The 288,358-nt window shown below is 41.6% G+C and overlaps 1 protein-coding gene across 1 annotated transcript; it reads left to right on the top strand.

The window, feature by feature from the left end:
• The first annotated feature begins 123,698 nt into the window (after positions 1-123,698).
• LOC124775516 (neuropeptide CCHamide-1 receptor-like) lies at positions 123,699-232,277 on the top strand. The gene is made up of 5 exons (XM_047250349.1): positions 123,699-123,755; positions 146,074-146,370; positions 154,732-155,010; positions 171,640-171,908; positions 232,004-232,277. Exons 1-5 carry the CDS (start codon positions 123,699-123,701, stop codon positions 232,275-232,277), a joined length of 1,176 nt encoding a protein of 391 aa, XP_047106305.1.
• The last annotated feature ends 56,081 nt before the right edge of the window (positions 232,278-288,358 follow it).

Genomic DNA, 288,358 nt, shown 5'->3' with positions numbered 1-288,358 from the left:
TGAAGGTTCCTGAACTCGTCAAATTGCTCTGATGGTTCTGTATCGGTAGATGAGCTTAGTATGTTCAGGAAACTAGTTCATAACTGTCGGAGGAGAGATATCGACGTCTTGTTCCATGCTGCACGATATTTGTCTCGTTGTAAGCGCTTGTGACACTGATTGAATTATAGATTTTGTGGGTTTAAATACAGAGGAGTCACTGACGATACTTGTATAAATGGCACAATTTGGGCTGTACTTTTTATGTGGCCTGTAGCTTTACAGTTACGTCAAATTATACCGTCCATTGACACACAGACTGTGAAGATACTCCCTTCGAACTGAATCTGCAGTTTAGACAGCACTTTACTGTAATCTTCAAGGATAAATCGGGCGGTATATCGAAAAGACTATTTGAGTACAGGACAGTACCTTGGGTGCTGACGTATTTCGAGCCTATGTTCAAAGGAGCGGCCATACTTAGACACTTGGCTAATAACTGAGCTGCTAGGTATGAAAGAAAACACGTTGGGTAAACAACTCGCGTGCTTCAACTTTTGAAACGCCTGAGATGCGTAAAGGTTATGTTCACTTCCTGTAGAAAGTGATCAACATGTCTACTTGTCTATCGAAAATACAAATGTTGTCGTCTACGATAAGAGAACAGTACGTAATAACTATACGAGATAGTGTATCACTTACCACCCGTAAATAGTTATCAGTGACGGTGCCAGGTATACTCTCTATGAAGACTTCTTTTTGCGGAGGGATAATGTTGTCAGGAACGACAGATGATTGGTGACGTGTTGTAGTAGTCGAAGGTTGATGCGACCGCCCAGCCGTGAAAGTGCCACCTGCCCACGTAGCGGGTCGCTCCATTGATGCTTTGAGGTTACAAGACAGTGACCGTAGAGTCGCCGTGTAGCTAGTCGATGAACCAACTGGACGCTAAGCCTGTCGGTTCTGTACGTTTCTTAATACATTAATTTGTTAACAGAAACGCCACGATCGTCTAACGCACAAATGCTGTAAACTAAGAAATACGATATAAACGGCAAATATCAGTCGCTTAACCTCAGAAAGTGTAAATGTCCACTCGAATTTTCTATTAAATCGTGTCACACCAGGAAATACCGTTAAACGTTATGTAATTGTTTTAAAATAAATTCTTCGGAGCGCTCATTTACCTGTTGCTATTGTCGTTGCTAACCAGAGACAGTCAAGCATATGACTGACTTTTTTTGATGTTAGCAGTAACACAGTCGCGACACGCCGTCTCTTTTCTGTTATCCACTGCGACAGCAGCGTACCAAGCGGCCAGCAAGCTGTACTCTCGATTTCGTAGGTATTTTGTTAAAGCGAAAGCGAATCATAAATGCTTATATTGATCTGTAGAATGGTTATTACAAACAGGAGCGATTGTAGCGCAAAAATTTGCAGTAACCAGAGAAAGAAGACACTGCACTTGTTTCCTTTTGGCTTTCCCAATGACTCTGTGACGTATAAAGTTTATATCACGCAACAGTTTATATAGGATTCTCTATAGATATTTACAGAAGAATGTCGTTTTCTTTTAAGAAGCAAAAAATTGCTAAAAAACAGCAGACGGCCTGATTTTTGCAGAAAGACGTCGTCTATCTGTTGGACAACGTAAAGTTCCCTTCACTACTTTTCCAGTCAAACTAGTAAATGCGGAAAATAGGAAAGTTGTATGGATTCGAATACCCAAGTTGGTTAACGCAGCAAATAAACCACCCCAAACTGAAACTGAAGGGCCGGCCGCGCTGGCCGAGCGGTTCTAGGCACTTCAGTTCCGGAACCGCGCGACTGCTACGGTCGCAGGTTCGAATCCTGCCTCGGGCATGGGTGTGTGTGATGTCCTTAGGTTAGTTAGGTTTAAGTAGTTCTAAGTTCTAGGGGACTGATGACCTCAGATGTTAAGTCCCATAGTGCTCAGAGCCATTTAAACCAATTTTGAAACTGAAGGTAAACTGCGTATACGCGATACTAAAACCTTAGAAGCAATAAAACTACTTCCCGGAACAGAAGGAACCTTGCTACATCTGAGCTTCTTTTTGTGTACTGAAAGATCGAGAAAGTGTGAAAATGTGGGAATCATTAGAGCCTACACAAAATATGGTTTCCCTATGCCTGTCATAATACCTATCATAATGAGAAAATACAAGAACAGAAATATATGCTTCTCATGGATAAAGTTTGTGTTTATGTTCTCCTGCTTTCATCAAAGTAAGCTACTATTATATGCATTTTCTAAAGTATTTCATGATGAATAAGGTGCCCTTCATCTACCTGAATGAGTGAGATTCGGCTGTTTTCACATTTATTTCACGATAATTCATGTTTCTTGGTAATTTATTAATGCCTGATACACAAAATATGATAATTACTTCGTTGATTAAATAGAGAATTAATTAAAAATAAACATTAATCACAGAGCTATTTTCTTGCCACTGGAGGCGCTAGCGTCTTTTACTCTGTCAGTCGGGAACGACTTTTACAGTAGTGACTATCGCGATAGTATATATATGTATATATAGTAGATGTTATATGTTCGCCAACCTTCATCTGTGACGGTTCTTTCGACAGCTGACCAGAACGGATTATGTCAGTATTGCCCGGATTTTGAAAGAAGCGTTTATCCAGTTATAAGTAAGACACACAAGATCCAGCGTGAGAAGTTGGGTTTTATGGACTTTATTGAGTGTGTGAACGTGCGAAGTGAACCATGAAATTTACCTGGAATTATATAATTTCTAATGTCTGTGCTGTATACATTGCACTATATATCAGATCTGTAGCTACTCACTTCTCTGGCTAAAAATTTAAAAAAATGTAGTATTATAATAGACTGTTGCAGTAATCTAATTCAGTGACGAGCTCTAGTGAGATGTCAGCTGTGAAGTCTGTATGTAAACTAGTCGTCTGCGACACTGAGTAAAAGTAAAACTTGTGACAGAGCATTTATGGGCTATATTTATTTACAAAACCTGTAGGGAAAAGAGAGCAGCAGAATACAAGGCTAAGAATAATAAATTTATTACACTTCACTTGAGACGTCTCACCCTATCCTTCGACATACACTAAAGAGCCAAAACATTACGATCCCTCATTTAGCACCACGTTGGTCCACTTTCGGAGTAGAGTACACCAGCGATTCTGTGTGGCATGGATGCGACATGTTCTTCAGATATTTCTGCAGGTAGACGGAACCGGATATCCAAGCACAGTCCACGCAATTCCAGTAAATTACGGGCCGGTAGTTTGCGCCCACAGAACTGGCAGCCAGTAGCGTCTCAGATGTGTTCCATCGGGTTCGGATAAGTCGAAATAGGTGTCCACGACACGAAGACATCAAACTACTGTGGCAGAAGAACAGTTGCCGCAGGTGAAAACAGCAACCACCGAATGAAACAAGTGGTCCGCCATGGTGCACCATGTTCACGTAGTTCACAGCTGTCATAGTGCCGTCAATTACTACCGCAGGACCGATGTAAGTCCAAGTGAATGTCCCCTATAGCATAATACTGCCCCCACTGGCGTTCATCCATGGCGCGGTACATGTTTCGGGGAACTCTTTGCTCGGATCACGGCGTATTCGGACACGACTGTCGACGTAGTGAAATAAGGAAAGCGACTCATCCGATTAGGTGACGCCGTTTCCATCGATCCATAGTCCAATCTCGATTATCCTGCTCCCACTGTGATCGTGATTGATGAGGTAGTTGAACCAACATTAGGAGACCTAGGGGGCGCCTGCGACAAGAGTACATGTTCTAAATGTTTTCTGAAGGTATGCTCCTAAACACTTGTGCTTCCAACACCATTGTACTCTTGAGTCAGATTAGCCAAAGATCACCGCCTTTCCTGCTCTGAAGGGTTGGTAGGCCTCCACCTTCAGTGAGGAGTGCAAGTCCAATTCTTTTTTTACTTACTCGCGTTTTTCACCGTTCTTCTACCACTTTCCGTAAATGCTCACGACAATAGCACAAAAAGCCAACAAAAATAAAAAAAACCGCATCCAAAAACTTATTTCCGTTGGTACAATGGCCTGAATGAGCTCACTCAGTGGCAGACTGTTGCCACGTCCTGTCCACCGCAACCACCTCCTCAAAGCACTGGCTCCATAGCCTAGGTCTCCAACGCATGCCTGTACAGGGGTAATATACTCGTACGTGACCAGTTCAGATCTTGGCAGTGTTACCCGCATGCTAGTGCATGTATGGGTTAGTACGACGATGTAACTGGATTACGCAATGCAGTGCCCCCTCCCCTTCCTCCCTCCCCTCAGTCAATCGATTGTGCAATACAGAACAACGGACGGCACCTGAGGGTCACAGCAATCTTCTAAATTAAGGATTTTATTGGATAACCTGGACAGTCATATTACTAAAGTTGGTAACATGAATTACGCCAAAAATGGCATTTTCCTTAGTAAGAAATATTTAAATGTTCCTACATTATTACAGACCTGTTATTATGGTTAAAATTTGCGATCAAGTCAACTGCCAAGAGAGGAAAGGTCTATCATGTTAAAAAAATAAGTAAGTGCTGCATTTAACAGCTATGTACCTGGTAACACCTTCAAGTTTATCTTTCCGAGAAACGACACCAAAGCGAAATCACCATTTCTCCTACATGGAAACGACACTACGATAACAAGAGGAATACGGGAGAAAATTGGCGGGCAAACGCTGGAAACCATTTCAAAGAAACGTAAAACTCCTGTGGCTATTCAATATAAAGTGGAAATGGTTAATGTTAAAATGGCTGTACTAATTTCGACCTGATTAGGATATAGCAGGAGCCTCAGGAGGGCTACTGTTATCTTATGGCCCTATTTCTGTGTACAAAAAGACTACCAGGAAGACAACAGTGTGATACTGAACAACGATAACAGAACTTAGCGTGGATGATCTTCTACTGTAGAATGTCAGTTTACAAGGCAAGAAATGATCAAAGTTATGGGTAACCACATTATCAATTTAATAAAGTGCTGCAATATACACTCCTGGAAATTGAAATAAGAACACCATGAATTCATTGTCCCAGGAAGGGGAAACTTTATTGACACATTCCTGGGGTCAGATACATCACATGATCACACTGACAGAACCACAGGCACATAGACACAGGCAACAGAGCATGCACAATGTCGGCACTAGTACAGTGTATATCCACCTTTCGCAGCAATGCAGGCTGCTATTCTCCCATGGAGACGATCGTAGAGATGCTGGATGTAGTCCTGTGGAACGGCTTGCCATGCCATTTCCACCTGGCGCCTCAGTTGGACCAGCGTTCGTGCTGGATGTGCAGACCGTGTGAGACGACGCTTCATCCAGTCCCAAACATGCTCAATGGGGGACAGATCCGGAGATCTTGCTGGCCAGGGTAGTTGACTTACACCTTCTAGAGCACGTTGGGTGGCACGGGATACATGCGGACGTGCATTGTCCTGTTGGAACAGCAAGTTCCCTTGCCGGTCTAGGAATGGTAGAACGATGGGTTCGATGACGGTTTGGATGTACCGTGCACTATTCAGTGTCCCCTCGACGATCACCAGTGGTGTACGGCCAGTGTAGGAGATCGCTCCCCACACCATGATGCCAGGTGTTGGCCCTGTGTGCCTCGGTCGTATGCAGTCCTGATTGTGGCGCTCACCTGCACGGCGCCAAACACGCATACGACCATCATTGGCACCAAGGCAGAAGCGACTCTCATCGCTGAAGACGACACGTCTCCATTCGTCCCTCCATTCACGCCTGTCGCGACACCACTGGAGGCGGGCTGCACGATGTTGGGGCGTGAGCGGAAGACGGCCTAACGGTGTGCGGGACCGTAGCCCAGCTTCATGGAGACGGTTGCGAATGGTCCTCGCCGATACCCCAGGAGCAACAGTGTCCCTAATTTGCTGGGAAGTGGCGGTGCGGTCCCCTACGGCACTGCGTAGGATCCTACGGTCTTGGTGTGCATCCGTCCGTCGCTGCGGTCCGGTCCCAGGTCGACGGGCACGTGCACCTTCCGCCGACCACTGGTGACAACATCGATGTACTGTGGAGACCTCACGCCCCACGTGTTGAGCAATTCGGCGGTACGTCCACCCGGCCTCCCGCATGCCCACTATACGCCCTCGCTCAAAGTCCGTCAACTGCACATACGGTTCACGTCCACGCTGTCGCGGCATGCTACCAGTGTTAAAGACTGCGATGGAGCTCCGTATGCCACGGCAAACTGGCTGACACTGACGGCGGCGGTGCACAAATGCTGCGAAGCTAGCGCCATTCGACGGCCAACACCGCGGTTCCTGGTGTGTCCGCTGTGCCGTGCGTGTGATCATTGCTTGTACAGCCCTCTCGCAGTGTCCGGAGCAAGTATGGTGGGTCTGACACACCGGTGTCAATGTGTTCTTTTTTCCATTTCCAGGAGTGTACTTCTACGAGAAACTTTTACATCTTCCTTGACCAACAAACATGATAGTAACAAATTTGAAGCTACGATTTATAACTACAAAACAAATGGTGTGTTTAACACTATGGCAGACTGTCTGAGTATGTTAAAAGCCAAGAAAGAGTATTTACAAAATTTACAATGTGCTCATCAGTACTCGAGGCGCACTGCTTCCATGTGGACTACACTAACGGATAGCTTACAGAATTGTTGCTGTGTTGTGTTTAACAAAGTTCTATAATATGTGACCTTAAGAATACACAGAAGATGTCTGGTGTACAGGTAAACATTCCGGATAATAAAGATCGAGAAAAGAGCAGAAACTATGTTCTTTTAGCCTATAATTTTAATTATTTACCTGTAAGCGATGTGGCAGTTGTTAACACTGATGCCATAAGGACAGCGTAGATATTATGTTATAGCTACAGAAACCTATTTTTCTGAACAGGGACACTGTTTTGCAGAATATCATCAAATGTAGACATTGTTGACTATCGTATTCAACGAAAACAATTGCTATTAAGGAAGAGTATACACTGCTATTGGATAAAGTTAGCCACAGCAGAAGAGTAAACGAGGCTTGCAAGTTACTTTAAACGGAGTGTACGGATTACTATGGATACGATAAATGTCCATTCACTGTAAATATCAATGGAAAAGAGGCCATAGAATAGAGTCGTCGCAGAGAATGGTAGATCATATTATGTTTATTACATTTGAATATATGTGAAAAACCTGATTATATACCTCTATTATCATTCTGATCTGCTTTAAAAGGATGGTGACATGGTATCCAATTGTAGTGGACTCGACGCTGTAAAAAAGTCATCAGCTGAGATTAAAGCATATAGAAGAATTACTTTCAAAGGCCATTCATTTGATAAAGTAATAAACTTGAAGAACTTTATGGAAATTCCGCTGGAGTGTGGTGGAAGGATCCATCGACTTTATGAGTTAATGAAACAAAAAAGTGAGGTTTTGATATTTGGCAGAATCATACCTCGCAAAAACCCTGTTCTTGTAAGTATTTACGAAGCTAAAATTTGTACTTTCTGTAGTTATCCTTGCAAATTACAACAATATACACTTTAAGTGATACGTTCCGTTAAAGATGCCATATTTACCATGGTTTTTTGTACTAAAATGTCATAAAATGTGGGCTCAGGGCTAACATGCTACAGAACTTGATGTTAGCTCTTGGCGTTGTGTAGTAATTGATACTACTGAAATTTCACGAACTATAGCAAATGTAAATCCATTGAGCGGAACAAATTAGTAAAACGTTCTAAAAATTGCGGGGGATGCTAGTTCTTTTACTAAACCATCAGTGGAACATAACCTCCCGTAGCCCTAAAATTCAAAATACCAAAATCTGTATTATCCGTTATCCAGTCAATAACGCCAGTTATATTATTCTTGTGTGCAACACGATAGATTATCTCCTTTCCTCTTCAAACGGGGTTTGGTGAGGTGAATTATTATTGAAAAACTTTGTTTATTAGTTTATTAGTCAACAATCGTTTGGACATACAGAAAAACATTCACATTACCGATTTCAACATGTATTGCCATCTTCAGATGTGCTTCATCCATAAAATGTGATTATAGTTGGTTTAATGTACTCATCTTTCCTTGAACATTATTTGCAATAATGTGAGACAACATTACCATCAAAACTTAGTGCGTTTTACTTGGCAATTATTCACTTACAAATGTCAAACTGTGTTCTGTAGTAGGTAAGAAAAACCGTTTTACACTTTGTTTATCAGTATTTTCAAATATTACAAAACAAATGGATTTTTAGTCTAGCTGCGAAACTAATTGAAATTGAAATCTTTTATTTTTCATAAGACATTAATATATGAAATAAAATTACCATCTGTTTGTGACATCTCTAAGGTGAGCCGAAATATGTTAATGCGCTAACTTCCCTCAGTAGCTGTATTGAGAACATAAAATCTAGCAAAGAAGCAGTCTCGGATCCCTACATAGGCTGTGCCTTGATCTTCTGGTAAGCAATGTAAAAGTTTTGGTTGGAATAAGACTAGATAGGAGCAAGCTTGAAAGGAAGTCAGAGAAAATTATTGCGCTATTTAGCACTTTAAACTACATATTAAATGGTGTTTATTTAAATTATTGGGAAGTTGATAAATGCTTGAAGTTATGTGTGCCTGAGAGAGACTCTAAAGCTACAAGAGAGCTGCTTCCCAACTCAAAGAGTGTAAATGCATTGGGCACATACGTTAAACTGGAAGAGGAAGATGGCGACTCTGAGGAACATGGGTCGAACTACGGGAATAAGATAGTGGAGCAGGAGGTGAGTTCGAACTACCGTTGTAATATCTTTGGAGTGTCAGAGATGCAAATACAAGAGGAAAGTAGTGGCTCTGGAGCGTATACATTGACAAATGACGACAAGGGTGCCGGACCAGTGGTTAGAAACTGGAATTCCACAATTAACTACGAGAACAAAGATGCCAGAGCAAGGTCAGAGATCGAACTAGCACAGCAGAATGGCGGCTTTGGGGTACACGGTATTGGTTGTCTCATTTTTATGGCAGTAATATACAGGGTTGTGATTGGGTGTGTTCGTGGTTGTGTAAGTGTACTAACTAAGCTCTGTGGTTTCTTCAAATGCTGATAAGGCCTTCTGCCACTTTCCACACTGCAGCCTTGCCACTGCATGTAGGCGACCAGGATGCGTGACGTCACAATACAGTACAAATGACGATACACACTAAGCTTATGTTTCGTGGGCCAGAGGCCTCATAACCCTGCAACCCATGTCACACGGTTGTAATTTGCTTATTATTCTCGACAGAAGCAAATGATCCGACTATTGTATAGCCAGTGATGACCATTAAGTCCGTTGGTCTGAAATTCAGTGGTGGGACAGGTGAACCCTATACGGCAGATCCCACTGTGAACCAACCTCCACAAATATACGTGTGAGATTCCTAGATGCATACAGGCCAGTTCGCGCTACTGGTCTGTGTTATAAACAGAATCTGTCTAACTCTGCATACGAGTGAGTCTGCACATGGGACAGCCAATCGAGGTTCGATTATAACTACCACGAACTCACATTCTGGTAATACAGTGTCCATTTGTGTGTTATTCACTACGGTTCGATAACACACAGACCAGACCATTTAAGAGTGGATGTCTTTAGCGTAGAATATGTAGCCTCACAAATTTGGCCTAGGAGATGGTGGAAAGTAAGATTGGAAGTTTTATTACCCGACATTTGTAAAACATATTTAGAACTATTTAACCGATGTACATGTTGTTTGCAGCGGAGTGAAATCATGGAGAGATAGGGGCCTCACTACAAGACATCAAAATTATAACCAGTAGCCTTATTGGGGAGAAATTTGAGCAATGACTTCTGTTTCTGCCTGATTTAGGCGAGAGAGATGTGAAAATACGAATTTTCTCCAAAAATTTTAAGGAATAAGACTGGATTATCGCATTAACCATTAATAAATATATTTTGAGAAGCTGCTGCCACCATTATTTGAAGAGTACAATAGAAACAGTAGCAGATTATGCGATGAAGAGAATCTATGAATGACGTCCAGGGAACACCGATACCCTGGTGACAGCTGATCACGAGCTATAAATTTGACCATCTCCAATTAGAAATCCAGGTTGTCCTAATTCAGCACGAATAAGTATGCTTACTGATTTTACTACCTTCCAGCTAATGCTCCAAACAGAAAGTATACAGTACAGACTTTTTTATTCTTTGCTGAGTGTAATTATTTTTGCGATATAAGATGGCCGAAGTAACAGGTGGTAGACTGTGCATCTGTTAGTGATAAATTTTCTGTCTTATCAGAAAATAGGACTTATATTAAATTATAAGCAAGATTCTAAATAGCAGTTCTAGAAGTCTGATATTTTACGAAGGCCTATACGATTATTTAGTCACTACTGACACAGTTATAGCCTCTGTATCTGTTTCGTGACTCAAAGATTTAATGTTCCATCACACTTCTAATTCGCAAAGTCGAGCCTCCATAATACACAGATCGAACCAAAACTTCATCGACAAAACTTACACGGTTGTTAAGGGACATTTCGTGAGTGTTTTGGCACAAGGACCCACTGTTTCCAGTGGCTTGTTACACAGTAAGTATATTTCGTTTCCTTTCTTATCCCACTTACCTCCACATCTTTACCACACTGAAAATATCTGCACAACTATGCGAATGACGACGATGTGTCCCATTCGGAAACGAAATTTTTGCATTCCTTCACGGTAGCTGCTGTTGATGACAGTAATGGCACAATTTACACCTCGCCACAGCTGCTCGGTACCACCTCGGGTCTGTTACTGTTACTTCAGCGGTGTTAGTAGTATTTGAATAGTATTACACAGGAGAAGAGATTAGTTTACTGCTGGTGTAATAATTCAAAGGAAATGGTATTACTCTGTAACGAAGTACCAGAGACAACAGATCATTTATACCAAAATATTCAAAGAATATCCCTCAGTAATGCCCGAAAATTTTTATTGTGGATATGGGAGTCTCTAGCTCACACATTTACCAGCACTCAGTAAACTTCCCCCTAGATACAGTGATCAATCTATGCTTTTTCCCAGTCCTTACTCGTTCATTTCCACCATGAATTTGAGCTGTCCGTCAAGTAAAACCAAAGTCGTTACCTGGTCAGCAGAAGCAGTTACGGCAACTACTCTGCAATATCAGCCTCATCAACGTTATCATAATCTGTATTCTATAGCAATTTTTACTGTATTTTAAACGCCTTTCTTCTTCTTATTTTTCTCCGTTTTGGCCTTCAGAGAACCCAATTAATTCCGATCAGCTTCTGTTCATTTGGTCTTTACTTGTCCAGTATTCTTTCACTGTCAAAATGTACCACCTTCTTCGCTCCTCTGTGAATGATGCTGCATTCCTTGGCGTATGTCAATCCTGGACAATTATGTCAACATCAATTTTTTACTTAAAAGTCACCCTACTTTAATCTCCGTTTCCTATATCTTCATTTCTTGCAAGTCTCTTTTTACTATTTGAATGTAGTGTACACTGGCTCTCCTGTAGACTAGAAGTTTCAAAATTTGATGAACCAACTACCCTTGGTCCACTCTAAGAATTTGTCATAACTAGATAGTCATTCTTTTTCTGTTGGTGACCGAGAGCGTCTTTGAGTATATAGGTCTTGTTCGCTCATATTCTATCTTGACTGTCACCTGTTCTTCGAGCTCCCATTATCCTCCTGAGAATACGTTGTTCCACGAGTTTTAGAAAGCTAAGTAATCCGGTCCTACAAGGTGCTGACTTCATGCTGCTAAAGTTTCATTTCTGCTCGCTGTCTGTAAATGTCTTAATTTTGCATTGGGAGATAGACTCCGTTTACTGAATACGTCCAAAATGACGTTGCGTGCTAAATTTATTTGAACTGAAAATTTGTAAATATGAATGAGGCTGAAGAGTATGGACGTTCTTGCTGTTGGCGTATCTCTAGAACCATGAAAAGGGAGAAAAAATATTGACGATACCATTATCATGTTGCCTTCCTCCCCATCACTGTTCCACGGTAATACACTCACGAATACAAACATTCGACACAGCCTACTGCAAAAACGGCTCAGAACAGTATCGACATCCATGAAAAATTCAGCAGGGCAAATCAAAAAATGGTTCAAATGGCTCTGAGCACTACGGGACTTAACATCTGTGGTCATCAGTCCCCTAGAACTTAGAACTACTTAAACCTAACTAACCTAAGGACATCACACACATCCATGCCCGAGGCAGGATTCGAACCGGCGACCGTAGCAGTCGCGCGCTTCCGGACTGAGCACCTAGAACCGCTAGACCACCGCGGCCGGCCAGGGCAAATCACTGTGACGTAAATCACTAATAGACGCCGTTATACGGTTTCATATTTCTTGAGTGTCAGATGCATTATACACGGTGGTGTGTTGTTTTAATCGTTTCGCCACCCTGCTCCCACAGATTAAAATGTTCGTTTACCGCTGTAGGAACGTTTTCCTTTCCAGAACTACTGTACGTTCCAGAGCTCAGGGGGCTCCATCTATTATATTATTCATACAACAATTGCTTAAGGCTCACCCAAGTTTAAACTGTCATCAGTGCACACTCTTCGATTGCTCTAACGAGCATAAACTTGGCATTTTTCTGTCGAGCTTAAGGGTGGTATAGTGTGGCTACTCCTCGTAAATAGCTGGTCAGGGTGTAGAGTCAGTGGTAATACGTTTACTTACAGCGCCGTCACACTCGCTACCTCTTCTCACTGCTGTGAGTGCAAGACCTCAGGCGTTTAATCTGCGCTTCTGGACCGGCTATGATTACTTTCCTTGTCATTTCGACGTTTGCATGTCAGAAGCAGCACCTTAATTATTTCGCTCTCGGAGTGATGTAATTAGTAATCACTTTTCTCTTATCTCTTGTATTCGGCAATATATCACTGTCTACTTTTCCTAGTCGCTAAATCCCCTTAACACGTGACATACACAAGAATGTAATTACTGTTCCGTCTCTAGATTCTAATTTCTGGAAATATAATTTACGGAAATAGTGCTTTGGGTGTTATAAACCGAAACTTGTAAGTCTTTGCATTAGATCTGCCGACATTCTCAGTAGTCCTCTTTCTAAATAGCTTCGACAGCCTCACGATAATTGTCTGACGGATTGGTCACATTGATCAGCGGCGTAAGCAATTAATATTAAGTGAGGTTCACTTCAATAGCAGTTGCCCTGACAACATAGTTGCACTCAGTTGATACAATGAAAATGTCATATAGCGAACGTTAGGTATTCCGTGAGGGCACCAGTTCTTTTTCAAGTGTATCATCTATGGAGTATCATATCTGCATCACCCAAGGCTGTCTGTTGTATTTGTCCAAAACAACTTTTCAGATTAGTTGTATCTTTAAACGACTCTAAAAATAAGTTACTCTTACCTGCTTTAGCATAACAGATCATACGGCAGCAGTCCATACCCTCGTGCTTGTTCTATACTTTTAAGGATCTCCCCAGGAACGTAATTAGCAGGTTTCTTCCGAATATCTGGCTATGTCGTCGCAAATACGTGATTTGTGTGGAGGGACCAGGAGATACTGACACGATGCTACTGGAAAATTCGTAAACAGCGTAAACCACGACAGCTGCTTCCAGAAGGTTCGTAGTTAGCAAGAAATGGCTGTGGACGCAGTAAAGTAAATTCTTCCTCTACCACACTGTCGCTCAATAAATAGGTGAGCTTCAAAGCTCTTCTTTCATATGAAACCAGAACGACTAGGTTCACATAGAACATACAGCGCCTTTTCGACAGGTCACAAGGAGTCACATTCATGAGTACAGTGGCAGAGCATCGGTAACATTTTCCCTTAAATAACGATGCAATCAAACACGTACAATTCACAACATGACAATCAGATCTGTTTCTGCGCACTAACAAAAAATTTCAGGTCGTAGCCTCACTCGTACAACAATTCACTTGTCTGGTTGCTTATGGCCTCGGTTTTGTGCACCCCAAGGTCAGTTCCAGGATCATTTTCCCTGGTTTCCTATGGGCTGACACACACTAGGAACCTACCACAGATTGACATCTATGGCATATATTCTGTGTAGGACTGTCGCCCATATTCTGTGCACGACATTACGTAGAAGTTTGCTTTACATTTACTACACATAAAATTGCGAAATAACATCATTCTAGTGACTGAAACCTCTCTCCCAGTGCAGCTAGTTATGAAACGTTAACAGGAGGCCGTCTGTGAGAAGAGAGGAAATGTTACATTGATACTTTAGGTTATATTGGTGTACACGTCATGAGGCAGGTTCAGGATGTGTTCTGCACAGCCAGGGATAAAAAGGTAGATCGTGGCACTGCTCGTTTGTCTTCCACCCACCAGCTTCATCACAATATCCAGGTGTTCTCTGTAATGGCAACTGGCAGGTACAGGATGTGTTCTGCACGGCCAGGGGTAGATGGTACTTCGTGGCACTGCACGTTTGTCTTCCACCTTCCAGCTTCATTACATTATCCGGGTGTTCTCTCTACTGGCAACTGGCAGGTTCAGGATGTGTTCTAAACAGCCAGGGAAAGATGATAGCTCGTGGCTCTGCTCGATTGTATTCCACATTCCAGCTTCTTCACATTATCCAGGTGTTCTCTCTTCTGGGAACTGGCATGTTCTGGATGTGTTCTGCACGGCCAGGGAAAGTTCACAGTTCCTGGCACTGCTCGTTTGTCTTCCAGCTTTCTGCTTCATCACATTATCCAGGTGTTCTATATCCTGGCAACTGGTGGATTCAGGATGTGTTCTGCACAGCCAGGGAGAGATGGTAGTTCGTGGCACTGCTCTTTTGTCCCCCAACGTCCAGCTTCATCACGCTATCCAGGTGTTCTCTCTTCTGGTAAGTGGCAGGTTCAGGAAGTGTTCTGCACAGCGAGGGAAAGATGGTAGTTCATGGCACCGCTCGTTTGTCTTCTACCTTCCAGCTTCATCACATTATCCTGGTGTTCTATTTTCTGGCAACTGGCAGGTTCATAACGTGTTCTACACAGGAAGTAAAGATGGTAGTTTGTGGCATTGCTCGTTTGTCTTCCACCTTCCAGCTTCATCACATTATCCAGATGATCTCTCTTCTGGCAACTGGCAGGTTCAGGATGTGTTGTGCACAGCCGGGGAAAGATGGTAGTAAGTGGCACTGCTCGTTCGTCTTCCACCTTCCAGCTTCATCACATTATCCGACTGTACTCTCTTCTGGCAACTGGCTGGTTCAGGATGTGTTCTGCACAGCTGGGGAAAGACGTCTGTTCTTGGCACTGCAGGTGTTCTTCGTGGCACTCCTTGTTTGACTTCCACCTTCCAGCTTCATCACATTATCCAATTGTTCTCTCTTCTGGCAACTGTATATTCAGGATGTTTTCTCCACAGTCGGGGAGAGATGGTAGTTCGTTTCACTGCTCATTTGTCTTCCTCCTTCCAAATTCGTCACATTATCCAGGTGTTCTATCTTCTGGCAACTGGAAGGTTAAAGATGTGTTCTGCGCAGCCAGGGAGAGATGGTAGTTCGTGGCAGTGCTCGTTTGTCATCCACCTCCCAGCTTCATCACATTATCCAGCAGTTCTCTCTCCTGGTGACTGGGAGGATCAAGATATGTTTTGCACAGCCTGGTAATGATGGTAGTTCATGGCACTGCTCGTTTGTTTTCTACCTACAACCTTCATCACATTATCCAATTGTTCGTTTTTCTGGCAAGTGGTTTTTTTAGCATGAGTTCTGCACAGCCAGTTAAAGAAGGTAGTTCGTGGCACTGCTTGTTTGCCTTCCACTTTCCAGCTTCAACACATTATCCAGGTGTTCTCTCTTCTGGCAACTGGCATGTTCAGGATGTGTTCTGCACAGCCAGGGAAAGATGTTAGTTTGTGACACTGCTCGTTTGTCTTCCACTTTCCAGTTTCATCACATTATCCAAGTGTTCTCTCTTCTGGAAACTGGCATGTACAGTATGAGTTCTGCACAGCCAGGGAAACCTGTTAGTTCGTGGCGCTGCTCGTTTGTCTTCTCTCTCCTAGCTTCATCACATCGTCCAGGTTTTCTCTCTTCTGGCTACTGGCAGGTTCAGGACGTTTCCTGCACAGCTGGGGAAAGTTGTTAGTACGTGGCAATGCTCGGTTGTCTTCCACCCTCCAGCTTCATCACATTATCCAGCAGTTCTCTCTTCTGGCATCTGGCAGGTTCAGGATGTGGTCTGCACAGCCACGGAAAGATGGAAGTTCGCGGCATTGCTCGTTTGTCTTCCACCTCCCTGCTTCATCACATTATCCAATTATTCTTTCTCCTGGCAACTGGCAGGTTCAGGATGAGTCATGCACACCCGGGGGAAGATGTTATTTCGTGTCACTGCTTGTTTGTCTTCCACGTTTCAGCTTCATGACATTATCCAGGTGTTCTCTCTTCTGGCAACTGGCACGTTCAGGATGTGTTCTGCATAGCTAGGGAAAGATGTTAGTTCGTGTCACTGCTCGTTTCTCTTCCACCGTCCAGCTTCATTACATTATCCAGGTGTTCTCTCTTCTGGCAACTGGCAGGTTCAGGCTGTGTTCTGCACTGCCGGGGAAAGATGTTATTTCGTGTCACTGCTTGTTTGTCTTCCACGTTCCAACTTCATCACATTATCCAGGAGTTCTCTCTCGTGGCTACTGGCAGGTTCAGGATGTGTTCTGCACATCTGGGGAAAGATGTTAGTACGTGGCACTGCTCGGTTGTCTTCCACCCTCCAGCTTCATCATATTATTCAGCTGTTCTCTCTTCTGGCAACTGACAGCTTCAGGATGTGTTCTGCACAGCCACGGAAAGATGGAAGTTCGCGGCATTGCTCGTTTGTCTTCCACCTCCCAGCTTCATCACATAATCCAAATGTTCCCTCTTCTGGCCACTGGCATTTTCAGGATGTGTTCTGCACAATCAGGGAAAGATGGTAGTTCGTGGTACTGCTCGTTTGCCTTCCACCTTCCAGCTTCAACACATTATCCAAGTATTCTCTCTTATGGCAACTGGCAGGTTTAAGCTGTGTTCTGCACAGCCGGGGTAAGATGTTATTTCGTGTCGCTGCTTGTTTGTCTTCCACGTACCAGCTTCATCACATTATTCAGGTGTTCTATCTTCTGGCAACTGGCAGGTTCAAGACGTGTTCTGTGCAGCCAGGGAGAGATGGTAGTTCGTGGCACTGATCATTTGTCTTCCACCTTCCAGCTTCATCACATTATCCAGGTGTTCTCTCTTCTGGCTACTGGCTGGTTCAGGATGTGTTCTGCACAGCTGGGGAAAGATGTTAGTACGTGGCACGGCTCGGTTGTCTTCCACCCTCCAGCTTCATCATATTTTTCAGCATTTCTCTCTTCTGGCAACTGGCAGCTTCAGGATGTGTTCTGCACAGCCACGGAAGGGTGGGTAAAGGTGCTGCAGTCTGGAACCGCAAGACCACTACGCTCGCAGGTTCGAATCCTGCCTCGGGCATGCATGTTTGTGATGTCCTTAGGTTAGTTAGGTTTAACTAGTTCAAAGTTCTAGGGGACTAATGACCTCAGCAGTTGAGTCCCATAGTGCTCAGAGCCATATGAACCATTCTTTGAAAGATGGAAGTTCGCGGCACTGATCGTTTGTCTTCCACCTCCCAGCTTCTTCACATTATCCAGGTGTTTTTTCTTCTGGCAAATGGCAGGTTGACGATGTGTTCTGCACAGCTGGGGTACAATGTTAGTTCTTGGCACTGCTCGTTTGTATTCTGCCCTCCAACTTCATCACAATAACCAGGAGTTCCTTTTTTTGGCAATTGGCAGGTTCAGGTTGTGTTCTGGACAGCCAGGGAAAGATGGTAGTTCGTGGCACTGCTCGTTTGTCTTCCTCGTTCCAGCTTCATCACATTATCCAGGTGATCTTTCTTCTGGCAAATGGCAGGTTCAAGATTTGTTCTGCACAGCTGGGGTAAGATGTTAGTTCTTGGCACTGGAGGTGTTCTTCGTGGCACTGCTCGTGTGTCTTTCATTTTCCAGCTTCATCACATTATCCAGGTGTTCTCTCTTCTGGCATCTGGCAGGTTCAGGAAGTGTTCTGGCGAGCCAGGGAAAAATGGTAGCTCGTGTCACTGCTTGTTTATCTTTCACCTTTCAGTTTCATCACATTATCCAGGTATTCTATCTTCTGGCAACCTCCAGGTTCAAGTGTCTTCTGCACAGCACGGGAGAGATGGTAGTTCGTGGCACTACTCGTTTGTCTTCCACCTTCCAGTTTCATCACATTATCCAAGTGTTCTCTCTTCTCGCAACTCGTATGTTCAGGATGTGTTCTGCACAGCCAGGGAAAGATGGTAATTCGTGGCACTGCTCGTTTGACTTGCACCTTCCAGCTTCATCACATATTCCAGGTGTTCTCTCTTCTGGCAACCGGCAAGTTCAGGATGTGTTCTGCACAGCCAGGGAATGACGGTAATTCGTGGCACTGCTCGTTTGTCTTCCACCTACCAGCTTCATCACATCATCCAAGAGTTGTCTCTTCTGGCAACTGGCAGATTCAGGATGTGTTCTGCAGATCCAGGGGGAGATGGTAGTTCGTGGCACTGCTCATTTGTCTTCAACCTTCCAGCTTCATCACATTATCCAGGTGGTCTCTTTTCTGGCAACTGGCAGGCTCAGGATGTGTACTGCACAGCCAGGGAAAGATGTTAATTCGTGGCACTGCTCGTTTGTCTTCCACCTATCTACTTCATCACATTATCCAATTGTTCTCCTTTCTGGCAACTGGTATTTCCAGGATGTGTTCTGCACAGCCAGTTAAAGAAGGTAGTTCGTGTCACTGCTCGTTTGTCTTCCACCTTCCAGCTTCATCACAATATCCAGGTGTTCTATCTTCCGGCAACTGGCAGGTTCAAGATGTGTTCTGCATAGCCAGGGAGAGATGGTAGTTCGTGGTACTGCTCGTTTGTCTTCCACCTTCCAGCTTCATCACATTATCCAGGAGTTCTCTCTTCTGGCAACTGGCACGTTCAGGATGTGTTCTGCACCGCCAGGGAAAGATGTTACTTCGTGGCACTGCTCGTCTGTCTTCCACCTTCCAGTTTCATTGCATTATCCAGGTGTTCTCTCTTCTGGCTACTCGCAGATTCAGGATGTGTTCTGCACAGCTGGGGAAAGATGTTAGTTCTTGGCACTGCTCGTTTGTATTCTACCTTCCAACTTAATCACAATATCCAAGAGTTCCTTCTTTTGGCAACTGGCAGGTTCTGGATGTGTTCCGGACAGCCAGGGAAAGATGTTACTTCGAGGCACTGCTCGTTTATCTTCCACGTTCCAGCTTCATCACCCTATTCAGGTGTTCTTTCCTCTGGCCAATGGCAGGTTCAGGATGTGTTCCGCACAGCTGGGGTAAGAAGTTCGTTCTTGGCTCTGTAGGTGTTCTTCGTGGCACTGCTCGTTTGTCTTCCACCTTCCAGCTTCTTCTCATTATCCATGTGTTCTATCTTGTGGCAACTTGTGGTTCAGGACGGGTTCTGCACAGCCAGGGAATGATGGTAGTTCATGGCACTACTCGTTTGTCTTCCACCTTCCAGCTTCAACACTTTATCCAGGTCTTGTCTCTTCTGGTAACTCGCATGTTCAGGATGTGTTCTGCACAGCCAGGGAAAGATGTTTGTACGTGGCACTGCTCGGTTGTCTTCCACCCTCCAGCTTCATCACATTATCCAGGTGATCCCTCTTCTGGCTATTGGCAGGTTCAGGATATGTTCTGGACAGCCAGGGAAAGATGGTAGTTCGTGGCACTGATCGTTAACACTTCCATCTTCCAGCTTCATCACATTATGCAGCTGTTCTCTCTTCTGGCAATTGGCAGGTTCAGGATGTGACCTGCACAGCCAAGTAAAAATAACAGTTTGTTACACTGCTCGTTTGTCTTACACCTTCCAGTTTCATCACATTATCCAGGTGTTCTATCTTCTGGCAACTGGCAGTTTCAGGATGTGTTCTGCACAGCCAGGGAGAGATGGTAGTTGGTGCCACTGCTCGATTGTATTCCACATTCCAGCTTCTTCACATTATCCAGGTGTTCTCCCTTCTGGCAACTGGCAGTTTCACGATGTGTTCTGCACAGCCAGGGAAAGATGGTAGTTCGTGGCACTGCTCGTTTGACTTACACCTTCCAGCTTCCTCACATTATCCAGGTGTTCTCTCTTCTAGCAACTTTCAGGTTCGGGATGTGTTCTGCACAGCCGGGGAAAGATGGTAGTTCATGGCACTAATCGTTTGTCTTCCACCTTCCACCTTCATCACATTATCCTGGTGTTCTCTCTTCTGGCAACTGGCAACGACGTGATACACTACAGATGCATAGACCATCTGTGCTTTTGACACGGTCTCCAAAATATATAATTACTACAACCAATCGCTCTCATATTTTGTGTTCATTTTTTGTCACCCGCAACTAGTAACAAAATGCCAGAATAGCCATTAGCAGTTATGTACTAACACAACAATCAACACTTCCTCTTGCTTCTGCGTGACCCCACACCTCCCCCCTTCTTGTCTGTACACGACTCTAGCAATCCTGCTGCTTTTAATGCCTCTGTCAGATCTGCAAGGCTAACATAAGACCACATTGAAGCATTGTGTCTCAGTCTTTCAAGTATTTGTCATATGCATAATTGTGACAGAATAGGTATTTCAATATGTCACTTTCTTATTTACAGTTTGGTTATCTTCTTTAATTAGAGCTTTATATATACACTTAGGTAGAAATAAACTTCTGTAAATTTCTTACGTTTCTATAGATATTTTCCATTGTGATCCAAAGGCATAAATATTAATTATCGGGAAAATAATGTTCTCAGATTTCAATACCGATTTTACACAGAATTATTACAGGTAGAGTCTTAAAATTGATTTAAGCCCATTTTATATTGTTTTCACAAACTTGCTGTTAGAATATGCACTCTTTCTAGCGTCTTCTGGACACTCACATCGGAACTCCCAATTCCGTCATTTTCCCTAAATCCAATGGAAACCTCCTTAAAACTTGATCAGAACAACGGGATTAGGCTGTTTTTACTTTATTCTGGGGCAATATGTGGCACAAAAGAAACTGAAAGTGTAGTGAATTTGAAAGTGTGTTTTTTCATGTGCATACAGAGTAAAGCCAGTATTTTGCCGTGTATGTGCAGTATGCACTATACCTACATCCCTGCCGATTTTTTTGTAATTGTCACTTTTTCTATGTGGTATTCCAGACTCTTGAGAGCTGGGCAGGCTGATGTAGGTCTTTGTTCTTCTTTGCCAAATATTTCAGTAGACTAGGCTTGGAGTGAGGCTGAGCGGTCGCAACTGAGAGTAGTTGTGAGGCGGCGTACAGTTCTGGCATTCGTCTGATAACCGAAAGACGCCACCTCAAAACCTTCGTCAGAACTGAGGGACTGGAGCTGTTTGAACTACGCCCTGCCCAAGTTCGTATGTGTGTGTGTGTGTGTGTGTGTGTGTGTGACAGAGAGGGAGAGAGAGAGAGAGAGAGAGAGAGAGAGAGAGAGAGAGAGAGAGTTTAAGTTATGCCAATAGTAGAACAATACTTGGTTATTTTTATTTACAAATGTGTGATGGTTTTAAGGTTAAATGTCATTCAGCATATTTGATGTTAAATTGCAGTTGAGTGTGCTCTGATTTTCAACTTACTGGCAGATTAAATCAATCTGTTGGACAGGGATTCCAACCTGGGAGCTTTTACCTTTCTTCCAGGAGGGACAGTCTGGTTTAGACAGGTGCATGAAGGTTAGTAACTGCAGAGTAATGGTACAGAGGGTGTAGATCAGAAGTAGAATGTTTGTACATGCCTAAGTGGTTTACAATGTTGAAATATCACAGTCTTGTGAGTGCATAATATTTTCCAAATTTGTAGCAATGACTTCTTCTGAAGTGTTCTGTCAGGTTAGCTCTATAAGGCTTCACCAAATAATTTGATATTCGCAAGTAATGACACTACTCAGTACATTCGCCCACTTCATGCATACTGCATGTATTCATTCACTGATGTCGTAGGGGATAGCTAGAAAATAGGTTCATTGTACAAAAAAATGTGTTTATAGTGACATGCAGAATCATACATTTTGTGGGCATTTGGATATACAATCTCGCTGACTATATATATAATTTGCTATCAACAATCCACTGCAGTTTGAGAAAAATAACGATACTCACCAGCACAGTACTATAAAAATAATTTATTTGCATTTCTGTCTAGTGAGCCTAGCTTTGAAGCAGAAATGAATGCAATGTTCAGCTATTAAAAACATTGCCCATTCAAGTGAAATGTCTGAGATACAGAAGTGTTTTCAAAAGTAGCGTAAGCTGTTTCTCCGTAACAGCTGTGTCTGTACCATAAATAAATCTCTCGATAGAAATAATTAGTCAATTAGAAGACTTTAAGCATGTAGACACACTGGCGGGAGAAGCATCTGGTTTCATCTGTGCTATGTTCTGTACTATTACTTAATAAGTATTATATTCCAATTGTGTCTGCAATATTTGGTTCAAATATCTCATTCCACAACGACGATTGAAACACGGTGACACAGTGGAATATAAACATATGCGATTTGATGTAGACTGGAATCTGCCAATAAATCTGAGCAGCGTTCTTATCTTCGCAACCTAACAACCGTCTCTGAATTCGTGACATATTCGGAAAGAAACGCCAAACATGTGTGGCATTCAACATTACCATTATCAAGGCTGCTCGTTCCACTCACGGCGATTTTTGCTCTGCTTGGAAGTTCCAACCTAATTAATACCTCAGAAATTGCGACATATTCCGCAAAAAGCGTCAAACATGTGTGACAGTGGTGACTAAAAGTTGGTGCTGCTCGTTTCAGAAGAGGTAATTTAAGCTGTGCTACTAGGTACCAACCTAACGACCACCAAGGCAAAGCTTATATATTCTGAAACAAAAAGCGATCTTGCGTCACATACCGCGTAATAACGTCCCACTACACATCAAAGCTACTCCGTTTTTTAACTCACCGTATCCTATTTAGTTCATATATTTCCCCCAAGACGTGCTGTACATGCGAGTTCGTAGATTATTCAGAAGAGGTGCTACCACAGCCTTTGTTCATCGTTGCCAACATCCGGACTATAACAGGAGTTCAGCCGTCTATTTACTACACCTCCCACTCTTATTAAGTTATCACACTGTAAAAGATCAAGTTCCGCCACTCCTCTTGTTAAGAAAATTACTAGTCTGTCTAAATTGTACTTTGCTTACACGATGTTAATCGGTTTGTACATAATTCTAAGCACCATTTAGCAAGTATTAAAAGATTGTTTTTTATCGTTACAGAGGTTGTAACACATATATATTATTCACAAAAAGTTATGCATAATTTTATGGAAAATAAATACAACTACTGAAAAGCTATCATCTCTTGTCAGTTTATTGATGGCAGACTACTTACGTCTTACCAAGGAAGACACTGTGATTATTCTGGGTGGGCCGGACAATAGTATTGACAGAGATCCTGGGTACAATATAGAGTGTGACCTGGCAAAGATTGCGTCAGCAGCGAGACATACCAGTGTTGAGTTTGTGTCTGTTCTGAGACGCCATGATCGACCTCATTTAAACTCTTCTATATGGGGGAGATTTAATTTGGAGTTGGAATGGTTGCTTGGGCTGGGCTAATAGCAGGAAATGTAAGGGTGGGAGGCACTTCCAATAGCGGTAAAACACCAGTGGTCATAGGTGTTGGAGCAGCACCTTTGTTAGGATAGAAAGGAGGAACGACGTCAAGTTCTGAGAGAAGTGAAGATTGAAACAAACCTTCAGTTTGATAAAGAAATCATAATCCTGGCACATTGGATCACCGAACACAGCTGTTGGTTAAAAATATACAGCAATCAGCAGAAATTTTATTTCCACCAAATTTCATCTCGGTAACTGTGAAATGCCAACTGTCTTTAGTGCATCAAAATATTTGAGGGCTTAGAAGTAAAATTAATGAACTACTTATGTGCATTGATGAATTAGAGTCATCGAACCCAGTTGATATAATCTGCCTCTCTAAACATCATGTGACCACTGGTATAGATATATTAAACCTTACAGAATTTAAGTTAGCCTCCTACTTCTGTTGACAAAAGATGGAGAAAGGAGGAGTTGCTACATTTGTTAAAACAGTTTTAAATTTAAGAATACTGACATTAATAAATTTTGCTTAGAGCAGCACTTAGAAGCATGTGCAACAGAGATAGAATTTAAAATCAGTTACATTGTCATTCAACTTAATTTATGCTGTAAATTTCCCAACTAGGGTACAGAAATGTTCTAAGATTGCCATTAATAATATATTTATAGACAATTCTAGGCAACTAAGCCACATTACAAAACCAGTAGTACATGGGCTATCTGACAGTGACATGCAACACCTAACATTAAAGTTAGAAAATTGTCAGGGTAAAACATCTATCAGAACTGAGTACACAAGGCCAATAAAACAGTCAAAAACTTAGAAATTTATGCGATTTCTCAAAGAAATTAATTGGATGGATGTTTACAACATCCAAGACATAAATAGAAAATACAAAACATTCATTAATAAAGTTAGTACCAAATTTTAAAATTGTTTTCCCCTAAAGGTAAATCAAATTAAGCAGAAGTCTAATAAACCATCGATCACACAAGGGATAAAGATATCATGAGAGACAAAAAGGAAACTCTATCTGATATGTAGGGACACCTCCGATACTAGCATTATAGCTCATTACAAAAATTATTGCAAAATATTGAAGAAGGTTATCCAGAAATCTAAACACCTGTTTACGAGAAGAAGGTAAATACATCCAGCAATAAAATAAAAACAATATACGATATACTTAAATCAGAGACAAGTAGGACCAGAAATGAGGAGCAACAAATAGCTCGAAAAATAAATGAAACCCTGGTAACAAGTGCATGTTGTATTGTAAACCATTTAAACAAGTATTTTGTCTCTGTTACTGATAGCATGGGGCTATCACGTTCAGTAAATAATGCAATGGAATATCTGAGACCAGTGCACACAAGCAATCTCAGTAAAATGGATTTGACACTTACTTCACCCATAAGAAATAGAATCCATCATAAAGTACTTGGATTCATAGCATTCTAGTGGTTATGATAACATATCAACAAAGTTAATAAAAGGGTGTTCATGTGTGCTTAGTCATATCTTAAGTTATTTGTGCAATCAATCACTTGTCACAGGAACATTCTCGGACTGGCATAAATATGCTGAAGTTATACCTCTCCACAAGAAAGGGGACAAAGAAATGCTGTCAAATTACCGACCAATCTCACTTTTGCCAGATTTTTCAAAAATCTTGGAAAAGGTTATGTTCAAGCATCTACTTAAGCACCTTAGTGAAAATAACATACAGTCAAAGTCACAGTTTGTGTTTCTTAAGGGTTCTGATATTTAGAAAGCTATTTTCACTTACAGCGAAAATGTCCTTAATTCATTGTACAACAAATTAGAGGCTGTCCGAATCACAGCATTCTTTTAAGTAAATTAAAATATTATGGCGTCACTTGTAGTGCTGGAAAGTTGTTTCAGTCATATCTTACTAATAGAAAACAAGGGGTGTCATTACGTAATACTTCAGCAGTAGGCAATCAGACATCATCTGACTCGGCAGAAATTACATGTGATGTTCCCCAAGGTTCCATACTAGGTCCACTACTGTTTCTCGAGTATATCAATGTCCTGTCATCTGTTGCATCACCAGATGCCAAGTTTGTCTTATTTGCAGATGACACAAACATTGCAATAAATAGTAAATCAAATATAAATTTAGAAAGGGCAGCTAATCAAATTTTTGCTGACATTAATATGTGCTTCATAGCCAATTCACTGTCATTAAACTTTGAAAAGACCCATTATATGTAGTTCAGAACTTCCACGAAATTTCTTTCTGGTGTGTGTATAAAATATGATGACATGGAAGTAGGAGAAGTTGAGAGTGTTAAGTTCTTGGGATTACAACTTCATAATAAATTCAGTTGAGAGCAACATACTAACTAACTGATAAAGTGCCTAAACAAGTCTGTGTTTGCAATGCGAATGATGTCAGACACAGGAGATATAAATATTAAAAAAAACTGGCATATTTCGCTTAATTCCACTCCATGATGTCATATGGTATCATATTTTGGGTTAACTCCACAAACAGAGAAAAATTTTTTAGAGTACAGAAGGGTATAATAAGAGTAATGAGTAGTGTAAATCTAAGAACATCATGTCGAAACCTATTCAAAGAACTGGACATATTAACCAGAGCTTCTCAGTATATTTATTCCTTAATGAAGTTTGTAGTAAATAATACATCTCTTTTCCCAACTAACTGCTTAGTACACAGTGTCGATACTAGGAATAAGAACAGTATACATAAAGATTTAAAATCACATACTCTTGCCCAGAAAGGAGTCCAGTATTCAGCAACGCATATTCTCAATAAGTTACCAACAACCATTAAGAGTTTAGTTTCAGACAAGGCACAATTTAAACATAATTTCAAAGAGTTTTTGGTGACCAACTCCTTGTATTCCATCCATGAGTTTCTCAACAAGTGCAGTAGATCATTTTAATGAAAAATTATAATACTTTAATTTTTGACAATATTTGGTTGTAACAGCCAAGTAACTACTTACTGTGTAAATGATGGATGTATGGAAAGCAAATGTAAGTCTTAAGTCTGTAAATAGTGGAAGTTTAATTTTAAATCGTCTACATAATATGACTGTTCTTAACTGAGGATCACTGAAATGAATAATTTACTTTAATTTTTGACAATACTTGGTTGTAATAGCCAAGAAACTAGCAAATGTCTGATGAATTTAATGAAAACAGATGTAAGTATAAAATCTGTAAATATTAGATACATAATTTTACTGTTTATTGACAGAGGAACATTAAAATTAATGAAACTCAAGTTTTTCTAATTACATTTTTGTAATGTGTTTATCTGACATGTTCCACACCTAGGAGGACTGCCTCTTCTATGGGTCTATGGAATGAACAACTAATCTAATCTAATCTAACATCAGCTTCTGTTGTCATGTCACCAAGTAACCTACGATCAACATCGCAGTTATATAACTAATTGATATGTACCAAACCCATAGTGCAGCAATGTCTATGGAGCAAGCATAGTGTACTGCCCATGTATCCAACATCAAACAGAAATAGTCTCTTGATGATTGGTTCAAATGGTTCAAATGGCGCTGAGCACTATGGGACTTAAAATCTGTGGTCATTAGTCCCCTAGAACTTAGAAATATTTAAACCTAACTAACCTAAGGACATCACACACATCAATGCCTGAGGCAGGATTCGAACCTGCGTCCGTAGCAGTCGCGCACTTCCGGACTGCGCGCCTAGACGTGATGATTGAATGACACATTTGAACGCAATATGGGATAGGAAATAAACTTTAATATGTTACACATCTCCTTTGCTTTCACACCGCACATTTTTTGTTAGTAACACCAATGGTGCTGAACTGTTGCTGCTACAAATGCTGTTCCGAAAATTATCAGTGGAGGAAAAGTTACTTTTCGTGAATAAATGTTAAGATATGATACAAGAAGGGATTTTTATGATCTAAAAATCACCATAATATACTAAAGTAGCCCATTAAGGGCAAAAATTTACAAAAATCTCAACAATACCAAAAAATATGACCTAACAATGTTAATAGGAGGTTAAACTTCCGCTGTAATAATGAACTGTTTATTTAAGAGAAAACACACATGCGAAGAAAATTGAACTATGTAATTTGATGTTCTAATATGCTTTTTATTGACATTAACAGATCATAGTTAATCCTTTTCTTTCACTTCAGTTTTTGAGCTCTGAGCTGCAGTATTCGATTAATACCTCATAGAAATTGGAAATAAAATAGATTTTCTATCATCCAACAAAGCACTGTATTTCTAAAAACTTCTTTCTACTCCAGCTGAAAACAGAGACACATATTTAACATGTACAATCTCACTGGAATCTAAGTGATTACGAGAGAGCTTCTCAACCAACAAAATCATTGAAATGAGTCACGTTGTATGATACCCTTGTTTTTTCTTCTAACGGCTTTTCCTTTTTCTTTGCACTTCTTTCCATGCTTTACCACAAATAACTTCTAAATTATTGACGATTATTTTAACTTCTTGTGTCTACTTCACTAGCTACAATTCTGATTCCTCCTAAACAGGTATGGCAGCAGGAATATATCCCAAATTTGATTCTGCGTTTGAAAGTTTCCTTGTAATTTCGGCTTTAGACACTAACTGTTGGGCTAGAGCAACTGAAGCGACTTCACCGTTATCGAACTAATCAATGACGCTTTCCACAACGTAGATATTCTGGCAGTAATAGTTGCAGGCATCAATCCACGAGTCGAATCTTGTCAAAATGGAGATGGTGGTCAGCAAATGTCTAAAATCTTAAATGCTGCAACCCTGTGAAGGGATTTTCAAAAATACCTTTTTGACAAACATAAATTTGTCTCATCATCACTGAATTTACTACTAATCTCTTCTCCAAATCTATATAAGGCGTGAGCTAAGCAGTTCACATACAGCATTTTACTGTATAATGCATTTAGTGAATAAACAGCTTTCAGCATATAAGGAGCAGGAGGCATTACGAATAGTAGTACATTGGCAAGCTTCAGGACTTCGGGCGTTCTGACACTCATACATCTGTAGAACAATAAAATATCAACTAATGGTTAAAAAATTACTTTTCTAAATGTGTATAGTTTATTAGAAACTTTTCACCTAAATCATCTTCTTCCAAAGTTCCCCCAGTGACATTTGTAATGTATCTTCCCTTAGTGTCTGTGGTTTTATCGGTTGATTCCAATTTTTTTTCAACCTGTTGTCTGATTTGTTGCCTTTTTTCGTAGCTTTGATTGATGTTATCCTTTCTTAATCTGGAGGAATCTGGAAGAAATTTGTTTGCGTATTTTTCTAAGCATTTAAAAATTTTAGATGGATCGATGCACTTCATGGGAAGTGAGCACAAAGGGAAGCTGTGCGAAGTTCTTCATGCAATAATGAAAGAGATCTGCGGGTTTGTCCTACGGTCATTTGTTGTAATGTTCCTCTATTTTCAGTTCCTTGTACTCCGTATTTGTGTTTTTCTGTTGCAACATGATGCTGAACATTAAATGACTTCTACGTAGATCTTCTTAATAACTTCTGCGCAGTTACACTTTCGTCTCACACTATACGATGGAGTACTTTACCATCAGTTGAAAATACTTTCTCAACATACTGAGACACGAACTGTTGCAATTTTACTTGAATACTTTGCTTCATCTCTTGAATTTTTCTCGTGTATACTCCACACGCTCCCAAGTCCAACGAAATTGAATAATGAATTGAGAAACTTGTCTCCAGTCCTGGGTCCAGTGGGGCGTAAGTAACTACCTGCCCATAGAGTAAATATAAGCTACACAAACTCGTTTTTGCGCAAGGATGAAGTACGTTTTGTGACATCAGACAAAGCAAGGCAGGCGGATAGATATTTCATATTTTGCAGGAAACAAAATGTGATGCGCATTTCTGTGAAATGTAACACAAAACTTTTAAATAGTGAAAATATAACGAATATGAGCATTTACTTAATAGAATATGGTGTATCAGAGAGAATCTGCTTTATATGTGTATATGTGACTTAACAAATGACAGTAATTCATAGAGGTTTTTTTTTCATTAACAAACATTTGTAGTTAAGAGGGGCGTTCAGTAAGTAGTGCAACACATTATTTGTTGAAAAAATGCGGTATTTATTATGGGACATCGTGTAGTATTCTCTCTTCATTCCCTATAATTACATGATGATCCGATGCATGGCGGTGCTATACGATGCGTGATCTAAAAGTAATTTTTTGATTTCGCGGCTTTAGACATCCGATTTTCAGTTTTTTTGCCTTGTTGGTGATGCCATGTTCGTGATGTATATTGCGTTTTCAGCTGTAGTCAATATTTAGTTTATTGTTGACAGTCGAAAAGTTACACGTGTTTCCGAGTACTCAGCGAATTTTTACTTCCAAAATGTTGAATCAAAGCCATTCTGTTAAATTTTGCTTGAACAGTGGAATAAAGCGCAGCAGAGCATTCGAAATATTGACTGTGATTTTTGGAAAATCTACTATGTGTAAGACAAGAGTTAACGGGTTGTATAGACGTTTAAAAGTATGTCGAGAAGACGCTGGAGACGACGACCGCCCTGGACGCTCTAGCACATCAGTTGCTGACGACAGTGTGGAAGAGATAAAGAAAATGGTTCTGGAAAATCGGCGAATCACCATGAGCGAGGTTGCTGATGCTGTCGGCATATCCTCTGGCTCATGAGAAGCAATTTTTTCTGATGTTCTGAACATGAAAAGGGGAGCTGCAAAATTTGTTCCGAAATTGTTGAATTTCGACTATAAACGACGTCGCGTAGACATCGCTCGGGAATCGCTGAAAGAAGTCAACTACGATCCACAACTTCTAATGAAGGTTATAGCAGGTTGCCAAACATGGGTATACGGATATAACGCCGAAACCAAGGCCTGTCGTCTCAATGGAAACTGCCAGACAAGTTCGCTCATATGTGAAGGTTCTTCTCACCGGTTTCTGTCCACAGGTCGTGGTCCAGTGGCTAGCGTTGGTACCTCTGGATCATGGGGTCCCGGGTGCGATTCCCGGCCGGGCTGGGGTTTCTCTGTTCCCACGGACTGGGTGTTTGTGTTGTCTTCATCATTCCATCATCATTCATGGAAGTGGCTAGATTGGACTATGTACAGACTGTGATGACCGCGCAGTAGAGCGCCTCAGAAAGCAAACATCATCATCATTATCATCACTGGTTCCTTCGATTACAGTGGGGTAGTGCATCATGGGCATCTGTCTTATTGTCGTATGGTCAATAAGGAACATTGTCTGCATGTTATGCGCCGTTTGCGTGATACAATCCAGAGAAAACGACGAGAATTGTGTGAAAACCATTCGCGGAAATTTCATCACGATAATGCTCCCGCTGAGACATCAACGCTTGTTTGTGGCTGTTTTTCAGCAAAAAGCAAAGTTGTTATGTTACTTCACCCACCGTATTCGCCAAACATGTCCCCTGCGACTTCTTTCTATTCCCGAGGCTGAATTGCTTGTAGGATTGGAAAGAGCGCTAGCACCAGTGCATTACATCCGAGAGGGATTTCTTTTAAGGGAACGAAGCTGAGGTTGATGAATAAATAAATATTCTTTAAGAAAAACAATACTTCCCATTATTTCTTATCACACCTCGTACGTGCCGTCAAAATAGTGTCTGAAACGGAGGCGCATTCCAAGCACAGAGCTGTCATTGGGTTCCTTTTAGCGGAAAGCAGAGCATCATAAGTATTCATACCAGCTTGCAGAACGTCTACGGCGTCCCGGCAATGAACAAAAGCTAGGTTAGTCATCATCGTAACAAGGTCGCAAGAACTTGCCCGATCCTGCAGTGTTGGAACGTGCTGATAGTCTCATTCGAGGTGATCGACCAATCACAATCAAACACTTCGCTGCACAATTGGACGCTTCTGTTGGTTGTGCTGACGAACTTGTCCACCAATTGGGGTTCAAAAAATGGTTCAAATGGCTCTGAGTACTATGGGACTCAACTGCTGAGGTCATTAGTCCCCTAGAACTTAGAACTAGTTAAACCTAACTAACCTAAGGACATCACAAACATCCATGCCCGAGGCAGGATTCGAACCTGCGACCGTAGCGGTCTTGCGGTTCCAGACTGCAGCGCCTTTAACCGCACGGCCACTTCGGCCGGACCAATTGGGGTACTCAGATGTGTGTGACCGCTGTGTTCCACGCAGCCTCAAAGAAGACTGTAACGGCAAACTAAGGGCCATCCGTGCGGAATAGCTTCCACGTAAAAGGGTAGATCGTCATTATTTCTTGTCGAACATTGTTACAGGTAGTGAAAAATGGGTACAGCACGTCGAACCGGAAACAAAATTGGCAATCCGGTGAGCAGCACAACACCACCTCCCTCGGAAGAAAAAGTTCAAAGCCGCACCCTTAGCCGGTAAAGATATACCCACGGTTTTCTGGGACTCTGAAGGGGATGTTCTGTTTGATGTTCTCTATCACGGTACAACAATCGACTCTGACGTGTACTGTGCTACCATTAGGAAACTGAACAAAATCTTCAACGTATCTACCGCTACATAAATGCAGGCGAACTTCTCCTTCTCCGTGACAACACATGACAGACACAATCCTGCGCATCCAAGAGGAGCTCACGAAATTTCGTTGCAGTGTTCTTCTTCATTTGCTCTACAGCCCGGATCTACCACCTTCCGACTTGCTTCTGTTCGACCCAGTGAAGGATGCACTTCGCTGGAAGCAGTACGTGGATGACGGGCAGGTGACCGATGCAGCAAGGTGTTGGCTCCGGCGACGACCATTAAAGTGGTAGCTAGCGGGCATGCAGGCCCTCCCAGCGTTGGGGTAAGGCCGTCGCATTGAACGGAGATTATGTTCAAAAATAGGATATTGTAGTCAAAAGAGTTGGGAATAACATAATGTAATGGAATACTTTATGAAATCAACTGGTTTCCCGACAAAAAACGCAGTAATTTTATGTTGAATCTCTCCCATTTGGCCCGCGTTTGCATACAAAAACAACGATATGGGTGTTGTGAGTACGACTGGAGGCGAAACATTTTTCCTTGTTTATTTATTTATTCCCCAAACTACTCTCATGCTCATAAATTAAGGATCAGATTTTCTGACTATATGGCCAAGCTAAGTATCGTGAAACTACTCATTAATTAATAACAGAAAGAGACAATGAAAAAATTTCAACTACTTATGAGAGCTGATAGAAGGTAAAAATGCTCTGGTGGGCGGTTTTCTGGTTTAAATCACCTCGGGGGATGACCATACGGTGCATTTCACCTGCGGTCGTCGCTCGGTGGCGTTGGCAGCAGCCCACATACGCTCCAGTGTGTTGGTGCATGTCAGAGTACGGTACAGCTAGCAAGTGTGCAGACGTTTTCAGACGTGCTAATGGTGACTGTGTGTTGAAAATGGCTCAACACATATTGATGACTTTATGAGGCGTAGTATACTAGGGCGACAGGAGGCTGGTCAAACACATCAGGTCGTAGAACGGGCCCTCCGTGTGCCACAAAGTCTGATCTCATGATTATGGCAATGATTCCAGCAGACCGGAAACGTGTCCAGGTGCTAGAGTACTGGACGTCCACAGTGTACAACACCACAAGAAGACCGATATCTCACCATTAGTGCCTGTATACGGCCACGGAGTACTGCAGGTAGCCTTGCTCGGGACCTTACTGCAGCCACTGGAGCAATTGTCTCCAGACACACAGTCTACAGACGACTGAACAGATATGAGTTGTTCGCTCGGAGACCTGCAAGGTGCATTCCGCTGATCCCTGGTCACAGGAGAGCCAGTAAAGCTTGGTGTCAAGAACACAATACATGGTCATTGGAACAGTGGTCCCAGGTTATGTTCACGGACGAGTCCAGGTATAGTCTGAACAGTGATTCTCGCCGAGTTTCATCTGGCGTGAACCAGGAACCAAATACCAACCCCTTAATGTCCTTGAAAGGTACCTGTATGGAGGTCGTGGTTTGATGGTGTGGTGTGGGTTTATGAATGGTGCATGTGCACCCCGTCATTTCTTTGACAGAGGAACTGTAACAGGTCAGGTGTATCGGGACGTCATTTTGCACCAGTATGCCTTTTCAGGGGTACAGTGGGTCTCACCTTCCTCCTGATGGATGATGAAGCACGGCCCCACCGAGCTGCCATCGTGGAGGAGTACCTTGAAACATAAGATATCAGGCGAATGGAGTGACCTGCCTGTTCTCCACACCTAAATCCCATCGACCACGCCTGGGATGCTCTCGGTCGACGTATCGCTGCACGTCTTCAAACCCCTCGGACGCTTCAGGATCTCCGACAAGAACTGGTGTAAGAATGAGAGGCTGTACCGCAGCAGCTGCTCGTCCACCTGATCCAGAGTATGCCAACCCGTTGTGCGGCCTGTGTACATGTGCTTGGTGATCATATCCCATATTGATGTCGGGGTACATGCGCAGGAAACAGTGGCGTTTTGTAGCACATGTGTTTCGGGACGGTTTTCTCAACTTATCGCCAATACCGTGGACTTACAGATGTGTATGTTCCCTATGTGCCTATGCTATTAGCGCTAGTTTTGTTTAGTGCCACGTTCTGTGGCACGACATTCTGCAGTTATCCTAAATTTATGAGCGTGAGTGTGGTTTCAGCGGTAAATATCGCCATCGTCAATGGTTTGATTAAATCTTGATTATTATACGTTACGGCATGGTTTTAAGATTGCTGTCGCCGTTTGCACCATATTTTCTGTATTTTTTTTCTGTTGCCGTTTTTCTTGGCATACATCATCTAATCTGCTAGTTCGTTGGGCGGCTTGCAACTACTTTTATACACAGAAAAACGTAACTTTCTAACTTCGTTCATAATTCAAAACATTACGCGCACTAGATTGAGAATAAATAAATAACAAGACGTGTTTGCATCAAGGTGGATTGACAGTTCTCATATTGTTAAAATGAAAGTTTTGTGTTACGTTTGAAGGACCCTCGTATCTAAAGAACGTCATCGTTACCGAGAAGGATATGGCTTTTCATAACAATCCTAGACTTAGCTACCATATTAGTAAGACGAGTTTATGTTTTATGTACGCATAAAATCATACGGATAGTATAGTGATTGTATGGCTACACACTTACGAGACAAGTGCCATATTAGTATTATCTAATATAAATTAATATGATGCGTATGAAACTCGCATAGCCGCGCGGGATTAGCCGAGCGGTCTAGGGCGCTGCAGTCATGGATTGTGCGGCTGGTCCCGGCGGAGATTCGAGTCCTCCCTCGGGCATGGGTGTGTGTGGTTGTCCATAGGATGATTTAGGTTAAGTAGTGTGTAAGCTTAGGGACTGATGACCTTAGTCTCATAAGATTTCACACACATTTGAACAGAATGGATGATAATTTTGAGTAGGATCTGTCTGTATTAGCTGACGTACTTGTATTAAAAATCTGAAAGGTACTTACGTTTAAACATTATGTCGCGCCATAGTCATTGACTGTTGGTGCCGATGTGTGTTGGAGGTCGCGTGGAGTGGCCGAGGAGTTTGAGGCGCCATGTCACGGACTGCGCGGCCCCTCCCGCCGGAGGTTCGAGTCCTTTCTCGGGCATGGGTGTATGTGTTGTTCTTATCATAAGTTAGTTTAAGTAGTATGTAAGACTAGGCACTGATGATCTCAGCAGTTTGGTCCCATAGGACTTCACACACATTTCCACATGTGTGTGTTGGAGACAAACCTGAATGCACATTCCATAGATATTCCGACTATATTTCCAAGCTAAGTATCGTGAAACAACTCATTAACTTAATTAATAACAGAAGGATGCAATGAAAAAATTTCAGCTAATTATGAGAGCTGACTTCAAACACCCCTATTACGATCAAATCTCCTCGCGTATTTTGTTAAATGCAGACAAACACATAAGATCCTTTAGTAAATGTCAAATGCGCAGACTTATTTCGCTGCGTTGCGCCGTGCAACACAATGTCGGTGGCTGTCGCCAGGACCTGAACTGGAGTACAAACAGAGGCGCATAGCCAATAATACCTCAGGGTCCGGCCCCAGCGTCCGTCTGAGTTAGAGAGGACTGCGCTTACGGCTGTTTACATCCGGGAGAAGACGGCTGCAGATTTCGCAATAACGGACACAGCAGAAAAGGTGGGCGAGGGGTATGGCTGTCGAAGCAGCAGAAGTTGTACTCAAGCAAAGAATCGTCGTTTAAGAGTCACGAAAATCAAGATGAAAAGGGGAAACGGCAGTGACTCCACCCATTTACGATGTCCAAACTACTGAGAGGGACGTGGATAACAACAGAATCGAAATTTATGGTCCTCTTAAAACTTTACAAACCAGTTCCATTCGGGAAGAAATTAAGGTCATACTAGTATATAACGAACGTAAACTTCGTTCTGCCTGACTGTAGCAAATGGTAGTTGCTTATGCCGCCTCGGAGGTTATCTCGAGAACGGATGATTCAAGCCAGCCATTAGTTACCTTTTAGTAGTTTACAATGGTGGTTGTTATGAAACCTGTCCTTGAAGGAAACCTTTTTCGTGTTAAAGTCGTAAAACCGATATGACAGAACTAATGCGTCACATTTTGTAATAACCAAAGCCACCTCCGAACTTCTGGAACTCCGTTATTTCCCGACCATAGTGTCACCGCTACAATCATATAGAAATAAACATAGATGCTGACAAGGTAAAAATGATAACCTTTATATGGGAATAGCAATACTAAACCAATGTATCATATTTCAGGAAACCAGACAAGGCAGAAAAAAACGAATATCGAGGCGTCTCAATAGAAAAAATCCTCTTTAAGCTCTACCCTCAACGACAACATCGACGTTAACATCATTGGAGAAGCCTGGGAAGCTTGTAGTGCAAGCAGTTGTGCGCAAGGACATCGATTTAGTTGTCTTAAAGAGAACTGAGGCTCAGGAAAGAGACTTTGGTAGAGCGGGAACGGCCCAGTCTGCTACACAACTACATAAGATACATTCAGGAAGACTGCAAATTTTGTACTAAAAGGACGAGCAGAGGGTGGAAAGAACGTGGAAACACCAAACACCAAATACACAACACATTACCACGGCTAATACGGTGTAGGAAAGCTGTTGCCATTCAAAACAGCTTCCAGTCCTCTCAAAATGGATAAATATGGGTCCCGTATGGTTTTCAAAGGAATCTTATACCATTGTACCTGCAAAATGATGCAAATTCAGGTTCTAATTGGTTCAAGTGGCTCTGAGCACTATGGGACTTAACATCTGAGGTTCAGTCCCCTAGAACTTAGAACTACTTAAACCCAACTAACCTAAGGACATCACACACATCCATGCCCGAGACAGGATTCGAACCTGCGACCGTAGCAGTCGCACGGTTCCGGACTGAAGCGCCTAGAACCGCTCGGCCACCGCGGCCGGCGCAAATTCAGGTGGACAGCGACAACGTAACAGTCTCTTCAAAGTAGACCACAAAGGCTGAATAATATTGAAATAGGGCGACTGTGGTCGTTGAGGAACTAACATTGTACCATAGGATGAATCTGATCAGCCAAAATGTTCACATAATCTTTGACAGCAATGCAATTTTACGGGTACCACTGGAGGCCCTGTGGTACCACGATACTGCTGCCCAAACATGAGCCCCGACGCGCCATGTTTCACTCTTGGTATGTAAATCCAGCCAGAAGTGTGAAACAAGGCTCATCAGACCAAATAAGGATCTTCCATTGCCCCCATACTCCAGGTTTTATGGTTACGGCACCACGTTTTCATGTTACGGGCATTTTTATCGCTGATGGGTGGTTTTGCAGTTTATCGCTTATGGAGCTCTCTTCGTGATGATTTGGTGCTGACTTGGTTCAGTGCTGCAGTGAGTTTTTCAGACTTTGTCCTCTTACTTTTCGTTACAATCCTCTTACTTTCCGTTACAATCATCTTCAGTGACTGTCCGTCGTTATCATTCAACTTTCGTCCGCGTTGTGAATTAGTGCATGACGATTTTCTGCTTTCGTTGCTTGCGGTATAACCAATCTTCGATATGGTGCTTCTTGAAACACCAAACACTTCGGCTTCCTTTGGAGTTGAGTGGAGAATCTAAAGCAGAGGCTACATCGACTCTGTGACGAAAATGGTTATAGATTCCTCGACCTACGCTATGGGATGGAAGGTTGTAGGACGCCCCTCGACAGATCAGGGGTGCACTACACACAGGAAGCAGCTACATGAGTGGCACAGTACTTGTGCCTTGCACATGAGGGTTTTTTAGATTAGGGTCCTCCCCACGGGAGACAAACCGTTGGCCTGAAAAATTACCTGTTCATGACACAGATGTGGGTGTGCCAACTGTAAAAATTGTTAGTTCGCCTAAACAGGTCATTCCAAAGGATTTAAATATGCTACATCTCATGTTAGTAAAGTGTCGAAGTGTCTACAGCAAGACCCCGAGTTACTTTCCGAAATAAACAGTAGCAATGCCAATATTGTTTTAGGTACCGAAAGCTGGTTGAAACCAGACATAAATTTAGAACTCGGATTGGACAATGTCTAAGAAGTATAGGACTGATGCTATGGGAGGTGGTGTGTTCATTGCAGTGAAAAGCTGTTCAAACGCAGTTGAGATCGGTACTGGGTCGGACTGTGAAATAGTCTGGATAAAACTGTCAATCACACAAGGATTGACCATTGTGTTAGGATGTTTTTATAGACAACCAGCATCCGTAACAAACGTCGCAGAACGTTTCAGGGAAAGTCTTGAGTATATAGGAAATAAATATCCAAATTATCCATTAGTTATGGTTGGAGACTTTAAATTGGAATCCATTGATTGGGAAAATTACACGTTTATCACAGGGGCAGAAGCAAAGACTCCTGTGAAGTTATTCTAGGAGCGCTCCCAACATACAACCTTGAGCAATTGGTTAGAAAACCAACTCTAGATAGGAATGTATTAGATATCTTGGCCACAAACAGAGCTGATCTTTTTGAGGAAGTTAATCTAGAAGAAGGAATCAGCGACCATAATGTCTTTGTGGTTTCTATGTCAGTGGAAGACGCAAAAAAAAAAAAAAAAACAGCCTACAGTTTTCTTGTTTGGGCAAACAAATAGATTGGTCATTAACGATTAACGAATAGTCAGCTCCAAGCTTTCACCGCAGGACACATCTTTGGTCGGAATTTAAAGGTACTGTCCACCACGTGCTAGAGAAGTATGTGACTAACAAAAATCCACCTTGGTACAACAAGCATATTAGGAAGTTGCTGAGAAAGCAGATAATTTTGCTCAGTCGTTTTAAACGTAGTCACTGCCCACCTGACAAACAGAAATATGCGAAATGAAAGCAGCTGTCAAAAGGTCAATGGGAAATTGTTTTAACGAATTTGAAAGCAATATTTTATCTGTAGATTTTAAAAATAATCCCAAAAAATTTTGGTCGTACGTAAAATATATGAACGCTACAAATAATTCAGTACCATCACTTGCTGACAGTACGGGTAATGTAACGGATGATGATAAACAGAAGGCTGAAATTCTAAGCCTAGCTTTCAAAAACTCGTTTACGGTAGAGGACTGCAGCACCATTCCCTCTTTCATTTATCGAATAAACGCAAGGTGGGCTAGCATAGTGTTTAGCGTATCTGGGATTGTAAAACAGTTAAGATCCTTAGACGCCAGGAAGGCATCTGGCCTAGACGGTATCCCCGTAAGATTATATGTTGACTATGCTACGCCGGCCGCTGTAGCCGAGCGGTTCTAGGTGCTTCAGTCCGGAATCGCGCTGCTGCTGCGGTCGCAGGTTCGAATCCTGCCTCGGGCATGGTTGTGTGTGACGTCCTTAGGTTAGTTATGTTTAAGTAGTTCTAAGTCTAGGGGACTGATGCCCTCAGATAGCTTATAGCCATTTGAGTATGCTACAAATATAGCACCATTTTTATCCATCACCTGTCAGAGATGATTGGAACAGCGGAAAGTTCCACGGGGCTGGAACAAGGGCCAGGTCATAGCTATCTATAGAAAGGGGAGAAAATTGGATGCACATAATTACCGGCCTGTTTCACTGACATCGATTTCTTTTAGAATCATGGAGCACATTTTGTGTTCAGACATAATGACCTTTCTAGACTCTGAGAAGCTCATCTGCAAAAACCAGCACCGTTTTAGGAAACAGCGGTCATGTGAGACACAGCTCGTCCTCTTTGTGCATGATATACAACAGGCTCTAGATACCGGCTCCCAGGCTGATGCCATTTTTCTAGACTTCCGAAAGGCGTTCGACTTCCGCACTGTCGCTCACTCCTAAAAGTGCGTGCTTACTGTCTATTTGATGACATATGTGGTTAGATAGAAAGTTTTCTAACAAACAGAGAGCAGTATGTCGTCCTGAATGTGGTGACTTCAACAGAAAGAAGCGCAACTTCAGCGGTGCCCCAGGGCAGAGTAATAGGTCCGCTGCTTTTTACGATTTACATAAACGATCTGGTTGATAGTATTGACAGCGGCATTAGACTGTTTTCCAATGATGCTGTACTCTACAGGAAAGTTGTATCACAAGAAAGTTGAATAACGTCATGCACGAACAGCTTTATGGAACTTTCTACTTTATTCGTGATACCTATATTCATAGTTTTTTTGAGTCCTTGCTCTTCTGACTGGATTGATGTCGCCCACCAAAAATTTCTGTTCACGTTAGTCTCTTCATCTCAAATTAGCACTCGCACACTACGCCCTCAATTATTTGTTGGATATATTCCAATCTCTGTCTTTCCCTACAGTTATTGCCCTCTACCCCTGTCTCTAGCACCGTGGAGGTTTTTCTCTGATGTCTTAACAGAATGTCCTGTCACCCTGTTCCTTCTTCTTGTCAGTGTTTTCCATATGTTCCGCTCTTCACCGACTCCGCGAAGAACAGCTTCATCACTTATCTTATGCCTCCACTTGATGTTCAACATTCTTCTGAACCACTACATTATAGACAATTCGGTTATCTTTTGTTCTAGTTTTCCCACTGTCGATGACTCACTACCATACAAATCTGTGCTCCAAACGTACGTTCTTAGAAATATCGTCCTCAAATGAAGGCCTGTGTTTGACGCTATTAGACTTCTCTTGGCTAGTATTGCCCTCTTTTATTGTGCTAGTCTGCTTTTATGTCGTCCTTGCTCCGTCTGTCATGGGTTACTTTGCTTCCTAGGTAGCAGAATTCTTTTATTTTGTCTACATCGTGATCAACGATTTTGACGTTAAGTTTCTCGCTACTCTCATTTCTGCTACTTCTCATTACCTTGGTCTTTTTCCAATTTACTTTCAATCCACATTCTGTACTCATTAGACTGTTCATTACATTCAGCAGATCCTGCTTTTATCCGTTACTTTCACTGACGGTAGCAACGTCATCACCGAATCTTATCATTCGTATCCTCTCATTTTTAATTTTAATTTCAACCTTTTAGTTTTCTTTTACTTCCGTCATTGATGTATAAATTGCACAGTAGGGCTAAATACTACATCCATGTCTTGCATTATTTTTAATCCTAGCATTCGTTCTTGCTCATACAACCTTATTTTTCCACCTTGGTTCTTGCACATGGTGTACATTTCCCTACAGCTTACTCTAATTTTTCTCAGGATATCGAACGTCTTGCACCACTTTACACTGTCGGACGCTTTTTCCAGGTAGTCGGATCCTACGGCCGTGTCTTGCTTTTCTTTAGCCTTGCTACTGTTAGGAAACGTAACGTAACAACTGCCTTTCTGTTGCCTTTATCTATCCTAAAGCCAAATTGATGGTCGTCCAGTACAGACTAAACTTTCTTTTTTATTCTTCTGCATATTATTCGTGTCAGCAGCTTGAATGAATGAGATGTAAAGCTGCTTGTGCGATAGATCTAACAGTTATCAGCATTTCCTGCCTTCGGAAAGGTGGTGATGATATTTTTCCGAACTTGTATAGCAGCAAACACACCATTTGTAAAGAAAAACGTGTATTAATAAACGTAAACATGGTCCCCAGTAGGCAGTAATGCTATTTTTATTTAATCGTGCGATTAGTTGATTACTACTACGTGTTGTTGTGAAGCACGTTACCTTCGATACCGCGAATGTACTATGAGTTATCCGCCACTGACATTCTAGGCACATGTTTTATGCAAAAGTAATGGCATATGTATACGGAAACCCTCCAGAGACACGTTTAAGTGATCGCATACCACGTGATAAGACACAGTTGTAGATGAGTATTGCATAGGGGATGTATTTCAAGGTTCCGCAAAGGAATTAATCAGTGGTACAATTTTGGTTGGAACTGTCATCTCGGCCAGAAAACCTACAACATATCATCAGCTGTAAACGTTACTCAGCCTACAGTAGCTCGGCACTTGCTTGCAAGAGGAACGAAGTTAAGTTTCCATTTTTCCATCTCATATGTATGAAGGTTCGTTTTAAAAGGACAAAGCCAATTTGCTACACCATCATTTTCCTAGTAAGTAAGTGCTTCGTCTACGGAACTTCAACACATGAGGTCTCTTTCATGTCTCGTAATAAGCACCTAGATATTTTTTTGCAATGTTACTTTTCATTACTAATGAACAATCGTATTAAGTGTAACAACATATGACAAAGATATTGCCGCACAGAACGACCAAGTGCTGTTAAGCATAGAGAAGCAGAGGAGAATCTAGATCGCCAAATGGTAAATGAGAAGATGTTTAAAGCTTACCATTTTCCTTTCGATGCCGCTCTCAAGCAGAATTCGTCACTTGTATGTGAGACATCATTTCTGAAGGATTAACTTATTGCTAGAATTGTGGATATTTGGCCTACACTTGTTATATTTTTATGCGCAATGTTCAGAGCTTGTACCAGCTTACTGTTTTCCAGGATTTTTTAATAGTTATGAAAAACTATACTAGAGAAAACTGTCTAACAGTATTATCCACAGTAGGTCATGATTTTCAGAGTCTGATTCCTAAAATGTATTTTCTTTCTTTCAAATTGATGTGCTGTGCTGAAACTTGGGCAAAGTGTGAGAGGTGCTTGGGTAGCTTAGTCAATGTGCACTTGTCTGCGAAAGGCGGAGGTCTCAGGTTCGAGTCCTGTTTCAACAAGCCGGCCGCGGTGGCCGTGCGGTTCTAGGCGCTCCGGTCCGGAGCCGCGCTGCTGCTACGGTCGCAGGTTCGAATCCTGCGTCGGGCATCGGTGTGTGTGATGTCCTTAGGTTAGTTAGGTTTAAGTAGTTCTAAGTTCTAGGGGACTGATGACCACAGCAGTTGAGTCCCATAGTGCTCAGAGCCATTTGAACCATTTTTTTCCTGTTTCAACAAACAGTTTTAATCTGCCAGGAAGTTGCAAATGAACGCGTTCATTTATTGTGATTCAAAATCGTATCCGTATTCCTTTTCTTACTTTTGTGATATTATATACATAACAAACCCTACACTGTCTGAACGCATGTTCGTTTGTAACCTCTTTCATTTCTACTGATAATTATTTAGACTGATTTGGTGCTGTAATTTACGTATCTCTGCGTCGTGATTATCTTTTTATCTCTACGTAACTATTCATCTCAATCTATTGTATACCGCTGACTACTCAAACCCTTATCAATTTTTCTTAAATATTCTCTAATGCAAATAATACAGATATTCCAATTTTTTAAAGCATATCAGTTGTAGCTTCCAGGGAGGTGTATATAAAATGGCGGAATGTGGAAGAAACCGAAATAGTTAACAATGAGATAGTTTACTCATTTTGAGAACAGTGAAGTAAATGTAAACCGCATCCATGAGAACAAAACATATCTATGTCCTTTTCTCATGCCCTTCAAGATGGGTATCACTAAGAATGAACATGAACAGTCACAACTGTAAGAAAATTCTTTTTTTGTGAGGTTACCGGTTTCTGTCTGTTTTAGATCGTCTTCAGACCTGTTGCGTTCGTAGAGCTGTAGCGCGCGCTCCGTACATTGCCACCGTCTACCAGCATGGTGTGAGGTCTGAAGATCATCTAATATAGACCGAAACCGGTAACCTCGTAAAAAAAGATATTTCTTGCGATTGCGACTGTTCATGATCATTTTCAAGTAATAAAAAACAGCTGTTCTCAAAAAGAAATTTTCTCAAAAATTATCATCACCAAGAAGTTGCACTTCAGTGACTTGTTCATGATCATTTTCAAGTAATAAAAAACAGCTGTTCTCAAAAAGAAATTTTCTCAAAAATTATCATCACCAAGAAGTTGCACTTCAGTGACTTTCACAGTGTGCAGACAATCGCACTAATATTCCTTCACCGCCGAAAATGTGCTACGAATATCAGTGTTATTTGAGAAAATTAGCTCATCCATCTGTCACTGGCAACAGTATCTCTTGAGAGAAATTTTACTCTTATAACAGACTTGACAGTCGTGAACCTAAGCGCACACTCGTAGCTATGGGAGGATTTTTCACCACCGCTGAGCACGATTCAGTTATGCGAAGATAGGCCGTCACAGTTTCACAAATCCTTCTTTATGTTTCCAGCGCACTAAAACGTCCGCTGTACGTGGCATAAAACGAGAAGCTTGCCGGAAGTGAGGGACCATTTCTTATCTGCTTTGCACTGCCGCCGTCTCGTCGCGTCACGCTCAACGGAAGACGTAAAAAGCCTGTTATTTTCTCGACCTCCGGAGTCATGAAACACCGGTATCAAAGCAACGTAGGCACCAAAGAGAAGCCACACGTCTTTCCCATTGAGTAGTGTCGGCACTTCTTATTACGTTCCGCATTAATTAGCATGTTAGAAGCACCAGAAGATCGATCGTTCTCTCTTCTCGCTACAAAAACAAGCTCTGAGTGCTAGAAAACAACGATAGTTTGTGTTTCAACACATTTTGGCTGACACAGTTTTCAAAATGCTGCCCATAATCTTCATATAATTAGAAGTTTAACAAGCGAAACCCTTTTTCGAAAAATCCGGCCTCGGGCATGGATGTGTGTGATGTCCTTAGGTTAGTTTGGTTTAATTAGTTCTAACTTCTAGGCGACTGATGACCTCAGAAGTTAAGTCGCATAGTGCTCACAGCCATTTGAACCCTTTTTCGAAAATAAAAATGCTTTCCTCACATTAAATTATCATTCAGGATGTGTAAGTGTGGACTTCATCCTTGCCAACACTGGATAGCATCGTTTCTGAGACAATTTTGAATTGCGATCAATTTTGTTGGCTATTCAGAAGTTTGATTACTTATCGTGGAAACATATATGCCTATAATTTACACTACTGGACATTAAAATTGCTACACGAAGAAGAAATGCAGATGGTAAACGGGTATTCATTGGACAAATATATTATACTAGAAATGACATGTGATTACATTTTCACACAATTTGGGTGCATAGATCCAGAGAACTCAGTACCCAGAACAACCACCTCTGACAGTAATAACAGCCTTGATACGCCTGGGCATTGCGTCAAACAGAGCTTGGATGGCGTGTACAGGTACAGCTGCTCATGCAGCTTCTACACGATACTACAGCTCATCAAGAGTAGTGACTGGCGTAATGTGACGAGCCAGTTGCTCGACCACCTTTGACCAGACGTTTTCAGTTGGTGAGAGATCTGGAGAATGTGCTTCCCAGGGGAGCAGTCGAACATTTTCTGTATCCAGCAAGGCCCGCACAGCACCTGCAACATACGATCGTGCATTATCCTGCTGAAATGTAGAGTTCGCAGGGATCGAATGAAGGGTAGAGCCACGGGTCGTAACACATCCGAAATGTAACGTCCACTGTTCAAAGTGCCGTCAATGCGAACAAGACGTCACCGAGACGTGTAACCAATGGCACCCCATACCATCACGCCGGGTGATTCGCCAGTATGGCGATGAGGAATAGACGCTTCCAACGTGCGTTCATCGCGATGTCGCCAAACACAGATTTGACCATGTTGATGCTGTAAAGAGAACCTGGATTCATCCGAAATAATGAAGTTTTGCCATTCGTGCACCCATGTTCGTCGTTGAGTACACCATCGAAGGCGCTCCTGTCTGTGATGCAGCGTCAAGGGTAACCGCAGCCATGGTCTCCGAGCTGATAGTCCATGCTGTTGCAAACGTCATCAAACAGTTCGTGCAGTGGTTGTTGTCTTGCAAACGTCCCCATCTGTTTAGTCAGTGATCGAGACGTGGCTACACTATCCGTTACAGCCATGCGGATAAGATGGCTGTCATCTCGACTGCTAGTGATACGAGGTCGTTGGGATCCAGCACGCCGTTCCGTATTACCCTCCTGAACCCACTGATTCCATATTCTGTTAACAGTCATTGGATCTTGACGAATGCGAGTAGCAATGTCGCGATACTGTAAACCGCAATTGCAATAGGCTACAACCCGACCTTTATCAAAGTCGGAAACGTGATGGCACGCATTTCTCCTCCTTACACGAGGCATCACAACAACGTTTCACCAGGCAACGCCTGTCAACTGCTGTTTATGTTTGAGTAATCGGTTGGAAACTTTCCTCACGTCAGCACGTTGTAGGTGTCGCCACCGGTGCCAACCTTGTGTGGATGCTCTGAAAAGCTAATCATTAGCATATCATAGCATCTTCTTCCTGTCGGTTAAATTTCGCGTCTGTAGCACGTAATCTTCGTGGTGTAGCAATTTTAATGGCCAGTAGTGTATATTTTATTTTTATCCTTCAAAATTGCAACTTATTACTTGAAAAGCTAAAATAGCCCACACAGTTCACATTTTCGTGCATACTGGTAAATCTATATGCTGATTATCTAGTCCTAGTACTTATTAAAATTACTAGTACTATCAAAATACTATTACTACATTACAACTACTTACTACCCCTACAAAACTACAACAGAATCCTTCATCAGATAAAGAGCTACTAATATTACTGTTTGTGCTAAAGATTATTTTCTTTCATTATTCGTTAGAACGCTTCTAAATTGTAGACACTTGTTCCCGCAGCTGAGTCCGCCCTCATCCTGGCCCAGAGCACAGTCATCTATGATGGATTCCTTGAGTATTGGTCAGTAAGTCATAGAGCTCCACGTCAGCAGCGTTTTCACAATAACAAGCGATTCCGCGAGTCACTGTAACGTCTTAGTAACCACATTTTCGTGGTCATTTGAACTAGCGTAATGTAAAATGTGGAAAAACCATTTCATTCAGTGGTCGCCAACCTCAGATGTCTTCTCTCCGTCTGTAGATTATCTCGCCTAGCCTTGATGGCAGTATACTAACGTGTGGCTGAGTGCCTCGTGAAAGCTTCCTTGATAGTGCGGTTGCAGTATTGTCCAAGATGCACCAGGTCGTCAGCACTGTCCTTGGATCTAACATCCAATTATACTATGGTTTAAATATAAATATGCTATTCATAGACAGGCGTTTCAAAAAGATTTATCCGATTTTACAGGCGGTAGCAATGATTTCTGTAGGTATTGTGGTTTGCTGTCACCCACATTCGAACGACTGATGTTGAAAACGAGGTCTTCTGTGCCTATGTAATAAATCGATTGAGAGTGCTACATTCATGCAAAATTTTTGTGATATATAGAAAACGTTGGTTTTGGTTTCGAATAGGCCGTGTACCTGAGTCCCAAAAAATAATTTTTTGCCACCTACCTGTCTTCTCCTTTAATGCCTAGATCTTTGGGAAAAACTTGAAACAGAAGTCGCAGTGCGCCTGTCTGTTTGTGTATGAAGAAGTGGGCTACTGCACGTTACTTCAGGGCCACTTATTTCGCCGTTTGCGTCAGAATTAGTACTTGGAGTATTCTTTCATTTTGTAACATTCATTAATCAGAGTGGTCGCTAATACTATTTCTTGAAAGATATTTACAATTTTTAGCTTTGTTCTGCACGTCCTTTGCCACTTAATAAGATCTTTATTCATAAATGCCACTTATCTCGAATGTGCCATTTGTGTATTATACTGTATCTATTATTACATATATAATTATAATTGGACTGTGCAGTTTAAAGTTTGTTTCTCCGCACCACTCCTGTAGGTTTTTTATTGCCGATACATGTGTTATAATGGTTGTTAGATCACACTTTAGCTGAGATCAGTGACATTTCGTGTCTCAGGTATACATGAATTAACCATACTGAAGTGAACAATGGCATGACGCCCCCCAACCGTTTTTCATGCACTAATCCCTCACTTATTACTTACCGATGTAACTGACGTGTCTATATGTGGGATCGATCATGTTCACCCTCGCATACAACGTACTTCCCATTGAGTAATCTATTAGCTATGTTCGCCGGTGAATTTTAATAAATAGTGTTATGGGACAACTTTCAGTTAACCAGAATCGCAATGCGATAACGGTAAAGATCTAGCTGACGCCAACTATTTTTGTCAATAGTTACTAGGTCTCCGTGACGGAAGAGATGATTGACTGAATGCAAGAACCCGAGAGGTGATGCTGCGCTAATTATACATTTTCTGGTAATCAACCCTTTATTAAGCAAGATTAATTACGCTGCTAGGAAAGAGATGATGCCTACAATTTTGTCTACACTGTCTGTTAGGTTCCTGGAGCGCTAGATTTTTTTTTATCCAACATATCTGTCTGAGAATAATTTACTGCGATGGAAGCGGCGGAATCCGGCGCATCACTGTCTCACCAGTTGATCTCCACTGCTGTTAGGGATGCAAATAATAAGTATGCAAGTGTGGTTTCAGAAGGGAAAGGTACTCAAGCACAATTAAATCAATGGAAGTGCTTAGCAATATTACGAAGAGGCTTCGCGACACAGTGTTTCGTACTGAAAATTGACATACAAATTCGAAATATAAGAAAACTAAATTAAATGAGAAATCCCGATTTCATTTACACTGTGCCTTGCGCAATATGGATGCCATTTATAAAATATTTAGCAACCACTGTCAGAGTTTTAAAGAAGAGCTGCCACTAGCATTCAGTAAGGTTATCACAATTCTAACGTATAAGTTTACACATACCGGCCAGAATCTTTCTAAACTGGTTCTATTGGCGACTGTTTTACTTGTCAATATACCGAAAGAATTATTTTTCGTGGTATATTTAACTTTATAATGGCATTATAAAGGAACTCTGTATTACGGCAACTAGGCATCCTTTTAACGGCAACACAGTCCAACGAAATATTGTTTTTGAAAATCTTTTTTTTTTCTTTGATAGCCAAAACTCTACCATCTGGTGAGCAAGATGTATGAGACAGACGAAATACCCTCAGACTTCAAGAAGAATATAATAATTCCAATCCCGAAGAAAGCAGGTGTTGACAGATGTGAAATTTACCGAACTATCAGTTTAATAAGTCACAGCTGCAAAATACTAACACGAATTCTTTACAGACGAATGGATAAACTGGTAGAAGCCGACCTCGGCGAAGATCAGTTTGGATTCTGCAGAAATGTTGGAACATGTGAGGCAATACTGACCCTACGACTTATCTTAGAAAACAGATTAAGGAAAGGCAAACCTACTTTTCTAGCATTTGTAGACTTAGAGAAAGCTTTTGACAATGTTGACTGGAACACTCTCTTTCAAATTCTAAAGGTGGCAGGGGTAAAATACAGGGAGCGAAAGGCTATTTACAATTTGTACAGAAACCAGATGGCAGTTATAAGAGTCGAGGGGCATGAAAGGGAAGCAGCGGTTGGGAAGGGAGTGAGACAAGGTTGTAGCCTCTCCCCGATGTTATTCAATCTGTATATTGAGCAAGCAGTAAAGGAAACAAAAGAAAAATTCGGAGTAGGTATTAAAGTCCATGGAGAAGAAATAAAAGCATTGAGGTTCGCCGATGACATTATAATTCTCTCAGAGACAGCAAAGGACTTGGAAGAGCAGTTGAACGGAATGGACAGTGTCCTGAAAGGAAGATATAAGCTGAAAATCAACAAAACCAAAACGAGGATAATGGAATGTAGTCGAATTAAGTCGGGTGATGCTGAGGGAATTAGATTAAGAAATGAAAAACTTAAAGTAGTAAAGGAGTTTTGCTATTTGGGGAGCAAAATAACTGATGATGGTCGAAGTAGAGAGGATATAAAATATAGACTGGCAATGACAAGGAAAGCGTTTGTGAAGAAGAGAAATTTGTTAACATCGAGTATAGATTTAAGTATCAGGAAGTTGTTTCTGAAAGTATTTGTATGGAGTATAGCTATGTATGAAAGTGAAACATGGACGATAAATAGTTTGGACAAAAAGAGAATAGAAGCTTTCGAAATGTGGTGCTATAGAAGAATGCTGAAGATTAGATGGGTAGATCACATAACTAATGAGGAGGTATTGAATAGAATTGGGGATAAGAGGAGTTTGTGGCACAACTTGACAAGAAGAAGGGACCGGTTGGTAGGACATGTTCTGAGGCATCAAGGGATCACAAATTTAGCATTGGAGGGCAGCGTGGAGGGTAAAAATCGTAGAGGGAGACCAAGAGATGAATGCAGTAAGCAGATTCAGAAGGATTTAGGTTGCAGTAAGTACTGGGAGATGAAGAAGCTTGTACGGGACAGAGTAGCATGGAGAGCTGCATCAAACCAGTCTCAGGACTGAAGACAACAACAAACAACTTTGATAGCTGATCTTTATAGATTTTTATGAGCTGAATCCAAATCTAGCCTTAGTTTTATTGTATCGCCCACAGTTTTTGAGCAATATGCTGTTTATTATACAGTATAAAAATCCTGCGTTATACGGTAAACGGGAAAATTAATGAAACGCTTTGTTACAACGTAAGCATGGTTTGTATTTTCAATAATCTACTTAAAACAATGATATGTGTTAATACAGGTTTCACTTGTCAGTTGGAATCGCTTTGTATTTTCCTTTCTCTTCTTTATTTGAAGCTTCTTGTGTAGCATTTTCTACGATAAGTCGCTTGTTGAACTTCTCGATGAAGTGACGAATAGTAGTGCCCCATCATGTTGGTGTTCCAGCGGCCTTGGTAGCGTTTTTCCATCAATTTAAGTCCTGGTGAAAACGCTCTCCTTGCTCCTCACTAAAATCTCTCATATTGTGTGGGATGTAATCAAGGTAAATCTTCAAAAAGTGAACTTTCAGGCTCATTAAACATTTTGAACTTTTAAACTTCTTTAACATTGCAGCTGTAATAGAAACATATTGTGGGTCTTTTCCATGTCCTAAGAACTTTGTAACGGCTTGCGTGAATGATACCCATGCTTATTTCTCATTTAAGGTCATTGTAGATTCAAAGTTGACATCAAACATCAATTTCCTAATGTCAGGTCCGACAAAGACTCCTTCTTTTAGTTTATCTTCTGGAAGGTGTGGAAACTTCTGGCAGAGATACTTAAAACATGGTCCATCTTTAGGCAAAGTCGTTACAAACTGTTTCATTAAGCCTAAGTTTATATGTAGAGGTGGTAGGAGTACGTTTCTTGCATCTACAAGGTTTTTGCGTAGCATGTTCTTCTCATCAGGTTTTAAAGACTCCCTCATAAGCCAGTTCTTTCTGCACCAGTGTGAACTCCTAACCTTACTGTCCCATTCACACAAGAGACATGGAAAATTGGTAAAGCCGCCTTGCTGACCAAGGAGAATGCATGTTACTTTGACATCGCCACGTATCATACAACCATGAGCAGAATAGCCTATTTTAGTTATCGCTATTTCTAGGTTTCCATCGCTTTGTTTCATATGTGCAGCATGTCCAACGGGTATAGATGCATACATGTTACCATCGTGTAATAAAACAGTCTTTAAGTTGGTTGTGGATGAATCAATAAACAGGCGCCAGTCTTCCTTTTTGTATTCAATATCAAACTTATTCATCAGACTGGGAATGACTCAGCAGTACACTTGTTGAAAAAACTTGGTAAATTGCTACTCTCTCTTTCTATACATGTATATGATGGTTCCAACTGCCAATAAGTTCTTTTCTTTTAATCTAGAGCCAATCAGTTCAGCTTTTTCTTTCGTTAAGCTGTGATGCCTAACCAAATCGTTAAGCACGGTCTGACTAAACAATTTGGTCTCTAGACTTTCTGTATTACAATGGAATTCTTCATCATCTGGTTCATCTAAATCAGCTAGTACACCAGAAAATACTTATGTTGGAACAGAATTTAAATCATTTGGTTGTTCAGGAACCAGCAAATCTATACCATGCCCTACTTGTCGGATGGTGGACCGAAGGTCAGGGTAGCTAATTACCTTCTTGGTTTTCGAATTATGACCAGTAATATCAACACTGAAAAAGTAGCAGTCATCGGAATGATTTGTTTGCTTCCTCCATATCATAGGAACTGCAAATCTAAAGGATTTTTTCTCCCCCTTGGACCATTTTCTCAGATCTTCAACACATAACATACCTTATTTGGCGCCCAAGATTTATCTTGATCACTACGTTTAGATCCAAAGTATGATAAATAAACCTGTTTCAAAAAATCAGTAATGATCCTTTGGTGTTTTTTAATCTCAAATTCATCACAAATATAACTAAAACTGTCAGCAGGGTTTTTACAACCACGATTAGGCATTGTACTGAGGACATGTATAGGAAACGGGAAAGTGAGGTTAGGTTGACAGTAAACAAAACACCATCTGTTAACATAAAAATAGAATCGACCTTTTTTCGCCAGCAAATGTTTTTCAGCAGTGTTACCAACGTCATCTACCTTCTTTAAACATCCTTTTTAAATTATTTTAACAATATAAAAGCTGTTAAATTCATTAAAACTCGCTTAGTTTAATAAATTTACTTTGAAATGTGAAGTGTGGTGGGTGATACAGTTTTTTAAGGATCGTTTTTGGATTTCCCACCCTAAGAAAAAATACGAATAAGGTTTGTTGAGCAAAAACGTTTTTCCATCGTTGGCGTGTGTAATCGATAACTACCTGTCTATTGGTACAGTATATCTCAATATTTGCTGAAAATTCCTACTAAAACTTGCAGTGAAACTACTGAGTACCTAGTCTTTTCGTAACAAAGAATGAAAATTACACAACCTAGCAATCCTGATTTTTGTCTCAATACTTGGTACGTCTATTAAGTTACAGTACAAAAATAAGCTGCCTTAATTACCACTCTCTTTCTGCCAAGACCTCTAGAATGTTATTAAAATGCGCAGTAATCAATTTCAATAGTCAGAATTAGTCATCAGAATCGACAACAAATCTGCGCCAAGAACAATAGTTCTGGATTACATGTCGACGTGGCAAGCAGATGACGAAGAAATAGAGAAAGTGTGTGAGGGTACTGAATGTTTAACTCAATATGTAAAGGGAAATGAAAATCTAATAACCATTGGTCACTGGAACGCTGAAGTAAAGTAAGGAATAGAATGTCATCGGCGGTATGAATGAGAGGGATGAAAGACTAATCGAATTCTACAATAAAAGACAACTAGTAACAGCGAATACACTGTTCAAAACTCACAAGAGGAGTAGGTATACTTTGAAACAGCCCGGAGACACAGAAAACTCGATTAAATCGTGGAGAGACTGAGATTCTGAAATGAAATCCTAATTTTAAAGCCGTATGTAGGAGTAGTTATAGAGTCTGATTACAATTTAGTAACGATGAAGAATAGACTGTAGTTTAAGAATCGACGTGAAAAGACGTGTTACTTTGAATTTTTCTGTAATGATGACTAAACTAAACATCACAAAACAGCTAGCGAAAGCTGACGATTATCATGAAAACACTGTGAATAAATTAACGCCCCAAAAAACCGCTTACGAATGTAAACGAGAATGCCGCAAGTGTTGCTCAGAGAGTCGCAGTCCTATGTTTCGGTAATCTGTCTTATAAAGTGGCTAATAATGCAAATCTTTGCTGTGATGCCGTATCTGACATAAAAAATACGTTAAGGAAAATATTACAACATAATGTAGACAAATGTGAGGCAAATGGTGTCTTCAAATTCAGAGTAACATATGCAGTGGGAGCTACATAGGTGAAAGTGATAGGTCCTTCAAGTTATGGTACAAAGAAATAGGGATGCTTTGTGGGGTAACAATTTTGAGAAGCCAGATGTAGCCATGCGACACTGGCCACATCATGTTGGGAACTGATAAGGATCTCGCAATTTTAGGTCTCTACAAGGTAATGCAAGGAACTGGATCTACGAGAACAATTAGCGATTACTATATATAGTGTGGGCAATCACAGCACGTTAACGTTAAATGAACAGGTTACAGGTAACACAAATAAGTTTTTCAGAAAGTCAGCCGAACTTTTTTAATATCTGTAATTATTTAAGGACTTATTTGGTATCTCTTTGATTCCACGGTTACATTGATAAAGGGTCCATTCTCGTTACTCATGTGTTTATTCGCGGGATGCGGTTTTCAGGAAGATGACACGAGCTGTGCACGCATAGGGCTGTTATTGTGACGCTGCCAATAGCCATGGATAAAATATGTCATTCAATTTTAATCTTTTCATCAGGTGACAGTGATATGGGTTTACATCTTAATAACACACGACTGCACGGGAAGTATGCACCTTGGTTTATTATTAACATTTGCTGTTGTCTATGTTTTATACTGATAGTTTTAGAAGGTTCTTGTATGGAAATTATGAATATAAAGGATTGACCTTAGAGTGTTTTTTACACTATGAATAGGTGGTTGAGCCGACATTTTAATATTCACTCACTACGAAATAGGAAGGAATGATGTGCGTATGACTTTCTCTAAAGCTTTAGATACTGTGATATAGCCACCACAGTAGGCAGTTCAGTTTAAGACAAATTAACATCTCTAAAAAGGGTAATCGTAGAAGTTGCCTCACACGAAACAAACTACGCTCCCGTTAACGAACTTGTGTGATACTCAATACGTTTAGTCACAGCGTAATCATAGTCTCATTCAATATGACCTTCCTTTCGAACATTTTTATTACGGCGCCACACTGTTGAGTGAGGTTGGGCAAAGTCGCCGGTTTTTTTAGCTGTGCTGCCGATTACGCACTTTCGGGTCGCAATAAGTCTGCGTGTATATCGTGCGGATAAAGGCGTTGCTATTACATGGAAATATGGTTTTATTGTGGTTCTTATTACGTAAACGCGTGAGACTCATTTTAAGAAAGAGCACTTTGATAATATTTGGTGAACAAAGCTTCGCAGATTATAGGAGTAGTATGTACGAATCATTGAGATATTGACAGGAAAGCAATACCACTGCTACTGAAATACGCCGACGGAAAAGAATCTTAGCACCAAGAAGGAGTTGTGCGAGGTAAACGAAAGTTAGTAGATACGTTTCTAAATCCTAAAGGTGGCGTCTTTCTCGCCAGTCGTTAGTACCGCCACTAGGAGGACGCAAATCAAGTTTACTTTAAATATGCGCTGTAACAGTCGTGGGCATTCGTTACCTTTGGGATTGGACGTAGTGAGTTGATGTTTATAAAGAGACGAAGACGCATTATCAAGAGCTCACTGACTTTGAACATGGTCGTGTAGTGGGGCTACGCCAAGCTGGATATTCCTTTCGCAGTATTGCAGGAAAACTTCAATGTAGCCGCTGTACACGATGGCTGGCGGTGGTGACCACTGGAGGGTACAGTCGCAGGAAGACCGCACTGTGGGCCGCCACGTGGCATTGCTGAAAGGGAAGACCGTTGTGTTCGGCGTTTGTCTGCGATGCATCGTACTGCGTCTGCAGCAGCTGTTCGACCTACAGATGAGGAAAACTGTTCTTTTCAGAGATTGGGTCAAAACTGACCACTCACTGGAACGAACGAGTTCTTTTTCATGAGTCACCGCTCACTCAAAAAGCAAGTTAAAGGAAGGTACATTGCCTTTTTATTTCAGGTCACTGAACCTGTATTTTTATCTGTTTTGGTCCTATTTTGAAAGAACATATAAAGAGGAGTAATAATTTTGTGTTATGTCCCTAGTAATTTTGAGATACAACACTTTTTAAATATCATCTGCTATAAAAATTATAAATATTGCAACAAAAACCCAAACCTTTTTTATCACTCGAAAAATTTTAATACTGAAGACTGATCCGTGTTACATTTTGGTACTCATATTGGAAAAAATACAATATAAGAATATAACATAACTGTAATTAAAGTGTATATGCAGTTGTCATTTATAGTCCGTATTACCATATATGTTCCCAAATAGGAAAAATTAATCAAAATTCTCATTTATAAATAAATTAGATCCATTTTAGTCGATGTGAGTCTATTTCCCTTCTCAGTGCATATTTGTCCTGCTTTTGAGAATATTCGTTGACAGGCCACTGATGCTACTGTGATACATAACACTTTTAGAACCAATTGATGCTGCGTTAACCACCGCAATTTTCTTGTTTCCCACGGGTTTAATGGATCACTGTTTCTAGGCAAATATCCTTATATTACATATTTGTACATGTCGACAGTTGCCACACTTTCCGGATCGTGACTTGCATAAAGCTTACCAACAGTTTTATCCAACGCCTTCCAGTTTGAAGAAGTCTCGTACATTACGGTCGTAAGTGGTTGAGAAAAGAGCTGCGTTTTTTCTTGTTGAACAGTCAACGCTTTCATTTCTGCAATAGCCTTCACATAGCAATCCTGAAATGTCTGTCGGCTGAAAATCCTTGCCTCACCAATCAATGCGTTCCTGGAGATAACCCCAAGCCGCTCTGCTAACCCCTTAAGGAAATTACAACCAATGATTCTGTTTCTTGAGGACGTTCTTTGTTTTAGTTTTCAAAAGATTTCCGTTGCCGTTCCATTAATCTGGGCAAGATTTTCATTTCTGAATGTGAAACTGTTTCTTCTGAAGACATCACTTTGTTTACCTCATCGAAAACCTTAAAAATGTGTAAAGCCTGTTGAATTGTCTCCCAGTCTAAGATGATCGATTATCCACATTAAATAGCGAGGCAAGCAACTATGAGATCTTTGTTTAAAATAAATATTTTTGCAACATTTCGTAAGAAGAGTTCCGTCTGGTTAGGACATATTTCAATCGGTCAATTTTTAAATTTTCTTGCATTTATGCAAGTTTGCTTAAAGCAAAGGGTCTCCCCTTAAAAAACAGAACCCTTTCGACCACGTCAACCGTTTTCTGTATAGATTTCTGAATTGTGTGCTGTAAGTGAGGTTTAAAGAATGTGCAAAGCATAGGAAAAGTGGGAGTTTGAGAAGTATGGCAGTTAACTTCATATTTGACGCGGTGTCTGTTGTTATGTATGTGAATTTAAAACCAATATTGTATTGGCAATAACAGACTTTACCCAGTTTGAGGTGTTTTCTGCAGTGCATCTGTCTTCCAGCTGTGGCCACTGTAAGACGTATGACTATATTTCCTGAAGACATTCTTTTCTTATTGTCTTTAAAAAATTTAAGTTGCCGTTGCATTAATCTTGGCATGAATTTCATTTTTGTTTTTGAATGTGAGACTGTTTTCTCTGAGGACACCTCTTTGGTTACGTCCACTACTGGGCCGCAGACAATCCTCGGAGGGTAGGACCTGTCGACCGTTAACGTAGGTGGTCTATTAATGTATGGTGTGGAATTCCTGGGGATGAAATCATCGGGCCACACTACTTCCCAGGTATACTGACAGGTGAGTAATAACGCGCTTTTATAGTCGACAGTTTGGGCGGTCTCCGTGAACATATGCGTCTACACACGAGAGTCCATATGTGGATGCAGCACGATGGTCACTCAGCCCATTCTGCGCTTGCTGATGTGGAAGAACTAAACAACAGGCTTGCAGGAAGGTGCTTGGGGCGCCATGGACCTCATTCATGGCCCGCAAGGTCGCCCGATTTAATACCATTAAATTTTTTTTGTGGGGATATCTAAGGGATCGTGTTTAATTACTGAGCCCATATCCCCAGATGATCTAAAACGGCTCATCGGGGACGCATTGCTCCGTGACACCGGCGATGTTACATCTCGTCCGCAGATCCTTTAGAAGGCGAATTCATTGTCCATTCAGGGGCATGGACACACATTTGAACATCTCATTTAAATCAACTTCCCACCGCCAGAACATCCATCACCCATCGCACAGCCATGTATTATGTACAGCGTGTGGTATCTGACCCTGAAACTCTGAAGGGTTGTAGCTCACAAACTAAAAGTGATAGGAATGTAATTTAAATTGATATAAACACAGTTGATGTTACTGATTCCAGTGCATGATAGAGACAACTATTGTTCCATTTAAAAATTGTATGTTTTTGCTGTAACTCTTTGGATAATAACACAATAAACTATGTTCATAGCTCCGCAGACAGTGTAACGTTTCTCATAGTGACCTACCGCAGTAAATATTTCCGTCGCCTGTTACTTCGTAACTGACAGAGGCAAACACATTTAGTGAAACATACTGTGTCTTTGTCTATAGAGAAAGGAAGGTATTCTCTGCAAATCATTTTTAAAGCTGTACATCTAATGTGAGGGGCTTTATATTATTAAAACATTTACTTATTGGTTATTATAAATGAAAAGCAGTGTTGGGGGTGAGGACATAACAAAACGAAATAAATCGGGACTTGGTCCAGGTCCTGACGGCACTGATGATGGGCTGGATACAGCTTGAGACTCAATTTGTCAGTTTTCCTTTGTGAGAGCATACCTTAACCCGAGTTGGGAGCAGACGTTTATGGGGACGGTTTAGGAGAAATAATTTCTCGAATTTCTGCATCGATTGACAGCGATCTTGACCGGCTTCCTGGCCCACATCATTCCTGAGGTACAGTAGGATGCTTCGATTTTAGATTTCCTTCAGGTTTGTGAATGAGCCAAAAGCCACGCGAATTATCAGCTGACAGTAGCAGCATTTTAGTTTTTCTCCCATTTTGATAAAATGGTACCGTACATCACTCGTAATTCTTCAAGTCAAAAGCAATGTGGTTGACTTCTTGTAGTGCAGCACTGACAAGTGCGCTGTAAAATTAAAAAAAAAACTTTTAACACAGACATTTTAAACTGTAAAAGCTTAAAGTGAAAACAAACATACAAGCAGCACATTCTGTAGTCAGAAGTTGTAAAGTACGATGTAGGACGTTATGATCTTCGAAACCTAGATCCACAATCATCAAGTCTGTATTATATATCAAAAGGTCTGATACAGTTATCGTGATTAAGGAACTCGCGAAGACAAGTCTGATATAACCGTGAGAATTTTACTGCCGAAAGATAAAAATTTTCAATAATACGATATCCGAACTTGGGCTACATAGCGCGTAAACAAGAGATGGCAGGATAATGGTGCGGATAAAGACTGGAAAAAACAGTGCAAATAACTTTAAAGCCTATGCTTTAAGAGCTACGAACTTGTCTGCTCATGCAGACACAGATTCTACCATTGTGTCTGTATTGTTACTGTAGAGCATAGTTGGCCCTCACTTTCAACTCTTTTCGACCACCTCAGCTGCATATTTCAGAATATCGTCATCATGTCTTTGTTCTAATGAACATGAACACCTGGCTGAAGCCAAGTAGACTCTCCAGTTCCATAAATACATACTCCATTGTCCTAAGGCATCACAGAAGTAATAGATGGGGTGCAGCAGCGGCGTACAAGCGCTTTGACTTATTCCCGCGGGTGGTAATCACTTCCAATAGAAACGAAAACGAACAAGGCGAATATATTGTTCGTAAATATCAAATCCCGTAACATAATTTAACTAATCTGCTTCCCCTATAGACCTCCGAAAATAGGGGAGTTAGCCGGTTTCAAAACTGACCTTTCAAAATTCGACTTAGAAGTATAGAAATAATGCTATTAACACGTAATTATTCTGCCCCTTCACTTGGAAATTCACGTGTGTAGTTTCTTCTTCAAATGTAACAGTGTTTCAGCTTGCACCTACCCATAATGCTGTCTATAGTCACACTGTTATACATATATTAGTCACGAAATCCACAAGCAAAGATATTCGTACCTGGAATCAACTCACAGCATTATATTTATGGCTTACTCTCTAAAATATCCAAGGAATAAATTCTAATTGACGACTTACGAGACTTAAAGTGAATCTGAACTTGCATCTACCATTGAAAATAAAATTGATTATAAGCAAGAAGCAAAAAGAGTCAATCAATCAAAGGGAAGCGATAACTAAGGGATGCCACTATATTAATCTAAAACCCAATACCCAGATGCCCTATCGAAAAGCTTCTGTGATCTAGAGATGTATAAGCAAAGTAGGAATTCCAAGTAATCCCTTTGTCCAACCAGGGAACTAGACCAGTACTTGACTTTAGCGATACGGTCATTGCACTGTAAACAAAACATAGACTTACGGATTACTTCACAGAGCTAAATGATGATAGTCGCGAAAAATTCTGTCGTGAGGTGACAACGCCGCCGAAAATCCTTCAGATCAGCATTTGCTGTACAGGAAGTTGTCACCGCCCCAACGATCGAGCTTATTATTGACTCATTAGTGCTGACAATAACTACTGTTCCGTAGACTGTGAAGCTCTTGTCTGAACACCGCAACAGAAACAATCGTTTCCATCAGAATACAATCACTAAAAATCCAGTTGTTAAGAAGAGTTGCTGGACACATTGTCGACGATATTATTACACAGTGGGCAAGAACATATTTAGGAAGACCGAAGAAAATCAACAATTTCAACCAAGAGGGCGTAGCAGCCAAATACCAAATACATGCAAAGATTTTTTAAGTAACTATGATTTTAATAAGTTTTGTATTTACGTATAAAACTCTGGCCTGACCTAAGACGGGTCCTGAAGGTATTAATCTGCCCAGGTTAAATGAATAATTGAAAAGTTAAACGTGACATACAGATTGTCCCAGGACGAATGGTCAGTATTCAGGGATTTTAGGAACTACGATTTGAGGCACGAAGCTTCGTGTGGACATGTACACTACTGTGAATGGTTTCTGAGACAGAACTTATTTAATGTACTTTGTTATTTATTTTCTTCATTATTCAGCACATTGCCATTGTTTACAACAACCACATTAGTGTAGATGAGGTTGAGACGACTAATTTCATATGAAATGTGGGCTAACAACTCTGAAAACTACCTCAAATTCGATATAATATTGTAGTGCCGGTGTTATACGGATTACTACGCAAAGTTTCTTTGGAGATGCATGAATGTTCAAAGAAACTTTGCATTGTAATCAGAATAACACAGGCACAACCATACTGTACTTACCAGCCGATACTGGGCAAGCGACTTTCAAGTACAAGGTCTGACCTGTACGGGAATGTACATAATGGACGTACGAGTACAGGTCGTAGACGCATGGTTGACGACATTTGGAAGTTTGGGCCTGGTTGTGAATCGTGCACGGATGCCCAAATGGCGCCGGCACGGTAGCTCAGCGTGTTCGAACGGAGACCTGGCTGGTCTCTATAATAAAAATCCTGAGCCAGTGGATCAACAAACGAACTTCCACGGATGTCATGTGACGTCCCCTACGACCACATACAACGAACAATAACGAACTAAATGGAAAAAAATGGTAAACTGACTGCTCGTGAAAAGCGCGAGATCTAAGTTCGAGTTCTGGCCCGGCACAAATCTTCAGTGTCGTCATTCTTTTCAACAGCTGATGGTAGTCCTTACTCGCAATTGCGAATTCATATGCTGTGCTACCTCAGACTGGCTTACAAAACCTACCTCCATCTCAGCACATGCACGTCATGTGGAATTTTCATTAGTTTCTAGTTCTCTTCACGCAAACTAGAAGCCCTAGAGAAAAAATGAATAGGACCTTGTCATAGGAAATATAATATAGTTTAATTCTGTACTGCAATTTCGCTTGAGACTGATGATTTCGATTTATTCGGGAAAACGTACAAAAGTGACTTTAAATGTATCCCATCTCAGAAACACTTTGGAATAGAGCATATGTCGATATTCAGTTTTTAGCCTCAAATTATCGTTCCTGTCATATCTCTGAATATTGACCATTCCTCCTTTGGTAACCTGTGTACATCGACTGCTGTATATGTTAATATAATTGTGTGTTACATATAACTCTATTTCTATAAAAAGCTGAACTCGGATGGAGAGGTGTTCAACCAGGAAAGCGAGTTGGAAGCTGTAATACTGTGCCAAGAGCGCAGAGAACAAAGTGATACCTCACGTTGCCATGTGGTCTGCTCCGTGCGATCTCATCCGTGAAAGGGGTAGGGAGCAGCGAGCTACTTTGCAATCAGATCAGTATGAGTGATGGGGAACAGTGAGCTAGTGAACTACTTTGGGATGTGATCCCTGAGAGTGGTGGGGAGGAGTGAGGAGTGAGCTAGTGGATGGCTTATGGTCTGATCGGTGAGAGTGTTGGGGAGTGCTGAGCTATTGCGAGGCGAGTGATGTATGGGTCGCCTTGCAATACACTCCTACTGCCTACTGCGCAGTGCCTGAAGATCGCAGTTTATATGATCGCTAAAAACACATTCCGAGTGTGATGATAAGTGAAAAGATAAGCAGTAACCACTCACTCGAAAGTATGTACACGCTTATTGAGCTTCTGAAGACTGATGTTTTCTTTTCAAATGATGTACGGAAACATGAGGGTGTAAGTGTTTTGTACTTAAATGTATCACTCTAAATAACAAATTTCTTTTTATCTACAGTAGCTGTGCAGTCAACATGCTGTATTACTATCTGAAAGGTCCTTGGTTCGATTCTCAGTGGGGTCAAATTTACTTTTTTTCTACTCAGGGACTGATGCTGTGTTGTGCTTACACTCATACTGTCATAATTGGCATTACTATTGAGATGGCTGAATGGGTACAGCCTGACAGCCAACAAATTGAGAAAAAAATGGAGCTTCCTTTATTTTCTGTTGTTTTCATGGATGACAAAAGCGTCACATACTAACAAAATATGCAAATCCACATGTGCACATAGTGTCTAACATATTTCTTGTAGCTTGGGAAACATTTTATTCAGGATGTGGCGTGGGCCGCCGTTGCAGCAGCCCAGCAGAGAATTTTCATTCATATCGTTACAGCCACCAGAGACGCTTTTTGAAATCAGATGAGTTGCCAATCATTTTTTTCTGAATCACCCGTCACCCACTCCTTAAGAGGATAGGGCTCTTTAACTCAGTTCAGGAGCAGACTGCTCATCTCTAGTTCGTGCAGCACTTGGCACCACACTGAAACACTAATCAGTTACTCCCAAGTTCAACTCCAAACCAGTCGTCTTATAGCGTGCATTCCATTGACCCCCAGCTACCGTCATTTGCAACTTAAGGGATGTCAAGCGACAGCTCATTGGAGGGTGGAACGGGGGTCTGCTGTGTTTTCTATTAAAAGCTGATTCTGCCCCGGTGCCAGTGATGGCCGTGTGTTGGTCAGAAGCAAGGCAGGTGAGCACCCGAAACGAACTTGTCTGCGGGCTGAACACAATGGACCTATACCTGGATTTATTGTCTAGGGCGCGATTTCGTATGAGATCAGGAACACTCTGTTGTCGCATGCATCTGACTCCAAATCTGTCCGTCAGTCTTGTGATTCGACCTGTTGTGCTACCATTCCTAAACAGTATTCCAAGTGGCGTTTTTCAACATGATAACGCTCTCCCAAATACCATCGTTGTAACCGAACTTGCTCTACACAGTGTCATCATGTTGTGTTTGCTTGTTCGATCACCAGATCTGTCTCCAATCGAGCAGCTATGAGACGTCGTTGGACAATTCTAGCGTCATGCCGAATTGACTGGTCAGATTTAACAGGCAAGGAACTCCATCCCACAAACTGACATCCAGCACTTTTACAACACAAAGCATGCACATTTTTGCATTCAGCATTCTAGCATTTACACCGGTTCTCAACGTATCAGCATTTCACAATTGGAATCGCTTTCTCCTGCTCACATTAAACTGTGATCCTGAAACATGAATCACTGAAATATATATTACCGAAATAAACGTATCCAAGAAATTTCATTACTCTACATTAAATATTTCTCCATTTTCGGATTTATTTTCTGTCTGTGTATTTTCATGATACGATCAGACGAACAAAGGAGTGCATTGAATAATTTCGGAACTTAATTACACTGGGTACAATTTTGAAAATAAAAATGGAACCACATTAATTGCGGCAGAACATACAGCTTGTTAACTGTAAGTAGAAGTCGGTAGACTAGGAAAACGTCGGCTGATAGGCATTCATCTTCCTTGTAGCCAACATTATTTAACTGATTTTACGCTGTGGAGGAGCCATTTATGTCTGATGCGTTACTGTTTTGTATTCAACTGTTCTCATCTTTCCTTGTGATAGGTGTGTGTAATTGTTGGAGCACGGATCTTCATTAAATGTGTCTCGATTACAAACAATTTTCAGACGATCTTTACCCGCATGCATGACTCCTACTTTTGCTAAAGAATGAAGTACAGGTTCAGGAGACAGGTTACGCTTATTACTCCCCCCTCCCCCATTCCTGCCCCCTCCCGCTCCACAACTACATACCCCGCCGCCGTCCATATAGGGACTGTTACCCGCCGCTGTGGGAATCAGCAAACTTAGTGTTAACAAAGTGTGTCGGGGTTGTTGTTGTTGTTGTTGTCAGTTTTGTTGTTGTCGTGGTCTTTAATCCGAATGCTGGTTTGTTGCAGCTCTCCACGGTTCTCTGTCTTGTAAAAGCTTCTTCATCTCAAAATAACTACGGCAGTCTACATCCGTTTGAACCTACTTACCGTAATCATATACATTCATTACTCCCAACACTTCCCTCCAGTAGTAAATTGGCGATCCCTTGATGTCACAGAATGTGTCCTACGAACCGATCCCTTGTTCTAGTCAGGTGATGCCTCAAATTCCCTCTCTTCTCAGTTCTATTCAGTACCTCCGCATTCGTTACATGATCTACCCTTTTTAATGTCCAGGATCCTTCTGCAGCACAATATTTCAGAAGCTTCTATTTTCTTATCGTCTATACTGTTTATAGTTCACGTTTCGCTTCCATACAAGGCTGCACCCCACACAAATACCTTCAAGAAAGTCTTCCAACACTTAAATCTATATTCGACGTTAATAGATTTGTCTTCTTTAGAAACTTTTTCCTTGTCATTGTCGATCTATTTTTTTATCCATTCTACTTCAGCAATCAGCAGTTATTTTCCTGCCAAATAGCAAAACCCATCTATTACTTTTAATGTCTTATTTCCTAATCTACTTGCCTCACCAGCGACTGATTTTACAGCACTACATTCCATTACCATTGTTTTGTTTTTGTTGCTGTTTATCTTACATTCTCCTTTCAAGAGACTATCCATTCCATCCGTCTGATCTTCCGACTCTTTTGCTTTCTCTGACAGATTTGCAATGTCATTGTCAAACCTCAAGGTTTTTATTTTTTCTCGCTGAATTTTAATTCCTTCTCGAGGTGTTTCTTTTCTTTTCTTTGCTTCTTGCTCAGACTGGTACGTGGTTTGTATCTATAGATACAGATTTATACATATGGGTACAGGGTTTACATCTACGATAAAGGTCGGCCAATATTCTGCCACAGCCTGCTTCTACATCTACATGACTCCTCTGCAATTGACACTCAAGTATCTGGCAGGGAGTCATCGAACAACATTAACATTCTTTCACTAACATTACACACTCTAAGAGCGTGAGGAAAAAACTAATACTTAAAGCTTTCTGTGTAAACTCTGATTTCTGTAATTTTATTATAATGATCATATCTCCGTTTGTTAGTTAGTACCAAAAAAATATTTCCGGAGTTGGAGGGTAATGTTGGAGATCGAAATTTCGAGAAAACATAACGCCGCAACGAAAATCGCCTCTGTTTTAATGATTGGCACCGATCTCGTGCATCATATCCTTGAGAGCCTCTCCCCCATTTCGCGATTATACACAACGAGCTGCCCTCCTCTGAACTTTCTCGATGTCCTCCGTCAAACCGATTTGGAAAGCATCCCATACTGCACAGCTGGTATATACACAGCTGGTGTTACTGATTCCAGTGCATGATAGAAACAACTGTTGTTCCATTTAAAAAATTGTATCTTTTTGCTGTAACTCTTTGGGTAATAACACAATAATCTACGTTCATAGCTCCGCATACAGTGTAACGTTTCTTATGGTGACCTACTTACATTTAGTGAAGCACGCTGTAAATGCAGTCTCTTTAGCAGTCCTGTAGCATCTAGTAAGTGTTCTGCCAATGAAATTCAGTCTTTCGTTCGCCTTGACGACAGCAATATCTATGTGATCGTCCCAATTTAAATTGTTCGTAATTGTAATAATTAGGTATTTAGCTGAATTCACGGATTTCAGATTTATGTGGTTTATCGAGTAAATCGTGTAAGCGAAATTTAACGTTTTCCTTTTAGTGCTGAATGTGTAAGACATCAAAGTTATCAAAAGTGAGAGTTAACTGTGGCCGGCCACTGTGGCCGAGCGGTTCTAAGCACTTAAGTCTGGAACCACGCGACCGCTACGGTCGCAGTTTCGAATCCTGCCTCGAGCATGGATGTGTGTGATGTCCTCAGATCAGTTAGGTTTAGGTAGTTCTAAGTTCTAGGGGACTGACCTCAGATGTTAAGTCCCATAGTGCTCAGAGTGGTTCAAATGGCTCTGAGCACTACGGGACCTAACTTCTGAGGTCATCAATCCCCTAGAACTTAGAACTACTTAAACCTAACTAACCTAAGGACATCACACATATCCATGCCCGAGGTAGGATTCGAACCTGCGACCGTAGCGGTCGTGCGGTTCCAGGATGTAGCGCCTAGAACCGCTCGACCACCCTGGCCGGCGTGCTCAGAGTCATTTGAACCATTTAGTTACCTGTCATTTAGTTTCCTGCACTCTACGGATATCTTGTCTAAATTATTTTGCAGTAGTAAATCAGTGTGTATAGAACTGTGGACTGTATAACTGAGCACTCTGGAAGAATTACTTTTAGAATATACGGAAGTATATTCGAAGCTTTTGGAACATTGTTTAGCACGGATTCAAACTGTGAGATGTAATTGACGTTATTGTGGCTGCACTGTTCCAGCGGCCGTGCCACACAGTGATAACACCGGCTCCCATCAAACCACCGAAGCTACTTACTTCCGGTCTTGGCTAGGACGTGGATGGGTGACCGCCACCGTCGGCCGAACATTATTGGCAAGCGGGGTGCACTCAGCCCTTGTGAGTCCCATTGAATAGCTACTTAAGTAGCTTGAAATGTAGCGACTCCGGTCACGGTAGCTGAAAAACGGCCGTGAAAGTGGTGTGTGGACCACGGGCCTCTCCGTATCCACATCCAGTGACGCCTGTCGGCTGAGGATGACACGCTGGTCGATTGGTACCACTGGGCCTTCGGAGTCGGAGTTTTAGTTTGAGCGTCTGTACTGTGAAGGAACGCAAGGGTGAGTTATTTTTAGCAAACTGTGGTTGAGTGCCGTTCTCGTCCCCACGATTTGGTGTATGTTCACACCTTTTCGTTGTAAGGCACCACGCATGAAATTACGCACACGGTGTACCTCTCAAGAACGGTTCACCTGTCGTTTCAGTAAGGATAGTAAACAGGCAACCGCAGGCGTGTCTATGCGAACAGGGCACTTGCGATTGGTTTAGCTACTCCTCTTGCGAGCTTCGCCACGTTTGCTTCTCGGTGTTTGGGCACGTGCTGAGGTGGAGTCCCGCCAGCGTCATCTCTCGGGACATGTGACACGAGGTGGCCGGAGGTCGCAGGTCGGCAGCTGTCGCCGCACCGCAACCAGTGGTCGTCCGAGCGCCTGCTAACGAAGCGCGGCCAGCCCTCCGCGGCTGTCCTCTCGTGGCGCGCCGCAAGCCCCCGGGCCGTAATTTGCGTCCATCCAGACAGGTGGCTTCGCGTCGCTGCAGGCTCTCCGCGCCCACCTCAACCGACTGCCGCTCTCAGCGCAACACGCACCGGCTTGCGTCTTACAGGGACGTCCTCCCGGTGGTCGCTCTGCATTATCTGGTTTCGTCGCATATACGCAGTCTGATTAAAAGTTTCCGGATAGCCGTTCGTGATACGAAAATGACCACTAGATGTCACGAGAAGCGGCCCAGGCAAAATAAAAGGAAACGTCGAAGTGAGGAGCATAGTATTGTGAGTACAGTTGTAAGACTACGGAGGCTACCGTAGAGCATCACAAACGGGCATAGTACGGCAGTTTTCTTAGTAGCCATTTTCAGTAATGATAGTAGCCGCGTTACATGTAGGTCAGCTGTGTTGCATCCCTGTCGGACGTCAACTCATTTCGATCGATTTCTTTGCTTATGGTACATGTATCAGTGTGTCACTAAATTCACCTAGGAATCGGAATCGTTGAACCCTATAGAAACTGAGGATATACAGGGTGAGTCACTAACTAATGCTACCTAGAATATCTCCAAAAGTATGATAGTAGCTACAAAGTTTGTGGAACAAATGTTGCATGGGACAACTGAAGCAACAATATGACATTGGTGTTTTGTTGCTATGTGGGGTCGCTTCAGAGATAGGAAGGTCAACTTTGTTTCTTTAAATGGGATGCTATAGCTTGGTACTTATTTTCTAGTAGCGGGTATCGAGATGAATCCAGTGATGTGTAACAGCAAGGTCTTTGAAGGTCAACGAAGATCACAAAGGTGGCATGAATGTCCATTTACAGAAGGTGTTCGAAGTGATGACCATTGGTATCAGTGCAGTGCTGCAATCTTCTTATCATGGACTGAATGGTATTCCTTATCACATCGGCACTTATTGAAGTACATGCTCTGAGAATTGTATCTCGTATATAATGCAAATAGTAAACATTCACTGAATACAGCGTATCCATCTAACGTGCCATTGACGTAAACACCATTCGACGGTTTCGTAATACCATACTAATATGAACGGCAAGACTAGTATCGTCGACTCGAGCATATGTGAATGATGTATTCCTTCGAAGAACAAGTCGATATGCTTCTCACTTACGGAGAATACCAACGAAATTCAGTGAGAGTTAGAGACTTATACACTGAAAGTTATCCTCAGCGTACTCACCCTACACGTCCTACATTTAAATATGTGTATGATAAATCGAGAACAACTGGATCTTTAACGCATCGTAAATATATCCGGCAAGGGAAAGGAAGCGAAAATTGCTACTCTTGCCACTGTGGTTCGAGATCCTTGTGTTAGTTCGCGTCAAATCGCAAGGGTATCTGGCATAAGCCAGAGTAGCGTTGTTCGTGTTCTGCATCGCCATAAATATCATCCTTACTACATCAGTCTCCGCGAACTATTAACTGGTACGAATTGCATTCGTCGCATTGAATTCTGCCGATGAGCTCAACGTCAGATTCAGACGGATGACACATTTATTAATTCATTTATTGACGAGCCTACATTCAACAACCATGGAAATGTTAATTTGCATAACATGCATTATTGGGCAATTGAAAATCCATGTTGGCTGCGGCAAGTTGCACCCCAAAAACCGTTGTCGGGGAATGTATGGTGTGGAAGTGTGGAGGACAGAGTTATAGACCCCCATTTCGTAGAAGGTAATCTTAATGGTAGAAAGTACTCCACATTCCTGAAAGAAATATTAGGTCTGCTATTGGAAGAAATACCTTTAAGAACAAGGAACAAAATGTGGTATCAACACGGTGGGTGTCCGGCACATTTTTCGCTGGTGGCTAAAAATGAGTTGCACAGACAATTCCCAAATCGTTGGACTGGACGCGGAGGAGATGTGTTGTTGCCGGCTCGTTCGCCAGACTTAACGCCTCTGGATTTTTTCTTGTGGGGATTCGTAAAAGACATTGTTTATAAACACATTCCACCTACACGTGAAGATACGAGAGGCAGAATTTTCAGAGCATGTTCTTCGAAAAGTGCCAATGTGATAAGAAATACCACTCAATCTACGATCAGAAGATTGCAGCACTGCACTGATACCAATGGTCATCACTTCGAACACCTTCTCTAAATGGACGTTCATGCCACCTTTGTGACCTTCGTTCACTTTCAAAGACCTTACTGTTACACATCATTGGATTCATCTCAACAGCCGCTATCAGAAAATAAGTGCCAAACTATAGCATTCCACATAGAAAAACGAAGCTGACCTTCTTATCTCTGAAGCGATCCCACCTAGCAACAAACAACCAACGTCATATTATGGCACACGTTGTCCTATGCAACATTTGTCCCACAAACGTTTCACCTACTATCATCCTTTCGCAGTTATTCTTGGTCGCAACAGTTATTGGCTCACCCTGTATAAAGGGTCGCGTAACCTACGGAACACTTTTGTCATACAGAGTTCTCCTCTTCTCCTTTTCTTAAAATAAACATTATTTAAATAAATATTGAAATTGTCAAGGTTTAATTTAGGTTTTATTTGAAATTCGTTGATTTGTAACGTGAAACAGAAGGATATTGTAGTAAAAGTAGAAAAACAATACAGATTTATCATACAGCGCTAGGAAATGCGATTTCCTCAATAAAAAAAGGGTAAAATTTGAAAAGAAGCAAAACAAAACGATCAAGCATCGCTTCAGTAATTAGTTGACTTTATATAAAACATATTTCTATTAATCATAAACAACATTGGCAGTTATCAATAATAACAGGAAACTCTTGCCTTTGATCTTGGTGAAGAACGTTCAACTGTGTACAAAATAACAACAGTAAGTATACTGCTTTTTATGTTTGTATCTCTAGACTATACTTGCATCAGAAATTCCTTTGGTTGTATAAAAGGGCCGAGATTATGTGATCAATAGGATCAGCCAATCAGCCAGACTATATTACTTATAAAATGCAATTTATATATCCTAACGGTTGAAAATACACTAAGATACACAATGGACCAACACTGATGTACGGTGCAAAAAAAAAAAAAAAAAAAAAAGAAAAAAAAAGAAAAAAGAGAGTGAGAGTAAAAGACAGAGCGAAGTTGTCGGCTCCTAGTTTCTCTCTCACATTAATGTTACTTTGGCTACCAATTTAATCAGTGCCATCTGTAATCCTATCATTTAGTACGTAATTTGTGTACTGTACCAAAGCTATTGAACCATAATTTTGGGTAGAGCGCCACTCTAGTTGCCAATAGAGAAGTAGTAACATCTGGGTGGATCAGCCAGTAGAGCTCAGTGACTTCGAACGTGCAAAAGACAGCGTTACCCAAGGTAATAAATCCCTCTGGTACATTTCAACCCTTCTAAAGCTTCCCAATTCTTGATATGATCGTAAAGTCGAAAGGCGGAGGAAAAAGCACCGCTAAACGCAGACCTGACAGACCTCACGCACTTATGGAAATGTGCCGTCGTAAAAGGCGGAGGGGCATTGTAAAAAAACCAAAAATCAGCAGAAGGGATGGCTCGTCAGTTCCAAAGAGCTCCCAACTGTCCCGCAGGCACAATGACTGTGCTTAGGGGATTAAAAAAAGGGGTATAATGGTCGAGTAGCTCCTCGTAAGTCACACATTTCGGTAGTAACTGCTAGACGACGCTTGAGATGGTGTGAAAAGCTGCGCCACTGGACGCAGGGTGACCAGAATCAAGTGATTTAGAGTGTAAAATCATCGTTTCGCTCCACTGACTCGTAATTTAGAAAAACTGTGTAAAAATAAATTTACAAGGATTCATCTTAAAGTTTCAAAATTAAAGTTGAGCCGTACATGGCTCGTCGTCCCACCATTTGGTATTTTACACCCCGTTTTAACGAGTTTTCCATCACACCACCATGATTTAAATTACTGGCGGTACTGAGTTACTGTTTTGCCTGACCGTCATCGGCGCTAGTAGCGTGTATCATGTATCCCCTCTGATAGGATCTTTGCTCGGCTGTCATCTGTCGTGGAGTGAGTGGGAACGCGCGAGGAGGAGAGTTCGTGGCGGCAGTTCGGGTCATGCGTTGGGCCCTGGCAGGGAGTTGCAAGGCGTCTGGTGCGCAGCCCGGGCCAGCCAGTCGCCGGTTTGCAGCAGCAATGAGCCCTGCGCGGACATCGCTCGCCCGACTGTTGCCGCTACGCATCACTTAAGCCGGGCCTGACCTTTGGTGGATTGTTGTTCGGTCGGTTGATCCGAGGACATCTTCGTGCGGCGTAGTCGACTGGGCCGCCGGCGGTCTCTCCGCTGTGTCGGAGTCTGTCTGGAGCTGTCCGATCGGTACGAGCATCGTCGCTCGCCGACCCAGGACGTGAAGATTAAGTGGTTTTGAGCATACTACGATGGTGGTTCCAGCGTTGCCGTTGTGGAGGTTTTCCTCCAAGCAACAATGAGTGAAGTGTTCGAGATAGCCGCCGTCAGGTGGAATTGATTAAATTAATTTATCCATAGTTAAAGTGCACCAGCGGAATTTTCTGCTTTGTGGCCGTTACTGTTCTGGTTACCTGCCCTGGCCGCTAACGTAGTTTTTAGGCAGTGTCTTTTCCTCACCGTTTGTTGCTGCCCAACATGGTGTGTAGTTTTGGCAGCTCAGTTCACATACGCATTTGTTGGGGATAGTGATACTTGTAACATTTTGGGGCCTTGAATTCTCGTGTACTCCGTCGTGGCAAGCAAGCGGTTGGTCGGTCGGTCTGTGACTATTCTTAGGTTGGGTTCGGACGAATTGAGTGTAGTTGGCCTCACCCCCTGTCTCGCCTAAGTGAAGGAGGGCAGACCGATCTCCTGGAGGCTTCTGAGTGCTGTTCCTTTAATTATACTTTGGCAGTGTTAATGTTGTTGTAATTTATTTTATAATGTTTTTTGGGCCTTTACTGTATTTTATATTTTTAATTGGGCAAATTTAATTGAGTGCCTTCAGCCCTGGAAACATGTTCTCAGAGTTTCCTTCAAGTCCAAACATTATTGCCTTCTGCTATTGAAAGGTATTTGTAATTTCCTCTGAAAGATTTTACAAGTTATTGTCGGCCTTCCGCCGTTGGTGTTGCAAAAGGAAATTTGTAAGCTTAATGTATTGTTTTACCGATTGTTGCTATATATACAGGGTGAGTCACCTAACATTACCGCTGGATATATTGCGTAAACCACATCAAATGCTGACGAATCGATTCCACAGACCGAACGTGAGGAAAGGGGCTAATGTAATTGGTTAATACAAACCATAAAAAAATGCACGGAAGTATGTTTTTTAACACAAACCTACTTTTTTTAAATAGAACCACGTTAGTTTTGTTAGCACATCTGAACATATAAACAAATACGTAATCAGTGCCGTTTGTTGCATTGTAAAATGTTAATTACATCCGGAGATATTGTAAGCTGAAGTTGACGCTTGAGTACCACTCCTCCGCTGCTCGATCGTGTGTATCGGAGAGCACCGAATTACGTAGGGATCCAAAAGGAATGGTGATGGACCTTGGGTACAGAAGAGACTGGAACAGCACATTACGTCCACATGCTAACACCTTTTTATAGGTCTTTTTCACTGACGCACATGTACATTACCATGAGGGGTGAGGTACACGTACACACGTGGTTTCCGTTTTCAATTACGGAGTGGAATAGTGTGTGTCCCGACATGTCAGGCCAATAGATGTTCAGTGTGGTGGCCATCATTTGCTGCACACAATTGCAATCTCTGGCGTAATGAATGTCGTACACGCCGCAGCACATCTGGTGTAACGTCGCCGCAGGCGGCCACAATACGTTGTTTCATATCCTCTAGCGTTGTAGGCACATCACGGTACACATTCTCCTTTAACGTTCCCCACAGAAAGAAGTCCAGAGGTGTAAGATCAGGAGAACGGGCTGGCCAATTTATGCGTCCTCCACGTCCTATGAAACGCCCGTCGAACATCCTGTCAAGGGTCAGCCTAGTGTTAATTGCGGAATGTGCAGGTGCACCATCATGCTGATACCACATACGTCGACGCGTTTCCAGTGGGACATTTTCGAGCAACGTTGGCAGATCATTCTGTAGAAACGCGATGTATGTTGCAGCTGTTTGGGCCCGTGCAATGAAGTGAGGACCAATGAGGTGGTCGCCAATGATTCCACACCATACATTTACAGTCCACGGTCGCTGTCGCTCTACCTGTCTGAGCCAGCGAGGATTGTCCACGGGCCAGTAATGCATGTTCCGTAGATTCACTGCCCCGTGGTTTGTGAAACCCGCTTCATCGGTAAACAGGTAGAACTGCAACGCATTCTCTTTTTAATGCCCATTGACAGAATTGCACTCGATGATTAAAGTCATCACCATGTAATTGCTGATGTAGCGACACATGAAACGGGTGAAAGCGGTGACGATGCAGTATGCGCATGACACAACTTTGACTCAGTCCACCGGCTCTCGCAATGACCCGTGCACTCATGTGTGGGTTCATGGCAACAGCAGCTAACACACCAACAGCACCCGCTTCTCCTGTGACCGGCCTGTTACGGACCCGTTTGCGTGCTACGACCATACCTGTTGCATACAGTTGGCGGTAGATGTTTTGCAATGTGCGGCACGTTGGATGCTCTCTGTCCGGGTACTGTTCTGCATACACCCTGCAGGCTTCAGCTGCATTTCGTCGACACTCGCCATAGATGAGTATCATCTCCGCCTTTTAAGAGTTCAAATACACCATGGTCACAGTTCCTACGACACTACACTATCACAGACGTCTGGTAACACGGTGTACTACAGTTGATCTGCGTGCGGAGACGAATGCAGAATAACAATAGCAGCAAGCGCTACATGCGGACACTGCGACAGCTAGACCAAACCACAACAGTGCACTCACTACAGCCACACTCGTAAACACGGTCGTCATCGTAAACATGTCCCTGCATATGCTGCTCGCCGACTGTGGCCCGTGTTTGTTACAACACGCAACTGTACGTCGGAGGTTTCAAGCATCAACTTTAGGTTACAATATCTCCTGATGTAATTAACATTTTACAATGCAACAAACGGCACTGATTACGTATTTATTTGTATGTTCATTTGTGCTAACAAAACTAACGTGGTTCCATTTAAAAAAACGTAGGTTTGTGTTAACAAACATACTTCCGTGCATTTTTGTATGGTTTGTATTAAGCAATTACACTAGCCCCCCTCCACACGTTCGGTTTGTGGAATCGGTTCGTCAGTATTTGATGTGGTTTACGAAATATATCCAGCGGTAACGTTAGGTGACTCACCCTGTATATATTTACTTAATTTTCAGAATTTAACTTTGCGGCCTTCAGCCATCTTACTGCGTTTGTTTCTCTCTTTCCGTGCACATTGCGGGCCATCAGCCCTTTTAGCATCTTAAAACATTGTGGCCTTCTGCCTTCAGTAATCATCGTAGTATATTTGGAATTTTGAAGATTTAATCCGGCGGTCTTCAACCGCTCCGCATGCTGATCTCATATATGTATACGATTTATCTTATTCGTAAATTTAACTGTATGTCATGTCTTTTCAAAATTGAACTTATTCTAAAGCATCTGTTGGGAGGCGTTCAGCCGCGAAGCAAATTTAATTCTTTCAAAAGTGTATTTGTGAACTAAATGATAATAAATTACAATTGTGAAATGAATCCGACCGCAACTCCCTTGGCCCTTTCCACAAGCCTAATTACCTGTTAGCCTTGTGTGATTTAGCGGGCGTTTCAAACGTAATTACGTGAAGCCTTAGCAGTTACGCATGATATAATTAATTTTAAAGAATCTAATTTTATACGGACTCTTCTACTTGTAAATGGAGTTATCGATACCCATCAGTATCGTAGGATGCGAAACGTGTATCAGACTTGATTAAATCACGCTATACAGCCACAACTGTTTGATATAATCAGTGAGACATGAGAAGTCAATCGGTCTCAGGCAGAGACCGCCAGGAAGTGCTGTTACAGTCTTTCAGCTCGACACTGAGAAAATATCGGTGCCTTTCTCTTCTTTTACGAGGGGCGTTCAGAAAGTAAGCTCCGATCGGTCGCGAAATGGAAACGACTATGAAAATCCGATAAAGCTTTGCACAGATGTGTTGGGTAGTGTCTCTAGTATAACCCCAGTTAGCATCACGTCGCTCTTCTCATTTCTGAGCTCGCAGTGAGTGCGTAAAGATGTCTAGAAAATAGTGTCTGCCGCCAAGTACGAGGGCCTGGTGAGAAATTTCGCCTGAAGCTATGCAGCTAACATTACATAACTGTCGTGCTATTTCTTCTTCAAGACAATTCTCAGCCGCATTCTGCAGGGGCAATGAAGATGCTCCTGCATCGTTTTCAAATGGAAATGTGAGATTACCCACAATACAGTCCGCAATTGTCTCCCCCTGAGTTTCATCTCTGGTCACATGAACCGCTGTCTTTGAAGACAACATTTTGACACAGACAACGAGGTGTAGGCCAGCGTGGAGAATTGGCGGAAAACACTGGCGGCTGCCTTCTATGATGAGGCTATTGAAAAGTTAGTACAACGCTATGACAAAAGTCTAAGTCAGAACGGCGACTACGTAGAGAAGTAGCTGAAAGGTGTAGCTAATTGTTACAAGTAAAACATTTCCGATGTTCACTGTGGTTTCAATTTGGCAATCAATCGGAGCTTACTTTCTGAACAGGCCTCGTATATAGACGGGGTGTCACAGAAGAAATAACGTCTCCTTAACAATATGAACAGTTTGAGATACTGAAACGAGCTTTTAGACAAATAATTCAAAGTGAGGAAAACAAAAGCGGCCCGTAGAAACTACAAGCACTTTAAGATAGGCAACAAAACTTATGTCTGCCATTTCTAGAGCGGATGACGTAAGATAAGTTGCCTCTCTTAATGCGCTTGAAGTTGTTTCGGTGCCAGTTTAATTTTGCCCGTCATATAGTAAGCACAGCGGCACGTAGCCTTTTTCCACGGTTAGTACCCTCAACTCTTGTCTCTCAAAATTGAGTTTATTCCTTTTTCGCGTTATTCTAAAGCTCTTGCATGGACGAGTACAGTAAAATAACGCCTTTTAATGTAAGCGTTAAATTTCTCGGAAAAAATCCCAGAAAAATGTTGCAGCAATTGTCTAGTGTGGTGTAAACACAGTTACGTGGGGTTCTTAAGGCGGGCTCCGTCATTATAAACCGCACGATGGCACGCCTACGATAGTAAGCGGAGACATATTGTCTCTTGTCTCTACTTTCATCTCATTTCATTCACTTCCGTTTCACTCTCCGTAAAAATGTCTTCAAATTTATTCCGTCTATATAGCCCATCCACGTAATCCTTCCGACCTCTTAGCTTACCTTTCCTTGCTTAGTAATGCTTCTCTTTCCTGCATAAATTTCTTTAATTTTCCCACTTACGGTATCTATATTTCCCATACTCAAGCAAGATTGTGCACATTTCCATTTCTCTTCTGTACTTTCTGAGAGTTTCGTTCTTTGGATGTCTGTATTGCCTTTTTCTTGCTTCATTTCATTTCCTTTTAACTTTGCATGACGGTACCCAGCTTCAATCATTTGTTTATCTTGATATGGCAAATTGTTTCATGTCCTTACTGTGATATGCTGTTTCACCTCACATTGCTTAAATTTAAACGAAATTTTGATATGAACTTTCATTACATATTTACTATTACGTACTTACGCAAATAGGAAGATCCACTGGAGGGACGACGAAACACATGTCACTTGAATGGAATAAAAACTTCTGTGGGAGGATAGATTCGTTTCTATCATTTAAGACATGTTAATTCAAATGATCCTCAAAATCACACCCTTGGAAGATCCAGTGAAGGGGTAATAACACAACTACATCAGGCAATGAGAATAAGGAAAATAGGTCGCAGATAAAGACAGTGGCAAACGCAGAAAAGTACGACTGCCGTATACGACGTTTGCTCTGCTTCTCAGCTTCTCGGGCGATTTGTCCCCTTCCAGCAGTCGATATAAAATTTACGGATGCCAGACGTCACGCACGGAAAGTGATAAACATTTCACTGACCAAAACCGGAAAGAAATATCTCCAAAGACCAAATACAACTTATGTCGTATCACGCGCTGACGCTGCCAGAAGGGGACGGTGCACACAACAGCATCCGACGCCATCGCGCTGTATCGACCGACACTTTTTAATCGCGTGGCGCAATAATATCCGGAAGAATTATTCCACTACACGGCCTACCCGCTCTTTCGCAGGTTGTTCTAAATTGTGGCGTCAGCTTCACGAGCTCTGCCGTTCTAAACTTCGAAGTTCGAACAGACAGATTGCATGTGAACTTCAAGTTCTCGAAATGACGTGAGCCAGAAGATATTACCATAACCCAGTTTCGCTATTTTGAAATATTTTGATTTTTACTATCCATTGGGCGATAGCCACAGTGTGAAGTAAGTGATACAGTTTCTCCGTTCCGCAGTGTACGAGTTACGTCACAACGGTGCACATATCCTGAACCTACTGAAGAAAAAACTAATTATTTTTTCAAGGGAACCCACTAACAACTACTGGTAGCGATGAGCGTTATTCACTGGACGTAGCCTGCTAGATGACAGTGCAATTCAACTCAAAAAGAACTTATAGACAGCAGCAGACACAAAAATCAATTATGTGAGTCATCAGCCGACTTCGGTAAGGTTATCTTTAGGAAAGTACGCTAATAGCGTGAGTTTAAAAACTTGGCACCATAGTGCCTAACGACATTCTGGCAATGAAGTTCGTGATCCGCCGAATGGTGTTGCGCTACTTCTCTGACTTGTTGGTTCTGAGTTCCATGTCAAACATAACATTCGCTTACATATGAAGATAGATTGGACCAGAGAACAGCACATACTCGTATTTCTGATAAACGTCACGATGTGGTGGAATGAGACAGGCGTGGATGAGAATCAACGATAGGAAACTGGCGTGTTTGTATGATTTCGCTTAATGTTAATGTCGAAAGGAATAAAGTATATTGACAAACGCATACGTTTCTCAGGCGTCTTTAATGAACTTGATTTTGTCTGAGAATTAACGAGAGAGACAAGAATTTTAATGGAATTTGTTTGCTGAAAAATATTTGATGGCTGCGTATTGGTCATTACATATTTTACTTTTACACTTTGTAAGATTTCCAAGTATTTTGCTTAAGCACCAGAGAGATTGTCTCGATAGATTTAAAAATGTTATCATCGGCATGCATGCGATAATGCACGGAATTTTTCAAGGTTTCATAGCTTTGGTTGTACTGGTGATAGAAAGATTGGTTCAAGTGTTTTGATAGCCCTTGGGCTAGGAACCATTTCTATACCGAGCGGAAGGATCGTCTTACAGTAACTATCCTACAGTACAGAGTCAAAATTTGACTAATGCTTCCTTCCTCCAGCTTAAATAAATGGAAGAAATCGGTTGGTTCCTGTTTCGTTTCGCATTAGATGTGTTCTACGGTGCGCCTTAAGGGGTTCATGAAGAGACTATTTAGTTCACGGAGGGTTCCTGAATAAATAAGATAAATGCGATTTTGGATATCAAAACCGTGCCGCGGATATCCAGACGGTTTAACGCGCACTAAATAGCTGATTTTATTACGATATATTACTGATATTCCGATACTGGTGACCTTGGTACCCTTATCCGTCTTCTAGATACAGAGGTTCAAAGTTACCCTAGTAGTACACGTAGAATACGGACGCAAAATCCGGTGTGAGGCGAAAATAAATAATACAGAAAGACAGACAATTGCTCAAATTTTGATACTATATTTTCTAGGCATTTATCTGGAGGCGTCGCTTTTCCGTTTTTAAAAATCTTTATCCGTTTTCTAGAAACACCCGAAAAACGTGGTTTTTGGGTACCAAAACTGAGCCACGGATTCCAAGACAGTTATGCACAGCAAATAGCTGAAATTTGTACGATTTATTCAAAAGATCCCCGTCTCGAACAGCCTGAAAAATCTCCTTGATGTATTTACCCATTTCCGGCACATAGAGACCGATATGCGTACCTGTTTAATCAATGCTAACGTTTGATTGAAGAACCATGAAAGAATGTTGTACACGTGGAAGTAGCCTGGGGAAACATTAGAGTTTCAGACTGATGGTTTTAATAGTAATACTTTAAAATATGAGACAATTCCAAGGACGGATGTGGGCTCTGATCGCAATTTATTGGTTATGAGCCGTAAGTTGAAACTTAACAAACTACAAAAAAAAAACAACTTTAGATTCGACCTACATAAGTTGGAAGAACAAGAAATTATTCAAATTATTGAGAGCTACAGAGTTTGACTAAAATATCGAAGGAAATACAGACGAATGGGTAGCTTGGTAAGGTTAAGTAGTGAATGTAACAGAAGATCAAATAGATAAAAAGACAAGGCGCTCCTAGAAATTATTCGATAGCAAATTTGATATTCCATTTTGTTGACTGAAGTATAAATTATAAAAAATGTAGCAAACGAAACAGGTGAAAAGGAATATGGACGTCTAAATAATGAGATTGTCAGAAAGCAATAGAGGAGTTAAAAATGAGATTAGTAGACAGTAAGATGGCTAAGCAGTAGTGGCTAGAGGACAAACTCAAGACCGTAGAAGTAAGAATGACTGTAGGAGAAATAGATAACTCCGACTGGAAGATTAAAGAGACCGGTTGGGTAGCAAACTCATTGATGATGGCCACAACAGAGAGGATATAATATGAATACTGGGTATAACAAGGAATACTTTTGTGAAAAATGGGAGTTTCTACAAAAAATCTGATTTCTGGAAAATCTTCTGTGAAGAAGTGTAACCTCGTGAGGTAGGGAAACGTAGACGATGAGCAGATCAGACAAGAAGAGTATATAAGCTGTTGAAATGTAGTGTTACGGAAGAATACTAAAGAATACATGGTTAGATGAATTAACTAATGAGAAGGTACTGAATCGAATTAGGAGGAAAAAGAAATTCTGTTGCACAATTTCAATATAACAAGGGATAAGTTAATAGGACACACGCTGAAGCATGAAGAAGCTGTCCATTTGGTAAGGGACGGAAGTGTGTGGGGTGAAAGTTGTAGAGAAAAGAGAAGGGATGTGTACAACTACCAGGTTCAAACGTCTGTAGGTTGCAGTAGCTATTCGCTGATGGAGAGGCTTTGACAGGATGGAGTAGTTTGGAGAGCTGTATCAAACTAGTCTTAAAACTGAAGGCTACAAGGGCGTGCTGAATAGTAATGTCCCCGAATTTCTCATTTGAAAACTCTTCATACTTTTCAAATAACACCAATGTCATTAGCATTCTACATCTTTATTCTTATGTCTACACATTTGAATCCCTCTGCCGATAGAGGACTCCGAATCGTAGAGCGTAACACGGAGTTGTGTAGCTATGCAGGTGCGTGAGAAACAGCGTGCCGCAATCGAGTCTCGAATTCGTAGAGTCCATCAACACATGGAGAACCGACAGTAGACCTCACACGAGCGTTGCAACATGTGCAACAATCCGACGCCATGGATTCATTGTCATGAATTACCCTACATATAGTCCCGACTAGGCCCTATCCGATTTTCATCTACGAGTATTTCCAAATCTTAAGGAATTCCTTCGGGGACTCCACTTTGATAGTGATGAAATGATGGAAGCGGAGATGTGATTGCGGTTCCGTCAACGAAGTCAAACATTCTGTAGTGATGGTATCAACGAATTGGTCTCTCGTTGGATAAACGTATTCGTCGCCAGGGCGACTATGCCGAGAAATGAATATCCAGACGTGAAGAACAAAGTAGTAGAATGTTAATAACGTTCCTTTTATTTGAAATGCTATAATAGTTTTCACATAAAAAATTCCGAGGCATTACTTTTCAGCTCGGCCACCTACTAAAAACTCTATCCAATCCACCTGTCTCATGACAGAGGCTGCTGTTTGTAGGTAGTTCACAGTGCCTACTTTTATTATTTGATACAAAATGTAAAGCTGTTCAATAGGTGCGGTGTGTTTTGAGAACAGCTTCGTGCTGTACGTGTTGCGTAGACTTCATATAATCCGGTACAGAATTTTATGGTCTCTCTCTCTACGGAGTCACCGTCGTCAGTAAAACAGAACCAACGCTACACTTAACACGCACTCAGCAAAATTGTTTAATCGAACAGATATTCTTAGGATATGAATGTGACTTAGCAAGTGGGGAATGAAGGGTACACTTACCATGGAAGGTTGGAAGGTTAAGGCCTCTATAATGTCACTCCTTAAACACAACAATTAGGAAGTGAAGAAATAAATTAACAATTTATTTTAGACCATATTAATCAAATAGCTAACATACCACCAACATGTAGTGGTTCCCCATTACCATTAAGATAATATCGAAAAATGACAGCTTCCTACTTAAGCAAGCAGCAGATTACAATTACTTAACGAACAGTAAATTACATCAGAAGTGATTTAAAGATGTTATATCCTGGGCAGTAATGCCAACCGAGCCCGCTGCCAAAAGGTTGGCAGCATCAAAGTCCGGACGCCATAAGCAGCGCCAGCGAGACAGCAAATCGCCGCAAGTCTGCGCGCGCCACCGCTGGCTTCTGGCTTCTTAAGCGCTATAGTCGCGAGCGCTAGGACAGTTCTGTATTCGCCGCTCAGTTGTATACTCGCCGCCGAATTGTGTATTTGCTAGTCAGTTGTGTGTTCATCGCAGCAGAGTTGTTGTTTGTCGTCAGCCGACGCTGACCTAGCCGCTCCGACTCGAACTAGACTTCACTACTGTGTTTCTGTATCTTCACTAATAAAGATAAGTACCGACTTTTATTTAATCAGAGTGTTTGGGTTTTCATCTTTCTGTTTACTGTTCCAGCGGACCGGTCGGCCCGCTATTAAAAGTGTGGCGATGACTTCGTAAGCCATTTCTACAGCCAAGTGTTTGTCGCTACGAACACCGCCACAAAAGAAGATATGTGGAATGTGGCACCAAGTGAGACATTACAGTTAATATAATTCATTGGCAAGCAAATTTAATTGTTTCTTTAAATTATACATGCGAGTTTATCAAACGGGCAGTGACACCAGGCTGATCCGGGCAAAAGGTGACTCAACGTAAAATGCCGGAATCAGCAGACCAGCCATCCAAAACAACGCCTAAACGTCGGGGCGCAACCAGGAGTCAGTTCCCATTAGACGGCACGTCACAGCTTCTGTGCACCGAAGCGGAACGTGGCGCCGCTCCCACACACCCCAACACGCAGAAAACTGGGACACAAACAGAACGCAGCAAACACGGCAAACACCAAACAAACATCAATTGATATAAGTTAAGAGATCAATCATATAAATTAAAAAGCAAATAAGTGATATTAATAGAACCAATATCAATGCTGTAATACATTTAAACTAAGAAATGGACACAAATCCAATGCTGAAAGTATAGTATCAGACCCTTACACTCTGATAGTTTTCCAAACAATATTTCCCCATATGATAAAGACCGACAATGTGTACAAGATGAAATGGAGAAATTTCAAGAAAATTCTGCTTTATTCAAATGCACAACTTCAGCACAAACTAGGTTTTGTGAACCTTAATTTCCTTTCATAGGTCTGCAATGCAACTGAATTGTTTAAGTTTAGTATGCAGCAAATTACAACTAGAATATGACCTAATATCTTCAATAGCTTACAGTCACTACATCTTTCGGGGACGCTGATTTCCTGAAGGACGTATTGACTGCTGGTCTCCTTCCGATCACACCTCTTGCCGGTTCCTCTTACTTCATCAACACATACGCAAGACCAACCGAGCAACCCACAAATGACAATCGCTACAACGCAAGTGGTTCCACGAAACGAAGGCAGCAAAACCACTTACACCGCCGATGGAGAGCGTTGTTCGAGACGGTCTCGAGGAAATGGTCTGTTGGAGAAAACAGGTACCGAGACAAGGCGACGAGCTGCGCCCGGAGTTGAGAACAGGCAGGTTCACCACCAACTCGCGACCGTCCTGCAAGGTAGACGGGCCGCGCCGCTGCTGGCCTAGCCCGTGTGTTTTTGCTCCTTCGTCCCTTGAAGGACGTCCTAGCACCTCGTAGTGTGTCCGACGACCAACCCCCCTACCGCAAATACCCGCCACCAGATCACAACAGGGGCAAAGATCCTAGTACAGCCGGGTAATCGATAGTACTGCCAAAGAGCTGGTGTGCAAGAAAAGGCGCACCTCAGCTCAATGAGATGTAAAAACCTCTCTAAACTCTACAAACTCTCAACAGATCATGATCGAGATGACTGAAGACATAACTACTATTTACGAGCGTCTCTGTTTGCAATCATTTCGGCAATAACTTTTCCAACTGTTGAATTGTTACGATTTCTATTTAGACGCTCTACGAAGCGAAACGGACGTCTCTTTAGTGCTATTTCTGCGGGTAGACTTCAAAAAGTACGTTACACGTTATTCCGGCAAGCCAAGTAACTTTTAATGAACGCTGAACTACGTCAGAGTAATACAGATACGTGACACTATTTTCCAACATAGTCACCAAGTATATGTAAAGAGTGGTCAGAACTGTCTAGTATTCTTTTAATTCTTCGACTATAGAAATATGCTCATTGGTCATGAAACCATTCGAGAACCGCTGTGTCAACGACCTCATCGGTGCAAAATATCTTACCCACCTGATGTTCTTTCAGCTTGCCGAAATGGTGTAAATCACATTATGCAAAATCTGAGCTTCCCTGTCAGCGACGCCTGTTCTGCTTTTATAAAGATGTTGGCACCATTGCGCTATGACTCGACGTGACATTGTATTTGGTGCTCACTTCGCCTAGATTTCATGGTGAATGTGTGTGCAGTTCAGACGTTTTGTCCAGAAGAACCGTACCTTTTTGCGTACTTCAACTTCGGAGTACGTTTCAGCTTCCGCGCCCTCTCACTCCCAACCTGTGATGTGACATTACCCGCATCGCAGCAGAACTGTCCACAGGAAGTTCGTAACACCTACTCTATTCTGGCAATGCGCGCTTCTTGCTGCGCAGTGGTCTTAGCTAACGACGAAATGTGTAGCTTACGTTCTGAAGTCACTACGTAAGACATTATTCCTTACGAAATGAGGTCTCACTGACAGCTACTGTGTCCGCACGTCCACAGAGCGCAGGCGGCTCGTATGTCTGGTGGCTGCCCTCATATTTCGTTGCCGGCTCCTTGTAGGTGTCAGCTGCGTTGCGTCTTTGCTTATTGGACCCTCAGGAACACAGCGGCGTGAAGTGTGTCAGCTATTTGTCACGCCAGTTCCTAACTTCAGTAACTTGGGAGATGAGGCAATGGCCGAAGCTGAGCTGTGAGAGGCGAGTCGTGAGTCATGGTAGGATAGCGCAGTCAGCAGAGCACTTGCACAGGCGTCTGTCCCAGGTTCAAGTACGGCATATAGTCTTGATCTGCCAGGAAGCTGCAAATAGGCGCTTGCTTCGCTACACACCGAAAATTTATCCTGGAGTAAGAAGTCAGTTTTTCCTCCTTCTCTGCCCCACTGCTAACCACTGATAATTCATTACATTACAATCAGGCTTAAAAACTGAAGCTAGCTCTTTTTAATAAAACAAAAGTTAACAACAATCTACATCTTCGTCCTTCATGTACACAATTGCCTCTCAGTCGCCTGTTTCCATGTTCTTCTGCACATGCTGTTACTTTCACTTTACAGCCCGCATCATATAAATACCTTTTATTTTTTCCCTTAGGAAAATAGCTACTAACAAAAAATTGCACTGTTATCGATACTGCACTGTTATCGACACTGCACTGTTTCAAGTCCACTGGCACCGTAGACTTCAATGACGCATCTAAAGCTCTACAACATTATGGGTTTGTTATGGTGGGGCAGGAGGGAGATGGTGTGAGCAAGCTTGTGAATACCTGCAACTCATGTTCGTCGCATCGGTGCGTTGCTGCTGGCAGTTGACCCCAATGTTGCCAGATAAAGCCGCGCGGGATTAGCCGTGCGGTCTTGGCCGCTACAGTCATGGACTGTGCCGCTGGTCCCTGCGGAGGTTCGAGTCCTCCCTGTAAGCTTATGGACTGATGACCTTAGCTGTTAAGTCCCATAAGATTTCACACACATTTGAACATTTTTTGCCAGATAAAGATGGATTACGCGGAGCATTGAATATATGGCCATTTTTAATACTGGCGGTAATTTTAAACAAAAAATTGGACATTTTATATTAATTTCGGGTGTAAGACGCACCTGAATTTTGTAGGCAATTTTTCGAGGAAAAAAATTCGTCTTATGGTCCGTAAAATACGCTACATACAAAGCAGTCAGTAAATAATAATCCAGGAAAGTTTATGAGACGTCCCCTTAGAAAAATTAATGAATTACTGTGCTGATAAACCTCTTACTTTATTTGCTTTTCAAACAGCTGAGCAAAACTGAACGTTCTCAAACATTTCGCTGTTTACTTATTCTGATCAACACTAAACTGACACACAATATTTTTAGCGCAACGCAATCTGACTTTGAAAAATCCCTACAAAAGAATGGCCCTGACTAACAATAACCTATACCTTTCACAAACCACTTACCTCACAACAATCTTCGTTACTCGAACTACTGCAATATAGCGAGCGACACTACTGCCAGCTAAATAAAAGATTAAAACTACTGAAGGCACTAACTACTGATAGGCATAGTTAGCAAATGAAAGAATTTGACAGAGAACAAACAATATATTTACCTTAATAGTGTTCAAAAGTCATTTTATATATATATATATATATAAGTTACAGTACATTTGTAAAACTGGATGCCATGAACTTATATATATATATAAGTTCATTGCATCCAGTTTTACAAATGTACTGTCTCTGATGGACACACATCCAGATCGTCCGCTCTCAAAATTCCGCCATCTCTCTCCCCACATCCACCACTGCTGGCGGCTCACCTCCAACTGCGCAACGGTACGCGCTGTTAGCAGCCAACTGCCCAACACTACAATAGCAAATTCCAACAATGTCACCCAGCCACAGACTGCACGGAGCACAGCCAGCGATTTTCATACAGAGCGCTATGTAGCGATGGCGTTACCAATATAAGAACCTAAACAGCCTACTTACAAGTTGCGTTGTTTCATGCAAATCTGCAAGTACCATACTTAGCGTATTCAAATAGGTATGTTAGTTCTATACAAACTTTCATTATACACATCTCAGTAAATAATAAAAATAGCAATTTATACTGCCTGTTCTTGTATTCTCCTAGCGACCTCCTAGGAAATGATGTCATGCGGACAGCGTTTCGATTTGGTTTTGTTTTTCAGGTTACCAGGAGCAGAAATTGATGGTAACGACTAACTGATGAAATAATTAACGGGACAAACACGCTAGCATAATGAAGTTAGCGATAAAAAAGAATTGTTTAAATAAAACAATACAGATGAATGAAGAAAGTAATAGAAAACGAAAACAGGATGTGAAATGGAATTAATAGACTTGGCGAGCCACTATATTACTATTCCAACTTAACAAAACTATGACCAAACATTTACGTAGGTCAGAAACCACAAAGATCTTGTTCAAAATATATTCTGAATGTAGTCAGCAAACATCTGAGGAAAATATCTTTTGAAAAACATGTCTGCTTGGTGGAACTATAAAAACTAAGACATCGAGAATCTTATAAGTGTTAAATGCAACAGAAAAAATAATAGACATTTCCAGTTAGCTGGATGGAAGTACAAAGGTGTAGCGAATAATTTGTCGCGTCACCACCACAGTGCTTTGACGCAAGTGGCGGACTTTCCTCGATCCTCACGTAGCACCTGAGGAAGAAGTGCTGGTGATGTTGAGCTTGTATTGTGTCTCATTTTGGTGATAGTCGATGACGCCCATTCTAAACGAAGAAGTGATAGTAGAAGTACGTATATGACAATAATTTGTCTGCAGGAAACAGGAGGAAAGTCAATGATTTTTTTCTCGAAGGAGACTATTTCCGTTGTTATTGCCGTCATTGCTGACATCTCATGTGTTGACAAAGACACACTAACGGATAATTATCTGTGGAGGCGTATTTTCCAAAAGTCTGGTCCCCATACTGCACTCTGCTATCAGCTACATCAAAGATTCGCTTTGACTTGGTTCACCAAAGGAAGGTCACAATTCATTGTTTCGCGATTACTTGATTGTTCTGATTCATCAGCCTTCTGACTAGTTTGATGCAGCATGTCATGATTCCCTCTCGTGAGCCAACCTCTTCTTCTCAGAGCAGCAATTGCATGCTATGTGGTCAATTATTTACTGGATTTATTCCGATCACTGACTTCCACTACACTGCTTACCTTCTATAGCTCCCTATAGGACCATGGAGGTTAATCCCTGATGTCTTAACACCGTCCTATTATCTTCTCCCTTCCTCTTCTCAGTGATTACCATGCGACCGTTTCTTCACCATTTCTACAGAGAACTTCCTCATTCCTTACTTTTATCGGTGCACCTATTTTTCATCTTTCTTCTCTAGCACCGCATCTCAAATGCTTCCATTCTCTTCTAATTCGGTTCTTACACAGTCTATGATTGATTAATGCACATTGCTGTGCCCGAAACATTCATTCTTACCAATTTATTCCTCAAATTAAGGCCTACGATTGTTATCTGAAGGCCTCTCTTAACCGGGAATGACCTCTTTGTTTGTGCTTGCTCCGTCCATCATGAGATATTTCTGTTGCCTAGGTAGCAGAACTCCTTAACTTCGTCTACTTAAACTTCTCGATATACTTATTTCTGTTATTTCTCATTACTTTCGTTTTTCTTCACTTTACTCTCACTCCATACTCTGCCCTCATTAGACCATTCATTTCATTCGGCCGATCCCGTAATGCTTCTTCGCTTCCACTGAGAAAAGCGATGTCATCAGTGAATCTTATTACAGATATCCTTTCAACCTGAATTGTAGTCCTCTTCTTGAACTTTTATTTAATTTCCGCCTTTGCTTCTACCACGTATATATTGAAAACAAGATGCGAAATGCTGCATCATACTCTTACCCCGATCTTAATACGAGAGCATCGTTCTTGGTCTTCCAATCTCACTGTTCTCTCTCAGTTCTTCTACTTATTGTACAACAGTTGTCTTTTACCTATGCCGTCTTCCTGTTTTTCTCAGAATTTTGAACATCTTTCATCATTTTACCTTGTCAAACACTTTTTCCAAATCGACAAATCCTACGAACGTGTCTCGATTTTTGTTTTTGCAAGTCTTACTGTCATTATCAACAGCATCTCTGTTGCCTTTACCTTTCCTAAAGCAGAACTGATCGTCACCTATCACATCCTCAATTTTCTTGTTCATTCTTCTGGATATTAGTCTTGTCAGAAACTTGGTTATATGAAGTGGTAAGCTGATTGTGCTATAATTGTCGTACTTATCTGGTCTTGCTGTCTTCGGGACTGTGTGGATGTATTTTTCTGAAATTTTGACGGTATGTCTCTAGTCTCACGGATTCTACACACCAACTTCAATACTTGTTTTCCACCAATGACTTCAGAGATTCCGATATAAAGTTATCTATCCCTTCTTCTAATTTCATCTCAGATCTTCCAAAGCTCTTTTAAACTCTGACTAATATTAGATCCATTTTCTCTTCCATATTAATTTCAGTTTCTTCTTCTATAATATCTTACAATTTCCCCTTAATAGAGTCCTTCAACGTACTCTTTCCACCTATCCGTTTTATTACTGCTTTTAACAGTGGAATTCCCATAGCGCTCTTAATTTTACCACATTTGCTTTCAATTTCACCAACTGTTCTATATGCTGAGTCACTCCCTTCGGACAATCATTTCTTTTTCAGTTTCTTTACATTTTTCCTGTGGCAGTTTTGCCTTGGCTTCCCTGCACTTCCAACTTATGTCATTATTAAGTAATTTGTATACCTGTATTCCTTCCTTTCCCCGAATACTTTTGTACTTCCAGCAGTAGCCGGCCGAGACACAAGCAGCAACAAGTAAATAACCAATAATGTGACTCTTACGAGTTCCTAACCAGGAGCGAATTTTATAATATCATCTGTGTGCTTTAATAGTTTAGTTTCTTGAGTTTCTGCGTGTAAATTTAACATCTCATAGCCCAGTTCTCGCGTTTTCGTTTGCGTTGGAAAGCAAACGGACTTTGTGACATATTACAAGTTCCTAATAGGGGACGAATTATTTAGTTTCCACTGAGTGTTTCGTTAGTTAGGTTTTTGAGTCTTTGCGTATTAATCTAATTTATTAGACACAGTTTGCATCATGGTCTAGAGTAGAGTTGCGCAACACGTACCGATAGCCCATTTATCTGCAGAGTTCAGTTGTCCACGGTCTTTAATATGGACAGAGACTGCTGACTCGAGCCGAGTTGGTGACAATTCGCTCTCAGCTTCAGGCTGTGATGGCTTCGCTTACCCCACCTGAGGATTCAGTGAATGGGCGCCACTGTTGTGGGCCGACTGTCGGTATCCATCGGACGTCCAGCACGTCCGAGCCCTCCGATCGGTCCTCACCAGTGGCCAGCCCAGTTACTGCTCGCACTTAGGTTGACCCCTCACCTGTGGTCGAGTGGGAGGTCGCCCTGGGGCGTAGCAGGGCCGAAAGTCTTCCCAGGCGGCTGCACGTAAGGTCTCCTCGGTTTGTCTGAGAAACATGTACTGGTTCTGTCTGTGGCTGACACTGTCGCTGAGCCAGCTGTTGTCACTCGTCCTGTTTCAGAGGAAACCTCTCAGACTCCAAGATCCGAACAATCACAGAGGGTGGATTATTGATAGTTGGGAGCTCCAACGTTAGGTGCGTTGCCGGCCGCGGTGGTTTAGCGGTTCTAGGCGCTCAGTCCGGAACCACGCGACTGCTACCGTCGCTGGTTCGAATCCTACCTCAGGCATGGATGGGTGTGATGTCCTTAGGTTAGTTAGGTTTAAGTAGTTCTGAGTTCTAGGGGACTGATGACCACAGATGTTAAGTCCCATAGTGCTCAGAGCCATTTGAACCATTTTTTGTTAGGTGCGTTATGGGGCCCCTCAGGGGCATGGCTGCCAATAAGGGGAAGAAAACCAACGTGCACTCCGTGTGCTTACGGGGTGGAGCCATTCTGGATGTGGAAAGGGTCCACCCGGATTCCATGAAGAGCACAGGGTGCAGCCACCTGCAGGTCGGTACCAATGCTGTGTGTCACTTAGGATCAGAAGAGATTCTCTCTGGTTTCGAGCGGCTAACAGAAGTGGTAAAGGCTGCCAGTCTTGCTTGCAAGATGAAAGCAGAGCTGCCCATTTGCAGCGTAGTCTACAGGACCGACTGCGGACCTCTAGAACAGAACCGAGTGGAGTGACTGAATCAGAGGCTCAGGCGGTTCGGTGACAGTGTAGGCTGCAGATTCCTTGACTTGCGCCAAAGGGTGGTTGGGTTTCGGGTTCCGCTGAATAGGTCACATGTCCACTATACGCAGCAGGCGGCTACACGGCCAGCAGAGGCTGTGTGGCGTGCGCTGGGCGGTTTTTTAGGTTAGAGGATCACGGGAAACACAATAAGGGCTTCAGTAACAAAGAGTGCAGGCCGAACACGGGAAGAACGTAGATACAGGAACAATCGGGATAACAATTGTAAATTGTCCTAGCTGTGTTGGGAAAGTACCAGAGCTCCAAGTGCTAATAGAAACCACTGATGCTCAAATCGTTATAGGCACTGAAAGCTGGCTAAAGCCGGAGATAAGCTCAGCCGACATTTTTTCAAAGAAGCTAACGGTGTTCCGAAAGAGCAGGCTAAACTCTGTTGGCGGTGGCGTGCTTATTGCTGTTAGAAGTAATTTATCTGGTCGCAAAATTGAAGTAGATGGTTCCTGTGAGTTAGTATGGGCAGAGGTCATCGTTGGCCACCAGAGTAAAATAATAATGGGATCCTTTTACCGATCTCCCAATTCAGATGATACAGTTGCTGAAAGGTTCAATAAAACTTGGATTTGACTTCAAACACGTACCCGACTCATACGATTATAGTTGGTGGTGACTTTGATTTACCCTCGATTTGTTGGCGAAAATACATGTTTAATTCCGGAGGTAAGCCTAAAACATCATCCGAAATTGTCCTAAACGCATTCCCTGAAAATTATTTCGAGCAGTTAATTCATGAGCCCACGCGAATAGCAAACGGTTGTGAAAACACACTTGACCTCTTCGCAACAAATAAGCCCGAGTTAATAACGAACATCAAAACCGACACAGGGATTGGTGAACACAGGGTTGTCGTAGCGAGACTGAATATTGTAATCCCCATATCCTCCAAAAATAAGCGAAATATATAAATGGCTCTGAGTACTATGCGACTTAACGCCTGAGGTCATCAGTCGCCTAGAACTTAGAACTAATTAAACCTAAGTATCCTAAGGACATCACACACATCCATGCCCGAGGCAGGATTCGAACCTGCGACCGTAGCGGTCGCTCGGTTCCAGACTGTAGCGCCCAGAACCGCACGGCCACTACGGCCGGCGTGAAAAATACACCTACTAATAAAAAAGACAGATAAAAATTCACTTGACGTCTTCCTGAGAGACAATTTCCACTCACTCCAAATTAATAATATAAGAGTAGACAAGATGTGGCTTGAATTCAAAGAAATAGTATCGGCAGCAATTGAGTGATTTATACCGAATAAATTAACAAACGAAGGAGCTGATCCTCTTTAGTACACAAAACGGGTCAGAACACTGTTGCAGAAACAACGAAACAAACGTATCAAATTTAAACAGACGCAAAATCCCCAAGATTGGCGATCTTTTACAAAAGCTCGAAATTTAGCGTGGACTTTAATGAGTGATGCTTACAACAGTTTCCACAACGAAACTTTGTCTCGAAACTTGGCAGAAAATATAAAGAGATTCTGGTCGTAAGTGAAGTTACTAACCACAGCCTTCCGAAATGCATTCACAAAAGAACACGAAGTAAATATTCCAGAATTCGAATCAAGAACAGCTGCCAACATGAGTAAAGTATAAGTAAATAACCTCGGGGTAGTGAAGCAACTTAAATAACTTAATAAAAGGAAGTCTTCTGGTCCAGACTGTAAACCAATTAGGTTCCTTTCAGAGTATGCTGACGCATTAGCTCCGTACTTAACAATCATATACAACCGTTCGCTCGACGAAAGATCCATACCCAAAGACTATAAAGTTGTACATGTCACACCAACATTCAAGAAAGGTAGTAGCAATAATCCACTAAATTGCGGGCCCATATCATTAACTTCGATATGTTGCAGGATTCTGGAACATATATTGTGTTCGTACAGTATGAATTACCTAGAAGAAAAGGCCTATTGACACACAATCAACTTGAGTTTAGAAAACATCGTTCTTGTGAAACAGTACAAGCTCTTTATTCGCATGAAGTATTGAGTGCTGTTGACAAGGGATTTCAGTTCGATTCTGTATTTCTGAATTTCCGAAAAGCTTTTGACACTGTACCACACAAGTGGCTTGTAGTGAAATTGCGTACTTATGGAATATCGTCTCAGTTAGGTGACTGGATCTGTGGTCAAATTTCGTAGTAACTGACGGAAAGTCATCGAATAAAACAGAAGTGATTTCTGGCGTTCCCCAAGGTAGTGTTATAGGCCCTTTGCTGTTCCTTATCTGTATAAACTGTTTGGGAACCAATATGAGCAGCCGTCTTAGGTTTTTTGCAGATGACACTGTCGTTTATCGACTAATAAAGTCAGCAGAAGATCAAAACAAATTGCTAAACGATTTAGAAAAGATATCTGAATGGTGCGAAAATTCGCAGTTGACCCTAAATAACGAAAGGTGTGAGGTCATCCACATGAGTGCTTAAATGAATTCGTTAAATTTCGGTTCCACGATAAATCAGTATAATCTAAAACCCGTAAATTCAACTAAATACCTAGGTACAATTACGAAAAACTTAAATTGGAAGGAACGCATAGAAATTTTTGTGGGGAAGGATAACCAAAGACTGCGTTTTAATGGCAGGAGACTTAGAAATTGTAACAAATGTGCTAAGGAGCCAGTATACAGTATGCTTGGCCGTCCTTTTTTAGACTACCGCTGCGCAGTGTGGGATCCTTGCCAGATAGGACTGACGGAGTATATCGAAAAAGTACAAAGAAGGGCAGCACGTTTGGTATTATCGCGAAATATGGGAGAGAGTGTCACTGAAATGAAAGAGGTTTAGGGGTGGACATTATTAAAAGAAATGCGTTTTTCGTTGCGAAGGAAACCTCTCACGAAATTCCAATCACCAACTTTCTCCTCCGAATGCGAAAATATTTTGTTGACACCGACATACATAGGGAGAAACCATCACCACCATTAAAGAAGGGAAATCAGACCTCGTACGGAAAGATATAGGTGCTCGTTCTTTCCGCGCACTGTACGAGATTGGAATAATAGAGAATTCTGAGGGTGGTTCGATGAACCCTCTGCCAGGCATTTAAATGTGACTTGCAGAGTACCCATGTAGATGTAGATGTTCGTCCATCAGTTGAATGATTTCTTCTGTTCTTCGCCCTTACCTTCCTTGTATCTAAGTTTTTATATCTGACATCTGATTTCACTTTTCAGAGATGTCCATGCCTTTTCAGCTGAACTGTATTCTTTGGTATTCCTCAACGCATAATCCACATCTTCAGCGAAATTAAAACGCGCCTCGTCGTTTCTCGGTACTTCTGTATTCTTTCGCTGTATTCTTTCGCTTTAAGGTTCCGACCAGATAAGCATGAATCAAGGAGCCACGCGTTGCCTCTTCTTAAAAATAATATCAGAATTTGTAAACGTTCTGCGACCACAGGCTCTGGCGACCCGTACATACCGACATGTCACGTTGTCTTCCTCTGCCAGTGGCGTCGTTGAATATTATGTGGAGGGTCGTGGTGTCAGCATACCGCTCTCCAGATCGCTGTCAGTTTCTGTGACTTGTAGCCGCTGCCAGTCGATCAAGTAACTCCTCAACTGGCATCACGAGGTGGAGTACATCCCGTTGCAGCCCTCCTACCAAGGAAAATCCCTAGCAGTAACGGGAATTGAACGCGGGTCCTCAGCATAGCAGTCAGCTAACCACTCAGCAAAGGAGACGGAGAATTTCAGAATTCACCTCAAGTGATTTAGGAAAATTATCCAAAACCTCAATATGGATGGACAAACTAGGATTTAAGTTCCATTCCTCCAGAATAAACTGTAGCACCAGGAATTCGTGACAACGTGCTTCACAGCGTGGTGAACCATCTTTGGGACTCAATGCACAGTATTTTTGAGTGGTATGAATTCGGCAAGTCCTTGGCTTTTTCCGGAGGTATATAGCATCAGATGTCTACGCAAACGTCACGAAAATCCCGTAAATTATAGTCTGGAGGGTTGTGGGTGCTGTGAATTTTGTTAAAGACATCAATGATGATCCCGTGCGCACTTCAATCGCCATTGACGATGTCGTCGGTTTTCTTTCCATGAACACTTTTGCACTTCCTTCTTTCGTCGATAAATTGAATTTTTTCTTTCGTTTTTCGTCTCTACCTTCCTTGTAGCTACGTTTTTCTATCCAACATCCATGATTTCACTTTGCAGAGATGTAGGGGTCGTTCTGTTACGGTATCCCACGTTCAACAATGTGCGCCGAATGATTTGGCCCGTCAAGTGCCTGCCCCAGCATTGTTTCTGTATTAAACCTAGCCCAAGTTCCCCTCCCACTCTACAAGTACTCTATGTGTTATGAAAACTATGTACCCACAAATTGTTATTCATCTTAAAATTGCATGTTAAACTTTGACTAAACAGAACCCAATTTAAACTGTAACTAGCCTGAATTTATATGAAATGCGCAACTGAAGTAAAACAGTTATCTGGCCCCAATCAAAATTTCTACTTACCTCGCACCTTGACAACATTTTTTGCGAATTTCTCGGAAGCACAAAAGCAAACAGCGAGCAGGCAAGGGCCAAGCTAGATTTGTGTAATGATAAACCGTCTTTAAGCAATGGGATGGGGAGAGTAACTATTCCTACGAAATGATAATCGAAGACAACGATTTTACAATGGATTATGTATTCAGAAAGACAGAGTAAAACTTCGCATCATCTTCACACATAACATAGGTCTGTACAGTACTGTGCCTCTCAAGATAAACAATAGTTTAATAAGGGTACAATGCTATAACAGAATTTCTATGAAAACCGTAGAGCTTAATCAGTTCATATGTCAATGTATGACATGGGGACGTGGCGTGGTGTTTCTCTCAGCTCTGAGCAAGTGAAGAAAGCTAACTATCTGATAATACTCATTCAGACAAACCAGATCCGCAGTGCTGCAGTCTTACCTCAACCGTCTTCTCTTCAGAAATGTAACACTATTCAAAATTTATATTCTTTCAGGCTTTCAATACGTACATAAAATTCATCCTTGCTATCCTTTACAATAAATCTTTCTTCATCTAACAGATACAATCATATGTCAACATAACACTACCGAATGCGTCCATCAACTACCACACTTCAACTAAGAATGTATTAGACTGAGCAGAGACAAAGACTGTGCCACAACGAGACCAAAGATTGCTTAACAGTAATATAACTTGCTCTCTATCTCTCTCTCTCTCTGAAGTACACATTAATAACTTACAAAAATGAAAAGGACAGGTCTCAGTGGAGGTTCGAGTCCTCCCTCGGGCATGGGTGTGTGTCATTGTCCTTAGGATAATTTAGGTTAAATAGTGTGTAAGCTTAGAGACTGATGACCTTAGCAGTTAAGTCCCATTAGATTTCACACACATTTGAACATTTTTGAAAAGGACATGCCCATCATACATATCCTCCATCTTCCCTGAGTAGAACTTCGTATGAGGATCATTTCAGATAGGAAAGGGGTGAGGAGAAAATTACAAACACTGTTAGTAGGAACATACAATACAAGTTACAAACACAATGGAAAAGATAATTTTACAAGAATGTGAGTTAAAGAACAATAAGTAAACAAATACAATTACAAAATTCAAGAACATTTGAATGCAATAATCAATAGAATTCATCACAGGCACGTTATCATATTTCATGATGTCTATAAGAACAATCTTTATGGGGTTATTTTGAAAGTTTATGTGTTTTCCACTGTAGTAAGTAGTATTGGTGATCTACACCGTTTCTGTACCATACAAGAAGAAAGTTGGAAAGTGTCCATCTCCTAAATGGCCTACATTTCTGATACACAGTCACACAGGTCATCTGTAATTTTCTCAATGAAAGTAGGTAAAAGAGTTTCCATGTTACAAAAGACCAGACTTTCCTCAGCTTGTTGCAATTATGTCCGTGTTGCGGGAAGTTGTGTGGAAGCAGACTCAGCGAGACTAAGCTTATTTCTCAGCTGATAACTCCTCACCCTCCACGCACAAACACTAAAATATGAGTAGTACCTGCTTGAAGGAACTGTACATCCATTGATAACTCCAAAGCTGTAATGTAGTATCGAACAGTAGCTTATTAAAATCAGTTGCGGCTTGTATCGCTGAAGTATACCAACATTTGCAAAGGATATTTCAGTATATAATCAGGTGACATGTTTTTTCTCCCTGACAAATCTGAATCATTTCTGGTGAATGGTCAGTCAGTTATAATTTGTTGGATTTGTGACACACACAGTTACCTATATGAAGTAATAAGATTTAACGTAGTTGTACATATTGATTGTAAATGTAGTTTAATGGTAACAACAAACTTCTATTGTTTATAAAAAAAAGTAAAAAACACTGCCTCATGATTTTACAGTAATGTTTTCCAGAATCATCAGACAAGGACATCATGTGAAACAATGTATAGTGATAAGCATATTAAGAAAAAATTATTATATGTCTGCAGAATGTCCCACAGAAAATTCTATATCTGTTAAAATAAAAATGTATGCACTTCCATCAGTAAAATACACAAAAGAAGGCAGAAAGAGGTATATAAGGATAGCGATCACACAGAAAAAATAAACACAAGATGATAGTGGTTAAACACAATGATAAGGAGAACGCAAATGTATAATCAGCGAAAACATGGATTTGGGAAAAACTAATGTTTACAGTAAAGAATACTTTGTGCAGTCAGCCAAACGTCAGTCTATTATTACAGCTAATATGGTACACAATGAGCATGCTATCTAGTTATATTTTATCCTTTACTTTGTGTTTTTCTTAATCATTTTACCCATGATTTCATCAAACTTTTCTTCCTTCTGTCATATATTCTATATTTTCTTATAACTTCATATCACTTAGCTCCATTGACCTATATAACAACTTTTCATCTTTTCCATACTTAACCATTTCTCACATTTGCTCTACCTATTCGTATTTCATCTGATATTTACCATGTCTAATCATTTCATCTCAAATTCATCTTTGTAACGATTTCTTTAGTCATGTATACATTGCACAACTATCCTTTGTTACCGTTTTCTCTTTGCTTTCTCGTTATATATCTTTCATGACTCATGAGAGCTCACTTCAGCGTTACAATTAACATAATTATTTTTACTAACGGTGCCATATCCTAGAGTAAAAATTTATACAGAGAATATGCATTATAGACTCGATAAATTACATAAGTGTAAGAGGCAAATTCAACCTGAAAATTCCTTAAGTTAAAGCAATGCATGTTATTATGTTACATCATATGTAAATACCAGAAGACAGTTTTCCTGAAATGTCACACGTATTATTAAAAGAATATAAGTAAAAAAATTTTATCCCATCCTATGGCAAAAGGGATAAAATTGAAAATTTAAAAAAAATCATCTTTATTATCCCAGACACTTCTTGCTTTTTTGTGTGTATTGTCTATCCAAGTCACACCTCACAGGTCATGAATTTCATCTTCACTCCTAAAACTTCCCAAACACCAACAATTAGTCTGATAGACAATAACATAGTTTCATACATACGTAAAATTCATCTGTTAGACAAAGAAAAGGCAGATTAAATCTGCAGAATTCAGTAGCAGTTAATTTTTGCCTGCATATCACTATATAAAAATCAGAAAAAAAGTCATTCACGAATATTAAAAAGAAAATAAACTCTACCAAAGAGTCGAGGCACAAACAGTTCAGTGAGATACCATATACTGAAAGGGCGTGTCGCATTACAGAGTAGCAATCAGTGCTGAGCCATATCTTTGCCGAATGTTTTCGTGAACGAATGGAGACAAAAACGCAATCTTCTCGAAATACTGTAAAATTTGTATAACTGCTATATGTTGTGTTGTTCCAATGAAAAAAATCACTCTATTTGTTTAATAAAAGGCTGAATAATTTGATTCAGATAATCATAGATTCTACATCAAAGAAATAACTGTGTTGTCTCAAGTCACATTACCTTCATTTACTATTGCCATCTATCCACATCTTTTCAAAAACTTACGTTTTACATTTATAAACACGAAATGCATCCACATAGCATAAAAATTGACTATAACAAGAAACAGGGTCCCTATCCCCCAATAATTAGTAACTTACTCATTCTCTATATTAATCATATTAATAATTGCCATATTCTGTTACAGAACGCATCACAGATCTCTTAATGATCATCTTGTGTGCCTAATCAACATAAATGTCATTATCCTATTACAATGTTAACTCTATTCGCTGTCTTTGTCTGAATATACACCTCAAATAACAATTCCCTGCTCGGTTTTCGTCCACATTTTTCCACATAACAACACCTCACAGCTATAACTGAAAATATTTCACATGAGTAAGCGCAACTTCACGACCTCACAATAGATACTGAAAAACTCGCGCCATAGGGTGGTGGGGTTTCGGGTTCCGCTGGATAGGTCAGGAGTCCACTACACGCAACAAGCGGCTACACGGGTAACAGGTGTTGTGTGGCGTTGGCTGGGCGGTTTTTTAGGTTAGATGGCCTTGGGCAAGTACAGAAAGGGCAACAGCCTCAACGGGTGCGGGGCAAAGTCAGGACATGCGGGGACCAAGCAGCAATCGGTATTGTAATTGTCAACTGTCGAAGCTGCGTTGGTAAAGTACCGGAACTTCAAGCGCTGATAGAAAGCACCGAAGCTGAAATCGTTATAGGTACAGAAAGCGGGCTTAAGCCAGAGATAAATTCTGCCGAAATTTTTACAAAGGTACAGACGGTGTTTAGATAGGATAGATTGCATGCATCCGGTGGTGGAGTGTTCGTCGCTGTTAGTAGTAGTTTATCCTGTAGTGAAGTAGAAGTGGATAGTTCCTGTGAATTATTATGGGTGGAGGTTACACTAAACAACCGAACTAGGTTAATAATTCGCTCCTTTTACCGACCTCCCGATTCAGCAGCATTAGTGGCAGAACAACTGAGAGAAAATTTGGAATACATTTCACATAAATTTTCTCAGCATGTTATAGTCTTAGGTGGAGATTTCAATTTACCAGATATAGACTGGGACACTCAGATGTTTAGGACGGGTGGTAGGGACACAGCATCGAGTGACATTATACTGAGTGCACTATCCGAAACTTACCTCGAGCAATTAAACAGAGAACCGACTCGTGGAGATAACATCTTGGACCTACTGATAACAAACAGACCCGAACTTTTCGACTCTGTATGTACAGAACAGGGAATCAGTGATCATAAGGCCGTTGCAGCATCCCTGAATATGGAAGTTAATAGGAATATAAAAAAAGGGAGGAAGGTTTATCTGTTTAGCAAGAGTAATAGAAGGCAGATTTCAGACTACCTAACAGATCAAATCGAAAATTTCTGTTCCGACACTGACAATGTTGAGTGTTTATGGAAAAAGTTCAAGGCAATCGTAAAATGCGTTTTAGACAGGTACGTGCCGAGTAAAACTGTGAGGGACGGGAAAAACCCACCGTGGTACAACAACAACGTTAGGAAACTACTGCGAAAGCAAAGAGAGCTCCACTCCAAGTTTAAACGCAGCCAAAACCTCTCAGACAAACAGAAGCTAAACGATGTCAAAGTTAGCGTAAGGAGGGCTATGCGTGAAGCGTTCATTGAATTCGAAAGTAAAATTCTATGTACCGACTTGACAGAAAATCCTAGGAAGTTCTGGTCTTACGTTAAATCAGTAAGTGGCTCGAAACAGCATATCCAGACACTACGGGATGATGATGGCATTGAAACAGAGGATGGCACGCGTAAAGCTGAAATACTAAACACCTTTTTCCAAAGCTGTTTCACAGAGGAAGACTGCACTGCAGTTCCTTCTCTAAATCCTCGCACAAACGAAAAAATGGCTGACATCGAAATAAGTGTCCAAGGAATAGAAAAGCAACTGGAATCATTCAATAGAGGAAAGTCCACTGGACCTGACGGGATACCAATTCGATTCTACACAGAGTACGCGAAAGAACTTGCCCCCCCTTCTAACAGCCGTGTACCGCAAGTCTCTAGAGGAACGGAGGGTTCCAAATGATTGGAAAAGAGCACAGATAGTCCCAATCTTCAAGAAGGGTCGTCGAGCAGATGCGCAAAACTATAGACCTATATCTCTGACGTCGATCTCTTGTAGAATTTTAGAACATGTTTTTTGCTCGCGTATCATGTCATTTCTGGAAACCCAGAATCTGCTATGTAGGAATCAACATGGAATCCGGAAACAGCGATCGTGTGAGACCCAACTCGCTTTATTTGTTCATGAGACCCAGAAAATATTAGATACAGGTTCCCAGGTAGATGCTATTTTTCTTGACTTCCGGAAGGCGTTCGATACAGTTCCGCACTGTCGCCTGATAAACAAAGTAAGAGCCTACGGAATATCAGACCAGCTGTGTGGCTGGATTGAAGAGTTTTTAGCAAACAGAACACAGCATGTTGTTATCAATGGAGAGACGTCTACAGACGTTAAAGTAACCTCTGGCGTGCCACAGGGGAGTGTTATGGGGCCATTGCTTTTCACAATATATATAAATGACCTAGTAGATAGTGTCGGAAGTTCCATGCGGCTTTTCGCGGATGATGCTGTAGTATACAGAGAAGTTGCAGCATTAGAAAATTGTAGCGAAATGCAGGAAGATCTGCAGCGGATAGGCACTTGGTGCAGGGAGTGGCAACTGACCCTTAACATAGACAAATGTAATGTATTGCGAAGACATATAAAGAAGGATCCTTTATTGTATGATTATATGATAGCGGAACAAACACTGGTAGCAGTTACTTCTGTAAAATATCTGGGAGTATGCGTGCGGAACGATTTGAAGTGGAATGATCACATAAAATTAATTGTTGGTAAGGCGGGTACCAGGTTGAGATTCATTGGGAGAGTGCTTAGAAAATGTAGTCCATCAATAAAAGAGGTGGCTTACAAAACACTCGTTCGACCTATACTTGAGTATGGCTCATCAGTGTGGGATCCGTACCAGATCGGTCTGACGGAGGAGATAGAGAAGATCCAAAGAAGAGCGGCGCGTTTTGTCACAGGGTTATTTGGTAACCGTGATAGCGTTACGGAGATGTTTAATAAACTCAAGTGGCAGACTCTGCAAGAGAGGCGCTCTGCATCGCGGTGTAGCTTGCTCGCCAGGTTTCGAGAGGGTGCGTTTCTGGATGAGGTATCGAATATATTGCTTCCCCCTACTTATACCTCCCGAGGAGATCACGAATGTAAAATTAGAGAGATTAGAGCGCGCACGGAGGCTTTCAGACAGTCGTTCTTCCCGCGAACCATACGCGACTGGAACAGGAAAGGGAGGTAATGACAGTGGCACGTAAAGTGCCCTCCGCCACACACCGTTGGGTGGCTTGCGGAGTATCAATGTAGATGTAGATGTAGATGTAGATGTAGACATAAAAGTACTTATTACTTTTCTTTCCAGACAGCACCATTACCATTACCTATGTCTCCAAATGTGGTAGAAACTGTTATATGTTTCTGTAATATCATCACTGTGTATAGCCAAAAAATATTTCTCAAGTGAACAACACATTGCTAATAATCTGTGTATACTCTCAGAACTGTTTTAAAAAAATGCTGTCAATGTTCAGTTTACTGTTAATTACTGTCGTATCTGGATGTGTGGTACTGTTCTCGTGGTAAGGCATCTAAACGCCATAAATTCATGTGGTCACCAGAGTTATATGAATATAAATGGTCAAATTCGTCCTTTTTGTCTTTGCAGTTGAGCTTTCTTTCAATACACTTGAGTTTTTCGTTCATAGTATTCGTATAATGCATATTTTCCCAATTAATAACTTTCTGATTGTCTTTAAAGTTTTTCAGTGACTGCTGTTTTGCCTTGTCTGACAACTGTGGGGTAGTGTGTTATTTGAATATCTATTTCATTGTTTGACTAATTTGCATTTTCCTTGTCAGGTCGTCAACTTTTTCTTTAATTGCACTTGATTGTTCTTCAGAATTTAATGCCAATGTTTCTACTTGTTCATTAATTTCTTTTACTGTTGTGCTGTTTGTTCACACGATGCAAAATTTCTCAAATTGAACACAAAATTAGAAATGAATTGCCAGAGAAAGAAATACAACATTAGCAAAATTAGTGCAGTGAAATATTTTTGTTTTTGAGAAATCCAACACTATCTTACTACATATTAGCAAAAGTACCACCGAACTATACGGTAAGGGTCGCCATATTTAAGTTCCCCATTATGTGTTTCTGTTCGAAATCTAGCCTGAATTCATGTCCCACTCCACAAGAACTCCACGTATTATCAAAAAAACTGTGTTCCCATAAATTGTTATCCAGCAAAAATTCGTATGCTAATCTTTGACTAAACAGAATCAAATTTGAACTGAACTAGAACTGGCCTGAACACAATCGTCCTTATTTTAAACGGACAACTGAAGAAAAAGAGCTACCTAGCCCTAATCAAAATTTCCACTTACCTAACACATTGACAACATTGCTGCAGATTTCTCAGAAGTACAACAGCAAACAGCAAGCAGGCAAGGGCTAAGCTGCATTTCTTTTTTTAAATAAAACGTCTAAATATATTAAAACTGCCGTGTATAACATGATGCAATGCGGTAATATGTAACGATAAACCTTCTTTAGACAGTCAGATGGGGAGAGTAACTATTCCTACAAAATAATATTCCAAGACAATGAATTAAAATGAAGTATGTGTTCAAAAAGACAGAGCAAAACTTCACATCGTTTTCACGCACAGCATGGGTCTGAACCACAATAGATTAATAAAATGAACAATGATTTAAAAAGGATACATTGTTGACAGATAATTTCGATAAAAACCAAACAGCTTAATCAGTTCATATGTTAATGCATGACCCAGGGACATGGACTGGTGTTTCTCTGAGCTCTGAGCAAGTGAACAAAGCTAACTATCTGACAATAATCATTCTGACAAATTAGCTCTTCAATGCTGAAGTCTTCCCTCAAACTTCTTCTCTTCAAGAAAGTAACATTATTCAATAATTCTTTTCACTTTTCATTATATACATCATATTCATCATTGCTATCCTTTGCAATAAATCTTTTTTCGTCTAATAAATACAACCACATGTCAACTCAGCAATACTAAATACGTCTATGCCTACCACTCTTCAACTATGAATATCAGCCTGTGCAGATGCAAAGGCTGTGCCACAAGACCAAAGATTGTTTAATAGCAACATAACTTGCTCTCTCTCTGATGTACACAATGATAACTTACAAAAATCAAAATGACATGCCTACCTTACATTGTGTTGTCAGCTTCGTCAGAGATCGACACGTAACCTGTGGGAAATTGTTCGACCTTCACGCTCTGTGGTGAGACGTGGATGCCCAATACTTTGTCGTCTACTCGTGGTCTCACTGTCTTTCAACTGCTGTCTGCAGATAAACACAAGTAAGCGAACGGCCTACTAGCTTTTCAGGTGATGATCATTCCAGGAACTGAGCCTCAATAATTTTTTCTTCGTCAAAGATGGCGTACGTAAAATGATATCCGTTTTTGCGGGGTGCATCGTCACTTGAATGTCATCATTCGTCTCTTCACAGCTTATGCACCTTCCTCATCGTCCTACATTGTCACAACGCCACCGGGCGGCGCTGAATCTCACGGAGGGCTGTGGGCGTAATGCTTTAATACTTCAGTATACCTGTGCAATGGCCACTGTGCCCGTTACTACTACCACTCACCTCTAAAGAAGAAGCAAGCCTCTAGCGATCCTTGACGTTCGTACTTCAGTAACTGCCTTGCAATCGTTAGTCCAGTCCCAATAGACAGACGGTCCAATTATGTTAATGTGACCACCATCTATGTCGACGTCAACGTGCAGTAACCACTCACAGACGGCAGGTGGCAGCACTAGCAGTCGAGGGTATATAAAGCGTGTAGGAGGGACACAGAAAGAAGTGTATTTTTGTCGCATTGTGGAAACGGAACAATTTATCTGACGTCGAAAACAACATGGTCATGGATGGAAGAATATCAGAAACGGATAAGTTTATAAACTGTTCACGTGCCGCCGTGGTTAATGTATGGCGTACATCCCAAACCGACGCAGGAGCAACGGTAGTGCACCACGGGTAGTCGATGACAAGAGTGAACAGTGGCTGCAGAGGTATGTACAGTTAAAAAACGTGCAACTGACCGCACACAGAAACCAGAGGTCTATCAACAAAGTCTCCTGAAAGACCATTCGTTTCTAGTGACCTCGATATCGACAGGACATTAAACCCACTCTTCCTTCCTTCCTTCCTGAAAGACTGTTGCCGGTCTCTGTTGCCGAGCGGTTCTAGGCGCTTCAGTCTGGATCCGCGCGACAGCTACGGTCGCAGGTTCGAATCCTGCCTTGGGCATGGATGTGTGTGATGTTCTTAGGTTAGTTGGGTTTAAGTAATTCTAAGTTCTAGGGGACTGATGACCTCAGATGTTTAGTTCCATAGCGCTCAGAGCCATTTGAACCATTTGAAAGACCGTTCAGTGAATGTCGCTGCATATCAGCCTCCACAGTAGATGCCTCGTTCATGCACTCAGGGAGACTGCCGTTCATCGGCGACGACGTTTGTAATTTACACTCCAATATCGAAAATGGACGTCCACTGATTGGCGACAGGTGGCCTTTTCGTATGAATCACGTTTCAAGCTCCATAACCGTTGTTGTCTACGACCACGCAACAGTCGTCTGGAGGGTCCAGGTTGGAGAAGGGAGCGTTATGATCAGGGGAATGTTTTCATGGCATTCCCTGCGTCATCTCTTCATTCTGGAAGGCACAACGAATCAACAAAATATGTATCTACTCTTGCAGACCATGTCTACCCCTCGGTACGATGTCACCTACCAGCACGACAATACAAAGTGTCAAATAGCTCGCACTGTATGTGGGTGATTAGAAGAGCAGCGACGTAAGTTTACTTTACCCAATTGTCCACCAAACTTCGTGGATTTAAACCAAATCGAGACTGTTCGCCCCATGGATCCTCAACCGAGAAATCTAGCGCAGCTGGCCACGGCCTTAGAATCCCTGCCGGTACCTTTCAGAACCTCATTGATTCTCTTCTTGCACGCCTCACAGCGGTGCGCGCTGTCAGAAGTGGTTATTCAGACATCTGACAGGTGATCGTATTAATGTGAGTGGATAGTGTAGTGAAGACAGCAGGAAGGCAATACCCACAGAAGCTTGCCTTTTTTGTAATTCTCATCTACAGCTGTCGGGACTTCGATATCAACATTCTGCACAAGGAGCTTGTTTCTACACGGAGTACTGAGAAATGCTATTAGGGCCACGCAGCATTTGTTGCTCATGATATTCACTAGACTCGTCATTCGAGTGCAGACTAATTCCATGGGAGACTCACGTATATTACAACACTATAATTCTCCACACGTTCCATCAAAGACTTGTGCTGTTTTCCATACTAAGACAGTGAATCTGTGCAGTTCTGGCGACGTCGCGAGAAGTGGGGCGGTGTAAACTCTGTCCGTGAAGAAATATCTCAGCAACAATGCCACGCCAGTGGATGGATCGTCCATATGCAGAAGGTGTTTCCTTTTACCAAGTGACAGACCTAACCTACAAGTTATCTGTTGGAGTACACGCTGACGATGGTACGCGAATGTTGCAGGACCCATTCATGTTGAGAGACACACCCACATTTTTGCTGCTCTGTCACGTTGTGAGACTTCGGCCAAAGTTACGAATAGCGATATGGAATAAACATGGATCAGGCACATACTGTAAAATAATGGCACACAAAATACATTTATGTTTAGTCTATGACAGTTGATCTCAACGACAGCGCTATGTTTCATCAGGACCCAGCATTTCAATGATACAAATTTAGGTTTTACAAGTAAATAATGTCTCTTTACCATTCAGAATTATCCTTTTTGAAAAACAAAATATTATCCTGTTTAAAAAACTGTGTATAGTTACATCGAACAGCTTATCTCTGTCGAGAATGGATCTGCATCCACAGAATAATTTTTTTTCAGAATCTACCTTAGTGCTGATGTTGGAATACAATCTCGTTTTAACGCTCAATCAGCTCCTTAGCGTATAAATTTGTGAAACCTTTCTTTAACACTGTAGGAAGAAAAATATTTTATTATTATGAATATTGCTTCATTGGTTCGCCGGCGTCGCGCCGTAAAGTGTTATGGAAGTTGCACAATATATCAACGAGACAGCTGCTCGTTTTGCTGCAGTTGCTCGCCAAAACATACGCCGACTCGCTAGAAAAGCGCAGGCGCCAATGAGGTAGGGCTATAATGTCATCGTAGACGAATCGTAGAGCACGGTGACGTCCAATGCCCCCTGCCGGAGAAACGGGCCACGGTCTTCACATTCGCAAGTCGGGAAAGCGGGGCCGAAAATAGCGGACTTTAATTCTCTGTCTGTGTTGACTCGTTCGTCTGCGGGCGACGATGCTTAGTACCGCTAGCGCTTGTTCCCATGCCTTGCCGAGTCGAAATCCCGTGTCTCCATTGATCAGGTCGTTACTTGTAAGAATTTCGACTGCTTCTTTAATGACAGAATCCCAGTACGTGGAAGCGAACGAAAGGATTTCTGTCTCTCCGTAATTAATGCGGTGTCTCGAGTCAAGACAGTGTTCAGCCACAGCACACTTTTCTGGCTGACCCAGTCTGGTGTGTCGTCTATGTTGACTGCTGCTGGATTTTATATATCCCTGGTCTCCTTAGACCTAAGTTGTCTTTAACAGAACCCGGCATAGTTTGCACTCTCGCTAGAGGGTGGAAGACATATCTTATTTGATGTTTTCTGAACAGCCTGACAGTCTTGGGCCCATCGTGAGCAATATAGGAGCCCCAACATATTACCTAGCGAAACATCTGACTGCTCTTCTAAGCCCACTGGTAGGAAAATGTGAACGTCACATTCGAAACTCAGAGGATTTTATACAACGACTGAAGACTTTGCGTCTCGAACCAGCTGACGTATTAGTGAGTTTTGATTTGATCGCTTTATTCACACGAGTACCTTTGGTAAATTCATTACAATGTATAGGAACTAAATTGGAGGAAGACATCTTACATCTGTTCAAACATGTTCTTATCTCCACTTACTTTTTATTTAATGACCAATATTTTAAGCAGGCTGACGGTGTTGCAATATATTTCTCTTTGTCTCCCATTGTAGCTAACCTTTTTATGGAAGACTTCGAGGAGAAAGAATTTCAGTCAGCAGTGCTGAAACCAAAACGATCCTGGAGGTACGTGGAAGACGTTCTCGTAGTTTGGTCACACGGAGCAGCAACGTTTCCTGCATTTCTGAATGCATCCCAACATTTATTTCACCAATGAAGTGGAGAAAAATGGAGACTTCTCGTTCCTAAATGCCTTGATTCCTCAGAAGAGAAAATGGCTCCTTGGGTCACAGTGTGTTTCGTAAAACGACTCACATCGACCTATATCTACGAGCTACGAGCTGCCATCACTTACGGCAGTGGCGTGTTGCAGACTCTCATTCATAGTGCAACAATTATATCAGATGTAGGTAACTTATCAGTAGAGCTTAGGCACCCTTGCGCTCTGTTCGTACGAAACGGGTACTCTTAAAAACAGATCCGTAATATATTTAAACCTGCACGCACTAAAGCTCAAGAACAGCCAGACGAAACAGAGAACTTCACGAAGATGGGTTTCGTACCGTCTACTGGTGGTGTGTCCTTTAAGGCTGGCAGGCTGTTCAAAAAACATCAGATACAATTTGTCTTCCACTCTCCAGTGAAAGTGCTAACTATACTGGGTTCTGTTAAAGACAACCTAGGTCTAAGGAGACCAGAGATACATAAAATCCAGCACCAGTGTCGGAAAACATACATTGGCACGTGTCGCACTGTTAAGGATAGATGCGCTCAACATAGACGTCACACCAGACAGGGTCAGCCAGAAAAGTGTGCTGTGGCTGAACACTGTCTTGACACGAGACACCGCATTAATTACGGAGAGACAGATATCCTTTCGTTCGCTTCCACGTACTGGGATTCTGTCATTAAAGAAGCAGTCGAAATTCTTACAAGTAACGACCTGATCAATGGAGACACGGGATTTCGACTCGGCAAGGCATGGGAACAAGCGTTAGCGGTACTAAGCATCGTGCCCGCAGACGAACGAGTCAACACAGACAGAGAATTAAAGTCCGCTATTTTCGGCCCCGCTTTCCCGGCTTGCGAACGTGAAGACCGTGGCCCGTTTCTCCGGCAGGGGGCATTGGACGTCGCCGTGCACTATGATTCGTCTACGATGATGTTATAGCCCTACCCCTTGGCGCCTGCGCTTTTCTGGCGAGTCACTGTATATATTGGCGAGCCATTGTAGCAACGCGTCAGTAAGAACCTGAAGATGAAGAGCAGCTGTTTCGTTGAAATATTGTGCAGCTTTCACCTTATTATCCCACGCGACGGCCGTGCACCAATCAAGCACTTACTGCGATGAGAAAGTCTCAAACAGCACATTATTAATATTAGGAAATTCTAGTTTATTCTTTCTCGTTAACAAATAGTATGGACAAAACAAATAAACATACTGAAAATATAACAAAAAGTATATAGAAAACTGCCATTTTACTTTCAGCCAGTTTGCTATCAGTTGCTAATCATCCGTAAAGTAGCGACCGATGCACTGAGCGTATCTTCGCGACGAGCATTTTTTGCCGTGACCTCGGTCAGATTTGAACGTCGATGACGTATATTTCGTGGGTGTCTTTTCACTTCATGTCGGCTCATTTTGTCAGTTTTGGTGTTTCTTTGGACAATAGTCAATTCCTCTGTGCCCATAGCGATGGCGCCTCATTTGTTAGGAGACCCCCTCGAGAACTTTCCAGAAATATCCAAACAGTGCGCCAAGTGACCCCGAGGTTTACAGTTTTCGGATCCCGCCGACGGAGAACTTTCTTCTCTTGTGACACCGTTGTCGCTGATTCAGAACGTCAGCGGACGGAGATCTTTGAGAGAGCAGCGCTGGGTGAGCCTGGTTCTCGGGCGAAAGTTTACTTGAGGCTGTACCTACTTCAGATGGCGTACAATCTAGTCGTGGTCCCTCATTTCTGAGAACCACGCTTTTGTAAAGTAAACAGTCTCACTTAATATCCCGAGTGAGACTCTTTCTAGATGGCAAACAATAAAATTGAAAGTAAAGTAAATGAAATTAACAATCTGCCTTCATTTTGCCAACGGCCAATCACTTTCCATTGTCCCATTTACAAATACGCTGTAGACTTACTGTGTGATGGCCAGAGTCAGAACTCCTCCTTAGACATTTTAAATGTTCAGGGAATATTTGTATAGCCATCGTATGGCAGGACATTCAAGTTCACTTATTTTTGTGAGTTTTCTGGCTCGTTTGATGCTGCCGGTCACGAATTCCTGTCCTGAGCCAACCTCTTCATCGCAAATTAGCAGTTGCACCAAAAGTTCTGAATTATTTAATAGGTGTATTCCAGTCTCTCTGACTTCTTCTACAGTTTTTAACCGCTATAGTTCCCTCTACAACTTCTTAACTTCTTACCTCATCAGTAGACCTACTTTGGAGCTTCCTTCTATGAAACCAATCAACTAACGTCGCAAACGCTTCGATTCCCTTCTTATATGGATATCCGAAAGCCCGTGTGAACAAGGCTATTCTTCAAATGTTTATTCTCTTACATTTCTTCCCCAAATTAAGGCTGGTGTTTGATACTAGAAGACTTCTTTTGGCCAGTAATGCCCTCTTTACCAGTCGTAGTTTGCTTCATCCGTGTCATATTATTTTGCTTGCATGGTAGCACAATACTTCGTCTACCTCATTGATCCCATGTAGCCATATATGGAAGTCAAACACGGACGATAAATAGTGTAGACAAGAAGAGAATATAAGATTTCCAAATGTGGTACTATAGAAGAATGCTGAAGATTAGATGGGTAGAGATACGAGGAGATACTGAATACTGAATAGAATTAGGGAAAAGAGAAATTTGTGGCACATCTTGACTAGAAGAAGGGATCGGTTGATAGGAGATGTTCTGAGGCATAAAAGGCTCACCAATTTAGTACTGGAGGGCAGCATGGAGGGTAAAAAACGTAGAGGGAGACAAGACATGAATACACTAAGCAGATTCAGAAGGATGTAGCCTGCAGTTGGTAGTGAGAGATGAAGAGGCTTGCACAGGATAGTGTAGCATGGAGAGCTGCGTCAAACTAGTCTCTGGACTGAATACCACAACAAACAACACTAACTCGTGTGGGATGCATTGTGGAGACACACTTCAGCATGCACCATGGACGAACGGCCATCCAGCAGTTGTCAACCGCGCCGCTCGATGAATGGAACCTCCTGTCGCAAGCTTATCAGTCTTATGGGCAACATTCGATCACGTTCCATAGCAAGCATTACAGTCTGTGGTTATCACACACACTATTAAGAACCTTGTCTCACGTTTCGTAAGGTGTAACGCATCATCATAAAGCCCAGTGACTTCAGTAAAATTATAGTGTCATTTCTGTCTATCTCATTGCGTACTTCGTTCAGTCACCTTCTATACCATACTATACTCAAGCAGTTATTTCTATGTATGGTTCAAGGTTGATCGAGCTACCTTAATTAACAGTGAAACATGATGCGAAAGGTACTCTCGCCCTTACGTTTTGGTCAGCAGTGTACGTATTGCGTACCAGGCAATGCGTTATGACCACCTGCTTCATAACTTGTTGATGCAACTTTGGAATGCAGTGCATCAGTGATTCCGCATTGCTTGGATTCAACAATTCCTTGGTAGATATCCGGAGGTATATGGCCCAGATGTGTACTGTGCAGCTCACGAATTTCTCGTAAATTATCTTTCAGTGTTTTTAGACACGGATCTGTTGCTAGTAGCATCCCATACGCTTTCAATCTGGTTCTGATGAGACGAATTTGGTGGCCACGTGATCAGTGTGTGATCAATACAATGCATCTCAAACAGTGTAGCATGACTGTAGCATTGTGAGATGGGCAGTCATCCCGCTGGAAGACGCTATCGCCATCGAGAAAGACATCATACATGAATGGCTGCAGATGCCCCGAAATAATGTAGAGGTAGACCGCCTGGTAGCCCTGGAGAACGGGCCAATAGAATAGTACTGCCCCCACTGCCTGCGTTCCTTGTAACATTGATTATTATAACAGAGACTGGGAGAGAAGCCATAGAAGATAATATTACTTCTGTCAAAGAGAGTAGGGACATTGTAATAGACAGTAGATGTGCTACAGATATCCTTAATAATCAGTTTTAAAAAAAGATGTGAGAAAATTTATGCATATAGTTCGGAAGAGACTGAAAAACAGTACACAGAAGAAGCAATACATAGGATTTTCAGTGAAATAAAAATTAAACGCTCAGCCTCATCAGAAATAAAGGAGATCATCATCTCTCTATGGGTCCCCAATGTGACACTAAAATGATGTGAGCCTATAATACTTGATGTTTTAAGTTACTTATGTAATCCATCCTTAATGGAGGGTGTTTTCCCAGAAAAGCTGAAATATGCCTCTATAAAGAGGCTGACTCCACTGATATCCGCGACTACCGCCCAGTGTCACTTTTTACATCATTTTCTAAAGTTTTTCTACCCCACCTGTGTAGAAATGGAATACTTAGTCACACACAGTTTGTGTTTCAAGAGGGCCTTTCTACTGAATCGGCTATTTAGTAATTTACTGAGCGCATAATAAAATCTTTAAATGATAAAATATCACCAGGTGGGATCTTCTATGACTTACTGAAGACATTTGAGTGTGTCAGTCATAATATTCTATTAGATAAGTCTGTTTTTTATGGAATCAGTAATTCGGTAAATGCCCAGATTAATTTTTATTTAAGAAACAGAAAGCTTACTCTAGGCTGTTCAAGTGATAAAAAGAGGGACACCACATCATCTGAAATTGAAGAAATTGCAATGGAAGTAGCATAAGTTTTAATCATTTGCTCACTACTATTCTTGATTTATGATAATTATCTGCCATTTTACTTAGGAGGCAGAATAAGTACTTTCGGCAGTTGACAAATCACGTTGTGAATTCAGGGAGAGTAGTAAATAGTAAATGAAGTTTCCTTAAAAGTCGTTGAATAGTTTTGTACAAATGGGTAAGCTTTAAACTTTGAAAAACACACACACACACAACACACACACACACAATTGATCCGTTTCCATGCTGTCACAAACATTCCATCAACAAGAAATAATAAACATGGTAGAGAATTCATGTATGCATCTTGATGAAAGCTTAAAGTGGAAAAACGATATATCAGATCTGCTAATACGTTTAGGTTTGGTTAAATATGGCATAAGAATAATCGCCAACTCTGGGTGTCCAGAAGTCAGTATCGTAGCGTATTTTGCACAGTTTCATTCATTGATGTCTTATAGGGTGACAGTCTGGCGTAACTTCTCACATAAGTAAAAAGTACACGTTGTGCAGAAGAAATTAATGAGAACTATGCATGGAGTTCACACACGTACATCTTGTACATATTCCTTTAAGCAAATGGGAACATTTACCAGTACGTTAATTCACTTATGAAATTTGTCATCAACAACTTATCTAAGTTTGAGAGTAAAACAGAAATTCACACTTGCTATATTAGAGGGAAAGATGATCTGCATTACCCTTTAGTGAATATAATTTAGGCATAGAAAGGGCTGAAGGAGGCAGCTATAAAACTCTTTGACAATTTACCCATGGAAATCAAATTTCTCACAGACAGCAGAAGTGTTTTTAAATGCAGATTAAAGATGTTTCTTCTTCACAACTCCTTCTCTGCTACAGAGGAATTCTTGGATAAAAATAATTAGTTAATATATAAACGCGAAAATCTTTACATGGCGAGCATAAGTCCTTAGTCTTTTTTATTTGTATATAAGTGTTATATGTGCGTTCCGTTGTTACATTCCACATCGTAACATTTATTGTGAATTTGATCTATGGAATAATCAACTAAATAACTATCTAGAATTTTCTTGGGAAATGAGAGATAAGTCGGAATTTCTTGAGATCCGCAGCTACATTATTTCCCCATGCTTTTCTCCAGTATCGTACAATATCAAAGTTTTTATTTTTTAAGCATATAGCATTCTAGAGCGGAGTCCTTCTCAGGTGTCCTTGCGTGCCTGGATGACCACTGAGTCCCTTCCATTGCTTCAGCAGACATTCTTTGTATGGAATAAGACACCTCATCCACTGCTCGAGAAAAGAACTTCTTATGTATTGTTGAGAGTATCTGCTTACATAGTATACCGGAAAGTCTGTATGATCGTGCTTCTGAGCAAATACTTCAGAAATTTGTGATTTTATGGCATCTGATAAGAGATCTTATTGTGCAGTTTAGCAACTCTAAAACAGTTCTTTCCTTTTCGAATGTATGACTGTTAGTGGGAAATAAATTTTATAAATGAATATATCAACGCTAAAATATCTTAGACTATTTCATCAATAATGTCTTTGAAGTTCTATAGCTCTTAAAAACGGTTGCAGACGCCATGTATGATCATGGTTATTTCATTGTAAACTTTTCTGTAATTATTCAGCGTGTATATTTATGTACCCCACGAAGAGTTGGTTCCCCAGCTTCCATATAAGTAAGCGGCTGGACAGAATGAAGTATTTCAAATTCTTTCTCGTCGTAACTGAATTGATGTAAATTGCTCAATTCATAGAGCAAATAGAGATTCCACTCATTTTCCTTTGAGTTTAGCACGCTTCAAAAGGTCTAATTCCGGTTTCTATTATTCCTTATTGCCTTTGCCAATGATTTAGCGTCTGGTGTTGAATTATCTATCATCAATACAAATCGATTATCACGACAACAAGAAATGTATAAATCAACATAGACTTTTTTGTGTGCCTATTAAATAATAGCACGGAATAACACATAAGAAGTGTAGAGAAGTGTCAGTCAAAAGTTGAATTTTAATTATGAATGCGTCAATGATGAAGTAATGTATTAAGTATATCAGTTTCTGTGTCATATAAGCACCTACCGAACAAGCTATTACATGAAATTAAACGATCATAAGGACTTTAACTTCAACACTACATGTGGCTGGCTAGATGGTGAGATGGTTAGAAAGGAAATGAAGCAATTAAAAGCTGTGTCGATGCTTTATTGTCTTGCAGAACATTCAGTAAACTGGAACAACGTGCCGTTTGTAGTGGGTGCAATTTTTTAGACTGACAACTTAGAAACAAATCACAATTGGTAATACTCGTGTCTATAGCACCTGCATTGGGGAAAAAGGAAACATATCTTCGAGAAATTCCTGGAATTACTTCCAAGAAGCCCTCATAGTGATACAACTTGCTAATAACTCAGAGGCATAAATAGCACTTCGAAAAACAGAACCAATGACAGAAGTTCTGGAGTAATATTCGTTTCATAACTACACAAAGTGATGATGAAATTTCTTTTCAATTTGAGTTTTTTGAAATTAATGAATGTAACTAAAGACATGATAAAATGAATACTGAAAAAATCTTTGTGCAAGCTTTTTCGTTATCAGTTTTTTAAAGAAATTATAACAGATATTCGTCCTTTTTATATACGTAGCGGAAATTACTTTGAATGACAGAGTCATTAGATGAAAAACGTTAATTCTGTCGCTGGTGTCAGTACCACTAATGAAACACCCATAAGGTTCGCTGCCATCATCTCCCTCATTAGAATCTCATCAAATATTGAAACTGAAATGCGAATATAGTCAATAACGCACGTATCATCTCTTTGTGGACCAATCGAGTAGTTGAAATCCATGAAATGTTTCCGTATAAAAACTGTTATCTGTATCTGGCGGCTAATAAAGCAACCAATATTATAACTTTCTTAACTCATTTTTATGTCTATGCTCATGGTTCCTTATCTTTAAAAAATCTGTTGGTTTGTGCTCTCTAAAACTCTGTAAACAGGTGGACAACTGACTACATTTGGTATAACAGTTACAGAAAAACAATCCATCGAAGCGTCGTAATTGTAATGCGATTTTCGTTTAATTATGTGCAACAGCTGTTCAGGTGATTAATCGCGATATCGACATTCAGTTACGTTAACAGTCATCCGAATATACTGCACCCCTGTACACATGACAAAGAGTTCATTATTGTCATTTGCACATTTGTTTATACCTTGTAACTATCAACTATAGATAACGAGGTACATTGAAACGCCATATATTTCCTCTTGATGCACTAAGGTGTGATTTACAAAGATCATGTTCTTGTTTCCGTTTAGTTAAACTCTGGCACATGTTCATGCACTCTGTTCTTGTAAAATAGTTGGCACAAGCTTCGTCAAAATGCTATTTGTGTCCCCTATACACAGCCTAGATTTTTCAAAACACCAATTAATTGGAATCTAAGTGAAATCTGAAAATAATGCAACATTCTTGGAAAATTAAGTGATACATTTCAAACACTGTCGATGGCTCAAGTACTTCAGAAGTAATCATGACTTGAGAAATTCAGATTGAGGTGTCAGATTAATTCACTGCTTGGTCTGATGTTATAAAATTGGATCAGTATTTGCAAACAGAAAATTACAATATCACATTGAAACGAAGTTCTGTACACTTTATTAACAACCAATAGCATCTACCGACATCTGAGATGCACTCATATGCCTGAGAGATCGTTACGTGACACTTTATGTTTACTCCACTTTCCTTACACCCGTTGTTGACTGCCAACGATACGTAACTCTAATTGTCTAAAACGGATGTGAAAGTGAACATAATTTGATTCCCTTTAGAACGTACCTTCTTCTCACATTGTGTGTAAATACCAGCATTAATTACACACAACTCACTAGAAATTTGTAAGCGCAAATGTGCCCTTCCATGTTCATTTTTGAAATAGCTCCTAAGATACTCAAAGTGGGTGAAAGAGCGCATTGGTTAAAACTGCAGAGAGTTCACATATATCTACAACTAAGACTCCATCATGCACTAATGTCAAAGTTTACAAATAAAAAGAAAAAGAAACGCATTATGTAACACCATTTCAGTCTGCGAGCGGTCTATATAAAAGTCATTATACACGTCTAAGTTATCACATAAATATTATTAACAATAATTTATAAATTTACCGAATCCATTATAGAGCAAGTAATACTACCTAAGAATCTTTTAGCTCATGCAATTTTAACTTCATGAAATACTGTTACTTTCTATGGCGTTCGTTATGACAGGAGTTAAAGCAGTTTCACTTTTACTTTTGATAATAGATATTTACTAAAAAGATTATGCAATTCAGAAACAATAATCAAATGAAGGCAGGTCAGAGTATTGAGAAATATTTATCCATTTGGTTGGAATCATCACTCATTTTTAAACAAAACAATAAATACCCTCACATGTAAATTTTTGTTGGTTCTTACATGTGTAGAGTTTCCTCATACAGCCCTGTTTGTTCTTATCTCTTGCAGAACAAGGACGTACTATTGCCTCAATCTACAGTGCGTTCTTCGCCTTTAAGGCTTGTGCCAATATTATTCTAGTACATTAACCGTATACATCCAGAATGTCACCTCTGTTTCCAATAAAATGAAATAAGAAATTGATACGTATACTTTCATAACTTGTTACCTCGTTTCTAAATTTATAATATCACGAGCAAATTTTACTATTTTTCTTATTGTTGCAGTTTTCATTGTATAATAGGTAAAACATGATGTAGAATTACGGAGGCCAGAGCGGGTCGGTACTTGGTTAATTGCAAACTTTTGCCTTTGTCGCTGAGCAGAGATTGCCATGGCCCCTTCCCTGCACCTCCGCTACTTGTGTAATTGTGCACGGACTCTTGAAGTTCTCTGACTCCCGTCATCCCTAGCTCTTACGTCTGAATGTGAGCTTTCAAGTTCCTCAACTTTCGACTCACTGGCGCTTCCATCTAGGAGGCTATATCTCTGTCACCTGGCGACAGCACAAAGCTCCTCAAAACAAGTAGGGTCCCTCTTCCTGTTTGTCTCACGAGTGATTTATACATTATCTGTAGCTCTTTCGCATTCTTAACATTGTTTAAAGAGCGAATAGGAAAGGTACTGCTTTTCGCAGGTGACTTCTTCTTTAGCCTAAATAATTTGCTTTCTGTACTTATTAGTTCATTGCGTGTTTTAATGTTATGAATTATATAGCTGTCCAGTATTTAGAACAAGATAAAGGAAAAAAAAATTGAAAAGCTCAAATGACGTAACTTGACTGCAGCTTCGGCAGAATCCTACTTTATCGCTTTAGCTGGTTGATGACGTGAGCATTTACTAATACATTAATGTGCGTATCGCAAACACTGTGTGCTGTTCATCATACATCAATAACCCATTACATAACTAGGTATTATGTGTTACAATTAACTGCAATGCCACATAGAACTAAATGTAGGGTAATGTTTGATTAATTTCAATGGGCAAGCTAACTACTTTATTTACTCTATTGGGAATAAGAGCTGTGCTGCTATTCTACTGCACTACACTACTGCAGCGTTATAAGTGTGCCAGCACAACTATAGACCTACTTTTGTGGCTGTGCCCATGGAGCTTATCCCAGTGTGCATGCGACCGAGTGAGGTGGCGCAGTGGTTAGACACTGGACTCGCATTCGGGGGGACGACGGTTCAGTCCCACGTCCGGCCATCCTGATTTGGGTTTTTCCCTAAAATCACTCCAGGCAAATTCCGGGATGGTTCCTCTGAAAGGGCACGGCCGACTTCCTTCCCTATCCTTCCCTAATCCGATGAGACCGATGACCTCGCTGTCTGGTCTCCTTCCCCAAACAACCCAACACAGTGTGCATGCCCCTGGCAATGGTCTGGCCCTAATGACTGTACTATCGCTGCAGGATCCCAAAGTATTGGTTTCAAGAAATCTATTTCTACTAAACTACATCTATTACTATCTATCTTAATAACCTAGTGCGGTGTTCTACTTCGGAGTGAGACGCACAGCTCCCCTACTCCGTGACGTGGCGGATTCCGACCGTAACGGCAGTCGGCCACTCCACGGCACGGTGGTATAGGGCAAGTGCGTCGTTACTTCTTTCAGCAATTCTCTATCTTTAAAGATTAACCCTCAGATATTCCCTTAATGCTTTGGTGGAAATCTCGGTACTCAAGCTGTTGAGTATCTCGAAGGTGTTCTGATATCTTAGTATGTGGTGCGTCGAGATCCGGTAGTTGTCGCCTCAAGTTAGCTACCACATCATTATTTATGGGGAACGTATAGACCACGTGGTCCGGAGTGCCCTCAAAGGCTCCACAGTCACACTACGGTACTGCCTTCTTTCCAAACCGACGTGGGTATGCCGGATAAGGCTCTTGTTCTGTGAGAAAGTGCAACAGACCTCTGCCGAGTTGAAAATACGTAAGCTTCAGTCGTTCCGAAAACCTTGTTAAAAATTGATATGTTCTGTATCAGTCTCGTCATAATTCTCCCTCTCATCATCTGATCGAAATTTTGTCCCCTATGTGAACCCCAAAAATCTCTACGGTCTTTTTTAATTTTCTCCCTGTTTAGACAGTATCCGGTGGCCTGCTCCCGTATTTTAATATCAGGTGGGCAGAGGCTCTTTATAACTATCAGGGCCTCATCTGGACTTGTTCTGTATGTCCCAATTGACTGCATCAGCAAATTCCGCTGCACTCTCTGCACAGCCATGGCAGGCACGACCCTCGTGATCCTGCGTACCCAAACCACGGAGCCGTAACCAACGATCGAGGTCAGGATAATGTTGTGATATAGCCGGATTCGATTGGCTGGAAGATGAAATCGGGGACTGATGACCATAGATGTTAAGTCCCATAGTCATCAGAGCCATTTTTTGAAGATGAAATCTTTTGTGTCCAATTCTAATAAGATTGTTCAGTTCCGCCATCGATCTCACGGTCACAGTCTCGATATGTGTGGCAAAGATCCATCGCTCGTCAACGATGACGCCCAGACATCGGGCTTCTCGACGCAGAAGAACTGGTGAGATATCGATTCTAACGGTTGGGTTTCTAATTAATTCTCCTTTTGACATTAGATAAGTACACTCATTCGGTGTGATCTTCGTCCTAGCTTTCTGACACCACTCAGATAGCAAGGATATAGAATATTCTTTCTTTGGTTCTAGATCCTCGCGGCTACGGCCGCCTTCCACCAGGAGGAGGTCGTCTGCGTAGGCTATTGCCTCTAGCACATCGTCACTGTGTCCTAAAAGAGTCGCCTCAGGACAACCTGCTGTTATTCTTTTACTAACACGTCTACTACTGGACTATAGCCAAACCTCCCTTCCTTGGCAATATCTCCTTACATAGCCATATAGCGGCCCTGGGCAGTCCTTCTCCCGCAAGCAGCAGAAGAGCGTCTGCCACCACAAATAGTCAAAGACGCCACTGATATCCAACATGATGACGAGAGTACACATACGCACAGACGCGGCATAGACCTCCGCTGCTAGGGCAATAGCGTCAGACGCTAATCGCCCTGGCCGAAAGCCGAATTGTCTGTCTCTCATCCCGCACGGCACTCTGTGTGCTGCCACTCTGTCAGCTAACAGCTTTTCAAAGAGTTTTCCAAAAACATCTAACAGGCAAATAGACCTGTGTGATTTTGGCAGCGTTAGGTCCTTGTAAGTACCTTTCTTTATAATTACTAAATTTACCTTCTTCCAGATGGTCGGCAATTTGTGTAACCTCAGGCATACATTGTACAGCCTTGTTAGAGGCGTAACAAGCTGTGGGTCGAGGAACTGCACCACCTCCGCTCTGATGCCGTCTGGCCCTGGGGGTTTATCTGTCTTTAAGGACTTGATTTGTGCGTCCACTCCCTCTTCCTAAAACGGGTAGACCACGCTGTTATTAACGTATTCTGTTTGTTCTTCTTCTGTAACGCAACGTTGCTCATCCGTATCTACCTTCGCATCGTCGTCAGGCAACAAGGACCGGAGTAGAACATCCGCAGTTTCCCGCCAAGACTAAGTCATCAGGTCCCCATCCCTGACGGTGGGCAACACTATGGGCAATTTCACTTTTATTAATTTATAAGGAACGCCTCAGGGGTCAATTGCCAGCTGGTCCAGCACATACCGCTCCCAGCTGCTGAGTCTAAGAGCTCTTAGCTCCTTCTGAAGGACCTACCAGTATTGCTGAAACCAATATTGCTTGTCATCCCCGACCAGACGACACTTCTCTGATAGTACCTCCTTATCATTCTGACAGACTGTACTCCAGCTCGACAGACTACAGTGATAGGGAGGCCGCCACAGCTCTCCTCCTGGTCGGCACGGCCGCTTTCACTGCTATGGTAAGCGTTTTAACTAGTTCTTTGGTGTACTCCTCCACATTGTCGTCACCCTCTGGAAACGTCGGAATATCACTCACCCTTGACAGACACTCCCAGTCGGCTCGATTATAACTGAGCTGAACTACCCACCCCAGGTCCCAGTGGCACTCTCTATCAATTAATGTAAATGTTTTTAGATTGTGATCACTTGTGGTAGCTGACCAGTTCTTAACGTTGTCTGCAACACCAGGTGACGCCAAAGTGATGTCAATGTCACTGCCTTCACCACTTCTGCCATTGTAGGTTGGCGGGATTACCTGAACTGCTACCCACCACAAATTGCAAGGCCATGATTGCTTCCTTTGCCCAGCCTCCATTGTCATCCCGAATGCCACTGAAGCAGTGGGGGTACTTCGTATTAATGTCCACCACCAAATGACCTTCCGCCACCGCAACGTCGTAATCATGGTAGTGAGGTGGTCTAGATACTCCTCAATGTCGCCACCGTAATCGAAGTACGTACTGACTATGTAGAGGGTTCCTAGTGAACACTGAAGCTCGACGACATTGCAGTGGCTATTTGACAATTGTGAAATAATCGTAGTTTTCAGAGCTTTGTTGGTAACAACTAGCGCGGCTTTAAGCTTATCACCAAAGCTTATAATCTGCCATGTGATGGCCTTGAAAGCGATCTGTCCAGCAAGGGAGTATGGCTCCTCTCCTCCACCATTTTACGCAGCTCTTGCTTTACTAGTTTATTATTATGTGTGTTTAGTTGCCCTACACCTGCGTCCAAATTATGGAAAGTAAGTGTGGACGTTCAAGTCAGGCTACGTCTTCTTCCAATAGAGCGCTATGCGCCCATTGGCTAATATTGACTGTGCGTAAATCTCATCCAAGTCGGTCTCATTTTGTCTTTCAAAACCCTTCTTAAGAAGGTTCCTTAAACCTCGAAAGTCAATGGGGAAATTTTTAGACACCAGCTATATTCTATCTACAGACTCTGTCTTGTCTTGTACAAGACACGCTGGATATTTTGGCCCAACAGTTTCCACCTGTAATCGTCAAGTTGTTCCGTCATGTTCTCACGACAACGTACTTCTTATACCGCGACGAATATTATGGAACGACAGATGGCACAACAATGGGCTCGCCACTGTCTCCTGCAGTCGCGAATTTCTTCATGGAGCACTTTGAGAAGCAGGCTCTGAACTCTGCGGTGTTGCGTCCGCCTTGCTTCCTTAGGTACGCCGATGACACCTTCCTAATATGGCCTCACGGTGCACCAGTTCGTGGATCACATGAATGTCCAGACCAACCATTGCGTCGTTTCGACTTATTTTCACTTTCTTCAGCGTTTCAACAAATCTCAGCGACTTAACAGTATGGTGTTCACAATGACCCACTTTTGGAGCTAATAATCCTCCAAGATGTATTGCCAGTCTGTTGGTGGGTGAGCTGACTGCACTAACAATGAGCCTAAGAGGACATGTTCCTTATGTATCTTCGGTAGTCCATAAACCCTAGGATGTCTGGCGGCGCGAGGCATTAATTTCTTTAGCACTTCATGTGGTAAACCGGATTCCTTTAATAACTTTCCTGTCTTCCTGACTATGGATCGCAACTAATCTTTCGGTACGCCTCATTTTCTAATAAATTTAGCACCTTCCGGTTGCACTCTTCAGTGTTCAGAACCACGGTGGTAATTCCTTTTCCGGATCACAAGATGAGTAAGTCCTCGCTCTCGAAGCGTAAGCCACGTCGTTCCTCCTGGCTAATATTTGATTTTGGTGGCTTAGGTTTTTGGAAATTATTAGTGGAATAGAGCAGTGCATTCGGCACAAGGCGCAGCTAAGGACATCAGACTAACCGCCAGCCATATATTGTCGAAAGCAGAGACTCACCACGACATTTCCTGGACCCAACTACTATGATACTCTCTGACTGCTGAGCAGCAAGTTTTAAAACGTTCGTGTCCTCTCAGTTACACAGCCCCACCCACACATAGGTAGGAAAGAAGTGGAGAGGAACTCCACAAAAAAATGAAATAAATATACACACATGCATTCTTCCTTACCAGTGGCTGTTTGTTTTTCTCGAGAAGAAAACAAATAGGAAAAAATGGTAGTAACAAGTTGTTTGTGGCAAAAAATGCCCACATCTTTAAAAAAAAAGCGGGACATTTTGTCCTCTTTTAAAGGCTATATTTTTCTGCATTCTTGTTTTGACGTGAACACAGAACCTAATGTCCATTTAGAAAGCTGACCGCAATAAAACATACAGCTTTGAAACTGTGCAAGTCATTATGATGTAATGCAATACGGATTATGCCTGAGTCAACCGATATTATTAGTATCTCAACGGTATGAAAGCACTATGTTCCCTACGCCAAAGGTGTTCTCCCGGGAAGTTTAAGTTGCTGATGTTTCACCAAAAATTTACGCGAAAATCCATTTCAGCATAGAACGTTGGAACCATCTGCAGGTTTATCTGCGTATTAGTGACCGTATATGAAACTGAATCCTTCGTCTCACTAAAGACGTGGAGTAACAGTCAAAACCCATATGTAATACTGATAGATTGTTGGAAAGAAGCCGAAACGAAACTAAAAAATGATTCTACTTGCATCTGTGCTGGGACGTTTTGAAGAGGATTTGCCTAAGCTGCGAGTAAGGCTGGCTTACCCTTAAATGCTCTTTCAATAAGATAACTCTTCAACCACCATGGCAGCGGACGTAATAGAAAATACATATTTAGAATTTGAAAAGATTCGTTACTAAACTAATTATCTTGATTGATCCCCAATTGACATGTTCCTATTCCCCACTTCTACCGTTGAGTTTGTTGTGTATGTCTTCGCACACAATGGCAAGAAGACGGTGGCTACAGTGAGGAGCGGCAGCTGTCGTAGGAACGCTGAGCAGGAGGAAAAACGATTAGCGAACAAATTAACACAAGGAAGGAAGGTTTACTTAACTTCCATTTCTCCAAGTGTATGAAGACTCGTTAAAAATAATGCAGCAAGTCCAGCTATCTTAATGTCAACAAGGACGAAGCACGAACTTAGGTGTCGAAGCATAGTGGCTCTAAGCGCCAAATGGGGTGAACCGCTGCCGACAACCATTCTATATCGCGGCTACAGAGGACGCTCGTAGTCCACAGCTTCCAGAGGTGTGGCTCAGTGGACGTGCTCCATTGGGTCCAGTGGATCCCGCACGACCGCTATCCACATTTTACGGAAACTTGCAATTCCATTATCAACTGTGATATGACGATGGAGTGGTATCTACATGTGACACCATGAAGTTTGTATACGTTTATAAAACGAGAATATGAGAATGCCCATAGAATCATCTGCAAGAGCTGTTTCACTGGTCGAATGAATGAAATGGAACCACACAGGTCACACATTTCATCGCTGAAAAGACTATGCTGATAAATAATTATAAATAATGAATCCAAAATCTGTTCTTGCCAAATTAATCAATCCATCCTATTGTCCTTCATGAAATATTTATATTTGCAAGAATAATTCCGTAGCTCTTTCATCTGAAGCTAATCATTGCACACACTTGGCTTTTTTTTTTTTTTTTTTTTTTTTTTTTTTTTTTTTTAGTCTTCACTGTATCTGCAATTTCACAAAGTTTTGTGATTCTTCAGGATTATATGGGTATTTAATTAGTAAAACTGTGATTGTATTTACATCGTTTCCCTTTAGTTTGGTCTCCTGCTTACATAAATGGCCAGGAGTTGATTTTGTTAACTACTTGTCCCCGACACTATCATCCCATGATACTACTAATAAGGAATGAAGCAAAGGTAACAGGGCAGCCACAAGCTGTGCCTTAACTTCACCTTTTGCTTCTCATGCGTTTCTCCAGCTTAATTTGTGGTTTCCGTCTAATTACTCCACCTGGAGTCGATTCGTAAGGTAACACAAAAAATTAAAAATTAGAATTTGGGAATTACACCCACCATATTGATGAAATTATCGCGGAAATATACAGTAACATCTACTAATCTTCTTTTAACGGATGAAAAGTACTTTCGATTTTGGCGGCAGGTGCCACTGTGATACTGACGGAGTTGCTGGATGTCGTTATTGGCCTAATTTGTTAACCGGCGCAAATGGAAACCGATGGAATTGGCTGTTAAACGTGCCATGGGCAGACGAGGTGCACATTTCATGTAATTGAAGTGTAAATTAGCATGACTGTGAACCGAATAACGTCGAATCAGCGACCAACGATTCAGATTCAAGTGTTACTGATCGCTGAAGCATGTAATTACACAGTAATAAATTAAATTCTCTATGTTGATCACCCATCTATTATACTGGTAAGTAAATGACAGCTACAATATGCAGTTATAATGTGAATAAGATAGCAGGAGAATATGATTTTCAAATTTGTGGCCATGTAACAAAGAGATTTTTATTATATTTCGAAAGTAATGTGTGTTGCATACGTTGCTTTTCGTAGGCATCCGTATAATGATACAGACGAAAAACATGTAGCTGTTGTTCCAGTTCTTACAGACTGAGGTGAATGTAGGTACAAAATGAAGAAATATCAGACCAAAATTTGAGTGACTGTAATGAAACCTTTAAGCTTTATTAGACACAGTTAGCTCGAGAGGGAGTTAGAACATTAGTACTTAAAACTGACCCACTCGCTCCTGGAATAAGAACATTAAGTACCAGCTGGTGTGAAACTGCCAAAAACAGTGCCTAGGTACAGATTACCAATAGTAGCCATGAAATGTGACCCAGAACATAAATACAGAAAGACTGAAGAGAACATCGGCACCAGTTCAGGCTCTATTACAGGCTCAGACTCGCGAAAATAAAATAATTCATTTGTCAGCAATAAATCAACGTACAATATCTGATGAAAAGTATCCGGACAATTGTTAGTGGACCTAATATGGGATGTGTCCGCCCTTAGCGTTTATGACGGCTTGAACTCTGTTGCAGACACTTTGAGTGACGTGTCTGAATGTCTGCGGAGGAATGGCAGTCTGTTCTTCCCCAAGAGCCCAAACTAGATAAGGTGGTGATACAGTATTGGACGCTGGGGTCTGAAGCGCAGTCGACGTTCTAACTTAGTGGTCGGCAAACTTTTATGCTCAGCAGGAAATATTGACACTGTAGGGCGACACCTCGGGGCACATAGGAAGATGGTAGGGGGGAGAGCCGAGGGGGTTAAAAACGCTACTGAAACAGAGCTTTAGTTTTCACCCGACCATGGCTATTCACAAAAACTTGTCACTAGCATATTTTGAATCTACATATCATAAGCTATCACACCAAATATTTTTAACTGAAAGAAAAGTAATATTATAGAAATACATGAAATTTTCTGAAGGCTTACGTAGTGACCAATTTTCCGTACTTAAATGGGTAGTGTCACCAGTGCCATCGCAGCGTGACTCCATGTTTGTTCAATTTCCGGCCACATTTTCTGGGCATCTTCACATCCTTCTCTTTGAAAGAATACCAAGCCGCTGTAGCAGCCCGCTTTCAATCTGACTTCTGTATTAGGCTAAATACAACAGAATAGATACGGTTTTAATAAAAAAAAAGATTGTCACGAAGGGATAGAATTCCGGATCATATCTTTGTATATCAAAGGTTTTAGAAGTTAGTTTAATTTGTTGTATTATGCTTGTTTTCTGGAAGTAACTAACTCTTATTTGGACACTTTTGCCGACGAGTAGTGAGGCCACATTTCTTGATCGGACGCCATGTTAGCATTAATGATCCACAGAAGAAACTATGAGACTGAAATAAATAACAAGGATCTGCATTTGTAGGCCAAAAGACGTTGTTTACATATCGATATCGTAAAAAAATTATTTCTCTCTACGAGTGACTTAACTCACATCAAACGATTCAAAAACAAACTTATTGCTAAAAACAAATCGAATCACGTTTCCTCTGCCTGTCTCTCTGAAAGTAGTGAAACGTCCCCTTCGAACAATTATACATGACTGTGCTTAAACTGACATATAATATTTTTAGCGCAACGCAATCTGACTTTCAGAATTCTCTACAAAAGAATGGCCCTGACTAACATTAAACTATACCTTTCACAAATCACTTACCTCACAAAAATCTTCGCTGCTCAAGCTACTGCAATACAGCGAGCGCCACTACTGCCAGCTAAATAAAAGATTCAAACTATGGAAGGCACTAACTACTGATAGGGATAGTTAGCAAATGAAAGATATTAATAGAGAACAAACAATGTATTTACCTTAATATCATCACAAGTCATAATATATATATATCAGTTCATGACAAATTACAAACCTCCGCCATCTCTCTCCCCACATCCACCACTGCTGGCGGCTCACCTCCAACTGCGCAACGCTACGCGCTGTTCACATCCAGCTGCCGCTGCCCAACACTACAATGGCAGACAACAATGCAAACTAGCCACAGACTGCACACAGCACAGCCAGTGATTTTCATATTGAGCACTACGTAACGTTGCCAATAAGAAAACATAAACAGCCTACTTACATAGAGAAAACATAAACAGCCTGAGAAAACATAAACAGCCTACTTACATAGAGAAAACATAAACAGCCTACTTACATAGCCCCCATGCTCCCCACAAAAAATTTTACAAATGGGATTGGGCAGTGGCCAATAATGATTTGATAAAATTTTTCATAATTACAATAACAAAGAAATCAAATGCACACACTTATTGATATTATGTTGGTCAAAAGCTCAAATTTTCTCACAGTCCATAAAGACAGTCCTAATCGTACATAACAGTAGAATAGCAGTGTTTTTTCTCAAAGTCTGAGCAGTAAAAGAAAATGCACACGGAAGTAGTGGATTTCCATGCAGTCTTGAAGAAGTAGTGTTGACCTTCCAACGGAAAGACAGTGCTGACTCTCGACATGCAGACAGGTAATGGGCCACAACAGAGCAAACCCACAGCAGAGTCATACGAAGTTTGGAAGAATATTGGTAGGTAGGTCATCACAGAGCAGACCCACTGGAGTCCTGGTAGAGATTGTGGTATTGGTGGGCCACCAGAGGTGCAGACCCACTGCAGTCCTTGTAGAAATAATGGCGTTGGTAGGTCATCATAGATGCAGACCCACTGTAGTCCTTGTAGAGATAATGGCATGGTGGGTCATCAAAGATGTAGACCCACTGTAGTCCTTGTAGAGATGGCCAGCAGCCATCTGTTGCGACTGTGCAGGTGCACAATCACCATCGAAGAGTCTTGCGGATAATATAGCAAGTCCATAACCACCACTTGTGCATTCATAAAGTTTTTGGAATTGTCCTTAGAACCAGCAATGCTGTTATCCAGTCCCTTGCTGAATCATTAACACACGTGCAAACACTATCAGTCCCTACTTCTCACATATTGTCCACATACTATGACCAACAGAAACGTGTGCAGTGAAATGTAACTAACAAGTTAATAATGTCATGAACTGGTGACAATTACAATTTTATAACATAAGAATACAATAACAAAGGTACAAAATACATCATTAAAACATAATAATACAGATAACATTTGTAGTACAGGCTTTACAAAAGAATAGAAATAAACATATACATCAGTGTTACAAAAATAGTGACATAAGTACATACATAAAATAATGAGAATAGTTTTCGAAACATTAATTTCACACATGAACATTGAAACAGAACAGAATTGTAAACAACTTTACAAAGAAAATAACATATTATTAATGCAACTTATATTTGAGGATAACAGTATTCCTCCTCATAGTGAATATAGCTTAGTATTAGAAGAGAGAAAAAATTCTATGAAACAGTACACAGAGACAGGAAGAAAACAAATACTCAAGGGTACACAAACACATAGTGGGATAACACCAATAGGAAAGGACAGGGTTCGTTTTCAGTGTAACATTTGGTACTGCAGTCCAACCCAAAACTTCATATATCTTTCCTCTTATTTCATCCTTTGTTTCCACCAAAAAAAATTCTATCTAAGCATGCTTTCTGTATTTATATGTTCACACATTTCTTACCTCAACATTTATTTCCAAGAAAATCCTACCTAAACCTGTTTTCTCAATGCATTTCTTCCAATTCATCGCAACTCATTCTCTTAGAGGCTACCCCCTCTTAAGCTAACTTAAATCTACTGAGCTCAGATGCTAAACTAAGGGACGAGGCAATGCAGCATCACATAACAAATCAACACAAACAGCAATGCAAAAAAATGCAAATTGGCAAAGCTAGCAGCATAAATGAGCAAAAGTCAAATTCAATAACACTATGCCTGGCAAACAGCAGCAACTTATACCTAAACATGACATAGCGCAAGCAGAAAAAATATTACACTAAAATGGCCATGTCTAATACCTATGTCACATCTTAACATTAGAGTGATGCATCACAATCTATTCTACAAAAGAAATTACCAAGTACTTGAAAAGAAAATTATGTGTTACTGTTATTAGTTCCTTCTTATTGTTCTTTCCTTTCCAAGTGCTCCTTTTTTTTAAAGAATGTGGATCAGAAAATAATTATTTAATAAATCTGTTGACAGAAAGTGTTCACATTAGCAAATGCATTTAATTTTATAAAAGCAATGCTGCAACACAGCTGGAAAACAGATGTCAAATGAAATAAGCAACTATGAAAAGCAAAGCATAAAAATATCATTCAGTAGTCATGTGACATTTCATAAGTTAGTAGCTCTCAACTCTCGTAGAAAGACGCTTGTCGTTATCAGGTTTGCAGATGTAAGAATATTTCCAAGGATAATGGCCTCCCCTTTTTTTTTTTTGTGCTACCTGAGCCGCTGAAAAGGGCTCGCAATAATGGCTTTTTCTCCAGGCGTCTGACACAGCTGGGTGCCCGCGACGCATTACGTGCAGGTGGTCACTTAACTTTCGTACGGAAATATTTACGACAGGAGATTCTGCTACCGTGGTAGTCTCATATAAAAATATTTCACAGGTCAAGAATTAGCGTTGCAAATCTGTAGAATCAAAACCCTATAAATATAACAGTGTCCAAAAAAATTTTCAGTGGCATTGTGATACATTCATGCATATACACACACATTTCATAACTCTTAAAGTACGTTTCTTGGTTTCCAACATCCTTTTCATAAATCAGAGTCCCTAAACACTACTCATTATTCCTTACCTCATTATACATATACATATTCGTCGACACTTCTTCAATATTTCATCATGAGAAATACGTAGCATAATAAACATTCCTCAACAACATAATACACATCGTCGTCGTAATAATAACATCATAACACCTCAGTCAAATCTCAAAATCGTCGTAGCTTCCTCCAATAATTAAAAAATTCTCTGCTCATGTCAAAAGTGTCATCTGCCTCAAACGTACTTTAAAAATCATGAATCCATACCAAATACATCATTCAAAGCTCTCATAGAATCACAATGGTTCCAAAAAAATATGAGCATTTCACAAAGTACAGACAAAATACAATTTCATTAGTGTGAAGTTATCCAACTGTGTAATTGCGTAAACATGTGTCACTGACATAGTAAAAAGAATGTTTGTTTCTCTGTCAAATAATCAGGTAGCTGTGTAATTCTGTGTTAGAGAAATATGGTACCGATGTGTAAAGTTGTATAAGCAAATACCATATTAGCTAGGGCTCCTTGTGCTTGCCAAACACATGGTACACAAAGCAAGCGTGTACCCCCCTGAGGATTAATGTAATTATACCCTCAGGTGTTACAGATTACAGCAATGAAATGAAATGTATCACTGAAAACTTTCTTTGTAATTCAAAAATCTTTAAAAATAAATGTTTTAAGTACAAAATTAATCACTGAAATGCGTGTCCTGTAGCGCTAAATGTGCATATTGTTGTAAGATAATCTCTGTGAAAGTGTCGTAGTTATTTTCCTCCAAAAGCTAAGTTCTGCAGAAACCAATGTACTTACCTCATGATAAACAAAAGTGAAATGCTTTGCGTATAGATATCGTAGTTATTACGCTTATTGTTGTGATGAAGAAAGTACTGTACTGTAACGTATTGTTGTGCTACAGAAAACCCTGTCTCATTGTAGCTATACCACTAAAGTTACTACTAAAACATGTTTTGCTTTCCAGAAGAAGTCAGAAAAACTGTGCGGATATAAAACAGATACACCGCAAAAGCAACATTGTAAATTGTCACTCATTAGTAGCGTCGTGATAAAAATCGTGTAGCTGTCACATAAACTAACCTCTGTGTCATCTGGTATCTCTCAGAAAGCACTTTAAATTCAGAATGTATTTTCAAATAAACCAAAATGTTGCATTAAAATCTCATTAGCAGTACTGGTAAATGTTCTAAGTATGTGAGCCTTATAGTCGTTACGTAATCGTGCAACAAACAAGCAAGAATGTACACACACAATAACACTGTGACGTCTGTTCACTATAACAATGCATTCGTCATGTCTGTTTAAATAAGTTCTCTTGGTTCTTGACTAGATATTTCACTTCAAACATTGTTACATGTTAACAGATTCTAAGTCTGACAAAGCATACTAGCAACGTAAAGTGAAAAGTTATATGGCAAAGACAAAGGTAAAAAGCAGATTATCTCTCAATAAACGGTTTTACATGTGGAATGTGGTGTAAACCTTTACTCTTCATAGTACTCAGAGTTTGAACTTGAATGCAATTGTCAGGCGGTATACGTCGGTAAAGAATACTGGAGTTTTTCTCAAGGTTAGCGTCTATGTTATTTTTCTCTGAGCCACCTGGCGCACGCGGCTGCCTGCTGTGCGAGTCATTGTCTGTCTCTTTGTTGGCGCGCGTCGTTATTGGGATTAGGAGACCTAACTTCTACAAATTCGCCTTGCCGAGAGGGCCCTGCTCTGTTTGAATCCCGCCAGTTCTGATGCAATTGACGTCTGTCGTTATGATCATATCGTCTGTCGTCATTTCGGTAGAATCCGTAGTTTCTTCCTTGTCGGTCACGTGGTGGAGAATTTCTCCCTGAATCGTAACTGCGCGCTGGTCCGTTGCGTCTAAAGTTATTCTGTCTCCCTTGATAGTATTTATTTTGGTTCCCATATTGTCTGTTTCTCTTATTGTCTCTGTGATAGTCATTACCACGGAGAGGTGATCTTTCCCTGTAGTTATTACTACTCTGCCAACGGTTGTCATACGGGTGGTGTCTGTTTTGGTCACGATTTGTGTTGTGAGAATAGCCTTGTCGTGTAAAGTTATTACTTCTTTCATCGAGGAATTGTGACAGTTGTGACCTGTAATTGTTGTGTTCCTGGTTTCGCGTTCCGCGATTGTCAGTGTCAATTTCTAATTCTTGTAAGAGTCCCTGAAATGCTTCAATGTCGTCTTTGCAACGTCCTGCCAAAATAATATGTCGTAAATGTTCAGGCAGTTTGATTAAGCAAATGCGGATGAGTTCTGAGGGGCTGTATGGGTTTGAAAGATACTGATTCTTATGCAACATGTCTTCAAAATATTTCATAAGACTGGAAAATTCAGATTGTTCGAAACGTTTCATCATTATGATGCTATGTTTTACACGGTCTTGTGTGGCTTGAGACCAATATGCTGAGAGGAAGGCATGGTAAAACTCTCCTTCACTGTGGCAATCGTGAATTACCGATCGCATTCTTACAGCTGGTTCATTCTCTAAGTAGCCACACATAAATTCTAATCTGTGTTCCAACGACCAGTTGGGAGGAAAACAATGAGAGAATTGATGGAGCCATGCTTGTGGATGAATGTCGTTGCCAGAATTCTTAAATGTTTTGAATTTACGTGTAGTAATGAACAGCTTATAGTCAAAATCATCGTGTCGGCGAGTAGCATGTCGGTCATTGTCACGTCGTTTCGGCGGTTCCATCTCAAAATTTGGTGTATCTTGCCAATTTCTTTCATAATTACCGAAATGCCCTGTGTTATTATTTTGTGGCTTTTGCGTATTTCTAAGTTCCTCTTCCCGTGTTGGAGCGCGAGTGTCTTCTGAAATACGTAATTCTTGTATTACCTGTGTCAGCTGATCTTGTACTTCCCGGATTTCTCTTTTGTACTGTGTATTGATTTGATTTTGATTTTGTTTGAATTTTCTAATTTGTTCATACTCTTCAGTGTCCATGAAAGCTACAGGTGTTGTGTCATTCAGATCATCATCTACCTTTGTAGATAAGTTAGTGAACTGATCTGAAAGTTCGGCTACTTTATCCGATAGTGAAATCATTTCCTCTCTATGTTTTTCTGAACCAAGTTTCAGAGTGTCCATTTGTGTTGCAATCGTGTCTACTGTGACCTTTAAGTTTTCCTGAGTTTTTGCAAGTTGCATAACCGTATCGGTAGATGCAACTGAGTCAAATTTTGCTTGCAAGGTCTCATGATTTTCATGAACAATAGTTTGCAGTTCTTTTATAGCTGCTTCGTGATTCTGTAGTGCATTTTCATGACGCGAAAAAATAGGTTGGAAATGCTCACAAATTTGTGTTTTTACGTCATTACAGACTTTTTGACATTTCGATTCAATGTGATGTAACTCAGCAGTTAAATCCTCACGTGTTCGTTCAAGAGTTTGCTCCAATGAGTCTAACTTTTTAAGATTTTGTTCCATTGTGTCTAACTTTTGAAGCTTTTGCTGTGTTTGTCTCTGATTTTGTTCCATTGTGTCTAACTTTTGAAGCTTTTGCTGTGTTTGTCTCTGATTTTGTTCCATTTGTTGCATTAATTGCAATAATAATGTATTAGTGTCTGGAATCTGTTTCTCTACGCTTTTCGGCAGTGCATTTGCACCGGCAACATTCACATTTTGACAAGCAGAAAATGCGTCTTAACTTATTTGAGAAAACTGTGATAACCCAAAACCTGAATCTACAGTATTTGCGAAATTGTGTCCTGTCATTTCGGATTCCTGAGGCGAGCTGTTGCCGACCGATCGATCGATAATGCTTCCCTCTTCACTAATTGTTTCACTGTCCGTGCCATTGTTTGCCGCCCGCTCCATTTCCCTATGCACGATTACCAAATTACTACTTTGAACATCAGTTAATTCATTAGTCTGCGGCGCTAGCACACTGCCTTCGTCTTCACTGTCATTTCTCAGTTTACTTTGGAACCTAGTATTACGTTTTTCACACGCCATTATTGTCACAGTATTTCACACGACAACACAGAAAAACACAATTTGAAGAGCAAAATAAAATAACGTAGCAATGGAAATAATGTCTAGTTAATTGCAGCTGCGAAATACTTAGTGCAAATCTACATGCATGCCACAACTGTTTTACTCTACAACAATGAAAAACTACAACTACAAAGGAGATTCTCTCTACAATTACGCGCTAGCAATAAACAAAAGCTACACTAAATACACAAACTACAAGAAAAAATCAGAAGATTCCAGTGAGGTATCCTCGGCTAAGGGTCGACATATGAAACGTCCCCTTTGAACAATTCTACACGAGACTGTGCTTAAACTGACATACAATATTTTTAGCGCAACGCAATCTGACTTTCAGAATTCTCTACAAAAGAATGGCCCTGACTAACATTAAACTATACCTTTCACAAATCACTTACCTCACAAAAATCTTCGCTGCTCAAGCTACTGCAATACAGCGAGCGCCACTACTGCCAGCTAAATAAAAGATTCAAACTATGGAAGGCACTAACTACTGATAGGGATAGTTAGCAAATGAAAGATATTAATAGAGAACAAACAATGTATTTACCTTAATATCATCACAAGTCATAATATATATATCAGTTCATGACAAATTACAAACCTCCGCCATCTCTCTCCCCACATCCACCACTGCTGGCGGCTCACCTCCAACTGCGCAACGCTACGCGCTGTTCACATCCAGCTGCCGCTGCCCAACACTACAATGGCAGACAACAATGCAAACTAGCCACAGACTGCACACAGCACAGCCAGTGATTTTCATATTGAGCACTACGTAACGTTGCCAATAAGAAAACATAAACAGCCTACTTACATAGAGAAAACATAAACAGCCTGAGAAAACATAAACAGCCTACTTACATAGAGAAAACATAAACAGCCTACTTACAGTAGTAACGACGTATGTTATAACCAGTCTGACCAATTCTCGGCAGGTAGCAGCACTGCTCAGGGCAAAATATATACAATGACCAGTTTTTTCCTCCTAGCCACTTTAACACCCTTTTCCCCACGAATCTTCCTATTAATTGGCAACCTACATAAATTAGTATGTTATATTAATTAATAACAGTAATTTCAATTTGAAATACCATCACAGATTTACGGAAATGTCGTTTTTCTTTTGCTCATTGCAGTGTATTGTATCAGTCTTAATTTGATTTCACATTAATTCTTACAGACATGTACAGTCGTGGACAAAACGAGCGAGACCACTCGCCTTTTCGTTATGCTGATCTGCACAGCTTTAAAGTCTGCTACACAGCATAACAGGCAAGGCGACGAAGTGCTATCAACATACTATGCGAAGGAGTGAAATTGAAAAACTATCCGAAATGTGTCAGACTGTTTTGAATCATGTGTAAGACTATATGAATGCTGATTAGTGTCTTAACCACAACACCTAAATATAAGATATAAATGAAATAAGAAACGCTAATTAGTACGAACTGTACTAATAAAAATTAATTTCAGCTTATCGAGATAACATAACTGTTTTAGTAAGACAAAGTATCCCAGATCGTTACGAATTAGCAAAATATTATGCGCATTCGGGCTCGAAATGGTGTGTGTCAACGTTCAGACCAGTCATACTGGATTACCGTTGCTGACCTACCATGAAAGTGTGCCAATTTAGCAATGCGTGAAGATTCATAACGAAATTCAGTCAAAAATCATTCAGTGCCACACGTAAGACAATTCAGTTATTGACAGAATCATTCAGTGCCACACTTAAGTCAATTCAGTTATTGACAGAAGCGGAGAAAGTAGGCAGTAACAAGTATGAAATTCTTCAAGTTTTGGTTTAGAAAAATAGGGAATTTGTTGTGGGGAATCGTGGAATATTCCCGATTCAGCCCCTACTGTTTCATGAAGTTCCCATAAATGGCGACGCTATACGTAGCCTTCTGTAACGGACGAGCATTCCAAGCAGAGAGCTGCCATTGAGTTACGTTTGGCGGAAAACCAGAGCATCGCAGAAATTCATAAGCGCTTGCAGAATGTCTAGGGACACCTGGTAGTGAACAAATAGTACGGTGAGTCGTTGGAAGAGGAGTCTGTAGTTGTCGCAAATCCGTCCGATTTCCCGCGTGCCGACCGGCGGCACACAGCTGTGACTTCTGCTATGTCGGAAAGTGCAGACACTCGCATGCGAGGTGATCGACGGATCACAATCAAACATCTTGCTGCTCAACTGGACATCTCTGTTGGTGTTGCTGACACACTCATCCACCACTTGGGTTACTCGAAGCTGTGTGTCCGCTGGGTTCCTCCCCGCCAAACAAAAGACCATAAAGAGCAACAAAGGACCATCTGTGAAGAATTCCTTGCGCGTTACCAGGCTGATCGTGATAAAAGATAATGGAAAATGGCCTTATGGCATCGTTTTCCGGGAGGCCCCTATTCGGGAAGTTCGGCCGCCAAGTGCAAGTTTTCTTTCATTCGAAGCCACACTGGGCGATTTGCGCACCGGTTATGAGGATGAAATGATTATTAGGACAACACAACACCCAGTCCCCGAGCAGAGAAAATCTCCAACCCGGCCGGGAATCGAACCTGGGCCCACTTGCATGGGAGGCGAGCACTTTACCACCCAGCTAAGCAGGTGGACTGACGGTGATAATTTTTGTCGAACATGATCACAGGTGATGAAATATGGGATCATCACTTCGAACCGGAAACAAAAGAGCAATTCGTGGAGTGGCGTCACACCACCTCTTCTCCGAAAATTAGTTCAAAGCAGCGTCCTTAGCACGTAAAGTCATGCCGAAGGTCTTCTGGGACTCTGAAGGTATTATCCTGTTTGGCGTCCTCCCTCATGGTGCAACGATCAGCTCTGAAGTGTATTGTTCTACCCTCAGGAAACTGAAGGAACCACTTCGTCGTTTTCGTTGCCACAAAAATACAGACGAACTTCTGCTCCATGACAGCTCGAGCCCTCACACAAGTTTGCACACCCGAGAGTGTGCAAAACTTCACTGGGCTAGTCTTCCTCATCCTTCCTGCTACGCTGCTCTCGCACCTTCCGACTTTACATCAGTTTGGCCCAATGAAGGATGCAATCCGCGGGGAGCAGTACGTGGATGACGGGGGGTTGCTGATGCCTCAAGACGTTGGCTCCGACATCGACCAGCAGAGTGGTACCATGCGGGCATACAAACTCTCCCAGCAAGGTGGATTAAGGCCGTCGCACTGAACGGAGATTGCGTTGACAAATAGGGTTTTGTAGCCAAAAGAGTGTGGGAAATTGTGTGTATTCGAATCTGGAACAAAAGCGACATGCGTGTCATTACTTATTGAACACCCCTCGTATACGTATATCTTGACTGCAGGTCTCTCTCTGTTGAGCTATGCCTGACGTGCTGAGCTGCTATAAGTGAACAGGTCGTTCGTGTTCTTCTAGCCATTCATTAATTCCACGAAGTCTTCGTATGTATATTTTGTAACATTTGCAACTAATTCTCCAATTCTCCAGCAGCAAGTAGCGGATGTGATTCGTCTCCCGTTGCTCCTAACACATCTTTGATGTTATGGCTGCTTGAAAAGACTGGATTAAACATTTACACTGCTAGATCTTCCCGAAATGATTTGTCGCGCTCTTTTTGTTTGGTAGAAGCAACGGTCGACTTGGTATTGCAGCCTCCTCTTCTTTCTTACCTAGCATTCTTTTACGGTTCAGGGCTGTCTTAGTCAGACGATATGAATGTTTTTTTCTCAAATGGCGTAATTCCTGTTTTAAATTGTCTTCACGACTAATACGATAAACTCTTGCTCTCGACGTGCTGAAAACTCCAATTTTTATAATGTGGTAATTGAAGGTTTCCTGGAAATTTTGTGTCCTAATTTTCCAACGGATATACTGTAATAAGAGTAATATGCAGAAGAATGGAAAAGAAAATTGAGGGCCTGTTATACGACGATCAGTATGGCTTTCTGAAAGACAAGGGCAACAGAGAGGCAGTTCCGACATGGCGATTCGTAAGGAAACAAGACATAGAATTGGTGGACATGGAATAAGCTTTTGACCACGTCATATGATATAAGATTTAGAAGTCCTGAAAAAGGCAGGAGTAAGCTATGGAGAAAGGGGGTTAACACACAAAAGTTACAAACCAAGAAGAATAATAAGAAACGAAGACAAAAAAAAAGTGCTCGGGATTAACAGCGTGTAATATAGGGATGAAGTCTTTCGCCCCTACCGTTCAATGATGGAAATACTCGTAAAAATAAAGATTCAAGAGTGGGATTAAAATTTAAGGTGGAAGAATTTCAGTAAGATTTAAAGATGACAACTCTATCTCCAGTGAAAGTGAGACCTGTTGATTGGAATGAACAGTGTAATGAATATGGACTGAGAAAATCGAAGAAATACAAAAATAATGAGAAGCAGCAGAAATCATACTAACGATAGCCGTAATATCAAGCATGCTGTTCAAGAATTAGACGAAGTTTAGTAATTCTGCTAAGTCTGAAGCAAAACAATACATTTGGATGATGAAAGGGGAACATGAAAAGCAGATTCGTACAGGCAAAGATGCTATTCTTGACCTAGAGAAGTCTGTAGTATCAAACATTGGTCTTGATCAGAGGAATAAATTTATGAGAATGTACACAGGTAACAAAACACTGTATGATAGTGAACCATTTACTGTAGGACAACAGGAAAAGAAAAGAGTCGAAGGGTTTGAGGCGCGATGCTGTAGAAGACTAGTGATGTGGAACCGTGAGGAATGAGGAGTTTGTCACCAGAATAGGCCAGCAAAGGAACACATGAAAAATAATGCAACAAGAAGGGACCGAATGATACGACATGTGTTAAAACATCGGGGAATACCTTCCGTGGTACTAGAGGGAAAATATCTGTAGGTCTTTCCAAACTAAGACTGATTTTACCATGAGTACTTTTGAGATACTTGTGAAAATCCTGCAGCTTCTCCTTTCGATATGGTCAGACGACGAAAGTATTATCCGAGTGAGAAAGCCAATGTGACGGTTATATAGACGTTCCGGTACGAACCCTCATTTCGAGTAGCTGCATAAGGATATCTGCAGCCAAAGACGACAAGGAGAATCTACAGATATTCCGTCTGTTTATAAAATCTCCTCACATTTTGAAAGAGCTAGACTGAAGGCTATATTTCTTTAAATCGGCTGAACGGCGATACATTCTTCTCCAGCAAGTGCAAAACCCGTTGCGAAGTAACGTTTGTAAGATAACGAATTTACCCATAATTCCTCACAAAGGCGTCGGTCTATCCATCTGTGCGTCGTTATTTAATGCAGGCAGGTTAATCGGCCAACTGATTCCATTTATAGTGGCACGCATTGAACATTCTACTTAGTGTGTAAATCATAAATTCTAAATGGTACAGGCGCTTTTGGAATGAGCTTGTGACGTCAGATTGTAGTTTTTAATTTCTTGACACTCAATAGATCTGTTTCGGTGTGCAGTAGGCATTTAACTTCCAGTACACCGTATCTGTCATTTTGTCCTTGCAAGTGGCCTTGTCCCTGACATGAGGAGCTGTGAGTTCTTTCTTCCGTAGTTCTAAGACCGTTTTCCGTTTGGTAGTGTGGTATTTGATATACAAAGGCGAGCGCACTGTGGTGTTGCGCTAACGATGCTTCCACCGAATAGATGATTTCTTCCGCTGGAATCTTGGAGGAAGTAGTGGTTAAATGCATACCACTGCTTAGTACTGCGGTTGTTTCGCTGCTGAATTCTTGTGACAAAAGATTGATGATGGCTCACCTCCCTGGTAATATAGACCATCGACTAGACAATAGCATTTCTTCTGCCGAGTCAATGTACTATTTACGGACAGATTCAAGGTATCCTGGAATTCGATGTTGTCCGCTATAACCCAGTCGACAATAGCGAGACGGTACGAAAGGAAGAGAAGCAGGTAAAGAACATGGCGACTGATGTTGCGTAGGTTTCGTAGAGTTTTATGAATCATTTCCCTTAGGAGGAGTTAGTTGGCTCTTCTGTGAATATTGGTGTATTTCAGGGAGCAGACGTAATATGTCAGTTTTAAGAAATGGGTATCATCGTGTTACCGTACTCTTGTACTGGCAGGGATATGTACCAACGTATTGCACAATGACTACTGAAAACCTAAGCCTCCGAATTTTTATTCTTCTCTGAATATCGGATAATGTGTTATATGCCATGCATATTACTCGGTCGACTTCCCCGGTTCGCTGAAGCAAATTGCAGTCCTCTGCCGCTAGAGGAGTCCAAATTGCAGCGTGTAAGATGGCGGTACGCAACGTAAACAACGTGCTGTACACGAGTTTCTAAACGCAGAAGACGTACCTACAAGTGGAATCCGTAGACTAATAAAAGCTGTGTACGGTGATGATTGGTGAACAACATTATGACAGCTGATGAGAGAAGATTTGACGGCCGGCCGCGGTGGCTGTGCGGTTCTAGGCGCTCCAGTCCGGAGCCGCGCTGCTGCTACGGTCGCAGGTTCGAATCCTGCTTCGGGCATGGGTGTGTGTGATGTCCTTAAGTTAGTTAGATTTAAGTAGTTCTAAGTTCTAGGGGACTGATGACCACAGCAGTTGAGTCCCGTAGTGCTCAGAGCCATTTCAACCATTTTTGCAGATTTGACCACTTTGACACCGAAAACGAGAGAGCCCCAATGCAGTTCTGCCAGAAAGGATAACCGACGCCAAAAATGTTCAAGGCCATGTCATCGGCAGGGAAAGTCGTGCTCAGCGTGTTCTGGAATCTTCAAGGTATGATGCACCACCACAGACTCTGAAAGTTACTGCGAGACTCTCAGAAAACTGAAAGCATGAATCGGAACAGAGCCCTCTCCTTCAGCAAAACAATACTAAACTATATGCGATCGCCGTAACAATCCGGCGCCTCGGATTCACTGTCAACGATCGTCCTCCATAAATTCCCGAATTGGCCACAGCCAATTTTTATCTGTTTCCAAAATTTAAAGAGCAATTTCGAGGACTTCAGTTATATAGTGACGAAACGGGAAAAGCAGATGTGAGGTTGTGGCTCCTTTAACAAACTCAAAATTTCTAGATTGACGGTATCAATAAACTGGTCTCTCATTGGGAGAAGTGCGTTCCACGATAGGGTGGCTATTTTCAGGAATAGATATGCTGACGTGAAGAATACAGCTGTAGAATGTTAATGAACTTTATTTTATTTAAGAGATTTGCATATAAAAACTACAGACACTTTACTTTTCAGCACTCTCTTGAAAGTAATAAAATAAGGAGAGAAAGCTCTTATGCGAACCCAGGTTTTTTTCTCGTAGCCGTGACACATGTATGATACCTAATTTCTTAAAATTGACGCATGATATCAGCTCCCCACGACGAGAAGTAGCACTTGCATCAGTAGCGTTATGTGTGTTACTCCCAATTCCTCTACTCAGATGACGAGTATGGAAACAGGATTTCGCCTTTGAAGCTACCCTGAGGACGCAATGGCAAACCTGCGCCTCGGCCCGCCTTTGACTTCTCCAGCAGTTATTAAATCCAAGGCACACTCCCCAGCGTCTGGAGCAGTCGACTCGACGGCGTCCCGAACGTAATTACAGCCAGCGAAAACCCCGCCTGTCCCGACTCCGCATACCTCAAGGGTGCTCCAGTTTCGTGGCTGTCCCGCTCTGCAGCGAGTGTCTTATCTTTTCCTACATTTATTTACGGCCGACGTCTCTTAAGAGGTTTCTTCGTCAGTGCAGCGTGTTAGTCAGCCATAAATCTGCACTGCTGCCCATTAAAATTGCAACGCAAGGGGGATAGCGACTGACAAAACATTTCATACTGTGTATACAGGGTGGTCCATTGATAGTGACCGGGCCAAATATCTCACGAAATAATCATCAAACGAAAAAACTATAAAGAACGAAACTAAATTGAAGGGGGAAACCAGATGGCGCTATGGCTAGCCCGCTGGATGGCGCTGCCATAGGTCAAACGGATATCAACCGCTTTTTTTAAATAGGAACCCCCATTTTTATTACATATTCGTGTAGTACGTAAAGAAATATGAATGTTTCAGTTGGACCACTTTTTTGACTTTGTGATAGACGGCGCTGTAATAGCCACAAACGTATAAGTACGTGATATCACGTAATATTCCGCCAGTGCGGACGGTACTAGCCTCGTGATACACTACCCGAGTTAAAATGGACCGTTTACCAATTGCGGAAAAGGTCGATATTGTGTCAATGTATGGCTATTGTGATCAAAATGCCCAACGGGCGTCTGCTATGTATGCTGCTCGGTATCTTGGACGACATCATCCAAGTGTCCGGACCGTTCCCCGGACAGTTACGTCATGTAAGGAAACAGGAAGTGTTCAGCCACATGTGAAACGTCAACCACGAGCTGCAACAAATGATGATGCCCAAGTAGGTCTTTTAGGTGCTGTCGCGGCTAATCCGCACGTCAGCAGCGGACAAATTGCGCCAGAATCGGCAATCTCAAAAACGTCGCTGTGGAGAATGCTACATCAACATCGATTGCACCCGTACCATATTTCTATGCACCAGGAATTGCATGGCGACGACATTGAACGTCGTGTACAGGTCTGCCACTGGGCGCAAGAGAAATTATGGGACGATGACAGATTTTTTGCACGCATTCGATTTAGCGGCGAAGCGTCATTCACGAGCAGCTGTAACGTAAACCGGCATAATATGCTACAGAAAATTCACGATGGCTGCGACAAGTGGAACATCAGCGACCTTGGCGGGTTAATGTATGGTGTGGCATTATGAGAAGAAGGATAATTGGCCCCCATTTTATCGATGGCAATCTAAATGATGCAATGTAAGCTGATTTCCTACGTAATGTTCTACCGATGTTACTAGAAGTTGTTTCACTGTATGACAGAATGGCGATATACTTCCTACATGATGGATGTCCGGCACATAGCTCGTGTGCGGTAGAAGCGGTATTGAATAGCATATTTCATGACAGGTGGATTGGTCGTCGAAGCACCATACCGTGGTCCGCACGTTCACCGGATCTGACGTCCCCGGCGCATTGTCAATGCATGTGCGAACATTACGGAAGGCGAACTACTCGCTCTTGAGAGGAATGTCGTTACACGTATTACCAAATGCATTGAGGTTGACGGACATAATTTTGAGCATTTATTGCATTAATGTGGTATTTACAGGTAATCACGCTGTAACAGCATGCGTTCTCAGAAATGATAAGTTCACAAAGTTAAATGTATCACATTGGAACAACCGAAATAAAATGTTCAAACGTACCTACGTTCTGTAGTTTTATTTAAAAAACCTACCTGTTCCAACTGTTCGTTTAAAATTGTGAGCCATATGTTTGTGACTATTACAGCGTCATCTATCACAAAGCGAAAAAAGTGGTTCAACTAAAACTTTCATATTTCTTTACGTACTACACGAATATGGAATAAAAAATGGGGGTTCCTGTTTAAAAAAACCATAGCGCCATCTGGTCTCCCCCTTCAAGCTAGACAAATTTCGTTCTTTGTAGTTTTTTCGTTTGATGCTTATTTCGTGAGATATTTTGCCCAGTCACGATCAATGGACCACCGTGTATACCATACAGTACGAAGTGAACAAAAGTAATACAATATGTTAGGAAATTCCATTTACAAACTTCTAGGCCTTCTAGAGGGGAGTCAGTACATTATATTTTGGATAGGAGCCTAATTCCGGAAACGTGCCGTTTCCGTTCTACGGCCCTTTGAAAATATGTTTGGTAGTTAAGTATGCAACAGGTTAGTCATGGTGGAGGGTGGAACGTCGAATCATCAGATGTCATTTGACGTCTATCGTACCTCTCATATCTGGGTCGAGCCTCATTCACGTGTCTGTCAGCGTTACAGTATTAGAGCAACGTGGTAGAGTACACATCTGCAGAATACACCGACATGATGATTCTGAATAGCGAAGCTCACGGTGACAGAACTGCTCGTCGCCTTTACCAAGATCGTTCTCCTCAACGTTCGACTCCATCGCATACGCTTTTCGCCACAATTACGCAACAGCTTCGAGAAAGTGGTACCTTCACAATCATTAGGCGTGACTGTGGTGTTCCAAGGAAACGCTGCACACTCTAGTGTTCCAAGGAAACGCCGCACAGTTTAACTGGAAGAGGCTGTACTGCATCATGTTGAAGAGAACCCGCCAACGAGAGCACGAACAATTTCTTTGTGTGTTAACGTATGGAAATGTAAAAAAAGTGACGTACTGGATCTTGCCTAATCAGTCACTTACAAAAGTGGTCCCGTTACCAAAATGTTTTCAGATGGTTGTGTCTCGAGAACGAATATGGGTTCAAATTCAAAATATTGTCTACTCACTCCCAACGTTCTCTAAGTAGTTGTTGAGGAGACAGTTCATAGGTCTTTCGCTCATCTTGGCGGTCTTCTGTTCAACAGCTGCACGTCTGTTCGCCTGTAAAGTTCTCCGCAGTAGGAGTTGATGGGCTTTGAGCACTATGGGACTTAACTTCTAAGGTCATCAGTCCCCTAGAACTTAGAACTACTTAAACCTAACTAACGTAAGGACATCACACACATCCATGCCCTAGGCAGGATTCGAACCTGCGGTCGTAGAGGTCGAGCGGTTCCAGACTGTAGCGCCTAGAACCGCTCGGCCACTCCGACCGGCAGTCGGAGTTAACCCTTGTTTTCTGTAGCCCATGATGCACCTTAGTAGGTTCGGTGCTAGTTTTGAGTACTCCCATTTTGCCATGTACGATACATTTTAACCATCTTGGCGTGCGAACAATTTACAATGTTATCCGCTTCGGAAATGCTTCCATCCTTGCCCTGAAAGCAAATTATTCATGCTCTTTTGGACGCCAGATAAATCGCGACAGCCACTGCATTGTTATTGACGTTCCCCCTTACACACGTCCCCCCGACACACCTTACATATTCCGCACTGTTACTGCTACCACATGTCGTCGGTGAATGGTTGTTACATGTTGAAGACGAATACAGGCGGTGGTCACTTTAATGTGACTGGGCTGTGTGCAATAAATAAAAGTGATGTATGATGAACGTAAGTCGTTGCTGAGAAACCTTAATATTCCTTTGTGACCAGTAGTTCTGTTGTGCACAACTTTGTATACAATAGTCAGGACAGGTGTGTACTACGGAGTGGTGCAACAATTCTCATCGTAGGAAACCTGGACGGAAGCAGAAATGATTAGGAACAAGTTAACACAAGAAACAAAAGATTTACTAAATTTGTATCTCTCCAAGTGAATGAAGAATCATTAGAAATAATGAAGCAAGAAACTGAGTACAGATATCACAGCGCCAACTATAATAAGGCTCTCTGTGCTAAACATAAGCGATTGTGTCGTAGCGATAAGGCTCCAAGCGCAAGTTGGATAAAGGCTGCTACTGGCCATCCTATATCGTGGCGGGAGAACGTGCTCATGGTACAGAGCCGCTGGATGAGTGGCTGAGCGGGCGCGCACCATTGGGTTCGCCAGATCCCGTGTAAATGCAATAGGTGTCAGATGGAAACTTGGCTATGACGCCCGTGGGGTGATGTCGATACATGATATCACAGATGTTTGGAATTCTCTACCACCTGTAAAAATTTACCCTAGAATTTAGGACAGCTCTGGCTCTACAGCTAAACGTGGAGCCATTCCAAATTTTGTTTCAGTTACAGTAGTTTTTTTTCAAATTGTTGACTGTGGACGCCATACTGCATCTTTTTGCTCCCAGAACACAAAATGAAGCAGTGATGAGGTTTTCTCCAATTTACGAAACAGAATATCATGTTCCACATACTAAAATTCTTTTGTAACAAAATTTTAGACAGGAACGACGGTGTTGCAGGCGAACGACAGTGACCAGTGTGCCGGCGGCTCCAACTGGACCGGGGAGCACGACATGGAGCACCTGCCATTCGACGTGCGCATCGAGACGTACCTGGTGCCAGTGATCTTCCTGCTTATCTTCACGGCCGGCGTGCTGGGCAACGGCACCCTGGTGCTCATCTTCATACGGCACCGCAACATGCGCAGCTCGCCCAACCTGTACATCCTGTCGCTGGCGCTGGGTGACCTGCTCGTCATCCTCACCTGCGTGCCCTTCATCTCCACCATCTACACGGTATGCATCTCAATCTGCCCGACATTGATTTATTGTTCAGTCTCAGTAGCACATTTTAAGTAGATTACATGTTTCGATCACTAAGGATCATCTTCAGACGTAAGTAGCTGCGTCAACAACCCCTCTTGTCTACTCATAGCTACATATCAGAGTACTTACTTAGATCTGGAGGTCAAAACACGTATTCTCATTAAAAATGTGCAACTGAGTCGGAACAATAAATGATAATTACCTTAAACATGTATAAAGTTGCTGAAACTCTCAAGTCGATTATGTCGACTGTAGTAAAAATTTATTGTGAGAACTGATAGTAGCGAGAGTAGGTTGCCCGCATGGAATAGAATTTTCAAATCAACAAGTGACGGCAACCAATTTTCACTCTGCAGCGGAGTGTTCGTCGATATTAAACTTCCTAGCCTATGAAAAACGTGTCCCGGAATGGGACTCGGAACCGTTATCTATCCATTTGGCCCTCGAATCTCCTGGGTAGCTCAGTCGGTAGACGATTTTCTCGCAAAAGGCGGACTTTCCACATTCCTGTGGCAGCCCAGCACACAGTTAGTTGTCAGGAAGTTTCACCAGGATACAGATCTGGCGAAATAGGCGGTCGAGTAACTGACCCAGGTCGACGTATCCACTCGCTTGGACATATGGACTTGCGTACTCCAGGTAATACGGCGGTGCACTGTTTCTTTGGAAGATTAAACGGTACTCTCAACGTTCAATGAAGATTGTTCTCAGAATATGAGGAATCACTAGCCCGGTAATGAAGTTCAGTTGAGGAAAGTAAAATTTATAAGCTGTACTCTTGCATACGTGACGTGACACACATTTCAATTTTCACTGCCTCTTATCTTTACAAAAAGACTGATTCGGATTTTCAGTGCCTCAAAACCGACAACTCTATACATTTTTCCACATACTAACATAGTTGAGCAATCGCTGATTATTATGTTTCCAATGGACTCCTAATATATAGCCAGCTCAGTTAACATTTCAACGCAAAACGCCTTATGAGCTGCTGTAGCTGCGTGTTTTAAGTACTTGCGCCACTGTAAATTTGTAAATGTGGATGGCTTAAAAGGCGAACGTCGCTGACAACAAAACTTGTTCTACATAATCGAAGCTATCCTGACGTTTTATTATCATGTGGTGAATAAATAGTGAGTGTGCCATTCAGAAATGATAAACCTAATGGAAGTATTTATAACACACTAAGTAGGAAAATTACTATGCATGTTGCCGCAAAGTTAGGGGTGTTACACCCACAGATTTTACAACATTTTATTTCGAATCTCCAGCTTTTGTTCTACATGTTTGCCAGTTGAGGTCATAGAAATAATCTCCCCTCTTGTATTCACATTTAATTCAACTTGTATCCCCGAGATGCACTGTCAGAACACTCTGAAGGTGGCTGGTGGACTTGATGATACACTTTGCTTCTATAAAATTCCTGTGATGTGAAAAAGATACAGCGACAAACGCTCATTAGAGAATGAGAAATGTATGAGCATGGCGTTGCTGATCACAGCGAAGTTAATAGTTGGCCAAGCAGATAATTTAGTGAAAGTGGGGTCCTCCCCTGCAGTGGTAAATCGACCACTACACAGAGTCCTGACAGACAATGTGCAGCCGATTCAGAGTCTGATTTTCGCTTAGAGATGTGCAGCGTCGAACGAACTGTGAATTCGAGTGGGGCTAGCAGAAACGAGTATGTGCAGAATAACAAAACAATTAAGGTAGAAAAAGACCAAATGTCAGTGAGAAAACCATCATTGAGATCACAAAGCTTGAGTGGGCAGTATCGAAACACTTACCCTACAACTCTGATCTGGTACAGTGTGATAATCACCTGTTTGGTAAAGAACGAATCCCTTCTCGCAATGAGATTTGAAGATGAGTATTTAAAAAGACTGATAAACAAGGCTTGAAGGTGCTGAGCCTCACTTCTGTCGCGCATGTATAGGGATCTTAGTTCCACGATGGTGGAAGGTAGTTGTCTCTCGAGAATGTTTCAGTATACTATTAAAATATCAAAGGTATCGAAAATAAATTAGACCTATGAAATAATCGTTATGTATTTCTTTTGGAGTGAGTCACGATGGTTACCAGTGGAAACAGTAAGTTTTGAACAACTTCTGAGTAGTGAATGATGTATACCCTATTCTGATATAAATTTAAATGTGGTGTGACATTGTTGATTGGGAAATATCACGGGGCGGGTTCAGTTGCATGCTGGAATGGGTATTCTTCCTTTGCGCATATTCCTTGTGAATATACGAGAGGTGTCTCGCATGTCTATTAAGTGTACGTGAGTGTTACGAATGTGTGCACACTGTGGCGTTACTTTTGTGCTGTATAATATGCTTGGCAGCTCATGCATCAAAGTTACTTAAAAGAATAACGTACAGAAGAATGGAAAAGAAAACTGAGGATGTTCTATATGACGATCAGTTTGGCTTTAGGAAAGATAAAGGCACCAGAGAGATAATTTTGAGGGCATGATAAGAGTGGACCTCTAAGAACGAAGTGCCCGGATTGGAAATTGTGTAACAACAGAGATGTAGTCTTTCAACCCTACTGTTAAATCTGTACATCGAAGAAACAACGATGAAAATAAAATAAAAGTTCAGAGTAGAATTAAAATTGAAGCTGAAAGAATGTCAATATTACGATTCTCTGATTACATTGCTATCCTGATTGAAAGTAAAGAAGAATTACATGATCACCTGAATGGAATGAACAGTCAAAGGAGTACATAATATGGACTGAGAGTAATCGAAGAAGAAGAAAGTAATGAGAAGTAGAAGGAACGAGAATAGCGAGAAACTTAACATCAGGATTGACAGTCACAAAATAGATGAAGTTAAGGAATTCTGCTACCTAGGCAGCAAAATAACCAGTACGAACGGAGCAAGGAGGACATCAAAAGCAGACTAACACTGGAACAAAGAGCATTCCCAGCCAAGAGAAATCCACCAGTATCGGACATAGGTCTTAATTTGACACACACATCCATGCCCGAGGCAGGATTCGAACCTGCAACCGTAGCAGCAGCGCGGTTCGGGACTGAAGCGCTTAGAACCGCTCGGCCAAGGTTTTGTTTAGTGCAACCAAGTACACCTAAGTACTGTCTTTATATGCTTAAAGTTGCTAAAATACACATAACTGGAATGAATTTGTCGTGGATATCAACAGGAAGTGAAATCGCCAGGAAGCTATACTACCGATCAAAAGTTTCCCATCATCCATGACAAGCGCTGCATACTTTATTTCAATGTGCAAACACATCGTATAAACTAACTAGGCCAACAAAATAGGTATTTTCTCTTTCTATCGTTAATGTAGTTTAACTTATAGCCTCTACGCGATATCCCCCTTTTCCCTCAAAGCAGCAGCTAAAGCTCTTGGCATTTTCGAGATTAGTAGTGTTTTTGATGATACTGTAGTCCAACAGGCATGCAAATTATTCCATAGTTCTTCAGTATTAGATGACCTCAATACTCTGACTTCCTTCTGAAGTTTATCTCAGAAGAGTTCAATGTGATTTAAGTCAGGTGACTGACTTGATCAAATCGTACTCTTAAGCTCCCCACATTTCTCTTTTCTGTTGACGTACCCTCTGCGCAATTTAGAAGCGTTTCTGGGATCGTTGTCCTCCTGCAAAAGACACCCACGTCTCCGGTCAGATGTAACTGGAATGTTCATTCTTCTTTAACGTACGACTAATTTTATTACATAACCGACTTTATCACCCATGACCGACCCTCGACCGTGCTTAACCTTTGGCGTCACACACTGACTCATTATGCGTCCTCCACGAAGTCGACAAATAAACATCCGACCATGGCTTCCAAATGCTTCCAACTTAGATTCGTCCGTGAATAACACCTCGAGACCTTACTGAAGGCTCCAGTTTTTCTGTTGCTGTGCTCACTGGAATCGTTTCACCTTACTTGGTCTGCGTAATAAAGGTTTCTTGGCCACTGTGCACCCTTTCATAGTTTGTTCACGGACACGACTTTGCGACTGGCGCTGCTGCCATTACTGTTTACTTCCACGAGATTCAAGTACAGTACGAGTCATCTGACGCTTACTCTCTACGCGTATGAATTTATCTCCCCTACATGGCTGGGGGAAACGCTGCAACGTCTAATTTACTGTCGATTGGACTAGGCCTAGGTAATAAGGTATAAACCTAATCTGGTAAACACGTACACTTCTAGATGCACGCAGGGTGCTGTACGCTAATGCGAAGTGATTGCTTCACAGACAGCAGAAGGAATGAGGTCTGTTCGAGCGGAACCTTCTTAAGAGGAATATCGCTGTTTTTGTGGATAGTCATCGGCAACTTCACAGCAAACAACCAGCCAAATACACAACAGCGGCATTTATTCTTTACATTTTTATATTTGTTTTGTTATCAGAATGGAGATATGATAGAATATTCTAAACGAAATCCCTGTTTAATCAAAATTCCGTAACTGAGATAGGTGATCGAAAACGTTTGACCGGTAGAGTGGTGTCTAGCTGAATGTGGTGCGGAATGTAATGTTGTCGTAAACCAAACTGATGATGAGCATGGAGTGCCACGACAACTTGTCAAAGTTTCAATTAATTGTATCGACTTCAAAGCCGGCTATTTGCCTGTGAAATTTACTTATAGCACAAACAGTCATTCTACTCTGGCGGATAAAACATCGCAACACCGAGAAGGAGTTGTGCGACCTACACGGAAGTCCGTAGGCGTGTTTCTACCAATCAAATATGATATACATTGAAATTCCGCGCCAGTCGCATGAGAGTGGCCTTAGTTGTCGGTTGGTTGGTTGATATGTGGGTCATCGATCCCATCGGATTAGGGAAGAAAGTCGGCTGTGCTCTTTCAGAGGAACCATCCTGGCATTTCCCTGAAGCGAGTTAGGGAAATAACGGAAAACTTAAATCAGGATGGCCGGACGCCGGTATCCTCCAGGATAAGAGTCCAGCAGTTGTTTGGTTGCCTTGAGGGTTGGAAACCAAACAGTGAGGTCATCGGTCCCATCGGATTAGGAAAGTATGAGGAACGAAGTCGTCCGTGGCCTTTCAAAGGAACCATCCCGGCATTCGCCTGGAGCGATTTAGGGAAATCACTGGATACCTAAATCAGGATGGCCGGACGCTGGTTTTAACCGTAGTCCTCCAGAATGCGAGCCCAGGGTGCTAACCACTGCGCCATCTTATTCGGTAAAGAGTCCATTGTGATGATAACTGCACCACCTCGCTCGGTGGCGCTAGTGGAAATCAGGTTTGCTTTAAACACACGCTGTAACGATCTTGAATGTTAGCTGGCTCTGAGAATGGACATGCTGACTTGATGTCAAAGACTGTCTTAAAGGTGACAAAGGCGTCGTTATCAGCGTCTCACTGAGTTTGATCGAGATCGTGTGATACGGCTACGAGAAGCTGGTTGTTCTTTCTGCAGTACTGCAGAAATATTTGGCAGGAATGTAGCCACTGCACACGACTGCTGGTGATCACGAGAATGTACAGTTGCAAGAAGACCGGGCTCCAGAAGGGTCGCGTGGCACTATCGAAATGGAAGATCATCGCGTACGGCGTAAGCCACCCCACTGACACAATGAACTGTTACAAATCGTTACCTAAAGGTCAGCTCCGAGCCGGTAGCCTCGTAGCGTTCATTCCACTGAACCGAAACCACCACAGTTTTTCTGCTTCACTGCTACGAAGCGACAGCTCAGTGGAAGGCAGGGTGGAGGTATGTCGTGTTTTCTAATCAAAGCTGGTTCTGCCTCGGTGTCAGTGATGGCTGTCTGTTGGTTAGAAGGAGGCTGAATGAGGACAATCATTCAGCCTGTCTGCATACTAACACACTGGACCTACACCTGCAGTTACACTCTGGGTTGCGATTTCGTGTGACACCAGGAGCACTCTCGTGGTTATCCCAAGCTCCCTGACTGCCATTCATGAACAGCATTCCAGAGAGTGTTTTCCAACAGCGTAACGCCCGCCCACATACTGCTCTTGCTACCCAGCATGGTCTGCAGAGTGTTGACATGTTGCCGTAGTCTGTCTCCAATCGAGCACATGTGCAACAATATCGGACGGCAACTCCAGCGTCATCGACAAACAGCATCCCCTGTATTGACCGACCAAGTGCAACTGGCATGGAACCCCATCCCACAAACTGACACTCGACACTTGTACAACACAGTGCATGCAACTTTTGACGCTCAGATTCAACATTTTGGCGGTTACACCTGTTAGTAATGTACCGGCATTTCACATTTACAATGGATTATCTCGCGCTTACATTAAACAGTGATCCTACAATGTTGTGTTGTTGTTGTGGTCTTCAGTCCTGAGACTGGTTTGATGTAGCTCTCCATGCTACTCTATCCTCTGCAAGCTTCTTCATCACCCAGTAACTACTGCAGCCTACATACTGCTGAATCTGCTTAGTGTATTCATCTCTTGGTCTCCCTCTACGATTTTTACCCGCCACGCCACCCTCCAGTACTAAATTGGTGCTCCCTCGATGTCTCAGAACATGTCCTACCAACCGATCCCTTCTTCTAGTCAAGTTATGCCACAAGCTCCTCTTCTCCCCAATTCTATTCAATACCTCCTCGTTAGTTACGTGATCTACCCATCTAATCTTCAGCATTCTTCTGTAGCACCACATTTCAAAAGCATCTAATGTTAATGTTAATGTTAATCATTTAAATAAGGTACCTACACAAACGTATTCCTGAAATTTGAGATCTCTACATTAATTTATTTCCATTCACTGTATTTGACTATAAATTTGCATTTATCCAAGTTTCTTTTTGTTTTAGAAGGATGGTCCGAAATAGCTGTGAACGACCCGGTACAGTTAATATTGCGTTCCTTGCGGGAACTGACGCAGCAGCAATCTTACGAGCATCGAAGCCTTGCCAGATGTCGGTAAAGAGGCGAGTAAATCGCAGCATGGCGAGGCTCGCTGTTATACACAGATACGCCAAAACATTATGACCACTGCCTACCGCGTCATTGGAATCCGCTTGGTGGCGTTGCTGGCACGTGGCGCGGTAACAAAATTATGTAAGAGGGTCAGACACGGACGGGGTACATCCCTAACGTAGATATGCGCGGTAAATGGGGAAATTCACTGAGATAAGCGGATCTGACAAACGGCAGACTATTATCGAGCAGAACTTCTGAACGAGTATCTCGAAAAAGGCGAAAACTGGCTCTAAGCACTATGGGGCTTAACATCTGAGGTCATCAGTCCCCTAGATTCAGAACTACTTAAACGTAACTAACCTAAGGACAACAAACACATTCATGCCCGAGGCAGGATTCGAACCTGCAACCGTAGTAGCAGCGCGGTTCCGGTCTGAGGCGCCTAGAAACACTCGGCCACAGCGGAAAATGGCAAACCTGTTCGAATGTTCACGTCCTGCTGTCGTGAGCATCTACAGGGAGAGTTATAAGGAGAGTAAAACCACAACTAGGTGCTAAACGGTTTGACGTCCACGACTCTTTACAGAAAGTGGGGCTCGAATAATTTTCCGCTCTGTAAAATATGATAGATGGTGATTAATGGCATTTCTGCCGAAAGTGCACAACGCAGGTGCACGCATAAGTGTTTCGGAGCACATCGTTCATCGTATATTCTTGAACATGGAGCGCCACAGCAGACCAGCGTTACGTGTTCACATGTTGATCCAACGACATCGTCAGTTGCAATTGCTGTGGGCACAGGGCTATCGGGAGCAGACCGTCGGTCAGTCGAAACGTTTCGGCTCTTCGGGTGAATCACATTTTTCTGGACTGGGTTAATCAGTGGTCGTCTCCACAAATGCCGTCCTCGAGGTGAACCCCGGCTCGAAACGTGCAGCACTCCACAGAGCCTTCGCTTGCATGGGACGTGTGGTAGTGGCAGCTGCAAACCATCTTCATCCCCTAATGCTTGGTGTTATGTTTCAGCAGTATAATTGTCGGTGTCTCGGATCTGAACCGTGCTTCATTAGTTTGAGGAGTGTGATAGTGAACTCACGTTGATACCTCGGTGACCATATTCGCCTGATGTAAAATTCATGGGGAACCCATGTGGGTCACTATTGAGTGCGATCACCACGTACGCAAATCAGTACACGAACTGCATGACATGTACGTACAGATCTATCGACGTACCTCCACAAATCTACCTACAAACTGTCGGATCCGTGATACGCAGAACCAGTGACGTATTTGGTTCCAAAGACGGACAGACAGGTAATTAAGCAGGTGGTTATAACGTTCTGGCTCTCCTGTGTGAAAGTGAACGGAGCGATAGCTGGTGCGGTAAACACTGCCGGTTGGGCTTGTGCGCAGGTGGAGTCGTGGCCGTACGGGATGGTGATCTGCAAGCTGGCGGAGACGGCGCGCGAGGTGTCGGTGTCGGTGTCGGTGTTCACGTTGACGGCGCTCAGCGTGGAGCGGTACTGCGCCATCGCGGGCCCCGTGGCGGGCGCCTCGCGCCGCGTCGGCCCGCTGCTGCTGGCCGCCATCTGGCTGCTGGCGGCCGCCGCCGCCGTGCCCACCGCCCTCTACACGCAGGTCACCGAGGAGGCCATCAACGAGTGCGAGGCGGGCGCTCTGCGCAGGATACAAGTCTGCTACCCTTTTCCCAAGGAGCTCGCAGCTCCTGTCGTCACCGCACGGTCAGTATACTGCTTACCCGCCGCAGAGATTCAAGGTATCAGCACACGGACCCACGTTAAGCTATAAACTTGCCGAATTGTTGAGGTTATAGAGTGGAAAAACCACAGAGGGCGTCTTCCAGAACGTATAGAGCATGACAGATGTTCCGAACGTGCGTTTGAACCATGCCAATTAGATGGAAGGACGCAAACTACGTCACATGCACGCCATCTCTCTCAAGTACAGAGTCGCTAGACGCCCTGTTGGCTTTCAGCTGAAGTCCACACACACACACACACACACATATATATATATATATATATATATATATATATATATATATATATATATATATATATATATATATATATGCCGTTTCGAAGCCTCAGAAAATTCAGTATCTCTCGCAAACCCGCCGTTAATTGTACGTTTAATAAAATAACGGGAACCCCGCGTTGGTGGTTAAAAAATTATAGTAACTATTGTATTATGAAGGTATGTCGCTTCAAGGCAACGGCACACTGTGGATCCATAACAGATGAAATGTTCTTGGTAAAGTTTCCTATGATTAAATGTCAGTTAATAACGTACCTAGAGGGTGACAGTTATTGAACTATCCTTATACACTACTGGCTATTAAAATTGCTACACCACGAAGATGACGTGCTACAGACGCGAAATTTTACCGACAGGAAGAAGATGCTGTCATATGCAAATGATCAGCTTTTCAGAGCATTCACACAAGGTTGGCGCCGGTGGCGACACCTACAACCTGCTGACATGAGGAAAGTTTCCAACCGATTTCTCATACACAAACAGCAGTTGACCGGCGTTGCCTAGTGAAACGTTGTTGTGATGCCTCGTGTAAGGAGGAGAGGAGGAGAAATGCGTATCATCACGTTTCCGACTTTGATGAAGGTCGCATTGTTGCCCATCGGGATTGCGGTTTATCGTATCGCGACAGTGGTCGAGATCCAATGACTGTTAGCACAATATGGAATCTGTGGGTTCAGGAGGGTTCCCAACGGCCTCGTATCACTAGCAGTCGAAATGACAGCCATCTTATCCGCATGGCTGTAACGGATCGTGCAGCCACGTCTCGATCCCTGAGTCAACACATGGGGACGTTTGAAAGACAACAACCATCTGCACGAATAGCTCGATGACGTTTGCAGCAGCATGGACTATCAGCTCGGAGACCATGGCTGCGGTTACCCTTGACGCTGCATCACAGACAGGAGCGCCTGCCATGGTGTACTCAACGACGAACCTGGGTCCACGAATGGCAAAATGTCATTTTTTCGCATCAATCCAGGTTCTGTTTATAGCATCATGATGGTCGCATCCGTGTTTGGGGACATCGCGGTGAACGCGCATTGGAAGCGTGTATTCGTCATCGCCGTACTGACGTATCACCCGGCGTGATGGTATGGTGTGCCATTGGTTACACGTCTCGGTCACCTCTTGTTCGCATTGACGGCACTTTGAACAGTGGACGTTACATTTCGTAAGCGTTACGACCCGTGGCTCTACCCTTCATTCGATCCCTGCGAAACCATACATTTCAGCAGGATAATGCACGATCGCATGTTGCAGGTCCTGTACGGGCCTTTCAGAATACAGAAAATGTTCGACTGCTGCCCTGGCCAACACATTCTCCAGATATCTCACCAACTGACAACGTCTCGTCAATAGTGGCCGAGCAACTAGCTCGTCACAATACGCCAGTCACTAACGTTGATGAACTGTGGTATCGTGTTGAAGCTGCATGGGCAGCTGTACCTGTACACTCCATCCAAGCTGTGTTTGACTCAATGCCCAGGCGTATCAAGGCTCTTATTACGGCCAGAGTGGTTGTTCTGGGTACTGATTTCTCAGGATCTATGCACCCAAACTGCGTGAAAATGTAATTACATGTAAGTTGAAGTATAATATATTTGTCCAATGAACACCCTTCTATCATCTGCTTTTCTTCTTGGCGTAGCAATCTCAATGGCCAGTAGTGTATATATATGCTGTTTCGACGCCTCAGAATATAGAGGATCTCTCGCAAACGCGCCGTTAATTGTATGGTTAATAAAATAACGGGACACCACAATTTGGTGGTTAAAAAGTTATTCTTGCTTTTGTATCATGAAGGCATATCGTTTCAAAGCAATGGCACGCTGTGGATACATAACAAATTAAATTTCCTTGGTACAGTTTGCTATGATTAAACGCCAGTTAATAACTTGCCTAGAGAGTTACAGTTACTGAACTATTCTTATACATAAAATTCTCGCGTTAGTTACTGTACTCCTCAGAAACGGCTCGATGGTTTCTGACGAAATTTTACATGTATATTAGGTAGGTCTGAGAATCGGTCGTAACCTATTTTTCATACCCCTAAGTGATAAGAGGGGTCCACCCCGAAAAATTTTTATTATTTGTTGGCAGAACTTTTTATTTTTATTTTTTTATGATGTGGCATTACAAAATACACGCAACCCTAAATTTTCACCCTTCTACCATCAACCTCTATATTTTAATAGCGATTTTAGTAATTTAATAATTTTCAACCCCGGTCGATAACTGATCAATTATCACTTGATTAGTTATCCCCGCCAAGTGTCTACCGGTGATAGTCTTTCACTATTCGTAGGAAAAGCAACAACTCGAATATCCCTCTCTGAATCGACGTAACTAGACCGAGAAGTTTAACTAGGTAGCACCCTACATTCGCCAAGCCGACATTTAGGCCTAGCGCACACCCATAGATTTTTATGGTACGGAAATATATCGTACGATCAAATTCTTTTAGTGGAAAAAAGAAGTTTCCATGCCCTCCTTTGTTCCTCTAAAATAATTTAATCGTACAATATTTTTACGTACGATAAAAATCGATGGGTGTGCACTTGGCCTTATTCATAATGCTGGCGAACACGTTTCGACACGAAATTGCCGCTACGTTTGTATGCTCATGGACGAGCCGTGTATCAGCTGCAATTGTTAAATCCGCGCGATCTACCGTAAAAACGCTAGAACTAATAATGGCTGATACTGCCGGACTTCCGCGTAAGCCTTTTCTCAGTCCCTACACGGTTTTCGGCCATTATTATTGTTTCGTCACGAGCTCCTGCCAACAACGGCTATTGTGTTAGACGTATACATTGTGTTAGACGTATACATTATTCTTATAGACTAGAGATAATTTATATGGCGAAAAACAACGTTTGCCGGGTCAGCTATAACATATAAAGATTTTCAGAGGCGGAACGAAGTTTGCCGAGTATAGCTACTATCAAATAAAATCGTTATAAAGTCTGAATGGTTAGCGTTAGGACTATCGTACTGCACGGTTGGCCGCGGACCGTGATGAGAAATAGTACGCGCAGGCTTGGTTTGGTTTAGCGACGAAGCCCACTTTCAGTTGGACGGGTTCGTCAATAAGCGAAATTGGCGCATTTGGGGGATTGAAAATCCGATTTCGCGGTCGAGAAGTCTCTTCACCCTCAACGGGTGACTGTGTGGCGCGTAGTGTCCAGTTGCGGAATAATAGGTGCGATATTCCCTTGATGGCACGGTGACTACTGAAAGGTACGTAAAGGTTTAGGAAGTTGCTTTCATCCCCATTATGCAAAGAGACCCTGATTTCGACACGATGTGGTTCATGCAAGACGGAGTTCGATCCCAACGAAGCATCAGTGTTCGACGTCCTGGAGGAGAATTTTTGGGACTGCAATCTGGCTCTGGGATATCCAGAGGCCACTGGCAAAGCCTTTGATCGACCGCCATATTCTCGGGTTCTGAACACATGCGACTCATGTTGGTGGGGCTATATTAAGGACAAGGTGTACAGCAATAACCCAAAAACCATTGCTGAGATGAAAACAGTCATTCAGGAGGTCATCGACGGTATCAGTCTTCCGACACTTCAGCGAGCCATGCAAAATTTCGCTATTCGTCTGCGTCACATCATCGCCAATGATGGCAGGCATATCAAAAATCCGAATTCCTAAGTGACGTTTACATGTTGAATAAAATGTGTGCACACCGTAGTTGGTAACTAATTTACGTTTCTTTTTCATATTGTTCAATAATTGTCACCATATAAGATTAAAGCTTTCAGATCTTAAGACCCAAAGTATGGGCGTGTAGCACTCATGGACGGTTTAGTGCAACGAGTAGAGTCGAAGATTTGAAAAATATTACTAACCTTCACGTTTGCTAATAGGTCCTGATACTTTCTTAGTAGTTCAATGAAAGTAGAGTCCATAATTTTCGACGTTACGTATATACAGGGTGATATGAAATTCACTTACTCGGGCTTCGCAGCACGACTCCTCGCATGTCAGCGATAAGGGAATGTCTCTCTCAAAAATTTTTCCGGCAAGTACATCCGGCAGAAAAACGACGTTAAAGAGTTTCAATCTGCTACGCTGTAACCAAATGTGTGATAACTATCTCTGTCAGCTAATATTAGTTTTACTGTATAGTTGGAGCACTGGATAGAGTTTTGGGTTAGCACGCAAAAAGTCGATGGTTCGATCCGCGGTTGGGTGCATTTTTTATTTGCTGATTTAATTATGACATTTCATACTGTAATATATACCATTTCGTAGGTCACATGTATCCTAAATTTACATTTTGTAACGCTGAACATAACAAATACGTGATTAGGCAAATAAGAAATAGACAACTGAAACGAATGACTTGTCATACGGCGGAATAACTACAAAGACAATATCAGTTTCGAGATGCTAAAGGTGAAAACAATAGCACAACATCTACCTGTCATTTATACTACTTGTAATATGAGCGTTCAGATGTCGCACATTAGCAACCAGTGATAATAATAATGTCAATTTTAATAACCGTATCACCTTCACAACTGAATACGTTGTCCTCAGAACAACAGATGCTCAAAACGACCTCCCTGAACGTCCAACACTGCCCAACCCGCCGGATCATACAGCTGAGAACCCTTCGCAGCAAAGCTGCGTACACAGTAACAAGAGTAGTATGAACACGCGCTACCAATTCTTCCACGTTTGTCGGCGGAGTAGAGTACACGTGCTCCTTCATGTGTCCCCACAGGAAGAAATCCAGGGGATTTAGGTCAGGTGAACGCGGTGGATCTCCGCGTCCGAACCGTTTCCCTGGAAATGTTCTGTCCAAATAGTGTGGCACATTAACTCCAGAGTGTGGAGGTGCACCATCATGCTGGAACAACATCCTCTGCCGAACATGTAGTTGAACATCTTCCAGCGCATCAAAAAAATGTTCAGATGTGTGTGAAATCTAATGGTACTTAACTTCGCTGAGTTTTTTGGTGTATGACCTCCAGAATAGCTTGCTCAGTGGCTAGAATACAGCAAGTCCGTCCGTGCCGTGGACAACCTCCGTCTTGCGCTGGTGGAAGGAGTGAACCTGACCTCTGAAGGCGCAGCTCCAGAAGCCGAAACACATTTTTATCTGGATGGCGTCGACGAGGATATCTAGCAGCTTATTCACGAGCGGCAACGCAAGCCCGGATATCGTATGCACCAAGGACCAGAAGCATATCTACATATTCATTGTCTGTGAGTGCCATACGTCTGCCACACTGGTTTAGAAGTTTACAATGAAAAAATTCGATACGTGTACGCATGTACAATGTAGCCTGTCACGCGTGCATTACTCTGCTCGCAACTATTCCCTGTCTGTTGGACAGCACATACAGTACAAACACGCCGTCAGTCCTGCGCGCTGTTCCACCTAACAAACATTACCCTTCTGACAGATAGTGTTCTGCATGGTTTATTCCGTCACCACTAACTGTGAAATGTTCGATTTCGAACTGAACTGTTTCCCTAACGGCAATAGACGTGATGTTTCCACAGTCCCATTGATAGGACAATAATAATAATAATAATAATAATAATAATAATAATGCATTGAGATACGTACTATACAGCATGCGGTTACCAGACTCAATGCTCAAAGGCATAATTAGTGGGACCATGGTGATACACAAACAAATACTAACTGAGTTTCGACATTATTTACAGTCCGCGTTGCTACTCCTACTGGTAATGTAAGGCCCTACGAAATGTAATGGACCTGAACGAGGCAAGTGTAATATTTGGTATTAATCTATGGGACCATTGGAGGAGGGTACAAAGACAACAGGTTTCGCATCTAGTAGATGAAGTGGTGCGAATAAATTTACGCCAACGACGTGGACAGGGCTTTTTTCAAAGCTGACCAATCTCGCAAACATATGCCTCAACCCAGCGTCGAACCATCGACCTCCTGCATGCTAACCCAAAATTCTATCCACTACAGCAACTGCGCAGCACGACTAATAGGTGCTGACAGCGGTAGTTACCATGCATGTGGCTACAGTGTTGCCCGATTGCCACCTTTTAACGTCCTTTTTCTGCCGGATGTACTAGCCGGAAGAAATTTTATGAGAGATCACTGGCATGTGAGGAGTCACGCTGCGAAGCCCGAGAGCACGAATTTCGCTTCACGCTGTATAAATGTACTCTTACTGAGGAGGGAGTTTGTCCGATGCTGTTAATTTACAAGGCAACTTGCACTACTTTCAATAAGATATTTTGCAATTTCTTGTTGCAAGTTTTGTATTTCACACGTTTTAAGGATTCTGAAGTGCAATAGGAACAGTAATCAAGTAAGAATTACCGTAGGATTGTACTGAAAAGTGCGAACGACGAAGTAAAATTTATCTTATGTAGAGAACTAATGCAAATTTGTACCGGACAATTTATAACTTTTCTAAGCCGATGTCCTTGTCGAATGGACATGGCATTTCCCTTTTTAACTTACAATATGTTCATTAATACTGAAACTTAACCGCGCGACTGCTACGGTCGCAGGTTCGAATCCTGCCTCTGGCATGGATGTGTGTGATGTCCTTAGGTTAGTTAGGTTTAAGTAGTTCTAAGTTCTAGGGAACTGATGACCACAGATGTTAAGTCCCATAGTGCTCAGAGCCATTTGAACTGAAACTTGTTTTCTTCTTCACTACAGACAGAACAACATGACTAGCATATCAACAAGGGAGCTAATGTGCGTTTTAATAGAGCTAACGTAGAAATTTTATGCCCGACCAATTCGTAAACAGGGCAACGCGCGAACCAAATAGACACATCAAAAAAAGTTTTGCAACACCTCAGTTCCGAGAGTTCGGGAACAGAGATCAACGTAAACATCATTTCTGCCCTTTATATTGCTCATGAATACCGCATTATGCATGTTTTACCACTAAACAGCGAGACCTTCAGAGGTGTTGGTCCAAATTGCTGCACACACCGTTGCCTCTTATACCCAGTAGCACGTCCTCTTTCATTGATGCATGCCTGTATTCGTCGTGGCATACTATCCACAAGTTCATCAAGGCCCTGTTGACACACTCCTCAACGACGATTCAGTGTAGATCGCTCAGAGTGGTTGGTGGGTCACATCGTCTTTAAACAGCCCTTTTCAGTCCATCCCAGGGTTAGATAGGGTTCATGTCTGGAGAACATGCTGGCCACTCTAGTGGAGCGATGTCGTTATCCTGGAGGAAGTCATTCACAAGGTGTGCACGATGGGTGACGCGAATTGTCGTCCGTGAAGAGGAATGTCTCGCCAATACGCTGCCGATGTGGTTGCACTATCGGTAGAAGGATCGCATTCACGTTTCGTACAGCCGTTACGGCGACCAGAGGCGTACATCGGCTCTACATAATGCCAGCCCAAAACAGCAGGGAACCTCCATCTTTCTGCACTCGCTGGAAAGTGTGTCTAAGGCGTTCAACCTGACCGGGTTGCCCCCAAACACATCTCCATTGTATAAATTATAAGGTACAGAAATCAGTCATCTATTTTTAGGATTTTATTACGCAAATCCAGATTCGGCTAGTAGTTATCCCTTCTCAATGGACTATATTCTATTGTCAATGAATGTAAGTCCCTTCTGTTCGGGCGTCAGTCACAGTTCAAAGAACTAGCCGAAATCTGGATTTGCGTAATAAAATCCAAGAAAAAGGACGACTGATTGCTGCACTCTATAAGTCACATAACAGTCGCTGAGTGCACCCACTTGCCGAATTGAACGTAACCTGACTTGTCCAACGGTTGCCTGGTTGAAAACATATGTGACACTCATCGATGAAGAGAACGTGATGCCAATCCTGAGCGGTCCATTCGGCATGTTGTTGGGCTCATCTCTACCGCGCTCCATTGTGTCGTGGTTGCAAAGATGTACGTCGCCATGGACGTCGGGAGTGAAGTTGCGCATCATACAGCCTATAGCACACAGTTTGAGTCGTAACACGACGTCCTGTGGCTGCACAAAAAGCATTATTCAACATGGTGGCGTTGCTATCACGGTTCCTCCGAGCCATAGTCCGTAGATAGCGCTCATCCACTGCAGTAGTAGCCCTTGGGAGGCCTGAACGAGGCGTGACATCGTCAGTTCCTGTCTCCCTGCATTTATTTATTTATTTATTTGTTTATTTATTTATTGTTCCATGAGACAAAATTAAGGAGGTGTCTCTATGGTCATGGAACGAGTCAATACATGAAATTATAACACCATAGTAGAAACAGATTAAATGAAATACATGAAACGTATTCAGGCGACAAGTCGTAAGTAAAGAATATCAGCAATGTGACACTGGAATTTGATTAATTTTTCAGCACTTCCAGGAGCTCCTAAACAGAACAGAAGGAGTGAGCCATGAGGAAACTCTTCAATTTAGACTTGCTTTTGGGCTACTGCTAAGATTTTTGAGTTCTTGTGGTAGCTTATTGAAAATGGATGCAGCAGAATAGTGCACTCCTTTGTGCACAAGAGTCAAGGAAGTGCATTCCAAATGTAGATTTGATTTCTGCCTAGTATTAACTGATTAAAAGCTGCTAACTCTTGGGAATAAGCTAATATTGCTAACAACAAACGAAATTAAAGAAAATATATACTGTGAGGGCAATGTCAGAATTCCCAGACTATTGAATAGGGGTCGACAAGAGGGTCTCGAACTTACACCACATATAGCTCGACCGCACGTTTTAGAGCCAAAAATACCCTTTTTGAATCAGAAGATTTACCCCAAAAAATTATACCATATGACATAACAGTATGAAAATATGCGAAGTAGACTACTTTTCGTGTTGAACTGTCACTTATTTCTGATACTGTTCAAATGGTAAATAAAACAGCATTTAGTTTCTGAACAAGATCCTGAACGTGGACTTTCCACAACGCCTAGGAACTTCAAGTGTTCCGTCTCGCTTATAATATGCCCATTCTGTCTGATCAAAATATCAGTTCTTCTTGAATTGTGAGTTAGAAACTGTAAAAACTGAGTCTTACTGTGATTTAGCATCAAATTATTTTCCACGAGCCACGGACTTATTTCATGAACTACATTATATGATAATGTTTCAATATTACACACAAGATCCTTCACTACCAAGCTGGTGTCATCAGCAAACAGAAATATTTTTGAATTACCTGTAATACTAGAAGGCACATCATATATATAAATAAGAAACAGCAGCGGCCCCAGCACTGACCACTGGGGAACGCCCCACTTAACAGTGCCCCATTGGGACTGAACATACCACGTATCTCCTCCATGTCCGAACAACATCGCTTTGGGTTACTCCGAGACGCCTGGACACTTCCCTCGTTGAGAGCCCTTCCTGGCACAATGTAACAATGCGGACGCGATTGAATCTCGGTATTGACCGTCTAAGCATGGTTGAACTACAGACAACACGAGCCGTGTACCTCCTTCAAATGGTTCAAATGGCTCTGAGCACTATGGGACTCAACTGCTGAGATCATTAGTCCCCTAGAACTTAGAACTAGTTAAACTTAACTAACCTAAGGACATCACAAACATCCATGCCCGAGGCAGGATTCGAACCTGCGACCGCAGCGGTCTTGCGGTTCCAGACTGCAGCGCCTTTAACCGCACGGCCACTGTACCTCCTTCCTGGTGTAATGATTGTAGCTGATCGGCTGTCGGACACCCTCCGTCTAATAGGCGCTGTTCATGCATGGTTGTTTACATCTTTGGGCAGGGTTAGTGACAACTCTGAACAGTGAAAAGGACTGTGTCTGTGATACAAAAACCAAGGTCTATTAGGAGTTCTGGGAACCGGGGTGAAGAAATATTTTTTTACTGTCTGTAGAACCGACAATTGCCGCTGAAGAGCTCTGCGATCGTGTGTACAGCGCCGATTCACACGTATCGTACGCATAAGTCGCATCGCTTCTGAGCGTTCAGCGGCACATTGAACTCGGCACCCTCAATGTTGGCGTTCGAAAGCTCGGTCCGAGTGCTGACTGCCTTACCACGCTGCTTGCTCCGCCGCTATTCTTACTCGTTACTTAAGATGTCGGCACACGTACAGTGCTGTTGAGTCATGTTGAAGGTGCCGAATTCAGTTTGCTGCTGAACGCTCAGACACGATGCGACTTGTGCGTACGGCACGTATGCATCATCGTGGCATACGTGATCGCAGCGCGCTGCAGCGGCAGTTGTCGAACATATGTGGCTCGAAAGTCACACTGTTTATGAAACCGACGGGCGTAAAATTCCTACGTTAGCTCTATTAAAACGCACATTAGCTTCCTTGTCCATATGCTAATCAGAAATGAAAACTTCAAAATCGATGAACATGTTGTAAGACGAAAATATGAGAATCATGTCCATTCGACAAGGATATCGGCTTATAAAGCTTCCATTTGAAATAGTACGACAGATATCTACAATAGTTATCCACATAAAATAAAAGTCATTTGATCATTCGCGTCATGTAGTGCAAATTTTACGAGTTACCGCAGTTTGGGTAGTTTTTTTCGTTATGTGTCTCTTTATTTTTTTTTTGTTTAGTTTGTCTAGCATTCTTTCTTTGTGTCCATTTTTAATGCTATTTGTTTTATAATGGGTAAAAATGGACACAAAGAAACTATGGTAGACAAATTAAACAAAAAATAAACAGACAAATAATGAAAAAAAACTAAGCAAATCACACTAACTGTTACAACTTGCACCACAACAAAAAAATGGCATACAGTGACCTACCACAACAAATTCATTCATAAAATAGGAGACATATTCAAAAAAACAAGGAAAAAACATTGCTTACAAAACCAACAATTCCACACAGAAGCACATCCCAAAACTAAAATCAAAACCAGACAGATACCAACAATGTTGTATCTATCAGCTCAGGTGCTGAGATTGTGAGAAGATATGCATTGGAATGACTGGCATGACATTTGACACAAGATATAAAGAACACATCAGAGCATTCAGATACCATACAAATCATCCAACATTTGCAGATCATCTAAAAGAAGAACACCATTGGCCAAGCAATATTGAGAACGATATGAATATCACAAAAATCAGTAAAGACAGACACCTCCTCCCTTTCCAAGGAAATTTCCACATACAAAAAGCATTAACACAAAATAAACAGTTGCTCAATGACCAGATAAATACAAACTCCATATACAATAATTGACGAAATTACATGAGAAAGAAAAGAGCCTTTTCCCTCCTTCATCCCCTCCCACTCTCCCACAACAACCACACCCCCCCCCCCCCACTCACAGTTTCATTTCAGTTCTCGCTCCTCACCTTCTCTTCTAACTCACACTCCATGACACTGCTATATACTTATGTCCACTCATCATGGTTTCCCCCTACAATAAAAAATAGATCTCTCGATTGCTAGTCTTTCTCTACTCTTACACAGTAAATAAATATATAGAAACCAAATTAAATAGAATTACTCACACACAATAATGTAATTAAAATAAGAATGCTGTAGGTCAAAGACAAAGTAGTCGAAAGGTTATGTTGGCAACACAACAAAACACAAACAGCAACACATACTTGAAGTACAAAAACATACAGAATACAGTGGTGCGCATAAAAGTAAGTTGTGAGAAATGCATTGCTGCAAAACATCTAAAAATTAGATCAACATTATCAGTGTGTAACACAGGAAAACAACGATGTACTAGCAGCTGACATTTCCCGATGTAAGCGGAAAATCACCCGAAAAATCACCGAAAGTACGAATCAACTTAATCTTAACGAACTGTTTTTCGATCTGAAAAGCAAATCTAAACGTAAATAACTTAATTACAGACCACTAATGATGCTTTACCTCAATAAAGCGAAACGCGTCTGGTGAAAAAATCACACATTTTCGCAGTTGCAATGACGGATCAAAAATACCGTCATGATTTATAAAGCAAGTACGGACACTATGGTCACACAAATGAAAAATATAAATTAATTTTTGATTGCTTTCAATGTTATGCCGGCCCACAGAGAAAATATTTGAAATTGATAAATTTTTGAAAATAAAATGAGTATCGCCGATAAAGTCAAGTTGGAAAGTGCTTGATAAACGTGCAGCATATGTATTTACAGTGAATGTTTCCTACTTGCTGTGATCGCTTTCTGATCACAATCACGAATACTCAGTTAAAAGTGGGTCAATTATTGAACTTGAACTTGATCGACCGTTAACATCGTGGTTTTTTTATGAGTGGTTTCATGCTGCTCCCCTCGAATTCCTGTCCTCTACCAACCTCTTAATCTCAGATTGCCACTCGCAAACTATGTCTGCAGTTATTTGTTGGATGTACTCCAGTCTCTGTCTTCCTCTACAGCTTTTATCCTCTACAGCTCCCTATACACCCATGGAAGTTATTGCGTGTTGTCTTAACAGATGTCCTACCATCCTGTCCCTTCTTCTTGTCCGTGTTTTCTATACATTCCTTTCCTTTCAGATTCTGCGCAGAGCCCCCTCATTCCTTACCTTATCAGTCCACCTAATTTTCAACCTTCTTCTTTAGCACCAAATGTCAAATGCTTCGATTCTCTTTTCCCCCAGTTTTCCCTCAGTCCATTTCTCACTACCACACAATTCTGTGCCCAAACGACCGGTCTCAGAAACTCCTTCCTAAAATTTAGACCTATTTGTAATACTAGTGGCTAACTAGTGTCGCAGTGGTAACAGCAGTTCCCATCTGATAAACAAAGATAAGCGCTGTCGCGATTTGCTAGTACTTGGAAGGGTCACTGGCCGGATCTGCCGTGTTCTGTTCGCAGGTGGGGTGCACTCAGCCTTTTTGAGGCCAACTGAATAGATACTAGATTGAGAATGTCAGGAAGAGTAGCATTGCGACCACAGCCCCTCCGTGCAGGTGCTGATAAAAATTATATTGTGTCTTTAGGGCACCAAAAATAATTAAATAATAGTAAAAATTTGTTTCGTTTGTGAGCTAAGTTATTGCGAATTCTGAAACATGAAACGAAGTATATGAAGTGCGACTACACTGCCATTTATATGCAGTGCGTTCAGTTTCTCTCTTTTCCCCCTCCTCGCCCTCGGACAGCGTGGTGTGGCGGTGTGGGAAATGTGCAGCGAGGTTGATCGTCATGGCACTCATGCCAGGGCCGAATTCTTCGCATCCCTGATTTCTATTAAAACTGTCAAGAACGTCTACGTTGCTTTCCTCAGATAGAAATTTCACGTCTCCATAATGAGGTTGCAAACGTTATATACTTCTGACATCGTCAGCATGAGGATGATCTGTATTATTATAAGCACTGAAAAAAGATTCAACTCCCAGGATCGTTGAAATCATACATTCATGTAGATCTCCGGTCTCGGAAATTCTCTCTCGCCATCTTCGAATCTGTGTGTAATGATGATTGTGTAATGATGTAAACATAGATATGAGGATGGCAACAGAGAATTGCTACAACCAGTACTCTGCATGAATAAGTGATTATAGCGATCTTGGCAGTTGAAGATTTATTCAGTCTTCACTGCAAACGTTACTTGTACAGTATATGACCGTACTCTATTGCCCATAAACGTTTTCCTGACTACAGCATCGTGGTGTTTTTCAGGCTGTCGAATACGTAGAAAATGCCTGGCTCTGTAAGAACTTCATTTCACATGTACACCTGTAGGTTGTCTATATGAAAACGTTGGAAGTACCATTCTCTACAATCTCCGAAATTTTTAAAACGTCATTTCGTTACGCTCCGTAAATCCGAATGTGGAAGCATAAACGATGTTACTCCAAAAGCTGTCGATACTATCCGAAGTGTTTGCTGTCATGTGTGGCTTCAAGTGAAGAGGTGAGCCACGCAGATCACAATTCCTGTGGCGTGCGGTGCGAGTAGTATTGAGAAAAAAGAAGATATAATAAGGCAACATGGTGCAAAAGAAACGTGAGTATCTTAACTGGAAGCATTGAGTGACGTTGCACATTTTTTACATCTAAAGTAAAGATTAACACCACAAGAACAAGCGTGATAGAGCCTTAACGGAAATATGCTGCACTTCAAAAGATCCTCCAACAGTGGAGGCAATTGGAAATAAAAAAATTAGGCCTTCACAATACTGAAAAGAAATCACTGCAACCTTAAAGAGAAGTGGTGCTGTTAGTGAGGATGTTTAAGTACAAAAATATAGCTTTTATTCACAAGTAGCTTGGAAACGTGGAGTAACTGGTAACTTCTCTGAAAAAAGTAATTGCTTTTCTCATCACTGTAACCTGCACTGTTAATTTCTATTGCACAACGTGTAGCACGTGTCAGCCGAAATTTCCAAACGAGTATTCGTCTTCTAAAAGACATAATTTTCTAAGAAATGTTGAGCTTCCGCCCCCCCCTCCCTCCCAAATCTGCTCATCCACTTTTTCCGCCCAGAGTGACCGTTTCCTTTTCCTTTAGTTCACTGCCACTGCATACAGGGTGTTACGGGTGTAAGTGCAAATATTGTGATCCTTGGTATCTTAATATGTACCAAGGTCATTGTATTAGTTTTTTTTTTTTGTTTTCTCTTTTTGTCTAACTGTCTTGCCGCAAACACATCACATAATTTACTACAAAAATGGTTAAAGTGGCTCTGAGCACTAAGGGACCTAACATCTAAGGTCATCAGTCCCCTAGAACACAGAACTTCTTGAACCCAACTAACCTAAGGACATCACACACCTCCATGCCCGAGGCACGATTCGAACATGCGACCGTAGCAGCCGAGTGGTTCTGGACTGAAGCGCCTAGAACCGCTAGGCCATACCGGCCCGCCATAATTTACTACCTCATGTTTGACACACAGTCGTTAACTGCACCAGTAAATGGACAATGCCTGCTAGTACAAAGCAACTGCTTTGCGTCTACACATTCACACTTTAATACCCGACCTGCTGCCCAGGGGAAAATGCACTGAGGCGACAAACGTCATGGTATACGTCCTAATGTTGAATTTGACCTCATTTTGCCTGGCATAAGGTAGCAGCGCGATGTAGCATGGACTCAACAGGTCTTTGGAAGTCCCCTGCAGAAATATTGAACCATGCTGCCTCTATAGCCGTCCATTACTGCGAAAGTGTCTCCGTTGCAGCATTTGGAGCACGAACTGATCTCTCGATTATGTCCTACAAATGTTCGATGGAATTCATGTCGGTCGATCTGGATGGCCGAAAAGTTCGCTCGAACTGTCCAGAATGTTGTTCAGACCAGTCGCGAACAACGGTAGCCCAGTGACAAGACATCCTTGTTTGGGCACATAAGGCGCATGAATGGCTGCAAATGGTCTCCGAGTGACCAAACATAACCACGTCCAGTCGACGATCGGTTCAGCTGGACCATGTTAACACAAACCACACTATTATGGAGCTACCACCAGGTTGCACAGTGCCTTGTTGAGAACTTGATTCATTCGCTTCGTGGGGTCCGCGCCACACTCGAACACCTACGATCAGCTCTCGCCAACTTAAACCTGGCTCATCTGATCAGGCCATCGTTTTCCACTCGTCTAGGGTCCTACCGCTATGGTCACCAGCCGAGGAGGAGCACTGTTGGCAAGGACACTTTGGTCTTCTGCTGACGTAGCCCACTGACGCTAGAGTTCGCAGCACTGTCCTAACGGATACGTTCGTCTTACGTCCCAGATTGATTTCTGTGGTTATTTAAACTATTTCTGCTTGTCTGTCAGCAATGAAAACTCTACGCAAGAGTTGCTGCAGTCGATCGTTAAGTGTAGTCCGTCGGCCACTACTTCGTCCGTGGTGAAAGGTTCAAATGGCTCCGAGCACAATGGGACTTATCATCTGAGGTCATCAGTCCCCTAGACTTAGAACTGCTTAACACTAACTAACCTAAAGACATCACACACCTTCATGCCCGAGGCAGGATTCGGACCTGCGACCGTAGCAGGAGGGCAGTTCCAGACTGAAGCGCCTAGAACCGCTCGACCACAGCGGTCGGCCGTGGTGAAAGGTAATGTCCGAAATTTGATACTTTCGGTAAATTCTTGGACTGTGAATCTCGGAATATGGAATTCCGTAAAGATTTCCGAAATGGAATGTTGCATGCATCTTGCTCCAACTACCATTCTGCGTTCAGAGTTTGTTAATTCCCGTTGTGCCGTTATAATCACGTCGGAAACCTTTCCACATGAATGAATTGAGTATAAATGAGAGATCCGCCAATGCACTGTCCCTTTATCCCTGTGTTCGCTATACTGCCTCCACCTGTACGTGTGCTTATCGCTATGCCATGACTTTTGTCTCCTCAGTGTACAGTTAACCGGCCAGTGGTTTGGCCTGCCGCCTCTTGTGACACCTCCTGCTGTGCCGGCGCCAGGTTCGCGGTGCACTACGCGCTGCCGCTGGTGCTCATCTCCGTCTTCTACTCGCTGATGGCGGTGCGGCTGCGGCGCGGGCTGCCTGGCGAGGCGCCCCAGAGGCACATCCGCTCGCAGCGGCAGCGCGTCGCCAGGACGCTGCTCACCTTCGTCGGCGTCTTCTTCATCTGCTTCCTGCCGCAGCACGTCTTCTCGCTCTGGTTAGTGCCACTACTATATCACTTGCCTTGTGCGGTCTCTTAAACTACCCTGAAAACTGCGTGTCATCTCTAATACTTACGATAGCAGTATTTGGAATTTGCTTGGAATCTTTACCCGGCAGACCGGTATAACCCTTTGTCACTGAGAAGTGTAGATACCATTCGTCTTAAATGTTGTTCATTAGTTCATCTACCTCATACTACGGACTGTATTAATACACTACTGGCCATTAAAATTGCAACACCACGAAGATGACGTGCGACAGACGCGAAAATTAACCGACAGGAAGAAGATTCTGTGATATGCAAATGATTAGCTTTTCAGACCCACACAAGGTTGGCGCCGGTGGCGACACGTACAACGTGCTGACATGAGGAAAGTTTCCAACCAATTTCTCATACACAAACAGAAGTTGACAGGCGTTGCCTGGTGCAAAGAGGAGAAATACGTACCATCACGTTTCCGACTTTGATAAAGGTCGGATTGTAACCTATCGCCATTGCGGTTTACCGTATCGCCACATTGCTGCTCGCGTTGGTCGAGATCCAATGACTGTTAGCACAATATGGAATCGGTGGGTTCAGAAGGGTAATACGGAACACCGTGCTGGTCCCAACGGCCTCGTATCACGAGCAGTCGAGATGACAGGCATCTTATCTGCATGGCTGTAACGGATCGTGCTGCCACGTCTCGATCCCTGAGTCAACAGATGGGGACGATTGCAAGACGACAACCATCTCCACGAACAGTTCGACGACATTTGCAGCAACATGGACTATCAGCTCGAAGACCATGGCTGCGGTTACCCTTGACGCTACATCACAGACAGAAGCGCTTGCGATGGTGTTCAAATGGCTCTGAGCACTATGGGACTCAACTGCTGAGGTCATTAGTCCCCTAGAACTTAGAACTAGTTAAACCTAACTAACCTAAGGACATCACAAACATCCATGCCCGAGGCAGGATTCGAACCTGCGACCGTAGCGGTCTTGCGGTTCGAGACTGCAGCGCCTTTAACCGCACGGCCACTTCGGCCGGCTGCGATGGTGTACTCAACGACGAACCTGTGTGCACGAATGGCAAAACGTCATTTTTTCGGATGAATGCAGGTTCTGTTTACAGCATCACGATGGTCGCACACGTGTTTTGCGACATCGCGGTGAACATACATTGAAAGCGTGTATTCGTCATCGTCATACTGGCGTATCACCCGGCGTGATGGTATGGGGTGCCATTGGTTACACGTCTCGGTCACCTCTTGTTCGCATTGACGGCACTTTGAAAGTGGACGTTACATTTCAGCTGTGTTACGACGCGTGGCTGTACCCTCTGTTCGATCCCTGCGAAACCCTACATTTCAACAGGATAATGCACGACCGCATGTTGCAGGTCCTGTACGGGCCTTTCTAGATACAGAAAATGTTCGACTGCTGTCCAGATCTCTCACCAATTGAAAACGTCTGGTCAATGGTGGCCGAGCAACTGGCTCACCACAGTACGCTAGTCAATACTATTGATGAACTGTGGTGTCGTGTTGAAGCTGCATGCGCAGCTGTACTTGTACACGACATCCAAGCTCTGTTTGACTCAATGCCCAGGCGTATCAAGGCCGTTATTACGGCCAGAGGTGCTTGTTCAGGGCACTGATTTCTCGGGATCTATGCACCCAAATTGCGTGAAAAAATGGTTCAAATTGCTCTGAGCACTATGGGACTTAACATCTATGGTCATCAGTCCCCTAGAACTTAGAACTACTTAAACCTAACTAACCTAAGGACATCACACCACACCCAGTCATCACGAGGCAGAGAAAATCCCTGACCCCGCCGGGAATCGAACCCGAGAACCCGGGCGTGGGAAGCGAGAACGCCACCGCACGAGCACGAGCTGCGGACCCCGATCCAGTGGAAACAGCCTGTGTCTATGACACAAGTTTTGCGTGGGGATTGTTTTTTCTGTAAATTACGTTTGCCACTAAGCAAGCAATACCGAGAATGGCACAGAAATCCTCATCCTTGCCCAATCAATCTTTTATCATATTCTGTGTAAGATGTCGTCTCACCATAGAAGCAAGACGTATCAGTGCCCCTTCATGCATGTACCTCATCCCCTTTTGTTGGTAGCATTCTCAAGCAATCCTGTAAGATGATGCTAGAGAAACCGAAAGTAATTCCGTTTGGTAACATGCACGGCTCAGAAGGACAGTCAGCCATTTAGTACCCCTAATCACACACTCAATGACAAACGTCGTTATTGTGGAGACTCACGCACAACATGTGGTTGGAGCCTAGATTACCCCGAACGTCATAACTGTGATAACTAAGCACACCACCACAAGTGAACCCTGCTTCACCTGGAGATAAGATGTTAATTTCGAACAAAAGATTGCCTACAGCTTGTTGTTGCATCCAGTGACAAAACGTTAACATAGGACCATAAGTCCGCCTCACTCAGACAATCAGCTCGTTCGAGGAGGAATGGGTGCATTGCACTGCAATTCGTTACTCTCCAAACATTACTGTGGCTCATTTCAGGAATTTGTCTGGCAAGTCTCCTTGTCGACATTCCAGCACCACACCTTGACGCTCAGATGTAATTCATGCAAGCCTACCCGCTCCCGCAGCACGTGGAAAGCTTTGATGCGCCCTTGTAAACGTTCGATTTTTGGAGTGCCTTGATGCGGGGGTATGCTTCTTGGTATAAGCGCACAGCCTCCCGTGCACTTCCGTTCGCGCTGCCGCATTGAAAATACAAATCGTCATACTCCTCGTTACTATAATGTTGCATGTTACCACCAAAATTCGTGCAACACAGCTGAGGTTTCGCAAACAACTGACATGAGTGACACTTTGACTGGGTACTGTACGATGCTGCCGCTCTGTTTACAACCCCACATCTCTAAAATGTAAACTAAGACCACACCACGAACCAACATACGGTGTTTACACAGAATCAGGTCAGCAGTGGTTGGTAACAACAAAATCTCAATTATCTCGTAAGCAGTTCGTTTACGGACCTTTGTTTACTGATACTCTTTTGCTTCTAGTATCGTGTACTTTCAGTTGTATGGGTTTATACCATTACTTATGATTTGTATATGTAAGTAAACAGGGAGATTTGATGGTACTAAACTATACATTGATATAGGATATGTAACCGGGTTTAAAAAAGGACTAGAGAAATTTTATAGTCATTACGCAGTGCAATATCGTGGATAGAGAGCTACATGCAGACGCAGAAGTAACATCTGATCTGCTCAAGAAAGGAGCAGGCGGATCACCATTGTTCGTGTTACACAGTAAAGAGTTTGCCGACACCCCAAAGGTACGCGTATTAGAGCTCGTTTTGGTCCATATTACCTCCTCCCAAAATATGGACAGGAAAGGGCTTGCAGCAGAAGAAATGTGTTTCACAGTATGGAAGATGAAGAAGTGGCTCATAGCTCTTTAGGTGTGCATTTTAGAGCCCATGTTTCTAGACGTTTTGCTCCGAATGATCGTTCCTGTCATATCCCTGAATATTAAACATTTCTCTTGGGACACTCTGTTTAAAAAAAAAAAAAGCAGCAAGCAATCACGTGTTTGTCTGAAAGGAGAGACAATAACAGAGAAGTTCATTTTAACTCGTAGACAATCGAAGGAAGATGGTTTATGGCTTATGGATTTTCTAAGGAAGTTCTACGATACATTTAAGAAAGACAAATACCATTACAGTATTTCCTATCCTTACAACTATCAGTCTCGTAGACTAACGCCAGCTGGCAAATATGCGATCAAGCAATATTCCTTCCCACATTCCATCCGTGAATGTAACTGGAAGCAGCATTAAAAAAGGAAATAACATGAAAAGAAACATACTTTGCCACACACTCAGTAGTTACTTGTCTGATAGGGATACACGTGCAGATGTAGTTACAAGAGAGTCGTTTAAGGGAGATTTCACTTTTACTGATAAGACACAGTACACTGAGTATTGTTCTTATCTTCCCTATTGTAACATATATACGTTCTGCAGTAAAAGTGTTCCCAGAATCTCGACAGTAACCGCTGACCTCATCGGCTGCGGCCGTTAGTGACGGGGGTACATTGCACATCTGCTTTTCCGTTACACTTATTACTGACTGGTCACTCGTCCTATCTTTCTTTTCCTTTTTCTTGTTAGTGTTTCCTACATATTGTTTTCATCGCTAATGCTGCCGAGACCCTCCTCATTTCTAATAACTAGTGTCAGCCCATCTAATTTTTGACGTAATTCTGTAGTACCATATCTCAAACGCTTCTTTTACAATTTCCCTACGGTTCATGATTCAGTACTACACAATGAAATGCTCCAAACATGCCTTCACAGAATTTCCTCTCTCAAATTAAGGCCTACAACTAATACTTGTACTTCTGGGAAAGAATACCCTCTTTTCCTGCACTAGTCTGTTTTTTATGTTATCTTGCTTCGTACGTTATACATTATATTGCTTATAGAGTAACAGAACTCCTTTACTTCGTCTACTTCGTGGTCCTCAGGTTTCATGTTATTTCTCACTAATCTCATTTCTGCTACTCCTCACAACTCTCGCCTTACTCCAGTTTACATTCAATCCATATTCTGTGTTCATTAGACTGGTTATTCTATTCTATTTTCCTGTAATTCTTCTTTGCCATATTTTCAGCGTATCGTATTATTGATATTCTTTCACCTTAATTTTAATCCCACGCCTGAAGCTATATTGAATTTCGTAAAAACTTCTTCTTTGTACAGCTAAACATTAGGGGGAAAACTGCATCCCTGTCTTACACCCTGTTATATTCATCAACTGCTCTTGATGTCTAACATTAATATGTGGCAGGAAGAGAATCTCCTACCACCGAAAATATCGGCTGGCTGTAATTACAGTTCAAATACTCAGAGAGATCCAGTTTAGGCTGTAATTATTTCATGGTAGCGAAACTTGATAGATGAATGTGTTAATGCGGAACCGATTTACTCTGGAAAATAATTTGTTCCAGTTTTGGCCACTAGGTGCAAATCTGCTGTGTGAATACAAAAAAGACATATAAGAATGTTTCCATATGTAATGGATTAGGAACAGGACGTAAAAAAGTGAGAAAGACATGTTGATTTTATTATTGACGGCCACTTACACAGTTTGCTCAATATGAGCACCGGAGAGGTCGACGAGACGCTGCATATTCAAAACGATGTGATCAACAATTGCTCGCAGCAGTTTTGATGGAATCTGGGTGACGTGTTTCTCTATACTGGCCTTCAGATCAGGTAGATACCGAAAGTGTCCCTGTAAATGCATTCTTTTAGATATCTCCAGAGCGAAAAGTCACGTTGATTCTGATCAAATGATCTTTCAGGCTATGCAGCTAGGAAACCTCTGAAAATAACACGTTCGTGTCAGGTTGCATTAAGCAGATCTTGCACTGGACGAACGACGTGAGGGAACAGTGGTTTTCCTCAAAGCTGCGTTCTTCCAAATCAAGAATCACATGCTGTACGAGGGGGTCTCGATAACTTGCAGACGTCATAATACACCTAACCGGGCCTCTGGGGGGTAATCTCTTCAAAGACGAACGGACCGAGATTAAAGGTGTTGGTCAAACTATACAATATAGTCAGACATAGCGAGTGCAGTGACTCTTCGCACACCACAAGTGGTTTAATAGTAATCAAAATTCGGCAGTTCTGTGTATTCACCGTCCCTGTACTGTAAAATATGCCTCCTCACTCCTTATAATATTGCTCCGCCGCATGTAATAAACTTCGATACGGGCCTGAAACCGAAGAGCGAATTCAAAACGTTGCTACCGATCACGAGGTTTCAGTTTCCACAACGCCAGGATCTTGTACGGGTACCAGCGTAAAACTGATCTCAAAACATTTCCTATAGTTGATCATGTGACGGACAATTTTTAATGACACTCACGAGCAGTAGCACCACCCAGGAAACGTGCTACATGGTCAGTCACAGCAACAGCATCCTAGGCAATAACATCCACCGCTTTAGGACGCCTTTCCTTCTGAATGCGACACCATGCTGACCTGTGTCTTAGAATTTCCTTATCATCTTTTTTCAGCCATTTAATGACATCGGGACTCTCCTCAGGTCTTTCAGTCAGTGATAACATTTCCGTTTTGTTTTGATTTTGTTTTGGCGATACTATGTCAATGCAGCACTGTAACTGTAGAACAGTTTCACTAAGAGCGCCGGTTCCCTTCTCGAGAGCCATACTGTAAACTCATGTTATGTCTTCTCAAATGACAGCGTGAATGTCATACCGTCGTACAACGCCAGATTGTCTCCTGGTGTCAAAAATTGGAACTAATTTTTTCCAGCGTAAATCATTTCCACATTAATGCATTAGCATATCTACGAAGTTTCGCTGCCATACGTTAATTACAGCCCACAATGGACCTCTGTAAATAGCTTTACTGTAATTATAACCACTTGTTAGTTTGTGTTATGAGATGTTTTATTTGCAAGGGGCAATTTTACAGTCTCCTTATAGAGTCAGACGGGATTAGGGAACAGCTACGTAAAACGTGTATGGCAACACAGATTAGCAACCGTTTACAATAACTCATGTATTGTAACAGAACACTACTTAACTTTAGTATGATTATGGTGAGTGGTAATAGTTGAAATTAACTTGCATTGATCTGTCTCTAAGTATGGTCTAGCCCTGAACACAGAGAAAGTTAATTACAGTTGCTTGTACACTGACCAGTGGCTCGGCTTAGTAGACTTGGTCCTGATGCTATTGACACGGAGCACTGACGCTGCTTATTTTGAGTGGAGCCGCGATCCCACTCGTATCTGCATTAAAAAGGTCGATGTTCATTTTTTAACTACTTGAGTGACATAGCGCAGAAGCGTTACGTAGCTCATGTTAATTGGCCTTCTGCATATCATTAGTACAGCTAATAAAGTTCTGGGATAGCCTGCATTATTGTCAGATTATCTCCTCCTCCTACGCTATTACATCATCGATGGTGCTGCACAATGTTGTCAGATTACCCCCAATTCCCAGATTTCCTTATCTATAAATTTCCGACATTAGGGGCAAAATTAAAATAAAAATTGGCAGGAAAGTCAAAATACTCCAATGTTAAAGGTTTGCCTCCCCCCCCCCCCCTCTATAAAAGGTAAGCAGTTGTTCTAGGTGTAAACTGGCAGTAAAATAATGATGCTTTGTTGTGTTGGTGTGGAATTCTAGGACTTCTGAATCCAGGATGGCGATCCAAGATGGCGACCTTTCCATGCTAGGGGTCCATTGGATGCAATCCAAGATGACGGCCTGGGAATACTGGCGTACGTCACTATCATTTTTAATATGAATAGGATTGGAATGTTCGTGACTTCATTTCAACACCATACTGGGGAGAGCAACAAAACATGGCAGAAGCTTGGTATAATATGAAAACAGCACATTTTTAGTAGTGGTTCATCTCTCAACTACAATATGTTTGCATATCACATTGGACATATAACCCCTGAATCTCTCGAAGACTCCATAAAGGCCATGATTTGGGTTGTAATTAATGCTTTTGGTGAGATATCAGTTTTTCACCACGTTCTTAATCCCTTATACTTAAAAACAACAGACTATTATCAATATACACTTCACTAGTCAATATGATGAAAAGGAGTTGTTTGTCTGAAATAGAATACTTCATATCATCAGCATTTGAGGTCCGAACTCAATAGTATGTTCCTGATATGATACTAACGTTGTAAACAAGAAGAGAAAGCCGCGCGGAGTGGCCGCGCGGTTAGAGGCGCGAAGTCAGTGACTGCGCGGCCTCTCCCACCGGAGGTTAGAATCCTCCCTTGGGCATGGGTGTGTGTGTTGTTCTTACCATAAGTTAGTGTAAGTAGTGTGTAAGGCTAGGGACCGATGACCTCTGCACTTTCGTCCCTTAGAATCCAAACACATTTCATTTCAAGACGAGAACAGAACACTAGATGACGTCAGTATCTCTCTCGCAATAAATGTCAAGCAAATGGCTAGAGAAATGCAAAGATAATGCTGGCAGAATCACATTAATCCCAGGTACTGACTAAGATTGGTAAGGATCTAAAACTGAATGCCTCGATTTATACCCAAGGTGCTTGAAAGTGTAGTATATACGACAAAGAAAGGGCGCTCTTCACATATCCCCTCATGCACCTTCGTTTGGTGGACTCTAAAGTCAGGAGGGAATGCAACTTTATTTTCACATTTCGTATCTAAATCGAGGAACTTTAAATTGAAAGAGGTTTCCGAGCCATTTATATCTAACCTAATGCAATCACAGACCACATAGTCACTTTTCTAAGGTCACAGTTTTAACAGAAGTAGCATGAAAGTCTCTTACTAGTGCTGCAGATAGTTCTTGATGTCAAACACAAGGGAATTAACGACATTCGCTGCCAGAGGGCACTGATTTACATCAATAGGGAAATTTGGAACATTTGTTTAGGTTCTTTTCCTGGTCCCGCACAAATTTTCAACTTTCCTCATTGATTTAAATGTATTCCCACTGGCGGATAATATCACTAATTCCCGTGTGTCTTGATTCATAGTGACTGCAGGCTCAAAATGATGTCTGTTCTTTCGAACATGTCCAAAAGAACAGATATAACATATATACAGTTCAATATGTGACAGAGCAGCCATTTTGACTTGTGAAAGTCATGCACTACTGTACACTAGACAAACAGTGCCAGGTGCCACAGGTTTACGACCGAAGAGTCGAGAGAAAACCATCGGAAGCTACAGAAAAGGAAATGGACGGAGCCACTCCATTGCATACATAGAGCAAGTCAGTCAACGTTACATTGAAATCAGAGAAATTTCATGATAAAATCAGCTCATATACAAGATTCTGAGAGAGAAGTTCTTGAACTGAAGGGGGTTATTGCATCACTATCTAGGACATGCAACTATAAATGTGGTATACACAATATGTTCTCACAAGATTTCAACATAATTTCGTATGAATGTAGGTGTGCTTCAGTCAACAAGCAACTTTGTGCGATAAGTCATTTGCAGGGAAAGATTTTGAATTCTCAAAATATCAAAGATCTGCTTGTACACCTTACCTGCACTCCTCATTTAAGATTGGAGACATACCAAACATGCTACGTACAACAGGCTTATCTAGGTTTCTGGATCCATCTGGTATCGTATGTTTACACGTGAGGCTCCTAAACTGAAGGTGTAGGGCTGAGTTGCAATAGCATTCCAGACATATTCACATCAGGTGAACTTCGTGGCTAAGACACCAACATGAGTGTTCCTCAAACCACTGTAGTCTTGTACTACAGTCAGCTAGAATGGTGCTATGGTGGTAAAATGAGCAGTAATGTTTCTTAAAGCTGTGTGGTCGTTGCTGTGCAGTTGATACAATACTAGTGGTTATTGTACCACATTCAGTCCATAGATTCAAACAGTAGATCCTATGGTGAATTCAGTTAGATAGTAGCAATAAACTAATACTAGAGATTCAAATAGGTTTCCAACTAGCTGCAGTAGTAGAAGTTGTAGTGGCAGTACTAGTAGTAGCAGATCCATACCATAAATTCTCAACTAGATGCACGACAATGACCACATAACCACATACCTATTTTCTAGTTGACGCTATTAAAGTTGAGTTTTGCTATAGGTATCTCTTGGTGTGAACAATGCAGATGACACTTTAAACTACAGCCATATTTCCTATAAAAAGAAAGTTATCTAATTTTCAGCTTAGCTCTACATTTTGAAGTGACTATTTAAGTAATGCCTCACATAAATTGTGTTTTCTGTTATTTGTAACAAAATGCCCCGTGATACAGCGAAAATTGTAACAAATTAAACAAAATACCACAGTGTTACAGAAAATGCATTGAAACCCTGCAGCCTGTACAATTCCACGAGAGTTTCAAGCCAGACAATAGACCTAGAACGACATGTTGATATTAGTTATGCAATCTTTCACATGCTGATCCAACGCAAGAATCATGCCGCCAAGCGGTAGCAAATAACTGTTGGCACACTGACCTAGGTTTTGAAACCTCGAAAATGTCTTCAGCAGAATAAAATTTTAAGAATAGTCGATAATATCTAGTGTTTAAATAATGGTAATTTCTGCATGGCCTAATACATGCTTCTGTTTTACTTCATTTGCTAGTTTATTTTCTTTTTCTTTTTTTTGTATTTTCAAAAGTACATTAAAATCTCTTCCTTTGTATTTTGTTTTTATTTAACTGTTGTTTAATTAAATTATTTCTGTTATAATGTTTCAAATGGGCACATGTCACTGTCCGCGCCCGACAGGCGGCGCAACTTGTATTGTTTTCGTGGCAGAAATGTAAGCCACTGGGTCGAAAAGTCTGATGTTCCTAAGAAGATGTACGCGCCAAAGGCTTTAATTTGTTACTTGAGCATATCTGCTCGAAACTTTGACCATTTCTTTCTTGCAACGTAACTTTATGTAAGTAACCTTTGTATGACAAGACGATTATCATCTTCGCTATATTATGTATTATTTTATAGTGTTCCTTAAAATTTTATTATTATGAAGACATCATTAGAGGTGTCAAAATCTAGGTCAATGTACCAAACATTATTTGCAACCGGTTGGCTTTATGATTCCTATGTTGAAACTTATATATGGTTGCTGAGAGATAGCGATGTTTAAAACTATAATACTGATATTATCTTGATATGGAGGCTCTTAATCAGAATAATGTCATAGTTTTCACAAGTGATTTTACCAAAGATCTCTTAGTCACAACACATCTGTATCCTACTAAGTTTTTGCATAATGGTGTGACGGTTGATGGATCTGTTTATGGATTTCAATTATTCCATAGCTGCTGTAGGCTGTCAGATTTCATATATCCTATGGGTCTTTTGCCTGCCATGACAGTGGAAAGAAGTCTCCTAGGCTAGTTATACAGGGTGTTACAAAAAGGTACGGCCAAACTTTCAGGAAACGTTCCTCACACTCAAATAAAGAAAAGATGTTATGTGGACATGTGTCCGAAAACGCTCAATTTCCATGTTAGAGCTCATTTTAGTTTCGTCAATATGTACTGTACTTCCTCGATTCACCTCCATGATTTCGTACGGTATACTCTACCTGTGCTGCTAGAACATGTGCCTTTACAAGTACGACACAACATGTGGTTCATGCACGATGGAGCTCCTGCACATTTCAGTCGAAGTGTCCGTACGCTTCTCAACAACAGATTCGGGCACCGATGGATTGGTAGAGGCGGACCAATTCCATGGCCTCCAAGCTCTCCTGACCTTAACCCTCTTGGCTTTCATTTATGGGGGCATTTGAAAGCTCTTGTCTACGCAACCCCGGTACCAAATGTAGAGACTCTTTGTGCTCGTATTGTGGACGGCTGTGATACAATACGCGATTCTCCAGGGCTGCATCAGCGCATCAGGGATTCCATGCGACGGAGGGTGGATGCACGTATCCTCGCTAACGGAGGACATTTTGAACATTTCCTGTAACAAAGTGTTTGAAGTCTCGCTGGTACGTTCTGTTGCTGTGTCTTTCCATTCCATGATTAATGTGACTTGAAGACAAGTAATAAAATGAGCTCTAACATGGAAAGTAAGCGTTCCCGGACACATGTCCACATAACATATTTTCTTTCTTTGTGTGTGAGGAATGTTTCCTGAAAGTTTGGCCGTACGTTTTTGTAACACCGTTTAGAATCCAAGATGGCCACTGAGTTTAAAATCCAAGATGGAACACGTATGGAATCACAATCCAAGATGGCGAGCCGGGATCTCATCAATGACATCAGAATCTGAGATGGTGATCCAAGACACAGACACGTGAATATAGAACAGATCAAAATCGTTGTTCCAATTTCTGTGATGCTGCAGCAGGCTGCACTCACCACTCCTGTGTACCATCCACTCATCATATAAATTCGGCAAATGTCTTCAGTACATCCTGGTGAAAGGATGATCATCATGAAGTGTTATTACTGATCTAGCATATCCAAATAGGAAAAAACTGAATCGTATAGTGGGATGTACAAGCCCACTGCTCTCTCTCAATGTTTATTAATATTACTCGTTATATGTGTATAACTCGTAACGTGTATCCACAGGGCATGTGGCCTGTAATTGAAGAAGTGTCATGATGATCTCTCCATTGGCAAAGATTCCGGAATAGTCCCCCATTCGGATCTCCGGGAGGGGACTGCCAAGGGGGAGGTTACAATGAGAAAAAGATTGAATAATCTACGAAAGGATAACGTTCTACGAGCCGGGGCGTGGAATGTCAGAAGCTTGAACGTGGTAGGGAAACTAGAAAATCTGAAAAGGGAAATGCAAAGGCTCTATCTAGATATAGTAGGGGTCAGTGAAGTGAATTGGAAGGAAGACAAGGATTTCTGGTCAGATGAGTATCGGGTAATATCAACAGCAGCCGAAAATGGTATAACAGGTGTAGGATTCGTTATGAATAGGAAGGTAGGGCAGAGGGTGTGTTACTGTGAACAGTTCAGTGACCAGGTTGTTCTAATCAGAATCGACAGCAGACCAACACCGACAACGATAATTCAGGTATACATGCCGACATCGCAAGCTGAAGATGAACAGATAGAGAAAATGTATGAGGATATTGAAAGGGTAATGCAGTATGTAAAGGGGGACGAAAATATAATAGTCATGGGCGACTGGAATGCACTTGTAGGGGAAGGAGTAGAAGAAAAGGTTACAGGAGAATATGGGCTTGGGACAAGGAATGAAAGAGGAGAAAGACTAATTGAGTTCTGTAACAAGTTTCAGATAGTAATAGCGAATACCCTGTTCAAGAATCACATGAGGAGGATGTATACTTGGAAAATGCCGGGAGATACGGGAAGATTTCAATTAGATTACATCATGGTCAGACAGAGATTCCGAAATCAGATACTGGATAGTAAGGCGTACCAAGGAGCAGATATAGACTCAGATCACAATATAGTAATGATGAAGAGTAGGCTGAAGTTCAAGACATTAGTCAGGAAGAATCAATACGCAAGGAAGTGGGATACGGAAATACTAAGGAATAGCGAGATATGTTTGAAGTTCTCTAACGCTATAGATACAGCAATAATGAATAGCGCAGTAGGCAGTACAGTTGAAGAGGAATTGACATCTCTAAAAAGGGCCATCACAGAAGTTGGGAAGGAAAACATAGGTACAAAGAAGGTACCTGCGAAGAAACCATGGGTAACAGAAGAAATACTTCAGTTGATTGATGAAAGGAGGAAGTACAAACATGTTCCGGGAAAATCAGGAATACAGAAATACAAGTCGCTGAGGAATGAAATAAATAGGAAGTGCAGGGAAGCTAAGACGAATTGGCTGCAGGAAAAATGTGAAGACATCGAAAAAGGTATGATTGCCGGAAGGACAGACTCAGCATACAGGAAAGTCAAAACAACCTTTGGTGACATTAAAAGCAACGGTGGTAACATTAAGAGTGCAACGGGAATTCCACTGTTAAATGCAGAGCAGATAGGTGGAAAGAATACATTGAAAGCCTCTATGAGGGTGAAGATTTGTCTGATGTGATATAAGAAGAAACAGGAGTCGATTTAGAAGAGATAGGGGATCCAGTATTAGAATCGGAATTTAAAAGAGCTTTGGAGGACTTACGGTCAAATAAGGCAGAAGGGATAGATAACATTCCATCAGAATTTCTAAAATCATTCGGGGAAGTGGCAACAAAACGACTATTCACGTTGGTGTGTAGAATATATGAGTCTGGCGATATACCATCTGACTTTCGGAAAAGCATCATCCACACAATTCCGAAGACGGCAAGAGCTGACAAGTGCGAGAATTATCACACAATCAGCTTAACAGCTCATGCATCGATGCTGCTTACAAGAACAATATACAGAAGAATGGAAAAGAAAATTGAGAATGCGCTAGGTGACGATCAGTTTGGCTTTAGGAAAAGTAAAGGGACCAGAGAGGCTATTCTGACGTTACGGCTAATAATGGAAGCAAGGCTAAAGAAAAATCAAGACACTTTCATAAGATTTGTCGACCTGGAAAATGCGTTCGACCATATAAAATGGTGCAAGCTGTTCGAGATTCTGAAAAAAGTAGGGGTAAGCTATAGGGAGAGACGGGTCATATACAACATGTACAACAACCAAGAGGGAATAATAAGAGTGGACGATCAAGAACGAAGTGCTCGTATTAAGAAGGGTGTAAGACAAGGCTGTAGCCTTTCGCCCCTACTCTTCAATCTGTACATCGAGGAAGCAATGATGGAAATAAAAGAAAGGTTCAGGAGTGGAATTAAAATACAAGGTGAAAGGATATCAATGATACGATTCGCTGATGACATTGCTATCTTGAGTGAAAGTGAAGAAGAATTAAATGATCTGATGAACAGTCTAATGAGTACACAGTATGGTTTGAGAGTAAATCGGAGAAAGACGAAGGTAATGAGAAATAGTAGAAATGAGAACAGCGAGAAACTTAACATCAGGATTGATGGTCACGAAGTCAATGAAGTTAAAGATTTCTGCTACCTAGGCAGTAAAATAACCAATGACGGACGGAGCAAGGAGGGCATCAAAAGCAGACTCGCTATGGCAAAAAAGGCATTTCTGGCCAAGAGAAGTCTACTAATATCAAATAGCGGCCTTAATTTGAGGAAGAAATTTCTGAGTATGTACGTCTGGAGTACAGCATTGTATGGTAGTGAAACATGGACTGTGGGAAAACCGGAACAGAAGAGAATCGAAGCATTTGAGATGTGGTGCTATAGACGAATGTAGAAAATTTGGTGGACTGATGAGGTACGGAATGAGGAGGTTCTACGCAGAATCGGAGAGGAAAGGAATATGTGGAAAACACTGATAAGGAGAAGAGACAGGATGATAGGACATCTGCTAAGACATGAGGGAATTACTTCCATGGTACTAGAGGGAGCCGTAGAGGGCCAAAACTGTAGAGTAAGACAGAGATTGGAATACGTCAAGCAAATTATTGAGGACGTAGGTTGCAAGTGCTACTCTGAGATGAAGAGGTTAGCACAGGAAAGGAATTCGTGGCGGGCCGCATCAAACCAGTCAGTAGACTATTGACAAAAAAAATGTGTATGTATGTGTGTGTTCTGATGGGTTTCTTTTATTTCTCCCTCAATGCAACATCTCCCTGACATAGATATGCAGTACCTGATACATTTGTGAACAGAAACAGTAGACACACTTCACGATGCACCTACTGACATGTTGGAGTGGAAATCAAGTCAGCATGCAGAACTATTTACCGACTTTGGGTTTCCGCTACACCCATCACCTCCTCCAGTATGTCAGGATGCAGACATACTCTCTGATGAAGTGCCTGATATATCAGAGCATGATACAGAATTGTTTCCAGGCTTTGAGTTTCCACTGTCACCAGCATCTGTATCAATCATAGAACTACTACCCTTACATAAAGCTCTTGTGACTGTACTGTTATTGTCTGCAGCTTGCAGACAGAATGCGAACGACAGCAAACAGATTCTTATAGGTGTTACATCAGGTTGAGAGTTCTCTATAGTGGCAATTATTAAAAATCCACGATTTAATGACATGCAAGAAGTGCTGTCAGAATGTTAATGGTACCAAGCATGTCAATGTTCAGCCCAAATAACTGCAATGTTCAACTCTGAAATGTTAACTGTTACTGGATTGCCATACGATATGTATCTGGGGTTAGCCAAGAACAGTGAGAACATACAATGAGAATACCGTGCAGTCACTTTCACAAATCTACATATGTGTCTACATATGATGTGTTCACGAACTGATGCTGCAGTATTGTCTGTCATACACTCTGACGCTTGTAATAGAAAAGGTTTTTGGGCCTAGAAATGTCCTATACAACTAGGATACTGATTTCTACTCTCATAAAAATGTCATTCTTTTATACATCTTTATTTGTTTCATTTTGATGGCCACATATCGACTTGTCACTTTGTATAAATATGCTTTGTTCTCAGTGTGCCTGATAATCTCTGGTGTACATAATCATGACATGTTTGAATGCATCTGTCGATCTACACATTTCTACCCTTATCCTCGCCTATATATCCCTCATTTTCCCCGTTCTCACCTATGATAACATTGCCCAAAACTATAGCATCGCTTAAATCTACAAGTCCCTTGAAACTTTCGGAAGACATGCACTCTGCCTTTCCTTCAGCATCCACTTACCTTTCCCAGCTCGCATCCTGTTCAGCCTCATCCACTTCCCACAACTTCTTCTCTTACTAGAGCTCCTTCACATCTCATACATAATCGAGCTCCCAATTTTCCACCCACTAATCACTAATCCAGGTAACCTGCAGCACCACTACATCTGTATTCCATGTTCCATGCATCTTCATGCCTCATTCATGCTCTTGCGCCGGAATTTCAACCAACTCTCAGTCCCAAATGACGAAATCCTTCTTCAAATATAACCTTCTTTCCAGTCCTAGTCATTACACTCCACCTCACAGCTTCCTTCCCTTCTGCCCCCTCCCACTATCTTCACCATGCTGATTTTCAGTGCTTCTTGTGACTCCACTTCTTTCAGCTTGTTCGTTTTCAGTTGCTTCTTGTGTTCCGCAGTGCCCCATTGTAATTCTCATGATTCCACCTTCGTCATAACCAATACCATTTCCATACATCAGCGGCACTAGCAGTATACCATAAGTTCATTTACAGTATCATCAGTGATTTTATATTCAATTAAATATGAAATAATCTACAAAATTTACAAAAATCTTCAATACTGTCCACCAGTGTGTTTTCAAAATTACAATTTTTCATCTGATTTTCGGTATAAATCGTAAATGTTATCCACCATTGTGTTTTTAAACACCATCACTTACTGTCATCTCTTTATATGTATTTCAAATCATCTTTCCTTTTAGTGTAACCTATAGCCGAAGAGCTGTTTTATCTGCTGCTTGCGTACCCCATTTGTTGGGAAATGAAATAAAAAATGGAAAAAATGATGCATCGGTGGGGTTTGCTAATGGCATAGCTACCGTCCTACTTTTACAAGTATGGTTCCTGAATATTTTTGTGTGTGTGTGTCTCCTGAGTCACGGCACAACTGTTCTTTCCACAAGGACGAACGTGCTTCTTCGATTTTTTTTTTATTTCCGTGAAGAATGTATGTGTGCACGACTGGTAATTTTAAACTTTGGACAACCATGAATTTCTCAGCATTTTTCAGCATGAACTAAATCATGTGTGTGCTTCTTTCTTTTCAAATTTCACCGCCATTTGAATTTGGGTCACGTGACCTGTGATAGGGGGTTGTGGGAATGTCCTAAGTGCCATCATAAACATCATACTAGTGACAGCAATCGGAAGCTCTAATCTGCACTTTGTATTATGTGGTCATATTGCCGTATTCATTGCGTGACACCTCTATGTGGAGAACTCCAGTTGCCATGGCAGCTGCAGCGGTGGTAGTGACATGGAAACTCTGGTAAGTGAGACTCCGGAAGTGGAAGTGGCACAGGTGTGTCGACTGCACTTGTGATGTGAGACCCAGAAGCCTTAAAAGCAGTTAACTTTGAACTATGGGAATGGAGGCTCTCCCTGGTGAGGTGTTTGTTTGAGTCAAGACATAATCATTGCTATTCTATTCCTGCTATACACAAAATGACAAGTGTTTGACAACCACATGTGTTGCATCTAGTTTTAAATTTTAGGACTATTATTTAAACTGGATTGGGGGGGGGAGGGGAAGTGCGAGTGCGAATTATTTAAGTACAGAGCAAATAGACTTAAAAATAGGGTGAGCGAAATGTAGTGTCGTCGAGATGGGGAAAATCGTTGATTTTTTAATTTACCACCATTTAAAACTTATGGTAAGAGGTCTAACAGCCAAGCATGCTATCCTAGGTCTAACATATTGGATTTAAATCATCTGGCAACCAAATCATAGTATGCCTAGGGACCATCATCGATCGCTATCTTGAATTCTGACATCAAACAGACTGCCCTTGAATTTCACAACGGTATAACAATGTAACATCTTGGATTTTCCACCACTGTAAACTTAGAACAACAGCCCTAGTTCCACAGTGATGGCATAGGAGTGTGCGAAAACCTGTAGTATAACTGGGCTATTTGGTATATTTGGTATTTCTCACCAATTTTTGTAAATTTCTCTCAATTTTTTAATTTCCTGACATTTTATGCACTGAGCGATTGGCCCTTCCCAGCGAAATGAGGCGGAACCTAGCAGTGTCGTCTGACATCATCAGTGACATTGTAGGAGGACAGGTGGGCGCTATCTGGCAACAATGCAGGCTATCGCGGAACTGTCCTAGCTATATTACTGTCATCTGACCATAACCATAAGTATGTCGTGCCACACCGGAGGCTGGTCTTGCTATGTGGCGCCCTCTCTGTGTGTGGCTATATGCTCTACTTTCCGGAGGATACAGCACATCCTTTTTAATCTTAACATTTCTTTCTTGGTTTTCTATTTTTATTGTACCTTCTTGTTTCTTATATATCCCTGTTTATCCTTATAGCTTAGGCTAGTTCACTCCACATACAGTTACATTCAACTTTAATATTTTTTTTGTTTGGAACATATTTCCCCAAAATTAAAATAATTACGATCCTCCAGAACCGACCAAGTTCTTCGGGTATATTCTCTTGATTAAAAAGCAAATGTATCGTTGGTAGAATTCCAGTACTGACGTCAATTTTTCACCACCCAACGCCTTAGCTTAATTATATTGCAGTAATTTCAGTTATACATATATGGGCAGACATATTTTCGATAGAGAGACTGAACAACTCCTGCAGAATTGTGATTAATTATTGTAGCCACTGTGGCGATGTAATACTGGTGATCCCCAGTTTCGAGTGCCATGGGACATCTTGAGATATTTTCACTGTCGCCATTTTTAACTGCCTCAGTAGTCAAATACCCAATGACGAAATGAATACCCGATATGCCTAGAAAAGAATCGGCTTGGTTCCAAATTCTCGTGTTAGCCACAGCATTGTAGCCATCTACGCGCTCTCTAAGGCTTTCCTGTATGAGTCGTAGCAGAGCTGATGCACCCACAAACTTTCCGCCTAACTGGCGATGGCAGTAATTACAGTGTTGTGGTAAGCCCCGGCGGTGCACCGCTGCTGCCAGAATTTTGTTGCAGTTACTGTAATCAATTTGTGGGTAGCTTTAAGAGTTTTGTTTGTCGTTCAGCTTATACGCTGCACGAAATAAAGCCTTTCATCCAAGCATAACTCAAGACTATATCAGCCTTCCTGCTAAAGGAGGATAACTGGGAGGTCGAATATCTATGTAATGAAAGCTTCAGTAGAATTTCCATTGTCTTCTTAGTCACAGTGTTGTCAGCTTACCATCTCCGCGTCACACCTGCATCACTACATTATTTATTTGTTTATTTGCTGTTTTCTCTTAGTCTCATATCTAGAGTAAATAGTAGTCACCTCCATCACTACTTTATTTATTTATTTAGTGTTTGTTATTTATTTATTTTCTATTTTCTCTTAGTCTCGTATCTAGAAAAAAATACTGCACTGCACATATTTTGGTGTGTATGAATATAACATTTTATTTTTACATAAAATACCCTTAGTCTTTTTTGCGACGGCATTCGTCTTTCGCTTCTCAACTTCCATAGTTTCTTACCTGTTGATTCATCTTCCTGAAAGCCCCTTGGATTCGTCGCACATTTGACATTTTGCTTCCATCTTATAAGTTGGTCTTCTACGTTTTCCTGCTGAGCAGGTGTTCAGTCATAAATCTTTTGGGCTGTCGGTTATCATCCACTAGTTGGAGGTGGTCATACCAAGTTAATGCTATACTATATAATGCGTAGAAAATAGTGCCTTTTTCTTCTATAATTTCTCGTATTGTCTCCTTTCTGACATGTTACGGTATAGATACGCAAGAACTTCTCCGCCAAAAATCCATCTCAAGGAAAATCAATGTATTTCTTCGTTTATGGTTATTTGCCGGATTTCAACGCCTTATGTGGTTTTACTCCATACAATTGACTTGTACAGTAAGACCTTAGATCTGTTTGTAATTTTCTCGGTCCATAACAAGGAATTAAGTTTCCCACTTAATCTCTTTCCTTGCCCAATTCCATTTGTGTTACCTTGTGTTCTTCTAACATGTGTTGTAAAAGTGACGCGTAAATATTAAAATGTAAAGACTGAAGCAGTAGGGAACTAAGTGTTATGTGGTAAGATGATTTACCAGAACAAATTTATCCCAATTTAAACAAATCAGTCTGTTTACATAACCACAAAATTTCACTAGTGTAAAATACATCAGAAACACTCGTACCTTTATTAAGAAACCTCAACATAGAAATTTAATGTCATCAATATTAAGCAACACTTCCAGCAAGATCTACAACTACAATTTAAGAAAAACAATTGTTGACAACTGCCAACAACTTACTGTTTCAGTGTAAGAAAAGCAACTGCTGGTAGAATTAAAAAAAAGATCCAATGAGTGAAACAACAACATCCTACCAAATTTACTACGACAGCTTATGGAAACCAGCTGATGACAGCGTTAAACAAAATATTCCCATGAATTAAAAAGAAACCGCCCATCTAATTCATTGTTACAAATTACACAAGACAACTGGTGGCAGAATTTAATAAGATGATCCCATGAATTAAACACAACTGCCCACCAGATTTATTGTTACAGGTTAGAGTACGCTGGCCCCGTGTTAGGGCTCCATGAGCACAAAAAATGAATAAACAGAATTACAAGAGCCCCCTTGCCGTGACACACGAAACACAGAATGAAGGGACAGTTTATTCACACAGTGTAGAGTAAGACGCAATAAACAGGGGTTTAACGGCCACGTCACAGGAGTGTCTTAAATTGCGTACGCCTTTGCCACTTGAATAAGTCCCGGCTTCAGCTAGTGGCTCCAGTGTTATTGTAAAAGTAGTAACACACTTTCGGTACTATATCACTTAGTAGCCGACCTGACATATCTAATCAACTCACGCTTCTGCGCTTCTGACAGGTTTGTCGCTAACCAGGACGGCGGCCATGGAGACGGCCAGGCCACATAACAGCCTTAAACAAAATGCTCACTGTCATTCCTGTGAATCGACGAGGAAACCAACAGTAACTCCAAAAAACCCAGACGGTCAACAAATAGGTGCTTTCACCTCACGGCTGTCATTCAGAAGCGAACAGACTCTAATCCTCACGACCAATGATCGGAAATGACTGACAGGTAGGAAGTGCAGCACAACAGCTGACGCAGGGTATTTCAGCTCAACACACGCTTCTGCGCTTCTGACAGGTTTGTCGCTAACCGGACGGCGGCCATGGAGACGGCCAGGCCACATAACAGCCTTAAACAAAATGCTCACTGTCATTCCTGTGAATCGACGAGGAAACCAACAGTAACTCCAAAAAACCCAGACGGTCAACAAATAGGTGCTTTCACCTCACGGCTGTCATTCAGAAGCGAACAGACTCTAATCCTCACGACCAATGATCGGAAATGACTGACAGGTAGGAAGTGCAGCACAACAGCTGACGCAGGGTATTTCAGCTCAACACACAAGTCAGGGTTCAGCCCCCACGTCGGAACAAGTGTCCCACCGGGCGATATCCACTGGCCAGACAGCAAAAACTGGCACATCGGAACAGCAGAGAGTAGCATTTGAAGCATATCTGCTGCCCAAGCCTATCACGGGCTTCAAACACACTGACCACGCTCGCTGCTCACTGCCTGCCAAAATCCCACTGAGACCTCAGACCACCGTGGTTGCCCTTAGATCGAGTGTCTCAACCAACGGCCTTCCATCTGGTGGCCCATCCTAACCTCGTTCCATTGCCACAACCACCGGTGCTGGCAATCTGAGACACCATTCGACAGAGTGTGAAATGTAAAGTTATCCTGCCTAACAAAAGGACGTTTTTAATTTTTTAGAAACCTACATTCATAAATTCTCGGTCATTTAACCCACTACCATGTACTCTATCTTTTTGTGTCCCATTTTAAGTATTCTTTGTGTAGTTTCCTGTACATTTAAGTGGACTCACCTTTGTCTCCCACTGTCAGGACATGGTCACTGGCGAAGAGTGAAGTGTACAGTATTTATTGCTCTACAGGGATTCCCACTCCACCACTTTTTTTTCTTCCGGTTTTGCATATCTTCTTCTCAATATACTTTAAATAAAGTTAGTACTACTGCATATCTTCTTCTAAATGTTGTTGTTGTTGTTGTGGTCTTCAGTTCTGAGACTGGTTTGATGCAGCTCTCCATGCTACTCTATCCTGTGCAAGCTTTTTCATCTCCCAGTACCTACTGCAACCTACATCCTTCTGAATCTGCTTAGTGTATTCATCTCTTGGTCTCCCTCTACGATTTTTACCCTCCACGCTGCCCTCCAATACTAAATTGGTGATCCCTTGATGCCTCAGAACATGTCCTACCAACCGATCCCTTCTTCTGGTCAAGTTGTGCCACAAACTTCTCTTCTCCCCAATCCTATTCAATACTTCCTCATTAGTTATGTGATCTACCCATCTAATCTTCAGCATTCTTCTGTAGCACCACATTTCGAAAGCTTCTATTCTCTTCTTGTCCAAACTATTTATCGTCCATGTTTCACTTCCATACATGGCTACACTCCATACGAATACTTTCAGAAATGACTTCCTGACACTTAAATCAATACTGGATGTTAACAAATTTCTCTTCTTCAGAAACGCTTTCCTTGCCATTGCCAGCCTACATTTTATATCCTCTCTACTTCGACCATCATCAGTTATTTTGCTCCCCAAATAGCAAAACTCCTTTACTACTTTAAGTGCCTCATTTCCTAATCTAATTCCCTCAGCGTCACCCGACTTAATTAGACTACATTCCATTATCCTTGTTTTGCTTTTGTTGATGTTCATCTTATATCCTCCTTTCAAGACACTGTCCATTCCATTCAACTGCTCTTCCAAGTCCTTTGCTGTCTCTGACAGAATTACAATGTCATCGGCGAACCTCAAAGTTTTTATTTCTTCTCCATGAATTTTAATACCTACTCCGAATTTTTCTTTTGTTTCCTTTACTGCTTGCTCAATATACAGATTGAACAACATCGGGGAGAGGCTACAACCCTGTCTTACTCCCTTCCCAACCACTGCTTCCCTTTCATGTCCCTCGACTCTTATAACTGCCATCTGGTTTCTGTACAAATTGTAAATAGCCTTTCGCTCCCTGTATTTTCTTCTAAATATACTTTAAATAATGTTGGTACTACTGATCGCAGATACACTGACAGAAAAACATTCGTAACACCAAGAACTAATTTATGTAGAATAATAAAATTTCGAGAATATATTTATGAAGGTAACATATTTCAGTGATTAACATTGCAAGAGCGGAGGTTAATGTAAGAGCAAGCAAGATAGGCATTGCAGATGTGATATGCTGACACATTAAAAGCGGTGTAACCGCCAGAAGGTTGAATGCAGGCTTGCAAACGTGCATGTATTACGTTGTACAGGTGCCGGATGGCAGCCTGTGGGATGGACTTCCGTGCCTGTTGCCCTTGGTCGGTCAACACATGGACGGCTGATGCCGTTTGTGGATGGCGCTGGGCTATCGACCGATGATGTCCCATATATGCTTTATTGCAGACAGAACTCGTGATCGAGCAGACCGAGGCAACGTTTCGAATTCGGTAGAGCGCGTTGAGTTACAGCAACGACATGTGGGTGAGCGTTATCTTTTTGGAAAGCACCTCCTAGAATGCTGTTCATGAATGGCAGAGCAACAGGTCTAATCACCTTATTGCCGGCCGCGGTGGCCGTGCGTTTCTAGGCACTTCAGTCCGGAACCGCGTGACTGCTACGGTCGCAGGTTCGAATCCTGCCTCGGGCATGGATGTGAGTGATGTCCTTAGGTTAGTTAGGTTTAAGTAGTTCTAAGTTCTAGGGGACTGATGACCTCAGATGTTGAGTCCCATAGTGCTCAGAGCCATTTGAGCCAATCACCTTATTGACGTACAATTTTGCGGTAATGGAGCTTGGGATAACGACGAAAGTGCCCTTGCTGTCATATGAAATAGCACCCCAAGGCATGACTTCAGGAGTAGGTCAACTGCGCCCAGCACACACACAGGTTGCTTGTAGGTCCTCTACTGGCCTCCTTCTAACCAACAAACGACCATTACTGCCACCGAGGCAGAACAAGCTTTCATCAAAAAACAATGAGCTGCAGCTTGGCACCAGTGATGTCGCAAATTGCAGTATTTTGGGCTAAATAGAATGCTCGCTGTAGGGCTACTGGCTCGGGGGTGTCCTTGAGTAACGATTTGTAACAGTTCGAAGCGGCACTATGGTGCCAACTGCTACTAAGATTGCTGCTACACATACATCACGTGTGCCCGAGACATACGCAGGATTGGATGGTCTTCCCTCTTGGTAGTGCTATTTTCTTTCGACTGTACATTCTCAAAATCTCTATCAGCAATCATGTACAGTGGCTACATTCCTGCCTAGTCTTTCTGCAGTAATACCAATGGAACACTATTTTCTGGTAGACCTATCACACCACCTAGTTCAAACTCTGTGAGGTGTTGATAATGGCCTCTTTTGTACCCTTAAAAGCATTCTTGACTACCATCAAGTCACCACGTCCAATCTCGAAGGTAACTAACGCTAATGACCATTACAGCGTGTATTTAAAACAAAACAGATTTGTATCCCCATATTGGCACTACTAGCGCCACTTTTATGCGACAGGCGCGACTTTTGAATGTGCATCATTTTTCAGGTGTATAAACACATCTGCCAACTTTCGTTCGTGTCGCACAACTCATTCTTAGTGCTGCGATGGTTTTTCATCAGTGTATGTGCTCACCACAAATCCACAAGGGGTATTCTACTGTTGTACTGTACTGTACTCCATTGTGTGGCTTTTTATTTGTGTCAGCTCGAAGGTGTGGTTGTCCCAGTCTGCTTGACATGGAACAGCGTCCGTCGATCGCGACGACTCAGATCTGTCACTGTTGAAAACAAACTCCTCGCTTGTTTGATTAGTTTCAGACACTATCTCCCTTAGACTCATATCAACGTATCGATGTAGCAGCGCGCCGGAATGTATAAGCAGCCCTTGTTGAAAATTGAAACACTGGTGTTCGAAGTCTGTCGGTCTCCTTTACTTCGAACCCACGGCGACTCTACCACTCGGTAACGCAACAACTCCCTTGATCTGAAACAATTAACCAAATATTCTTCACGTGTTCGCGACAGGCTGATAAGCTCACGCGAACTTGATGACTGTAGTTCTAATGCCCGGTTTGCGAATGAGTGTTCAAACGCAGATAATAGGATATCTTGAATTATAAAGTCCATCACTTTTCTTTCACACACAATAACTGCTCCGTTGTCTGGCTAAATCGTAAATGTTATTATACTTCAGCTCAAAATTCTGACTAGTACGTCAAGTCAATACTGGATAAATGTTATCTCTGATCTATTTATGGTCTGGGCTTTAACCTCGATAAATAATATATTTTGAATTATTTGTTTAAAGTTTCAGAGTTCGTATCATCAGATTGTCTTTCATTTAGTCCTTTCTTTATAATAAACGTTATTAGTTACATAGTATTCCTGTTAGTCAAACCTGCAATAGTGTTAATTTTGTTGTCAGTAGCTCCCGTCAATGTCAGGATAGCTGACTTTGCTATTTCTTTTGCTACCAAAGGGCTTTCACTAGAGGTCCCATATTTGGGGTGTTACAATTGCTACATCCGAGCATTTGTAATTTATAATACACAAAAATAGTCTTACACAAGTGAACAGTACTGCACTTTGGATTATAATCCAAACTTAATTTCATAATTTTGTTTGGATTGTTAGAGTTAAGCACATTTCAGGACTCAGATGATTATAATCAAGGTGTAGAAATTGGGAAATAGCTGTCGAGGTCTCAGGAACTCTTTCTACTCTCAGAGTAGTAGATGGGCGTTCTGCAACGGTGCGCCTCGTTGTGATGTTATATTGCAAGACTACACTGGGCTTCCGATATGTTATGGAATACGACAGGTGACTCTGAGTTACCGCCTGACAGCAGTCACCTGAACTAGTAGACCTTCCACTTGACTACCTGCCCCATGCGTCTGCTAAATTGATTTTGCCCTTTAACAGTGTTTGTTGTTGATAGCCTGTTGCTGATAGAGGTTATCGCAGTTTTCAGAATCTAAATTAACTTGAATACTGAAATGGTGTCAATGAAATGGTGGCCCTGTCATTATTTTTGTCTATTGTTGATGCGTGATTAATATATGAACAGTGGAGTGACTTTTTATAAAAGTTATGGCACAAGTTTATTGATTAAAAATTGGACAAAAACAAAACATGATCTGATGGTAGCACGAATATGCAACGAACAGTATGTCAAAGACTAAGGTTTGTCTGATTGAATTACTTATTCTGGCTCAAAATATGGATAACGCAATCTAAAATTATCTAATACTGAATAGACTTTGATGGATTTATTCTACACAGAAGTGATGTTCAGTTGGCGCAGCTGAGAAGAAGTGGCGAGATTGTTATCTTGTTTGCCCTACAAGCCATAGCAACATTACAATACCCCGTTTCTGGATGTGCAACCCTGTCTCTGATGACGGTCGTGGTTCAAGCGTCTGCAGAGTAGCGATGTGCGGCGCCTTCCCTACAGTGGGCACGAAATATGCTAAATCGCTACTGGCGATCTGTTAGACGGATCTGTTAGACGGATGGTGGAGTCCTGCAATCTCTGCAGATTCCAGCGAGTGGCGCTCACATTCCCCGGTCACGCCATGGACCAGTTTCACTCACTTGTACGGACAGTGTTCCAACATAGACCATTTCAGAGCCGCCATAAATGTTGCGATCCTTCTAAAATTGTTTTGATGGTCTGAGCTTCTCAAAAAAACTCTGAAGGCCAGGTGCGACACCACCTAATGGCTCCCTCGATAGTGTCCGGTCCACAGTGAAACTCATGAATTTCTAAGGCCACCATCCCTGTTCACCAAGGGTGCTTACGACGCCGTCATAATGCGCTGACTGGGCGACCTGGATGTCTCTCGCACCCCTGGCCCCTGCTGTGGCAAGAGATGCATAACAGGTAGGTGCAGGCAGGTGGTTTTTCGCCTTCTCGACCGAACTCATTGTCCACACACTGTGGGAGAAATTCTTGGGCTCAGTATTTTGTACCCAGTGACTGCTTCGAGCCGTATGTGTCTTTCAATCCCCAAATGTCCACTGCAAGATTTACTGCTGATGAGAAAACTGCCTGCTTGTTCTCAACACCAGAAAAATAATATTCGAAGGAGAGCACCCCGATGCATGAATTAACAATGCCTGTATTAACAGTGATCACACTTTCTTCAGTTCCCGCTCATGCTGATAACTGCCTGCAGACTCACAGACACGATGTCTTAGGCGAAAAATCAACATTAAATTGTACCTTTGAATATGGAGAATACCGACAGAGCGACTCTTCGTCTTTGTTGTCTTCCATCCATGTATTCTTGCAGTTTGTAACCTCCCCACAAAAATTTAAAAGGAAAGACAATATTATTTAGAAATCCTAATGGACATTGCGCTAAGTGTAACCTCTCCACTGAAATTTAAAAGAAAGAAATAATAAATGAATAGGAGCCAAGAATAACCTCCCTGTAATGAAATATACTGACAAAGGCAATAAAAATGTGAAATTCGCAATCTGACTCTGATGTATGTTCCCACAAAAATAATGAAAAACAATTCAGTGCTAATGAAATTCAATTAAACCGAAATATCGGTCTTTGGCCCTGTGTAAAACAATCAGAATTAAAGTCTTACCTCATTGTAACTGGTAGTCAAATTTCTGCTCTTATTCGTGCGCACGGCTTGGAGGAACTGCATTGCAAATAATAATATTCCTTTTTTCTGTGATTTTACTGAAATTTTTCTTTAACGGGAGTCGAATGAAAGGGGAAGTGCAATTAAATAAATTTTGTTTGTAAAAAACTGCTTTGGAATAAAAATTATTATTGGGGCACTTGTTGGAAATTAATCACAATTAATAAACTTTACATTATCTATTGATTACCTTAATTAAGAATATACCTCATTTAGCCTCTTGACCAGAATGCCATGTCGACGCTTCCCGACTCCTTACACACACATCTCCACTCGAATGAACTGCTCTACATGACGACTACTACTGAACTGCTCGCACGACTGCTACTAGCCAACTGCTCGCAACACTCGCGCGGTCAAGCGCAGACTAACTACGATAAAAGGCTCTCTGGTCAGAGACGCTGCAATGCCTCGCCATCGCTGCTGCGTTACATACGTGTTTCATAACCCTCCACTGGGGGGGCAAAAATTTGGCAGCGATGGTGAGTCATTTGGACTTGCCAATCGCGGCAAATTTTTTTCTAATTAATAAACTTCTACAATTTACAGAATATTTAGATGTAGTACATGAATTAGATGTTGTGCACACGCACTAAGTACAAAATATATAAGACAAAGACAAAATGTGAGTACAAAACATAGTAACAAATCAGAAAAAAGTATATACAAATTATTTGACAGATAACAAAGTGCACAGGCACTGAAAAAATTCTTTAGCATATTCAGAACAAATAAACAGACTGGCAAAAATACTATGTTGACAAGTGACGTGAGTGCACATGCACTGCAGTTGAGAACATATCAGTAAATGATGAAATGTATATACAATTAATAACAAATGACATAAGTGCATACGCACTGAAGTATTGAATATACAGAATGAGTACAAATCATATTGAAAAATGAGAAAAGTGCACAGGCACTGAAGTTCAATAGAAAACATATTAACACCTACCATAAGTGCACATGCACTGTAGTTCAGAACATATCATTAAAATAAAAATGTATATACAATATAAAAGACAAGAGTGCACATATTGTACTTGAGAACAAATCGAAGAAAAAATGTCTTTAGCATTTTCGCAATAAATAAACATAATGGCAAAAAAAATCATGTCCAAAGTGCACACGCACTGAAAAAATGTCTTTAGCATTTTCACATAATGGCAAAACATCATGTCGACCAGTGACATAAGTGTACTCGCACTGGAGTTCAGCGAATCGAAAAAAATGTATAGCCATGAACATAAATGATGTTAGCAAAAAAAATGATTTTCATTATGTGACAAGAGTTAGGATAGGAAAGGGAAGGATTGCATCATGGTTGTAGCACTTTAGATTGCACACAGCTGTTCTGAAAGTCCATATCTCTCCACAGAAGTACAACACCAAGTGACACAACTTGAAGTTCTTTTCCCCTCAGAATTTATCAGTGTAGCCAAGACACTGAACTGTCGTAGTAATATTCCATGTTTTCATTTTGGCAGTACATTAGGTACACCAAACAGTGGGACCATAATAACGTCTTCATCACTCACGGTGGTGGACAGCATGTCGTGTCAACACCACTCTCTTACAAGGCACACCAACGTAGAATTAGTGCAAAACCAAAGATAGTGCTCCATGATCACTAGGATAAACAGGACAAATGGACATTGCAGTAATTCAGGGTAGTTAGCTTATGAGGTGAAGGACATTAAGTCACATAATATTCACAATTACAGTCTTCATCAGTAGTTTGTGGCATTCATAGCCCAGTTATTGAACATTTCTGTACCAAGTATGTAGTATTACAGAAAAATGTTCATTAATTGTTTTACATAGAATCAGTAGCCTTCTTTTCCTAGTTACAAAGCATTATGAAACAATCGCATTCTTTTCCAGTTACAAAGTATGGCATAGTTAATTAATTATTTGTCATTCCAATAGTAATAATCATTAGCTTTTTCCTAATTACAAAGCATTATTAAACAGTCACATTCGTTTCCAATTATAAAGTATGGCATAGTTAATTAATTATTTGTCATTCCAATATTAATAATCATTAGCCTTCTTCTAATTACAGTTAATTAATCATTTGTCATTCCAATATAGTAAGAATCATTAGCCTTCTCCTAATTACAAAGCATTATTAAACAGTAATTAAGATTCATTAGCCTTCTAATTACAAAGCATTATTAAACAGTAATTAAGATTCATTAGCCTTCTAATTACAAAGCATAGCATCATTTGTCATTTCAATACAGTAAGAATCATATTCTTTTCCGGTTACAAAGTATAGCATTGAAAACAAGAGCTAATTAATGGCATAATTAATAACAAATTCATGGAGTGACATTAATTATTGGCACTCAGTGGTCAGCAAGTATTGAATGGAATAAAACATAGTTCATCATTCAATATTACTCAGATCAATACAAAGTCAATATTAAAATCAGTTAATTACAGTCATAGCATTAATAATCATGGGCATTTTAAGTAGTCTCATTACAATAAATCATTGTTCCTCATTCAGTATTATTCAGATCATTACAAAGTCATTATTAAAAATCAGCTAATTACAATCAAAGCACTAATAATCACAGGCATTATAAGTAGTCTCATTACAATAAACAGTGGCAGTTATTAGCTAGTGACAAAGCATTATTTTATATATATACCTTTTTTTTGTCTCATTAAGAAGTCATTACTGAAGTTACATACTATTCAGAGTTGATCAGTATTATTCAAAATTTTCTCAAACTGGTATCACTACTTGGGACTGGTAATACATTTTTTGTGTTTGCAATGCATTGCGTTGAGATCGATAATTAATTGCTGAGGCATAACACTATTTGCTTTTGACCTATTGCTGCAAATGAGGATAGGTAACGTCATTCGTCATGAGTCAGCTGTAGCAGGATTATGTAACAAAGCAGTATATGTGATCACATTTATAAATGATAAACACAAATGGGTAAAATATAAAAATGCAAGTACTAGAACAGGTATAATAAATAACAGGTTTAGTAAGTATCATGAAAAACTTCTCCTGAAAAAATACAAAATGGATTATTGACCTGAAAGAAGAAACGCACACTATGCTGAAAAGTAGTGAACTTCGAATTAACAGGTAGTGAAATGTGTATAAAATGTGTTCCATAGCTGTCCTTTCCAAAACTTTCCGTCATCCTACTATGCAATATAACACCTGCTGTCAAAGTAAACTGCAACAAATACTTAAATAACTACGTAGCATAAATACATAACTTCAACACTATCCTCATCTGTAAAGAAAACTTCATTATCCATATCATCATAACTTCACTATTATCATCACCTGTAAAGAAAAACTTCATTATTCATAATCCTTCATCATTATTCGTCAGCATTCATTATCATCTGCAAAAATCACTTCATTACTCATTATACAACTATTCCTTATCTCTAGCATATTTCATCACTAAAAACTAAGATGTGTAGTTCTCTCTGACAGCCTGCATCAATCACCTTGTATTCTGAAAGAAAAAAATTAGTTAGGATTGCTATTCTACGATGAGTATAGTATATTCTTGTTAATGTTTGTTAATCCTGATCCATTTACTCTTCCTCATAAAGTTATTGCATCTTCTTTCGTTTATTCCGTAGGTGAAATTCCCATTTATGTTAAATTTATTTCTTAGAATCATCATTCCTTTCTGAAATTGATGAACAAAGATTAATGTCCTGCATTTAAATCATATACCCACTAAATAATGACTGGTTTATGGTAACATAATTAAGCATACAGCATAACATGACAGAAAACGTAATATGTCAAAGACATTGACAGTGTTCAGATGCAAAAATGTACAGAGAATATCACAATGCAGCAGCAAAATGTAAAACAGTCACGATGTTGAGATGTCATAAGGCAAAAAAAATGTCAAAGTCACTGGTGTGTTATATCTTAACTATTTCACAGTGCATACAAACAAAACTGGAATACAATCATATACACAAAAAAGTGGAAAAATGTGCACGGTCTGATGTGTAACGACAAGAAAAGCGACCTGCTAACCTTACCTTGCCGGGCACTTGCCAAGAAAAATACGATAATCATCAGTAATTAGTCAGGTGAAATAATTGCATTAGTAAATGGCATCATAGTGTGTTGAATCATACAGTGGTTTCACTCAATAAACGGTTTAATGTTTGAGATATGGTGATTGCCTTTCGATTTTCTAGTTCTCAAAGTTTCGACGTGTACAACATTGGGGTGAGGGATGCTGCGAATCCGATATGGACCTGCGTATAGAAGTTCAAATTTACTGCACTTACCTTTTAATTTGCTGGATAAATAATGTGTACGTACTAATATTTTCTGTCCAACGTGAAAGTCGCGGCGTGTACAAACCTGTTTTTACTGTCGTCTCCGGCGCTCTGCGGCACGTTTGATGTTGTTCAGCGCAATGTCAATTATTTCGTGGTGTCTTAGTCGCCGACATTTGGGGAATTTTACTAATTCTTTAATTTTGTTTGGTGGTTCAACGTTTTTCAGTATAACAGACGGAGATAGCATAGTGGATTCATTTGGAATGGAATTAATTACATCTTGGAATGAGAGTATGTGTGTATCCCAATCAATATGTCTTTTGTGGCAGTATATTCTACACAGTTTACCAATTTCTTTCATTAATCTTTCACAGCGGTTCGAAGAAGCGTGGTACTTGGATATATAGATCGGAGAAATGTTTCTGGCTCGTAACATGCGTGTCCATACGCTACTACGAAATTGAGATCCATTGTCAGAAATTACTTTCATCACATGCCCTACATGAAATAGAAAATGTTTTACAAATGCCTTCGAAACAGTTTTGGCAGTAGCTTTGCGTAATGGAGTGAAAGTAACAAATTTTGAAGTGAGCTCAACAGCGACAAAGATGTAGCAAAAACCTCTGTTAGTTCTGGGAATCGGACCAAAAATGTCTACAGCGGCCATATGTCTTAATTTAACAGGTATAATGGGATATAAAGGAGGAATATGTGAAGTGGTGTCTGATTTAGCTTTCTGGCAAATTTTACAAGACGCTAAAACTCGTCGTATACGTTTCTCCATGTTGGTGAAATAACAGTTCTGTCTCAGTATAAGAAAACATTTTCGTGCTCCGTAATGTGCGTAGCTTAAATGAGTGTACCAGATTAATTTGTTGACCAGTTCGTCAGGAATGCATAATAACCAATTGTTGCTGTCAGGATGAGAGCGGCGAAACAGAACGTCATTGCGTACAGTGTAATGGTTTCTAATCGTAACATTTTTTCTATCTTGCCAAAGGTGTTTAATTTCTTTCCACACATTGTCTTTATTTTGCTCCTTTGCTATGTCCTGTAATGACGATGAAATAATGTTTTCAAATGCAACTTGCTGAATGTACATGACACTGAAATTTGTTTTGCAGAAGTTGGTTGCTACGTCTTGCTGATTGTTGCCAAGAGAACGCGATAGTGCGTCTGCTATAACATTTTGTGTGCCGGGAATGTGGACAATCGTAAAATTAAATTCTTGTAAATATAGTTTCCATCTGCTTAACCTGTCGTGAGTAAATTTAGCTGAAAGCAAAAATTGTATAGCTCTATGGTCCGTGTAAACGGTGGTATGTCTGCCATAAAGAAAGTGCCGAAATCTCGTAAAAGCCCATACAACACATAATGTTTCAAGTTCTGTAACAGAATAATTTCGTTCAGCAGGTGACAGAATGCGACTTGCAAATGCGATGTTTTTAATTACTATTGAACCATCTTCTTCAATTTCCTGGAAAATGTGTACGCCTAAAGCGGTGTTAGAACTGTCGGTGGCAATGGAAAAATTTCTAGTAAAATCTGGGTGCGATAACAGTGGAGCATTCAACAAAGCGTGTTTCAGGTTCACAAATTCAGAATGTGCTTGCTTATCCCAAGACCAAATACTGTTTTTACCTGTTAATTGACATAATCTGGGTGTGTCTAAAGCAGAGTGATGAATAAATTTACGAAAAAAGTTAATTAAGCCCAAAAAACTGCGTAGTTGTTTCTTCGTGGTAGGAACACTAATGTCACGTAGAGCCTGAAGTTTTCCCGGATCAGGTGCAATGCCTTCTGCTGAAATCACGTGTCCAAGAAATTTTATAGAAGTTTTGCCAAAATGCGATTTACTGAGGTTAACTGTAAGTCCTTGTGCACGAAAAGTTTGTAACAGTTGTTCAAGCACCAGATTGTGTTCAGACCAGTTAGCTTCTGCGATAAGAATGTCGTCTACATACGTCGTAATTCTGTCTTTAAGTTCTGTCGGAAGTATTGTGTTCAAACCGCGAATAAAAGCTGCAGAAGAAATAGTTAAGCCGAACGGTAATTTCCGAAATTGATAACAGTCGCCAAAACAGAGAAAAGCTGTATATTTTCTGCAATTCGGATGAAGTTGAATTTGCCAAAATCCCGATTTCAAATCTAATAAATAGCTGTACCATGAAATTTCTGTAGAAGTTCCTCTAAAGTCTGTGGTCGATCTGTTTCATTAATAATAATGTCATTAATGTGACGTGAATCAAGTACAACGCGAAGTGAGCCATCTTTTTTCTTAACAATATGTAGCGGGTTTATGTACGGACTAACTGCTGGTTCTATAATTCCTTGGTCGAGCATATCCTGCAATTCTTTTTTAACTTGTTCTCTATGAATATACGGAATAGGATAATGCTTAGCTTTAAATGTGTTGTGCTGTTTGACTTGAAATTCATACATAAAACCGGACATAGTACCAGGAATGTTGTCGAAAACTGGAGCTTGCTGTAAAAGAATTTTGCGTAATTGCGTTCGTTCGTCGTCTGTAGTTGCACTGCTCTCTTTAACCTTATCAGAAATCATTTGCATTACGTCGTAGTCAACTTCGTCTGGAGTATTACAGTTGTGTACGTACGTATCTGTGAACAATGTGGGATTACAGGCTATGTTACGTGTTGTGGAAATGACCTCTGTGCGGATAATTGTTTGCTCTTCCGCAGATAGTGAGTGCTGAAATTCTATAGCAAATTGTATATTTTCATCCTTTAACATTAAATAAGAATTTTGAAAATCAATAACTGCGTCGTGTTGTACCAGAAAATTCGTACCTAAAATTACGTCTGTCGTCAATAAAGGAACAATCCAAAAATTTGAGTGGAAAGTATGACCTCCAATACAAAATGATAAATGCGTCTGTAATTTAACGTCTACTCCTTTACTCGATACTGCTCCTTTCACTTTTGTTTTGCCTAAAGGTAATGTCGGATAGGTATTCTCTTTGTTGCACTCATTAAAAGTCTCCTCATTTATTACTGATATAGGTGATCCGGAATCGATTACTGCTGAAAATTTCGATGAACCAATTTTGATTTCGATAACAGGATGTGAAATAGTTTTCTGAACAACTGGCCTTTCCTGTAAAAGAGTGTCTCGTATGTCGTCAAAAGTAATTACATTTTCGTGAACAACATTTTGCGTGTCAAAGGTAGTGCTTGTATTATTGGAAGATGCGTCCTGTGTAGTATCTAGTCAGATTCTATCTGACGTGTTATTATTATTAGGAGGATTCTGTGGCATTTCGACTATTTGAACTGTCCTATTACTTCTTCTAGACGTGTTACGCTCTGGATGGTACCTACTGTCGGGTTCATTCATGAGAATATGTTCTTGCGTATGATTTTGCTGTTGGTGAGACCGACTGTTATTATATGTACGCTGGTAATTGTGCTCATCGTTTTTACGTCTGTCGTAATAGTCATTCCTATACGGTGTATTGCGATGGGAATTGAAATACTGTCTTCTTTGTACGTAGTTGTTTCCTTGCTGCCGTACGTTACTATTTCTTGTATCAGGGACTATACGTGCACGCGGCGAAACATTAAAGCCTGGTTGACCTTGTGCATTCCATTGTTGGTTAGGTATGCTAAGCGGTTGGTTTTGATGTTGTTGTTGTGAAATACCTCTATTGTTACTAAAGTGCGGTTCCTGTTGCTGAAAAGTTTGACGATATTGATAATTAGAATTTTGGCTGTTATTAGAATTTTGGTAGTTGTCGTTCCTAAAGCGTCTGTTATCTTTCCTATTGAAATTACGTGTCTGATCATAATTGCTGTACTTTTGTTGACCTTGGTTATTATAAGAAAAGTTTTTGTTTACAAAAGAATAATCAGATTGCTGTACTTCCAAGAGCTGTAAAAGATCTTTGAACGCTGAAATATTTTCTTTTTGCTGACCTGTTAGAAGTGACACTCGTAATGACCGTGGTAATTTGGAAATGCATAATTGTATCAGTGCGGATTCACTGTACGGTTCACTCAGGTATTGGTTTTGTTGTACCATGTGCTCAAAAAATTGCGTCACACTGGGAAAATTTGAGTTCTCGTAATTCGGCAAACTAATTAACTGATCTTTGATTCCGCGCTGTGTCGTCTTCGACCAGTACGCTGACAGAAAAGCATTCTGAAATTCCTCTACCGAGTAACATTGCCTCGCGATCGGTCTCATACGAGTTACCGGTTCGCCTTCCAAAAAGCTGCAAATAAATTCAAGTTTATGCGTTACAGGCCAAGTCGGTGGAAGAGCAAAGCTAAATTGTTGAATCCAATCCAGTGGGTGAATCTGCGTTCTATCGTTTTTAAAAACTTTAAACTTTCTCACTGACAGAAAATGTTTGTAATCGAAATTATCATCTCTGTGTGATGGAACAGGTTCAGGATCGTAAGAGAATCTATTGAACTGTGGTTGATCAGAATCTAAGTCCCGTACTCTCTGCAGATTACCCAAATTATACGCGCTGCGTGAGTCTGACACATGTTCATAAAGTGGCGTCTGTTGTGGTATGTTATTAACTGAAATGTTTTTCATCTCTGTTACTTCTTGTTGTAAATTTGATAACTTCCTACGTAACGTGTTGTTAGATGAATCGATCTCATTAATTGTCTGCTGTAAATTTTGAAATTCAGGTGTTTGGATAAATGAAACCGGTGCAGTATCGTCTGATTTATTGTCATTAGTATTTTCGATAACATCAATACGACTGGCCAATTCATCACATTTTTCAGTCAGTATCTTAACCTGATCATCGGTTTTAGAATCAGACGCATTAATCTGTTTTTGCAACTTACGCGTAGTTTCGCTCAGTTTTTTAACATCAGCTTTGATGACATCGCAATCCTGTGTTAGATCTAATTGTTCGAATCTGTCTGTCACTGTTTGAATATTTACTGTGTGTGTATCTGTTTTTGATTTAAGATCAGAAATTTCATCCCGTAATTCCGCGTTCAACTGTTCTACGGTATTAATTTTGTCGGACACTGTAGTAATATTATTGTCTACATACGTCTTCGCTTTCGCGAACATTTTACCTTTGTCCTCTTGTCTTTGTGCAGTGATTGTTTCCATAACCTGACGTTTGACTTTATTTTGATCCTGAATAAATTTGCGGAAACGCGTATCACTGTTTTGTATGTGTTGATTAAAGTGCTCGTTAATCTGAATGTTCTGCTGTTCGAATTTCGCGTCGATCTTTTCATCCATTGTGCGCGAAAGTTCTGCTGTCATTGCTTTAAACTCGTCCCGTAGTTGTGTAGCTTTTTCAGAGCATTGTTTAGCGACTCCGCTAATTTCGTCTCTGAGTGTTTCTGTTGCGGCTGTTTGCATTTCCCTTAATTCTTGCGCAACAGACTTAATTTCTTCGCTATTTTTTTGTGAACAAGCCTCAATTTCCGTGCGCAATTGTTCCTTAGTGTCATGACACTGCGCGGTAACGGCTCTAATTTGTTCACTAAGCTGTCTGGAATTGTCGTCTAATTTTTCATTTAACTGTCTGGAATTGTCGTCTAATTTTTCATTAAACCGTTTGTTCTGCTCACTAAGTTGTCTGAAATTTTCATTCTGTTGTTTGAAATTCTCTTTAAATTGTTTGTTATCTACACTATTTTCATTAAGTTGTTTACTCATTTGTCGCAACAAAGCCATAATTGGATTCGACTCAAGGTCAGCATTTCTATTCTCTGTGCTGTTCAATAGTGGATCTGTAACTTTCTCGCTTACTGTAACCATTTGGTTATTCTGAGATTTAGAAAAAGGTTTGTCAGTCGGATGTACACTGTCAGACATTATTTCGGAATTAAATAAAGCCGTCGTACTTTGTGTATCCTGTTCATTTTCATTCGACAAATTTGTCTGTACGTTACTTGAATTTTCCGAATCGGGTGTGTTAAGCTCGGCAGCGCTCATTACAATAGAGCGTTCTGCGTCATCAATTGTCGTCAAATTAACAGACGAGACAATTGAGTTCGTTTGTTCATTATCAGGGTAAAAGTCATCACTAGTGGTTGGAATGCACTGATTGTTAGTGAACGCAGGATTGTCATCATAACACTGCGTGTCACATGTCCTATCGGTAAAGTTGTTTGAGTCGGTAATTTCATTCATAATACCTCGCGATACACTATTCACAGTCTTTCGCGGCATTTTTACAGTAGTCACAAATATTCACAAAACAATAAGCACAATGCAAAAACAACACACAAATACAACAGAGCAACGAATTGCCGTTGACCTGTAGAAAAAAAAGTCACAAGTTAATAAAAGCGTAGCGCCAAATCCTAATTATATCTAAGCAAATAAGAGCAGATATCTGACTGTTGTTCAAAAGACTCTCAACGAAATACGATCCTGGACTGGGTGTCGCCAAGTGTAACCTCCCCACAAAAATTTAAAAGGAAAGACAATATTATTTAGAAATCCTAATGGACATTGCGCTAAGTGTAACCTCTCCACTGAAATTTAAAAGAAAGAAATAATAAATGAATAGGAGCCAAGAATAACCTCCCTGTAATGAAATATACTGACAAAGGCAATAAAAATGTGAAATTCGCAATCTGACTCTGATGTATGTTCCCACAAAAATAATGAAAAACAATTCAGTGCTAATGAAATTCAATTAAACCGAAATATCGGTCTTTGGCCCTGTGTAAAACAATCAGAATTAAAGTCTTACCTCATTGTAACTGGTAGTCAAATTTCTGCTCTTATTCGTGCGCACGGCTTGGAGGAACTGCATTGCAAATAATAATATTCCTTTTTTCTGTGATTTTACTGAAATTTTTCTTTAACGGGAGTCGAATGAAAGGGGAAGTGCAATTAAATAAATTTTGTTTGTAAAAAACTGCTTTGGAATAAAAATTATTATTGGGGCACTTGTTGGAAATTAATCACAATTAATAAACTTTACATTATCTATTGATTACCTTAATTAAGAATATACCTCATTTAGCCTCTTGACCAGAATGCCATGTCGACGCTTCCCGACTCCTTACACACACATCTCCACTCGAATGAACTGCTCTACATGACGACTACTACTGAACTGCTCGCACGACTGCTACTAGCCAACTGCTCGCAACACTCGCGCGGTCAAGCGCAGACTAACTACGATAAAAGGCTCTCTGGTCAGAGACGCTGCAATGCCTCGCCATCGCTGCTGCGTTACATACGTGTTTCAAGTTCCTAAGGTGATAATGTAGCTTTGAGAAAATTCGGCTGCTCACTCCCTATTATGCTATAGACGGGATCGTTACCAACGAAGTTCGTGTCCTGATCTGTAAGATTTAGTCTATTGGCGCATTCCCAGAAGATGTGGTCTAGGGTGCCGATAGCTCCGGACTGACAAGCATATGTGGTGTGTTAGCACATTTTCAGTAAGTTGCTGCGTTGTGGGCCATGTCCCAACAGGAAGTATATTACTCCCTCTGTCGGAGAAAAATACGACATTCCTGATTTTTCACTTAGAAAGGAAATGGTAGATTCTCCTCGCTGTTTTTGCCCTGTCGTACATTTCTTGCCATCCCTGTGAGGTTAGTATAGCAGAACATGTTCACATAATGAAGGCCTGGATCCAGCTCAGAATACTTCCAATAGGGAAATATACCTTCCATTGTTTCCTTCTCACCAATTAATGTATAAATGTCCCAAAGAATTTTCTACATATAGAGACCTATAAACACACTTTAGTCATCTTTGTGTAATTCATACAGCAGAACTGCTTAATGACGATGGATATTATTGAGCATAAGAAGGAAAACACCTGGGGTCTAATGGTATATGGGCAATATGTGGAAACAATGGACCAGTCAACATGCCTCCCTCGAAGTTCGTCTACTGGAGGTCCTAGTACCAGTCTCTTACCTCCCACTGGTGTCGTTATCGCGCGTGGCGACACAACTCTCCCACGTGTCTACGTTCATTCTAGAATACAGATATGTGACCTCATATCTCCCCACAACGCGCCCGGCAAAGGCGAAAGGTTTTTACACCGCCTTTCTGCAGGCAGTTCCATGTACATGGTAGAAAGCAAGCAACTGACTGTCAATTTTCCACGACTGTGGAAAACGATGCATCATCATTTTCTGCCAACCACCGTGTGCGTGAAGTCACATCGAGTAGCCAACAAAACATGCGACGAGACATGGAACACACACTATTGGATTAAGGGACTCCCTACTTTGCCCCGAATATCGCCACATGGACACCAATGAACACTGCTTCACGTGCGTGCTGTAGTCTGGCGTTTAGCGACTGACACAGAAGCTCGTAACTTGTTACCTCCGTGTCCCACTCGACGTGATTGACCTTCGGTCTCTTCTGCATCCGGATGAGTATTACTTTCCCCTCATCAAATGTGATGCCATTACATGGTTCAAGGGAATGACGATCGACTAAATCATTGGTTAAGGGGAGAAAGTTTGATTACTGGCCACACTTGCAAAACGCTCACAATGGTGAACAACGCACATCAAGGTACTGTACGCTCTTTGCAAATTATTTATGCAGTGTTTTCGTAAATCTCTCAACTGGCTGGCGAAAGCCAGACTCAGTCTATCGTACCGGAGCATCACAACGAAGATAGAAAGACTTGAATCGCAAGCAGTGCGAAAGGAAAGCGATTGGCTGACTGAAGGAACGCTGCATTCATTGAAGGCATTAGCAATGCAACTTGGCACTGGACAAGAGAACCCCAGTTGCACCACTTCATGAAGAAAGATTATTTTAGCTAAAGTAGAGCAATCAGTACATAAATCTATTTAGTTTATGCTTTTAATCTTATTTTTATTGAGACATCCTTTTTATAGAATTTTCATTTGTGCACAATCACTAATTACAATAATTGAAAACATAAATAATGAAAGAAATTGTAGACCTTCGTACCTATTGCCTTGGGAGAAATTTTGGGAACAGCTAGTGGCAGCGCCTGAAGAGGGATAGTTCATTTCGTTTTTCTTCATAGGGTTAAAGTGGCGGTGCCACGTAGGGATAGATTTGATCTTCGTTTCATTATTTTTGTGAATTATATTTGTTTAGATGAAGAGATAGGTCCACGACCTCCTCAAAAATAAATAAATTAATTAAAAACAATAAATAAATAAAAAGGGAGAAGTGTCTTTGATTAGTAATCAAAGCGGCCTGATTCCCGAGTTCGAAACCCACTACCGCTCAGATTTTGAATGAAAATGATTAGCATTGGCGACCGAAGACTTCCAGCATAAGGAGTCACTCTCATTGCGCCAAATGGCGGAGGAGCGGACAGAGGTTCAGCGCACTCTCTTGCTCTTGGGGTGGGAGACTGCCCCCAAAGGCGGAAGAAACAGCAATGGTCAACAGCATGAGGATGCAGCAGGGAATGGAAACCACGGCACGTAATTTGTAGCGACAGACATGTAGCCTGTAACTGTAAAGTTTCATGATGATCATTCCATTGGCAAAAGATTCCGGACTAGTCCCCCATTCGGATCTGTGTTAGGGGACTCCCAAGATGTAAATGACCGTAAGAAAAGGACTGAAAAATGAACGAAAGGTCATCGTTGTACAAGTCGGGGCGTGGAATGTCAGACGTTTGAATATTGAGGGGAAGATACAAAATCTGAAAATGGAAACGCAAAGCCTCAATCTAGATATAGTATAGGTCAGTGAGATGAAATGGAAAGAAGACAAAGATTTCTGGTTATATGATTGTAGGGTATTATCAATACCAGCAGAAAATAGTATAAGGGGAGTAGGATTCTTCATCGATAGGAAGGAGGGCAGAGAATAAGTTACTATTGGCAGTTCAGTGATAGGGTTGTCCTCATCAGAGTTGACAGCCAAACAACACCGACTACAATAGTTCAAATATACATGTCGATGTTCATATCCGAAGATGAAAAATTAGGAGAAGTAAAAGGGATATTGAACGTGTAATCACTGTACACAGTAAGGCGAAAACTTAATCGGAATGCTATAGTAGAGTAAGGAGTAGAATATTGGATTATGGGAGAATAGGGGCTTGGTACTAGCAATAAGAGAGGAGAAAGAGTAATTGAGATCTGCAGTAAATCTCAGGTGGTACCAGCAAATACTCTGTTCAAGAAACACAAGAGGAAAAGGTGTAATGAAAAAGGCCGTGAGATACAAGATGGTTCCAGTTAGATAACATCATGGTCACGCAGAGATTTTGAAATCAGATATAGGATTGTAAGATGTAAACAGAAGCAGAAGTAGATTCACATCACAATACACTAATGATGAAGAATAGCCTGAAGCTTAAGAAGGTTGTAAGGAAGAATCAATACGCAGAGAAGTGGGACACAAAAGTACTAATGAATGAATACGCTGGAAGTTCTCTAAGGCTACAAATACTGCGATATGAAATAGCCTAGTAGGTAGATCAATTGAAGAGAAATGGACATCTCTAAAAAGGGCAGTCACAGAAGCTGGAAAGAAAAACATAGGTACAAAGAATGTAACCGTGAAGAAACCATGGGTAACATAACAAATACGTCAATTGATCGGTGAAAGAAGAAAGTACAAAAATGTTCAAAGAGATTCAGCAATAAAGAAATACAAATCACTTAGGAATGAAGTAGATAACACAGTGCAGGGAAGCTAAGGAGAAATGGCAGCATAAAAATATGAGGGAATCTAAAAACAAATTACTGACAGAAGGACTGACTCAGCATATAGAGAAATCAAAACAACCTTTGGTGAAATTAAAACAGCGGTGGTAACACTAAGTGTGCAGTGGGAATTGCACTGTTAAATGCAGAGGAAAGAGCGGATAAGTGAAAAGAGTGAAGGCCTCTATGAAGGAGACTATTCTGATGTGATAGAAGAAGAAACAGGACTCGATATAGAAGAGATAGTTCATCCAGCATTAGAATCAGAACTTGAAAGAGCTTTGGAAGACTTAAGATCGTATAAGGCAGAAAGAATCCATAAAACCCCGTCAGAATTTTTAAAATCATGGGGGAAGTGCCAAAAAAATTATTATTCACGATGGTGTGTATAATGTATGAGTCTGGCTATATAGATTGGATTTTCGGGAAAATATCATTCACACGATTCCGAAGACTGCAAAAGCTAACAAGTGCGAAAATTACCGCACAATTAGCTTAACAACTCATGTGTCCAGTTTGCTGACCAGAATAATATGTAGAAGAATAGTAAAGGAAATGAAGCATATGTTAGATGACGAATAATTTGGCTTAAGGAAAGATGAGAACGGATAATATGCAATATGTACAAGAGCGAAGAGGGAATAATGTGGACGATCGAGAACGATGTGCTCGGATTAAAAAGGGTGTAAGAGAGAGATGTAGTCTTTCGCCCCTGTTGACGGAAATAAAAGAAAGGTTCAATGTGAAAGGATGTCATGATAAGATTTACTGGTGACATTGCTATCCTCATTGCAAATCAAGAAGATTTACAGGATCTGATGAATAGAATGAACAGTCTAATGAGTACAGAATATGAATTGAGAGTAAACAGAAGAACAAAGAATGTAATGAAAAGTATCAGAAATGAGAACAGCGAGAAAATTAACATCAGGATTGGTGGTTATGAAATGTACGAAGTTAAGGTATTCTGTACCAAGGCAGCAAAATAACCCATGACGGATGGAGCAAGAAAGATAGCAAAAGCAGACTAGCATTCGCATAAAGGGTACTCCTAGCGAAGAGAAGTCTACTAGTATCAAACATAGGTCTTAATTTGAGGAAGACATTTATGAGAACGTAAGTTTGGAGCACAGAATTGTATGATAGTGAAACATGGACTGTGGGAAAACCGGAATAGAAGAGAATGAAATAAGTTGTGATGTGATGCTACAGAAGAATACTGAAAATTACGTAGACTGATAAGGTAAGGAATGACGTGGTTCTGCGCAGAATCAGAAAGTAATATATAGAAGACACTGACTAGAGGAAGGGACAGGATGGTGGGGCATCTGTTAAGTCACCACGTAATAATATCTATGGGAATATAGGAAGCTGTGGAAGGTAAAAGCTATAGAGGAAGACAGAGATAGGCGTACATTCAACAAATAGTTGAGGACATAGGTTGCAAGAGCTAATCTGAGATGGAGTAGCTGCTGGTAGGCACCGCAGAGAAATTCGTGGCGGGCCGCATCAAACCAGTCAGGTGATTAATGACTCAAAAAAAAAAAAAGACAGGAAGAGAGAGAACGTCCAGTTGCAGGTCTGGGAGGTCGTACGAGTTGATGGAATTCCTGTACCGCCAAAGATGAAGTGATGCACTGCTTACCTGCCGAGCCGGCCGCGGTGGCCGTGCGGTTCTAGGCGCTCCAGTCCGGAGCCGCGCTGCTGCTACGGTCGCAGGTTCGAATCCTGCCTCGGGCATGGGTGTGTGTGATGTCCTTATGTTAGTTAGGTTTAAGTAGTTCTAAGTTCTAGGGGACTGATGACCACAGCAGTTGAGTCCCATAGTGCTCAGAGCCATTTGAACCATTTTTTTACCTGCTGAAGATGAGACCTTTCCACACGGTGACCTCTGCACAAACTAGCCTCTTTTCGTTGTTTTCCTATGACTCTAACGACTGTATGTCTATTCATGCAGATGAGGAATCAGCAAGAGTTCCAATAACTGAAGAAGGGACCATATGTGAGAATAATATTTCTCCAGTCTTGATCCAGTCTTGGTTTTAATGATTCTGTAATACATGAGCCGGTCTACACAGTGGCATGAGTGGGAGAAACAACACTCCGATTTCTGTAAACAATAGGGGTCAATAAAGAAGCGAGTACGATTTTAATGTTCCGTGTTGCATACTTCACAGATCAAGGCGCTGTTGCATTAGTACTAACGGGCTTCCTTCATTCCCTCTAGGGACTGATGATCGTAGCAGTCTGGTCCCTTTAATCCCACAAACCAACCAACCAACCCTCATTCCTGCTGCAGTCCCATCCTACTGAGCGTCTCGTCGTTGCATGCAGGAGTGCGGGACTAGTCGTGACCTGTTGTTACTACAGAAGATGAGCAGTCGACCTTACTGCTGTGAAGTAGCACTGACTAGGCGCAATGACCGATTGTCGGGATCAGTTGGACTTCAACGAACATATGTTTTGTGAGACTGTAGGAGGTGTAAGACGTAAATTAATTGATGCATAGTGCACAAGTGTAAATGCTTCGGTTAGAGGAAGATATCTATAATACAAGGTGCATTCAAGTTCTAAGGCCTCCGATTTTTTCCTCCAGACTGGAAAGAGATAGAAACATGCGCATTGTTTTAAAATGAGGCCGCGTTCATTGTCAATACATCCCAGAGATGGCAGCACCGTACGGCAGAGGGAATTTTACCGCCAGCGGCGAGAATGAGAACTGTTTTAAATACTTAAAATGGCGACGTTTTCCTTACTTGAACAGTGTGCAGTCATTCGTTTTCTGAATTTGCGTGGTTCTAAACCAATTGAAATTCATCGACAGTTGAAGGAGACATGTGGTGATGGAGTTTTGGATGTGTCGAAAGTGCGTTAGTGGGTGCGGCAGTTTAATGAAGGCAGAAAATCGTGTGACAACAAACCGAAACAACCTCGGGCTCGCACAAGCCTGTCAGACAACATGATTGAGAATGTGGAGAGAATTGTTTTGGGGGATTGCCGAATGACTGTTGAACAGATCACCCCCAGAGTTGGCATTTCTGTGGGTTCTGTGCACACAATCCTGCATGACGACCTGAAAATGCGAAAAGTGTCATCCAGGTGGGTGCCACGAATGCTGACAGATGACCACATGGCTGCCCGTGTGGCATGTTGCCAAGCAATGTTGACGTGCAACGACAGTATGAATGGGATTTTCTTTTCGTCGGTTGTGACAATGGATGAGATGTGGATGCCATTTTTCAATCCAGAAACAAAGCGCCAGTCAGCTCAATGGAAGCACATACATTCACCGCCACCAAAAAGATTTCGGATAACTGCTAGTGCTGAAAAAATGATGGTGTCCATGTTCTGGGACAGTGAGGGCGTAATCCTTACCCATTGCGTTCCAAAGGGCACTAAGGTAACAGGTGCATCCTACGAAAATGTTTTTAAGAACAAATTCCTTCCTGCACTGCAACAAAACGTCCGGGAAGCGCTGCGCATATGCTGTTTCACCGAGACAACGCACCCGCACATCGAGCTAACGTTACGCAACAGTTTCTTCGTGATAACAACTTTGAAGTGATTCCTCATGCTCCCTACTCACCTGACCTGGCTCCTAGTGACTTTTGGCTTTTTCCAACAATGAAAGACACTCTCCATGGCCGCACATTCACCAGCCGTGCTGCTATTGCCTCAGCGATTTTTCAGTGGTCAAAACAGACTCCTAAAGAAGCCTTCGCCGCTGCCATGGAATCATGGCGTCAGCGTTGTGAAAAATGTGTACGTCTGCCGGGCGATTACGTCGAGAAGTAACACCAGTTTCATAGATTTCGGGTGAGTAGTTAATTAGAAAAAAAATCGGAGGCCTTACAACTTGAATGCACCTCGTACGTTTCACGCTTCAGACGAAAAACATATCAATTTCGTCACGTATTTGTGACATCGCATTGTAACCTTCAGTTAGAGACCATACAAGAGAGAAATTACGTCTAATGGAGTCCTTCAAGCTATTTTTGGTTCAAAATGACTTACTTGTGATACTGCATTGTAACCTTCAATATGTGAGTATACAAGCGAGAAATTATGTCTGATGCAGTCCTTTAGGTTATCTTTGGATTCCATTATTGCTAGAAACAGGGAGTACTCCTTCCCGCCACTGGCACTGAGTGAATTTACGGTTGCAGGTTACATTTTCTGTTCGCTTACTCTGATTCACTCATCTATCTGCTCATTTTCCATTTATCTTCGTTACAGTGACGTTCTGGTTGGCGGTGTATGTAATCTGCTAGGAGAATTGAACAAACGTATGAAAAAACAACAAGGGAGCACCAAACAACCGTCACTTAAAAATAAAACACAGAAAATAGATAAAGTACCGCCCACGCTGTACTAACTCGCCGACACTATGTTTCCATGAACAGAATAATTAGATACCTTAAGAAACAACAGAGTGACTTATTGCTCCGTTCTGACGCTAGTAATCACCTTTTCTGCCTGAGATGTCGTGATCATCAACCCTTAATTATTCACTCAGTACTAAAGTGCGCGTCATTTATGACGGCGGCCGAGTTCAGGTTCGTTCTGCGCATCTGATGTCACAAAACACAGTCAGCCAATGAACAGAGAACGACGTTGCCAGAGCTCGACTGCAGTGCAGAGCACGGAGGAGTGTCTTCAGTTTTAGAAACGTTTAGTCCTAAATAAAGTAATTGAACAAAAGCAATGTCTTGATAGCAGACTTTCTTTTATAGAAAGTTTGGTAAAAGCATTCTTTATACCAATTGCTTCATATTCTATTAATTAATTAAACCAAACAAGCAATAAGCCTCCTAATTCAGGCGATAGCAAGGAAAGGTGTTTGTATCATTCTCACTAACCGCTTTTTCGCAATAAAGAACAGCGGTAATTTTGCATTTCCTATTGTACTTTTGTGTGTTTCCTATTGTACTTCGACGAAACGTGAGTAAATCATAATCATACCAACAGTGTTTGTCGGTATTTTGCGTGATATTTTAAAGTCCGCCAGGAGGTATATTGAATCACGAGCTGCGTTAGCGTAATGGTTGAAGTGTCTGGCTGCTAACCTAAGGTTCTGAGTTCAATCCATGATCGGTGCTTAATATTTTCGTTATTTAAAAACAATATCGAAGTGTCTTACTTCATGAATTTTATTCGTTTGAATGTAATATTTTGAAATTTCTAGTGGCAACTAAAATCGACCATACCGAAAGGATACGCTATGGACTTTTACCTCTGCAAACTCTTCAAAGTTTCGTGCAATGGTTTCCTAAATCGAATGCTGCACAATAACTGCGTTGAACATCGAAACAAAATTAAGTCATTTATGGGGGGAGGTATCAGTCAAGAAGATGTGTAAAAATCAATTTTTTGGGCCAAACAGTTTTTGTGAAATCGAATGATAAAGTGTGTCAAAGCAGTCGAAATACCATGTGTCTGCACAGGCGAGCAGTGCAATGATGACAAAATCGCGCTCATCGCGGAATGCGGGGAGCACGTCTCTGTAGCAGCGAAAGGGTTAATGCGGCCGTGGGGGCTTTGCTTCATAAACTGCGTGCTCCCCCCTAAACGTAAGTTGGCGAACTATTCTATGGCGCTGCTTCTCTTGACGCGTACAACTGGCAACGCAGCAATCTCCCACGTCTGGGCGGGCATAGGCGACCCGCCAAGATAAATGAATTGAACTATAGCACCGCTGTGGTGCAATTGACACATGTAATAAGCAGTTGTTTTTATCAATAGATGGCATTTTGAGTGTCGAAATCATCAACCCTTAATTATTCACTCAGTAATAACCGCTGTAGTGCAATTGACATATGTAATAAGCAGTTATTTTTATCAGTAGATGGCATTTTGAGGGTTGCAAGACTGTATCTACACCTATATTATGCAAACCACTGTGAAGTGCGTGACAGAAGATTTTTAGTAAAATACGCTTTACACCACCTCTCATATTGTTATTTATTGCCGTTGCTGGCTCCAAAGAATTAATTCATAATCAAATCACATGATTCCCACCCGTCACAGTGACAATTTCTTTCGGCTTATAGCTCCATAAACGACGAAGAGATAGTAATAATGTACGATGGAATACAAAAAATTATACAGATCGTTACGGAAAAAATGGAAATTTGTGGTAAGTTCGTATGGGACCAAATTGCTGAGGTCATCGGTCCCTAGGCTCACACACTATTTAATCCAATTTAAAGTAACTTACGCTAGGGATAATACACACACCCATGCCCAAGAGAGGACTGGAACCTAGGACGGGGGGAGGGGGGGCGGGGGGACCGCGCGGAGCGCGACAAGACGCCTCAAACGGCGCGGCTACCACTCGCGGCCAACAGTTAGGTAAGATGGAGCTTTACTGTATGGTTAAATGATAATGGCATCCTCTTGGGTAAAATATTCCGGAGATAAAATAGTCCCACATTCGGGGTTGACTTAGGAGGACGTCGTTATCAGGAGAAACAAAACTCATTGTACGGATTGAAGTCTGGAATGTCGGATCCCTTAATCGGGCTGGTAGGTTAGAAAATTTAAAAAAGGAAGTGGATAGGTTAAAGTTAGATATAGTGGGAATTAGTGAAGTTCGGTGCAGGAGGAACAGGACTTCTGGTCAGGTGAATACAGGGTTATAAATACAAAATCAAATAGGGGTGGTGCGGAGTAGGTTTCATAATGAATAACAAAATAGAAATGCAGATAAGCTACTACGAACAGCATAGTGAAAGCATTATTGTTGCCAAAGTAGACACTAAGCCCACACCTACCACAATAGTACAAGTTTATATGCCAACTAGCTCCGTAGGTGAGGAAAAAATGTATGATGAGATAAAAGAAATTATTCAAATAGTTAAGGGACACGAAAATTTAATAGTCGTGGGGACTAGAATTTGATAGTAGCAAAATGAAGAGAAGGAAAAGTAGTAGGTTCATATGGACTGGGGGTATGGAAGAAAGAGGAAGTCACTGGTAGAATTTTCCGCCGAGCATAATTTAATCATAGGTAACACTTGGTTAAAGAATCGTGAAAGAAAGTTGTATACGTGGAAGAGGCCTGGAGACACTGGAAGGTTTCAGATAGATTATAAAATGGTAAGACAGATATTTAGGAACCCAGTTTTAAATTGTAAGACCCTTCCAGGGACAGATGGAGACTCTGACCACAACTTATTGGTTAAGAACTATAGATGAAAACTGAAGAAACTGCAAAAAGGAAGAACTTTAAGGAGATGGGACCTGGATAAACTGAAGGGACCAGAAGTTGTAGAGAGTTTCAGAGAGAGCATTTGGGAACGACTGACAAATACAGGGAAAATAAATACAGTATAACAAGAATGAGTAGCTTTGAGAGATGGAATAGTGAAGGTAGCATGGGATTAAGTAAGTAAAAAGGCGATCCTTAGGTAACAGAAGAGATATTGAAATGAATTGATGAAGGGAGAAAATATAAAAGTGCAATTAGTGAAGAAGTCGAAAAGGAATACAAACGTCTCAAAAATGAGATCGGCAGGGAGTGCAAAATAGCTAAGCAAGGATAGCTAGAGGACAAATCAACGGATGTAGAGGCATATGTAACTAGAGGTAAGATAGATACTTCTTACAGGAAAACTTAGATTCCTTTGGAGAAAAGAGGACCACCTGCATGAATATCAAGAGCACATATGGAAAACCAAAGAAGGGAAAACAGGAAGGTTGAAGCAGTATATAAAGGGTCTATACACGTGCGTTGTACTTGAGGACAACATTATGGAAATGGAAGAGAATGTAGATGAAGATGAAATGGGAGATACGATACTGCTTGAAGAATCTGACAGAGCACTGAAAGAACTAAGTCGAAACAAAGCCCCAGGAGTAGAAAACATGCAATTAGAACTACTGATAGCTTTGAGAGAGCCAGCCATGACAAAACGTTACCATCTGGTGAGAAACATGAGACAGACGAAATACCCTCAGACTTCAAGAAGAATATAATAATTCCAGTGCCAAAGGAAGCAGGTGTTGATAGATATGAAAATTAGCGGACTATCTGTTTAGTAAGTCACTTCTGCAAAATACTAAGACAAATGAAAAAACTGTTAGAAGCCGACCTCGGGAAAGACCAGTTTGGATTCCCGTATAAAAGTTGGAACAAGTTAGGCAATACTGACCCTACGGCTTATCTTTGAAGATAGATTAAGGAAAGGCAAACCTAGGTTTCCAGCATTTGTAGACTTAGAGAAAGCTTTTGACAATGTTGACTGGAATACTCTCTTTCAAATTCTGAAAGTGGCAGGTGTCAAATACAGGAAGCCAAAGGCTATTTACAATTTGTACAGACGCCAGATGGCAGCTATAACAGTCGAGGGGCCTGAAAGGCTGGTTCAAATGGCTCTGAGCATTATGGGACTTAACTTCTGGGCTCATCAGTCCCTAGAACTTAGAACTACTTAAACCTAACTAACCGAAGGACATCACACACATCCATGCCCGAGGCAGGATTCGAACCTGCGCCCGTAGTGGTCACGCGATTAAAGACTGAAGCGCCTAGAACCGCTCGGCCACTCCGGCCGACGGGCATGAAAGGGAAGCAGTGGTTGAGAAGGGAGTGAGGCAGGCTTGTAGCCTATCCGCGATGTTATTCAATCTGTATATTGAGCAAGCAGTAAGGGAATCAAAAGAACAATTCGGAGTAGGAATTAAAATCCATGGAGAGGAAATAAAAATCTAGAGGTTTGCCGATGACATTGTAATTCTGTCAGAAACAGCAAAGGACCTGGAAGAGCAGTTGAACCTAATGGACATTGTCTTGAAAGGAGGATATAAGATGAACATCAACAAAAGCAAAACGAGGATAATGGAATGTAGTCGAATTAAATCGGGTAAAGCTGAGGGAATTAGATTAGGAAATGAGACACTTAAAGTAGTAGATGAGTTTTGCTATTTGGGAAGCAAAATATCTGATAATTGTCGAAGTAGAGAGGATATAAAATGTAGACAGGCTATGACAAAGAAAGCGTTTCTGAGGAAGATAAATTTGTTAACATCGTGTACAGATGTAAGTCTATGGAAGTCTTTTATGAAAGTATTTGTATGGAGTGTACCCATGTCTGGAAGTGCAACATGGACGATAAACAGTTCAGACAAGAAGAGAACAGAAGCTTTTGAAATGTGGTGGTATAGAAAAGTGCTGAAGATTAGATGGGTAGATCACTTATTCAATGAGGAGATACTGAACAGAATTGGGGAAAAGAGGAATTTTTGCCACAAACAGACTAAAAGAACGGATCGATCGGTAGGACACGTTCTGAGGCATTAAGAGACCACAAATTTAGTATTGGAGGGAAGGGTGGAGGTTAAAAGTCTTAGAGGAAGACCAAGTGATGAATACACTAAGCAGATTCAGAAGGATGTAGTTTGCAGCAGTTACTCGGAAATGAAGAAGCTTGCACAGGATAGAGTACCGTGGAGAGATGCAACAAACCACTCTCTGGACTAAAGACCATAACAACAACAGAGGGTAAGAAAATTGCATTGAAATTTGAAGACTGGAATTCAATAGTATGGAACGAAATCGAAGCAAAAACAGTGGGAAAACGTGAACTGGGGTATAGGAATGAAGACGGAAGCTACATCGTAGAACTTTGAACACAGCACAATTTAATCACTGCTGACATATCGTTTAATAATCAAGAAAAATTTGTACACGTCGACTACAGAGATACAAAGAGGTTTGAGTGATTATTTCATAGTAAGGCAGCGACTTCGAAACAAGAATTTCAACTGCCAAATGTTTCCTGGTGCACATATGGAATCAGTTAAGAACTACTGAATAAAACTGAGTAAACTGTAGGAAGATAAGCAACCTAGGAGACTGGAACCAGAATAAAGTGAAATATTTTCGGACCTAAAAGAGAATCCGTAGTGGAGTGCAGGGGCGCAGAGGTGCAGCTAGGCAAAGAGACAAAGGCCAGCTGAAATCCTCCCGTAACACAAGATTCATCGAATTTAAATGAAAAATACACTGACGGAAAAATGAAATCGCCGCACAAAGAAGGAGATGTGCGACATAAACGGAAGTTGGTAGACGTGTTTCTACATCTTAAAGATGACCTCTGTTCAAATATCGAGCTAGTCGCGTAATAGTGGTGCTAGAAGCGCCACTCTGACGATGGAAATCAAGTTTCCATTATATACACGCTGTAACGGTCGTGAACATTTAGTTACCTTTGAGACATGACGTGGGGAAGTTGATATTAGTCAAGAATGCCTCTAGCCTACAAACACACCATAATCAGCACCTCACTGAGGTCGAACAAGATCGTGTAATAGGGCTACGAGAAGCTGGATATTGCTTCTGCGACACTGCAGAAACTGTTGTCAGGAATATAACCACCGTACATGATTTCTGGCGCGGTAGTCACGAGAACAAACGGTCGCAAGAAGACTGGGCTCCGGCCACATAGCACTTGTGTTCGGCATGTGGCTCTGTCGTATCGCACTGCATTTGCAGCAGGAATTTGAGCAGCAGTTGGCACCACAGGGACACAACGAACACTAACATATCGGTTATTTCAAGGACAGCTTCGAGCCAGACGCTCTACAGCGTGCATTCCACTAAACCAAAAACACCGCCATTTGGAACTTCAGTGGTGTCAAGCGAGAGCTTTCTTAAGCGACACTTTAAGAAGTAATAATTTTAATTTTATGACGATGCTATTTGCTATTGATCATATTATAATAGTAGAATCTGAAGAACAAATTGGTGTACCTAAATTAAGAATACATAGAGATAAAATAAAAGTGATGGTATTTCAAGCTGTGGAACCCGTAAGAGCCAAAATTGTCACAGGTGGAAAACTAATAGGAAGTAAGACACTTAAAATATTTAGATCGCAATTATAAATTTCCCACGTCAGATGACCAGGCTTAAACAATTTTGTGGAACTACGAAACGTACAGGAAAAAGTAACGTACGGGAAAAAATTTTAATTACATTCTGCAACAGTGTTGCCTTTTGTCATGTATGGTAGTGAATGTTGGTCGCTAACTTCTGATACTTACGACGAAACGAATCATCAGAGATTAAGCTCATCCACTTTGTAGCGAGGTATTCATTATGCACTGTGAAATATCGGTGAGAGACAAGAACTAAATGTTGAATCCATTACAAATAAAAATAAAAAATACAGATTGAACTGGAAAGACCATACCCAACATAGTCTGGTGACAGGATAATTGAAGCTGCAATACAGTGTAACCCAACGGCAAAGAGAAACGTAAATAGCTGGCGTGAACAATTATAAGGCGGAGCAGGCCAAAAGTCTTAATCTATGACGACAGTGATGATGATGACTATTTATCAGCTGTTGAATGAATCCACAGCTTCCCAACAGTGAAAACTCAGTCACGAAGATTTAGAGACATTGAGCTCACCATTTGCTCGTGGGCAATGAATAGCTTGGCCTTACAGTAACATGTAACACTCAATATGTAATCCATAAAAGCAGGTCCTCTACAAGAGGTTGGCCTTTTATTAACAAATAACGCGCTATACGTAATCCATAATAGCACGTCCTCTAGAAGCACTAGTATTTATTCCGCTAACGAAACTGTTTTGAGCCACCTTCCGGATATCTATAAGTGACACATCAGGCCTGGCAAGAAACTACCTCACAACTGGTATATGTCTAAGTCTCCTCTATCTCCCTACGTGATTTCTAAAATTTCCTTTACATTTGATTGGCCAGCTCAGAGTATTTAAGTCGTCGATCGTATTATTTATTAATTATCTACGGTTTTCCAAAAGAGTCCCAGCTTGTTCGATACTAAGAGCCCCACACTTTCCAAGATACGTTCTCTCTTTATCATTCCTGTTTAGTTTGTCTATATTGCTTGCAGCCTGGAAAGTTAAATTTCTTGTAAAGAAATGGTTGTCAAGTGTCCATTATCGTTCTACGCACAAGCGAAACAAGCGAACGTTCCTGACGTGCGCACAGTTGTTTGTAAAGACTGGCCCGTGGCCGCATGCTATGGTGAAACTCTGTTTTTCGTGTATCTTGGCTGTGTATCAGAACACTACGCCTTCTAACTATCTAACCAAACAGTAGTTGATTCGTAATAAATGAGTGGAAGGGCCAGGTTGAGGTGAGTGTGATATCTTTCTTCAAAGCATATTACACTTTTACCTAAAAAAACTGCCATTAAAGGAAAACACTATTCAAAACTCTTAGTCAATCAGTTTGGGACAACATAATTTCAAACAATAAAATGGGTGTACAACAACTTCCTCGGCAATCAAAAGATGTAACTTCAATAATTCACGGAAGGCACTATAGTAAAATGAAATTAATAAAAATTTTGTAAGTCTCCCATTATCCATTCATGAAAAATTCTCAATGGCATGAATAACATAAAGCCTTAATAAAGAAAAAAATACTTTTTATATATATATTTTTTCGATTTCCTGCATGCTGGAATAGGGCAGCATCTTGCGTTAACCAGACTGATGCATAAAACAGCCAAAGTTTCGACATTCATTTCTTATTATTTAACTGATTACCTATTTCGTGTATCAAAACCCATTTGGATGATCTGAGAATGGTTTCTGATATCCGAAACCGGTCATCAATTAAATAAAAAAACACAATTTCATAACTTTGACTGTTTTTTTTTACATAGCTAGCAACAATCCACATTTATCAGCACAGTTAGTAGAAGTTATTATACATAGTCCCTATAACTGAGGTCCGATTAAATACAGAAAACCAACTAGACTGGAGCCATTGCGCTCATAAGCTTAAGACATCCGACTTGCCATAGATCACCCATATCAACAGTTTTCTCAGTCGCGACCGTAGCCTTTCTTGATGACAAATAATACCAATCAGCACTTCTGCGCATGCAACGAAGTACACCAGAGTTCACAACCCCAAGCAGACGGCGTTGGATCATTTAGCGGTAGACGCCGTCGTTGACGAAGCGGAGCTATAAAGATAGACATGTCCAGGACTCCAGCGGGGTGGACTCCGTCGATGGACGGTACAGCTTCCACGCTTTTGTCATTCCGCAGAAGACGGCAGACAGCTTCGTTTAGGAGGCACCAAAGTCGCACAGCCCAACAAAGGCAGAGACACAGGCGCGCGCCGGAGCTAGAATGCATCAAAACAGTGGCGACTTTCGAGACCGTACAGTAGTCCAAGAAGAACCATAGGGATATTTAAGAGTCTGTTAGCTGCATAAAATGTGTAGGTTAGTTACCGTTTAACCCCAGCGTTGAGTCACGAGTTTGGCCGATGGTATACGTCAGTGGAGCGTCTGGTGGGAGTCACAGGAAGCTTGGTGATGCTGTAACACCTGGAGGCCTCACGTAAGTCTAACCTGAGTGATATTCTTCCGTCTGGCAGAGGAACCAGATCATGTATGGCCGATTACATGTGGGCGGCCAAAACCCAATCTGTAGAAAAATTCCTCGATGTTATTTACTCTTGTTGTTGTTGTTGTTGTTGTTGTCTTCAGTCCTGAGACTGGTTTGATGCAGCTCTCCATGCTACTCTATCCTGTGCAAGCTTCTTCATCCCCCAGTACTTACTGCAACCTACATCCTTCTGAATCTGCTTAGTGTATTCATCTCTTGGTCTCCCTCTACGGTTTTTACCCTCCACGCTGCCCCCAATACTAAATTGGTGGTCCCTTGATGCCTCAGAACGTGTCCTATCCCTTCTTCTTGTCAGGTTGTGCCACAAACTCCTCTTCTCCCCAATTCTATTCAATACTTCATCATTAGTTATGTGATCTACCCATGTAATCTTCAGCATTCTTCTGTAGCACCACATTTCGAAAGCTTCTATTCTGTTCTTGTCCAAACTATTTATCGTCCTTGTTTCACATCCATACATGGCTACACTCCATACAAATACTTTCAGAAACGACTTCCTGACACTTAAATCTATACTCGATGTTAACAAATTTCTCTTCTTCAGAAACGCTTTCCTTGCCATTGCCAGTCTACATTTTATATCCTCTCTACTTCGACGATCATCAGTTATTTTGCTCCCCAAATAACAAAACTCCTTTGCTACTTTAAGTGTCTCATTTCCTAATCTAATTCCCTCAGCATCACCCGACTTAATTCGACTACATTCCATTATCCTCGTTTTGCTTTTGTTGATGTTCATCTTATATCCTCCTTTCAAGACACTGTCCATTCCGTTCAACTGCTCTTCCAAGTCCTTTGCTGTCTCTGACAGAATTACAATGTCATCGGCGAACCCCAACTTTTTATTTCTTCTCCATGGATTTTAATACCTACTCCGAATTTTTCTTATGTTTCCTTTACTGATTGCTCAATATACAGATTGAATAACAACTGGGACAGGCTACAACCCTGTCTCACTCCCTTCCCAACCACTGCTTCCGTTTCATGCCCCTCGACTCTTATAACTGCCATCTGGTTTCTGTACAAATTGTAAATAGCCTTTCGCTCCCTGTATTTTACCCCTGCCACCTTTAGAATTTGAAAGAGAATATTCCAGTCAATATTATCAAAAGCTTTCTCTAAGTCTACAAATGCTAGAACTGTAGGTTTGCCTTTCCTTAATCTATTTTCTAAGATAAGTCGTAGGGTCAGTATTGCCTCACGTGTTCCAACATTTCTGAGGAATCCAAACTGATCTTCGCCGAGGTTGGCTTCTACCAGTTTTTCCATTCGTCTGTACAGAATTCGCGTTAGTATTTTGCAGCTGTGACTTATTAAATTGATAGTTCGGTAATTTTCACATCCGTCAACACCTGCTTTCTTTGGATTGGAATTATTATATTCTTCTTGAAGTCTGAGGGTATTTCGCCTGTCTTATACATCTTGCTCACCAGATGGTAGAGTTTTGTCAGGACTGGCTCTCCCAAGGCCGTCATTAGTTCTAATGGAATGTTGTCTACTCCCGGGGCCTTGTCTGAAGTATGCTGGAGGGACTTGACATCAAGAATCCTGCACGTTAAAGGCATCCCAGACGTGCTCAATAATGTTAACGTCTAGTGAGTTTGTTGGCCAGCGAAAGTGTTTAAACTCAGAAGAGTCGTGCAGTCATCATGCTACACGAGTGGGCCTTCGGCCCGTAAAGTCTATATCGATGATGTTCCGTTGAATGGTTCACACGCTGACACTTGTTGATGACCCGGCACTGAAATCGGCAGCAGTTTGCGGAAGAGTAGCAGCTGCGTCATGTTGAACGATTCTCTTCAGTTGCCGTTGGGCGCGTTTTTGCAGGATCTTCTTTCGGACGCAGCGATGTTGGAGATTTGATGTTTTACCGGATTCCTAACACTCACGGTAAACTCGTGAAATGGTCGTACGGGAAAATCCCCACTTTATCACCATCCCAGAGATGCTGTAACCCATCGCTCGTGCGCCGACTATACCGTCTATACAACGTTCAGACTCACGTAAATCTTGATAAGCTGCCATTGCAGAAACAGTAACCGATCTAGCAACTGCGCCATACACTTGCTGTCTTATATATGCGTTGCCGACCGCAGCGCCGTCTTGTGCCTGTTTACATATCTCTGATTTTGAATACGCTTGCCTATACCAGTTTTTTGGGCTCTTCATAGCTACATATTTACTTCTCATCATAGTCTCCAGGGTGACGACCACATTTCTGCTAATGAGAGGCCAGTTTATTGATGCCTTCATTGTAGAATGTTTGCTGACGGAGCGACAACCTTACCCCTGCCTGTTCCGCTTCATCACTGTCAAAGTAAAGTCCTCGAAGGTGTCCTTTAAGTTTTGGAAAGAGATGAAACTTGTACGGGGCCAAGTCGGAACTGTGAGGAGGATGATCGATGACAGTCACCCAAAGGCATAAAACTGTTGCAGGAACCCATCATCCTCACTTGTAAAATTCAACAGATGTTATTGACAGGTGTTGGTTGGGAGATTGATTTTGAGGGAGGGGACCAAACAGCGAGGTCATCAAAATGTTCAAATGTGTGTGAATTCGTAAGGGACCAAACTACTTAGGTCATAGGATTCTAGACTTACTACTTAAACTAACTTAAACTAAGTTATGCTAAGAACAACACACACACCCATGCCCGAGGGAGGACTCGAACCTCTGGCGGGAGGGGCCGCGCAATCCGTGACATGACGCTTCAAACCGCGCAGCCACTCCGCGTGGCCAGGGTCATCGGTCCGATCGAATTAGGGAAGCGTGGGGAAGACGCTTTCAAAGGAACCAACCCGGCATTTGCCTGAAGCGATTTAGGTTCAAATGGCTCTGAGCACTATGGGACCTAACATCTGTGGTCATCAGTCCCCTAGAACTTAGAACTACTTAAACCTAACTAACCTAAGGACATCACACACATCCATGCCCGAGGCACGATTCGAACCTGCGACCGTAGCGGTCACGTGGTTCCAGACTGAAGCGCCTAGAACCGCACGGCCGAGACGATTTAGGGAAAGAACGGGAAACCTAAATCAGGATTACCGGGTACGGGTTCGAACCGACGTCCTCCCGAATGCGAGTCCAATGTGATAACCACTGCGCCACCTCGCTTGGTGTTGACAGGTGTCTATTATCCTCTGTTTCATGTCAGGTGTGAACATTCGATGCACCCAAGAAGCATCAGTTCTGCAGCGATGGTCTCTACGCTGTACCGTGATACACTACAACTACCTGAGAGCTATGACTGTGTTACTCGTATTCGACAATTTTCTCCGATGTGTTCAGCAACCCAGTTGCCGTACGCGGTACGCCATACTCGGTAGTCCACTCCTAGCGCTGTCACACACGTTGAGATTAGCACCACCGATTCTTTCATTACGAGCACGAGCAACCCAATGTTGTCGATACGATCATGGCCGTATATAGCTTTCATTCTCCTATGGATTTCAATTGGAGGCAAGTTTTTTGCGGTTAGAAACTCGATTACAGCACGGCGTTTCCCAAGCACCGACGTAGTTACGTTACGCTCCGCCACGTAACACGATGCAGTTCGGAGCCCTGTAGCGGCAGAGGGGTTTCAACTTACGTCAGCGAAACGGGAATGTCGACCGAGTAATACGCATACCTCGACCGATACTGATAGAATAAAATATTCGGAGGCATTGTTCCATCAAGCCCTCGTATTGTTGTTAAGAACTGAGCTAACTTTGACTACACTGGTAGCTGGAGCACAGATTCATCCAGAAAGGTGCCTCCAGAGAGACAGAGTTGTGGAGCGACGTGTGCTTTCCACTGAGCGTGAGACCTCTGGTTTGTGCACAGGTTCTACTGGGCGTCGTCGAGCGTGCTGGAGTACAACGACTGGTGGCACGCGCTGCGCATCCTGGGCTTCTGCCTGTCGTTCGCCAACTCGTGCGCCAACCCGGTGGCGCTGTACTGCGTGTCGTGCACGTTCCGCAAGCACTTCGACCGCTACCTGCTGTGCTGGTGCCGGCGGGGCGCGCGGCCCGACACCGTGGTGGCCGGCAGCCGCACCGACTCGCGCAAGCAGTCCACCTCGCAGACGCTCGCCACCTTCCAGCCGCGCTCCAGGTGACTGCAGCCCACTTCCTCAGCCACCGGCCCAACTCCAGAGCCTCAGACTTCCTGCTATGAATGAACTTCTGATTTTACTACTCACCCCTTTCACCTAAAAAGTTAACTAAAAATTCGCATATTACTCTAAAAATTGGTTTCCTAATTATGATATAGATATTAATTTAGACCATGCTTCTAATTTTTGGTTGTTGCTTATGGTTTTATAACATTTCAACCCTACAAGTGCTTACCTTTGAAGTCGTCACACAAACTGTACTCGAAGAGCACAATGACCCTCAATTCCTTGCTGAAAAAATTGCCTGATTATAGCATATTTTATAATGAAATTGGACTCGCCTATATCAAACGCATTTTATTTCACCTTTGTCATGTACTTTTCCAATCAATGTAAGTACACTACTGGCCATTAAAATTGCTACACCACAAGGATGACGTGCAACAGACGCGAAATTTAACCGACAGGAAGCAGATACTATGATATGAAAATTATTAGCTTTTCAGAGCATTCACATACGGTTCGCGCCGGTGGCGACACCTACAACGTGCTGACATGAGGAAAGCTTCCAACCGATTTCTTATACACAAACAGCAGTTGACCGGCGTTGCCTGGTGAAACGTTGTTGTGATGCCTCGTGTAAGGAAGAGAAATGCGTACCATCACGTTTCCGACTTTGATAAACGTCGGATTGTGGCCTATCGCGATTGCGGTTTATCGTATCGCGACATTGCTGCTCGCGTTGGTCGAGATCCAATGACTGTTAGCAGAACATGGAATCGGTGGGTTCAGGAGGGTAATACGGAATGCCGTGCTGGATCCCAACGGCCGCGTATCACTAGCAGTCGAGATGACAGCCTTCTTATCCGTATGGCTGTAACGTATGGTGCAACCACGTCTCGATCCCTGAGTCAACAGATGGGGACGATTGCAAGACAACAACCATCTGCACGAACAGTTCGACGACCTTTGCAGCGGCTCGGATACCATGGCTGCGGTTACCCTTGACGCTGCATCACAGACAGGAGCGCCTGCGATGGTGTACTCAACGACGAACCTGGGTGCACGAATGGCAAAACGTCATTTTTTTGTATGAATCCAGGTTCTGTTTACAGCATCATGATGGTCGCATCCGTGTTTGGCGTCATCGCGGTGAACGCACATTAGAAGCGTGTATTCGTCATCGTCATACTGGCGTATCACCCGGCGTGATGGTATGGGATGCCATTGGTTACACGTCTCTGTCACCTCTTGTTGGCACGGACGGCTCTTTGAACCGTAGACGTTACATTTCAGATGTGTTATGACCCGTGGCTCTACCGTTCATTCGATCCCTGCGAGACCCCACATTTCAGCAGGATAATGCACGACCGCATGTTGCAGGTCCTGTACGGCCCATTCTGGATACAGATAATGTTCGACTGCTGCCCTGGCCAGCACATTCTCCAGATCTCTCACCAATTGTAAACGTCTGGTCAATGGTGGCCGAGCAACTGCCTCATCACAATACACCAGTCACTACTCTTGATGAACTGTGGTATCACGTTTAAGCTGCGTGGGCAGCTGTACCTGTACACGCCATCCAAACTCTGTTTGACTCAGTGCCCAGGCGTGTCAAGGCCGTTATTACCACCAGAGGTGGTTGATCTGGGTACTCATTTCTCAGGATCTATGCACCCAAATTGCGTGAAAATGTAATCACATGTCAGTTTTAGCACAATATATTTGTCCAATGAATACTCATTTATCATTTGCATTTCTTCTTGGTGTAGCAGTTTTAATGGCCAGTAGTGTATTAATACTTCAGAGATCACAGATGTAGTAACAACTTCGATGGAAGCTTCTCAACTAAAAGACTTGAAAGTGATCCATAATAAAAGATTTTATTTGTAGTTTAATTAGATGAAGATGCTTGTCATTTAATAAAATGCACATAAGAGGGTTGCCCAGAAAATAATGCACCGCATTTTTTTCAACAATTCCTTATTGAACATAATGAGTATTACATACACGAAAGAATAGTGTTTTATCTACACACTCTATTTTCCCCCGTAATCTCCATTCCGTTCTATGGCCTTCCTCCAGTGCGAAACAAGGGCGTGTGCGTCGTGTCAGCACCAATCCTTGTCCTGGCAGCAGAGCCAATGCTTCACTATGTGAATCACCTCCTCATCGTCCTCAAAATATCTTCCACAAATGGCATCCTTTAACGGCCCAAACAAGTTGAAGTCCGAGGGGGCTCGCTGCAACATGTCAGGGGTGACAGCCGTGGATGGTCTCCCCGAGCGCTGCAAATCGTGGAGCTCCGCCGAACCGCTTTCTGATGACCTCACTGTCCGTGCCCACCAACTAAATGTACTTCCGTCGACAGCAGATGCTCCATAGACTTTGTACAAGCGTTTGTGAATATTCCCCATAGTCTCTTTCTCTCCAGTGACAAATTCAATGACGGCACGTTGCTTGTAACGTACATCACCTGCAGACGCCAGTTTGAAATTGTCCTGCAGCTACGTTATCTGTCGGAAGTGACGGAAACTTGGCGTGCTCACTCTGGAGACTTCAAGTAACACATACGTAACGTTTCGCATTCGTAGCATTGTTTCCGGCTGAGAAAAGAAAATGCGGTGCATTACTTTCTGGGCAACCCTCGTAATACGCAAACATTTTGAGATATCCTCAGTCGATTCGTTCATTATTTCTACACTCTTGAAACACAGACTGCAATGTTACAGGCAACTAGCAGGTCTCTTCTATTAGGCATAGCTGTGTTCCAGCAATGACCATTCTTACCGTTGACAACTCTATTTTCTTCATCGTCGTCTGAAATTCGGCAGGCTAATCAGTTTTTCCGTTGACCATAACTGCTGGAGGAGCGTGAGCTTTAGAAACATTTTCCTCACCAAAGTCACTCATGTCAAGACTGATTTCTTCCAATAATGCTTCCTGTATCACATTCTCCGTTAATAAAATGTTGTTCCTACGTGATATTTTCACATAAATGTGCGTCATTTTCTGCGACAGAACAGATACACGATATGTACTCTAGGGTTACGGCAACCCTTCAGAAAATATTTCTGTCAAATTAATTAAACAACAATGTCTCACCAATTCGAAAGTCTGTCCTCCACTAGGTCTCACTCAATGCCGAATTAACAGTGGTGGCAGCGGTCTGTGTATGTGCAGTGGAACATGCATAATAAGAAACAAAAAACTCCAGGCTCAAAGTGACCCTGGTGTACACTTCCAGGATTAAGTGGGGCGTGTAGCCTAAGTGAAACCAATTTATTTATTCATATCTTAATATTTTTAGGAAATTTTCAAAAACGTGGCTGAATACGCAGTGGTACTCTATAGTTGCTACATATTATTTTATTTAGTCCTTGTCTTTTGTTTCAGTGAACTGCATTATCCTTATCGCCTCCTTGTGCTCCTTGTTGGATAATGTTTTGTAACTGCAGATAGGCGCACATCATCCATTCCGAAGTGTGTGTACCTGCAGTGAAATAGCAAGATAATTAGGCAGTAACAGTTTTGTCATCTCCTCACCACCAGAAAGATGTAATATTCGTCACATGAGAAAACAGAGATGGTACAAATTCAGCTATATCCTGCCCTGCATCCACAGCTGAATACACAGCATTAATGGGAGCTGTAGACCTGTTAGGCCAGCAGCGGGAAATAAATGCTGCCGGCACAAGGTCACTCAAATGGTGGCATAGTCGTTTTTATTTTATTTGGTTGTTGCAGTAATAAGCAGTTCCATCATATGGAACTGTAATAATGCAGGAAAATGTGACCAACTTTATATTCAACCTTGCTCTTATAAAGCAGCATCCATCTGAATGCAGTATAAAGAGAAGGGGAAGGCAAGCTTTCCTCGCTAAAAACAAACCATAAGTGTGGAGTTTTCCGTTTCATATCAAATGAAAGGAAATAAAATAAGATTGCATTACTTAATTTTATATATATAAATGTAAAAATTTAGACAAAATGAGCAAAAGGCACAAGCAGAAATTATCTGCTCAGATGTGCAATGTGCAGTTTCTACCAAAACTGTAAAAGAAGACAATAAACAGCTTTACTGAGCTTATCTACTGTATACTGAAAAAATTCATATAGCGCCGAGCAGTGAACCTGCTGGTTCCAAACAGTTGATACGTTCTAGATCACAGCTCAAGTCAAATGTGGGACTTTCATGCCCTGTGAACACAGGGGAATAAATTTGTATACGGGGCACATATGTCCCACTGGACAAGAAAGGGTTAATAGTGGCTGGGCTTATTTTACCCAGTAATTAACAGCTCTACAGTGATAGAAAGTGGGAGACACTCAGGAAAAACAACATAAATTTATTATCCCTCTTACACAGCGTGGCATAGGCCTGGCAGAGCATGTTCCAGAGCAACCGTAAGCCTTGAATATCTTTGGGAATATACACCGTGCAACAAAATTGAAGGGCCACTGTTTGAAACGCCGTTAGCTTCTCCCATTGCCACACAGAAGTTCCAAATTTGGTTCGAACGTGCTTGCTCTCTTCATCTGTAATGGTGCAAAAGCATGGAGCTCTCCGACTTCATCTACGGGGTCGGTGACTATTAAAAGAGCAAGGTGTCGACGTGTGTGGAAAAGAGCCCAGAGCTCTGGACTGCCTGTGAGGCATAAGGTGGGTTAATGATGTTACAAGGTTACTGAACTTCAGAAAAATTCTTCTACGCTCCACCATGGACGTGTCAGGTCACTAGGAAGACATCACACCTCCCTCTTAGCTACATCATACTGCTTCTCTCAACGTCTCTGTGACGAAGATCAAAACCGTGAAAAGTTTAAATCACTCTGTGGACGATGAAAGCATTTCGGAAGGAACACTGCTCAGAATCGACATGAAAAGACCTCCCGATGAGTCGACGGGCATGAATGAAACCATTCCTTCCTTTGGGGAGTTCATTTTCACACACTTCTGAATCGAAAGCAACAGTTTTCAGTGCTGTGTGCAACAAGACTACGTTCTTGACGACCATTGATACCGCTTACACCATCCGGACGATTCAACCCTTCATTTGGGACATAACGGTGCTGCAACCATATTGAACGTTACCTCATCCGTTTCCAGTGTTGACGTAGTTTTTGCTCTGGTATACAGGGTGCAACCATTACGAACCGTTCAAAGTCATTCAACAAAAACTGAACGTAACACGGAGCAAGAAAACAATATTTATGCATCTTCATCCGTCAAAAAAATAGTTCAAATGGCTCTGAGAACTATGTGACTTAACATCTGAGGTCATCAGTCCCCTAGTACTTAGAACTACTTAAACCTAACTAACCTAAGGACATGACATACATCCATACCCGAGGCAGGATTCGAACCTGCGGCCGTAGCGGTCGCGCGGTTCCAGACTGAAGCGCCTAGAATCGCTCGGACACATCGGCCGGCTCTTCATCCTTCCTTTCTCGCTTCCTCCTGTGACATATGTATACAGGGATATCTACGGGTAGCGTCTTCAATTATTTGTCAAAAATCGTCCACAATGACGCTCTAAGACTTCCTGCATAAGAAGCCACGGCCTTGACAAAGACGGCGGAGGAGCGGACAGAGGTTCACGGCACTCTCTTGCCGTTGAGGTGAGGAAGGAACTGCCCCTAAAACACTGTATAATCAACAATGATCAACGGCATGAGGATGCCGAAGGCAATGGAAACCACTGCATTAAAGACACATAATGTGTACCAACTGGACATGTAGCCTGTAACTGAAAAGCGTCATGATGATCTCTCCCTTGGAAAAAGATTACAGACTAGTCCTACATCCGGATCTCTGTTTGAGGACTGCCAAGCTAGAGGTGACTATGAGAAAAAGACGGAAAAACGAACGAAAGGTTAACGTTCTACGAGTCGGGGCGTGGAATGTGAGAAGTTTGAACGTTGTGGAGAACATAGGAGTTCTGAAAAGGGAAATTCAAAGGCTCCATCTAGATACAGCTGGGTTCAATGAACCGAAATGGAGAGAACATAAGGACTTCTGGTCAGATGAGAAAAATCGTAGTATCAGTAGCAGTAGATATTACAATAGTAGGAGTAGGATACGTTATGAATTGCATAGATGATGTGTTATTGTGAACAGTTCAGTGATAGTGGAGCTCGACAGCAAACCAACACAGACAACGATAGATCAGGTTTACATGACGACGTCGGAAGCCAAAGATGAAGAAACACCGAACGTATATGAGGCTACTGAACGTGTAATTAAGTACGTAAAAAGAGATGGAAATCTACTAGTCACGGTGACTGGAATGCGGTTGCAGGGTAAGGAGTAGAAGGAAGGATTATGGGAGAATATGGGGTTGGTGCTAGGAATGAATTCTGCAATAAATCTCTGGCGGTAATAGCGAATACTCTGTTCAAGGATCACAAGAGGAGGAGCTAGACCTGAAAGAGACAGGGAGATACAGGAAGATTTCAGTTAGGTTACATCATGGTAACGCAGAGATTCCGAAACCGAATACTGAACTGTAAGGCGTACAAAGCGGCTGATACAGACTCAAATCACCAATTTAGTAACGATGAAGCGTAGGCTTGAAGTTACAGATACCAGTCACGAAGAATCAATGCCCAAAGAAGTGGGGTGCTAATAAAAAACAATGGAGAGATACGCTTGAAGTTCTCTGAGACTGTAGATACCGCGATAAGGAATAGCTCACTAGACTGTTCAGTTAAAGAGTAATGGATATCTGTAAAGGGCGATCACAGACGTTGGAGACGGAAACGTAGGTACAATAAAGGCAAATGCGAAGAAACGATAGGTAACAGAGGAAATACTTCAGCTGAACAACGAAAAAAAGAAATACATCGAAGAGCCAAAGTCACTGTTACATCTGTCTTATATCGTGTAGGACCCCCGTGAGCACGCGGAAGTGCCGCAAAACGACGTTGCATGGACTCGACTAATATCTGAAGTAGTGCTGGAAGGAACTGACACCATGAATCCTGGAGGGCTGTCCATAAATCCGTAAGAGTACGAGGGGGTCGAGACCTCCTCTGAACAGCACGTTGCAAGGCATCGCAGATGAGATCAATAATGTTCATGTCTGGTGAGTTTGATGGCCAGTGGAAGTGTTTAAACTCAAAAGAGTGTTTCTGGAGCCACACTCTACCAATTCTTGATGTATGTGGTGTCGCATTGTCCTGCTGGAATTTCCCAAGTCCGTCAGAATACACAATCGACAGGATGCTTACGTATGTGTCACCTGTCAGAGTCGTATCTAGAAGTATCAGGCGTCCCACATCACTACAAGTGCACACGCCCCACACCATTACAGAGCATTCACCATCTTGAACAGTGCCCTGCTGAAATGCAGTGGCCGTGGATTCATGAGGTTCTCTCCATACCCGTACACCTCCATTCACTCGATAAAATTTGAAATGAGGCGGTGTTGATGGGCCCGGCGAGGCGAAACGACTTGTGTCGAGTACTGATCAAGGGTATACGAGTGGGTCTTCGACTCCGAAAACCTATATTAATGTTTCGTTGAATGGTTCGCAGGATGATACTTATTGATGTCCCAGCATTGAAATCTGCAGCAATTTGCGGAACGGTTGCACTTCTGTCAACTTGAATGATTCTCTTCAGCCTTCGTTGGTCCTATTCTTCCAGGAGCTTTTCCGGACGCAGGGATTTCAAGATCTGATGCTTTAGCGGATTCCTGATATTCACGATACACTCGTGAAATGGTCGTACGGGGAAATCCCCACTACGTTGCTACCTCGGAGATGCTACGTCCTATAGCTTGTGCGCCAACTATAACTCCCTTAAATCTTGATAACCTGTCATTGTAGCAGCAGTAATCCATCTAAAAACTGTGCCAGACACTTGTTGTCACACATGGGTGTTGCCGACCGCTGCGCCGTTTTCTACCTATTTATATATCTCTGTATTTGAATACGCATGCCTATACCAGTTTCTTTGGCGCTTCAGTGTACAAAAATGTTCTCGTAAATTCAGGAATACAGAAACACAAGGCACTTAGGAATGAAATGAATAGGCAATGTAGGCGAAATGGTTGCATGAAAAATGTGAAGAAATTTAAAAAAGGAATAATTGTCGGAAGGGAAGACTCAACATTTAGAAAAGTCGAAACGACATTCGGTGAAATGAAAACCAAGGGTAGTGTCATTAAGTGTGCAATGGGAATTCCACGATTAAATGTAGGGGAGTGAGGGAATCGGTGGAAGTAGTACGCTGAGGGTATCTATATTGAGGAGGACGTATCTGAAGATGTGCCTAGAAAAGAAACAAAAGTCCATAGGGAAGGGATGGGTTAGCAAGTACTAGAGTCAGAATTTGCCATAGCTGTGGAGGGATTTAAATAAAATAAGGCGGAAGTTGTAGATAACATACCATTGGAATCGCTACAATCATTCGCCGAAGTGGGTAAAAACGACTGTTTACGTTGGTGCTTAGAATGTTCGAGACTGCCTATATACCATCAGACTTTCGTAGAAATATCATCCACACAATTCTGAAGACTGCAGGAGCTGACAAGTGCGAGAATTATCGCAATCAGCTTAACAGCTCATGTATCGAGGTTGCTGACGAGAATAGTATACAGAAGAATGGAAAGAAAATTGAGTATCTGTTACATGATCATCAATTTCGCTTTAGTAAAGTTAAAAAACTTCGGACACGCCATTCTGAAATTGCTGCTGATAATGGAAGCAAGACAAAAGAAAAATCAAGACACATTCATAGGATTAGTCGACCTATAAAAAGCGATGACAACCTTAAATGGTGCAAGATGTTTGAAATAGGGGTAAGCTATAGCGAAAGACGGGTAATACACAATATGTGCAAGAACCAAGAGGGGCAAATACCGCGATGGTTCCTTTGAAAGGGCACTGCCGACTTCCTTCCCCATCCTTCCCTAATCCGCTGGGACCTATGACCTCGCTGCTTGGTCCCCTTCCCCAAATCAATCAACCAGCCAACGAAGAACCAAGAGGAACAATAAAAGTGGAAGACCAAGAACAAAGTGCACTGATTAAAAAGGGTGTAGGATAGTGACACTGTCTTTCGCTCCACCTGTTCAGTCTATACGTCGAAAAAGCACTGACGCAATTTAGAGAGAGTTTCAACTGTGGGACTGAAATTCAAGGTGGAAGGATTCTACATCTACGTATCTACATCTACATATATACTCCGCTAGCCATCAAGTGGTGGTAATAATATATGCTCTACATCCTCGGCGAAGCCTGGATTTCGGAATTTAGTGAGCAGTCCCTTCTGTTTAGCGCGTCGTCTATCTGCAAGTGTGTCCCACTTCAAACCTTCTATGAGATCTGTAACGCTCTCGCGATGGCTAAATGTACCAGTCACGAATCTTGCCGCTCTTCTTCGCTGATGAAATTGCTATCCTCATGACGCACAAAGGAAGGAGGACATAAAAAGCGGACTAGCACTGACACAAAGAGCGTTCCTGGCCACGAGTGTACTGGTGTCATACATGGGTCTTGATATGAGGAATAAATTTCTGAGAATGTACGTTTTGAGCACGTCATTGTATGGCAGAGGATATAAGTACTTGTGATGTGATGCTACAGAAGAATTTTCTAAATTAGGTGGATTGATGATGTAAGAAATGAGGAGGATCTCAGCAGTATCGGCGAGATAAGGAATATATAGAAAACACAGACAAGATAATGGGGCATATGTTAAGACATCAGACAATAACTTCCATGGTAAGAGAGGGAGCTGTAGAGGGTAAAAACTGTGGAGACAGATAGTGATCAGGGTACATCCAGTAAATAATCGAGGCTGTTGGTTCCAAGTGCTACCCTGAAATGGGAAGGTTAGCTCAGGTGAGGAATGTGTGGCGTGTCGCATCAAACCAATCGGAAGACTCATGAAAAAAAAATAAAAATAAGAAAAGTAGCATTTGCTCATCTTCTGTGAAACACATCTCTTGTATTGAGCAACTGGTCATATCTCTTAACATGGGCTCTAAAATGAATACCTTAACAGCAATGAGCCTTACTAATATCCGCTACGGGGAAATACACGTCTTCTATTGATCAAGTGCTCATAGCACCTAAGGTTTGCGTTTTAGAGGCCATTTTTACTGGAGTTTCTTGTTTTGGTCTGCACTATCTCCTCCCAAAATATGTAAGCAAAGAGCTTGCAGTAGAACAGATGTGTTTCGCAGTATCCAAGATGAACAAGTGCTTACAGTTGTTAAGATGTGCGTTTTAGAGCCCATATTTATTGGACTCTTTTATGGTTATTACCATCTCTCTAAATACTCGACACACTCACGCTATATAAATTTAATGACGTCTTGCGCTCGTTAGTAATAGTTGCGCTAACATCGGCATCGTTAAGGTGTAGTACGAACAGTATGTAGTGCAGTTGGAATATAGCTCCTGCTCCCAGTAAATAATTTTTTTCTTTCTATATCTACACCATAATAACAAATTAAATCAACGATAGTACTAAACATACGCTATACATACATCTCTCACTCTCTCATATGAATTGCAAAATAGTTTTTACGTGCTTGTATCTCTTCAATTACGTAGGGCTGGAATACTTGTTGGGAGAAACTCAATATTCTTTATTTGTTTCTTATCACATAAAAGAGCACATAATCTGAATCAACTTAAAAGGCCTTACTCTGTCTCTCTCTCTCCCTCCCTCCCTCCCTCTCTCTCTCTCTCTCTCTCTTTAGCTCTTCCTAATAAATGATCTTAGTATACCTAAGCTTCAAAATAATATTTTAAAAACAAAATAAACCATGACAAATTATTGAAGAAAGTGAACCCATTGAACACCATCAATTTCTGGCTATTAAACGACCAATAATTCTCTCTCTCTCTCTCTCTCTCTCTCTCTCTCTTTCACACACACACACCCTGCTAAACCAATCACCCTAATTTGCAGGTCGCCTGTAGAACGGCTTCCTAGGGCAACAAATATTTGACTTTCAGTATTTCATATAATTATTGATCGAATTTAATAATTTAAAATACTTTCATAAACTACTCATTAAGAGGTATAATCTTACATTATAAGTTTAACACGATAAGTCAAGTATTAAAGATAGGAGCGGTGTATGGTCTTGAGGCAGCGTCATTCGCGGCGCGCTCATTACCCAGATTGCATCCCATCAGTCCAAACAGGTTTCAGACTGGATTGATAAAAGGCAGAACATTGAGATGGTGCTGTTAATGCTTATGATACCTGGACGTAACACTCTGAAGGGATAGGAAATGGAATGATCATACATGCTCAGTCGTGGGTGAATCGGGTGTATACTATGGTTTATTGGTAGGATACTGGGCAAATTCAATCGTCTGCACAGGAGATTACTTACCGATCACTCTAAGAATTGTATAATTTTACTCAAGTGTGTAGGACCCGTACCAAACAGGACCAACAGGGGATACTGAATGTATACAGTAAAGAATAGTACAAATAATCACAGGTTTATTTGACACGGGGGAGTGTGTTACAGTTATGCTGAACATGCTGAACTGGCAGAGTCTAGAATAAAGAGATATGAGCACAAGATTAGAATAATTACGGCGTTCACAGAGGCATCCACACAATCATTCTTCCTGCGATAGGCAAGTGAATGTAACAGGAAGAAAGAAACCCTGATAACTAGTACAATGGGACATACCCTCTACAGTGCTCTTTGCAGTGGTCTGCAGAATATGGATGTAGACGTAGATGTAGACGCAGATATAGGTGTAGTGAGCAGCAATCAATCTTAGTTCATACTGTTGTTTGTTTCTTTCATTTTAGGCTGTACAGATGTGTCCTGCCAAATATAAGGCTTTCCCCTTGTCAGATAGATATTCGATTTCGATATCTAAATTAAATAAATTATACTTTTACTGTTAGCTATTGTTGAATGATTATTTTCTTTGTGTTAGTAATGGGACCCCCGAACTGCAGAAGGTCAAAGTTTGGTAATTAATCCAGTGGCCACTTATCAATCCAGCACAATGAGAGCAACATAAAAGTGAAAAAGATATTTAAATGAGCTTCTTGATTAGTTTATCTGTGAGTTGACCCAAGCATAGCTTGTTATCCAGCTGGACAATAAGAATTTTGACACGATGTCTTTCATTTAGAGAACAAAGAGAACTGAGAATTTAAAGTCTCGAAAACGTACATCAGAAAGCAAGGAAAAGTAGTACATTTATGTCACTAAAAGAAAAATAACTCGCAAATAAAGAAAAATAGTATCAAATCCCCCACATGCCTCAAAATTTTTTCTCAGAAAGATAAAAAAATATCACTCGTTAACTCTGGAATTGTCTTGACCCTTTCAGACACTCTGGGTACCACTGTGTACATCACCTTTCACTGTGTCTTAGCTACAGAAGGAGTATTTTTTCTCAGTGGAAGCAACAGGTACGCATTAGTCAGTGTTACATCATGCGCAAGTGCTGCTAACTGCTGATCATCACTATGAAAACATCAGCAAGTCAGTGTAGCACTGAGCAGCAGCAGGTAACCACCAGAACAAACAAATGTGGTTGGATCGCTATATTCCACTCTGTAGTTGGATATTGTTATTGTTATTTCGTATGGAAATTAGTGAACGATCATTGTATTATTTATTAAAGTAGAGAACATTTCGTAATTAATTATTTTAGTGGATAAAGTGAAGGCAAGTGTACAAATTATCTTTTGAAAAGGCGTACATTTTTTTGTACATCTGGTATCTAAAACCATTAAAAGATGACCTAAGAGCATTAACACATAAAGAAAAATTTTCCTTTCTCCAGAAACAATTCAAGTCTGAAAGGGTTAAACTGTACGACTTGATTAATAGCATTCTCTAGAATAGTAATTCTTCCTAGCTCTTACACGAGACACGAATATAGAAGGCCAGGGTTTAGAAACCCATCGACGGCCATGTCAGTAGAGTTGGAACGTAGGCTCGGATCAGGCTAGGCTGAAGAGCAAAATCGTCCATTTGCTTTTCAAAAGAAACATTGTAGCATTCGTCTTAAATAGGGAGAGAGCGTAAAACATGGATCTGGATATTCTGGTGGTGATACGTACTCTGTTTTATTAATGTACATTAATATTATCACCCTACATCAACAACAGCGCCGCTAATTGAGCTGCAGCTGAGTAACTAAGCCAAATGTGAAAAGTAAAGAAACTTATAGGTACTCTGCACTGTCCAACACTGATATAAAGATCCGTTTTATTAAGAATGTAAATTGGATGGTGTCTCAACCGACCTGCAGGGCAGACCTATAAGGACGTCCTCTACAGTGCTTTTTCTGATACTGCGAACTTAATCGAGATTCGAAAGCAGGATATTTGCCTTTCGAAGACGTGCATTTAGCAACTGAGCTATCCAAGCACGACGCGTCCACAGAGCGTGAGTGCTGCCAGTACCTCTCACCTAGTTTGCTACCTCTATTGAGGTATATCTACTGGACTCACACTCATGGGAAAGGGATTCAACGGAGAATGGATGCCGGGTTGCATATAGGATTTTTCAGAAACGAATCTCTCACTTTGCGGCTGTCTAGCGTCATGAAACTTTCTGACAGATTAAAACAGATTTGAGTCCTGGCGCAACGTTTATATTTAACCTGTCAAGAGCTTTCGCAAAAGTGCACTCTCCGCCTCAAAGAGCAGCAATCTCGTCCCGTAGTGCTTTGTTATGTACACCGTCTGTCATCGCTGTCCTCTCCGCAGATTCCCCATGCCTTACACTTGAGCACGTCTGCCTCCAGAAGCGCAGCAGATGCTGGTAACCATGACTTCGAAATTTTCCCCTTCTCTCCCCCTCTACTTTGTCCCCCGCCTGAAGACAGACTTTTCAGTCGGGCTAGCAGTTTGTTACAGGTTCTTACACCTGCCGCCGATTACCGTCTCAGAGCGAATTCGATAATCAGTCCAAGCAAATCCATTGGATAAGATAGTTCTTCATCATTACTTTCCCCGTTTCCCTGTTTACTTCGCTGATTAAAAGCGTCTTTTCATGCCTCGAGAACGCGTTTAACCTTAATCCTGTTTTACATTTAATTAATTCTCTGTCTTTCCTGTGAAGGGGTGGTGCCAGTATTCGGGTATTTACAATCGTCCCTTTATTTATCTCACTGCACACTGTCTCTGTTTTCTTTGATGCACTGTAACTACAACAGCTGTTCTCAATAGCTTGACGAACAAATGGGAATCTCAGTTAGCAATGAACCTAACAACAGCAGAAAGACAGTTAAAAGAAAACAATGGACAGTAAGATGCTGTGTTACGTGTTCTTGTGTTATTTCAAAAGCTTTCAGTGTTGAAGAAATATATGCTACACATTTCTGCAATAACTCATTCGATTTCAGCATACTTAACACTAAAAAGAAACAAGGTTTCCCCTTCGTGTATCGCTGTTTTTTCTTGTTTTCAGAGCTCGCAGCATATCTGAGTCCGTCTATGTGTCCGTGTGTTTGTTTTCGTTTCGTATGTCTATACTTAAGTTCATGTGAGTCTTTCAAGACGAATATAACTGACTTTGTAAGTTCGGAAAACTTTATTTATGTTCCACTACGAATATTAAGAGCTCAATTTTTTTTTCGTGAAACGGATTACAATTTACAACACACCCTGTGGTCGTAATGAAAGAGGTACGAGTGATTTAAACTAGTTTGAAATTTTTTTGTCGAAAACCCAATGAAGCATGTAAGTCTGCAGGCTTTCGTCCCCCTTGTCACCTTCTAAGCTGTGAGGCCACGTCATAATGTTCGTCCATGCCTTCTCATTCACTCGACGTTTCAGCGCCACTGCTGAGAACTTCTTCAGAATGTACTAGTGTTCCCATGTGGCTGAATACTGTCAAACACAGCAGCTCCTACAATCTGCCCATTTCTGTGAATACTACAGTATATTACCCAATCGCATATCCACTTCTGTACTCTGAAAATCACAGTGAAATGCATGGCAGACATAGCCTACTTCCCACTGTAACAGTTAGTAGGGCTTCTTCCCGTTCTGTTCAGTACTATGCACGATTGTAGGTGGGGTTTTCGGCACTTTTTTTTAATGTGTCATCCTATTGCAGTATATGGCAAGCATTTGGCAAAACCGAATTGGTAAAACCCATGCTATATTATGCAGTGACTATAACCAGACACTTGTTGTCAGCAATAATTGATCCTTTTTCTAAGATCGATAGGTACTGTTTCCTGACCTGTGCATGGGGGCTTAATTATTATTAAATTTGAAAATCATTTTTATTTTACGTAGTTGTATGTCCGATTACGCAGTCTCGTAAACGGTTGGTCCTGACTAGTTTTTGTACGCAATCTGACTGCATAGAACAACAACAAAGAATGAAATGAAAATTTCCTGTTAACACAATTAATTAATTAAGTCCCCAGCAACTATAAAACCTACGAAACCAAAGCACAAGTGTAATTGTTCTGTGTGTGGGAGTGTGACTCAACGTACACATCTGGCACGGTTCTTCTTCAACAAGACAAGAAATTTTAAATACCATTTATACTGAAGTAATTAAAAAAATAGAAATCCTATAATTGCGCAAGAAAACCAGAATTACACTCTAATACAAGAACACAAGCCAGATGCTTTGTTGACTGAACCTGTAATGACGCATTATTTAAGACACTGAAATAATGAGAAATAAAACGAGTTTTGTTACCTTCATATATATTGATGAAAAGCACTCTAATCTTTACAATATCTCCATTAGAACATCTGCTGTCTAGCCCATCAAACTACTGCATAAAACATGGAACAAGCACTCCCTACTGCAACATCTCCACACCGACTCGCTACTACCACCTCTCGACAAGAACTTTTCACTAGCACATCTCAACAAACACTCTGACTACTACGAGTTCTCAACAAGCACTGCCTACTACGAGTTCTCAATAAGCACTGCACTCCGCTTCTTCTCAATAATCACTGCCTACCATGAGTTCTCCACAAGCACTGCCCTCCGCTACTTCTCAATCATCACTGCCAGTGGAGGCGGCGAAACAAGACTCTCTGGCGCTGTGGCTCAGTGTAGCCACCTTTCATATGCCCTTTCTCCACGGGCTAGAATTTGATGGTATTTTTGCCAGCATTGGTGGTGAAAATACCACCAAATTCGTCAAGAAAATACAGACAAAAATAAAAGATAATATTAATACGTAAATATCACATAACTAGATAAAATTTTGGCTTTGTACTGACCTTTCAATAACCTAATATATAAAATACAGTAGGCAACACAAATTCTTTCATACATGTGGCTTTACATAATAGTTTACACAATACACAAAAAATCAGTTTATACAAATGTTCACATAAGATGCTTTTCATGATTCAAAAAAAAACAAAAAACAAATAGTTGATAGTTCCAGCAGCAGCACCCAGCAATGGTCAACAGGTGCAAACACCAACAAGTGACATCATTTTAGTAAAAGCAGTTCCATCTGTGGCACCCAGTAATGTTGAACAGGTGCAGACAGCAAGAAGCAACATCATTTCAGTAGAAACAGTCCATCAGTGGCACCCAGCAATGTTGAGCAGGTGCAGACAGCAACAAGTGACATTATTTCAGTAGAAGCAGTTCATCAGTGGCACCCAGTAATGTTGAGCAGGTGCAGACACCAACAAGTGACATTATCTGAGTAGAAGCAGTTCATCAGTGGCACCTCGCAATGTTGAACAGGTGCAGACAGCAACAAGTCACATTTCTCAGCAGAAGCAGTTCCATTAGTGGCACCCAGCAATGTTGAACAGGTGCAGACACCAACAAGTGACATAATTTCAGTAGAAGCAGTCCATCAGTGACACCCAGTAATGTTGAGCAGGTACACACAGCAACAAGTCACATTTCTCAGCAGAAGCAGTTCCGTTAGTGGCACCCAGCATTGTTGAGCAGGTGCAGACACCAACAAGTGACATCATTTCAGTAGAAGCAGTCCATCAGTTGCACCTAGCAATGATGAGCAGGTCCAGAGAGCAATCCATAATATTCACTATCACTGATTACACTGTTCATCAGAGTTTATAAGCAGAAATTGAACATGTCCTAGTGGCACCAATCATGTAGAAAAAGTACAAGTAACAGTCCATAATATTCACTATCACTAATCACACAGTTTATCAGCAGAAATTAAACATTTCTAAGTGTCACACATCAATGTTGAACAAGTGCAGGTAACAGTTCATAATATTCACCATCACTAATCAGACAGTTCAGGCATGAACAATAGTTTGAATGAACATACAAATGCTTTTACAAAATTATTCTCAATGCTCTTACACTAAACATACAAATTCTAATAAACACACAAATGATATCAGATAACTGTCATATTAACTATTACAAATACTCAAATATCAGTAAACCTATAATATTTATGGGTGTGAGTGCAAGTCACTACAAACAAATAAAATAATATTTAGGAGATAGGTGGGTAGGATTAGGAAAGGAAAACACACAAAACACACTCACTCATCTTTCATCCACATTAAGTACTACTGTGTAATTGAATAGTGTTAACTGTGTAAATGCAATTCTGTCAAAATTTGATGTTCATCATGTGTATCAAGTAGTAGTGGCAGCAATGTATAACAGTCAATAATAGTTAGTCAACGTCATAGTCATCATGTCAAGACCAGGGTTTGCCAAACCAAATCAAAATGTACGGATGCTGAACAACTGCCAGTGAGCCAAGATACGCAATTACTTCCTCTCTCCAAAAAAAAAATATGTACTGCTTATTAATTTAACAAAGTGTGTGTAGACAATCTTCCTTCTACTTGAGTGTTCTAGTCTGCTGTCTTCACCCTCCTTGTTCCATATAGACCAACAAAAAAAAATTATGCCCCTCACTTACTTTACTTCTTATCCACCAAAACTCCAATAATCATCAGCATCACATAATCTCAATACTTCAATAATACCTCTTACGTCGATACATATAAATCTTATCATCAATATCATTTACCTTACCTCTTGTCCACAAAAACTCCAATAATCATCAACTTCATATAATCTCAATACCTCAATAATACCTCTTCAGTACGTCGACACATATAAACCTTATCGCCAATATCATTTCACTTCCATAACAACTCTTTCCTCCTGTCAGTCTCCTCGAACAAGTACAGATAAAATCCTAATGCAAACCTCATCATCCCATACAATCCGAAGACACACTGTCAACACACAACCTCTGTGTAATCCATCTGATCCAAATCTTCTACTCATTATAATTTATAAGATAGATTTTGGTTACGTTGTCCATCATTAAATAAAAGAAATGCGTACATGACCTCTAACAGACTTAGTTCGAATAACTCTCAGTAATTAAGTACGATTACGGAGTGTGAATGATCATAGTATTTCACAGTGTGTACATCACTTCAAGAATTATGGCAAACAGAAGTAAACATGTGGAGTATTTCTTGTGTCAAGTGTCACTTCCTATTTCAATTGCTCACGAAAAATGCAGTGTAATAACTGTCAATGGTCTAAACCTAGTTTTGGTATGTCATGTCGTTAGCTTCCTTCCTATTAGCATAAATTTATACAGCTTCCATAAAACCTCCAGCTCATGTGACCTCTATGAAGTTTCTTGTACTAATGTCGTTTGTCGAATTATAGCAGTTCATTTTCCTATCTTAAAAATATAAGGCACTGAGCGTAAGCAAAACATGCAATAGCGAGTAAATATACCAGTAGAGAACAGAATGTCAACAAGTGGATGCAGCACAATTCCTACAACGAGGCTCTGCCAAGCGAACAATCTATAATTAATACCACAATGTGACCTAAACTCTATGTTTGTACACAGTATATCAGCATTTCTATATATCAAATTAAAGAGTAGTTATGACAACAAACAGAAATGTATAAATATGCAATCCATACGCATAGCAGCAAAACATATATCTTACGTAATAAACAGGTCATTAGCATCGTATCAGCATAAGCAAATAAATGTTCATATGTCATCTTAATAAGTAAACATGAAGGCGCAAGCAGATAAATCACAAAGTATAACTTACATACATATCAGCACAACTAATCAGGTGACAATTATAATTTAAATAAATAAGCACAGCAGACACATAATAAAAAAATATGACATCAGTGAAAAAGCAGTGCAGCAAAGCGATGCATAATATATACAAATAACAACCCTGTTCATTAATAAAACATTGACAAAAATCAGCAAATGTACGCAAGCACGTTGCTTCACAAGTAAATTCATAGAACATGAAATTAGCACAAAGTATGAATCACGTAATCGCGAGCAGCAAATTACATCTAAAGTACGTACCTAAGTGGAAATATGTTACCTGAAAAAATGAACTCAATTAATAGTTACCCTTTTTAGTTTATTAGTTTCTTCCTGGAAATTACATTCTTTCTGAAATTTTCTCGATAGCAAGTCCTCTTAACGTCGGAGACACACAGAATTTACCTGAAGTTCTTAAATATTTTATACAACCGTATCCTGAAAAATACTGAACGTTAATAACATAATTCAACAAGTCACTATAGCTTTATACTGAATTTAGTCAGAGAAATTAGACTGTGTATTTGTTTACGGCTGTCAGTGCATTCGCACTGAGCGCTCGATCAGCTGTAGGCGCGTGACGTAGGAAGCAATTGTTTGCGGTCAACGACTGCCTTTTGCGGCGCGCAGACTTGACTGTTGCTTTGAGTATATGCCGCCGCCAAAACACAGCGCGGTATCCTTGTATTCTCTGCAGGTTTACGTAAACTGTTGATTTCTCGAAAGTAAGTCAGTCCACAAAAATTTTAACGTTAGATATATGATGTATTCCCTTAGAGCGTCGAGATTTAAGAGTTTCTACTTCAACAGTGTTATCATGAATAATTTTGCGAATTCTATATGGACCGTTATAAAGCAGAAAAAATTTGCGACACAAGCCTTTTCCTTTGTGAGACAAACGATGAGACTTAATTAACACCTTTTGACCAACTGACAAGATTTTTAAATGACCAGGACGCTTAACTGATTTCTGTCTTCTAGCAGCCGCAGATGCAATATTTTGTAGAGCCAGGTTGACAACTTCAGAATGCCGCAGTTTCCGTGAAGGCGGAAATGGAACGATTTCAGATATGCGATTTGTCGGTGCTTTGTTTTTTAATATTAGTATAGGCGGTAAAGAAGTTGAGTCATTAGGAAGTTCATTCAGAATGTTTTGAAAAATATGAAGATACAGATCCCACGTTCTGTGATTCTCATGACAATAAAGACGACACAATTTATTGATTTCCTTCATCCATCTCTCTGAAGCGTTAGATTGAGGGTGAAAAAGTGAAATGAAGATTGGTTTAATCTTACGACGCCGTAGAGTACGAAGCCAAATTTTAGAACGAAACTGTGATCCATTATCTGATATAACCTTATCAACATGACCCACTTCCTTAAGACAATGGTTTATGAAAGCATTGGATACTGAACGAGCTGTTGCTTTGCGTAACGGTGTAAAACACACATATTTTGATGTCAACTCCACTGTTACGAAAATGTACACAAAACCATTAGTAGAACGAACCACTGGACCGAACAAATCGACTGCACCCATCTCCTTTAATTTCGCTGGAATGATAGGAAACAACGGTGATCTGTGAGAAATTGTTGGCGGCTTAGCCTTTTGACCTAATTTGCATTTGGCCAGAACAGATCGAATACGTTTTTCCATATTACTGAAGTAGCAATTTTCTCGCAATTTATGAAAGCATTTTCTGGGACCAAAGTGTGCGTAACTGAAATGCGTATACCAAATCAGCTTATTAACCCACTCATCAGGAATACAAACTAACCAAACAGAGTTGTCGACCGATTCTCGTTTAAAAAGAACTTTCCAGATAGATCGCAAAAACGAGGTGTGGCCAAATTGTCCAATCTAACAAAGCGTCTAAGAAACTTACAGACACCAAGGAAACTACAAACCTCACGTTTTGTGGTAGGAACAGCATAATTACGAATAGCGTCTAGTTTCTCTGGATCAGGAAGAATACCTTCTGTAGAAATAATGTGACCGAGAAATTTCACCTGAGAACGACCAAATTCTGATTTTTCCAAGTTCACTGTAATGCCAACTCGTGCAAAAATATGTAATAATGAATCCAAAATTTTGTTGTGCTCACTCCAAGAACGTTTATCAATAAGAATGTCGTCAACATATGAAGTAATATTGTCAAGGAGATAAACAGGTAAAATTTCATTTAAACTATGAATGAATGCTGCTGAAGGTACAGTAAGTCCAAATGGTAATTTCTGAAATCACTTTTGGGTAAAATAGTCATATCTGGTTATTGTTTACTGATTCTCTAGATAGATTGATAGTGGAAGAGTTGTTTTGACAGATGCAAAGAATAGTAAAAGAATAGGCAGCGGTGCAGAAAACTAAAAGGGAAATAGCACCACTACAGCTCGGGGCCCTATGCACGCTACGGCACATATTCACTTAGAGTAGTGAATCCCCTGAGGACCTTAATAGCCGCACATAATTTCTAGTTTGTGACTTAATGCAAATTTGGTGGAAGTGCGTACGTAAATTGATCTAACCATGCACATGGATGTATGTCATTCTTAGAATTGTGAAATATCTTAATCTTCCGAACAGTTAAGAAATGTTTATAGTCAATGTTTTCGCCTCGTGGCGACAAAGACATACCGCGTCTGTCCCAGTCACAATGACGATTATTGTCAAGTTCACGCGTCTGACACTGTCTTGTTTCATCTCGTAAATGAAACAAATTATTTTCTTCAAACCCTTCTGCTAAACTAACACTTGTGAATTTATTTGAGATCTCCTCAACTCTTTCCGATGAGTCACTTAATTGTTCTTTCTGTTTATTTACGTCTTCCGTAAATGTCGCGACTCGGGTTTCGGTGTTGTCACTTTTAGTAGTTAACTGTTCACACTGTTGCGTTAAGTTATTTATTCTGTCATTTGGTACGGATTCCTCGATTCTTTCAATTATTTCTTCCTTATCGTGTGCATGTTGTAAATTTAATTCTGAAAATTTTTGTACTATCACGCGATCTCTTTCTTCCTGTTCTCTGTCCTGTTCCTCTTGTATAATTTCTATTGAAATTAAACTCTTATTGTGAGCATTCAAAATCGGTTGTACTTCTTCTCTACTTTCTTTCTTTGATTCATCTTTCATGTTTTTGAAACACATCCCTATTCATGAGTCTAACCGTGTTGTCATTGTTTCCATCTCTGTTTTAATTGATCCTATTTGTGAGCATAACCGTGTTGTCATTGCTTTCATTTCTGTTTTAATTTCAGATCTCAAAGTTCCCATCTCAGTTTTAATTGTCCCTATCTCTGTTTTTAATTCAGATCGTAGTGAGTCTAACTGCGTTTCCATTGTTCCCATCTGTGATCCCAAATTTAATATTGCACTCATTAACTGCTCCATTTCTTCTGTCGTTAACCACGTAATCTGTGAATTTTCTGATTGAGAAAAATTTTGAACTGTTTCCGGACTATTTTCCCTGCTTATTAAATTGTTTTCAACACCATTATTCATCATACTATTATCCTGTGTTGGCGAGTTCGCCATGTCAACAATTTCGTTATTCTGACTATTCATCATTTTTGCCTGTTTCATTGACCGCGTAGTCATTTACAAAACATAAAAAATTCGTTACTGTACGAAAATTACACACAATGACTCCTCATCTTCAACAATACCATTCACACGAAATATTTCCCTCAAACACAATTAACGAACAATTGAAATAATTGCACTAAATTGTCAAACCCGTAGACAAGACAACAAATTTAAATTTTGAAAATTACCGTTAGAAGAATGTCGATTACCAAATCTACACATGCAAAATAGACTACAATTACTACACTACATATTACTACAACAATACTACTGTCTACTATTTTTACAATTAGAAGATTCCAAGGGACGATCCTGGCAGGGTCGCCACGTGCATGGGGCTTCATTATTATTAAATTTGAAAATCATTTTTATTTTACGTAGCTGTATGTCCGATTACGCAGTCTCGTAAACGGTTGGTCCTGACTAGTTTTTGTACGCAATCTGACTGCATAGAACAACAACAAAGAATGAAATGAAAATTTCCTGTTAACACAATTAATTAATTAAGTCCCCAGCAGCTATAAAACCTACGAAACCAAAGCACAAGTGTAATTGTTCTGTGTGTGGGAGTGTGACTCAACGTACACATCTGGCACGGTTCTTCTTCAACAAGACAAGAAATTTTAAATACCATTTATACTGAAGTAATTAAAAAAAATAGAAATCCTATAATTGCGCAAGAAAACCAGAATTACACTCTAATACAAGAACACAAGCCAGATGCTTTGTTGACTGAACCTGTAATGACGCATTATTTAAGACACTGAAATAATGATAAATGAAACGAGTTTTGTTACCTTCATATATATTGATGAAAAGCACTCTAATCATTACAATATCTCCATTAGAACATCTGCTGTCTAGCCCATCAAACTACTGCATAAAACATGGAACAAGCACTCCCTACTGCAACATCTCCACACCGACTCGCTACTACCACCTCTCGACAAGAACTTTTCACTAGCACATCTCAACAAACACTCTGACTACTACGAGTTCTCAACAAGCACTGCCTACTACGAGTTCTCAATAAGCACTGCACTCCGCTTCTTCTCAATAATCACTGCCTACCATGAGTTCTCCACAAGCACTGCCCTCCGCTACTTCTCAATCATCACTGCCAGTGGAGGCGGCGAAACAAGACTCTCTGGCGCTGTGGCTCAGTGTAGCCACCTTTCACCTGTTCCTTCTCCTGGTATGCCTTCCATTATATCTATGCAACGGAAGGAGGGAAATCAAAAGCAGATAATGAAAACCCGGACAGTATCGTTATAACGTCAATTCACAGTAAATTATCAAGCGCTCATAGTATAGGTTGACAAAAGTAAGTCAGCGGTAGTATTCCTAAGCAAATTTCAAATTTGTTTTCAGCAGAATAATATAATGAAAATTACATATGATTTAACTGCAAAATATGTTGTGAACCCAATGCAGTTTTTTAGTAAATCATAAATCTTTCCTAATAAAATTCAAAAGAAACGACCTCTATCAATGCATCCAACGGCACCGAAATTAAGTAGTACTGTAAAGTTACACAAAACAAATGAACCGTTACGTCCTATTGTGAATGTTAGGGGGGGGGGGGGGGGGGGAGCGGCGCGTAGTACGCGGGTTATGAAGTGAAAGGCTGCTCGCAGAGTATCTGAAGAAACATTTCCGACATCCTACTAATTGCAGTATAAAAAATCGGAAACAGCATATAAACAATTTGCAGAATGTAATCATAGCGCCAACGACACGTGTGACGACGTGTGAAATCAATAACATGTATGCCAATATACCTATTGTTCAGGTGCAAATTACATTTCTGGCCTGTCGGTTAAATTTCGCGTCTGTAGCATGTCATCTTCGTGGTGTAGCAATTTTAATGGCCAGTAGTGTATTATTTTCTTCCACGTACGATTTGCGAAATGACCGAGAAATTCCGAGATATTGGAGTTAACGGAGGTTTACCGACAATCAATCTTCCCACGACGGCCTCTGTGGCCGAGCGATTCTAGGTGCTTTAGTCTGGAACCACGCTACTGCTACGGTCGCAGATTCGAATCCTGCCTCTGGCATGGATGTATGTGATGTCCTTAGGTTAGTTAGGCTTAAGTAGTTCTACGTTCTAGGGGACTGATGACCTCAGATGTTAAGTCCCATAGTGCTCAGAGCCGCTTGAATCCTCCCACGCGTCATTCCCGAAACGAAGAAGGAAGAGGGGATCAGATAGTCGGAAAGAAGTAACCTTCGCCACACAACGTCAGGAGATTTGCGGAGAATATGTAGACGTAGATGTAGACCTTCTCTGACCTGTATGCATATAGCCATCAGTTGGAAACCAGTCGTCAGCATTTCAGAGGAACATACATCCTCTGGTGAGCAGCAATCTTACTACTCACGTAGACTACTCTAAACTATATCCGCACAATGGAAGAAAATATTTCTAAAGCAAAATTTTAAATCGTAATAGGACTGGTTCGATGACACTTACTGCCAGAAGCTGTTTTTTTCGTGTTCAAAACTGTTAAGAAGGCTCTTTCAAGAAGGCTTTATCAATTTTATAACAGAAGTCACACGTACTAAAAACACTTTCTCCAAAAATTTGATGGTTTGCAAACAATTGAGGTTGAGACTCAGCAGGCGCAATATAAAAACAGACTTCAAAACCACTCTACAGTATCAGTGACGTCACACCCGTTAGCTTAGCTGCAACTGTACCCTCAACTACTTGACAGTGACCAAGAAGTATTTGTCCAAAACGTCGTGGTGTCTGAGCTGCATGGATTTTTGTCTTCAGGCACGAGAAGCCTTCAGCATGAATCAGAAGATTACCAGCAAAATTTCGGAACCTGTTAAGGGAGATTTTCTATTTTGGTTTCAAAGAGCAATCCTTTCCGATGGCCTGTTACAAAGTAATTGAATTTAGTTCGATTTCTTATACGCGTTTATTTTGTATCTGTATTGTGCCGAAAGTATCTACACAAAAGTGGAAATTTTGACGATTGGAAATAATCTTTTTCCATTGACTCACGGTACTTGCTCCTGATAACAGTACTCTCATTTTACTATTTGCCCCCAAGCTTGCTTGCAGTATGGCTCGGTTTGGTTTCGGGTATTTTTTCAGTTGTACGTTACAAGTGGTACACTGAAGTAGGTATACGAGGTGCGGCTAGAAAAAAAACCGGACTGATGCTGGAAAAACCATTTATTTACAATTATTTACAATTTCATGTTATGTCCTTCAATGTACTCTCCTCCTCGGTCTCTACACCGCTCCATACGAATTTTCCACAGTTCATAGCAATGCTGCAGATCATTTTCGGTAAGTCCATACATTACTTCCGTCGCTTTTTCTTTTGCTGCTTCAACAGTCTCAAATCTAGTTCCTTTCAAAGCTGACTTGACTTTAGGGAAAAGAAAAAAGTCACAGGGGGCCAAATCAGGTGAGTAGGGTGGATGATCTAAGATGGGAATGTTGTGTTTTGCCAAAAACGTCTTCACTGACAACGCACTGTGAGCTCGGGCATTGTCTTGGTGAAGGATCCATGACTTTTTTCTCCACAAATCGTTCCGTTTTCTCCGTACTCGCTCACGTAGGGTAGCCAGGACGCTAATGTAGTAATGCTGATTCACTGTTTGTCCCTCTGGTACCCAATCAATGTGCACAATCCCTTTGATGTCAAAAAAAAACCAATCATCATTGCCTTGAATTTCGATTTTGACATTCGTGCTTTTTTTGTCGTGGAGAACCAGGAGTTTTACAATGCATCGATTGGCGTTTAGTTTCAGGATCATAAGTAAAAAACCACGATTCATCGCAAGTAATAACATTTTGTAAGAAGGTGGGATGACTTTCAATGTTTTTCAGGATGTCAGAACAAATCATTCTTCGGCGTTCCTTCTGTTCAATTGTGAGACACTTTGGAACCATTTTTGAACACACTTTGTTCATGTTGAAACTTTCATGAAGAATCTGCCTAACACTTTCCTTGTCAACTCCTGTTAACACAGACACTGCTCTGATTGTTAAACGGCGATCTTGTCGAACAAGTTTACCGATTTTTTCAATGTTTGCATCAGTTTTTGCTGACAATGGTCTGCCAGTGCGAGTGCCATCACTGGTGTCTTCGCGGCCATCTTTAAATCGTTTAAACCACTCAAACACTTGTGTTCACGATAAACAATCATCGCCGTACACTTGTAACATTACAAACGTTTCACTTGCAGATTTTCCTAGTTTGAAACAAAATTTGATGTTAACACGCTGTTCTTTCTGTACACTCAACATTTTCCGACGCACAGACAAAACGTCAACTACTTAAAACAGACGCCACGGGCAGACTGAGTGCAGGAGGCAGATGAAACTCGAGCAGTAGGCGGAGCGAGAGTCACGCGACAGGCCACGCGACTTTCAGCCTTATTGCATTCGTTTTATTGTTTCACCAGTACTAGTCCGGTTTTTTTCTAGCCTCACCTCGTAGGTTTAGTTATGAATAGTTGGCCGATACGCAGCTGATCTATGGTTTCAGTGCACGCAGTAGAAAAGCAACACAACGGCATAGCGTATAAAACAGAAGTTGACTCTCTTGTCTCCGGTAACATGGGCTAAATAGAGTTAAGGCGGTAATCGCCCACTGCGAAGTCCTGTGATCATTATACACGCAGTTTATTATCACTATTTAGTGTGCTTCGCTGTTGATATGCGGATATTTTAAATTACATACGTGCACTCAATAGCTAGGTCTGCAGTCCCCTGTGTTGTGCCTAGTTGCAAGCCAGTTTACAGACCTTGCAGGGAGGTAAGATGCTTTTTCAAAGCCCCAAAAGGCGTAAAAAATTTTAACAAATGGAAAAAAGTTATTCCAAAAGAAGACTAGGAGCTAACGAGAAACTGATACTTATGTGGTGCTCACATCGCTGAAAATTTAATATTAAAGACAGACAAATTAATTATAGATAAAAAAGAAGTAGAACTGGCCAGAATTAATTGGCATTTGAAATTAAATTCAGTTCATCACAATTCCCCCAGTTTGCTCAAGTTATTGTCTACTTCATAAAAGCAAAGAAAATCTCTCACAAAAAGGATAGCTGCTTGAAAATTGTGAATAAAATACCAACCAAATATTTAAGAATTCGCGACAGTGATACCACTTATGATTTAAGCAGAGTTGTTGGTAGGTCTACATTAATTGAGCCACTTGACAAAGTGACTGTATTGAAACTACAAATAAAAAATTTAAAAAGTAGCTTGGCTAGGGCAAACAATAAACTCAACTCACAGAAGGACAGAGTAATCGTGCTGCAGGCAGAAGTAGGTAGACTAAAGAAACACACCTGTAAATGTAACGAAAGCTTGTCTAGTACGCAAAAAATACTTGTAGATATTATGTTACAGAAGGGACAGAAAAAGGATACAAATGGAATCAGATACAATAGTGAATTTCTTCTAAATAATCTTTTTATTACATATTAAATCTCCTAATCTGTTACGTCTTCCTTCAGATGTGCATTTGAGGAGGATCTTGAAAAGTTTGAAATGCACACATGGTATTAGCAAAACAGCTATTATAGAGAATTTTAGAGAAGAGAGGGATGAATACAGATTATCTTTAATGAGGTTAAACTGAAAGAGGATTTTCAGTTCAATGGGCCCCTCTTTATTCATAGCTGGATTTGTAGTCTTTGGCAGTATGACACCTGAGAAGAAAAGTAAAGTCTTAGCTGATCATGCCCTTGTTTCCATGTTCGTACCTCTGATACACAGTTGGGTACAACCAGTTTCAGTCTATGTCAGTAAAAATGCAACTCCTGGAGAAGTGTTAGCAAATATTTTATTCGGGTTATAATACAACAAGAGCAGGCAGTTTGTAGAATTGTTGGGTATACATGTGATGGCAACCAATCTAACAAACAAGACTGGAAACATTAGTAAATATCAGAAAAGAAGGGTAATACTAAATGCTAGATGCAAAATCCTGTTGAAAAGTTTGGACTTTTTCAGGTGCAGCACGTATTTTGAAATGCATATGTCACCACTTCCATGATAAACGTACTACGCTGTTTGGTACTGACATGAGTAAGTACGCATTTTATGAACGTGTTTATGAAGTTCACAATTCACTAGAGTTTTCTGGTGTAAAGGCATGCAGTAAACTGACATATCCAACATACAGTGACATACAGTACTTTTGCTTCAAACAGAATATTGCAATCGCTCAGAGTAACATTACAGAGCACATTAGAAAAAGCTGAATACTTGTGAAATAAATGGTTCAAAGTTGTATTGATTGCCAAGTTCAATTAGGATCAACTAGAGCGACATTTGTTATTATTACATCATTGACCTGTGATGACCACCTTTCATCAGTAGGCTTTCTGCGTTTACATATGCTACAGTCAAGAACGTTTTCTCAAATGGTGGGAATTGTGAATCATGGACAGAACACACTCTCACATCCTATGTCAGATAATAATTCTGGCAAAGAAGACCAAGAACGAATACATTGACATAAAAAAAACTGTACTAGGGAGTTTAGAAGACGTGATTGTCTTAACTACCAGTGAAAATCATTATGTGTGGTAAGCCAATGAGCCCAACAACAGTCTTCTTGAATTAAAAATTTATTGTACACAACATAGCAGGCTATATCGTACATCAGGCCTCAAAAATCACTAAATGTTGTCCTTGCTTAGATTCACTAAAGAATTCGTCGGTGTTTGGAAAACATCGAAAAAATAAAAATAAAGACATCAGGCTTAGCATGTAGTGCAGAACATGCAATGAAAACTGTACCCAAAATAACTCTTGCTACATGAAATGTCGATTCTGTTTCAAAATAAAGGAACTCAAGAAGGAATTTAAGTCGACAAAACGAGTAAATCAACAAGGAATCTCTCCAAGCTGTCCTCCATTTAAAAAGTGAGAATATACGTAGAAAATATTTTCAATTTTTTTATTTTAGTGTGTAGTAATTTTTATTCATGGTCTAGTTTTGCCCTATGCGCTGGTGGTCCTATGAGAATTTTCTTCTTTTTAGCAGTATGCACACTATATTACTTTCACTTTTGGGCAAGCAGCATTTATTTTAAGGGTACTCTTGTTGTGCCTTATGAGATATAGGCGCTGATGCATTCTGGATTCATAACAGGCCAAGAAAACCGAAACCCTGACAGAAAGTCTGGAAAGAAATAGTTGAAAACACAACATTGGGAGAAGATTACATATTGACAATGTTCTCCACTACTTATTACAGAAATGAAAACTTTTCACAACAGATGATGCTTATACCATTATAGCTCTAGTTTATTTGCAGCGTTACTGAAAGATAGTTGTTAATGTGTTACATCTTGTAGCAGATTTAACGATCATTATCTAGTTGGTCAGCTATTTTAATACACTGACAATCCAAAAATTATTTACTGTGTGCGAAGACGTGCAGTTTATGCACTGCCGTATTCTCCTGTTTCCGTGCAGGAACAATTCAGAAACCATTTATCATTGTTAAATCTGCGCTTAAATAGTCTAGTTTAAGTATGTTTCTACAGCATATATGATACTCGTGACTGTATAACACGTGAAAACGAGGTACTAACGCGAAAGCGTAATTGGACTGCATGGGAAAGTAGAGCTTAAATCGGAGCTAGCGACGCCAAGCGGCGAAACGGGTGTATTCGACTAGTGTTCACACTTTCTACCTTCTGTGTGCTATGACAATTGTTTCCTGAGCTGTTGCCGCAGCGACAGAAACTGCACCACAGTACTATTCACTCGCAACTACAAGAAATCGTATTCTGTGTCGTACATGCTTTGATTGCATATTACAGGCGTTTTCACAACTGTTGGCGCATTTTCACAGAAACAAAGGTAATTGGAGTTGAAATAAGAATACTTCGACGTTAAATTATTACCCTCTAACGTGGCTTCGAAGACCACGGTTCCCTCATACGAGAATGCCCAAGAAGTAATACGTGAACGACCTCCGAAATTTTGTCGATGAAGTTTCAGTTCGCCGTTTACTGCAGACGTGGGAAAATCTTCCTAGTTAATCTTGTGTGCTCCATAACAAAGTTGCGATTGTAACTGAGAAGGCTATGCGCTATGCGTAAATAAAGTTCATACATCGGTCGGACTTTTCGCAGGGTGGAGGACTGATGTGTCGAACATGGAAGACAGACACGACTGGACAGAACAGGGAAACATTTTCTCGTCAACGTCTTCGTACTGAGACCGTGCAATTAAGAAAACGGTGGAAATGCAGAGCTTGACAACTTCTGTGTACAGAAATATGGGTTTCCAACTCAACACGGCATAGGATCTTACACTGGCAACTTGAAATTCACAACGATCACAAAGGGAAACTACCGGTCATCCAATGAATGATACTTCGGTGCCGACATAAATATTGGGATAACAATGGCGAGGATGGTCACACAACACTGCGGAGTCGTATTTCAGCAGGAGGCTCACAACACAGGGCACCAGGGTGGCAGACAACTGCCTACTGTAGGAACCACATTGAAAAGCTAAAGAAACAAGTACACCTGCCTAATATCGTGTAAGGATCCCGCGAGCACGCAGAAGTACCGCAGCACGATGTGGCATGAACTCGACTAATGTCTGCAGTAGTGCTGAAGGGAACTGAAACCATGAATCCCGCAGGGCTGTCCATAAATCCGAAAGAGTACGAGGGCGTAGAGATCTCTTCTGAATAGCACGTTGCAAGGCATCCCAGATATGCTCAATAATGTTCATGTCTGCTGAGCTTGGTGGCCAGCGGAAATTTTTAAATTCAGAAGACTCTTCCTGGAGCCACCCTGTAGCAATTCTGGATGTGTGGGATCTCGCATTGTCTTGCTGGAATTTTCTAAGTCCGTCGGAATGCACAATAGACATGAATGAATGCAGGTGATAGGATGCTTACGTACGTGTCACCTATGAGGGTCATATCTAGACATATCAGGGGTCCCATATCACTCCCACTGTACACGCCCCACACATCACAGAGGCTCCACCAGCTTGAAAAGTCTCCTGCTGACACGCAGCATCTATGGGTTTATGAGCTTGTCTGCATACCCGGACACGCCCATCCGCTCGGTATAATTTGAAACGACCAGGAAACATGCTTCCAGTCGTCAACAGCCCAAGTCGTTGTTGAGGAGCCCAGGCGAGGCGTAAAGTTTAGTTTCGTGCAGTTATCAAGGCTACACGAGTGGGCCTTCGGCTCCGAAAGCCTATATCGATGATGTTTCGTTGAATGTTTCGCACGCTGACACTTGTTGATGATCCAGCATTGAAATCTGTGGCAATATGCGGAATGGTTGCACTTCTGTCACGTTGAACGATACTCTTCAGTCGCCGTTGGGCTCGTTCTTGCAGGATCTTTTTCCGCCAACAGCGATGTCGGAGATTTGATGTTTTACCGGATTCCTGATATTCACGATACACTCGTGAAATGGTTATGCGGGAAAATCCCCTCTTCATCGCTACGTCGGAGATGCCGTGCCCCAATAGTCGTGGACCGACTATAGCACAACGTTCAAACTCACTTAAATCTTAACAACCTGTCACTGCAGCAGTAGTAACTGATCTAACAACTGCCCAAGAAGTTTGTTGTCTTATATATGCGTTGCCGATCGCAGTGCCGTATTCAGCCAGTTTACTTATCTTTATGTCTGAATACGCATATCTGTACCAGTTTCATTGGCGCTTCAGTGTATAACAGGGGAGTCCAACTAGCGGGTCACAGGCTGCTCAAGCAAGTAACAATGCGGACCATGAAGTGAGAATCTGTCACATGATGGGGAAAAAAAGAAAAAAAATTGTGGAAAGTTCCAGAATGAGATTTTCACTCTGCAGCGGAGTGTGCGCTGATATGAAACTTCCTGGCAGATTAAAACTGTGTGCCCGACCGAGACTCGAACTCTGCCAGGAAGTTTCATATCAGCGCACACTCCGCTGCAGAGTGAAAATCTCATTCTGGAAACATCCCCCAGGCTGTGGCTAAGCCATGTCTCCGCTATATCCTTTCTTTCAGGAGTGCTAGTTCTGCAAGGTTCGCAGGAGAACTTCTGTAAAGTTTGGAAGGTAGGAGACGAGATACTGCCAGAAGTAAAGCTGTGGGTACCGGGCGTGAGTCGTGCTTCGGGAGCTCAGTTGGTAGAGCACTTGCCCACGAAAGGCAAAGGTCCCGAGTTCGAGTCTCGGTCGGGCACACAGTTTTAATCTGCCAGGAAGTTTCATATCAGCGCACACTCCGCTGCAGAGTGAAAATCTCATTCTGGAAACATCCACCAGGCTGTGGCTAAGCCATGTCTCCGCTATATCCTTTCTTTCAGGAGTGCTAGTTCTGCAAGGTTCGCAGGAGAACTTCTGTAAAGTTTGGAAGGTAGGAGACGAGATACTGGCAGAAGTAAAGCTGTGGGTACCGGGCGTGAGTCGTGCTTCGGAAGCTCAGTTGGTAGAGCACTTGCCCGCGAAAGGCAAAGGTCCCGAGTTCGAGTCTCAGTTGTGGAAAGTTATTAAAGTCGTAATAAATTGAATATTTTCCATTTGAAACTGCCGCCACACTATGATGTTCTCAATGGTCCATTTGTTTTGCTATGCTTGTACATTACTTTTTAGTTTTAGGGTTCCATGCCTCAATCGGTAAAAACGGAGCCCTTACTGGATCGCTTTATTATCCGTCTGTCTGTCTGAATGTTAAAAACCCATTTTCTCGGGAACGGGTAGATGTATCAAGTTGAAACGTATGTCACTTACTGAGGTCTATGGTCCCTTGGCTTTGTAATAAACATAAGTTCCTAAGTCAATGCACCCAAAAGCTATGGCCATTTTGGTCACTGGTTTTCTTACCTGCAAACACACTCATCGAAATCTGGCCCATAATTATGAAATTTAGTAAGGAACGAATATCGTAAATTTGTAACCATATCCACGAAAAAAATATTTCTTTTATGGTTTGTTATTAAGATTATCAGCAGTTCTGCATTCAGACTGAGTAAATCGCAATGGTGAAAATCAAACATACGGCAAGGAATGACTTTTTTTTCTCAGATGACGCGTTTCAGAATTTATCTATCATCAGATATACAGGAGTGATTATTGCATGTGTATATGGCTTTCAAGTTATACGTGAAACAAATACCGAGACATTAATCTTTTTCATATTTATATTATTGAAATTAAGACATTCTTGAAAATCTTTGAATCTCTCGAACTGATATCTTACCAGTATCAGTGTCGATAACAGGCAGAAACGGTCGAGATTCTCGATTTCCAGAACGGATGAACTATCCATGAACATAATTTCGGTTGCAAGCAATCATCAGTGCCTGGGTGCTGCTTGCACCTAGCCAATGCTTTTTATTCCTCTGCTGTTATTTTTATTGTTAATTATATTATACGGCCCAAAAATACTCGTCTTGTTCCATTGTGGCCAAGGTAAGCTTAATGGCTGTAAATTCCTGAACTATAGCCTTAGCGCTTGCACCTAAGTTCTTGCTGCATCGTCCGACATGTGGTGTACCTGTCCATCGTGCTTCTAGACCTTCACGCCTGCACGTTTCCCTCTTGGACTGACATAAATAGGAAGTTTCAATCATACACAGTCCTCCCCAGTTTCCTCCCAAGTTTCCTGTTTACTAGGCAGATGCGCTGACCAATGCCCCATCTGGACACAGTGGTCATCGCAAGTGACGGACTACAATAGTACTCCTCCTGTCAGATTCAAATTCTCAACTTATCCACACTACTGATGTATTGACCCTTGCCCATTATTCTCATTACTTGCAACATTTCGCCTTTATCTGTAACAGTTCGAGACTGCTATGAATCTGCACTGAAGATATCACTGGCTACTTTACCTTAATTTTATATATTCGTGGCATCTGTCTTCTTCTTGATCCAGCAGGCGGTATTAATTAAAACACAGAGAAATTACAGACATTGTCTGCAAGCGCGCATTGCTTGAAATCAAAGGAGAAAGTCGAAAATTTGTTTCTGACAGGGAACCTTTTTTAAACGAACCTTCCCGGCACCCAAAGAGGGGAGTGGCGGGGGGGGGGGGGGGGGGGGGGGGCAAAGTGGCCAGGAGTAGCAACCCGAAGCCTGGCCACCATGTTCCGTTCCCACCCTCCAGGAACCAAGGATGGCATAGGATACGTGGAGTAAAGGAGAATGAACATCGTTTATTTATTTATTTTCCTTTTCTTTCCTTTTTGTTTTCATTTAGTTATTTATTTATTTTAAACTAAATACCACGGAGAATAGCAAGAGGAGGAAAAATGTGGTGGTGGATTCCTATGGGGCCTAACTGCTGTGGTCATCGGTCCCTAGGCTTACACACTACTTAATCTAACTTAAAGTAACTTACGCTAAGGACGACGCACACACCCATGCCCGAGGGAGCACTCGAACCTCCGACAGGGGAAGCCGCGTGAACCGTGGCAAGGTGCCTTAGACAACGTGGCTACAACTACATCTGCATCATACTCCGCAAGCCACCTAATAGTGTGTGGTGGAGGGTACTTTCGGTATCACTATCTGATCCCTCCAACCCTCTTACATTCGCGAATAGTGCATGGGATGAATGATTGTCAGTAAGCCTCTGTATTGACTCTGATTTCTCGAGTTTTCTTCTCGTGGTCAATACGCGAGACATATATGGGGGTAGCAAAATGTCGTCTAACTGGAAAGTGCTGTCTCGAAATTTCAATAGTAAACATGTCCGTGATGCACAACGCCGCTCTTGTAACGTCTGCCAGTGGAATTTGTTTAGCATCTCCGTAACGCTCTCTCGCCATCCAAACGATCCCGTGACGAAATGCGCCGCTCTTCGTTGGATCATCTCTACCTCCTCTATCAGTCATACGCAATAGGGGTCCCAGATAGATGAACAGTATTCATGAAACGAGGGAACAAGCGCCTTATAAGCCACTTGTTTCGTGGATGAGTTAAATTTCCTTAATATTCTTCCGATGAATCTCTGGTGTCTGCTATTCCCAGTATCTGTTTCATATGGTCATGCCATTGAAGGTCGCTGTGGTTAGTTACACCTAGATATTTTACAGCAGACGCTGTCTCCAGTTGTTTGTCATCAATAGTGTAACTGAACAGCAATGGATTTATTTTCCTATGTATGCGAAATATGTTACATTTATTTACGTTCAGGGTCAGCTGCCATTCATCAATTCGCTGCAGGTCGTTCTGCAAATTCTCACTATCTTCTACGGTTACTGCTTTGGTATAGACAACTGCATCATCTGCGAATAGCCTTAAAGAGCATCCGACGCTTTCTGCTCGATCATTTATATATATATATATATATATATATATATTCTAAACAGCGACGGCTCTATCACACTTCTCTTTGGTACTCCGGATATTACCTTTACATCCGTCGATTTAGTTCCGTTAAGAGCACCATGTTGAGTTCGATCTGCAAGCAAATCTTGAATCCAATCGTATGTCTGCTCTGATAATCTGTAAGTTCGTTTTTTTTTCACTAAACCTCAATGTGGGACGGTGTCCAATGCCCTACTGAAATACGGAACACGGCATCAAACTGAGCGCCGTTGTCCACTGCCGTCTGGATCTCATGGAGGAAAAGAGCGAGTTGAGTTTCGCAGGATCTCTGGTTTCGGAATCCATGTTGATTTTTATAGAGGAGATGTTCATTTTCCAAGAACATCATAATTCTTGAGCATAAAACATGTTACATAATTCTACAACAGATAGACGTCAACGATATAGGTCTATAACTGTGTGGATCTGTCTTACGGCCTTTCTTAAAAACGGGAATGACCTGCGCTTTTTTCCAGTCGTTAGGTACCTTCCGTTGCTCAAGCGATATACGAAAAATTACTGCTAGAAGGGCATCAAGGTCTTTCGCATAATCTTTGTAGAATCTTATAGGTATCTCATCTGGTGCTGAAGCCTTTCCACTACTAAGCGATCGGTTATCTCCATATCTGCCATTTCGATGTTCCTACGACGATTGAAAGGAGGGACAGTGTTACGATCTTCCACGGTGAAACAAATTCGGAAGACCGACTTCAGTATTTCGGCCTTCTCTCTGTTATCTTTCGTTTCGATACCGGTATGGTCGCTGAGAAAATGAATAGATGATTTTGACCCGCTTACTGATTTTACATACGACCAAAATCTCTTGGGGATCTTACTCAGGTTAGTTAACGTCTTACTTTCAAAATCGTAGAACGCTTCTCCCATTGCTCTCCTTACCCTTATTCTCGCTTTGTTCAGCTTTTGTTTGTCAGCTAGGCATTTTTTACTCTTGAGTCTGAGATGAAGTGCTCTTTGTTTACGTAGCACTTTTCTAACACGTCTATTAAACCAAGGTGGATCTTTCGCATCCCTTAAAACCTTACTCGAAACATACTTGTCTAGGGCATATTGAACAATGCCTTTGAATTTTTTTCCATTTTTTCTCCAGACCTTCGTCCTCATCGCCGAATATTTGATGCTGACTGCTGAGATATTCTGAAATTTGAATCCTGTCACTCTTGCTGAGCAAATATATCTTCCTACCTTTCTTAACACTCCTTGTAGGACCCGTCGTCACAGATGCTGTCACAGCCTTATGATCACTGATACCTTCCTCTACGTTAACTCAGTCGATAAGTTCTGCTCTGTTTGTTGCCAGGAGGTCTAAGATGTTCCCTCACAAGTTGGTTCTCTATCTGTTCAAGTTAATTTTCGTACGCGACATCCAGAACAATTCCACACTATTCCCTGTCTCTGGCACCATTTTTATTGCGTACCACTCCCAATCTATACCTGGCAAGTTGAATTCACCCCTATTACAGCGGTATCATCAGGAAAATTACTAATGATATTCTGCAAGTTCTGCCGGAAGCGCTCTACAACTACAGATCCTGACCCAGGTGGTCTATAAAAGTATCCGATCACCATTTTTCACCATTCTTTGATAATTTCACCCAGATTAATTTACATTCGGAATCCGTGAAAACCTCCCTAGATTTTATCGAATTTTTTACTGCAATAAACATGCCGAAACCATTGGCGACTGAGGTATCCTTACGATAAACATTCCAGTCTGAACTTAGGATTTCATTGTCATTGGCGTCTGGTTTCAACCAGCTTTCTGTTCCCAATACTATCTGTGCATTTAACCTTCAGTAAGCGACACTAATTCTGTGACCTTTCCTTGGATTCTCTTGCAATTAACTAAAATCATATCAATCTTTTCTATCTCTGATCGGCGAGGACCAGGATTCTCTGAGATCGCTGTGGCTGATTTAACTTGGCAACTCGTCTTTGATACCGAGGGAGGGGTTCCCTAACCTAAAAAGTCGCCATGTGCCCCCCATATGTACTCCCAACTCTAGTAGCCGCATCCTCCGTGTAGTGAATGCCTGACCTATTAAGGGGAAACCTACAATTCTGCACCTGATAGCGGAGGACGAGAAATTCGCATCCTATACTGTCGCAGAGCCGTCTGAGCCTCTGGTTTAGACCTTCCACTCTGCCTCAAACCAGAGGACCGCGATCAATACTGGGTACGATATTACAAATAGACAGCTTAGTCGGCACCCCACATGCGTTGCTAGTTGCCTTCACCAAATCAGCAAGCCGCCGAAAGGAGCCGAGGATGGCCTCAGAACCCAAGCGGCAGGCGTGATTCGTGCCGATATGTGCCACTACATGCAGCCGGTTGCACCCAGTGCGCTCGATTGCCGCCTGCAGGGCCTCCTCCACATCACGGATGAGACCTCCCGCCAAACAAACCAAATGCACACTGGAATTCTTTCCCACCTTGCCTGATATCTCCCTGAGGGGCTCTGTCACCCGCCTAACATTGGAACTCACAGTGACTCTGTACTTGTCCGGGCTGGGCAGGAGAATCGACCGCTGGCCCAACAGCAGAGGCATCCCGTGCTGTCCCAGAGTTATCATCAACACTGGGAAGCACCTCGTACCTGTTGCTAAGACGTACGGAGCCAGCCGCACGACCTGCTCCCTCTTTCTTTTTCCGCCCAGTGACACGTGAACCCACCACTGTCTGTCACTCACTCTGGAGTGAGGACGGACAGGTCAGATGTTGCGTATCGGAAGCCGCAGCGACTTCCTGTTCACCAGGGGATTCCAGTGGCACCAAAGGTGGTCGCACGTATGGTCACTGGCGCCGTGACGTCACCGCAACTTTGAGCACTAGCCAGAAGCTTATCGACGGTAGCCAACGCAGCTTCCAGTTCTTTACGGACAGCAATAAACTCTCCTTGTGTCCGATCTCAACGAGCACAGTCCCTAGCCTTATCGCACTGTGTATAAAATAGATATAAGGCCTCTAATGGCGCTACTGAGTTTGAAAATATACCAAAGGAGAATAAAGTAACACTAAACGTTGCTGTGTATATTTCTCACTGTACTCTGAGACTGTAAGCTACTAAACAGATATAAATTTCTCTACTGAAGTTGATGTATTTACAGATACCTGTCTGCCGAAAAGTTACTGCACGAGATAAATCTACAAATTAAAATGCACTGATGAAAACTGCGTGCTGCCTACTAGCACAAAATTAAAACTTAGTGGCCTGGCGGAGTTGCTGGCGACGGGAAAATTTACACTAGGTAGCCGCCCTACACAAGATATTCACAATTATGCAATAACAAAAACTATGATCAATTTTCTAACCACTAGTCTACGCAGTAAAATACACACGTACAGTTTACTTCTTTGCAGAAGCACGCGAACAAAAAACAAGGACCAAATTAATTGACAGTTTATGAGACAAGTGCTGCTGCTGCACTGCTGAGCGTCCTCTCGGCTCGCCGGCTGCCGCGCGGCCGTTAGGAGGGCGCAGCAAGACGTCACACTCATTCAGACTGTCTACTTTTTCTAAAAACAACATTCCAGTGACCAGAGAATATATCTGTTGTAAGTGCGGAAGAGGCGGAGATCAACTCTTCATGGCAGGAACACCCCAGCTCTGCGGTGGGTTAAGGAAGACAAGGCAAAGGAAATTGCAGAAAAATTGTCTGTATTTTGGACTGCGGACAACTGCACAATGGCGTTCATTAAGGTTCAAAAAAAAATGGTTCAAATGGCTCTGAGCACTATGGGACTTAACATCTGAGGTCATCAGTCCCCTAGAACTTAGAACTACGAGGTGCATTCAAGTTCTAAGGCCTCCGATTTTTTTCTCCAGACTGGAAAGAGATAGAAACATGCGCATTGTTTTAAAATGAGGCCGCGCTCATTGTCAATACGTCCCAGAGATCGCAGCACCGTACGGCAGATGGAATTTTACCGCCAGCGGCGAGAATGAGAACTGTTTTAAATACTTAAAATGGCGACGTTTTCCTTACTTGAACAGCGTGCAATCATTCGTTTTCTGAATTTGCGTGGTGTGAAACCAATTAAAATTCATCGACAGTTGAAGAAGACATGTGGTGATGGAGTTATGGATGTGTCGAAAGTGCGTTCGTGGGTGCGACAGTTTAATGAAGGCAGAACATCGTGTGACAACAAACCGAAACAACCTCGGGCTCGCACAAGCCGGTCTGACGACATGATCGAGAAAGTGGAGAGAGTTCTTTTGGGGGATCGCCGAATGACTGTTGAACAGATCGCCTCCAGTGTTGGCATTCTGTGATTTCTGTGCACACAATCCTGCATGACGACCTGAAAATGCGAAAAGTGTCATCCAGGTGGGTGCCACGAATGCTGACGGACGACCACATGGCTGCCCGTGTGGCATGTTGCCAAGCAATGTTGACGCGCAACGACAGCATTAATGGGACTTTCTTTTCGTCGGTTGTGACAATGGATGAGACGTGGATGCCATTTTTCAGTCCAGAAACAAAGTGCCAGTCAGATCAATGGAAGCACGCAGATTCACCACCACAAAAAAAATTTCGGGTAACCGCCAGTGCTGAAAAAATGATGGTGTCCATGTTCTTGGACAGCGAGGGCGTAATCCTTACCCATTGCGTTCCAAAGGGCACTACGGTAACAGGTGCATCCTACGAAAATGTTTTGACGAACAAATTCCTTCCTGCACTGCAACAAAAACGTCCGGGAAGGGCTGCGCGTGTGCTGTTTCACCAAGACAACGCACCCGCACATCGAGCTAACGTTACGCAACAGTTTCTTCGTGATAACTACTTTGAAGTGATTCCTCATGCTCCCTACTCACCCGACCTGGCTCCTAGTGACTTTTGGCTTTTTCCAACAATGAAAGACAGTCTCCGTGGCCGCACATTCACCAGCTGTGCTGCTATTGCCTCAGCGATTTTCCAGTGGTCAAAACAGACTCCTAAAGAAGCCTTCGCCGCTGCCATGAAATCATGGCGTCAGCGTTGTGAAAAATGTGTACGTCTGCAGGGCGATGACGTCGAGAAGTAACGCCAGTTTCATCGATTTCGGGTGAGTAGTTAATTAGAAAAAAATCGGAGGCCTTAGAACTTGAATGCACCTCGTACTTAAATCTAACTAACCTAAGGACATCACACATATCCATGCCCGAGGCAGGATTCAAACCTGCGACCGAGCGATCCTGCGGTTGCTGACTGTAGCGCCTAGAACCGCACGACCACCCCGACCGGCGTTCATTAAGGAACTGCCAAATATCAAGGATACTTTTCTCCCCATCTGCAAACAAGTAGTGAGATGCGTGTCCACAAATCCACTCCACAGAGTTCGTCTTCACTTGCGGCAAATGTCCCGCGTCCGGAAAGAGGAGTCGCGCGGGTATTTAGGGATATCTGTCACACCAAGAACCAGACACCTCTTGCCGATCTGCACATCAGGCGGTGCTCGTCTGTTTCCAAAACTTCATAAGCGACACACAATGGGGTGTCTGCGAGATGAATCCTTTGAAGTCGTGACCGGCATACATGCTTCCCATTGATAATGAAGTACCATGCACACTGGACATCCGACTCCAGTGGCCACTGTAACATGACAGGCTACCCTAGCATGCCTCCGGTCACATACGACATTTCAACTAATCCACACACTGCTAATGTAGTGTCCCTTGCGCATAATCCTCATACTTGCGGCGTTTCGGCGATTCCCGTGAAAATCCGAGCTGGTTTGCATCAGCACAGAAGTGATCACTCGGTCGTATTGACCTGAATTTTACGTATGTTGTGTCTGTTCTTTCTGACATGTAGGGTAGAACGGAATCAGTCAAGACACAGAGGAATTAATGATATTAACTGCCAGTGGACATTGATTTAAGTCAGAGGGGTAAGTTGAAAACTTGTATCAGACCGGGATTCGAAACCGGATCTGACAGAGGCATGCTAGAGTAATCCGTGCACTTGCAATGGCCACCTTGTCCGAATGGCGCAGTCCTCAAGTCCTGAAGTCCTCAGCGCATCTGCCTAGCGAGTGTGAGACCGGCGTTCGACTCTACGTCCAGCAGAGATTATGAGCTTTCAACATTAGATTATTTACTTCAAATCAGTTGCCTTTCCTGTGGACGGAGAGTCAGCCTCAGCAGTGTACACTCAGTCACAAAGGTATTCTGACAGCACGTAACGGCGCATAATTTTGCAGTTTGCCGCATGAACAAATACAGAAATTGCACTTTGTAATGTATTTGGGACTCTGGGTACGATGTCGCAACGTGAAACACGCGTCAAGTACGAAGAATTGTTGTTGGACATGTGTCTGTTACGTAATATTTCCGGAAACGGCATGGGAAGGTGCAACAAAAGTATACGGACAAAGGTGGACGACGTGAGAGAATAGTTCATTCCGAGACACGCAGAGGGTGAAGTGAATGCAGTGTGTCCGACATTTCCGCGAGACGATAGCGATGATTAGTAAACACATATCGCGAGCCTGTGCAGATCGACGATGGGACGCAGAGGGAAGTGTTCTACGTTCGAGCAAAGGCAACTCGGCGTTTATCATCACGCGAAGGGGAAAACCTGCAGGGAAATTACCGCAATAGTGAACATGAAGAAAAGTACAGTTCACGACATTATTAAACGGTTCGAGAAAGAAGACCGATTGGAATTCCGTTGCAGTACAGGACGGCCACGGTCATTTTCACAGAGAGATGAACGTTTGATTGTGCGAAAGGTACAACAGAATCCGACAATATCTGCCACATGAACTGCAAGTGAGGTGGAGGAAGACCTTGGTATAAAAGTTCATCCCGAAACCGTGCGGAGAGCACTACGACGATCGCAGTACCACCGTCGAGTGGCACGGCGAAAGCCACTCATAAATGCAGTGAACCAGAAGAAACGTATGCAGCTTGCGAGGAAATACGCCGAATATGATCAGGCTTGGTGGAATCGGGTGATATTTTGCGACGAATGTAAATTTACACTATGGCAAAACGACGGAAAGGCAAACGTATGGCGAAATACCAATGTAGAGCTGAATCCCAGGAACGTCAAACCAACAGTAAGGGTTGGGGGTTGGGTTCTTTTGGGGAAGGAGACCAGACAGCGAGGTCATCGGTCTCATCGGATTAGGGAAGGACGGGGAAGGAAGTCGGCCGTGCCCTTTGAAGGGAACCATCCCGGCATTTGCCTAGAGCGATTTAGGGAAATCACCAACAGTAAGGTTTGGAGGTGGGAGCATCATGGTGTGGAGATGCATGTCCGGCAATGGTGTGGGTGATTTAGTGTTCATTGATGATACAATGGACAAGGAAGCGTATTTGAATATATTGCGAGGACATTTGAAGCAGAGTGCACAACATCTAGGTATTACGAACAACTTTCATTTTTATCAGGATAATGATCCCAAGCATACCGCGCAGATTGCACAAGTTCAGTTGCTCTTCAATTGCTCGAAAGTATTGCACCCAACTCCCCAATTACCAGACCTTAACCCAATCGAACATTTGTGGGATAAATTGAAACGGACCCTCCGCGCGGACAACATCTATACGAAGGAGACCTTGAAAGAGAAACTGCGCCAAGAATGGGCAAATATAGGCCCAGCTTTCACGAAAAAACTCGTGGGAAGTATGCCTAGTAGATTGGAGGAGGTATTGAAAATGAAAGGTGGACCCACAAGATATTGACATTTTCGTCGTTCAACTTTTGAACATTTATTGGACAGGGTCCGAATACTTTTGTAGCAGCAGGGTGTGCAGGATGTTTCATTTTCGTTGTTAATTTTTCTGTTATTTATGTTTTGGAAACGAAAAATACAATAATTCTTTTGTAATTAATGTTGTTACGCATATATATTGCTAATAAATATGTTTGGGTTTCATAGTCAGTGTTTCTCGAGTACTCATTGTGAAACTTCCCACTGTCCGAATACTCTTGCGACTGAGTGTATTCGTCGCAGCTGAAGATGCCTGTCAGTCGCGTCGAAGAAATATTGTAAGAGATTTCACAACGACATCCGACTTTTCACTCCGAGAACCATTTCTATAACTGAATGTTGATCGCTCGAGACGGTCAGATGTCGCCTTTCAATGCCGCAGCAGGTTCAGGCGATAAGGCTCTCGTACCGCAGATTCAGCGCTCCGCCAGTTAGGTGTTTATGTGGCTCGGAGAAGGAAAACAAACGGCCTCACTGTGACCGGCGGTGAAACAGCGTTCCTTTTCTCCGCGGCCGTTAAGCGCGTCGTTACGACCGCGCTAGAGGCGGCGGGCAGCTGCTTCCGTTTCGTCCTTAAATCTCTGCTGAGAGGCGGCGTAACGTCTAGCGGACAAAGGGAGCGAGTGTTAAGGTCGTCACAGTGGCGCCGCCGCTACATATCTGACGTCAGTAAACTTGCAGCCCCCCCCCCCCCGTCCCACACCTTCCACCAGCTCTACCAAGCGCAATGGCTGGACTAGCATAACAATTCACCCCCCCCTCCCCCCATACCCTCCTCCGTGAATTGGTGCTGTGGGGGGGGTGGGGGGTGGGGGGGGGAATTCAGAACCAAACGCTCACAGTCGGTCGGAAGTGTCACGTACGAAACCGAGACGAACGGTGGAGATAGAAGCGTGGCAGTGGAGGGTTCGGAACGAATTTGTTACTTATTTAGTAAGTGCATTTTTTGGGAACATGGAAAGAATGTTAAATCAAAAAGCTCAGAACGTTCGTATCGAGTCATATCCTTCCGTAAGCAAAAAATCTTAATTAATCCCTGTTTAATCAGACCAGCACAAGAGACCAGCACAAGCTAGGTGTGAAGGACACCGGCTCGCGTTTAATGCTTTCCTCAAATTTTCTTCGTGTTTCATCGTGTCAACGGCAAAATGTACATACAAATTTACAAAATTTACAACTCTCATCATCATCATCATCATTTAAGACTGGTTATGCCTTTCAGCGTTCAGTCTGGAGAATAGCCGCCCTTATAAAATTCCTCCATGATCCCCTATTCAGTGCTAACATTGGTGCCTCTTCTGAAGTTAAATCTATTACTTCAAAATCATTCTTAACCGAATCCAGGTACCTTCTCCTTGGTCTGCCCCGACTCCTCCTACCCTCTACTGCTGAAACCATGAGTCTCTTGGGTAACCTTGCTTCTCCCATGCGTGTAACATGACCCCACCGCCTAAGCCTGTTCGCCCTGACTGCTACATCTGTAGAGTTCATTCCCAGTTTTTCTTTGATTTCCTCATTGTGGACACCCTCCTGCCATTGTTCCCATCTACTAGTACCTGCAATCATCCTAGCTACTTTCATATCCGTAACCTCAACGTTGTTGATAAGGTAATCTGAATCCACCCAGCTTTCGCTCCCATACAACAAAGTTGGTCGAAAGATTGAACGGTGCACAGATAACTTAGTCTTGGTACTGACTTCCTTCTTGCAGAAGAGAGTAGATCGTTGCTGAGCGCTCACTGCATTAGCTTTGCTACACCCCGCTTCCAGTTCTTTCACTATGTTGCCATCCTGTGAGAATATGCATCCTAAGTACTTGAAACCGTCCACCTGTTCTAACTTTGTTCCTTCTATTTGGCACTCAATCCGTTTATATTTCTTTCCCACTGACACTACTTTTGTTTTGTGGATGCTAATATTCATACCATAGTCCTTACATTTCTGATCTAGCTCTGAAATATTACTTTGCAAACTTTCAATCGAATCTGCCATCACAACTAAGTCATCCGCATATGCAAGACTGCTTATTTTGTGTTCACATATCTTAATCTCACCCAGCCAGTCTATTGTTTTCAACATATGATCTACATTCTTCTGTAGCACCACATTTCGAAAGCTTCACTTCCATACATGGCTATACTCCATACAAATACTTTCAGAAAAGACTTCCTGACACTTAAATCTGTACTCGATGTTAACATTTTTCTCTTCTTCAGAAATGCTTTCCTTGCCGCTACTAGTCTACATTTTATATCCTCCCTACTTCGACCATTATCAGTTATTTTGCTTCACAAATAGCTAAAGTCATCTACTACTTTAAGTGTCTTATTTCTTAATATAATGCCTTCAGCATCACCTGTTTTAATTCGACTGCATTCCATTACCCTCGTTTCGCTTTTGTTGATGTTCATCTTATATACTCCTCTCAAGAGGCTGTCCATTCCGTTCAACTGCTCTTCCAGGTCCTTTGTTGTCTCTGACAGAATTACAATATCATTCTCAACCACTGCTTTCCTTACATGCCCCTCGACTCTTACAACTGCCATCTCAGTCAACACGGTCAAAATCTTTTTCTAAGTCTACAAATGCTAGAAACGTAGGTTTTCCTTTCCTTAATCTATCTTCTAAGATACTTCTTAGGGTCAGTATTGCTTCACGGGCTCCAGCATTTCTACAGAATCCAAACTGATCTTCCCCGAGGTCGACTTCGACCAGTTTTTCCATTCGTCTGCAAAAAATTCGTGTTAGTGTCTTGCAGCCGTGACTTACTAAACTGATAGTTCGGTAACTTTCACACATGTCAACACCTGCTTCCTTTGGGATAGAAATTATTATATTCTTCTTGAGGTCTGAGGGTATTTCGCCTGTCTCATACATCGTGCACGCCAGATGGAAGAGTTTTGTCATGGCTGGTTCCCTAAGGCTATCAGTAGCTCTAATGGAATGTTGTCTACTCCTGGGACCTTGTTTCGACTTAGGTCTTTCAGTGCTCTGTCAAACTCTTCACGTAGTATCAAATCTTTCATTTCGTCTCCATCTACGTCCTCTTCCATTTCCATAATATTGCCCTCAAGTACATCGCCTTTGTATAGACCCTCTATATACTGCTTACACCTTTCTGCCTTCTCTCCTTCATTTAGAACTGGTTTTCCATCTGAGCTCTTGATATTCATACAAGTAGTTCTCTTTTCTCCAAAAATTGATGTTTACATACTTGAAAACCAGAAAATAAGTAAACAAATACTCAAGTATGAGATTTTCACTCTGCAGCGGAGTGTGCGCTGATATGAAACTTCCTGAGAGATTAAAACTGTGTGCCGGCCCGAGACTCGAATTCGGGACCTTTGCCTTTCGCGGACAAGTGCTCTACCAAATGAGCTACCCAAGCACGACTCACGCCCCGTCCTCACAGCTTTACTTCGGCCAGTACCTCGTCTCCTACCTACTGCGAAAGGCAAAGGTCCCGAGCTCGAGTCTCGGCCCTGCACACAGTTTTAATCTGCCAGGAAGTTTCAAATACTTAAGTGCTTGAGCGTGAATTTAGAACTGCTCATAAATGTACCTGGCAAGGACCTTGAGACAATTTCAGAGATATATTGCACTTTGTCAGACTTGCCGCCAGCGAATGTCCACGTATCTAGTCCAGATAATACGGTCAGGAATCATCCCGAACCAATACAAGAGGAAATCGAGAAAAAAATATAGATGCAATAAAATGCGAGTAAGTTATGGAGAGGCATTGTATTCAGTCTAACCTAGCCAAAATGATTTATTTCGCTTACAGGTTCATCCACATACAGACCTTGCTTAAGGTGATATTCCACAAAATTCCTACGTCCGCCCCAACTTTCATTATATCTTTTAGGATTGAACAATTCAAATCATAAAGTTCTTATCATTAGAGTATCAGTACTCAGCTTTACTTCACTCGTGAAATCTTCAAGTATATGAAAGCTATCTAAATTTAATATCGCCCACTGTGAAAGATCTTTTTCTAAATGACTAATCATGTATCTTATACATCGATTATCGTCCCATGACGTTGTTAAAGCCTCTTGAAATGATTTTAGAAATATTACAGTGTGTACTGACCGCCTTGGTTTAAAAGGTGAAAAGTAATTACCACCGCTTATAACTCTTACCCTCAACTCTTCCCCAAGATTTCTTGTACAAATCTTGTTTTTACACTTGCAGCAACGTTCATAGTTAGAGTCATTTAACAATCTACGCATTGAAGGCTCACTCTGACTGTTACCTCGAGAACTAAGTATACTTTCACTACCCGGAATCGACGCAAGTCGATTTCCACTTCCTGAGTGGTATCCATTTAAAACAGTAGCAGTATTTGGAGTAAAACTAATTTCAGACAATTTAATATATACATCTTTTACATTCCCCACGCCCCATTTTTGCGTCTTTTCTAGCTTATTATTCGTTTCGTTCAGGAGATTTCCATCCGTGACTGCCTCCATTCCTTGTAACTCTTTCTTGAGATACGGTTATCTGATCGTTAAAATCTTGAACTAGCAAACCTATTACTTGGTGTTCCTCTTCTCTTACCTTTTCTATCTCTTTTACTATTCTAGTATTAATTGCCTCACACCATTGATTTAATGCCGCTACTTCAGTTATTAATTCCTCCTTAGCCTCTATAATTCCCCTGTCTAAAACTTTCCTTAAACCCTCTCTATCTCTCTGTGCGTACTCCAACCCATCTTCCAAATATTTCTGACCATCTTCATTTCTTTCTTTATATCTTCGGTGAACTGAGATAGAAACTCGTTAATATTTTCCGTCATTCTGAAAATTGCCCTAGTTTGATCTATATTACAAGTATTTTCTGTCGATAATTGTTATAATTACTTCCCACTTCCTGCAACTTATCTCTTCCCTTCCAATTACATCGTTCTCAGCAACACCCAGATTACCTTCCCCACAATATTAAAATACTGTCAAAAAAATTTCAACCAAATCCGCAAGATCTCTCACCACGACTACACGACACTAAACAAGGAACAACACAGAAATAAGAATGTAAAAAGTCATTTCTTACTTAACATTCTCCTTGTGTTGCCTCCTCCTTATTCTCGATCCGCTGTGTGAGATGTCGCAGCCGACCTGAAGTTGAAGCCGAAGCCGATGCAGTAGACTTTGATACCCGCAGCCTACCACTCGCAGCTGTGCTCGTCTGGTATATGACTCGACACTGAGGTCAGCCGGTATCTGGTCAAAACTTAAGACAAATCTTAAACTATGGAGTTGAACAATTAGTCTTAGACTAATAAAATTTTACAATTGAACCTCTGTTTGCTGCTCTACACTTTCTAAACTTCTGTTTGCTGCTCTACACTTTCTCTTACACTTAGTTCATCCTCCGTTCGTTATAATGAGTTTACACAATTCGATAATTCGATCATATCTGCTAGTTAATTGTTCAATGTTCCTAGCTCATGATATGCTTGTATTTGATATATCCTGGACCACAGGGTCGCCACCCCTTCCTGCACTGTGCCAGAATTACCGCCTACGAGTGTCCACTCATCCATACCTTATAAAGGGTTCAGGCGTCACGCCAACGCAGTGCAGGATGAAATCGAGAAAAAAATAAATATAGATGCAATAAATTGCTAATTATCTGTGGAGAGGCGGAATAGATCTCAGTCTAACATCTCGGATGATAACAGGTTCTCTGTAACACTCTATTAGCAATTCTGAAAACAGTCAGCATTCGTGTACCTGATCAAGCTATCCAACACTATAATATCATAATAATTACACAGATCTTTTGAGTTAAGCTCACAAATAATTATAGAGATCATCAACACACCACAAATGAGTGAGCTGTACAAATTACTACTTGGCAGTCATAGTCTATCACGTAATGTTGACACCTCTTAACTCGTTACTCAGAATATAACGACATTGCACTTGGTATTAAATTATTTCAGCTAATTAATCCAGTTCTTAATTAGAGCATTTACGCAATATAAAATGTATAAAAGGTTTTTGCATTTACTTATTTCCGTAAAGCAGTTGACGTCTCACGGCAAAGGTGTATTTGTTACTACGCAAATAAACAACTGTTATTTGCATCCTCTGCCTAGCCATACTTCAGCTAATAAAATTTAAATACAGTCTTTTGTACTAAATCATAAACCCTTCGTAAGAAAATCCTTATATATTGATTTACTATAATATTGTCAACTAAAATATTTTTAACTGTACCTCCAGTGTTACCACTCAAGGAATTACGTATACAGTAAACGTCGCGTCGTTAAACTCTGATAAAATACTCCTCTGCTTCCCTTTTAAAGACTTGTCGTTCATTTATTTATATGCCATCTCTGCTTGCTCTACTTGTTATAAGTCAGATCGCTAAACTTTGAAACGTTATTTATCTTTTCAAAGTTCAAAATTCGATTATTCTCCTTCATTTTATTTAGAGCATTTAGTAAAAAGATAATACGGGACTTGGTTTTAATTTTAAAGAATCAGAGTTCATTTTAGCTCTTTGAAATGAATCAGATCTTCACGTAGGCAGACGTTGATATGAGCGAGTGACCACAAATCTAATTCCCACACTGAACGAGATATAAATTTAAAAACAAAAGCACAACATGAAACCTACGCGCCACCACTACTTTCAAGCTCAACTTAAAAAATCATGTTTTCAAAAGCTTAACGACTTAACGTGTTGACTTCTCGCGTACTCATTACAAAGCCAATTGAATGTCACTCGTCACGTACTATTAGAACAAGGTTAGCAGTGGATTTTTCGTCTTCACATGGTTTAGGTAGGGCAAGGTAATCACTATAATTGCGTTACTAACAATGAATACGGACTAAATACACTGGTTATCGCAATTCAGTTTCGGTCTGTTTGTTTCTGTACTTGATCATACTATCACGAGAATCTCGAGAATGACGCTCGATTATTAAATACTTCGCGGAGTACAACAAATTACTACCTCGTATTAACACCATCCTCCCGAAATCTACACAAACAGCTAACACTCAACTACCTTAGAGCGCGCTTATTACAAATCTCCAAACTATACACACAACCCAAATTCTTTGGCGCATGTTACAAACCATCACGGGCAACAAAACCGGAGACCTTCAGAAACGATTACTGACATGGAACTTACATTTTTGGTCGTACCTACGAAAAACAAATACCAGTCTTCAAACTAGCACAGCGTACCAGCAACTCTACACTAAGCCCGTCACTCAAAGATCGCTTGACCACAGGTTAAGTACGAAACAACATTACGGGGAACTACTTTCAAATAAAATTCGTCAAACAGTTCCACTGATTGTACCCAAGTATCGTTACTGCATTATCTGATCTTGCATTATAAATCTAAATCCACTCATCACAAGCTTCCCACACCTTTCCAACAGAAATCTCCAATTGTCTTGATAATCGACACCGAATGCTCCTAGAAAAGTACCGACAGCGCCAAACATAAATGTGTCTTGACCCACATGCAGTAACACATCAGTCATCTACTGACTCAGGCTCACGAATTCTTTGGCTCCTCGATAGTGGCTAACTGCTTCTTTTTACAATACCATAGCTGAACGATAAATCTAGATATACGTTGGGTGCTATTATTATTCTTTAACAATCAATATATAATTTCCTATGGCTGTCGTTTCGTTGTATAACGGCCAGCTCGCCCAGGATGATCTCTCGCACGCGTTGCTGTTATGAGCCACCGCCGCATAGATCATCTTTGCCGCTTCTGTCTGAACGCTAGTACAGCTGGTTACAATTCTGGATTTTCTAGAATATATACATACAAACTGTTGTGTTGGCAGAAGAGCCAACAACGTGTTACTAGTGGAGGCCGAAATGCACGCGTTTTAGTTCACGCAAGCTGGCGTGAGGAGGGAAGAACTATACTGACGTGAGGTCTGGAACATGACAAGGAATTAGAATTCAGAAAGCAGACGTAGCTAGTTTGATACTTAACTTTAATCCATTAATGATGAACGTCGCTCTTGACGATACATGATTCACAATATTATCTGTTCAGATTATAATAATTGAATATGGCGCCTTGCTAGGTCGTAGCAAATGACGTAGCTGAAGGCTATGCTAAACTGTCGTCTCTGCAAATGAGAGCGTATTTAGTCAGTGAACCATCGCTAGGAAAGTCGGCTGTACAACTGGGACGAGTGCTAGGGAGTCTCTCTAGATTAGATCTGCCGTGTGGAGGTCTGTAATCACTGATAGCGGCAACACGCGGGTCCGACGTATATTAACAGACCGCGGCCGATTTAAATGCTACCACCTAGCAAGTGTGGTGTCTGGCGGTGACACCACACGAACACTGACTTAGGTTACAAGAAATAAAGCCTTTTTACACCCTTTACCAGCTTTACGATATTTCGCTGCTGTCATAATAGATTCAAACAACCACATTATTTACGTAACGACACAAAATTGTCCAACCTTAATTTTGACGCACAATCTGTCGCTGTCAGATTACATCCCCCCTGAGTGTAACTTCTTTACTTGTAAATTAAGAGAATGTAGCTGTGATTGGGAAACTAGCGGAAGAACAACACTACTTAAAACCACGAGACAGAAAAATAATTTGCGCTATCTGCTGTTTGTGACGTTCTACAAGATCATATTGATCATGGAAAACTTTTTTCTTACATTCTCCTTGACGGAGGAGAAGATGACATATCTTTCGGATGATGGAATGAAATTCCAGATAAATTCAGGATTTGCAGTTATGCGCTTGGTGTTATTAAAGGTAAAAATTTGGAAATTTGTGGTAAGGTCTTTTGGAACAATCTGCTGAGGTCATCAGTACCTAAGCTTACATAATACTTGATCTAACTTACGCTAAGGACGACACGACGCATTAGACCGCGTGGCTATCCGCACGGCTATTAAAGGTGATGAAAGCTCATTTTACTATTGTGTCACCAAGGCATAAAACGGGAAGAGGCAGTCGGAAGACTAAGGTATATCTGCCGTATGAGATCCTACAGATGACTTATGCAGCACAATAATGTTTTGTATATCAGTACAGATTGGTTCAAATGGCTCAGAGGACTATGGGACTTAACATCTGAGGTCATCAGTCCCCTATAACTTAGAACTACTTAAACCTAACTACCCTAAGGCCATCACACACATCCATGCCCGAGGCAGGATTGGATCCTGCGACCGTAGCGGTCGCGCGGTTCCAGGCTGAAGCGCCTAGAACCTCTCGGCCACACTTGCCGGCTATCAGTACAGATTTTTCCACAGCCTCAGTTGACATTTAGAAGTAGGTACATAAAAACCTCGATTATACCCCATGAATCTTCACCTCAATTATACAACTGAGAACTTGGTTGAAAGGGGTTAGAATGCTGTTAACTATATTGATGTCGATAGTGGTTCGTAATGCTGCAAAGACGTTTGGATCTAGACGAAGTTGTTTTGTAGAAGGCAAGTAATTTAGTCTTCATTCTTAAACTCCGTTTATTTCTAATGAAACTTCCTCCTCTAGTTAAAGCAAGAATCGAGGAGGAATAAAATACAGGCGTGTCAACATGTGGTTGGGTCTGTTTGTGAAAAAATAAGTGTTACTGAGCGATAAATCTTCAGAAAACCGAAACAGTAGGGAGCCTGGGAATGGTTGACGGAACGTCCTGGTTTTAAACGTGGACATATGACAAATGAAAACTGTCAATGCAAACAACAAGAATATCGGACTTCGCTACCAGAACTGACTTACAATCGGCCAAAATACCACAGCTTAAAATCCGGATTTATTTAGGAAAATTCAAATCAAGAATGCAAGATAACTTTTACATATATGTGTATACTCAATCACCTTATGTAACTTGGCGCACTAAATGTTTAAAAATAATTAAATATGATAATTGTTTTAATACATGCGGTATTTGTTCTTTCCAGCAAGTCCGAAAGAACAGACACTACGCATATAAACATAAGCACTTTTGTCACAATTAGTGATGATTCAGTGCCGGTGCATTCTTCGTTTGCTCCTTTGGGGATCAGCGTGAGACTCCGGGCAAAGCGAGTAATGGACAGTGGAAGCTACGTATTCTGTGGTTTCGGTTGGACAGGAAGTGTGCTCAGCTATTCAGGCAACCGCTCACATAAAGTGGATAATGTGGGTTTGACTCCCTGTCCTCCACAAATTTTAACTGGCGACCATTGAATTTATTTAAGTGCCCATTTCGGCTAACGTGGACTTTCAGTTTTGTCACGTAAATGTGATAGCCTTAATAAAATAGTATTGGCCGCCAACAGCGTACAGAATGTTTAAAAAGACTTTAAGTGAACACCGCCTTCGGCAGGATATCGCACGCTTTTAGCACTACCTAAAAGGCACACTCTGGCAAGAGAAGTAATCAATACAAAAACACTAAGTTTAACGCTAATTCACGAGAAAGAGGGACGAGGAAGAGGTTTCATATTAAATTTAGTCAGAAACCCCTCGACTTATACTAATCATAAACACTCTATACTGTAAAGCTTGAAGATACACTATTTTATTCTAGGTGGCAGCCTCGTAACTGACCACTAAACAACACCACGCTAGGCAGGGTCACAACTATGAAAAATAACGCCGTGAAGAACAGTACCTCCAGCACGACGATCAGGCACTACATAACGTTCCAGTCCACCACAATGCTCCAACAGCAGTAACAAACATACTGAATAGCCTTCACTAATACATAATACAGATACAGCACCACCAACTGGCAAACATATTCCAAGCTACTGTTTCTTGCTGCCTAATTCCACTAGTATGTAACCGTCAATCCTATATATAGCAGTATTGATACGCGTAGCTGGCACCAGCGCTCCATCCTTCATACATAACAGCGCACAGAGCAAGTGAAGGTGAGAGAAGTCGCACAGTCGTACGTGTCGATTATCTGTCTCACTGCCGGCACAGGTGGTGTGAGACGGAGGTCAGAAACGGACCGAGTATGATATTGCAGGTTGCGTACGTCAAAAATGAAGGCGGCGCTGTTACAGCAGTTGTAACCCGCCCGCTTTGCCGTGCGGTCCAACGTACTGCTTTCCGGGCTGGAAGACGTGCCGGTCCCCGACACAAGTCCGCCCGGCGGATTAGTGTCGAGGTCCGGTGTGTCAGTCAGTCTGTGGATGGTTTTTAAGGCGGTTTTTCATCTGCCTCGGTGAATGCGGCCTGGTTCCTCTTATTCTACCTCAGTTACACCACGTCGGCGACTGCAGTGCCAACACAGTTTCCACCTACGCGTACACCATAATTACCCTACCACGCAAACATTGGGCTTACATTCGTCTGGTGCGAGACGTTCCAGGGGAAGAGGGGGGGGGGGGGGGCTTCCACTGTGGGGCCGAACCGCGCAATAAGCCTCGATTCGGCATGGGGCGGCAGTGGGGTGAGTGGACCACTGCGGGCTACGCTGAAGACGAAATCTCTTCGTCGTTTCTAGGTCCCCAGTTCAATTGAATGCAATACAGCAGTTGTAACGGGCTTCATTCATTCCGACTGTAGTTCCGCCAGTATGAACTGTCTCGCTGCGGTCGCTTTATACTTCCAGGACCGGATCTAGGGGGGCCCGTGCTGGTGGGGGGGGGGGGGGGCTCCGGGTGGCAATTCCGGGGGGTGAAAATTCATAGTTTCGATGAAAAAAACCTTCTAGCATCCAGAGTACGTTCGTTTATCGATTATTCATATGATTTTGAAATGTATTCCAGTTGCTTTTTAACATTTTAATCACATTTTAAATTGATTCCTGAATGAATGATAAGTTAATTTTTGAATGCATGCTTACTGCACGTATGTCTCTGCCAGGGGAATCCACGTCGCATCTAGAAACAAAAACTTTTCCGCAGACAAAAGGGGACGGGGCTGTCGGTGATAAGCCGAATAAACCCGAACGGGTGAATGTCAATCGCCTTTTCTTTATGTGGTCGATTGGGTGCGCGATGATCAGCGTTGTTATAATTACTAGAGAAATCCATAGATTCGGACTGCCAGAGTGAAAATAGACGACTAACAGGAATAACACGTAAGAAATATTGCATATTACCTTCTCGGTACGTCCAAGAAAATGAAATTTTGACAGAGAAGTTTTGCCAGATCGCCACACACTAAGGGCACACAGGCTACATAGGCTAAGGCTACATAGTACACGGTTAGCAGCCACTTACGTTCGTAACACTATTGGCGCAGCGTTCTATACTTAGCTTTTGTAACAGTACCTCCCAACCAGTTACAAAGGAGCCACGTATAACAACTACAGGCTACTAAATGCCAAATATGACCTACACCGGCAGTATAGGGCTACCCTCTGGGAGGAATTTTGAATTTGACAGTGTGTTACCTAGCAGAATGACACTATCGGACATGAATATCGTATT

This window comes from Schistocerca piceifrons, chromosome 2 (genome assembly GCF_021461385.2).
Source record: "Schistocerca piceifrons isolate TAMUIC-IGC-003096 chromosome 2, iqSchPice1.1, whole genome shotgun sequence".
Classification (NCBI taxonomy): Eukaryota; Metazoa; Arthropoda; class Insecta; order Orthoptera; family Acrididae; genus Schistocerca; species Schistocerca piceifrons.
This window is presented reverse-complemented; position numbering and strand designations above follow the sequence as displayed.

Bases quoted from the DNA above. Each gene is read 5' to 3' on its own strand.
- LOC124775516 (XM_047250349.1), top strand. From the start codon at position 123,699: ATGATTCTACTTGCATCTGTGCTGGGACGTTTTGAAGAGGATTTGCCT. The intron at 155,011-171,639 runs GTCTGCTACCCT...TTGTCTCCTCAG, and splicing joins GCGCTCTGCGCAGGATACAA to TGTACAGTTAACCGGCCAGT. The intron at 171,909-232,003 runs GTTAGTGCCACT...GTTTGTGCACAG, and splicing joins CAGCACGTCTTCTCGCTCTG to GTTCTACTGGGCGTCGTCGA.